Raw genomic sequence first — 216653 nt, forward strand, 5'->3', positions numbered from 1 at the left:
CCCAGCTTTGGACCACTAACAATTTTCAGAGACCAATTACCCCAAAGTTATGCTTTTCCAGAATGATTTTTTTTTCAGTTATATTGAGATATAATTGACATACAGCATTGTATTCGTTTAAGGTACAACCCAGTTATTTGATACATGTAAATATTACAAAATGATCACCACAATAAGTTTAGCTAACATCCGTCACCTAGCATAGTTACAATTTTTTTCCTTGTGATGAGAATTTTTAAGATCTACTCTCTTAGCAATTTTCAAATAAATAATACAGTATTGTTAACTATAATCACCATGCTGTACACTGCATCCCCAGAGCTTATTTATCCTCTAATTGGAAATTTGTACCTTTTGACCACCTTCACCCATTTCCCCCACCGCCCCTCCCTGCCTCTGGCAACCACCAATCTGTTCTGTTTCTTTTTTTTTTTTTTAATAAATTTATTTATTTTATTTATGTATTTTTGGCTGCACTGGGTCTTCATTGCTGTGCGTGGGCTTTCTCTAGTTATGGTGAGCGGGGGCTACTCTTTGCTGTGGTGCACAGGCTTCTCATTGCAGTGGCTTTTCTTGTTGCGGAGCATGGGCTCTAGGCACGCAGGCTTCAGTAGCTGTGGCTCATGGGCTCAGTAGCTGTGGCTCGTGGGCTCTAGAGCACAGGATCAGTAGTTGTGGTGCAGGGGCTTAGTTGCTCCATGGCATGTGAGATCTTCCCAGACCAGGGCTCAAACCAGTGTTCCCTGCATTGGCAGGTGGATTCTTAACCACTGCACCACCAGGGCAGTCCCTGTTCTGTTTCTGAGTTCAGTTTTTTTAGATTCCACATGTAAGTGAGATCATACAGTTTTTGTCTTTCTCTCTTTGACTTATCTCACTCAGCATAATGCCCTAACGGTCCATCCATGTTGTCACAAATGGCAGGATTTCCTTCCTTTTTTATGGCCAAATAATATATATAATTATCTATTATACACATAATAGATATATCCCACGTTTTCTTTATTCGTTCATCTGTCGATGGACACTTAGGTTGTTTGTCTTGGCTGTTGTAAATAATGCTGCAATGAACATAGGCGTGCAGCTATCTTTTCTAGTGATTTCATTTCCTTCAGATATATACCCAGAAGTAGAATTGCTGGGTCATATGGTAGTTCTGTTTTTAATTTTTTGAGGAACCTCCATACTGTTTTCCATAGTGGTTACACCAATTTACATTCCTATCAACAGTGCACAGGGTTCCCTTATCTCCAAGGGAACCCTTGGAGATAAGCTGGAGTTTGGCCTGCTTTAATCCAACATTCATTCATTTGTGAGGAGACAAGAATTATTACACAGCAGAGTTCCCACCCTTTCCCCCCTCTTTACAGACAAAAAGGATTGTGTAATTGTGAACTCTTCTGCCCTTGGAGAAGGATTCTGTCAAGAGATAACACGCATTGGTGAGAAACAATATTTGTTATCTCTTGCCTTTTTAGGACAGGTGTTCTGACAGGTGTGAAGTGATATCTCCTTGTAGTTTTGATTTGCATTTCCCTGATGATTAGTGATGTTGAGCATCTTTTCGTGTACCTGTTGGCCATTTGTGTGGCATGCAGGATCTTTAGTTGCGGCATGCAGGATCCAGTTCCCTGACCAGGGATCGAAGCCGGGTCCCCTGCATTGGAAGCACAGAGTCTTAATCACTGGACTACCAGGGAAGTCCCTGTGTGTCTTCTTTGGAAAAATGTCTAGTTCCTCTGCCCATTTTTTAATTAGTTTTTTTTTGCTATTGAGTTGTATGAGTACTTTATGTATTTTGTATATTAACCCCTTATCAGATATATGATTTGCAAATATTTTTCCTCCCATTCTATAAGTTGCCTTTTCATTTTGTTGATGGTTTCCTTTATTGTGCAGAAGCTTTTTAAAGTAGTCCCACTTGTTTATTTTTGCTTTTGTTGCCTTTTCTTTTGGTGTCAAATCCAAAAAATCGTTGCCAAGATCAATGTCAAGGAGCTTACCACCTATGTTTTCTTCTAAGAGTTTTATGGTTTCAGGTCTTATATTCAAGTCTTTAATCCATTTAAGACTGGTCCTGGGTCTTCCCTGGTGGTGCAGTGGTTGGGAGTCCGCCTGCCAATGCAGGGGACACAGGTCCGGGAAGATCCCACATGCCGCGGAGCAATTAAGCCTGTGCACCACAACTGCTGAGCCTGTGCTCTGGAGCCCGCGTGCCACAACTGCTGGGCCCACGCACCACAACTACTGAGGCCTGCGTGCCTAGAGCCTGTACTCTGCAACAGGAGAAGCCACCGCAATGAGAAGCCCGCGCACCGCAACGAAGAGTGGCCCCTGCTCACTGCAGCTGGAACGAGCCCGTGCACAACAACGAAGACCCAATGCAGCCAAAAAGCAAAAAAAAAAAGACTGGTCCTAAATCTGTATTATTCTGAACACCAAGAACGGAAAAATAGTACAGAGCGATATCTCTTTAAGCCCCACTTCTTTCTTATGGGCCTTAAAGACTGTTCTTGTGTTTCATTCCCTAAAACTGCCCCCACCCTGCAATCTTCTTCAAAAACTTTCTTGCTGGTTAATATGCCTCTTCCTACTCTTCCCCTTCCTTTTTGATTCTGTATCTAGAAAGCCCAAAGAACCATTCAGCTGGCAGTGACAGAATCCTTCTCAAAGGGCAGAGCAATTCACAATTACACAATCATCTTTGGCTGTCAAGACGGGGGAAAGGGTGGGAACTCTGCTGTGTAATAATTTTTGTCCCTTCACAAATGAATGAATGATGGACTAAAGCGGACTAAACTCCAGCTGGGATGCACAGACCCATGGAATGTGTGAAGGGGTGTACCTAAGCAAAATCGGGAGGGGCTGTGAGAAGGATGTGTGCCATGACAGATGGTGCACTGCATTTAACATGAATTAGTTGATCACAGGCAGTTTGCTGGACCTGTGGGAGTGATATTTGGGAACAAAGACCATTCTAGGGCCTCTCCAGTAACTGTATTAAGGGAACCAGTTACTCTCTCTCTCTCTGCATATAGAGCTGCATACTTGACCCTAGACCATGTATCATGCAATGGCATGCTACTTTTTTCCATTTCTGAGTAAACAATCCATGGCCAAAGGCCAACTAAAAAGTGCTGGGCGAATCCTGGGCATCAAGCCCAGCATCACAAGGTGAGCATATGATGGGCAAAAGAAGACAGGAGCCGAGGGGAAAGGGCCAGTTACTTAGCTCTGCAAGCATCCTAAGCTCCTTGGAATAGATGCGTTTCTCAGCCTCTCCTCCCAGCCCCCTCCTCCAGAAAAATTAGAGCCCAATTTAACAAAGCAGAAAGGTGGACAACTTGACCATGTGTTAAGTTTGGTTACTTTCAAAGTGATACTCTGGTTTACTTAAAGATGCAGTGTAAATAATTGGCTTCATGTTTCACCAACTCAAATGAAAGATGGGTGTCAATGTGAATAAGTGATAATTCTCTTTTACCCAGAGAAACTCAAACTGAGGCAAAACAGTGGAGTGGTGGAGTTGCTGAGAGCCCAGGTTTTGGGATTAGACAGAGCTTGTTACATCCTGTCTCCATCAATTTGTATCTGTGTGTCTTTGGGCAAGTTTCTAGAAAATGAAGGTAACTAACAACACCTACATCATAACAGTTCGTGAACACATGGGTAAGACATTTTGCAATATGCCAACCAGCGTATGGGTTCAATAAACAGTTTCTGTTGTTGCTACTAGGAGTTCTTGGAGAATCAGACTTCATGAATGTGCAAGATATTTTTAAATAAACTTAAAATTTTTTGGATAATTTTATATTTATGGAAAAGTTGCAAAGATAGTCTAGAGAATTCCCATATATGCTTCACCCAGTTTTTTTTACATTAGCATCTTATATTACTGTGGTACATTTGCCAAAACTAAGAAGCCAACCTTGGCACATTACTATTACTATTAACATATCTATTACTGTTAAACTCGACACTTTATTCAGATTTCACAGTTTCCTATTCCAAGATATAATCTAGGATATCACACAGCATTTAGCAGAATGCTTTTAATTGGCACAACAATCAACATTATTAATCTATCAATTAGTGACTCCATGGTCAAAACCTAAATATGCCTTCCTAAAACACTTGAGAAGTTCAGTAAGTGGTGCTGAGAAAACTGGACAGCTACACGTAAATGGATGAAATTAGAACATTTTCTCACACCTTACACAAAAATAAACTCAAAATGGATTAAAGACCTAAACGTAAGACTGGAAACCATGAAACTCCTAGAAAAAAACATAGGCAGAGGGACTTCCCCGGCGGTCCAGTGGTTGGGACTCCGTGCTTCCAATGCAGGGGGCGCAAGTTCGATCCCTGGTCGGGAACTAAGATCCCACATGCATACCGCAACTAAGAGTTCACATGCCACAACTAAGAAGTTCGCGTGCTGCGACTGAGACCCGGTGCAGCCAAAAATAAAAATAAATAATAAATAAATTTAAAAAAAAAAAAACATAGGCAGAATACTCTTTGACATAAATCGTAGCAATATTTTTTTGGATTTGTCTCCTAAAGCAAAGGAAATAATCATGGCCTGCAAAGCATCTGGCACTTAGTAGGTGTTCAAAAAGTATGTGTTGCTAAGCTACATGTAAAAGGGAACTCAGATCTCCTGAAAGCTTAATTTGCTTACAGGCACAGTTAGGTGTATTTTGCCTTGATCTGGGTCTTGTTTTGAATAATCTCTTAGAGCGTGACCTTACCTTTGCCCATAGAACTTGTTTGTACAAGACTGTATAGAAACTGAGCAAATAAGAATTACTCTTTGGCAAACCATTAACTTCTTTACCATCTTTCACTCAGCAAGGATTGTCCCTTGGGGGGATCAATTCTGATGTTGAAAATATATATTTTACTTTTATCTGTGAAGAAAAAAAATTCATGTGTGTGAATTCAATTTCTTGGAGGTTGGTTGTGGTAGTTGCTATTTTTCATAAACAGTATTAACCAGGGATGATGAGAATCACCAGGATAGCTCTGGCAATGAGAAGGACAAAGATAAGGATGTCCAGCCAGCCATGAGCTTCCTGGTGTGACCAGGTGGGTCTGCTGTAACCACACTGGGACCTCAGGGGTAAGTTATTACATGACAGGTGTGGCAAGGGCATGGCTTCCTCCACCAGTGTTAACAAATGCAGCATTGCATCCAAGTTGTTCATTTAATCATTCTTTTATTCAACTTAAAATACCTATCAAATGACAACTATAGACCATCTACTAGATTTCTGCTACTGAAAGTGTGGCCTGTGGAGTGTCCATTTACTTGAGGGCTTGTTAGAGATGCAGAATTTCAAGGTCCACCCCAGTCCGCTGAATGGGTGGGTGATTCTCACGTGAGAAGCACTGGACCAGATGACAGGGTTAAGAGCCAGGATCCTGTCAGGAGGCAAATGATGTATTTATTGGAGGGACTATTAATAAAATCTCAGTCAGAAGACTTAAATAGACATTTCTCCAAAGAAGACACACAGATGGCCGACAGACACACGAAAAGATGCTCAATATTGCTAATTATTAGAGAGATGCAAATCAAAACTACAATGAAGTATCATTTAAAAGTCTACAAATAACAAATGCTGGAGATGGTGTAGAGAAAAAGGAACCCTCCTACACTGTGGGTGGGAATGTAAACTGGTGCTGCCACTATGGAAAACAATATGGAGGCTCCTTAAAAACCTAAATACAGAGTTACCATCTGATCCTGCGATCCCACTCCTGGGCATACATCTGCAGAAAACTCTAATTCGAAAAGATTCATGCACCCCAATGTTCATTTCAGCACCTATTTACAACAGCCAAGACATGGAAGCAACCTAAATATCCATCAACAGATGAATGGATAAAGAAGACGTAGTATATATATATATATGGAATATTACTCAGCCTTAAAAAGAATGAAATAATGCCATTTGCAGCAACCCGGATAAGCCTAGAGATTATCATATAAAGTGAAGTAAGTCAGACAAAGACAAATATCATATATCACTTATATGTGGAATCTAAAAAAATGATACAAATGAAATTATTTACAAAACAGAAATAGACTCACAGACATAGAAAACAAGCTTATGGTTACTAAAGGGGATAGTTGGGTGGGGAGGCATGGGGGTATAAATTAGGAGTTTGGGATTAACATATACACACTACTATATATAAAATAAGTAAACAACAAGGACCTACTGTATAGCACAAGGAACTATACTCAATATCTTGTAATGACCTAAAATGGAAAAGAATCTGAAAAAGAATATATATATATAGGGACTTCCCTGGTGGTCCAGTGGGTAAGACTCCACGCTCCCAATGCAGGGGGCCCAGGTTCGATCCCTAGTTGGGGAACTAGAATCCCACATGCATGCCACAACAAGAGTCCACATGCTGCAACTAAGAAGTCTGCATGCCGCAACTAACACATTCCACGTGCCACAACAAAGATCCTGCGTGCCGCAACTAAGACCCAGTGCAGCCAAAATAAATAAATAAATATTCTTTTAAAAAAAGAACATAATATACATATGTATATGTATAACTGAATCACTTTACTATACACTTGAAACTAACACAGCATTGTAAATGAACTATACTTCAGTTTAAAAAACATTAAAAAAAACTCACTCAGTTACAGGACACCAATAAAGAATGGTGAAGCATCGTGGAACTAATACTAGCAGAAAGCTATTACATCCCAGCAAGAGCTATAGCTGTGGGAGAGAGCTGCTCAGTAGAACCAATGGTCTTCGTTAGAGGGAAGCAAATATTACCAAACTGTGCCTTGGCAAGGAGTAAGCTATGGAACAAATACCCCAACCTTTCTCTCATTTTCTTTCAGCCCAGTGCAAAGCCAGAGGGCAACAGACCCCGGTTGGTATAGTCTATAAAAGTCCCATGTCCTGGACAGAGAACACAGGGGGAAAAGGTAGAAAGTGTCTCTCGTGAGGCCAAAAAAATATCCATCACACCATGAAACACGGGTTCTGTTCTCAGTTGAGTTTGGTCTCCATAAGGCTATGGGTTGGAGGTGATGATAGCCCCTATTGTTACAACTTAAACTTATTTTCAAAATGGCCTTGAATTTGGTATTCTAGGATTCTCCTAGATCAATCTTTACCAAGCTAACCATATTTCTGAATAAGTATTATGTGAAAGGCACTCAACTAGAAACTAAGAAAGACATAGAAGTGTTAGATTTGGTCTCTGCTTTCAAGGAGTTTGTGATTTTCGGTAATCGATGTTTCTTACATAAAACTTTGCAAAGAAGCTCAAACAGTCAACCAGAATCCAATGAAGCAGTATACAAAGTTGCGACTCTGGAACCACACTGCTGGGTTTGAACCTCAGTCCTGATACTTACTAGCCATGGGGCTGGGGACACGCTGCCTAACTTCTCTCTGTCTCCATTTCTTACTCTGTGAGGTTAAAATGATAAAAATAGTTGCCTGCCTGAAGAGACTTTCTAAGGGGACAGCTTCCTACAAAGCTTTCTGGTTTAGAGGAAAATAAAATGTAATTATAAAAATAAGAGTGCTTTTAAGGAATTGAAGTTGGTTTGTACTCAAAATTGATCAAAGGCAAGAGGGAGGGGACATGGGGATATATGTATACATATAGCTGATTCACTTTGTTATACAGCAGAAACTAACACAACATTGTAAAGCAATTATACTCCAATAAAGATGTTTAAAAAAACTAATCAAAGGAGTTCTAAATACATATGGGGGTGCAGCTACTCTGGGTATCGAATGTGTTATGCAGCAGTGCCGATGGAGTCCCATATATACTAAGGGCAGAAGTCAGTTCTTAAGATTTTGTTTAGTTACCTCTGTGTCAGAATTTCCAAAATTGCAGGCTCCTTTTGTTAGATCCAGCACTGGTTATTCTTTGCTTTTTTGATGAACTTTTGCCCTAAATTTTATTTCCAATCTCCAGTCATTTAGTGGAAGACCATTCGTGACTGGTTAAACACACACGTGCCTGCGCACACACATGCATTCATATATTACATTTCAGGCCAATTGAATTACAAAAGGAACCAATTTGAAAAGTTATTGAATTAAAACCCTAGAAGAGAGAGATGGATTTTATTGTTTGTGGTTGGCATGACAACTCGATATGCTGGAGAGTAATATGTGCTGAGTTCACATCGTTGGAGACTATGACAAGTTCAAGGCCAGGACCGTGCCTCTAAATCTTGTTGCCACAGTAATGCTGCATAATGCCAGAGTCCACTGAAATGGATACCTCTGACAGCTCATGCCAGCAGGAGCTGTCTGATTAAAAGGGATCTTTTTTAAAAAAAACCAACAACAGTATTTTAACAGGGGCAGGAGCAGAATGCAAAGGCGGGATATTGAAATATGGGCAACAGAAAACGTAAAAGGAAGGCAGCCAATGGATGCCAAGAAGTAACTAATAAAGGATCTGTTTTATTCTCAAGGGGTTGGTGATGTGTGAAGGTCTGCAGGCAGGGAGTCCAACCTGCTGGGCCATTTTGTAAGTGAAATGATACTGCCCCAGTTTGGTTCCCTGGCTCAAGTTCAGCAGAACGATTTCACTTGACTGGTGGCCACCTCCCTTCCCACCTCCGACTGACAGACTTTCTTCTCTGATAATGCATGAAAGAAAATGATTTCTGAGGGACTTTATAGGTCACACATATGTCCCAAGATGGAAAAGAAGCCCACAAAAACCTCAGCCCAGAGTAGAGGCCACCAAAATGCCACGGCCTTTAACCACTAGCATGGCCTTCTGGATATTCTCCTGATTCATGTCCCAGTAACTTGTCAGTTGATGATTTACAGGATAATAGTCTTAGGATCATGATCTTAGGGGATCCTCGTTTCCTAACTTTGTGTGCCAGTTTATCTTGGATTTGTCCATGACGAAACTGTAGTCTTAGAGTTTCCTATGCTCTAAGAGTGGAGAAGAAGAAAGGATCCTCAAGTTCATGAGCATATTTCCCATAGGGATTTGACCCAGGCTCCACAGGAGCCGACTCTCTTTTACACTTCCAGGGATTTAATGGGGGTAATTGGTAAATGGGGACATGCAGGTAAGAAGGGTGAAAGGTGGAATTTAAAAGGAATTCAGAATCCCAGATCAGCAGCTCTAATTTAAAATTCAGATCAGAGTATTATGTCATAAGCAAATAAAAATTTACTATGTTTATCCCTCCCTATACAAGTGGCTTCTACAGTATAAACTGTAGCGGAGAGAATATTGACCTTAGAACTACCGACCAAAATCCAACTCCCGCCTCCACAAATAATTCACTGAGTGACCTTGGCAAAGTGTTTAACATGCTTGGTCTTTTTCTTAAGATATAAAATAAGGTAGATTATCCTAGCCTTCACCTGTTGTAACAGTAGTTTGGAATGTACAGCCAAACTACGGAGAGAACTTTTTAGAAATTCAGATTCCCTAGGCTCCACCCCAATTTCTACTGAGTCAAATTTTGTAATTTTCAAGAGCTCTATACATGATTCTGATTTGCATCTCTGTTTAAGAATCACCAAAGATTACGTATAACTTATACTTACATATATTAATGTGAGCTAATATATGAGTTGTCTTAAGCTATCAATCAAAGAAGGGTACTGCTAAAGTCAGGGGTTTTTTTCAGCTTATATGTTTAATATTTAAAACAGGGCAAAGAAATTAGGAATGCAGGAAAGTTGGCATACATAAAGTGGTTATAGCTACTTCTATCATTTGAAGTATTTGGAGATGTCCAAGCTTTAGATGAAAAGCTCCTTGAAATAACTCTCTTGTTCACAGTTTGCAGTATTCCCCTCAGTTTTTATTGATCCAGACAGAATGATAATTGATGTTTACCTAATGCTTTCTGGCACTATTCTGAGTGCTTTGTAAGTGTCAGCTTATTTGATCTTACCCCCTCTTACACACATGCTGTAGAGAGATTAAGTAAGCTGTCTGAGGCCTCATGGATAAAAATAGGTGGAGGTGGGCTTTGAAGTCAGGAACTCCACTCCAGAGCCCCACTCTTGATCACGGTGCTGTTCAACCACTTTGTAGGCTATATATTTCCAAAGGAAATTGTTCAACTTTCTGAAGTAAAAACAAAAGCCTAAAAATAAATAAAAATAAAAGTTTTCTTGGCCTATATCATCTCTTAAAGTGGGGTTCTTAGACTTCCTACATCTGAATCATCTGAGGTGCTTATTAAAAATGCAGTTTCTGAGGATGTGGAGTAAAGGGAACACTAGTATGCTGTTGGTAGGGATGTAAGTTGGGGCAGCCACTATGGAAAACTGTATGTAGGTTCCTCAGAAAACTAAAAATGGAACTACCACATGATCCAACAATTCTGCTCCTGAGAATATATCTGAAGAAAACAAAAACACTAATTTGGAAAGATACATGCACCCCAGTGTTCATAGCAGCACTGTTTACAATAGCCAAGATATGGAAGCAACCTAAGTGTCCACAGACAGATGAATGAATAATGAAAATGTGATTGATACATGCACGCACACGCGCGCGCACACACACACACACACACACACACAGGAATATTACTCAGCCATAAACAAGAATGAAATTCTGCCATTTGCAAGAACATGGATAGATCTAAAGGGTAGTATGCTTAGTGAAATAAATCAGACAGAGAAAGACAAATGCTCTGCGCTATCACTTACATGTGGAACCTGAAAAATAAAATGCATGAATATAATAAAACAGAAACAGACTCACAGATATGGAGAACAAATTAGTTGTTACCAGTGGGAAGAAAAAATGAGGGAGGGGCAAGATAGGGGTAGGGGATTAGGAGATAAAAATTACTTTGTAACACATGAAAGGATGCTCAACATCACTAATCATTAGAGAAATGCAAATCAAAACTACAAGGAGGTGTCACCTCACACCAGTCAGAATGGCCGTCATCAAAAAATCTACAAACAATAAATGCTGGAGAGGGTATGGAGAAAAGGGAACCCTCCTGCACTGTTGGTGGGAATGTAAATTGATACAGCTACTATGGAGAACAGTATGGAGGTTCCTTAAAAAACTAAAAATAGAACTACCATATGACCCAGCAATCCCACTACTGGGCATATACCCTGAGAAAACCATAACTCAAAAAGAGTCATGTACCACAATGTTCACTGCAGCACTATTTACAATAGCCAGGACATGGAAGTAACCTAAGTGTCCTTCAACAGATGAATGGATAAAGAAGATGTGGCACATATATACAATGGAATATTACTCAGCCATAAAAAGAAACGCAATTGAGTTATTTGTAGTGAGGTAGATGGACCCAGAGTCTGTCATACAGAGTGAAGTAAGTCAGAAAGAGAAAAACAAATACCATACGCTAACACATATATATGGAATCTAAAAAAAAAGAAGAAGAACCTAGGGGCAGGACAAGAATAGAGACGCAGACGTAGAGGGTGGACCTAAGGACACGGGACGGGGAACGGTAAGATGGGACAAAGTGAGAGAGTAGCATGGACATATATACACTACCAAATGTAAAATAGATAGCTAGTGGGAAGCAGCCTCATAGCACAGGGAGAACAGCTCGGTGCTTTGTGACCACCTAGAGGAGTGGGATAGGGAGGGTGGGAGGGAGATGCAAGAGGGAGGAGATATGGGGATATATGTACACGTATAGCTGATTCACTTTTTTATACAGCAGAAATGAACACAAAAATGTAAAGCAATTATACTCCAATAAAGTTAAAAAAATTACTTTGTATAAAATAAATACGCAACAAGGATATATTATTGTACAGCACAGGGAAATATAGCCATTATTTCATAATAACTTTAAATGGAGTATAAGCTATAAAAATATTGAATCACTATGTTGTACACCTGAACCTTATATAATATTCAATTTTTAAAAATGCATTTTTCAGGGACCACTCCCAGCCCTGTTGCACTAGAATCTCAGGTATGAGTGGGAACTGTTATTTAGAAAAATATACTCCTTAGGTGATTCTTCTTTTTTTTGAGCTTAACTGAGGTATGATGGACAAATAAAAACTGGTTATATTTAGGCTGTGATTTTTAAAAGGTATGCAACATGATTTAATGTAACTGTATACACTGTGAAATGATTACTAATCAAATTACTAATTGATCAAATTACTAATTGATTACTAATCAATTTAATTAACACATCCATCACCTCACATAGTTACTTTTGTGTGTGTGGGTGTGGTGAGAACATATACGATTTAGTGTCTTAGTAAGGTAGGTGATTCTCAGCTCGGTAACGTTTAAGAGCCACTGGCCTGGATCAACATTTGTGGGTCACCACTGTTGGGGATGAGGGTGGGTAGAACACTTGGAAGCCAATGAACCAAAGTTGTTTGCTTTAGAATCAGATGTTGGTTGCTGCCTGGGGTGGAATGTTCAGTCTTGTGACTAATGGGTGGTCTGAACAAGGCACAGCTTCTGCCCAGGAACAACTGGCTGTTGTCTGTCAGGGAGGGAAGCCAGCAAACTGACAGTACAAGTTTGCCTTCAGGGCCCAGATCTCAGTTCCCCTCGGTGGGTTTCCGCTTGTTGCTAGCAGGGCTAGCACTGGCCTGGAACTTTGAAGTTTTCCTTTTCAATATCCAAGTGCCAGGGAGGCTTCGTGTCACTGCACACACCGTCTCCGGCACGATGGCAGACTCAGGCAGCAGACTGCTTGGAATGCAGTCTGGCCCCACTGGGGCTTTGAATTGGACTAGAACTTGCAGACTCATAAGAGTTCATCCTGGTATCTTTTACAGATAGGCAAAGAAAAGGAGGCCAAGAGGCTAACCCAGAAGCGCTGGGGATTTGTAGATTGGAAGAAGTCCATGGTGATTCTTTGAGGAATTGAAAAAATTTTAGTGAGGCCTATTGAAGTATAATTTATATGCAGTAAATTTCACTTTTTTTGAGTGTACGGTTTGATGAGTTTTAGAAGCTATACTCAGCATCATACCACCAATGCCAGTTCTGAGTTTTGACTAATGTATACAATCAGGTAACCAACATCAAATAAGACATAGAACATTTCCATCTCCCCCCAAAGTGCCCTTGTACCCCTTTGCAGCCAATCCCACCCCCTTTCCCCTAGCCCCTGACTACCGCTGATTTGATATTACTGTATTCCTGAGTATCACATAAATTGAATCTTACAATATGCACTCTTTTGTTGTTGTATATGTCAGTAGTTCTTTCCTATTTATTACTAAGTAGCATCCCATGGTATGGGTTACCACAATTTATTTATCCATTCACCAGATGATGGGCACTGGGATTATTTTCACTTTGGGGCAGAAACTGAGATTTAAATGAGCACTAATTCAGCAAGTATTTATTGAACATGCATATAAGTAGACTCTGAAAACTGAAATTGTTTATGCTTGCAGCCTCTGGTAAAAAAATAATCATCACACTGGAAATTCTAACACCTAAAGAAGAAGGAGCTTCATTTGTGGACCTGGAAACAAATGGGAAGGAAAAGAATGCCATTAAATGGTGTTGGTGTGACTAGAAGAGCATTTTATGCCCTTTGAAAACCCTGAAATGATACTACCACGCTGAGACACATGAGGGCGCTCTAACCAACAAGCATTACAAACACTTTTTTTTCATTCTAACAAAGGTTGTTTGTATTTTAATTTATTGGAACGCTTTGTTGAAAACCCTGGTGAATTCCCACTCCCACCTTTGGTCTCGTTGGCCACTCTTGGGTGATAGAAAAGAATTTGGCATCAAGTGAATCCGTCTTTGACTAGTCCTCAGGGGTTTATTGTACCCAACCACCGTTTTATGGTGAGGCTCCAGTCGGCTTCCCTACTTAAACTGACAAGAAGAGGCTTCCAAAGAAACCCTAGTGTAAAATACCTCGTGAATCACAAAGAGAACCGAGATCAGCCCTAAAGTTCTTTTTTAAATTATTGTTGTTTTCGGACCTTCCCGGAACAGAGCACACAGTGTTAAAGATAATTCCTGGGCAATATTTTACAGAGACTTGTGAGGTGCTTCTTTCACCTGGTCAACAGTTTGGCTGATTGAGAGTTGCTCATTCCTGTCAGAGGAACCATGGTGATCCGTACAGAGGGAAGCTATCTTTACAGCAAAGCAGTGCGGAGACAGGACAGGGTTACTGGTTTTGGCTTCTGAGTGGCTGTTCAAAACAAAGACCAAAAAAAAAAAAAAGGGTTCTGGATACATTTTAAATTTTTTGAAAATCACTGACTCATTTGTTACATGGGAACCAAGTACAAAATAAAAGACACTTTATAAAAATTGCATTAGAATGCTCTGATGGGACTCTAAATGAATTTAGTGCTGGGGGCGCATGATTTTCTTGCAAGGTCTGGGAATTCTTAGGGATCACTCTCTTAGGGGAAGAGCTGGATTCCATCATTTGCAAAAATGTCTCCGCAAGGACTTTCTACAATGAACAGCATAAAATGCTCACTTGAAGAAAGAAGTCTTTTACCCCGTCAAACCTAGCCAACATAAAATATGATTGTCTCAAGCAGAACATTAGCTCTGGCTGTTATATCCAAATTATATAACAGCATGGCCTTAAAACTGGGAAGAAGATAGTAAAGAGATGATTCTAAGGACAGGGTGTGGCCCTGGCCTGGATTCATGGATGCTTGGCACCAGTCAGGAGGACCGCCCCGGGGTGCTCTGTCTCCACATATGGGTAAAATCCTGAACCACTCAACCAGACCTGGGCACCTTTATATGGTCCCACTGTAGATCTTCTCAATCACCCCCTTCAAAAGGCATTCTCCCATTCTATCTTTACCTTAAACCTTGGATCCAAAGCTCATCATCATCATTATCATTAATATTTGTAGTTTGGCTCCTCTCAACTATGATCTGACCTCCCCATCCTGGTCATCCATCTTCAGACTACTGTGGGAAGAATCTTCCTAATCAACAAAGCCCTTAGCCTCTTCTGCCCCTGCATCTCCCCCAGGAATGTCCTCCCCTCCCACGAGGGCTCACAAAGAAAATGCAGCCTACCCTAACAATCTGGTACCTTCTCATATCAGAGTTGTGTTAAGAATGCCAGGAATGTCAAGTGGCCATCACATTAGCTAACCATCAATTTAAAGTGGATTTACCTAAAAGGTGATGTGCACTCCATTCTATTATAAATCCCTACACTCTTCATCCAGGGGAGAAAGGTGACTTCAAGAGCATATTCTGTACATCAGCAATTGTCTTCTTACAAGTGAGATGCAGAAAGAGTACAATGTGAGAGGAAAGGTGTTCTGTTTATGGAGAGGAAATGCTATCTTTTTGCATTTCAGTTATGTTCCCAGCAAGCAATAGAGTCAAGGGCCAAGCTGACAATTATAACTCCAAGTTTTTCAAGAGAAATGGAAAGGAGGAAAAGGAAATCCAAAGAGTTGGTGACCTGAGTTGGTGATCAAGTTCTGCAAAAGATGAATGAGGAAAAGCAAAATGCCTCAAAATAGATCTGTTAACATTTTCTTTGAAGAATGGAAGGGGGAGTTTCCTACATGCAGTTCAGAATAACTTAGAGACAAATTGTATTTTAAACAAGTTTTCTGATTAGATGGTGTAGTGTTTAGAAGTGTAGATTCTGGATCTGTCTATCTGGATGAAATTCTTCCCCTGCCCCTTAATCTCCACAAGCCTTAGTTTCCCCATATGTAAGATGGGGATAACACCATTGTCCACCTTATAGCATTGCCATTAGAATTAAATACAATAGTCTATTTATACCATCAAGCACAGTGCTGGAAATGAGAAGGGGGATAGGAGATGAAGGAGAAGAAAATAATAGAGTAAGATAAACAGAGAAGGGCCTTGTCCAGACTAACAAAGAAAGACTACGTGAACCCGAGTGTGATCAACACAACCCTGTGCACCTGAGGTCCCAGGAAAGCAATAACATGAAGGAGCTTTAGTACATGGACTTTGATGTTGTGCTTGTCCATTCAGCATCTTTTGGCTTATTTCTTCATTTTCCACTGTGTCTGATTAAGTGAGTTTGCTTTACAGCCAAGTTCCAGAGAAAGTAAATAGCGAACAAAAAGAAATTATAAATATGCATAGAAGTAAATCCACAAACCAAAGGGATTTTAGAGGCTCTTTAGGTCAACCCTGTGAGGTTGGAGAGTTTAAGTGGTCTGCTCGACTCACTGGCAGCCACGGAGTAGCCAAGCCAGGACTAGACGCTAAAGGATCTCCCTAGTACATTAGACTGCAAGAGAGATGGAGATAATAATAATAATGTTACCTTATTTCATATCGTTTGTCCAACAAAAAATGAAACAGAAACTTTTGTACAGACATCTTTTGAAGTTCAACTCACAATAGGCCTTACACTTTAAATGGGTCACTCTCCATCACCATGGTGATTCTTCCAAGTTTTCCTGGAATCATCAGCTGTTTTCTAATGAGAGCACTCCCCAGAACTTGCAGCTCTACCAAATGGATAAATATTTCCTAGCAGAAAATACTTAGATCCTTAAGCAACTTAGTCAGCAACTGCTGTTCCTTCTCCACTTCTCAGGGAAACAGCCTAGAGAATACTCCTACATTTGCTTTAGGTGTCATAGAGTTCTTTAAAAAAAAAAGGTCTTGATTCTACTGATGGCAAGGCTACTTCCCTGGGTGTTGTGTGGTTTATATCTTGAAAAACAGCCACCTTCTTGCTTTCTATCTTTCTAACCAAGCAGTAAGTATATAACAATTTAAAAGCCTTGTGACAGTATGGCAGCTCTTCAAAAAAAGAATTACATGTGATTCAGCAATTCCATTTCTGGGTACATATCCAAAAGAATTGAAAGCAGGATCTTGAAGAGATATTTGTACATCCATGATCACAGTAGTATTTTGTACAATAGCCAGAAACTGGAAGCACCCCAAGTGTCTATCAATGGATGAATGGATAAATAAAATGTGATATATATAATGGAATATTATTCACCCTTAAAAAGGAAGGAAATTCTGACACAGGCTACAACATGGATAAATCTTAAAGACACTATGCTAAGTAAAATAAGCCAGGCACAAAACGACAAATACTGTATGAGTCCACTTATATGAGGTATCTAAAGTAGCCAAATTCATAAAGATGGAAGGTAGAATGGTGGTTGCCAGGGGTTGGGGGCACTGGGAAATGGGGAGTTGTTGTTTAATGGGTAGTATAGAGTTTCAGTTTTGCAAGGTGAAAAAGTTCTGGAGATTGGCTGCAGACAATGTGAAGATACTGAACAATACTGAACTGTACACTTAAAAATGGTTAAGATGGTTATTGTTATGTGTATTTTACCACAGTTAAGTTTCTTTTAATTAAAAAAAATAATAGGAAAGAAGAGAGGAGAGAGAGAGAGAGAGAGGGAGGGAGGGAGAGAGAGAGAGATGAGAAGTGTCTAACTCCTGTACAGTTTGTTACAGGCATACATACAGTTATTATAGTCTCATTATACTTCAGTAAAATTGTGAAGGTTCACTGGTAAAACCTCAGAGCATTCAGGCAGCGAAAAGCATTAGCCTGCTTTAAACCAGGGTAAGTAGACAGCAAATGAAAGAAAACCAAAGCCAAGTATTTATGTATTGTTCTTCTCAGTATCTCAAGCTTCCACTCAGTTCATATTGATCTCCAATCAACTTGAGATATCTGTTCTTCCAGTTTTTTCAATATTCCCAGAGTTCCTTTGCATAAAATATGATTTTGACCAAAACTTTAAAACTAGTGTGTTGATTATTTCACAGGAAAAAATTGGTTTATCTCTAAAGTGGAGATATACAAAAGCCTAAAGTTCAAATCTTTGCACACCACACAGATCACAAAAAATTTTATATCTGCTTTTATGGGTTGAATTTTATGTCCTCCTTCCTGGCTGAAATATGTACATGTTGAAGTCCTAACTAACCCCCAGTACTTCAGAAAGTGACCTTACTCAGGAATAGGGTCCTTGCAGATGTAATTAGTTAAGGTGAGGTCATATTAGAGTAAGGTGGGTGCCCAATCCAATATGACTAGTGTTTTTATAAAAAGAGGAAATCTGGAAACAGGCACACACCCAGGGAGAATACCATGTGAACATGAAGGCAGAGATCTACAAGCCAAGGAATACTAAAGATTGCCAGAAGCTAGGGGAAAGGCAGAGAACAGCTTCTTCCTCAAAGCCCCAAGAAGGAACTAACCTTGCCGATACCTTGATCTTGGACTTGTAGTTCCCAGAACCATGAGACACTAGATTTCTATTGTTTAAATAGAAACTAATAAGAAGTAAAAAATAAAAATAAAAGCCTTGGCATGAGCTTCCCTAATGCTATCATTTCTCCTTTCCTTGATTCTTTTGCCTCTTAGCTCCTTCTGCTTTTTTTCAACTCTCTTCTCTCCTGTTTCCCTGTCCTTGGGACTTTTACTTACTCCATGCATCATGGAGTGTTAAAAAAAGGCTTTATTTTTATGCAGTTTATTAACTTGTTTCCTTTTATTATGAAAGTAATACATAGTCACGTTTTAAAATTTACTTTCACATAATTTATAAAGAAAATAAAGTGGAGAAAAGAGACCTCTCTCTTCATTCTCACCTGAGCAGAGTTTCACATCACCTCCCCAGAGGTAATCTCTGTTAAAGTTGGGTAGTCTTCTAGAATTTTTGGTGCCTATACATGCATGCATATATGATTTATGCATTTGTTTTTTAAAAGAGAAAATGTAATCAAATAATGTATGCTGTTCTACACTTGTTTTTCTTCAACTAACAATATATCTTGAATAGCCTTCTGTATCAGTATATATAACTATGCCTCTTTCTGTACGGATGTTCCTTAAGTTATTCAACCAATTCACCAATAAAGAATATTTAGATTATTTTCAGTTTAGTGTTATTGTAGTCAGCACTGAAATGAACATTTTTATGTTTGTATCTTTGAGCACTTATTTCAGTATATCTACAGGATTATCGATTCTGCACCCAATTTACAATGCGGAGGCGGGGTGTGGTATTCCCCACACCACCAAGCAATTCTTTGACACCAACTGAGTGTCCTACAATTCAACTCAATTCTGACACCATCTACCCTAGAGATAGCATCAAATTCTACAGGTTAAGGGCTCAGTCTTCCACTTCAGACACCAATCACAATTCCAGATGCTTCTGACCTGTGCTTCTGACTGACCACTATAGATTCAAAGTTCCAATGACTCCCTCCTTGGGTTCAATTTATTTGCTAAAGCAGCTCACAGAACTCAAAGAAACATTTTACTTACTAGATTACTGGTTTATTATAAAAGGTACAACTCAGGAACAGCCAGATAGAAGAGATGCACAGGGCAAGGTATGGGGAAAGGGCAGAGAGCTTCCGTGCTCTCTGAGAGTGCCTCTCTCCCCGAAACTGCACATATTCACCAAACAGGAAGCCCTCTGAACCCCATCCTTTTTGAGTTTTTAGGGAGGCTTCATTACAGAGGAATGAAGATCATTGTCCATTGGTGATTAAGCTCAAGGTGGGGAAAAGGAAGGGGCTGTGACTCAAAGTTCCAACCCTCTAATCACGTGGTTTGCTCCTCCGGCAACCAGGCTCCATCCTTAGGTGTGATACACAAGTCACCTCGCTAACAGAACAAAAGACATCTTTATCTCTCTCATCACTTAGGAAATTCCAAGAGTTTTAGGAGCTGTGTGCCAGAAATGGGACGTAGACCAAATATATGTTTCTTATTATAAATCACAAGATCACGAGGATAAATTCCTACAAGTAGAATTACTGGGTCAAAGGGGATATGCATTTTACACTTCCATAAATGTTCTCCATGGACTTTAGCATCAGACAAAGCTGGGATTGAATCTGTGCTCTGTCACTAACTGTGTTACTTCAAACAAGTTACTTTATTCATTCTCAACCTCAACTTCCATGGCTATAAAATGAATATAATTTAAAGTCTATCTCAGAGTTGTTCATGGATGAAACAATATGTTTGGTTCATATGGTTAGCAGTTAGTTCACATATACTCATCCCATTCTCTCTCCTTTATTGTCTCTCTCCTAACTTCTCCACGGGTTTTTGCAAAGATCTCATTTCATTTCACGTCAACAAATAGAACATCTGATATATGCAAGATTTGACAAATGCTAAGGGGACTCTAAGTTTTGTTTGTTTGTTTGTTTGTTTTAAGGCACAGTCCTTTTTGGAGCTTACAATATTATACGAGAAAAACAACTCTCAGCTCCTCGTATGTGGTAAGCTCTTACTTAATATTGTTGGAATGAATGAGTAAAGGAAGAGAGGAATGTTATTGAATGAGTAACAACACCCAATCTGGAACTGAGTTCAGTGGAGGTCCTAGTATCCTGGAGTGCAGCATGGAGTTGGGAATGATGGAGATGAGGCTTCTTAAAACTTTTCCTCTGAATTCCATGTAATGAATGCAAAGGGGAGCATTGGGTCTGAAGGTCAAAGCATTTTTTTTTTAAAGCAGAAGCAATGCTTTATTTACTTTTTGTGTGTGTGTGTGGGGGGGGGCTGTGTCGGGTCTTAATTGCAGCGCACTGGCTTCTCTCTAGCTGTGGCAAGCAGGCTCCAGAGTGTGTGGGCTCTGTAGTTGTGGCAGGCGGGCTCTCTAGTTGTGGCACGTGGGCTTGGTTGCCCAGAGGCATGTGGGATCTTAGTTCCCCAACCAGGGATTGAACCGGTGTCCCCTGCATTGCAAGACAGGTTCTCAACCACTGGACCACCAGGGAAGTCCCCGGTCAAAGCATTTTGGCTAGAAAATTATTTGAAGTCTTGTATTTTATCTTGACACTTCACATAAAATTTGTATTCTATTCCATAACATATTGTTTGCTTTCATATACATGGCATCCTTCTCCTCAACCCTGGAGACACTCCAGCAAGATGTACCATATTTATCAGATGACTCAGGTCCCTCCTGACACGTTGTCAAGGGTGTGCATACCTGAGTTTGAGAAGCATAACAATAAGATAGATGCTCTCACTTCATGCTTCACCAACTATCTCCCCATCTCTCTACCCTACATACCCATCTCATACTCTCATCAGCCTCATTTCTCCCAAATTTCTGCTAAAATTCTCCCCTATCCCTGCTGTCTCTTCAATCCTGATTTTGTTTTTCTAACTAATCTAAATTTTATGTTGAAACTCCACTACTCGAAAAATATTTAAGAAAAATAGCTCAACGGCAAAAGTCCTCCAATATCATTTGAGACCATTAAAGTCTCGCGGGATAGGCTTCATTTATCCACATTGCTTTGGCTTTTGGTCTGTCTCATCCTTGTCATCTATGACAATAGACTCTTAGAGGAATGTAGCTTGTTTCACTTAAATCTTGACAAACACCGAAACTAATGTTGTGGTCAATTAATGTTGATCTGGTTCTGAGCTCTCTCCTCTGTGTTTGAAGGACACTGTAAATGGCACATATGTTTTGAATTGCTTCTCCAGAGCTCAGGGTGACTCTGATCTGTCTGCCTCTTCTCCATTCCCACTGCCTGCGCCCTGGGTCAAGCCCTCATCATCTCTCACCTCGATTATTGCTCTAGCTCCCTGCGTGGAACTTCTTTCTTATCTTTCCACCCCACCCTCCTCCAAGCTGCTAGAGTGATTTTTCTAACACAGGGGTCAGCCCAAGCCATTCTCCTGCTTAAAACTTAGGTGGTAATGATCCATAACTACATACAATGACATCATGTTTCACTTATCAACATGAGTGAAAGAACCAGACACAAAAGAGTACATATGTTAAATAAAGCACAAAACCCAGCAAAACCAATCTATGGTGTTAGAAGTCACAATAGTGGCCAACAGGTATGTGAAAAGGTGTTCAACACCACTAATCTTGAGGGAAATGCAAATCAAAAGCACAATGAGATATCACCTCACACCTGTTAGGATGGCTATTTCTTTAAAAAGCCCCAAAAGATAAGTATTGGTGAGGATGTGAAGATAAGAGAAGCTTAATACACTATAGGTGGGAATGTAAATTGGTGCAGCCACTATGGAAAACAGTATGGCGCTTCCTCAGAACGTTAAAAATAGAATTATTGTATGACACTGCAATCCCACTTTTGGGTATTTATCCAAAGGAATTGAAATCAGGATCTCAAAGAGTTCCTGCACTCCCATGTTCATTCTGTAGCATTATTGTCTATAGCTAAGATAGGGAAACAACCTAAGTGTCTGTCGACAGATGAATGGATAAAGAAAGCGTGATACATACACACAATGGACTATTATCCAACCTTTAAAAAAAAAGGAAATCTTGCCTCTTGTGACAACATGGATAGACCTGGAGAACATTAGCTAAACCAAATAAGCCAGACACAGAAAGACAAATACTGCATGATCTCACTTATATGTGGAAGCTAAAATCGTGAAGCTCATAGAAGCATAGAGTAGAATGGTGATTGCTAGGGAAAGGTGAAGTGGGGAGGTGATAGTCAAAGGGTACAAAGTTTCAGTTCTGCAAGATTAAATAAGTTCTAGAAATCTACTATATAATATAGTTCTTATAGCTAACAATATTGTATTGTACACTTGAAATTTGCTAAGAGAGTATGTCTTATGTTAAATTTTCTTACAACACACACAATGATAATTATAATAAAGGGGGTGGGAGAAGATTTGGGAGGTGATGGATATGCTTATGGCTTTAATGGTGGTGATGGATTCATGGTGTATATTTATCTCCAAATTCATTGAGTTGTATACATTAAATATGTATAGCTTTCTACATGTCATCTTACCTCAATAAAGTGAGGAGCAATTGTTGGGATTGGTAGGGATCATGAAAGGGGCTTTGGGGATGTTGTTAATGTCCTATCTCATGATTGGGGTGCTAGTAAAATAGATGTGTTCAGTTTGTGAAAATCTATCAAGCTGTATACTTATGTTTTAGGCACACTTCTCTATGACTTCTCCTTCAACAACAAGTAAAAACAAACAGCCAGTATTGGTTGCTTCCCCTTAGCATGATACACAGTCTTTCATGTATCTCCCACTTGTCCCCCTCCTCCCCCATCCCCAATTATCTTCCCCAGGAGCCAGCCACACCAGATGACTCAATGTTCTCCAAACAGCATGCTTCCTATATTTTTCCTGATGCTACTCCCTCTGACAGGAAGCCCTTTAGTTGAAAGTTGAGTTATCCTTTGAGGTCCCACTCAAATATCACCTCCTCCATGAGATTCCTTTCTGACCACCCTTGGCAAAACTAATGGTTCCCTTCTCTCTGTTTTCACAGTAATTTGTAATTCCTTTCCTACAGCTGCAGTGACCATACTTTCAATGTACAAATACAGGATTCTTGGTCTCAAAAGTATGAATTATACTTAAGAGATCAATAGAATACTGGGATCAGGAAAGGCCTAGAACATCTAGGGTGTGTATGAAACCTCGTATTATAGTAATTTCTCTGGATTTGTGTCTCCACCTAGACCAGAGGTTCTTAATCTTTTCTGTGCCATGAATCCCTCTGGTAGACTGGTGAAGCCTATGGACCCCTCTTCTTAAAGTAAATGTTTACCAAAGTACAACAACAACTATAAATAAGTGCTATAGATGGATAGCTCAATTCATTTGTGTAAAGTGAACACATTGACATTGCTAACATTTGGATCAATAAATAATCCAAAAGTCCCATACCCATCCCAGCCACCACCCCACAAAAGGGTAAACACTATATTGATGTCTAACTCCAGAGATTAGTTAGCCTGTTTTTAAACTTCTTATGAATTGAATCATACAGTATGTTCCGTTTTACATCTGGCTTCTTTTTCTCAATCTATGTTTGTGAGATTCACCCATGTTGCTGAATGTAGCAATTGTTTATTCAGTCTCATTGCTGGGTGGTATTTCATTGTATGAATATACCACCACTGATTTATCCATTCTTCTATTGATGAAGATGTAGTTTTGTTCTGTTTTTCATTGTGATTAATAGTGCTTTTATGGACATCCTCATACATTTACCATGTCCTCATATATGGTAAATTTATGTTCTGTATGCATTTCAAAACAATGTTTTTAAATGCATAAAGTACAATACATAGGACCACAAAATAAATAAACTAATATATAGTTTTCAAATTATAAAATTTTAGATATAGCTATGTATATGCTTCTTTATTAACACAATTCCCAGAGCCAGCAGTGGGTCTAATAACTATTATAATTTTGAAGTAATGACGCACTAAATAAAATTTCAAAATTTCTGCAGAACTTCAATGTGCTATGACAATGTGATTTCTGTGGGTGACAAAGTCACACATATTGTGAATTCTTCTGTGATTTGTTGTATAAATTCATAATTAAAAGAATGTTAAATTTCAGTTAAGTGGTTAGTGAATAATAGATATGTGATTTTTTTTTTTCCCATCCAAGTTCAGGAAGTCCCTGAATTCACCTCTGATCTAAGCTTAACCCTCTTAAAAGCAAGGATCATATCCTAATCATATTAAAAATTCAGAATCTGACACAAAACTTGGCACACCATAGGTGCTTAATAAATATTTTTTTAAATGACAGTAGTAAATTTTGGTTGTGTGCATAATATGTGCCAGTACTGTGCTAGGCTCTTTAAATGTTCTTCTAAAAATCCTCACAACAATCTTTTGATAACTACCCCTATTTTGCAGATGAGGAATGGAGGCTTCGATAGTTATGTAATTTGACAAGATTCTATAACCAGTGTCAGGCCAGGAATTCAAACCTAAGTATTTCTGACTCTAAAGCCGCCAGCTGACTGCTGACTACAATGTTTTACTGCTGACAATTGAATGAAGAGATATATGAATAACTGAATGAACAAATTGATGACTAACCAATCACACACACCCTCTAGTTCCCTAATCTTTACAACTAGTGGAATAGTTTCAAGATGCAACCAGCTGGAGTTAGTGACGAAGTCTGGTTTAGTGAAGAGTAGTTTTTGTGTGTGAGGCAATTTTGTCCCTTGGGAAAAAACTCAAACCCAAGTGCTCATTAACATCGTTCTTTAATCAACTGAACTCTCATCTGGCAAATGGTAGGTGACGGATGTTTCCAGTGCTGAACTTGAGAAGGCGAGCTCCTGGGCCACAGAGCTTTATTCATAGTAACCAGCACTTAACCCCAAGTGCACACATCAGGTTGTGGAAAGTTATCTGATGACCAAATCTCACTTCCTTTCAAGGAAAACACTTGCACTCTATAGTTAAAATTTTGGCCTTCTCTGAGGTCCAAAGGAAGCAGTGGAAAGGTATGAAGAAACCCTGGGATGTCAGGGGTTCCAGATTCCTCCCTTGACTTGAGGATTTGGATAGGAGGGTATATTTCTAGGGAGTTAAACAAGATGATTTTTCAATTCTGAGACTCTTTTCATCCAAAAGAAACAGATTAACTTTATCCATTTCCCTTAAAAAGGTATTCTCCGAGGAGGACTCCTGAAACTTAGGAAAAGGTAACTAAGAGCTTAAATGTATGTTTCTGAATTTAGCTATTCTCATGTCATTGTTTTTCAAAATGATACAAATAATATTTACACATATAAAAACATTCAAATATATAACATTTAAAATAAAAAATCAGTGTCCCTCACCCTCCTAATCCCACTTCTCAGAAGTAAATACATACTGTTAACATTAACCGTTTCATGTACACATTCCAAACCTTTTTCTAAAACATATAACATATATTTATACCTATTTGCACATGCAAATATATGTACATTCACATATGTATGTATGTATATATACAAATATGACATTACTCTCAGCATGTTATTCTACAACCTACTTTTTTCCTTTAACAATATATCACGGGCACCATGCCAGGTTAGTATATCAAGGTCAACATCATGCTTCATCAGTGCTGCATAGTATTGTTTTATGGATCCATTAAAATTGTTTTTACTGTTCTCCTATTTAAAGATTTAGATTGTTGTTTCTTTTGTTTGCTATTAGAAACCACATGGCAGTGAATATCCTTGTAATTATCTCATTCAAATGCTCATACAAGGATTCCTCTAAGGTAGTGTCTTTTAAGTGGATTTACTTAATCAAAGAGTTATATGTTTTAATTTTGGACAGTTATGACCAAATATAAGAGGACACACTTTGAAGCTTCTACTCCTAAGGAAACTCTCTATGAGGTTTTGACTGACTGTGGGATCCACAGCTCTGGGTTAACTCACAGAATTCCTTTCACCCCAGTAAAGTGAACATGTTCCCTATATTGCCACAATCTCTCCTCCCGGTGCACATTTTAGCAACTATGCTTTGTTTCAGAAGCAAATGATTTCTTTACAGCAAAACTCAGAAGCCGCTCACGTTTCAGAGTGAAGATTAAACTCCACCTCTACTGTGGATTTTTTTCTTAAATGGTTAGCATACACTCACCTACAATTTCACTAAGTCCGCATTCAAGCTCCTTTCTCCTTTCCTAATTGTACAAGGAAGAGAAGATTTATTGGGAAGGGAAATGCATTGAAATATATAGGAAGTGGTTATTTATTTAGGACTGGAACAAGAGGAAAAGCTAACAAATTTCAGAACAAACCATTAACAAGGACATGCCATAGACTCCTCAGGCCTCACTAGATATTGATTTTATTATATTCTAAGAAGAAGAATCCTCTTAATGGTCTTTCTATTAAGCACTCTCTATGTGAAGGCATTTTACATAAATTATTTCTAATTGTCCCAACAAATTTGCAGGGTGGGTTGCAATTTCTCCATTAGACAGATAAGGAAACTGAGCCTCATAGAACTGATGCAATGGTCAAGATTTCACTGCTAGGTAAGTGCTTGAGTTGGGATCCAGACTCAGGCTCATCCCATTCTCTTTCCACTGTATTGTATTATCTCTGTTGCCATCCAAGTTGCCAACTCAGAACTTCATAGGAAAGAGCCATGGCCAATGAATGGAGGTCCTGACGTACCTCCTGAGGTACACAGAACTTAGCTCAGTTTAAGGAGAATAAAGAGATTATGAGTGCCCTTTCATGGGAGGTTGGGTGATTGGTTTTCTGTCAAAACTACTGTAGACAAAATTCTTGCAGTGGATCAGAGGCTGGATCAAATGACCTCTGAGTCCCTTTCCAAGTCTACAAATGTATAATTTGATTCCCACACCCATTTCACAGATCAGAAAACAGAAGTTGAGAATCCTTAAGTAACCTGCTCAAGTTCACAACTAACTAGTGTGGAACCCAAGCATCATGGTGACTCTCCCACTGACCTTTCCATTGAACACACATACTTCCATGACTGTAGTCTTTCTAGCACTTAGCTACATAATTTTGAATCCCTTTTACAGACATATTTTGTTTTATTGCACTTTGCCGATACTGCATTTTTTTTTACAAATAGAAGGTTTGTGGCAATCCTGCGTCGAGCAAGACTATTGATGACATCTTTCCAACAATATTTGTTCATTTATGTCTCTGTGTCACATTTTGGTAATTCTCACAATATTTCAAGCTTTTTCATTATTATTATATATGTTATAGTGATGTGTGATCAGTGATCTTTGATGTTACTATTGCAAAAAGATTACTACTGACTGAAGGCTCAGTTGATGGTTGGCATTTTTTTAGCAATAAAGTATTTTTAAATTAAGGTATGTACCTTTTTATAGACATATTGCTATTGCACACTTAATAGACTGGGGTATAATGTAAACACACTTTTATATGTACTGGGAAACCAAAAAATCCGCGTGACTTTCTTTATTGTGATATTAGCTTTATCTTGGTGGTCTGGAACAGAAGTCACGATATCTCCGAGATATGTCTGCACTCCTTTGTTTGTGCCTTTAGCTAACCTAGGTTCCACCTTGATACCCCACAACAAATACATGATTAGAGGCAGGGAGTCATGCCTTTGTTTTGCCCTCCCATCTCTTCCTTTTTTTCCCTCCTCCTGTCTCTTCTAAGAGCAAAGGCACCAAGGGCAGGACCATTTGGTGTCACCCTACATTCTCTCTTTTTTTTTTTTTTAACGCCTTGGATTCCTAATCCAATAATAAGAGTATTAATGTTGTATGTAAAGAAAGTAATGGCATGAGAGAAGAGGAGCTGGCATACTCCCAGAAAAAAACAAAAGCCAAGCCCAACTAGAGGTACATCCTGTAAAAACTCTGGCAGTCTTTTAGACAGCAGTCAGGATTGGATCAATTCTACAACTCATTTCAAGGAAAAGAAAAAGAAAAAAGACTAAGAAGAGTCTTCAAGAAACTACCCGCCTTCTGGGCTGAAGCATACTGTGCCATGGCCAGACTGCAGGGAGACCGGCTCAGAAAATCTACGCTGTATCTGCAGAGCCTCTGAATGTTCGAGAATAAGTTGTTTAATGTATGTGTCACCCTCACTCTGTACCCAGGTGAGTACAGATGCAAGTCCCAGGCTGGTCTCTCAATTATCTCTCTGGCAAAGAAGTAAAAACCACCTATCAGAAAAAGAACCCACTTTTCTGTGAGAGATCGCCACCCATTCCTCCATCCCAAATCCACTGTAACAACTTATAAACCCTTCAACAGAATCTGAAAATCAAAGGCCTTGCTCATGCATTTGGAGACTTGACTTGGTTTAGATCTCTAAATTCTTACTATTTTACTTTATCTCTAAATTCTTACTATTTTATTTATTTTACTGTAAAATCTGGGTAAGTAAATTTCTGTCAAGGCTGCTGGAAAGGCTCACCATTTAGTTAACAATTAATATCCAAGTAATTTGGCATCTGGAAAGCCTACTTATTTTGGTTACCTGGTTCACATAGTTTTCAAAATGTAGTTTCAAACATTCAAAGTGAGGGTTAGAAGGGCCTCAAGTACAGGTGGAAGGAAAGACCAGGTGTTATTTCACTAATTGGCTAAGCAGTGTTGGGAGGTGGTAAGAGAAGGGGCTCAGAACCCAGATTTTGTAGTCATTTTACTGCCTGGATTTAAAACCCAACCTCTGCCATTTACCAGCTCTTTGATCTTGAGCAAATTACTTAATTTCTCAGTGCTTCAGTTCCCTTGTTTGTAACAGGAATAATAGGATAATACCTCATGGGGCTGTTGTAAAGATTACATGAGACACCTATATTATAAAGCACTTTGAATAGTACCTGGAATATAGTAAGTGCTCAGCAAATGCTTGTAATACTATTTTATGCTTTAATAATGAGAGTGGTGATCCACCCCTCTCATCTGAGAGGAAAATGACCATGCAGACTCTGTACAGATTTATAGCCAAATATTGTTATGGCTAGTTTTCACAAATAGCAACCGCTGTTAAAAATTAAAATGTTTAAATTAATGAGACTGTTTTTTACATTTGATCTCCACTTACACTGCGTACAATCTGCAAGTGATTAGATTTCATTTTTATTACTCCTGTTAAACTATAACGTGCTCCTTATCCTCCGTGGATGTGGTTCACACTCAGCACGCTCTTGGCTTTGTCCAGCATCTTGTCTGTTGTGGCTTAATCACTAAGAATGAGGGTGTGAGAAACTTGTTCAAAAAAATATTGCTTACAACACATAAATTATTAATTTCTTAAGAGTCTTAAAGAGTTATAGGTCTTTTTTTAAATGGGGGGAGGGGAGAGGTCAACAAATGACTAGGATTTAACAGAAATGATTAAAAGGACAGGATGTTCTTTTTTCCCCCTAGGGGCCACAGAAGGAAATGAGAACTAAATTTAATATTACGAGTTCTCATGTTCATAAATTGATGTGTTAGGTTTACGTGTCCCAGTAATTATGCCCTGCTTTGGAAAGGCTTACTCTGAAAGTTTAGCCTGAAGACAGAAATTCAGAAGCTGGGAGAGCTGAGTAGGAACTATGAAATAAAAGTGTTGAGAGTTTCCAGCAAGCTATTTATCTCATGTGTAAATTCAGGGCAGATTTGTAAAGTGGGATTTATGTGTCATGTCCCAGCCATCCTTTTCTTTCCTACCTCAGTGGTGGAACCAATGTCAAGCCACGGAGCCCTTTCACTCTCATCTGCCTGTTCAGTCTCTGCTATAAGACGTTTACACTTTAATGAAAACTTAGGTCAATGTATTACTGCTTTCAGGAAGGGTTTGTTTTGAAAGTTTTACCTCGAATGACAGATTGCAAGGTTTTTAATTGCTGTGTCATAGATTATATTGCAAGCAACTGAGACCAGTCTAATTAACTTAGGCAAAAGGAATTTATTGGAAGAATAAGGCTCACGGCTCATAAAACTGAAGGTAAAGCTGAAGAATCAGGTCTTGGAAAGGACAGGAGCCAAGTCAAGCAAGATCTCTGCAGCAGCATCTAATCACATTCTCCTCAGGGGCCTCATTCAAAATGAACTCTCATCTCCTTAAGTTTTTGTGTCATTCTATTCAATATTTAAATGCTAGGGAGAGAACATCTGGTTGGTCCAGCTTGAGGCCAACCCCTTGCTCAGGGAAAGGGAAGGTTGCCACTGCAAGAATGGGATGAAAAAAGGTTCCACAAAGGAATACTGAGGCGCTCTTAGTGGAAAAGGGAACAGATGCTGTGCAGACAGAAACATACATTTACTATAATCACCAAGTAAAGACATTTCACATACCTGTCAATGGGTGCAGGACACACTTTGGAGATGTGGAAGAAGAGGAGGATTGTCTCCCCACTCAGGTAGCCATTGTTCTTCACATGAAGGAGCCTCCTACGAGACCCTTTGCAATGAGAGCACATAAGTCAAATGAGGTGGGAGGGACCCCAGGATTCTTTCAATGGTTTTCTCTCAAAAGCTTTAAAATGAACACCTTATGATTTAACTGCACTTGAGAATACCATTGAATTCTTAAAGCCACACTCTTCAGTCTTTTGGGATGGTGCTGAAATGTGGTTTCTAAAGTAAATATTTGAATGAATACTAATATACCTCAACCACTGGTTTAGATTGTAGACCACTGCCCATCTCCTGTCCTGACTAAATATGCAGTTTCCTGAGTGCAATCCCAGACCCACTAAAGCCGAGTTCTGGTGGGGAGGGCTTCGGGCAGGGGCTGATACTGAACGTTTAATAAGCTTCCCAGGTGGTTTTGATGTATGTTTGAGAACCACTCACTGAACGGGACTCAACAAATCCCAATAGCTGTTGAGCACATACTCTGCACCGGTCAGTGTTCTGGCCTCTAGGGATCCAACAATGAACAAGATAACCAAAGTTCCTGCTCTTTCAAAGACTCTTACAGGGAGGAAATTAATGATGAACAAATAGAAAAAATAAACAAGATAATTTTAGAGTGGAGCAAGCATTCTGAAGAAAGAGGGTGATCTTAAGCTTAACATGACCAAACAGAAGTGTTCACTTGTACCTGTCATGCTCTTTCTTCTCAAGTCTTCTCTGTCTTAGATAATGGTGCCCTCTCCACCCAGATGCTCAGGCCAAAGGCCTAGAGGTCATTCTGGGTTGATTTCTCTCTTTCCTTCCCTTTCCTTACCCACCACATGAATCCATTCTCAAGTCATGTCAGCTCTACTCCCAAAACGTGCCCCAAGTCCATTCACTTCTCCTCATCTCCACAGCCACCCCTGCAAAGAGACCCCATTTCCTCTTGCATGGATGGCTTTGATAACTTCCTAACTGGCCTCCCAGTCCCTAATCACTTCCCTCTTGAGTCCATTCTCCACACAGCAGCCAGAGCAAAATGCCAAAAATGTAAATGAGACCCAATCCCTCCTTAGCTTAAAACTTCCCAAAAGTCAAACTCTCACCCTGATCTCCCAGAACTGCATGATCCAGCCCAGCACCCCCCCAACCCCACCCCCAGCACTCTGGCCACCTCTGGGGAGCTTTGTCCCTTGCACACAGTGTTCAACCACCATTCCCTTCTCTCAGTCTCCCAGACATACCAAGATTATTCTGCCTCATGACCTTTGAACTTGCTTTTCTCTCCAGCTGACAACTTCAGGTCATTTGGGTCTCAGCTCAAATGTCATCTCCTCAGAGAGGCCTTCTTCATCCTTCCTAACTAGTCATTGTCAATGGTATGTTTTCTTTTCTTTATAGTCCTTAGCATCTGAAATAACCTGACTTGTCAACTTGTTTACATGTTAACATCTGTGTTTTCTCAGTACAATAAAACTTCATGAGTACAAGGATTTTTGTCTGCTTTATTCATTGTTCTATCCCTAGCACCTGGTGGCTGGCACATAATAGGAGTTCAAAGAATGCTATTGCCTCAATGAATGAAAAGAAGTGGGTGTATTAATGGAAAGTAACTCGAGATGGGGCTACTTAAACAGGCTATCCATAAATGAAGGTTGAGTTTTCAGGGTCATGTTTGGGGACTACATGTATTCTAACTTTGCCCCACACAAACTTTTCATTCCAGGCAGACAGGTTTACCTGCTGTTCTGCCAACATTCTTTACACTTTCCTGTCTGCTCAGTGAAGAGACCCAAGTCGTGCTTCACCATGACTACGGCCTGAGCAAAGTGCTAGGGGACCTGTCTCAGGAAACTCACACACATACCTTTGCTCCTGCCACCTCTGTCATCAAAGGCCCTTCTCCTCCATCTTTCCCCTGTCACAGTTCTGCTCTTCATACGCCCTGTTTTCTCCAGCAGGAATTGATCTCTCTCTTCCCTGACTCCTTTTGGATTCTTTGAGTACACTATTTACCTTGACTCTGGAATAGGTATCAAATATGTGCCTTGGGCAAGTTATTTAACCTCTCCGAGCCTCAGTTTCCTCATTTAAAAAATATGGTTAATGGCACTAATTTAGCAGGATTGATAAGATGATTAAATATATATATAGATATAAAACACCAAGCACAATACTTGGCACATGATCACTCATTAAATGGTAGCTATAACAATTATTATTTATTCTTATTGTTAATAAAACTATAATAATTATGACAATGATTATTGAAATAGAAAATATTATGTATAATAATTGATAATATAATATTGGTAATAATATTTTTGATAAAATTTATTGCTTGTTTACTTTTCGCTAGGAGCTTTACATTTATTACCTCATATGTAGTGATTTTGCAGTCTGGTTGCTTCATGCATTTGTGTTTTATTTTCCAGCTGGGTGTTTAGGGCATAGGCTAGCTATGTCTCAAGGTTTTGTTGCTGTGTTGTTGTTTTTTTTTAATAATCCTCTAAGTGCCAAACTGTGCATAGTTCATTGCAAATGCTCAAGAACTATTTGTTGCAAATGATAAGATTATCCATAGCTCTGAAATTTAGTGACTTGCATTATGTCAGAATATAAGCTGATCTAGAAAATCTGGAAAATTTAAAACTTGGGCTTAGATATGTCACCTGCTTAAATAGTATGCTGGTGAAAGGTCTGCCGTACATCTATTCAATACTTTTGAACACCTACTATGTGCCATACTCTGTTATAGGCAACTGGCAAAGGCTTCTAAGATAGGCAAATGATGGCATTCATTTGTCTGTATTTCTGGCAGGTTTATAAACTCCATTTTTGCAGTTGCTTTTTTCTTCTAAGAGACTGGCTCCTATGTTGGAATCTAAGCCACTTAGAGAATGTTCAAAACATACGGCATTATAAACAGTCAGGCTCTGGAGCCAGAATGCCTGGGTTTGAATCCCTGCTCTGCTAATTCTTTGCTCTGAGATTCTGGGCATGTTACTTATCCTCTACAAGCCTCAGTTCCTTTAACCGAAAATAATAATAGTCCCTATGTTTAAGGATTATTCTGGGTATGAAATGAAATAATGAGTATAAAGTATTTAGCAATGGCATACCATAAGTACTCAGAATATTAGCTCTCATTAAACTACTAGTTTGTATTCCTCTACCAAGCATACTAAAACACTGGACAAGAAGAAACCACCTGGAAACTCATTTTTGAACAAGGAGAGAAGGAATGAACATATACTTAAGTTCCATTACGGGCCAGGCTCTAGAGTAGAAGCTCTCCATATGTTATGATTGACATGTTGTGTGACATAATCCTCACAACAACACGGTTGAACAGGAATTATTTTATGGATGAGGATACTAGGACCTAGAGAGATTAAAATTTTTGCCCAAGTTTACACTGTAGAAAGGGTGGAGCCGGTGTTAGTCCTTCTCTGAACCCTCCTCACATAATAAAAAAGGAGCCACCTATGTTTCTCTCATCCTGTCTCTGAGATTCTACACACAGTACATTGTTTCTGTAGGATAGCAGTACTTAAATTTGGTGCACATGAGAATCACCTGGAATGCTTGGAAAAAACCCTCAATCTACGGCCACATCCTAAAAGATTCTAATTCAAGGATAGGGTCCAGGAACCAGAATTTCAGGAAACACTCCAAGTGATTTTGTTGCAGGTAGCTCCTGATCACATTCTAGAAATAGTGTCATAAGGATTAAAACACCCAGTTTTAAGATCATGTAATATATATTAAAGATTAGCAGCTGGGCTTCCCTGGTGGCGCAGTGGTTGAGAATCTGCCTGCTAATGCAGGGGACATGGGTTCGAGCCCTGGTCTGGGAAGATCCCACATGCCGCGGAGCAACTGGGCCCGTGAGCCACAACTACTGAGCCTGCGCATCTGGAGCCTGTGCTCTGCAACAAGAGAGGCCGCGATAGTGAAGAGGCCTGCGCACTGCGATGAAGAGTGGCCCCCGCTTGCCGCAACTAGAGAAAGCCCTCGCACAGAAACGAAGACCCAACACCAGCCAAAAGTAAATATATAAAAAATAAATAAATAAAAGTTTACTATTAATTTTAAAAAAATGTTAATACAACAGCCACACTAAAAAAAAAAAAAAGATTAGCAGCTGAAATTTTAAGGCATGAGATGATAAGATATATAGGTAAATGATGTATTTTAGGTTTAACATAGCAATTGCATACTTTGTATTCATTTTACATTTCTCTCCACAGAAACTGGTAAGTTGCTTTTTTGTGAGTTTTTATCCTACCTATGTGTGGGCCTCTCATTTGGAGTATCTTATTTATAGCAATTGTTTATTAGTTGTTTGTGTATTAGCAGTTATTTATTTAGCCATGATGATTTTAAAAGACTCACCAAATGGAAAATGAATAAATGACAAGTAATACTTTTAGGAAAAAAAAGGAGGACTCCGAGGGTGATAGTTTATAAACGTTACAGAAATTTATCAGGCCTGATTACTTAAACAGTTGTATAAGGACCTGTCAGGCATTTAACTGAGGTAATTCCTTTAAAATAAACCATATAGGTCACATAGTGCTAATAAAATATGTTGATGAATCCTTGAGTATCGCCCTGATTCTATCTCCTTGGGGAGAGGAGAACTCATTAGCATGAGTTCCATGTCAGTCCTTCCTGCTCTGTTCCCCAAGTACTTTCCAGACTCGCTTGACACAAAAGGGTGATCAAAACGTATGTATCATGGCCAAGTTTCAAAATGAATGGTTCATCTAACCCCACTGACTGAATACATGACATTAGGAAGTATTAAAAGGCTGTTGTGCTTCACTGAGTTTACTTTTCGGTCTGAGAGGTTTAAAAAGGTAAATTTGGGGGCAAAGGATGGAAGAGGGATCTCTATATAAATTCTTAGCTCTTCACATTGCAGATGTTATTCCCGACCCAAGGGGAAAAGCTCAAAGCTGAGAAGTTGTTAAATTGGGAGCAGCAGGGTGCATGCGTGTGTGTGTGTGCGCGAGCCTGTGTGTGTGTGTGTGTGTGTGTGTGTGTATGCATGCACGCACGCACACAGGGAGACAGATTAACCTGTTTGCTTTCCGAACCAGTAAGTAGTAAAACAGGTTGTTTAGGGTAAAGTCCCTTGAACTAGATAGTTGATTTTAAATACATCTGCCTATAATAATACCTTCTATTTACAAAGTACTTTGAAAAGTTCAAAGCATTTTTTCCTTTATTATCATTTGAACTTCATAACCACCCTATGAAGCAGGGACAGCAGGTATTATAAGACACCACGACCACTTAAAAGATGGCTAAACTGAGGCACAAGCATGTCGAGAAACTTGTTCGAGGTCACATAACCAGTTGGTTTCCCAACTAGAACTAGAGCACCGGAATTTTGAAATTTAATCCAGTGCTTTCTTGGCAGAGAGACTCTCCCGCTACTGCTTGATCTACCCAGAGTTCACGTGGAGATTTGTGGCTACAATTTAATTGGAGAATACAAATCAGGCATGCCTAAAGAGCTCTCCAGAAAGGAATTTGTTTCTCTTAGGTCATGACTGTGTTAGAAAAAGGAAGTAGAGAATGGAGTCAGTTGTTTTAGACAATCCAAATTACAAACAAACAAAAACACTTTGTAATCAGTTTCTGGATATTTTGGGGGCTATTCATTTCATTAATTTGTGTATTCATTTTTTAAAGTATCTATTAAGTGCCTTTATATAAGAGACTGTGCTCAGTACCTTGGGGAAGATACAAAGAAATGCATTTAATTTTGAGGGGTTGCTTTGAATTATACAAATAACAGCCATTTTATTCATTGTCCATTACCACCTGGTAGATGAAATGAAATGCCTTCCTTGCAGAAGAGCAAGATAAAAACAGATGAAGAAACTGGGCAACTAATTTCCTTCAATTCTCTCCCTATAGGAAGCCTTTTTATTTATTTATTTATTTAATAATTTTATTTATTTATTTTTTGGCTGCATTGGCTCTTTGCTGCTGCTTGCGGGCTTTCTCTAGTTGCGGCGAGCAGGGGCTACTCTTCGCTGCGGTGTGTGGATTTCCCATTGCGGCGGCTTCTCTTGTTGCAGAGCACAGGCTCTAGGCACACGGGCTTCAGTAGTTGTGGCACACGGGCTCAGTAGTTGTGGTTTGCTGGCTCTAGAGTGCAGGCTCAGTTGTTGTGGTGCACTGGCTTGGTTGCTCTGTGGCATGTGGGATCTTCCCAGACCAGGGCTCGAACCCATGTCCCCTGCATTGGCAGGCGGATTCTTAACCACTGCACCACCAGGGAAGTCCCTAGGAGGCTTTTTTAAAGAAAAAATGTTGGTGACAAATTGTCTTGCCAGGTATATAAAACACTGATTTTGCTATGTCATCTAATCTAAGGTAATGCCCCTTTGAAACTAGGGAGAGTGGGCTTAGGTTAGTGCCAGGTTCCTTATCAGGAATACCAAATCAGGATTTAAGGAAAAATGTTAGAATCTAGCCCCAAAAGCAACTTCCAAAAAGCATCTCTGAAGGCCAGAATTAAATCTCTACAGTACTTTCCCCTGCCTGGCTCCAAAATGAACTTCTCCTCTTGGCAGGTATGCTTGAGGATGTAGACTAAAGGGAACAGAGGCACCAATGGGTGCAAGGAAACAAGGGCAAGGCCCTGTCATTTGTGTGGAAGATAAGTAAGAGTTTGCAAATAATTGTTGTGAGTTTCCTTAGAGGTCACTTAAAAAAAAATTCCCCTGGACAAATTTCTTTACTTTCTAGCATAAACATCTCCAAGCCTGAAGGCAAAATTTGTGTTAATATTTACACACATTATAAGCACTTGTTTGATATATCTCTTTAGTTTATACTACATGTACACCAATAGTGTCACTGAGTGAAACTACTTTTTTGTTGTTGTGACAGGTCTTGCTCAGCCCCCAGTGTGGGTGTGTGAAACAGTGTATATGGTCATACGTGCTGTTTATTTGACTTATGTGTATGGGAAGAGTGGAGACTGAGTTAACTTCCCTGTGTCCCCATTTTGCTTCTCTGGGTTTCCATTTTTTCCACTTGTGAAATTACAGGGCTGGAGTCGGTGAGCTCTAAATTCTGTTCCAACTCTACCATCCAATGATGCACCAGTTTTTTTTTAACTATGTTCTCATCTCTATTAAACATACATTTTGTGCTCCAGCCAGTCAGTATCCTTAGCAATACTGTAGGGTCCTGCTTCAGGAAAACTTGTCATAGTTGGGTACAAAATCATAAGTCAGATGAAACTGTTTTTTCACTTTACAAAAATGATACTTGATTTGCAAAATAATTTTGGAATGGTGGTAAATAACAAACTCTGGTTGCACATTTAAAATAAAAATTTATTTTTAATCCAAGTTTTCAGGAAAAGTAGTGTAGACTGAAAGATACATGCATTAAATCACACACAAAAAAAGTTTAAATCTCATAAAATCATAGTCTATTGGAATGCTTAAGGAAAATTTCAATCCAACATCCTCAATTCACAAAGTAGGGAACTATGGAACAAAAGAGTTTACTTACTTGCTCAAGATCACACAGGTAGTTAACAAAGGCTGTGCAAAAAAATCAATTGCAGAATATTTTCCATATTTTTCTCTATTCATATTTTGGGACCACACCTCCTCATTTACCTATGAAGAAAAAAATCACAGATGTTGAGTGCTTAAATTGAGGAATATTGTCTAAAATAAAATTTAAAGTTATAATGCAGACTCAATTTCCTCATATGTGGACACATCACATTCTAATAGTGTAAACAGTAAATTTGCATGCATTTAAAGTTATCTACTTATGAGCTCCTTAATTTTGCTGAACTTTGAATTGCCACTGAAATAGTACCCTGCTATTATTTTCTTAAATTATTTTAGATTTTTTTGTTTTTTCTATAAATAATATTGTGATTTTTATAAGTACAAAGTGGTATCTGTCAGTAATATATTTTCTTTTTTTAAAAAATTCAAGTATAGTTGATTTACAATAATATATTTTCTAATACTGACATTCATTGAAATTCCAGATATGCTTATAAGTATTAGTAAGATTGGACTCTGTTGTTTCCAATCATGTAAATCAGTTTTATTTTATGTATTATTCTTTTCACATTCTTGTATTAAATACTAAGTAACCTTCCTTTATATAGTTATCATTGTAGTGCAATGATAGGAAATTAAATATTAACACAAAATACTATTCAGTTTCAAGGCACATGGCTTTATTTTTGCCATGGACCCCAGTGTTTGAAGTTAGGAGGGCTCTTTAAAACTAATGCTTCTAGCATTTCATTGACTCACACTAAATTGGTCCCTCGATCACCCAGTTAATTTTAACCTTGACCTCCTACAGCTGTACTGCCTTACTCAGTCCAAAAAAACTCCCTGCTTCCACCCTTTCTGCCTTTTATGAAGCAGTAGTGGAGAGGAAAAACAAAACCCATTCCTTTAAGAAAGATTCCACCTCCTCTCTCATAAGCAAGTGCCTAATGGTAATTGTGGAGTCTCTACCAAAGTCAGTCACTTTACTACTCAGTGTTGGGAGAAGCTGCTGCCGCCACTGCTGCTGCTGCCGCCGCCACCGCCGGTCTGAGGCTGCAGTGGGTTTCCGTGCAGCACTGCAGAATCCACACCTAGAAGATACACACGTCTACTACCCTGGACACAAGAAAGCCTTGGATCCTCAGTGGGTAAGCAAATCTTTTATCCATTTTGTCCAAAAACTGTGGGAAAGGGAGTGATCATGGAAAGGATTGCTCATCAGACATGCTTAAAATGGATTATGTTAATTTGTCTTCCTTTGAGGGGGGTCTAGATTTGTGATTGGCAAATGTCCTATAGAGTGGAGACTATTGTCTGATATGTACCCCTAACACATTTTGGGGGGGCTATTCATAAAAAGGCTAACCTTGATGCGTGCCAAGCTTTTTTCATTTTTTGCTTTTTAAATGCAAGAAAACATCTAGCCACTCCCGGTATCTCTCTCAAATACTGCAGATATTTTAAAACGCCACATAAAATGACAGGCCGAGCGTTTTCTAAATATTTTCTTCCCAAAGCCAGGAAGCCTTACGCACGATCCTTTAGGGGTATTTAAAAACCATAAGGCATGGTTAGATTTTGAGCATATGGGATATGGTGGTAGACTAAAATTTCTGTAGCTTTAGTCCAGTGGGGAGAGAAAACGAGGATAAATGAATAACAGTTTGTGCCAAGCCAAGATTCATTTCCCACACTTCGTATGTGGGAAGAGGAAACTACATTTTAATTAGCGCATTTTTAGGGAAGAGGGAGGGAATGAAGATGAGGGGGATGGCATGAAGTATTTGAGGGGGAAGAAGAGAGTCTGCAGAAGAGGAAGGAAATGAAGGGGACTGTCGCCAGTACCTTGGAAACGCAGGGAGATAAGCGTGGGGAATGAAGTTTGTTGTTGTGTGTTAGGGTGGGGTTGACCCAAGGGACCATGAATAACCGGAATGCCGCTCGGAGGGTGTGCTTGGTAGTGGATTCGTGACTGTGGAGGACATGTATGCGGGAGGGATGTGCAAGTCGTGGGTGGTAGAGAAAGGTGTGCGTTGCTGGGAGGTCTATTTCTATAGTAGGTCGTGTCTGGGCGGCCGGGGTGGGCGGCCCAGCGTCACCTGTGGATGGATCCACATCCCTGCCACTGAGTGCAAAGTTTACCCGGCCCCGAATTCATTTTGAAGGCTGTCGGTGCCTTGACTTTTCACCTCCAAGAGATCAGCTCTCATAAGGTCTCAAGGCCAGGGGCCAACGTCGGGGTGGAAACCCTCGACAGATGCAAGTGGAGCTCATGGAGAGAGCTCTTGCCCGGCCTCTCAGTGGAGGTGAGCAGGGGAAAGAGGCGCCCCCAAAGGCAACTGTGCTGAGAATACCCAGGCCCCTCCTACGGGGGGCGTGCGGAGGTGGAACCTTAGCAGTGGCCTCCCGCTGAAGACCTAGCAGCCGGTGTGGGCGGCTGAAGCTGACTCTGAAAGCTGTGTCTCGGCCTCGGGAGCTGGGCGGGGGTGGCTCGCTCAGGTTAGGGAGGGCGGCATCTCCAAGGCTCCCCTCCTCCCGCTTGTAGTCTGGTTTCCGTCGGGGTCTTTTACTCCTCCGACCCTCAGGGGACGCCGCTAATCCAAGCTGCCTAGCGGGGAGGACGTTGAAGAGATGCTAGGCAGCTGCCCCACACCAGGCCCTCCCAGAGGCCAGGCCAGTAGGGGCCCGGGGCCGCGGCTTCAGAGACAGGGTGAGGGAGGTAGGGAGGGGGCCGCAGAGGGCGGGACCAAAGCTTTGGAGGGGCGCGAGAGGGCGCGAGGGGCCGCGCGGGGCGGGGCCTTGAGGAGGCGGGGCCAGGAACATCCTGTGATTCCGAGGGGCGGGGCCATGAGCGTTCGGGGGCTGCGAGGGGCCGGCCTGTGGGGGTGGAGCCAGGGGGAGCCTGGGGGCCTAAGGGCGGGGCCTTAGGGGCGGGGCCAGGGGACGCTCGGTGGGCGCTCGGCCAGTCCCGCCAGAGCGCCAGCCGCCTGCCGGTAACGGTCGCGGGACCGCTGGGCGGGAGGGGAAAGAAGGGGTGTTTAAATTATATTTTTTAAAAACAGAGAGCGAGAGCTAGAGGCAGAGCGACCCAGGTGTCGCCGCTTCCTGCTACACAGGGCTCGGCGCCCAGGTCCCTCCCTTCTCACGCCCCCTCCCCTTCGGCCCTCCCCTCTGGAGCCGTGCGGCGCTTAAGAGGCGGCGGTGGAGGATCGCGCGGCGGCTGCAGCCCCGGCGGCCGCGGAGAAGGAGGGAGGGAAGCACAAAGCCGGCTTCGCGCTGCGAGGTAATCCTGAGGGGAGAGAAGGCGCGGCCTTCCCGCCGGTCCTCCCGGCGGGGACGGCGGGCGCCCGCGCGGGCTGGGCTGCGGGGACCCTTCCAGGGGGTCGCGCGGGGGTGGGGAACGCAACGGCTCGCGGGGTGGAGGGGACTGCCTATTGGCTGCCCCTGCGGCCTCAGGTGGACCCCTCTTCCTCCGGGACTGGAATGGGAGCCTCGGGCTGGTTCGAAGAGGGTGGACCTGCAGGGGAGGATCTCGGGACGCCGGGGGTGGGCCCGAGTCTTTCGGGCGTCCTCTGGTTTCTCCCGGAGGACGGGGAGTTCTAAAAATCAAGAGCTGGCTGAAGCGTCGGTGGCCCGGGGTACTTTAAGCACTGAAGGTGCGCTCCAGGAAGGTGGTAGGTTCCCGCGCTTGGAAAGGGTGGAGGTAAGGGAGGGAGTGTTGGTTAGTTTTGTTTTCCTCATTTAAACAACTTCTGTTACAAGTTGAAAGTATTCAACCAAACCTTTCTCCTGTAATTTGCGTTCCCATCCCCCTCGACCCACACCCACCCCACCCTTACAAACGTATACATGTTAGGTTGCGCTTCCTGCCCGGGGTGACAGGCAGAGTTGGCAGCAGGTCCGCTTTGCTGGTGTCCAGCCTCTTTGGGGGTATGCTATTATAGCTGAGGCAAGACCACAGAGACAGGTAGAATAAGCTAGGCCTCTATTAGAATGGCAGCAATGGCCTCAGGTAAACTTTTTTGTTGCAGAGATTTAATTGCAAGTAGGTGCCCGTTTAAAATGGGAGCGTGAGTAAAACCACTCATTTCTTTGGCACATGTGCTGTTGCAATTGACCTGCTAGAAAGGTATGGCGAGAAATGGAATTTAACTCAACCAAGAGGCTTTGAGTGAGGATTATATGCAAGTTTGGTGAAGGAGTTGATAAGGTTTGGGGGGGGGGGTAGGAATCAGCTACATAAACGTGCAGGCACGTTTATGTTAAATTGTACAACATGTTAGATTTAGCAGTATGAAATGGTTGATTTTCTTGGAATGGAGTGCAACTGCATCATACCGGGTACATCCTAATTTTGACTTTAGAAGACTTCTAATGAGACTGTTAAAGAGAGTAAACTAAGAATACAACGTAATTTGTCGTTTTTAAATAAGATGCTTGACTCTTTTTAAAAATGTGTAATTAAGATATGGGACCTATTCATTTATAGGGTTAAGTTACTTTTTAACTATGTATAAAGTTTTTATATCTGAGTCTCCATTGCATTGTAATTACACTGTAACTCACTCATTTTCCTCTGCTTATATTGAGCAGATTAACTTTGCAGAGGGAAGACCAGAAAAAAAAATGGCCACTTTTGCTATATTTAAGTGTTCATTTTTCCAAAGAATTCAGTCTGTGCTCTTAAAACTCTTTAAATTGACCGCAAATGTTGGCATGTTGGTAATAGTTGCTTTTAAGGAAAAAAATTGGTGTATCTGTTTCGAATGTTAAACATAATTTAAGAGTTCTTGAGGTAGTTGGGTATGAGGCATTCAATATGTTGCAGCTTTTTACAGGTATGATAGAAGAAAATGTTTGTTGGTAAACATTTGACATATGACATAGGTGATCATATGACATCTAGGAACTGTTTTGCATAATAGAAAGATTGTATTTTCAGAACATAAGTTTTACATTCCGAAAATGAATGAGAAAATTATACTGTACACTTTGCTATTTCTAACCCCCTTTTTCAATAATGTTACACTGGGATGAATGTGGGTTCTGCTCAATGATGTTTGAAGTGTGGATTTGGTCTTGGTAAAACCAGAACATCTTTTGAGACTAAGAGGACACAGCATCAGCCAACCTCCTATACAAAATCCTAAAACCTAAATACAGGGTGGGGCCCAACCTCTGGGGTTGTGAGGCCTCCTGAAGTAGGTCTGTCGTGTCTGAGTGTTTTTGTCACACTCAAGCCTATACAGGTTGTTAGCTGTTTAATCTCTCCTATCTCAGAGTAGTTGGTTAGCAGTACAGGGCAGCACTTATGTATGTCATCAGAGTAAAAGAAGCATTTCTGTTGAAGGAAGAAGTCACATAAAAGCATAAAAACCCAACTCTGAACAAATTGGGTTTGTAAAATGTTGGGGAATGATAATATCAGAATCTTAACTGAGTTGTTATATGTGAAGTGCTTAGAATATAGTCTGGTACTCAGTGTTTTATGTGTTTATCATCGTCAGTATAAGATGACATTTTTTTTGAAGGTGGCTATATCCTGCAACCCAGCAAGTGAAGACTCAGCAGATATTTGTAACAGCCAATATTTATTTGCTCTACCTCTGTGCCAGGCACAGTTTTATATGATTTAATTTACTTGATCCTCATGACAACCCAGTGCCTAAACAGACATAGAGAGGTTAAGTATTTTGTACAGCTACTAGGCACAGACGGGCTGGTTCTGAACCCAGAGCCTGGCTTGAGAGTGAGCCCGCATAACTAGTAGCCCCTGCTGCTATTACACTTGTGGTAATTCTAGCAAATCAATGAAGTACCTTCACAGTATCTCCAAGACTACAGGTGTGCATATGCCTTGTTTAGTAACACCCTCCTGTGTTAGTACCACCAAGTTGTGTTTAAATGTGAATGGTGGTAATCCGCGTTAAGTAGAATCACCTTTTGACTTTGGAAGAGGATTCTCTTTTCACACAACATATGTTTAGCTAGGATGCTAGAATTTGGGCTGTAGTATGTTATCTTTTTAATTACTAAAGATTAAAGTCTTTTTTGTTTTTCAAGCTTGCCAGATGTGTAGGGCTCCAGATGGTCCAGCAGGGCCCTTGGAGGGATTCTGGTTCTGCACTAAATCGGTAGGCCTCATCTTCTGATTACCAACACCACCATATTAACCTGAGGTGAATTTTAACTTAAGTTTGTTCGAAATTCCACCTGAGTTGCCTCTTAAAATTAGCCTTACATGGAAAGATGTCACTTGTGGCTTTTTGTCATTCACATTCCTCAAGGAACTGTGTGTTGCTGCTTCACCAGTGTAGTGGATACATCAGGCAAATTAATTATAACCTAAATTAGTAGCTGTTTTACGTAATGTTTAGAATAACTATTGTAGAGAGCTAATATGTCCTTTGTTGGCAAGTTAGTGAAAGGTAATATTAGGAAAAAATGTTTAAAAACAAGCATACGTTGAATTAAGAAAGCTCAAACGGTACTGAAGACACAGGTCACTAATCTGTTTCTCATACTAAAAATGCTAATATGTTTTTGGTATAATTAAAATTCACTGCTGTTTCAGATTCCTTTGGAAATATTAAACTTGTAGAGTTTGAATAGAAAACATTGTAAATGTTTAATCAAGAGTACTATTCTTTCTTTTAAACATAGACACCCTATTTGAAATTAATTGAGCAGTCATAGACTGTGTCTTGTCACTGAGATTCAAAATGGGTGCCTTGATACTTTATTTCATGTCTTCTATGTTAATGCTTTGTCATTTGATCTTGGGGTCCATGCCCCAGTATTTCTAGATGCGATTGTTACGAGGTGTTTCAGGTCCTGCTAGTGACTAAATTTTCTTGGCCGAAAGCCAAGACAATCTCAAATTTTTACTGCAATGGGTTGTGTATATTAAGAATCTTCTCTAAATTATATGTTATCAGCCTTTCATTGACTATGGCTTGAAAGAAAAAAGTCTGTTATCCCTTGTATATCCCTTATGTATAATAGTTAGATGAATTTATTTTTTTCTTCTAGCAGTAGCTAGTTATGGACACACATGAGTGTAACCATACTACTTGGGGTATGCCCTTCCTTTCAAGTTAGTTAGAAATGATTCACTTGGCATTCATGCAGTGAATATTTGAATACCAACAGCATGCATAGAACAGCAACTTTAACTGAAAATTAACTGAAAGTGTTGGAGAAGAAAAGGTGTGTGCGTTTTTTGTTTATTTCATGTGTATTTTAATGTTGATCTGTTATATGTGGACTAGTCGCAAAATCAAGTTCAAAAGTAAGTTAATTGCACAGTTGAAAACATACTTGAATGTCAAGAAAGTACTGTTTAACTTACCCTAAAGTCTTAGATGATAGCATAGATAATGAGAATCAGTCTCTTGTTTCTTTAAACTATTTTTTGTTGGGTATCTTTGAAAAGCTGCGTTAATAATCTCTTTTAGGTTTCTAGGACATGACTTACTACACTGAAGGCACAATTTAATAAAGAGTATCCTAGAAACCTTAAAGAATGAATGTGGCTTTCAGAGTTGTCTAGCATAGCTCAAAAAGTAGTTGCATGATCACCAAAAGGTATAAAATGGATGAAACCCATCCCTGATATTAAAAGGCTTTTTGTTTTTGTAAATTTCCTTCTTAGGAAGATTGTATAGACTAGTTTTTAACTATGCCATAGCTGAAATGTTATTATGAAAGATGTTTAGGCTTTGACATATAGTTATATCTTTATAATGAGGTTAGATCTAAGTTGAGCTTTTTACCTGATGTCAAGCTGATCTGTTTCACCACCATATACTTTACAATTACTTGTTTTAAAAGTTGGCTTTAGTTAAAGCTTAATTGGAAATGGTAAGGCTCCCTGATATAAGATGAACTTTGAAACCTCTTGTTTTAAATTGCCTGAAACTGGGCCTAAGGATATTGGTGTATAGCAGTACATTAACTAGCATTTAAGATTGCTACCTCCTCAAACAAGACTACAGTTTGAACCTTGGGTTATGCAGCTCACTTTTTCTGCCATAGGCATACTGACTTCCATAAGATAAAAAATTTCCCACAACCAGCCAGCCAGGGGGTAAAAACACTTTTTATAAACTTAAGGGCAATAACAACAACATATGTTCTTAAAACCAATGTCTCAAGAAGCACACCGTATATATTAATAAAACAATTTAAAAAATTTGTTGCTCACAATGTGCATTAAGGCAAGTAATATGAAAACTTAATTCTAAGTAACATACATGAAATTGTTACTTTATTCTTTTTGCTAGCTCTTATACCCCTTTGAATTTGTTCTTGTAATTTTTCACTCCCCCACCAAGGAAGTGCTTACTTTGGATGGAAGAGGAAAGGACAGTGCATGTGTGAGTTCAGGAGCCTGTTTAATTCAGCTCTCATGGCTATTGTTGTTTGCCTGCTAGGGGAGCTGGAATTCCAACAATGTAGAAAGCAGTCAGGTTGGAGAAGTGCTGAGTTTTATCAGTGTCTTGGGGACTTAGTATATGCCTTTAATTTGTCACCATCAGCAACGTTTCTGTGAAGTTCTTCCACAATGGCTCAGCTCATCCTGTGCAAGGACAGCATTTCCTTTTCCCCTTTCCATACAGTATTCTTATCCTGTCATCTTTTGATCTGCTGGAATGACTAAATGCCATAGCAAAAAGATAGGTTTACTCAGTATCCTCATGGAGAAGGTAGTTAGGCTTATTTGGTATGTCTAAAGAAGTATATTTTGGGATCAAGGCCTCCCCAGGGACTCTTCTTTAAGAACACTCTACTTTTAATCCTACAGAAATTAGAGCCAGCAACTGTAAGCTGCGTTGTTACTTCTAATCTCATTTGTCTTATTAGTACATAAGAAAAAGATTCTGTAAGGTCAGCCTTTTAATATCTAAGGAAGTGGTTGGGGAAGGGTGATAGAGCTCAAGTGGAGTTGTGAATGGGCTTAAGTGCATAGGGCGAGAGTGGACAGGGGAAAGAGATTGGCAATGAAGTCGATATATTTTTCTTATTTCTTGTCCCTACTCCCAATGCTTTTTTTTCTTTTTTTAATTTTAAAACAATGTTCCTTTTACCTTGCCTTTCTCCTTTGACTTTTATTGCTAGGACTGAGTTTTCTCTCTCCTAGAGAAAGGTGGAATTTTTAAGGTGATTCCTGTGTGACTGCTGAAAAGTTTGGCTTTCACCTGGAGGTTGCACTAAAAAGAATTTCCTTCCATCTCTCTCCACAACTGTCTGCTTTTTAAATTAAAAAAAAAAAAAATCTCTGAAACAGAAGTGTAAGAAACCTTACTTGTCATGTAATAGTTGGGAGCCATTATGTATTAAAGTAAAAGACATATCATTAATGAATCAGAAATCCATATTATTTAAACCCTTTTTTTTGGCAAAACTAGATGTACAGTAATTTTATATTAGGATGTTTGGTTCTTTTTAAGTGGGTATCAAAGATTACATGAATTTTTTCAACCAAAAATGTTGAAAGTAATACAAAAGTAATATATCTTTCATTGGTCTTAGTGAATGTTGATAATGACAAAATCATAGTTCTCTGAACACTTTGCTGTCGTTAAATACCTTAATGAGATATTTAATAGACAAGATTTGGTCACTAGCCACTGAAGGACTGTCGCCTCTGTAGCAGAATGTAATAGGAAAGGAAAATTTTATGCCTGAATAAAAGGTGTATCTGCTTGACATAGAAAAGGCTCTGAGAAGCTGATTACTTGGTAATCACTTGAGTTAGGTGATTTTATATTGTATTTGATGTTTTATAATCTGAACTTCCTTGGGCTCTTTAAAAGTGTCTGGTTGGACCATCAGCTTTTGATGAATGGGTTTCTGGAGGGATTGTGACGACCAGTTAAGTGCTTTGAAGAGGGAATCCCTGTTTTGTATCACACCTGAATGTCACAGAACATGCTTCTTGGTGCTTTTGTAATTTGGGCCCAAAGGAAAGAGTGCCATCTACTGAATGGCCAGCATCGAGTTGAGCAGCCCCAAGTTTTTGTTGCAGAACTTTCAGCTGGCTCCTGGAGAAACCAGACTCAACTTCATCGAAGGATTTGACAGGATCTTAGCACCAAGTGGAATTGGTGCTTGCTTAATTTTAATTATGCTTCCCAGCAGGAGGCCTAACCACATGATGAAGAACTAATTCACTCCTTGTTGGAATGCATGGGAAAGGAGAAACTTGAAGAAATTGTTGAGACTTAATGTTAAAAAATAGTCTAGCAATGGTTAAATCATTGTTAAATTAAAAGTGTTAGAGAAAGGTATTTTAATGAGGCATGTTTCATTAGTAGTGCTGGTTATTGATGGTCCTGCAGACAATAATAATGTTGTTTAAAATTTGTTTGGGCTTCAAATTGTCAATCATTTGTTTAACTGGAGGTAAGGGTTTTAAAAGTATTTGAATAATTTGGTTTGTTTTTTTCTTTTGCCTTTTTCTTTGTCTCAGGTTCTAAGGCAGTGATTCCTACTTGAGTGAATTCACTGTTTCAAAGTGGATTTTGTTGTTGTTTTGGCTTGCTCAAGTGGCCTCCTGTTTTGTTTTTTGTTATGTTTTCCCTAACTTCCAGAAACTGCTTATGGTAGTAGCCATGGGTAGAATTGGAGGTTGTAGAACCAGTTATAGGTCAAGAGTGGAGGTTTATGATACCTGGAATAGACCCGTCAGAGCCAGACAAGAAGGAATTGAAAGGAAACTTTGTTATGATAAGAAGAATATCTTTGTTATATATCTATTATATATAATTACTTAATTAATCAGTAACCACTTTTCTCAGCCCTTAAACCTGCCAAGGATCATGTTAAGCACTTTACATAAATTACCTAAAGTTTAGTTAAGTAACTTGCCCAAGATCATACAGTTAATAAGTGACAGAGCCAAGACTTGAGCCCAGGGCTAATTCCTTTAAACGCTGTGCTCTACTCCTATTTATTTAAGCTCATTCTTGTTGGTGACTGCACAAAGGACTTGAACTGAGGTTAGAATGATATTTCTACCTCTGCTGGAAAATATTGGTGGTTTTTGTTTGTTTGTTTTAAGAGGGTGATGAAATGGGTAAATGGGATTGAGATTTCACTAGAATCAGGAAATATATGAGAGATGGACTTTCAATATTTGCTATTTGGTTTGTCTATAATGTTCTTTTTCCTTTTGCTATATTATTTATTAACTTAAAACCACAAGAAAAGTTTATTATTGAAACATTGAATTGTTTCACATTGCTTAAAGTCTGCTACTTCTTGGGGAGGAAGGGTTAAGTTACTGAAGGATTTTATGCTGGATTTGGGGGGAGGAGCAGAGTTGGGGGTAGGTAGGGATTTGTTAGTCTTTCTATATTTTGCTTGCTCCTAAATACTTTTAGGTAGTAGTACTTTTTGATGTGGCAGTAATATTCCATGTCCACAGCACAGTAACGTTCAACCATGTGCTAGTCTGGTCCTGGAGGAACCTCAACTTGTGCGCATCAAGTATGCTCTGTAGACCAAATGAGTACCATACCTCACATTGTGTACTTATACTTTTGAATGCATGTATTCTCAGTTAAAAGAAATTTAACACCTGACTAATATTGAGTATGTTTTTGGTGTTTTAAAACATATTTTGATCTTAAAAGGCATCCTTATTACTTTAAAAGGTTGGGAATCATTATTTTGGTATAACCCAAAGCTTTTAAAATTATAGTTCAGTGATGGTTGTGCTGTGTATTGTAAAACCCAGTTACTCTTTTGGGACTTCTGACTCTTTCCCTTCACATGTAAGAGCATAAAGCGTTATTGTCCAGAAAATCCCCATAGGAATATCAATTATGTAACTCTTTGGGATTCTGACTCTATCCAGTCAAATGTAAAAGAAGCCAGCAACAACTAAGACGACTATACAAAAGATGTTACTTGCCAGTGTGTGATGAATGCTAAATGACAGGTACAGATGACAAATGCCGTAGGTCATCTGGTCAAGAAAAGAGCACCATGGATGGAATGGTCAGAAAAAGGTCCCCAGGAAAGAGGAATAAGGGTGGGCCTTTAAAGGCACAGTAGGATTTCACTAGATGCAGACCATGGAAAGGGTTTTGGCAAGAAATTACTGTCCATGAAAATAGTAATCCTTTTTGTGTAGCATGACAGGAGATAGTTTATAATCGTGGTTCAGTCTCGTCTCACTGTAAGGCACTTGAAGGCTGCAACATACTCGTATCAGAAACAGTGCTGAGGACACACTTCCCTAGGAGGTGTGTTAGAATATTGCAGGGGAAGGGGGAGAGAGTGGTAGGTGTGGTGAAAATCATGTACCTTTTAACAGATGTTCTCTCTGAACCCCATGTGAAAATGATTGGTTCATAGAAACATCCTTCTACTGCTATTTTGAAGCCAGTAATACTTAAGAAAGTTGGTACTTGAAAAAGACTTTAGAAATCCTCATCATTCCCAACACTGGACAAGGAAAGCCTCCTTTGGGGAAGAGGTGTACATTTTTTTAAAATCCAAATTTATCCATCATTTACTGTTTGCTGAATGCCAGAGTAAAGTTTCATTGATGGTTCTGTTATAACTTTTAACTTTAATGTGTGGATAGATAGAGTTGTTGATACTATGAGGTATAATTTCGACTTAGCTTTTATAAATAACATTGTCTGGTTTTGGATTTTAGAGAATTTGTTCCAAGTGTCTGAATTCTCTTAGATTTAATAGTATTTATCACTTACTATTTGAAAAATACTTAGTGTAACTATTCAAGTTATTTTGAGCAAGTCACTATTTCTTTTTCACTGTAGTTTTTTAAATATATAAAATACGTAAGGGGTTGAGATCATTTTAAGATACATTTTAGTTTGAAGATGCTGTGATTGTAGTTCTAAGGAAGATGAGTTTTTACCAATTAGTGGCTTTAGCTGGAAGGTAGCCAAGAAACCTATGATTGTACTATATGATGGTCCTGGGAATAGATCTAATAGAAAGCCAAGACGATGAAAGTCCTTGGCTCCGTGTATATGTGGCAGTTTAGAAAAGGACATCATCATTCTAGGAACTTGTCAACTCCCAGAGTTTTTTTCAGTTCTTCAGAAGCTAAGGGCCCTTGGCAATAGACAATGGATGGACCCTTTTTGAAAACAATGAAATAGGCAAGGATAGCAATTTTTCTTAAAGCCAACTATAGAAACATTGTAGCATATTTTTCTAGAAATGGTGCTTTCCATTCCCATCACAACTTTATTATGTTTAGTATATTAGTTCCTCATAAATATTTCTCTGGCCTCTTTTTAGCTCTTCTGAGCAGCTTTATGCTTCCTTTCACTTGTTCATTTGTTCAATCAACAAATATTTATTGAGCACTTACTATGTGCCAGGCCCTGTTCTAAGTGCTGGGAATACAGCAGTAAGCAAAACAGACAAACCCTCCTGCCTTAATGGAGTTTATATTCTTGGAGGTAAAGAGAAATAAATAAGTGAAGTATATATTTTGTTAATATAAATATTATGGAGAAATATAGAGCAGGGGAGGAAGATAAAGGGAGTGTTAGTGGGCAATGGCAAATTTAAATAGAGTGGCTAGGTGAAGTCCTCACTAAGAAGGTGACATGTATGCAAAGACTTGAAGAAGGTAAGAGAACGTGTACAGTCGGTATTCTGTATCTGTGGCTTCTGCATCTGCAGATTAAATCAACCACAAATCAAAAATATTTGGGAAAAACAATTCCAGAAAGTTCTGAAAAGCAAAACTTGAATTTGTTGTGTACCAGAGCCTATTTACATAGTATTTGTAACTATTTACATACCATTTACATTGGATTAGGTATTATAAGTGATCTAGAGATGGTTTAAAGTGTATGGGAGGATGTGCATAGGTTATATGCAAATATTAGGCCATTTTATATTGTGTAAAGGACTTGAGTAGCCACAGATTTTGGTATCGCCAGGGTCCTGGAACAAATCTCCCTCGAGTACTGAGATGACTGTGTAATATCAAGGGGACTATCATGGCAGGCAGAGGGAATACCAAGCATGTGGTACTTGGTGTTGGGAAGCCACTGGATGACCCTTAGAAGTGGGACACGATCTGACCTATGTTTTAAAAGGATTGTTTTGGCTGTGTTTTGACACTAGACCATAGTGGTACAGTAATCTTGGTGAAAGATTGTATCTGATAGAGGTGGTGAGATTTGAGTGGATTCGGAATGTATCTGGATGATAGAATCAATAGAATTTACTGACTGGGATGTTGGGTATAGGTGAGTGGAAGAAGTCAAACTTGACTCCAAGGTTTGGGATGTAGGCAAAAGTTTTCAGGAGGAACTGTTTTGGGGAGTAGGAGAGAACAGAAGTTCAGTTTGAGACATATTAAGTTTTTTTTGTTGTTATCTTTTTTTTTTTTAAACTATTTATTTATCTTTTGGCTGTGTTGGGTCTTAGTTGTGGCATGCAGGATCTATCGTTGTAGCACGCGAGCTCTTTGTTGTGGCACGCAGGCTCAGTAGTTGTGGTGCACGGGCTTAGTTGCCCCGTGGCGTGTGGGATCTTAGTTCCCCGACCAAGGATCGAACTGATGTCCCCTGCATAACAGGACAGATTTGTAACCACTGGACCACTGGGGAAGTCCCATGAGACATATTAAGTTTGAAATGTCTATGAGTGATGTTGGAGTAGATGTTTCTGTGAGTGGAGATCAGTGCATAGTTATTGGCTGACTGTATAAAATTGGGAGTTGTCATTATTTTCCTCTTTCATTTAAAAATATTTGCATATTTAATGCCTTTGATGACTAGAATAAACTTTGCTGTAGTAAGGGTTTGATGTATTGCTGTATACATCTTTATTCTTTGGAGGGGTTTAATCTGTCTTGTAAAATCTAGAATTTACTTTGACTTCTAAGGACACTTAGTCCCAAAGGAAATCTTTTCCTCTAGGGACAGAACAATTTACTTTTAAGCAAAATGTGAAAACAAAAAGTGTTGTTACTGCCCTTAAAAATGTGTATGTGAATGTAAAATGGAACAGTTTGACTGATCCTCCAAAAGTTAATGTGGTTTAATGGTTAAAAGTAGTAACATATTGATAGTTTCCATTATGACCCAGCAATTCTATTCCTACATTATACACTCAAGAGAAGTGAAAACATGTTCACACAAAAACTTGTACACCACTGTTCATGGCAGCATTACTCATAATAGCCAAAAAGTGGAAACGACCTAAATGTCTATCAGCTGATTAATGGATAAATAAATGTGGTATATCCATGCAATGGAATATTATTCAATCATAAAAAGGAGTGAAATGCTAATACATTTTACTACGTGGTTGAACCTTGAAAACATTATGCTAAGTGAAAGAAGCAAGACACAAAACGCCACATATTGTATGGTTCCAGTTGTGTGAAATGCACAGAATAGGCATATCCATAGTGACTGAAAGCAGATTGATTAGTGGTTGCCAGGGGCAGGGGATAAGGGAAATAGGGAGTGTCTGCTTAATGTGTACTGGGTTTCACTTTGGGGTGATGAAAAAGTTCTAGGACTAGATAATGTTGATGGTTGCACAACATTGTGAATATACTAAAAACCACTGAACTGTACAGTTTAAAAGTGAATTTTATGGTGTGTGAATTATATCTCCATTTTTAGAGGAAGATACCAGGAAAAAAAGTATATGTGCACACCCATATGTACACAAGAACAACTGAAACAACTTACATGGATCTTATTTCTAAAATCAAACTGTTTTCCCAGTAGAAAGTTGATGAAGCAAGAATTACCACACTAAACTTGGTTTAGCTTGGTTTGCTTAAAGAGGCAGAGTTAAGATACTTAGATCATTCAGGTAGAAATCAGGAAGCAGTTTGTGATCCTATTGGTGGCAAGTCATGGGTGAATCTAAATGTTTTTAAATACCCAGTTTCATGGAGATGACCTAGATAAGCAAAAGAAGGCTCTATTATTATCATTTCTATGGGTTTCAGAGAGCAGGAACCAGTTTATAAATAAGTTTATTAGGTCTTAAGTCATTAAAGATGGCTTAATTTTTTTCTGCATACCTGTAATTAAAAAATATGGAGAACTCAATTCCCAGCAATTTTTTTCGACAACCCAAGATGATATTTACCTTCTTAAAAACATTATTACCATCAAAGAGTTGCCTGTTGAGGAAGTACAGGAAAGGATTGTCTTTAACTTTCATGTACCACTTACCCTAATGTTATTTTTTTATTAAGACATAATTCACATACCATAAAATTTACCCCCTAATTTTATTATGAATATACATATATTCATATATTCCTTTATTAGAATAAAAACGTCTGGAGAACAGAGGTCCATATTATTTGAGTGGCTTGATATGTTTTCAGCATTTTAAGGGAAGCATATGAGAACCAGACCGGAACCATAGTGGGAAAAAGAGACACTTATGTAACTGACTCCAGCACCAACCTGAGAGCAATGCTATAGCAACAGTTTAAAGGAAGTGCAGGTGGGCACAGAAAAGGGAAATGTTTATTCCAGTGGGAAGAAATAATTCGTGGAGGAGGATGGAATTTGAGTTGAGCTTTAGAGGATCTCTTAAATGTTGAAGAGGAGAGTAAATTACTGACCGAAATAATAGGCTATGCAAAGGCATGTGGATCTGTGGATGGATGTGGTGGGAGACAAAACAGGAAGGTAAGGTTGATAGCACCAGATCATGAAGGCCTTGGGTGCTATTTTAAGAAATTTAGGTTTTATTCTGTGGCACTTATTTTAGCTAAAGAGAGGCATAATCAGATGTGTCTGAGATTTGTTGTTGTGAAGAATGTGGTGATAGAGTGTTGGCAGAGAGGCAAGTTAGGAAGCATTGAGAGATAAGCAAATGAACTGAGGCAATGGCTTTGAGGTTAGAAAGGGAGGAATGGGACATTTTGGAGACAGAAATCCATACAACTTGCTGAACAGTTCAGATGTTGAGAGAACATTTGATCACCAGGGATAGAAATTTAAATATTGTGTTTTACTCCATTTCGAATACTCTGATTTATGACAGAGGCAAGATGCACCTGTAAAACTAGAAATTAGGTGGATTCAGCAAGTCTTGAATGTATCTTTTCCTTACTATACATAAAAGACTTTAGAAATGTGACTATTTCGTAATCTTCTTTAATTTTTACTGCTTGTCAGCTATTACTCAATTTTCCAATCTTTGGATATGTTTTCATTTGTGCATTTGGAAATGGTTGAATAGTCATCATTTTGGCAAAAGAATAGTATTTTTGTTTCCAAATGAAACTGCCTCCCTATGCTGTGCTTTTGTGTTTCGTTTTAAACTTTTGTGTAGTGGAATAATAAAAAAGAACTGAAGGTAGTATTGGGCATTGCAATATTAAGTATTGTACGCTGTCATTACAGGAAGTCATTGTGCCATCTTGAAGTTTCCCCTTTATTACATTTAGTGGTTTATCTTGTAAATTCTAAAGTAACACATGGTAAGCACCTGTAAGAAACAATTAGAAATGTCAAAAGAAGTACGTGCAAAGTCATTTGTTTTTTTCTGTGTAAATTTAGTGGAGAATCCAATCCAATAAGACTTTTTTGCACATTTGTTTAATGAAACAACTAATATACGATTTGGCTCCTCTGATGTTTCTCATCGCTTATTTACAGGCATGATGGGCCATTTTTGTTTGTTTGTAATTCCCTTTAATAAAACATGTACAAAGAGAGTGTTATATTAGGACACAGTGCTTTTATAAATGGCTGAAAGAAGATACCAGATTTGACAGAACTGACTTCTAAAATATCGCAGTATAAAACTTGCTTTCGTGCTTAAAAATTCTAAGTATTAAGTAATGTTTAAAATAACCTATTCAAAAGCAACTCAATAAAATTAAAAAATATTTTATGGACATTACAATATAATGAGAGTTTAAAAATCAGAAACAAGAGCACTCGCTGATTTGTTTTTAAAGCAAGAATGATTTTATTAACTTGATTTCTAAGGTAAACTTACTATTTGGGTCACATTTTTACAAAATCAATTTCATTTAAAAATATTTGAAGTTAACTTTTGAGTATGAAATATGAGGACATGAAACAAAATCCAAAAGGCACAAAAGAGTATAAAGTGAAAGTAAGTTGTCACTCCATCCCTGAACTACTACACTTTCTTTCTTCCTTGTATATTATTCAAGAGATATTTTTCATTCTTTATTTTTAAATTCCTGGATCAAGGCTTTGCCTGCCTACACCTGGTGGTTGAATTGCTGCAAAAGAAATATAGCTTTAGGCTCAAAACAACCTGGGGAAATAGCCAGCCCTGTTCTTCTCATAGGTGTGGTTTCTAGATTCATTGTCTCTTTTTATTAAAGAGTGTGCTTTCCTAGCTTCCCCTCCACTTAAGGCAAAGGTATGGAAAGTGGGAGGTGGTAATTGTAATCATCTTTCACTCATATTTTACCCTAGGCAATGACAAGTAACTTTTATGAAGTGATACATGCTAACAAAGCAAATTCCAGCTGAGAAGTGCTCCCATGCAAAAACATTCTCTAGTACCTAAGAAAAAGAATGGTCAGCCTTTCCCATCTTTGTGCATCTACCCTGTTATGCCAGCTGGACTGGACTGCTTCTAAAACTTTACTTTTAGTTTTTTAGTGCTTGGCATTATTTTGTTGACTCTGCCTTTGGCTGTCCACCAAGTCATAAGATTTTCTCCCAAGCCTTGGGATTACCTGACTTGGTTTCTTTTCTTCTTTCGATGGTATTTAATAGAATATCATTCCTATGGAGATACTGTAAATAATAGTTTCATATTTGTGCTATGTGTGGAAAGGTCCTTTTAAAAAGTTTTCCAATGTATTTTTAAATTTTTGCACTGGTTATCTTTTATTGGTCATTGTTTTCAATTAACATATGAAAAGATTCAGCAGTGATCAGGTTCCTCAAGGAGGAGTGTTGGGCAAAGGTCATGGTCAGGAAAGCACCGTGTGTCCTCTGCACTGGGCCTTCTTCAGTGGTATTTGCAGAGCTGCTCATGTTTGAGTTCCTTCTAAGAAAGGCAGTAGTTGAAAAGCACCTAAGCTGCCAGTACTGTAGAAACCCCAGCAGTGTTTCCTTTCTTCACGTTGACTTACCTGTTGTCATACCACTGGTAACCTCTTTGGAACACTCCGGCAGTGCCCTTAGGGGCAAAATCCTGCCTCAGTATCCAACTTGGCAGCTCCCCTATTTTAACATCCATGAGTTTCTTCTTCACTGGTGCAACTGATGCCATCTTGGAGTCCTGGGTGTCTGCCAATACTTTTTATTGTGCTAAAATACACATAATATAAAATTTACCATTTTAGCCATTTTTAAGTGTACAGTTCAGTGGTATTAAATACATTCATAATGTTGGGTAAACATCACCAACATCAGTTTCCAGAACTGTTTTCATCTTGTAACACTGAAATTTTATACCGATTCAACAATAACTTCCCATTCCCCCTCCTATATTCCTGGATCAGAAATATTAAGATCAAGATTTTGGGTGATACAAAATCTGTTATTCCTGTTCCTAATCAAGATTGTAATTTGAAACCCTCTATACAGGTCTGTATTATGCAGCAAAGATTGACATTCAATCTTGAATATATGATTGACATTCAAGACCCAGGAATTGAGACAAGGGGCACAGAACCTATGGCCTTTGATACATATTTCAAAGTGAAAAATTTAGCTGCATTATAATTGGAAGAGACCTCACCCCTCAGCTGTGTAAATTATATGTTGGTGGATGGGAGAGGGGGTGATAATTATGGGAGAGGCAGGGATCAGCAAACTGGTGCTAGCTGACCTCTGCCCCCATGACCCAATAAAAAGGAATTTTCCCCAGTAATAGAAATTGGGGTTCCACAGGTTTGCAGGTTTCATTGGATGCTAAAATTCTGCCTTTGTTGAATCATTCAGACTTTCTATTATGAGCAGAAGTGGGAATTCTCTGTAAACTTTATCATTTGGAGAGGCAAAGTTTGGGAGAGTAAAGAGGAGGATGAAATCTAGACTCATAGAATTTTGGAAACCCTCACCTCATTTTTATGGGCGAAGGACTTGGTTTGATTGAGTGAAATGACATGTTCAGAGTGGCTGATCTAGACTCACAACTGTGATTCCTGACTCTCAGCCTAGTGCTTTTTCTACTTTATCCCATTACCAGCCATCTTAACCCATTCATGCAATTCTAGGGTGAGGGAGTTCACCAGAATTCCACTTGACCTTCCTTAGAGCAGGGTTTAGGCAGGATGGGAGACCTTCATCTCTTAGGGATTTGAAGCTGCTTTTCAAGAAATAGTTGGTACCTTTCTTTGTTTTAATCTTTCATTGAATTAGGGAGTGTATCTAAAGAAGTTTTTCTTCTAAAAATCTGGACCATGTCGTGAACTTTCTTGTTATCTTGACGAAAAGCTATGCTGATCTTCTATATATTGTTCCAGTTGAAGCATGCTCACCACTGAAGCAAGTCATGTACATGGTAAATGTTACTGACATGTTTAGGAACATTATATTAAAAACTCAAACTAGATGTGTTTGGCTGCCTTGATTTTTTTTTTTTTTTTTCTTTCTGGAAAAGAACATATTTAAATGAGAAACAGTTCCACCCTCTGATGAAAAGAAAAAGTTTTAGGTCATTTGTTTCAGTAAAATAGATGATAGAATTTATGGCCCCAATTTTCCATTATTTTCAACTAAGTGTCCCATTACATAAGGCACAGCGAAGGAAGAAATTGGTCATATTAGAAATGTTAATGTTTTAGTATAATTTTGTGATTAAACTCATTTATCAAATAAGATTTTTAGCCATCATATGTTGCATCATACCAAGGACTTTGAATGGAATCTATCAGATTTTTTTTTCAGTGTTTTGGTATAGCATTTGGTTTCATGACAACAGTTTCAGTAGGCAGTGTTCAAGATAACCTGGTCTTTTCAAAATATTTACTACATATGGCCTTATGTAATACATCCTTCTCAGGAACTGAAAAGACTCATTATTATGGTGGGTGTGTAAATAAAATATAATTGCTTTTGATTTTACTATGAGTATAAAAGATGTGTTTTGATCTGATTTTAAGCCAGTGTTAATAGGAGTAGGTACAAGGTCAGAGTACTTTCTGGAGAACTTTGAGTTCAGTGTTTAAGTTGATTTAAACTACTTGGGGGCTAGCTGTGTTTCATGATGACAGTATTTGTATTTAAAACCTTATAGGTCAATTTTATGAAAACCATGTCATGTTTCTTTTAAGTTAATTATTGATTTTTTAAAAGCTTCTATTGGTGCTTCTCCCTGAGATTTTGGTCTGTAGAGAATAAAATGTCTTTTAAATAGACGCTTCAATTACCTGAAATTCCTTGGGTCCTTTAATGGAAGATAACCAAATGATTAAGCACACAAGGGAGTTTCAGGGATGTATTGGAAGCAATGACTTCTAGGTGGGTGCTAAAGTCAGCACACTTTGACTCCTGTATCTTCTTTGGTCTACTGTACTTACAATCAACATTCAGAGGGAAAACTGTAATATTTTGCACAAGTCTTAAGCAATAAAGATAAATGTATTCACGAATGTATATGAAACCAGAAGTTGGAATGATGGCTTTTAGATTTTGGAGGAACATAAGTGAGAAGGCCACATGTTTGGCTGGTTACTATAAGAATTGACATTTATTTACCATTTATGATCAGAATAATTAATTATGGGTTTCTCCAAAGTGTTTTGATAGCCCACTACATTTTCTTTTAAGAGGTTTAGTCATAAGGGTTTGGACCTTCTGTTCAGGGATGGCTTTTGTACACAGTTTGATTTGAAGTCTCATATGAAGGCCCTAGACTACTGCTGTCCCCTTCCCCAAAATACAAGTGTAATTTAAAATTTTCTAGTAGCCATGTTGAAAAAAAATAAAAAGAAACGTGTGAATTTTATTGAACACAATTTAAAAATATCCAACATGTAATCAATATTAATGAAGTGTTGATTAATTGAAATATTGATTTAGTGAAAGATTAATGAAGTATTTTGCTCTTTTTTCAATATACCAAGTCTTTGAAATCCTGTACTTATTTTACATTTTAGTACATCTCAGTTCACACTGGCTGCATTTCAAGTACTCAGTGGTCACATGTGGCTGGTGGCTACCAAATTGGACATTACAGCTCTAGAACATCTTTCTCTTTTGTCCCACATCAGTGTTGAGGATTCTTCCACTAGAAATTTATTTTGGGGGGACTACAGTCTTGCCATCTATCTCTATGTATGCTCTTCTATAATTGAGTGGAAAATGAAAAACTCCATAGAGAAAAAACAATTCTCAATCATATTTGTTTTAACAATTTTTCGCCTTTACAGAAACTAGTACTGCTGAAGAAATGCCAGTATTACTGAATGAGAACTTTAGAGGGCAGCTTCAGTTGGTGTGCTTAGGTGAAGAGAGCTGGGGTAGAAAAGGAAGAGTCAGCACTGCGTAGTGGAAATGGGACAGATCTGACTTTGAATCCTGCTGGCCTTGAGCAAGTTACTTCACTTCTCTGAGCCTTTCTACTTTATTCATGTGTAAAATTGGGATAAAATTACCTATCTCTTGAGTTGCTATGAAGATTAAATAAGATGATGTATGTGAAGTATGTCCTGTGTATCTGGTACCTATGAGGTGCTCAATAAGTTTGTGTTGAGTAAATGATTGTTGCTTGCTTATGTCCCCCACTCCCAAATCCCTGCTTGTGAGAGGAATAAGGAAGGAGGTAGGTATGCCTAAAATAAATGTCGAAATAGAGTAAAGAAACCTATCCCGTTTACTAAACTGATTGGGATTCAATGTTTGTCCAGAACAAACTAGTCCCTAAGCATTGTGGTTAATTGAGATTTTAATTCAGGACCATTATCTGAAAGATTCACAAAGTAATGATGTGAAATAGTTCGTACCCTACATTGTTGAAATAGAAATTAATTTTGCCAATTTTATTTCAGTATACTTATTTCAGTAATCAGTAAAAATAGCACCTGCAAATATTTCTAAAATTTGTTTCAATTATTTAAGAGAAAAATCTCAATTATTAAAGATACCTCTTTATCTTTTTACTGCAAGGGATTTTGCAATTTGGAGTTTATGTTTTGCATCTACTTCAGAAGGCTTGTCTTCAGAGTAATAGTATACTGATGATTGTAAACTTGTGTAGTAATTGGAACTGAGGAAAACTTCTAAATGGAAGGAAAGCTGCCACTTGGTGACTAAGCTTTATGTTACAATGCAGATGACCTTTTGTTCTTGCTCAGGCATTAACATCAATTTGTATTTTTAGATAGAACGGGGACTTTCTGTGTCATTAGCTGTATAGCATGTTCTGAATCTATTTAGGAGGGAGTTTTCAATCATACATATATTTCTGATTTGCTATGCATTTTGAGAAATTTATAATTCATTGAAATGTGGGAAAGCGTGGAGTGTTCTGAATAGATGATTAGATTAGATATGAACTTTTCAAAGCTTTGTGTGCACCCAGTGTGTAGCCCACATCTGTGGTAATGTTCTTGGAAATCGGTCACGTTTGAAGATTCAGTTCTTTGCCAATAGCATCTGGTTGCACTTTGCATTACAGACTTTGAAAGCAGTTTTTGAATTGCAAAAGAGCAAACCACATGACACATTTTCTTACCTGACTGAAAGTTGTTTACAGTTATAGGTGAACTTTAACAAACAACGTAACTAAAGGCATAATTGTCCAAATGCATGGATTGTTGTCACTGACACCTGAGATAGAGGATTCTTATAGTTACCAGCTTTTCAAGTTGTCCAGACTTTTTCATTATTCTAGTGACCCCTGACAGAGGTCTTACTTACTATAAAAGTTCTTAAAGGTTTGTGGAATTTTGAAGGCACTGACCTGGTTGGAATACACTGTGCTGATTGGCAATCAAGAAATGGTGTTAATTGACGTGATTGGCATTCCTCTACCAATTTCTTACAGCTCCCTACAGGTGTTACTAGTTACATTCTTGTGTAGATCTTTGTCATAACTGATTGTGTGAGCTTTTGATATAATAATAGTAATCTAGGGCTAGGCAACCTAGAGAAGATTTGTGCCATGTATTAAGTGGCATGAATCTAGGCTAACCTGTGAACTAGGCAAAATATGTCCTTGGTTTCCTTAAGATTCCCTTCTCAGCACGCCCTTTTTTTGCTTTCTTTTGCTTTCTTCCTCTTGAATTTCCAGGTGGCTAACCTGTATCAGATAATCTCTGTTGAAATGTTAGTTAATTAGTTCACTGCTTTTCCAGAGATGTTTACATTTTAAAAGTGAGATCTTTTAATAACAAGGCTTTCAAGGTCCCTAGTGGGGTAGTGAGTAACAAGTATTGGGGTTGATTCTGTGGACTGGGCCCAGGCTTGGTGTCAGGATTGTAGGGCCCCACTGTCCAATACAGCAAGCACTAGCTGCGTGTAGCTACTGACCACCTGAAATGTAGCTAGAATTAATTGAGATGTACTGTTAAGTGTAAAATACACACTAGATTTCTAAGACTTAGTACAAGAAAAAGACTGTAAAATAACTCAATTTTTACATTTATGACATGTTGAAATGATGATATTTTGATATATTGGGTTAAATAAAATATATTATTAAAATTAATTTACCCTGTTTCTTTTTACGTTTTTAATGTGACTACTACAAAATTTAAAAGCAGTTATGGGGACTTCCCTGGTGGTGCAGTGGTTAAGAATCTGCCTGCCAACGCAGGGGACAAGGGTTCGAACCCTGGTCTAGGAAGATCCCACATGCCGAGGAGCAGCTAAGCCCGTGCGCCACAACTGCTGAGCCTGTGCTCTAGAGACCGTGAGCCACAACTACTGAAACCCACGCGCCTAGAGCCCGTGCTCCGCAACAAGAGAAGCCACCGCAATGAGAAGCCTGCGCACCGCGACGAAGAGTAGCCCCTGCTCGCTGCAACTAGAGAAAGCCCACGCACAGCAACGAAGACCCAACGCAGCCAAAATAAATAAATATATAAATTTATTTAAAAAAAAATAAAATAAAAGCAGTTATGGCTCACGTTTTATTTCTATTGGGCAATGCTATTATAAGGACAAGAGAGTTTATGTTGTGTTCTTACTGTTGGGAGCTTGCAGAGGTTCAGGGAAATGCTCCCTCAGGATGCCTTAGCTACAGCTATTCCAGCTGACTTGGCTGGGCCACTTTGTATTACAGTGCTGTTTTGAGAGCTGTTGCCTACAAGCAGCCACTGTCTCTCCTTGTTCTCTAACTCTCCCAATTCTTGAAGTAAGTATGTATGTATGTATGTATTTATGTATTTATTTATTTTCATGAGGAATTAAAAAAAAAGTTTCTCTGCCCACAACCTCTAACGGTTGTTATCTCCTGACTAGCTTCTTCTTGAATGTAGGTGATTAAAAAGATAAATTTATAGCTACTATTTATTGGGCACTGGCCATGTACCAGATACTGTGCTAGATACTTTACATAAAATCTTGAATCCTAACATCACTTCTTCAAGATTGATAATTATAAATGACAAAAGAGATTCAGATACATTGTGACTTTGCCCTGGGTCAGCTAGTGGCAGCTATGTGGCAAAATCAGGATTCCATCCCAAATCTCTCTGATTCCAGAGCCATTGTTCTTTCTGCTTTATTATGCTCTATTCATGTTTTCCATTAACTATGTGTGTACTTTAGTCTGAAACAGAGTGCTCTATGTAAAGGGATCTCTTGCCAAATGGTGTTGACTGATCTTTAAGTTGATTTCCTTTGTCTTGGTGAATGACTTCAGTGCTCCTGACTCCAGGTCACTTTCCTTCCCTGTCTAGTACCTAGTGAGTGGCCCAGACATTAATGGAGAGACTTAAGCTTATTGACAGCTTGTTGAGCAGGACAGATAATCTAAAAGCCTCCTGTGAAAGAGCATCCCTTCCACCTTTAAAGTCAATCAACAAAGAATGTTTCAGATGCCTTCAGGAAGAGATACAAGAAGAGAACTCTGAATGCCAGGAACATCAAATCTTAGACTTCAGAGACTGGCCGTATAAGGAAGGGGCTTTTTATAGACAAAGGGGGTGAAGTAAAATAATGGGATAGAGTAAGCGTATTGAGCTGGATAAGTCTTGTATAATCCTAGGTCATCGTTTAATGGCTGTGTCCTTGACGTTGCATTAAGAATGAGAGCAAGGGGAAATAGTCCATGTGTTGGCATGCTTGTCTATAAATTAGAGTAGATATAGTCATAACTCATGAGTGCTCTGGAAGGCTGGATGCTGCATTTACTCTGCTGCCTTCACTTAGGCTCAAGCAAATTTTTGAAAAAAATAAGGGGAGAAAAGGAAGATCAAAGAGGTTCAAGGAGTGAAACTAGACTGGAGGTGGGCCACAGGGAGGTTTGGGCAAATTCAAAAATGCAAAGCCCTTTTATACATGTACACACATTATATTGATAATACTAAAAGCTGTGTAAACTGTAAAATACTGTTATTTCCGGAAAGAAACTGTGATATACTAGAAAGAAAATAAAATTTCTAACTAGGTGGTGTAGATTCAATTTTCCCAGCTCTACCACCCCTAACTGTGTAACCCTAGGAAATTATAGAATCTGAGATAATCATTGTCTTTCTACTTCTCTGACTTTCCTTCATGGTTTAATAAGATTGTGATGAGTTTGGAAACACTTTGGGTATGCTCATGTGCTGTATGCATGTTTTTAGTGTTTTTATACTGTAATTTACTCTTCATCTGAAGTGTTGCTTACCTATGAAACTTCATTGAGAGGAAAAAATGGGTACCCAAGAACACACATGATAAAGGGAAGTTAGAGTTAAATGGCCAACAAGTAGGACTAATTTGGCTCACATCCCTAGGCTTTATAAAAGGGACAGTGGCAGCCTTGTGGGTGAAGGGAATGTGGACCTAATTGCTTATTTAATTCATTCATCCTTTTAACCCCTTTTAAAACTTGACTTTTGTAGGTCGATTATATAATGCATGAGTGTGCAAGCACACACGATGTTTCTCCTTAAGTGAAAAGCCCTATTCAATGACTATTTTTAAAAAGATTTTGATATATTTATAGTAATAAACCTGGTTTGCATTTCTTTGAGGCTCATGGTCTTCAACTTCCGACCAAGTTAGTAAAGGGTTGCTATAACTACCAGATGGCAGTCTTTCTTAATCCAGTGTTAGACATCAACAGACTTACACAGAATGAATGTAAGCAGAATTGAAGCAAAGCATTTGAAGTATTATTTAAAGTGCTCATCTTGTAAATTGAGCATAAAGAGGATAAGTTGAATGTATCCATCTTACCATACAATTGTTTGGTTCTCAGGGCAATCCCGGAATGCATCTTTAGTTTGTATTCCGTGTAAAATGCTGGCTACAGGGATATTTTGCCAAATGCCAGTTTGAAGTTTACTTGGGATCCATCCAGCTGGCAGATCAGTTGTGCTAATCAGATGAGCCCATTTCTGGGGAATGGAATTTCATAGCAGGAGCAGTATCCTTGAAGTATAGTTATTTTTAAAATAAATTAAATTTTAATTTTAAAATTCTCATGTGCTATATTGAAATGTATATAGTATAAACATGGTATTATATGTAGTGCAGATACTTCATGCATTTTTATAAATAATAAACAGCAGGAACAGTAGGTTCATTGTATTGTATTCATTTGTTTTTCATTTCTATTTTGAGTTCCTGGGATCATAACTTGCTTCCCCTTAATCTCTGTGAACAAGAGAGATACTGAAGTGCAGATGGGTTAAACCTAGTGAAGGTAGGCAACTCACTTTCTGTGTAGAATTAGCTTTAAACTAATACTCTGTCTAAGGTGTGGTGGTAGATAGGCTTAGTGAAAGACAACTTGGCACAAGTGAAAAAGAATTCAAACAACATACATGGGGATTAGACCTGAAGAACTAATATGACTCCTTTTTATCCCCAAAGTTAACCTGTATAAGTGTTAATATACACTTTCATGTTCACATTAGAAACCTCGTGCCCCAGAGTAGCATTTCCCACAGTATGTTCTGTAGATCATTAGTTCTAAAAGATTTCCCAGGAAAAATAGTTCCAAATATGTTTGGGAAACTATTTTCTGCACTCTTTCTCTTAAAGGCTCATAATGAACATTAGCATAGCAAAGACTGAGAAGTATTGCTAATAAGTACTGGGTTTACCTTAAAAAAAAAAGAAAACCTCAGTGTATCGCAAATTAAATATGTCACATAGACCAGGGAAATCAATAAATCAATCAGTCTCTCTGATAAAATGTATTAATATCCCATGGAACTCTTGTTTCTTAGAATATACTGGGGTGAAATAATGCCCTTAAGTAATGTGTTAGCAGATCTCAGAGCTTAGTTTTGTGATTACTCTTTTTTTAAAAAAAATTATTTATTTATTTATTTATTTATTTATTTATGGCTGTGTTGGGTCTTCGTTTCTGTGCGAGGGCTTTCTCTAGTTGCGGCGAGCGGGCGCCACTCTTCATCGCGGTGCGCGGGCCTCTCACTATCGCGGCCTCTCTTGTTGCGGAGCACAGGCTTCAGACGCGCAGGCTCAGTAGTTGTGGCGCACGGGCCTAGTTGCTCCGCGGCATGTGGGATTTTCCCAGACCAGGGCTCGAACCCGTGTCCCCTGCATTGGCAGGCAGGTTCTCAACCACTGCGCCACCAGGGAAGCCCTGATTACTCTTTATTTTTTTAAATCACAATTAAAATTATATTTGGCAGTTATAGATATCTTAGCCTGGGGGATAGAATGCTTGTGTTTAAAACTTTTGTTTTAAAATTATAAGACAACTTTACATAGAAATTTTATAATTTTACATAGAAACGTTCATTTCTATGAGGTATGTCTTTACATTGATATTCATATTTTAGGGGCATTTTGATGTTTTTTGTAAATGTAATTTTTCTTATACTTTAAAATTTGCATTTACTTTTGATAGGCCAGATAATTTCTTTAGCAAGCTATTTTCTAATTTTATATTTTTTCAAGAATAAAATAAAATGTAATTGTTTTAAATTCAATTATTAGGTAAAGAGACATTTTAGTAGCAATTAAACTAGTCTGTAATTGTTTTTACCTGAACTGGAAGGAAAATCAAAGATTTCAGTAACCCAAGTTACTGCTATGAAATTTGTTCTATGAAATGACGTTTTGAGACTGTCAACTTAGACAATGACACTCTACAGATAAACAAATTACTTATCTATATCAAAACCTACTATTTATATTCTCTAACCTGAATATACATCATGGATTTTAAGCATTTCTTGCTTTTCATGAATTCCTTAAAAATGACATCTGAGAATTTTTAAAAATGTTACAGCTAAATGTGGATCTTGAATCATCCCCAGGTTGGAAAACTGGAAAGTTGTGTCGTATTGTGAGTAATAAAAAATACTAAATATATTCAAGCTTAGTGTGAGCCAGTGCATACATTAAATTAAACCAAAAAAGCTTAACCAGCCATGTTTCAGGTTTTGGGATATGTAATGTAGAAATATAACCTCCTACAAGAAAAGAAATAGCTGTCTTACCCATTAACCACCAAACTAAACCATGAGACAATATTTTATTTTCAGTTGTATTTGGAAGACCATGTTTCTGTTAGCTTTGGCTTGCCATTTGCTGAATAACTAAAAATGGCATGTTTAAAACTAAGTAGTATTTAATGACTAGACCATCAAACCCCAAATGGAATTGAGGGAGACATTCTTTTACTGAAATATAAAATTTTTTTTCCCTTTAGCATTATGTTAGACAGTACAAGATCCTTAAACTTACTCTCTTATGGAACATAAGGTAAATATCTTATCCACACAGTTTACTTTCATCCATAGGATTGCTTAGTGAGGAAGCCTAAAGATTATAGTGATAACTAACTCCACCAGAAAGGAGCTGCTCAGCAACAGAAACAGGATCAAAAATTTTACAGCCAAGCTAGACGAGCTGACGAAAGAGAAACTGCACGTGTGGAACTAACTTTCCCAGTTACCTGTAGAGGGACCGGCTCTCTTACTGCCAGTGATAGTGTGAAGCCTTTTAGACTGATGGTTCTCAGACATCAGCCTGCATTGGAAGCAGCTGGTGGGCTTAAGCCATAGATTGCTGGGCTGCACCCCACACTTCCTGGTTCAGCAGTTTGGAGTAAGGCCCAATAATTTGAATTTCTAATAAATTTTCAGGTGATGCTGCTGTTCGGAGACCAAATTTGAGAACCACTGTTTTTTTCCTAGACTACGAAATCTTTCTGAATCTTCTCTTTTCCTTTCGTTCTTTTTCCTCCCTCATGCCACCCAGTGTCCCCAACAAAGCCAGCTGTCTTCTGTTATGGAACTGTTCCAGAAGCCCTCTTTTCTTATTAGCTTTTCTTATATTGGTTTCCTTTATTTTTCTTAACCATCTACAGTGAGACAGCATTGTACAGTGGAGTCAATTTATAACTGTACAATATTTTTACCAGTCTTGGAATTCTTTATACTTTCTCCAAGCCTTGATATTTCTCATGTAAACATCCCCTTTCATAGTTTAGAAAATACATCTTCCTTTTAAAGTTTAAAGTCTTGTTTCATTTTTGGGGGGAGGTGATGGATGTGTTTATTACCTGGACAGTGGAGCTGGTAAAACGAGTATATACATACATCCAAATTCATCTAATTGTACTCATTAATTATGTGCAGGTTTTTTTTTCACATCTTTATTGGAGTACCTATCTTTCTTTGAGGGGGAAAAAATATCACCATTGGAAGCCACATTTTTTTTTTCACATCTTTATTGGAGTATAATTGCTTTACAATGCTGTGTTAGTTTCTGCTTTATAACAAAGTGAGTCAGCTATACATACACATATATCCCCATATCTCCTCCCTCTTGCATCTCCCTCCCACCCTCCCTATCCCACCCCTCTAGGTGGTCACAAAGCACCGAGCTGATATCCCTGTGTTATGCGGCTGCTTCCCACTAACTATCTATTTTACATTTGGTGGTGTATTTATGTCCATGCCACTCTCTCACTTCGTCCCAGCTTACCCTTCCCCCTCCCCGTGTCCTCAAGTCCATTCTCTACGTCTGCATCTTTATTCCTGTCCTGCCCCTAGGTTCTTCAGAACCTTTTTTTTTTTTTCTTTTTAGATTCCATATATGTGTTAGCATACAGTATTTGTTTTTCTCTTTCTGACTTACTTCACTCTGTATGACAGATTCTAACTCCATCCACCTCACTACAAATAATTCAGTTTCGTTCCTTTTTATGGCTGAGTAATATTCCATTGTACATATGTGCCACATCTTCTTTATCCATTCATCTGTTGACGGACATTTAGGTTGCTTCCATGTCCTGGCAATTATAAATAGTGCTGCAGTGAATATTGTAGTACATGTCTCTTTCTGAATTATGGTTTTCTCAGGATATATGCCCAGTAGTGGGATTGCTGGGTCATATGGTAGTTCTATTTTTAGTTTTTTAAGGAACCTCCATACTGTTCTCCATAGTGGCTGTATCAATTTACATTCCCACCAACAGTGCAGGAGCATTCCCTTTTCTCCACATCCTCTCCAGCATTTATTGTTTCTAGATTTTTTGATGATGGCCATTCTGACTGGTGTGAGCTGTTACCTCATTGGGGTTTTGATTAGCATTTCTCTAATGATTAGTGATGTTGAGCATCTTTTCATGTATTTGTTGGCCATCTCTGTGTCTTCTTTAGAGAAATGTCTATTTAGGTCTTCCGCCCATTTTTTGATTGGGTGGTTTGTTTTTGTGATATTGCGCTGCATGAGCTGCTTTTATATTTTGGAGATTGATCCTTTGTTAGGTGCTTCGTTTGCAAATATTTTCTCCCATTCTGAGGTTTGTCTTTTCGTCTTGTTTATGGTTTCCTTTGCTGTGCAAAAGCTTTTAAGTTTCATTAGGTCCCATTTGTTTATTTTTGTTTTTATTTCCCTTACTCTAGGAGGTGGGTCAAAAAAGATCTTGCAGTGATTTATGTCATAGAGTGTTCTGCCTAGGTTTTCCTCTAAGAGTTTTATAGTATCCGACCTTACATTTAGGTCTTAATCCATTTTGAGTTTATTTTTGTGTATGGTGTTAGGAAGTGTTCTAATTTCATTCTTTTACATTATCTATCCATTTTTCCCAGCACCACTTATAGAAGAGGCTGCCTTTTCTCCATTTTATATTCCTGCCTCCTTTGTCACAGATAAAGTGACCATAGGTGTGTGGGTTTATCTCTGGGCTTTCTATCCTGCTCCATTGATCTATATATTTCTGTTTTTGTGCCAGTAACATATTGTCTTGATTACTGTAGCTTTGTAGTGTAGTATGAAGTCAGGGAGCCTGATTCCTCCAGCTCTGTTTTTCTTTCTTAAGATTGCTTTGGCTATTCGGGGTCTTTTGTGTTTCCATACAAATTGTAAAATTTCTTGTTCTAGTTCTGTGAAAAATGCCATTGGTAATTTGATAGGGATTGCACTGAATCTAGATTGCTTTGGGTAGTATAGTCATTTTCACAATATTCATTCTTCCAATCCAGGAGCATGGTATATCTCTTCATCTGTTTATGTTGTCTTTGATTTCTTTCATCGGTGTTTTATAGTTTTCAGAGTACAGGTCTTTTGCCTCCTTAGGTAGGTTTGTTCCTAGGTATTTTATTCTTTTTGTTGCGATGGTATATGGGATTGTTTCCTTAATTTCCCTTTCTGATCTTTTGTTGTTAGTGTATAGAAATGCAAGAGATTTCTGTGCATTAATTTTGTATCCTGCAACCTTACCAAATTAATTGATTAGTTCTAGTAGTTTTCTGGTGGCATCTTTAGGATTTTCTATGTATAGTATCATGTCATCGGCAAACAGTGACAGTTTTACTTTTTCTTTTCCAATTTGTATTCTTTTTATTTCTTTTTCTTCTCTGATGGCCGTGGCTAGGACTTCCAGTACTGTGTTGAATAATAGTGGCGAGAGTGGACATCCTTGTTTTGTTCCTGATCTTAGAGGAAATGCTTTCAGTTTTTCACCATTGAGAATGATGTTTGCTGTGGGTTTGTCATATATGGCTTTTATTATGTTGAGGTAGGTTCCCTCTGTGCCCACTTTCTGGAGAGTTTTTTATCATAGATGGGTGTTGAATTTTGTCAAAAGCTTTTTCTGCATCTATTGAGATGATCATGTGGTTTTTCTTCTTCAGTTGTTAATATGGTGTATCACATTGATTGATTTGTGTATATTGAAGAATCCTTGTATCCCTGGGATAAATCCCACTTGATCATGGTGTATGAATGATCCTTTTAATGTGTTGTTGGATTCTGGTTGCTAGTATTTTGTTGAGGATTTTTGCATCTATGTTCATCAGTAATATTGGTCTATGATTTTCTTTTTTTGCGATATCTTTGTCTGGTTTTGGTATCAGGGTGATGGTGCCTCGTAGAACAAGTTTGGGAGTGTTCCTCCCTCTGCAATTTTTTCGAAGAGTTTGAGAAGGATGGGTGTTAGCTCTTCTCTAAATGTTTGATAGAATTCACCTGTGAAGCCATCTGGTCCTGGACTTTTGTTTGTTGGAAGATTTTTTATTACAGTTTCAATTTCATTACCTGTGAGTGGTCTGTTTATATTTTCTAATTCTTTCTGATTCAGTTTTGCAAAGTTGTACTTTTCCAAGAATTTGCCCATTTCTTCCAGGTTGTCCATTTTATTGGCGTCTAGTTGCTTGTAGTAGTCTCTTAGAATCTTTTGTATTTCTGCGGTGTCAGTTGTAATCTCTCCTTTTTCATTTCTAATTTTATTGATTTGAGTCCTCTCCCTTTTTTTCTTGATGAGTCTGGCTAAAGGTTTATCAATTTTGCTTATCTTCTCAAAGAACCAGCTTTTAGTTTTATTGATCTTTGCTATTGTTTTGTTCATTTCTATTTCGTTTATCTCTGCTCTGATCTTTATGATTTCTTTCCTTCTACTAACTTTGGGTTTTCTTTGTTCTTCTTTTTATAGTTGCTTTAGGTGTAAGGTTAGATTGTTTATTTGAGATTTTTCTTGTTTCTTGAGGTGAGCTTGAATTGCTATGAACTTCCCTCTGAGAACTGCTTTTGCTGCGTCCCATAGATTTTGGAACGTCGTATTTTCGTTGTCATTTGTTTCTAGGTATTTTTTGATTTCTTCTTTGATTTCTTCAGTGATCTCTTGGTTATTTAGCAGTGCACTGTTTAGCCTCCATGTATTTGTGTTTTTTACTGTAATTGATTTCTAATCTCATAGTGTTGTGGTCAGAAAAGATGCTTGATATGATTTCAGTTTTCTTAAATTTTCCAAGGCTTGATTTGTGACCCAAGATGTGATCTATTCTGGAGAACGTTTCATGAGAAGAGAGTGTGTTCTTCCGCTTTCAGGTGGAATGTCCTAAAAATATCAATTAAGTCTATCTGGTCTATTGGGTCATTTAAAACTTGTGTTTCCTTATTTCTTTTCTGTCTGGTTGATGTAAGTGGGGTGTTAAAGTCCCCCACTATTATTGTGTTACTGTCAATTTCTCCTTTTATGGCTGTTAGCATTTGCCTTATGTATTGAGGTGCTCCTATTTTGGGTGCATAAATATTTATAATTGTTATGTTTTCTCCTTGGATTGATTGATCCCTTGATCATTATGTAGTGTCCTTCCTTATCTCTTGTAACTGTCTTTATTTTAAAGTCTATTCTATCTGATATGAGTATTGCTACTCCAGGTTTCTTGTGATTTCCATTTGCATGGAATATCTTTTTCCATCCCCTCACTTTCAGTCTGTATGTGTCCCTGGTTCTGAAGTGGGTTTCTTGTAGACAGCATATATAAGGGTCTTGTTTTTGTATCCATTCAGTCAGTCTGTGTCTTGGTTGGAGCATTTAATCTATTTACATTCAATGTGATTATCAATATGTATGTTCCTATTACCATTTTCTTTTTTTTTCTTTTTTTTTCATTTTTTTTAAGTCTTTATTTTATTTTATTTTTTTTAACTTTGGGTTTATTTATTTATTTATTTATTTATTTATTTATTTATTTATGGCTGTGTTGGGTCTTCGTTTCTGTGCGAGGGCTTTCTCTAGTTGTGGCAAGTGGGGGCCACTCTTCATCGCGGTGCGCGGGTCTCTCATTATTGTGGCCTCTCTTGTCACGGAGCACAGGCTCCAGATGCACAGGCTCAGTATTGTGGCTCACGGGCCTTGTTGCTCCGCGGCATGTGGGATCTTCCCAGACCAGGGCTCGAACCCATGTCCCCTGCATTGGCAGGCAGATTCTCAACCACTGCGCCACCAGGGAAGCCCCTATTACCATTTTCTTAATTGATTTGGGTTTGTTTTTGTGGGTCTTTTTCTTCTCTGTGTTTCCTGCTCAGAGAAGTTCCTTTAGCATTTGTTGTAAAGCTGGTGCTGAATTCTCATAGCTTTTGCTTGTCTATAAAGCTTTTGATTTCTCTATCAAATCTGAACGAGATCCTTGCCAGGTAGAGTAATCTTGGTTGTACGTTTTTCCCTTTCATCACTTTGAATATGTCCTGCCACTCCCTTCTGGCTTGCAGAGTTTCTGCTGAAAGATCAGCTGTTAACCTTATGGGAATTCTCTTGTATGTTATTTGTTGCTTTTCCCTTGCTGCTTTTAATAATTTTTCTTTGTATTTAATTTTTGATAGTTTGATTAATATGTGTCTTGGCATGTTTCTCTTTGGGTTTATCCTGTATGGGACTCTTTGCACTTCCTGGACTTGATTGACTATTTCCTTTCCCACGTTAGGGAAGTTTTCAGCTATGATCTCTTCAAATATTTTCTCAGATCCTTTCTTTTTTTCTTCTTCTGGGACCCCTTATAATTAGAATGTTGGTGCGTCTAATGTTTTCCCAGAGGTCTCTGAGACTGTCCTCAATTCTTTTTATTCTTTTTTCTTTATTCTGCTCTCCGGCACTTATTTCCCCCATTTTATCTTCCAGCTCACTTATCTGTTCTTCTGCCTCAGTTATTCTGCTATTGATTCCTTCTAGAGTATTTTTAATTTCAGTTATTGTTTTGTTCATCACTGTTTCTTTGCTTGTTAGTTCTTCTAGATCCTTGTTAAATGTTTCTTGTATTTTCTCCATTCTGTTTCCGAGATTTTGGATCATCTTTACTATCATTACTCTGAATTCTTTTTCAGGTAGGTTGCCTATTTCGTCTTCATGTATTTGGTCTTGTAGGTTTTTACCTTGCTCCTTCGTCTGTAACATACTTTTTGTCATTTCATTTTTTTGTTGTTGTTGGTGGGTGGGGCTGTATTCCTGTCTTACTGGTTGTTTGGCCTGAGGCGTCCAGGACTGGAGTTTGCAGGCAGTTGGGTAGAGCCAGGTCTTGGTGCTGAGATGAGGACCTCCAGGAGGCCTCACTCTGATTCATATTCCCTGGGGTCTGAGGTTCTCTGTTAGTCCAGCAGTTTGGACTCGGCGCTCCCACCACAGGAGCTCGGGCCCAACCTGCAGCCTGGGAACCAAGATCCTGCAAGCTGTGTGGCATGGCAAAAAAAAAAAAAAAGAAAGAAAGAAAAAGGAGCGGTACAATAACAAAGAATAAAAAATAAAATAAAATTAGAGAGATAAAAAAATATATTAGGAAAAATAAAAATATAATTGAAACAACTGCAACAAGGTAAAACAAAACCACAATAGAAAAAAGAAAAAAAATGGGGGGGGGGGGAACAAGTCAAAAAGAGCAGACCAATAACAAAGTATAAAGAATAAAATAAAATTAGAAAAATAAAAGATTTATTAGAAAAACATAAAAATATAGGGGGTGGGGCTTCCCTGGTGGCGCAGTGGTTGAGAATCTGCCTGCCAGTGCAGGGGACATGGGTTCGAGCCCTGGTCTGGGAAGATCCCACATGCCACGGAGCGACTAGGCCCGTGAGCCACAACTACTGAGCCTGCGCGTCTGGAGCCTGTGCTCTGCAACAAGAGAGGCCGCGACAGTGAAAGGCCCGCGCACTGCGATGAAGAGTGGCCCCCGCTCGCCGCAACTAGAGAAAGCCCTCGCACAGAAACGAAGACCCAACACAGCCATAAATAAATAAATAAATTAATTAATTAAAAAAAAATATATAGGGGGTGATGGTGGTGGGATGAATTGGGAGATTGGGATTGACATATACACTAATATGTATAAAATAGATAATAAGAACCTGCTCTATAAAAAAAATAAAATTCAAAAATATAAATGAATCAACAACAGCAAGGTAAAACAGAACCCCAACCTACATGAAGGAAAAAGGAAAAAAGAAAAAAAAGGCCTTGGCTATGGGGAAAATGAGTATATACATACATCCAAATTCATCTAATTGTGTTCATTAATTATGTGCAGTTTTTTTTAATAAGAATTATACCTCAATAAAACTGGGAGGAAAAATTAGTCAAACATCAAAAATGGGGTCAGACTCTTTATTTCAGGGGAACGTTAAAACCCCCCTGGCCAGAGAAGGCTTAACCCAGAGAAGGCTTCACCCATAGAAGGCTTGGACTGCTCCTCAGCGTAGGCTCTACCAGAAAGTCTTTAGGCAAAAGTCATGTAAGTAACCTTCCTGAGTCATGTATATGCAGCATCAACAGCGTCCTTTATGGTTTCGAGAGATTAATAAGAAAGGTGCTTTGCCCCTGCTTGAGAAAAGGCAAAAAAGTTAGTCGTTGAGAGGTGGGATTGAGCTTCTGGGTCTATGAGGTGGTTGACGGGAGTGGATCCTGCTCAGCCTCCAGGGTTGGGCCATGCCGGGAAGCGTGACTGTGTGTGCAACAAAAGGTAATTCCATAGAGCTGTAGTAATAGTTGTAGTAATGACTTGTTAGGCAGTTGCCACTGGGCGTGTCCAAGGAGATTGGTGTTACTTTCACTGCTAGGGAAGGGCTCTGTAGCACCGGCACAGGGGCCTCAGCTTGCACTGCCATGCCCAGGCTTCAAGCTTCAGGGACAGCCTTGTCATTCTTTTTTTTTTTAATTAATTAATTAATTTATTTATTTTGGCTGTGTTGGGTCTTCGTCTCTGCGCGAGGGCCTTCTCTAGCTGTGGCAAGCGGGGGCCGCTCCTCACCACGGTGTGCGGGCCTCTTACTATCGTGGCCTCTCCCGTTGCGGAGCACAGGCTCCAGACGCGCAGGTTCAGTAATTGTGGCTCACAGGCCTATTTGCTCCGCGGCACGTGGGATCCCCCCGGACCAGGGCTTGAACCCGCGTCCCCTGCACCGGCAGGCAGACTCTCAACCACTGCGCCACCAGGGAAGCCCCCAGCCTTGTCATTCTTAACTTCTACCATAGACTTCATGAAATTCGTGAGCAGCTTCAGATCACCTGTGCTGCTTCAACTCCATACTGCTTGTCCTTTCCAGAAAGACCTATATTTATTTTTTTATATGTTTCAGGTGTACAGCATTATAATTTGACATCTGAATATACTACAAGGTGATCACCACTAGTGTAGTTACCATTCATTTCAGCTTTTAAATAGATGATTCCCACTCTCTGTGGTAGTCATATATGTGATCTTCTAAATTCATTTTGGCATTTTAAGGCAGGAGGATAGTGTTTCATAGAGGGGTGTGCAGATCATTGCCCAGCAAGCAAAAGTAGTGTCACGACTAGCCTACTGGAGTGAGAATTTAGGTAAGGAGAATCAGACTATCCCTCTTCAAGCAACTGTTGCTTTAGCCTCAAACAATACAGATTCTTTTGTTATCCCAGCCCCTTCCTGGCCCGTGGTTAATCAGACTAGTGCTTTTTTGCTTTACAGAAATGGCCAGGTACTGAGTTCTGAGAATGAGCAGGTGGGTTTCTGGGGGACGGAGAGTTATAGGAGCACTAGGTGCATCATAAGAAAGTAAGAAAATGCTACGTGCAAAGAACTGTTCATAGATGTTAAAGGTCATCTGTTTCAGCTTTCTCACTTGACATGGTAGGAAGTGGAATGTTTCCCAGACTTGCCCAAGGTCATAGTCATATAGCCAGCCATTTACAAATCACTTGACCACTGTTTCCGTCTTGCTGCAGGGCTTCTGCTGCTCTTTGACACTGGAATGAAGAAATTTTGTGGCATACTGAGATAGTAACTAGCCACATAGTTCAGCTTCTTAAGAAATTAATGGCATATAATATTTATTTTTTAAATCATAATTTTTTGGTGATTTAAAAATTATGTAAATCCAAAGAAATTGCTGCCATATCATAGCATATATTGTGTGCATGTGTGTATTTTATTTTTTTGAAATAATGTTTGTTTCTGACTGTAAAAATAATACAAGCCCATTGTAAAATGTTTAGGAAATACAGATACAAGTTAGTAAATAAAAACTAGGAATAAATCATCCCACAGAAAGAGCCTAATATATTACAGTAGGCTATCGGTGCTTATAAACATCTCCAAAATTCAGTGACTTAATGCAGTGGTTTACTTTTCACTATGTGTAGTTCAGTGTAAATGGGGAGAGGGGTGGTTCTGAGATCCAGGCCCATCCAAACAGTGGCTCCATCCCTCAGGGCCTTTGGATCCCGCACTGGATCTTGGATCTTTTGCAACTGGCCACTAAGTGAGGGAAGAGAGAGACAATGAAGGAACCCATAGTAGCTTTTAAGAACTAGTGTTCAAACCTGGGACAGCAGTGTAAAAACAATTTTGTATCTTGTTTATTAAAACATTTGCTTATCATTTGCCCCTAGTCATTAAGTACTACTGGAATATTATGCAGCCCTTACAAACTATCCCATTATTAAGTGTTGTTTTTAAACAGATGTGAAAGACAGCTGCTGTACTCTAGATGCAAGTCTTGAAAAGCACATTGTCTTGATGCTCCCTTTCTGAAGGTTTGCATGTGTGTTAAAATGTTTTATGCTCTTTGACTAAATCCTACTCCAAAGAATTCAGGAGCAGAGCAAACATGTAAAAAGTTGTATGCATAAGGATGAAAATTATATCTGTAAAATAGTGAAAAACTAGGAAAAAAACCTGAATTTGTTTGAAAAGAACTGATCAAGTAACTTTTGATAAATACATATGACATTGGAATACAGTACTGCTGTTAACAATGATGATCTTTATTTGCTTAGAAAGATGTCACAACAAATGAGACTGCTAGGTTTCAGAGTAGCATGTATAGTATGTAAAACTGAATATATGAATGTGTATGTGTATAAGAAGAGATAGATGTCCTTATGTGTGTTTGAAGGATGTTTACCAAAATGTTAACAGTAATTTATCTCTGAGTTGTTAGATTTGTGATTTTTATCAACTTTTCAGAAATGTTTTAGTAGTTTTTAATTTTAACATTGTGCATGAATCATTTTTATAAAATCAATAAAATTAGTAAAGTTATTATTAGAAGATAAAATATGGCCAGGGTTATTTATATATTGATTTACTCGACGTTCCGTATTGTGTGTTTTGAGGCTGAAAGTTATACATTCTTCTAATCATTATGGGACAAAATCATAAGGTCACATGTTTGGTTCTGTTTTTTTAGTGTTTGGGTTTTTTCCTTTAAAAGTTGGTGTATTATTCAAGTTTGACAAATGCTGCTTTAAGGAATTTCTGGTAAAATATTAGAGATGGGTAAAGAATTTGTGTGCCTCATTGTTTCCAAGAGGAAAGCATACATGAGCACTCTCTGATGTTAAAATAAGCAAAACCCAAAATACTATATATTAGTTACCTACTGCCATGTAACAAATCACCTCAAAACTTAGCAGTTCAAGACAACATTTATTATTTCATGGTTTCTGTGGGTCAGGAATTCAAGAACAGCTTAGCTGGGTGGTTCTGTCTCAGGCTCTTTCTTGAGGTTGCAGTCAGGCTGCTGGCTGGGACTTAAGCCATCTCAAGGCTTGTCTGGGGCTGGAGAATCTCCTTCCAGCCTCATGCACTTGGTTGTTGGCACACCTGAGTTCCTCAAGACCGGAGCCTCAGTTCCTTGCCACGTGAGCCTTGCCACAGGGCTGTCTGAGTGTCCTTAAGACATGGCAGCTGGCTTCCCCCAGAAGGAATAGGTGGGGTGTAGGGGGGGCAGGGAGGATCTAAGATGGGAGCCACAGTCTTTTTATAACCTAATCTTGCAGGCATACCATCACTTGTCATATGCTATTATTGCTTTCTCAGGCCAAGCATAATACAGTGTGAGAGTGGACTACACAAGAGTGTGCACACCAGGAGGGTGAACTCATTGGGGGCCATCTTAGAGGCTGCCCACCACAAATACTAATGGTGTTTTTAGGTAAATCACTAGGGAAGTTAATATTTTCACACATTTCCAACCTTGATCTTATAAAGAGATGTTAGACATTGCCAGCGATGCTTGTTTGAGTGAGCTTTGGATGAGAATACGCTCAGTGGGAAAATGTGATATAGCTTTTTTCTCTACCTAGTGAAGATAGATCATGTAACACTTTTGCCAAGATTGAGAGGTGATTAATAGGCCAGCTTACCTGAAACATGATTGAACAAATTCACACTGGCAGGATTATATAGCACACATCTACAACCAATTAATATATGTACCAGTTGATATATGTATACTTCTACAGTAATTTTTTAATGGTTATCCATAATTAGGAGTTAATTGCAAATTTAAGTACTCATTATTTCATTGCAGTATAAAGCAGATAGTAATTTATAGCAAAGATTATATCATGGAGAAATTTACTTACCATGTTAAGGAATTTGGATTTTATTCTTTGGAAAATGGGGAGCCATTGAAGAATTTATGGGAAAAGGAGTGATGTGGTCAGAGTGGTTTAAAAAATCTCATTTTGGCAGCAATATTGAAAGTAGATTGAGGAATGAAAGTTTGAAGGCAAAGAAATTATTACAGTATTCCAGGAGAGAGAGAATGAGTGCCTGAAATAAATCAGCAGTCTCAGGGATAGAGAGAGAGAGAGAGGAAAAGCCCTGAGAGGAAAAATGGTAAAATCAGAAGGAGTTGGTTATTACCCAGATGTAGGAGGTAGTAAAGGTCCAGTTAAAGAAACTCTGGGGTTTCTGGCATAGAGAAAGAAAACTGTGGCAAAGATCTCTTCTGTCTCTGTAGAAGGATGTGTGGGAAATAGGAGTTTGATTTTTCAACATGTGAAGGTTGAGAGTTGGACAGCAGTAGGAGATATAAAGTGAGCAGTTGGACATATAGATCTGGACCGCAAGCAAGGAGTTTGACAGGACTGGGAATAGAGATTTGTGAATGAGAGAGGAGAGTGATAGTTGAAGTCGTGGGAGGCAGATGAGGTTGTCCAAGGTGAAGGTGAGAGCGAAGGAAGTATGCCCAGGATGGAACTTTGTCAGATATCAAGGTCTAAAGTCATTCTTTTTATAGCTACAATCCAGACTAAAAAGTACCCTTGTGGGGATCCGTTCTAATCCCAGCCCTACTTGAGGTTACATAGGTAGAAGTACCAGGACTCCTCTGTGACTTTGAACAAATCACTTAAAATCTCTGAGCCTAAGTCTCTTCATCTATAAAATGAGGACATTGGTTCAAATCAGATATTCTCAAGCTTTTTTCTGCAGGATTATGTGTAACGTAGGATGTTCACACGCACAGCACATTTCTACAAGTGTGCTCAGAATTATGGTCAAATTCATTGCTCTGAGGCTCTGTCATATAAGAAATGCAAGTAAATGAGAGTTATGTTAATATAAAGATAATTTTAGGTCTGCTCCATTATATATTTCAAAAAGCAAATATTTCACAAACTTGAGTACTTAAATCAGCAAGAAGTTACTCGTGATAGATAACCTCACAGCTGATAGGCATGTACCAAAGAAACCATACTTAAAACTCCTAATCTAGTTAGATCACTTCCTAAACTCTTCTGAGGTCGCAGGCTACTTTGAGAATCTGATGAAAGCTATGGACTCTCCCCAGAAAAGTACACATATAATTTTTGTATTTAATTTGAAAGAATCCAAATTAATTTTTCTGAAGTTTATCCATGGAAGCTCTTGGGATCCATGAGCCCTGTACTAAATTCCTTATCTTAGAAAAATCTTCTCCTCGAAGATTTTATGACTTTATATGTTGCAAAAGGAGGCCTCATTCTTTTTGAAAATATACTTTGTGATTAGATAATTGTAGGTAAGGAATTCTGTCCTAGTTTTCAAACAACATTGTTTCTTAAAGGCATTATTACTGTTTGTATCGGAGCTTGTCATAATTAGAAAACAGTTGCCTATTCTGTGGGCAAACTAGAAACCACATTAACATTAAGAAGAATAAGGTGATTTAAAACACAACTATATTAAAATAACTATTAGTTAGTTTATACTAACATTCTATATTATCATCTCGGGAGGGAGGCAGAGCCAGAAGGTTACAAAGAGCCCAGGCATTCAGGAGGTTTGACTAGTACAAAAGTGTTCTGCTTGTTCATGGCAACGTGTTTGTCAAATTCGGTTTGACCCAAGTGACTTGGAGGTGTTTAGGAATATATGTTAGGTGAACTAGAAAAAAATCCTATAAATAAAATAATCCTATAAGAGAAATCCTATGTGAGAAATAATCCTACAAATATTTTTACAGAAAAACCTCATGTTTTAAAAGGCGAAAAAATAATTCATTTCAATTAAAATAATGCTATTATTAGTCAGGGAATATTCTGGAATTACATGTAATGTGGATTTTAGTTTAGATTTAGCACAGTAATACAATATTAATAATAATCTTACTCATAACTGATTTTGTCTGGTAATTTTTTCCATCATTTTTTTCACGTCGTAAACTCAGGAACCAAATCTAATTATCCTGGTAATTACAAATAAGTACTTCTTCAACAATTTCCATCATCCGGTTATTTCATAAGAAAGTTTCCACTAATGGTAAAACAAATTGATTTTGTTCTTTGTCTAAAATTATATACCTACCAAAGAAAATTTAAATTAATTTGACCTAAACTAGTTATTAAAACTTTGAGAAAAAAAGTAGAATGCATGTTTTTTTACTTCAGAGTTTTAATGGGTCACTTTTTATTTTGTTTTTCATGAATTATTATGTATTTCAGCTTTTCGGCAAATTACATGCACTGGGCCAGTAATGATTAATCCTGGTTCAGTGGTCAAGAATGTTGATTTAAAAAACTTATTTCCAGGCTGTGGAATAGCCTAGGGAGGACATAGTAATTCTGTTTGCACTTCAGTTGTGTGCTGGAGACCTTGGTCTGTATGGTTGTTGGGCCAGTTCAGTTTTTAGTCAATCTGCTTGCTCTTTACAGGTGGACATCACTTTCTGCTCTTGTAGTAGCTGTAACTTTACTTGAGGTTGTCTTAGCCTTTAAATCCAGATGAATTTTTTTTTCTTTAAATAACTTTAAGCACTAAAAAAAAATAAGATTAATATATTCATCAAGTTTTTTGATATTTTAAAATCATGCAATAGAAACTTTTCAAATCTGTGCATGTATATTTTTGAAAGAAGGAGGATTTATTTTCAACTGTATCTGAATTAATGTTTTCAGAGAAAGCTATAACATTATCATGTAAAGAAATTGATCCCCCACCTTAGTATTTTCTAACAACCCTATTTCTAAAGTATAGCTAGTCTTTCCTTATGATATTCTACCTTTACTGTGTAAGTTATATTTGAGTGTGTTTATATATTTTACTTACCCATTTGCTGTTACTCTATTTTTATGGTTAAATTAGTCCGATGTTTTATGTTTCAACCAAGGAAGAATGACATGGTGAAAAGAACCTATCTTTCTTTGAGGGGGAAAAAAATATCACCGTTGGAAGCCACATTTTTCCCCTGAATAAGTTCTCTCAAGAGTAGACTAGGAAATTTTAAAAGCTACAATAATCCCTTGAAACTAAGATGTTTTTTTCAAATTATTTCATGGGGTTCTGAATTCTTCATTCAATAAATATTTTAATTCTTTAAAATATTTTAAATATTTTAAACAGGATAAAGGATACAAAGATAAATCAGAAATAGATCCTTTCCTCAAGGAATATCAAGTCGCTTGGAGAGGACATGCTGTGTACTTAAATAATTATGGTATAAAGTACAAAGTGGTAAGAAGGTACAGCTCAACAGCTGTGGTAGTTCAAAGGAAGGATTGATTTTTCTGTTTTAGAAGGAATGAGAATTAGGGAAGATATTCTTATGTATCTTTTATAAGAAAATTTGCTAAATACTTAGTAGAAAAAGGAAACTTATGGTTATAGAAATTAGACTTCATAGTTTGAGTATATCCTATGGGAGACGCGGGTATTTATCATTTTGTATTATTGTGTCTTCTGGCCTATTAGACCATTGGCTTCTTGACAGTAAGAATCATATATTTTTATGTTTGTGCTTCCAGAACTTCATACATATAATGCTTGATGAAGCATTATAAAATACCGGTTTGAAAAATATTGGTTTAAAATATTGGAAAAGAGTAAAACCTGAAATACTGTCATAATCCAGGATAATGTGTCCCTTTTTTTGTTTGTTTGGGGTTTGTATCCAAGCACTGCTGAGATCCGGTATGATTCTGAAGTACTATTTACCATATGCCATAAGGCTTGTCCATAGGTCACAAATTGTGACTACTGAGATGAAGTATTTGTCATCCTAAAGACAGTGGAATCCTGGGTCTTTACCCAAAGAAAATGAAAACACTAATTCCAAAATATATATACAGCCCTATGTTCATTGCAGCATTATTTACAATAGCCAATATGGAAGAAGCCTAAGTGCCCATCAATAGATGAATGGATAAAGAAGATGTGATTGGTATATTGATATATATATACACATATATATATATACACACGTACACACACACACACACATATATATATAATGTTATACATATTATATATATAATGTTTATATAATGGAATGTTAGCCATAAAAATGAATGAAATCTTGCCTTTGTAGCAACATGGATGGACCTAGAGGGTATTATGCTAAGTGAAATAAGTCAAACAGAGAAAGACAAATACCAATGATTTCACTTATATGTGGACTCTAAAAAACAAAACAAATGAACAAAGATAAAACAGAAACAGAGTCATAAATACAGAGAACAGACAGAGGGGTGTTGGGGAATGGAATTTCATGGCAGGAGCAGTGTCCTTGAAGTATAGTTATTTTAAAAATAAGTTAATTTTTAATTTTAAAATTCTCAGGGTAGCCCATGCTGTAAATCTCAGTCTGAGAGCAGGAGGTGAGATGAGATGTCCCAGCTCAAACAGTAAGGCAGAAAGAAAAGCGAGTTCCTCCTTCCTCCACCTTTTGTTCTATTCAGGCCTTCAAAGGATTGGATGATGCTTATCCACATTGGGGAGGGCAGTCTACTAAATCCACCGATTAAAATACTAATCTCATCCAGAAACACCCTCACAGGCACACCCAGAAATAACATTTAATCTGGACATCTGTGGCCAGTCAAGCTGACACATAAAATTAACTATCACAGGCACTAAGGCCCTTACAGTGACAGGGTTGCTGGAGAAGTTGGAGTAGGACAGAGGAATTTCCTTACAGCTTAGAGAAACCATTGTTCAACTGTAGTGCAGAAACAACAATATTGTAAGGAAGTATAGCATATTCTGTTGCGTTAATAAATAATCATGAGGCCTTAAAGAATCCATTCTGAGGTGGGCAGAATACCTGGCCTGGCACATGGGAATAACTGTGCAAACACAATAGGAAAGACAGAGCTTTTACTTTTGTTAGTGAGCAAATGTAGCTTCCCAGTAGGACAGTAAATACAATCCAGATGGCTGAGAGCATAAGATCATAGTAGAAGGGGGAAAACTAAACTCAACAATTTACCATTAGTCGTCTTTCTACATTTTCCCGTTTAGTTCAATAGTAATAAAAAGGATGCTTTTAGATTCACTTTAAGGTAGGTGAATTTAAATAATGCCAGTTTCTGTTTGGACTTAATGTGAATATTTCTTTTTTATGGCAAATAATATGGAATATGAAAGCTTTTCACTTTTCAATGAGCACTCCTCAATATACTATCTTTTTGGTTATTGCTATTAGAAACTGTCTATCTGGATTCTATAAGGTCACTGTTGGGTGTTTAGGTGTATTTTATGTCAGCATTTCTAGTAATACTCTATTAGAATCAAGTGCTATGCTCTAATACCAAGACTATTCTTTTTCTATAAATTTAAAGTAGCAAAGTTTATATCACAGAATGTACTTGAATTATTTGTTTTTTTAGCTTGATTTTTTTTTTAACTTAAAAACCGTAAATGGAACGTTCACTGATAATTAGTAGTCTAATCTTGCAGGAAAGTTAATAGAACCACTGATTCCTTTTCCTTGAGCATTAATGTTTCCACTGAGTAAAGAAATGAGTAAGATTCCCCTGGAACAGAAATTATAAGTGAAACTTTAATTCTAATGTGTACAGTGGTGATGAGACTGTTAATAAGTCCAAATTTCATGGAAGGTTATTTGTCAATATTTATCAGAGGTTAAATGTCCCTAACCCTGGACCCAGCAATGACATTTCTAGGAATTTACCTTACATTTTACTTCCAAAACGTGTGCAAAGTTATATGTACAAGGATGTCTGTTACTGCAGAGTTGGTTATGATTAAAAAAAAAACAAAAAAACCTGAATATGGGGGATGACGATGGCATAATCATTCACCGTGACTATTAAAGAATGGCATCATTCTGTTTATACTGATTTAGAATAAAATGTCCATTACATAATTATTAATTTAAAAACTAAGGTGTAGAACAGAATATACAGTATAATATGAGGTTTTCTTTAAAAAAGTGTGAACAAGAATGTTTCTGTTTCTATATGCTGAGAAAATGTATGAAAGGAAACCTCGGAAACTGTGATTAAATTTATTTCTGGGGAATGGTATGTAAATATGAGTATGGTTTTTATAATAATACATTTTCAGAACTCAAGAACGTAGTATAAAATGTAAGAGCTGTAACTCTTAGTCACAAATTATTTTAGTACTATCAGATAATGCTAATATTATTTGTGTGTAATGGATGGAGCACTGGATTTAGAGTTAGAGGTCCTAGATTCATATTCTGGAACTACCACCCAACTTGTGACAAAACTTTGAAGAAAGCCGGTCTTGAGGAGCTAATTTTCTCATTCTTTAATGAAATCCAAGTAAAGTGTTTAGCATCTAGTGAGTTCCCAATAGTATTAATTGTTGTAATGCTGCTGAAGTCTTCCTTGATTGACGTGATGTCAAACTGGAAAAAATACCAGAAAGACAAGAAACAGGAGAAAGCTGTAGTGATAAAAACATCCAGGCAGATGTATTCACAGTATTTGATTGAACTGTTGAACTTCTTGCCCAAGTGTTCTGAATTATTTTGGCATTGTGTGGATGTAGAAAATAGTGGTAAATCAGTGTCTTTACATAGACCACTCAGCTGCTTATCACTCTTACCCTTAATTTCAGAGTTACTACATGTGGTACTTCCTGAACATTACTTTGCTTTAAAATACGTGTATTTTGGGCTAAGTGCTGAGTACAGTGGTCCATGTTTGGCAGAGTCAATCAAAAATCGGGTTTGCCCCTAAGTGTCCATCAATGGATGAATGGACAAACATAATATGGCATATTCTTACAATAGAATATTATTCATCCTTTAAAAGGAAGAAAATTCTGACATATGCTATAACATGGATGAACCTTAAGGGCATTATGCTAAGTGAAATAAGCCAGTCAAAAAAAGGCCAATACTTTATGACGCCACTTATATGAGATTCTACAATTTTCACTTGAAGTGACAGAAAGTAGAATGGTGGTTACCAGGGGCTGGGGAGGGGAAATGAGAAGTTATTTCTTAATTGGGGTAGAGTTTCAGTTTTATAAGACAAAAAGGGCTATGGAGATGGATGGTAGTGATGGTTGCATAACATTATGAATGTATTTAATACCAGTGAACTGTACACTTAAAGATGGTTAGGATGGTGAATTATATGTTATGTGTATTTTATCACAATAAAACAAAACTGAAAAAATTTCACAATATAAATTATTGGGGTGATGGGATTATCTAAGGTTCAAGTCTTTATAAATATTTACAATGTTAATAACTTATTATTTTTACTTGGTTTTTCATATTGTAAGTTTAAGGAAACCTTAATTTAAAAAACTGATATGCTGAAAGTTTAAGTTTCTAAAGTATGCCTAAGAATAAAGAGGCAGGCATCAGAAGACTTGGATTCCAGTCCTAATCATGCTGTTTATTAACTCTGTGTCCTTGATAGATTTTCATCTGTGTAATGGAGGTATAATTTTAGAGTTGTTTTGAGCATAAAATGAAACAATAGGTATGAAAGTGTATTGTAAACTAGAAGGCACTATGCATAAAAGGGGCTGTGTAATCTTTTTGCAATCTAGACTTTCTTTGCACAGTATGTTTTATTAGATGACATAAAAGCTGATCATACCAATTTTCTTAATGGAATTAGACAGTAATGGTAAAATGGAACACTTATTGTAAATCCAAGCTAACCACTATGAAATCTTTTGGCCTAGCTAAACATGCAGACAGTTATAGTGCCTGTGGTAGCATACGAGCTTATGACCTGAAGGCTGTTGAATTGCAAACAGGTTTTTATACATCAACAAAGACATTAATCCAAAAATCACATCACAATCCCAAGTGTTCTTAATGAGATGACTAGCTGCATAACTCTCACCCTCTCTCCGTTCCAAGGCTTAGACCTGGAGGGAAAGCCTTAATCCTTGAGCTGACATAATTCAGAAGGGTTCTGATGAGCCTCAGATAATTAGTTCCATGAATAAATTGCATACCAGAGTGACTTCCATTTTGCATTTGCAAACTTTCTGTTCCTGGATTGAATGGTATGTTTTCTAATCAGCTGGTTCCTTTAATGATCAATTTCAGGCACAAACAGTAATACTTATAAAAAGCAGGAAAGTACAGGTGAGACCTAGCAAGGTTTAAAAAAATTAGTCTTGACCTCCTTTTATATTGGGAATTAAAATTATTTTAAAGGTTACAGCCCAGCTGAAGTTGAGGATTTTTTCCCCCTTCACAAACAATAGTAGGTACAATTTTTAGAAGTAGGAGAAGACCTTTCCTTATGCTTTGGGAAGAAATAGAATTTTTTGCAAAATAATTCCAGGATTTGGTATAGAAAGTGAAAAATGCACTTTGTGGTTTAGGGTGTTAATTTGTTCTGACCAAGCGTTAACAGAGGCAGTGGGAAATGGACAAATCAGATTTTTCATCCAGTCAACACTGAATAGATTCACAAAAGTATTGAATTTAAAACCACTGGCATAAATTTAAAATCCAACCCTCCAACCCCTCCCAAGTGAAACTTGATGAAGTTACTTTATAGCTCACCTTCCTCAGAGGTACCCTCATCATGTATCTAGAACAAATGGAGAACTCTTTCTTTTGATTGGTTTTCTTCAGCTTCCAAAAGGACTGTTTGGACAGTGGCGATACTAATGGGAAGATAAAATTATAATTAGATTATTTTGGTTCTTTCCAGACCCATGTCTTTATTAGAAAGTTGTTTGGATTCCTGTGGTCAGTGTTATAAGGAAACACTAGGTTATTAACAGTGGTTAATAGGTTATTTCCAATGATTTCCTCAAGAGTTCCTTTGGCTGAAAAATCCTTTGATGCCTTTGTTGATAAGAGGTGGGGTGAGGGTAGCGACTCAGTGACACAGACTCTTAAGAAATCTGTGATACTTGCATATTCTTCCCTCACACCCCTAGCTCTCCCCTTCACTACCCCATCCCACCCAACACTTTTCTAATTGGTTATTATGTGACAACTAACTTTTCTCTGTGTATTACATTGTTGCTATGTATCCAAAAATAATTGCCAGTAATTTTCCCTAATAGCTTGCTCTGGAAACTTCTCCTTCCTTTGAAAAGATGTGGGAAAGCATTTTTACTTAACCAAGAGGTGTCTTTGTTTTTCGCCGCTAGATCTCTTTATCTCTCTACTCATAGATGAAAGAAAGATGTCTTCAACTTGGAATGTATTCTTTGTAACGTGGGTTGAACTTTGTACATAAACATGTCAAAAGAGATTAAATGTATTGTTTGGTTAACAGGCAATATACTGTAATGAATGGTTCTACCATCTTAGAAATAGTGATTTTTGTGGTGTCTGTGTATGATGTTACTTTTCCAATAGTTATTTTTAAATCATGGACTATTACCAAGTACATTCTTGGGACATACTAATGGGACATGCTTAAAGCATTTAGAATATTTACTTCGAAAAGATGTATACTAAAAACTGAGTATGGTGGATATTACAACACATGGTATAAATATTGAGAAATGCTTGTGACTCACATGTGAAATGAAAACAACCAGGAATGGATCAGTGACATGCCTGAAGGATTTGGCTGTAAAGTCTGATGGATATAGTGAACTGGAGGAGCACAAGGGTTTGTAAACTAGGTAATGACAGACTTTCTAGATGCAACTTTTAAGATATCATCAAGTATATTCTCTAGAAAGATCTGTGCAGGTCTAGAATGGGAACTCTTTAGAATTTTATAAATCAGCTTTTATGAGATATTTAAGTGCAGGGAATGACCTTTCATGGTGAAAAATTTAGTTCCATTTTGCTCTTACTAGTTAATTTAAGTTGCTTTTTAAATAAACTTATATAGAAATATGAAAATTAAAGGGACTATATTTTGCTTTATAAAGGACTTTAATTTTATCTGTCTTTTGGCTTTTGTTCCCTTTAATTCCACAACATTATTAATAATACTTACCTTTGGATTTGGGCATTTCCTAATGATTTTACCTGTATTCTTCCCATTGAGAACCAAAACATCTTGATTTTGGATTATTTTTTTTTTCAAACGTATACTTGAGTTAATGGTGCCTAAACCCTTCTTGCTAATTTGAACCTCAGTGTGGCTTTTTGATCCTAAGATATAAAAAAATGATCCAATGAGCAGAATTTTTTAAACAAATTCTTATGCTATGATTATCATATTATAGAAGCACCCCTATATGCTTCATGTGTGTCAGCATATTCCAAGATGACTCTTTTGTCCCCACTTATCCCAGATGTCCTAGCAGAAGGCAGAAATGGCAAGCTTGGTAGCCCCCCCAAAGGAATTATATTTTGACTAGGGTGAGGGGTGGGGGAGTTGCTGATGTGGATAGCAAGTAGATCTCACCTCCCCACTAAGAAAATGGTCCTGTACGCCCAATGAATCTTCTTACTTTGGGTTGGTAGGATTAGGAGAAGAACATAGAGGAATCTATTTCTAGGGATTCTTTATTTTTATCTTCATTTCTTCAGTGAGAACCAATGTGCTAGTTCACTGGTACTCAAATATGACTATTCTTTGAAGTCATCTGGGAAGCTTAAAAGAATACTGATGTTTGGGTCTCACCCCTAAGATTCTGATTTAAATGGAATGGGATGCAGCCTGGGATTTTTAAAAACTCCTCATGTGATTCTGTTTTGCAGTAAAGTTTTAAAATCACTGCTACTATTCAGTACAACAAAACTAGACAAAGCAATTTTTAAAATATACCCTTCACCGTTGTGAGTAGTGTAAGTTCATAGAGGGCAGGAAGCTTGTACTCCACTGTGTCTCAAACATGTAAACTGGTATCTAGTGCAGGATAGGCACTCAGAGAATACTTTTTGCTGAATGAAAGAATATGCTTAAGAATTAGTATAATTTATTTAAAGAACAAACCATTCAAGCATCAATTCTTTGAAATAATCTTAACTATAAGAACTTGTGATAAGTTAGTGATGAAACATGGATCCTTTTTGTGTGTGTGTGTGGAAGAAAAACTGAAACTAGACATTTATTTTTTAAAATATATATAAAAATCCCGGCATGAATATAAAGTGCAAATATGTTCTTATCATTCCCCTTAAGCCTATTTGCACTTGAGATAACCCACTGGGGCAAAATGATTATCCCACTAAGGCTAACTCCTACCATGTGAAACATTTCCTTGGTTTAGTTGTTTTCTCCTTTATCTCTTGAAAAAGATTTTTTTCTGCTTGCTGTACTCATGTATTTTGCTTTTCGTATGTGTGTGTGTGTGAGTGTGTGTGTGTGTGCATGTGTGTGTTTTAATAAAGGCTGTGCTCTGTCTCCTTTCTTCAGGAAACACCTTTTTTTCTGTGTGATACAGTTTTTGTCATTTCCACTTTAATGTGAACTAAGAACTCATCCTTTTCCTGTGAAAAGGAAATTTCCCAGCTGTTCATAAATTGTGGAGCCTGTGGTGGCAGAGAGCAAAATCTCAGAAAGAGTTCCTTCTCTCCATTCCACATGGTTTTTTAATTGTTTTTTTCATACAGCTGATCTTTTCATTTCTAATGTGTACCATCTAATTGACAAGATGGTGACTTCCTGTTTGAGAGTGAGCTCTGTTTTTGTGAGTCAGACCCATGGTGATAACACTTTGTAAGGATTGTGGCAACACTGGTGTGCTCTCCTCCCATTGATTTAAAAGGTAAGCTGGGAAAATCAAGCAATTAAAAGGGGTATTCTTTTGAAAGTAGTTCTATAGTGTTTTCTTGGTTAAAATGCTCACCGCTTCCTCCCTTCTCTAAGCACACCCATTTGAGCATATCCCTATTTCCTTTGTTTTGAGCCTCTCTTATTTATATACGCAGAATTACCATTTGGAATATGATCTCCTGTTGATTCACTTGAGCACCTCTAATCAGCATCCAAGTATCCAGCTAACTGACTTTTTCAGTATCAAACCCATTCTAAAGTGGAGCTATGTATAAAATAGATAACTAATGAGAACATACTGTATAGCACAGGGAACTCTACTTAATGCACTGTGGTGACCTGAATGGGAGGGAAGTCCAAAAGGGAGGGGATATATGTATATGTATGGCTAATTCATTTTGCTGTACAGTAGAAACTAACACAACATTGTAAAGCAACTATACTCCAAAAAAAATAATTAAAAATAAATAAAGTGGAGCTCTAGGGAGGATCTGCTGTACTACTGCTAAATTATCGTTGGTCCCAGATACACCGTTGCTTTTGCTCATGCTGCTGCTAGTGCCTGGAACACTCTCTCACTGCTTCTTTGCTTGGCTAACTCTTATCCTTTGAAATTATAATTTATAAATCAAATATATATAATTTATAAGTCTCATATAAATTTTATATATTACAATCACACGTTGGCTCCACTATGAAATGTTCCCTTTCCACCTCTGTTGCCCTGGGCCTGGGTTAGGTGTCTTGTTTGTGAGCTTACATAGTGTCCTGCAAAGGATATGAAAGGAAATTCTATTTTTTTTTAGTTATATTTTGATGCCATGGAAACAACTTTCAGAAATGGGAAACTAAAGATCATTCATACAAATATGAATTTCTTAAGAGCCAAGGCTGGTTTTGTCATTCTTACTACAACCTCTTTCCTCAGAAGAGTACAACCAACATAGATTTTTTATTTGGGGACGTCATGGTTAAAGGTTATTCTTGTGGACTCTCAAAAATACTTGTCATCCATAGACTACTGACACTTCATCAAGGCTAATTGAATGCGTGTGTTCAACACAGGCCTGGTCAAAGGGTGAGTGTGTGCTGAATATGTGAAGGGAAGGGAATAGAATTGGGGCTTGGGAACATTTATACTTTTTAGGTTGCTACTTCCTGTTCAGCTAAGGAGTGTCCTGTAACTTTGCTGTTAGCTAAGGAGATAGTCCCATAAGCTTGACAGATCACAGCTGTATCCTGTACTTTGTGTGAAAATATATTTGCTTTCCCTCCTGTTCATTTTTCTAATTTCCTAGTATATTAAAGTTTATTCCAGTGTTGCATGGAGCAAGGGCTTGGATATATGCCCAGATTAGAATGTGAACATTAGTAAAATACTGGGTTAGAGGCAGAGAGTGAATTAAATATGGAATATGTGTGCTGCAAAGACTGAATGACAAGGAGAAACCCCTTCTGAATAAATTTTTTAAAGAAGGTCCCAAGAGCATTTGGAAGTTTTCATGCTATAATTGAAGCAGTTCTATTTCTTTTATAAACCAGACAATTCCTTTACAAAGAACTAAATACTTGCTCTGTATTGTAACCATTCTACCACTTTATTCTCTCTTAAAGCTTCAGAACAACCTCAGGATATTACGTCTTTCATCTTACCATCCTAAAAATCTTTGATTGCCACTGGAACAATACTAATTACCCAGAGCTCCTTCCTTCTTTGGGATTTATATTCTAATGTCTGTTACACTGATAAGTTGCTCTCAACAGTGCAAATTCATTTTTTGACATTAAACAGATAGCTTGGAAATGTTTTTCAGTATCTCATCTCAGTTGGGATGGAATGGTTTATTGATGATTCAGCAGAATGACAATCAACAAGTTCCATAGGAAAGAGGATTCCAATTTGAGCATTCTTTCCTTAATGGCAACTTTAACTTTCATGATAAGAGTGGAAAGAGTACTGGCCTGAAGTCAGGAGATGAGTACTCTGTGTGACCTTAGGTAGCAGCCTTAGGGCCCTGAATTCTCACAGGTGAAAAGAGAGAATTGGACTAGATGACCTTAAAGGTCCCTTCAGCTGTATTTTACATTTTTGGAGCATGAGTTCTCTGCTAGAACAAAATGCAGGTGTCTCTCTTATTATATTAATGGCTATTTCTTCAAACACCCACTATATAATACGAAAGGTGAAAAGAAGGTAAGCCAGTTGAGCTTTTTGATTTAGAAGGATGAAGCCACAGTGTTACAGATGGTTAGGCTCATCCAGCAGAGCCACAAACTACAGCCAAAGTAGACACAGGTAAGGCTGGTGGCCTCCTGACAGTGTAGGTAGTGGACGGGGGTAGGGGCTAATGGATTGACTTATTCAGTGACCCTCACTTTTATTGGAGTAGGACATTGCAGAAAAGGATTGTCTTCTTTTTCTCTTACTGCTAGTTGGCCTTGGGGAAGTCTAAGTGAGAGAATTGACTGGAGTTAAGCCTTCCTTTGGGAACACAGAATGAGAGCATCTTCAAGAAGTATTTTTATAAGGAGTGAAGCAAATTGGTGCTATACTTGACACAGAGTAAACTTCCTGTAGTGCACATAGTTGCTGTAATACACAGATGAAATCCAGGTGCTTGTAGAGAAATAAGGAATATCCATTTGTATGGAGATCTACCATGACAAATAGACTGGATTAATGAAGGATTAACTGTTTGCTTTTTTAAAATATATATATTTATTTATTTTATTGAGGTATAATTGACTTACAACAGTATGTTAGTTTTAGGTGTACAGCATAATGATTCAATATTTGTATATGCTTTTTTTGCTATAGAGAGGAGGCTTTTCTCTCTTTTAAATTGTTTTAATTTTTTCAGGTATAAGTTAAACATAACATAGAAAAATGCACAAATCATAAGGTACTACAGCTTGGTGAATATACACAAAGTGAACCCTGTGTAACCTCACCTAGATCAAGAAACGGAACACCAGGAACACCCTGATATGCCTTCTCAGGCATTTCCTCCTCCCTGCAAGGTAGCTGTAATCCTGACGTACCATAGCTTAGCATTGCTTGCTTCTGAGTTTTGTATAAATGGAATCACTCACTGTCTACTCTTTTGTATCTGGCTTCTTTTGCTCAACATTTTTTTCCCCCATGTTGCTGCATGTAACAATAGTTCATTCTCATTGTGTGTATTCCATTACATGAACATACAATAATCTACCCATTTCGTTGATGGCCATTCAGATTGCTTCCAGTTTTTAGCTTTTAAAAACAATTCTGCCATGAACATTTTTGTGTTGTTTTTGGTGTTCATATGTATGTTTTTCTGTTGAATCTGTTCCTGGGAGAGGAGTGGCTGGATTACAGGGCAGGTGTGTGTCCAGCTTTTGTAGATAATGCCAAACAATTTTCTAAAATGTTTGTACTAATTGCACAAGGATTTGTGGTGTTCAGGAGTCCCAGATGCTCCACATCCTTGCCAGTACTTGATATTAACAGTCTATTGTGTTTGTTTTCATTTTAACCTTATTGGTAGATAGCAGTATCTCGTTATGATTCTAATTTGTATTTCCCTGATGACTAATGATGTTGGGCACTTCTTTATGTATTTATTGGTTATTTAGATACTCTCTTTTGTGAAGTGCCTGTTCAGATCTTTTACTAATAGGCAGAATTAGGGTGTCATGTTTTATTAGTACTGATTTTAGTGGTTTTGAAAATATTCTAGACAAAGGTAATAGCTCTCTCTCCCCTTCTGAACAATATAAGGATCTTAAAACAGTTTAACTCTTATTCTCCATTCCAATCTTATGTGATGGGGTTTTAGTTCTTTCTTGTTTTAACCCCCTACATTTGTTGTTGGAATTGTTTTATATAACATTTTTGAAATTACTCACTTGTTTACCAATTTCTTCCCTCACTCCTTCTTCCATCTCAGCTCTTCCTTCCAGTTTTAATTTCTTTCTGAAATTGAAAGTTCCTTTAATGAGCTTATCGAACACTTTAGTGAGACAGTGTTTTATTTTACTTACTCTTGATAGTTTTGTTCGATATGCAGTTCTAGACTGACAGTTATCTTCTCTCAGCGCTTTGTAAATATTATTTGTCTCACGACATATATTTATTTTTTCTTTTGACGTCTACTGCAAATCTAATTGTCAGTCCTTTACAGATGATTTGTCTCTGGACAGCTGTGGAAAACTTCTAGGCATGATCTCCTCGAACATGACCTCTGTCCTATTTCCTCTTTAGGAATTCCAGTTGTTGGACTTCTTTATTTTCTGTGTTTCTTAGCCTCTCTTTTACATATTCCGTCTCTCTGTGCTTCAGTCTGGCTAGTTTTTTCAAATCTGTATTCCAGCTTATTCTCTTTCCACTTGGGTCTAGTCTACTGTTTATTCCATTCATTACGTTTTTTTCAGTTATTCAGTAATTTTTCAAATCTGCTGGTCTTTATAACATCTTGTTTCTTTCTCATGCTTCTAATTCTATCTTTAAGGATTTTGAACATGGTGAAAATACTCATTTTACAGTCTGTGTCTCAGTATTCTATTGTCTGCAGTTCTGGGCTTGGGGGAGGTGTCAAATTCTATTCTGTTGTTTCTGCTGACTTTTGTTTAATGTGGTTTGTTTACGCATGTGCTTTGTAATTCTGAATTTTGAACTTGGCAGGATTTTATCTGTGGGAATCCTTAGGTAGCCCACTTTTGAGAGCACCTTTCTCGAAATATATGTTTCCTTTTCGCCAGGTGTCTGGTGGGGGTGTAAGACCACTTCAGGTTATTCTCTTGGCGTGGGGTTTTGTGGACCATGATGGTGTGTAAATTCAAATCCCGAGTTCTTGGGAGGATAGACCTCTTGTTACAGATTCTCAGGAGAGATTTTTCTTTTCCCACTCAGTGCTCTGGAGAAGACAGATAAGGCTTTTTGGTGGTTGTGTGTGTGTGTGTTTTAAATTCCCTCTGTTTGTGGACAGATTTTTTTTTTTTTTTTGTCTACCTTTTAACTGAGGGTATTACCCTTCAGGATTCTGACTTTTGAGAGGAGGGTGGTGGCAGGGAGGTCTAATAATAACTCCCTACTTTCTGGAAAGAACTCTCTTTCTGTCTACCCCTGTAAGTTGTGACTTGAAGAAAACCTGATTTCTAATTTAGCAATTTTTTCTTCATAACATCATTTTCAGAAGACTAGGCAACTTTTACTTTTTACTTTTGATCCAGTTTACCCTGGTAAATTGATTGACTCTGATTAGGAATTCTTTCATAAGTTTTAAGCTGTTTATATTGCTTTGCGATGTAATTAAATGTCTAGTTTTTTTGAAATTACTGAAATAAAAGAATAGTTCCATGAGTATTTCTTAATAGTGGTATGATCTGTGTAATGACTTTATATTGAGAGAGGTTTGCTCCTTTGAGCCTTACCTACAGATTTTTGTTGTTAAACCAACGAGTCAGAATGCTAAAGCTGCAGCTGGTTGCTCTGTTCTGACTGTACTAAAAACACTAGGTCTAGGTGCACTGATGGCTTACTGGTTATCTAGGTGCACTGATGGCTTACTGGTTTATCAGGTACATCTTTTGTGTCATGACAAAGGCAAACACTTGACTATGCAGTATCCCTTTTCCAATTCCTGTAGGAAGGTATTCATTAATGCCTAGACGAATGAAGAGATGTGATTAATGTAGTAAATCATCTGCAAAAAGCTTGAAATATCTCTTATGGGGGGGGTTGTTATCAGCTTTCATTTCTGAGAGTGTAGCAAATGTAATAAATAGCTGTTAAACTTTAAATTGAAGAAAGTAATTTGCTTCTGGTAGAAGGCCTATCCAAAATCCATTCTGTAATTTCTAGCCACATGATTGAAAAATATAGTAGTAAATGTGTATTATCTTATTGCTTCCCACTTCCAGTTTTTTGTGTTTTTTTTTTTAACTTAACAGCAACTTCAAAGGTACTGTTTGGACCTTCTTTTTCCCCTCCCTCTCCCCTTTTTATTTAAAACATCATGTCATTTATTATATTGGACCAGCAGGAATCAGTTTAAAGGACTCGAGAGCTGTTTTAGATTAATGGCTTGGCAACTTGGAAATAGCCCACTGGAGTCACAGTCCTGCTTATCTTGGAGTAAGTTTTTAAAACTCAGCCATTGAGAATTGTTTCTATAAGCTGCCAAATCAAAAGTTGGATTGAAGAAAAACTACACTGATCCACATCCCCCCAAATTCTTGTCAGTATGCTTTGCCGGCATCTTGTTGTTTGAAGGATGGTGTAGTCCACAGGATAAAAAGCTTTATCGTGACAATCAATAAATGACGTGGCTCTGGATTTACATGGACTTTATAGTGTTTTTCCTCAAAGGTCTCAATTTTTCATTTTCATATATAAGGTATTTACTTCTCTTTTTCGTTTAATAGTTTTAAACATGATAGCCATTTATTATATCCTAACTTTTTCTATATTAGAAAAACACCCCTTTTTCCTTCTCCCATTTGTAGGATTGCTCAACCTTTCCGTTAAACAAAACCAAAATTGTTCACTTGCTCAGTGTTCCACCCCCTTGAAATAAGCCGCATAGCTCCGTGTGGGTGTGCCGGCCTCAGGCTGCTGCAGCAGTTACTTGATCCTCCTTATCTCTTGGCTCCTTAGTTGTCTCTTCATCTACTGTCTTAGCCCCTCCTTTTTCCTCTTCCACCCAGTTTTTATACTGCTTTAGTCACCTCCCTTCTCAAAGGCTCAAGAGCAGTTCTCATAAGGTTTTTTTTTTTTCCCCTTTTCTCTAAATATTTTGAGGAAGTTACTTATACACTGTCCAAAGATACATGTTTCATTGAGAAATTCCTACACTAGGATTAAACCTCTCAGTTCAAACATTTTGCAGGAGGTCTTTTTTTTCTTTTTTGTCAGAGCTTAGGTATTATATGTGTGAATTCATGAATATAAAGTTACAGATAGTGCTTGCTTTATGTAAAATATGTGCTCTAAAAAATTGGCTGTATCCTAATATATTAAATGCAGGGGAGATTACTATTTAAAAGAACCTGGCAAAGGAATCTTTAGAATAAAGAAGTCACATAATGTAAGTAATCCTACTTTAATTTTTCTGTTTTAGATTTTTTTCACTCAGGTTGTCATATAGTGTGCATTGTAAATGATCTTCATAATATTCTCCATAAAAATGGGAGATTTGTTACTTATGTGTACTTTGATGTGGAAACATATCTTAAATTTTAACTTTACGGCATTTTCACATCAGTAGTAACTTGATCAAAATGGGTGGTCTATTCTCAGCTATTTAACATGGCATTCTTTTCACCTTTCATCAGATTAGCCAAATTTTCCAATCCACAAAAGTAATCTTTCTCGTATGTATCAGCATCTTTCTGGGCCAGTGAACTTGAGCATTTAGGTGCCTTACAAACACAATGCTTGTGATCAGTTGTGTTTTTCTTTTTTTTTTCCTAGCCCCTCCCATTGAATCAACCATGCTTTATACTTGATACCATTAAGGCTTTGAGCTCATAGGGTGTGGTATATCTGTGCCAGGTGGACCAAGTCTTTGTTTACTGACCTTTGTGTTAACCTAGGGCATTCTTAAGCCTCCTTTCATGATGATACGGTGGCAGATTGCAGTTGGACTGGCTTCAAGATAATTGGTCTTAATTATTTCTAAGTCATTGGTTAGTGCAGTGTAAGAACAAGCATTGTTCCAAGAAAGGATATAAATGGCTTTTGAGTTTCTTTTCTTAGCATGCAAGTCAAAAGATTAGGGTGAAAGCAAAAGCACATGGTACAAAACTATATGGTTTGCTAGTAGATTGTAGGGTTCCTCTAGCTTAAATTATATGAACCACTGTTAAGCTGTTAACTAGTGACAATTTTGATTTCCTTTTTGTATTAATGGCAATCTGTAATACTTTTATTTAAAGTAAAACCATGTGATAAAGGACAGGTTTATTAAGTATGCTGCTTTGCATATCTGTCTGCCCCCCACCCCTCATACCTACTCATCCTTTTAAGACCAGACTCCAGTGCAACTTCTCAGGAATCTTTCATATTGGCTCCTTTCTGAGTTTGTAATACATCTATAATAATACAGTATACTATATAAATTTTTAAGAAACTGTCTCTCCCTTCTTCCTCCCCGAACCCACTAAGTTGCTAGTATTTTAGAATCAGGGATCATGTCTCATTCATGTCTTGCATTCTCCAACTGTACCACCTCCTCAGTTGTAGCACATGATAGGTGTTGAATGAGTTGTTGTTCAAAGAATAAATGAATTTAAGCAGAAAAGTAGAGAAATTAGTTGATGAATTGACTAACCTACTTAGAATTTAAAGATAATTTTTTAAAATCTAAAATCAGAGTAGATTAAAATCAGTATAGTATAGATTTGGCACAGAACAAGTTGATATTCTCCAACTTTAGTAATATTTGGGGGCAGGAAGTATGATGCAGTAAACTGAAGTGTCTCCAGATGCAAAGAAGAGATGTGTTTATAGGCTACTTTTGTTTTTGTGTTTGTTTTTATTTTAATTAAACGTCCTATCATGCATGCTGTCAATTTGCCTGAGGAAATAGAAAGTTGGCAAATCTACCAACCATCCATGGATACTTTCACTGAGGCGTTGAGGAATGGGAGTGAAGATGGGGAGAAAATTCCTAAACCTGTCTCTTGCCCTGTCTTGGAAAGAGCTTATGATAGGATTTGGTGACTCAAAGCTGTTTTAGTTTTAGAGGATGGGATGTGGTTCTTGTCATGGTTGGGCAGCACGTGCTCTAGAGCAGCAGTCCCCAACCTTTTTGGCACCAGGGACAGGTTTCCTGGAAGACAGTTTTTCCACGGACCGCGGGGTTGGGGGAGGGGGATGATTCAGGCAGTAACGCCAGCGATGGGGAGCAGCAGATGAAGCTTTGCTCACTCGCCCACCGCTCACCCCCTGCTGTGCGGCCTGGTTCCTAACAGGCCACGGACGCTAGACCCCTGCTCCAGAGCTTGATCCTGGAGAAGTAAGATTGTTAGTCCTGTAAATCCTGTGATTTGTCAGCTTGGCCTCCTACCTGTCTTATTAGCAGTCTTTGAAGCTAAGTACTTGAATCTGGAAGGAAGAGAATACTTAAATTCCCCAAGATTAAAAAACTAATTTGGTATGTCTTTTTTTACTGGGTAAGTCATTTGAAATATGACACATATTTTTCCAGCTAAAGAGTTTTTTCCTCATACTTAGAAAAAGCAACAATTAAAAAATGGCTGCATAGTCCCATACCCTTAGATGGTGCAGATCAAAACAAAAGTAATACTTTTAACAAGAAATTGCACGTGTCATGAATGTTTCATATGTTGCATGGCCATATTACATTTTATTTTTGCTTGTTTTCTGTTCTGTTTTTGGACTTTTTCTCAAAGCAAAAATTATTTGTGAATGCAGGTTTTTTAATAGCACGTAAATATTTATTCTTCACTTTTTTCTGTGTTTTTTTTTTTTCTTTTCGTGTAGTCTTTGCCATCTTTTAAGGGGTGGTTAATGAAATGCATTGTTTTTGGAAGTATTATGCCATAGTTGAGTCAAAGTCACATTTTTTTCCACTTGGAGTTTGGCAACCTTCAGATACAATATAAGCTCACTAGTTCGGTTAATTTTTGTCTTAAATTGGGATCATGCCTAATCTTAGACCCAGTGTTTTACTGAATTTCAGCCTCAGCTCCATTAGACTTAACTCGCCAATCATTGTATGTTATGTTGAATACATTTCTTTTTAATCCAGAAAAAAAGACCTGTTTTGAACATTAACCAAGTCTGAGTTATCCCCAACCTTTTCTATAATATGACTTTTTTATAATTGCTTCCTCTTTAAAGCCTGTATTACCTCTTTTGACAGATAACCATCTATCTAATATTAAATAGGCAAAGGACATTGTTCATTTACCATCCATAATATTTTTTGAACTTGCCCTGTGCTAGGTCCTGAGGGACCCTGCCTTGCAGGTTCCCACAGCACATGTGAGAGCTATATCCGTGAACAGCCAATTGTGAGTCAGTGTAATGAGTGCTATGTTGGAGGTAAGCCAGAGGGCTGTGGGACTTGAGGCTTTAAACTTCAAGGTGGAGGCTTCTAGGAAGCTTTCCTTCATAAATCCATCTTTGCAAGGGAGGCAAAACCAGGGTATTCCTAAAGGAGAAACTACAGAATGTAGCCAGAGATGCCTGCAGACAAGAGTTCATTTCACCAACTTGGCGAGGCTCTCATTATCTTCTGAAGCATGAACACCATGGTCAGCATTTTTATCAAGGAGTTATCCATGTTGTATTATCACTTCTGAGAACAATTAGTTTGGGGAAAAAAAGCCATGCCGAGAGTAAGAGCTACTCTTTCTCACTCCTGCATGTTCTCGGGCCATCTCTGGCTTACGTTTCATAACTCCGGGCGGCGAACTGTTCTGTGAAAATAACTCCTACGTAGAAGTCACACACCTCTTATCACCTCAGCTTTGGTTTGTTTTTTGTCTAGGCCTTTTTTTCTGCCATTGAGTTTTGCTCCCTCTGTTGAATCTCTTGCACTGTTTGGTTACCCCTCAACTGTTTGGGTCTTCTTTAATGCAGAGCCTCCCCACGCTGTGTGTAAAATAGGCCTAATATGAAAATGACTTGTAATGAAACATCACTACTCTGCTTTTTATCTCCATTGCCACTAGTTGTGTGACCTTATTTGCTTAACCTCCTTGAGTCTCAGTATTCTCATCTATAAAAGGAGCATAATAGTACTGCCTGATAGGGTTGTCGTGGGTGGTGCATGGGATAAGTATATAAAGCACACAGCACACTGAATTGTTCCAGTGGCACTTCAGCTGCTTAGTGGCAGTCACTTCTTTGAGAACACAAGAGTTTACACACAGTTGGCTTTTATTTTTTTATTTTATTTTATTCATTCATTCATTCATTCATTCATTCATTTTGGGCTGCCTTGGGTCTTCGTTGCTGTACGCAGGCTTTCTCTAGTTGCGGCTATTGGGGGCTTCTCATTGCGGTGGCTTCTATTGTTGCGGAGTATGGGCTCTAGGCATGCACAGGCTTCAGTAGTTGCGGCTCTCAGGCTTTAGAGCGCAGGCTCAGTAGTTGTGGCACATGGGCTTAGTTGCTCCGCGGCATGTGGGATCTTCCCGGACCAGGGCTCGAACCCGTGTCCCCTGCATTGGCAGGCGGATTCTTAACCACTGCGCCACCAGGGAAGTCCACAGTTGGCTTTTAATCTTTTCTAAATTTCATGCCTTTTAATATGCCCTGTGATCATCTCCCTGCCCCCCATTTTTCTGGCACTTTGCTTTCCTTTTTTGGTGAGTGTTCAGACTTAGTTGTTTTGCTACTTTGACCGTAACCGAATACGGATTTACCGAGGCATATCCATTCAGCAGATACTTACGGATGGTTTCAGTGTGCTAAGCTCTGTGCTAGGCTTTGGGATACAGAGGCGCTCCCATTCAAGTAGGGGAAACACATGGAAGCAGCCTGCTGGGATGAGGAGTTCTGTAATGCTGTGATTTAAAGCATTATGGAAACACAGATGAAGGAGCTTTAAATTTGTTCTGAGTAAATCAGGAAAGTAGGTTAGATTTTAACTGGACCGTCTCATTTGGTGGATAAAAGGAAGATCTGTCCAGGCAAAGGGAGCTGTTTATGCAAAGACAGGTAAGGATATAAGGTACATATAGTCACTATGAAGTCAAAAGTCTGTGCTTCTCTCCCCCCACCACTCCAGTTCTGTCATAAAGGCAAACAGAAAAGGAGTAGCCTTTGTTTTTTTTTTAGATGTGAAAAACGGCTTGCCTCAGTGCTGTTATTTTCTTTGCATATATATGCAAAATGAGAGCAAATGTCGGGGTAGCACAAGGATTTAGAAGCAATATGTGAAAGTGCATATTCTTGAACTGTGCTTCGTATTGTCAATCTTCCCTCCACTTCCTGTGTTTCCTTCCTTTGATCACTTACAATATGCCGGGCACTTTACAAATGTTATCTCTTTTAATCCATAAAACTTTATGAATTAAAATTTTCCTCGTTTTGCAGATGAGAAAACTGAGACTCAAAGGAGTTTAAAAAAAACAAAACCAAAAAACTTGTTTAAGATGTATAGCCTGTAAGTGGTTGAGCTCTTCCTCTGAACCAGCATTATCTCCAAAGTTTGTTCTCTTCACCCTAAAATGAAGTGTAGAGCTGCTGCCTAAGAGCCTTAGACTAGGTCCACCCAATAAATTACTGAGTAGTTGGATGACTGGTACAGGCAGCCAAAACTTTGTAAGTTTTGTTTCCTTCACCTAAGAAATTGAGTAATTGGAGCAGATGAGTCTACACTTCCTTTTAACTTTATGATTTCTTCTTTGGCTCCTTCCATCTATTTGGTTCATATCTGATCATTTTGTTCAGCCAAGTATAAGTTATGTGACGTAGTGGAGAATGTTCTGATGCACAGGTTGCGAAGGCATGACTACTTGGAGTTGTTTAACATCACTTTTAAAATCAAAATAGTGATTGCCTCTGGGAATGTGGGAGAAGGGGATTGCCTGGGAAGAGGCATGAGAGAACTTTTCTGGGGTGAAGGTAATGTTCTATATCTTGACAGGAGTTGGGGTTATACAAGTGTACACTTAGATTTCTGTATTTCATTGTATGTACATTTTACATCAAAAGAAAAAAGCGATAAGCAAATACTGAACTCTAGGTAATGATATGTATGCTGAAGTATTTGGGGGAAGTATACTAATGCTTGTAATTTACTTTAAATGCAAGAAAGGTGAGATAGATTAATGGATGGTAAGATGAATGGGTAGTTGAAGAGATACGTGATAAAATAAGTATAGTACAGTGTTACTGATAGAATCTAGCTAGTGCATACATGGTGCTTACTGTAAAATTCTTTCAAATTTGCTGTATATGTAAAATTTTTAAGAATAAAATAGTAAATCCATATATATTAGTATTAAATATTATCATAATAAATCATTGAGGGAAAAAAATCACTTTAAATATGAGCTGACAATTTCATATCGCCAGCCTCCTCTCCTGAATGGTCTTTGTTAATGCTACCCAAGGCTCTAGTTAGACTATCATGAGTTTAAGTGACCTGATTTCAACAGCTCAGAGAGACCTTTTCTTTCCTCAGCCAACCTTGTAGGTGGGGAAGTTCCTTCCCTTAGACATTTCAAACTAGTCTGTGTCCCACAGAGCTGAAGTTTGCCAAGCAAAGCTCGTCTCTGTGGCTGAGTCACTAATAGTTATACCATATTTCTATAAGTTAGTGTCACCATCAGCCAAAGGTTAAACTTTTCTTCTCCTCCCCTTTCCTACCCCAGATATATCCTCGATCAGATGGTGTTTGTTAAGGAAAAAACCCTTTTTTGGTTTTGTGCTTTGTTTTCAGTCTACCACTTGTTTGAGATGCCTTCTATTTCTTTAACAAATCACACTTCGTGCTTTCACAGCACTTTAGTTGGAGACAGCTTCTCATTGTGCTGGTTTGAGTTCTGGCACTTGAGAGCATCTTCATTCTGAAGATTACAGAATGTCTCTCTCATACTTGGAGCAGAGAGCTTTTCTTCTTTTCACTGGTTAAGCCCTATCCCCTAGTGGTGCCCAAATTGAGTGTGCCATCCAAGTTGTGCTTGAAAATATACTGGCATTAGGAGTACGTGAACTCTTGTGCAGCAAAAGGGGAGAGGGGAGGTGCTTAGAACAATGAATTCAATCATGGGATACCTAGTGTCATATAAAAAAAAAAACAACAGTAAAATAGCTTAAATATGTTTTGAATTATTTTGTTCTAAAAATGTCATCTTTTTCTTTTCTCTAACTTTCAGGACAATAATTAACCACAAGTCATTTTACATACTGAAAACACAAGTTATTTGACTCACTGTATATTTGAAAATACAATGTAACAAAACGACATTTTACAAGACTTACGTGAAACAGACATTTTGAGATAAAATTGGAGTTGGAGTGCAGGGAGAGAAGGGGAGGGGATAGAATACTCCTTGAGTTGCACATGAGTCTCTGGCACTCAGTAGAGAGTATTTTTATTTAAAACCCACAAAACTGAATGGGAGAGGAAAGGAGAAATTTGATTACTTGACTGTTACACTAGAAGATTGGATCTGTAAATTTACCTGAATCCCTGAAACGGGCAGGTATTTGTAGGTGCCAAATAATGTCAGAACTAACCAAGAAAAACTTGCTTTTCTGCATGACTGGTGAAAGCATTGGTTCCCAACAACTTTCACGTTTATAAGGATTTTGTTTTGAGGACTAACTACACATTGGGCAAGCAGCTGTGTAGTCCAGAAAGTATTGGCTGGATTTAGTGTACTAGGGGCATGTGGATTCCGAGCAGTGTCACACCTTGTCTATGCCAATAAATCAGAGTGTCTGTTCTTGATACTAAATCTGATGTCATTGGCAGATTTTCCTCCTTATTGGTAGGGTGATATTCAGACAGGATAATTTTTTTGTGTGTATTCTCCTCTCTCTGTGATTGAGGTGTTTTTATGGTTTCTTTTTCTTTTCTTTCTTTCTTTCTTTTTTTTTTTTAAGCTATGAAATAATACTGGCAAGTCCCAAGAAAACTAGATCTGGATTTCATTTTGTCTCTTCAACTCTGTGTGATCTTGTGCACATTCCTGACATGTTACAAACAGCTTGTGTCTCTGAATATGCAGTATCAATTTTCAGTGGTGAAAGCCCCAAAAGGAAACAGACTGATTCTTCCATGCACAAACAGCTGGGCAGTTGTGGATGGAATTAATTGCTGATATGTATTGGCTGTGTTTTTCTTCTCTTGTCATTTCCTTTGCAGCTGTGAAAGTGAAGTTTGACTTGAAAACAGACATTTCCAGCAGTGCAAATCCAGAAAGTATCAAGATGGGATTCTTCAAATGTAATATCCAACTGCTACCTTTGAGTTGTTCAGTTTGGGGGTTAGGTGGGGAAGAGCAAGGGATGGCAGCAGGCAGTTCATAATTATATATATGGATGAAAAAAATAATTATATCAGGCACTTGGACTATGAAAGGAGGATTTTGGAACGGGTTAACTTATCATGGCAAGAGTGACCTCATAATCCAACAACAGACAAAATCAGTCAGCACCTACCCGCAGGATGCTGAAAGAGGGTGTTCTAGGCCATCTCTCAAAATATTGAAATATTCAATACTCCAGACTGATTTATTGTTCCAGTGTGAGGGAGTAGCAGTTGGAGAGGGTAATGTGACAACATGTATCATTAAAAATATTTTCCTGGTCTTCTCCCAAAGCTTTTTCCATTGTTTGTTTTAAATTCTATGTAAATGATTATATAGCTTATTTTTTACATGCTTGGGTATTCTACTGAGAAACCTATTTTTTTATTTCATGGGTTATAGGAGTTCAGTTAAAAGTAACTGTTGGTGCGTCTCTGAACGTGCGTACAGAAAGTAGTATTGATTAAAATCATTTTGAACAATAATCGGATGTTTAATAATAGTTTCAATAACTGAAATTTTAAACGCCATTAAAGATTTTTAGACAGTACGTATACATCCTCCTGAATATCTTATTTGGAAATAAATCAGAAAAAAATTAAAAATCAAAACTTATGGAATTATTTGCAAAAGTGGGTGATTGCGAATTTTTTAAAGCATAGTATACATATTAATGATTTTCATCAAAATGATTTCCCCTTTTATGTGTTTATTTCAGTATTAAAGCATCAGTCAAATCCCTTATTTTTGAAGGCAATTCTTGCTAATTAGTTGATAAGAAAATGCTTTTATTGTTTCTGTATTGCCAGGAGAACTAGAGCATTGGTAGAGAAGGATAGGTAATGCTTGATAATGTTCAGGTCCCCTGTCTTGGCCACCTAGGCCAAAGTCAAGTTCTAGAGCAGTGTTGCTGACACCTTGAGATATGCAGAAGCTGCTGTTGCTAAACTTAGCAGTTGGCATGGTTGGACTTCCTTTACAGTAGTCCACTTCCACCTAACATTCTGTTGGCTGAGCTGCGTGATCTACCTTGCATTTTATCTTTACTTTCCTCACGAAAAAGAAATGTCTATATTTCATTCCATGGCAGGAAAGCTGAACTTTCCCCCCCATTTCTATGAAGAGGGTTTAACCCAATTAATTTTGACTCTGAGGCACTGAAAAACGTTGTGGCAACATTAACGTGCCGTTTGCTCTCACTGAAGTCGGCCTGGGTGTGTTGTTTCCCCCAGAGTGGGCTCCACCCCTGCTCTAACCGCACCGTGTGGATATCTCACTGTTTAAAACAAAGTTCATTTTTAGGGCAGCATTGCATCAGAATTGCCACACAAAAACCAGCTTAAGATATGTGCGGCAGCTTCCATTCTTCTTAATAAGTAAGTACAAAATTGTCTATTGTAATACCGATAGCTCACAGCTTAGGGGGAAGCATAGATAAGATAGATGGTTAATTTTGTGCCAGCTGCTAGCAACGTGCAATATTCTTCTTGGGGAGGAGCCTGTGGCTTTATCACTCACTTAAATTTTTTCCTGTTAGTTCGCTTTTTACCCCCCTTGAACTGTTTACTGAATTGTTCTTAATTGTTTGGGGGATGACATTGACTGTTTAAGGAAAATACTGGTAGTCTCTCAGATGTGCTAGTTATTTAAGATAAAAATGCTTAAAAATATTGCACTGAATTTATTGGACTCATTAATAGCATAATCTGGCAATACTGTATTTCGAGACATCGTGGCATGAACTCTGTGTGTAAGAGTGGGTTCATTGAATTAAAAAAAGGCAGCATCTAAAGAGCCTTTATTTCTGTCATAATGATGCTTTGTCCTCCTGCTGTTGGATATTTGTCAGAGGAGTTGGGGAAGGCTGCAGCCCAAAGTTCTGCTCTGTGCCTTGTCTGTGCCTCTGTTCTTTCTAGAGTTTGTGACGTGAACGGTAAGTTGAACTATAGGAGATTGATTGTTATTCAGTGAGGTCCAGGAGATTGATTGTTATTCAGTGAGGTCCACATTCAGCAATATTTCTTTGCAAATGGGGTCTAACCTTTCTTCTCGCATATTGGAGTTCTCTTTGTAGTTGGGTTTTAAATGCCTGTGAAGTGTTTAATTACGCACTGATCAAAGTGGGCACGTTGGGAGAGAGGTTGTGCTTTGTGATGTCTGTACTGTTGTCTTCCTCTCTTGCGTGTTCATTGTGTCCCCTTGTGGGGCAAACACACCCATTCAGTACAAGCAAGTTGAATCATTTGCCTTAGTTGAAATCTAAAGCTGCGGGTTGAAAACGGCAGATTTCTGTAAAGCTTGCAGGGGTGGCATTGTGTCATCCTTTCTGGACTTAAACTTCCTAGGATTTCCTTGCTAGGATTTCCTTGCTTCAGCTTCTTCTTGGCTGAATTACTACTCTTTGGTAGTAGTAATGTGTTTAGCTATTTTCTAACATCACAAGGATGTAAGAATAAAGTAAAAGCCTGATATCATAGAAAAAAGCACTAGGCTGGGAATTAAGAGGCACCAAGGCATCTGTCATTCTTACAAATGACATGAAAACTAAAGCTTTGCTTCAAATAAATTGTATATATCAGAAATTTTGGAAATTTACTGTTTAATATCTGAGCAGTAGAATTAGTATATAAGTGATGTCCTCAACAAGAAAATAAATTTTCAAGCAGGAACTAGGTGAACCTCTTGCCACAGGTGTCGTGTAGACATTTATTAAACATTGCCTGTTATACTCAGTGTACAATTATTAGTTGTATAGCCTTGGGTAAGTGGCTTTCAATCTTTTTTTTTTTTTTAATATATTTTGCATCACGACTCAATACATGTACCACATACACACCACTTAATCTCTAAAATAAATTTCTCTTAACAGTGCAAAACACACACTGCTATATTTTCTGTTCTGATTTATTTTTTAAAAATGTGTTTCAATCCACTGAGCTAGATGACCTCTACTGTCCCTTTGAACTCTAGGAGAATATAGTTACTCCTAGACTTTTATAGTTGCTCCAGAGCAAAGCTTGCCAACTAGTTTGCTGTTAAATACTGAAATTAGAAGATTTTCTAGATAGATTTTTATTTGGAAATTTTGTAGAAAGTCAATAGCTAATATCTAATAATACTCTATCTTATTTTTTTCTTGTAATAATTATGTAATATAGAGAAAATGGAGTGGGTTTTTTTTTTACTTAGCCCTATTATATAGCTGCCCCCAAACCCCCTCCTCTTTACTCCAGTATGCTATACAAATTTTATTTATGCACACTGTATTAGTGAAAACTAACGTGACATGAAAAGGGTTAGGAAGTCTTTTCTAGAGAAATAAACTGTGTATCACGTAGATTAGATACAGAGTATCAAATTACCCTTGATAGACCCCATCTTTGTCTTCCTCAGAGTTTTCCCAGGGCTCTAGAGAAGTTCCCTTCTCTGCTTTAATGTACTTCTAAAAAGTATTAATTTTATAACTTAAAAAATGCACATGGTAAAAAGATGAAACAATATAAAGGGCATATGACAAAACGGCTCTTTCTTACCCTAATCTTTGAACGCTGTGCTCCAGTGGGGAGCTTCTTCTCTATTTTTCCAGAAAATTTCTGTGAATATGAGTGGATTTTAAAAATCCAAATAAAATTATACTACACACACCATTATGTATCTGCCTCATTCTTTTTAATGGTTGTATGGTACTTCAGTGTATGGATGGGTATACTATATTTAATCATTCATCTTTTGATAGGTATCTGGATTATTTCCAAGTTGTTCCCTTTCTCCCCATCAGATATACTTAGGCTATCAGCCTTCTCTCCTACCTCCATTTTGGGACAGAACCCAGAACCTAGGTGCTATTGGAAAGGGGTGATAGTGCTGTGTGGAAATGGAAAAACCCCTCACCAACTTAACTTCCTCTGGCTAGAACACCAAAAGTAGGCCCCACTGTCCCAGCCATTCATGAGTGGGTAAGACTGCCCTAGGAGTCATTTTTCAGCAGATTAATGAAATAACATTGGGTTCAAAGTCTGGTAACTGGAGTGTGAGGTTGTGAGCCTGTCACTTAACCCCCTTGATCCTCAGTTTTACCATCTATTGAGTATAAAATGAAAGATTGGAATAGATGAGTTTTAATGTCCCTTCCAGCTGTAATAGTTACATAGTATTTTTTTTTTAATATTGACTTAAGGTGTATAACCCAAATTGTATGAATTTTCTGTTATTTAAATTAAAAACATCTTTTGTGTATATTGTGTGGTCTGTAATTTGTTTGACCTGCCATATGGCCTAAGCTATTTGAAAGTTTAAGAATGTGGAAAAAAAAAAGAGAGAGAGAGAGAGAGAGACGTTGAATAGTATACTATATTTTACATAAACTCTCCTTTTCTAAAAAATTACTTTCAAAAGTATAAAATCCATTCCAGAAGTAAAAGCAAATCTTTTTATCAAGCTTGAATACTTGAGGAGAAGATTCTGAGGTGATGTTTGTTTTTAAAATGGATCTTTGTAATTTTCAATGAATCCAGCCATTCAGAGTTAATCCTGAGGGCTTTGAAACTTGGCTTCAGTCCCCTTGTTTAAATTGTTTTCACATTCTAGCCCTCTAATCCATCTCTCTGTTTCACTGAATGCTAAAATTGATGTTGCTTGACATAGCTAAAGTTTTCTGACTTGGTGCTGAGGAAGCAGCCTTAGAGGTGAACTGTGCACTACCATCCTGCCAGCAAAGTTATCAAGTTACACAGCAAAGTTATAAAGTAACCGAAGCAGGAATTTTTGCTGCATCACATGTAGGATGTTTAACATTACCTGTTTCGCAATTTTATTCTTCTAATTCCATCAAACGACAGCTGTCCTGAAAGCAAAATGGAATAAGAATTCATCGTTTGATTTATATAATTACAACAGGAAGATAAAAAGACATTTTCTTGGCCTGGAGGTAGGGGAGTCTGTGTGTTTTCATGCTGGTGACACCCTAGCTTCTTAGCAGAAGGCTTGACATACCTTGAATAAGTATACTTCCCTAAAACCCGAGAGATTATTTGTTATCCAAATAATGCTAGAATTCTGTGTCAATTTTCATATCAATTGTTTGACATAGTTCAGTTTAGCAAAATGTGTTGAGAACCTTCTAGGAGGCAAGCACTGCATTAAAAGGTGGGAGAACCTAGATGACAGAGACAGTCTCACTGGAATGTACCAAAATGACAACTGTTCTTAGTTCTTCTAATGTTGGAGTGTTCCAATATCCACTGGTAAGTGGAACTGGGCAGAGAAAGTTCTCCAAGTTTGAGTCTGTGAAAATAGATGGAAAAAAAGTACATTTTCAGTATTTAAAAAGGGGGACTAATGTCTTGTTAGGGCAGTGTCAGTTACTCTTCTGTGTCTGGATCTGCTAGTGACATCAGTTTCTCACTAATCAAATTCTAAATGAAATAAGCACATTTGTGATGTGTGGATTAATTGAGCCCCAATTTTTGCCTACCGTTGCAATTATTGTACCTTGTATGTTATGATGGCTTAAACAATTGCTTGTATGAAACTAACTTTGAAAATGGTCACACTGTGTCTTTATGACACATCCCAGTATCTTCTTTGTCATGTTACCTTATCCATTGTGGCATTTACGACTAAGGAAATTCTCCAGAGTCAGAAATATGCAGGATACTGCTGCCTACAGGATGTTGAACAAACTTTGTCTAAAACATTTGAAACCATTTTAGAAAAACAGTCCTATGATAGCAGAATCAGTCAAATAGACTGTAGTTTGAGCTGAAGCAGAAAGCCTTTTTAAACAAGAGAGAAGAAAAAGTCTAATCATTACTCTGGTCTGTTATGTATGCAATCTCAGAAGGGACTGCTTTTTCTCCTTTAGAGCCCCGCTTTTGGCTAGGGTCCTGTGACACACAGTGGGAATTCACTTCCTATCAGGAAACGCTGTTTTTCAATGTATTATCTTGTTGAGACAACCACAGTGGACAATAGGCTATTAATGTATTAGAACAACAAGTGTCATAACTAAGCCAATATTTGCTTTGTTTTGAGTGTTGCCCTAAAAAAAAAAAAGAAAGAAAAAAAAAAAAACTTTGGCCGAGCTTCAGAATACATTTGATCATCAGTAACTGCTGGGTACAAAAGCCATGACAGTTAAAAAGAACAAAGAAAAAAGTGCTTTAATAGTGGTGATGAACTTTTGCAGGTTTACTCTATTCACTTCCTATCCACAGAGAGACAAGAATAATTTAAATGATTTCAAATACAACTTTTGGGTATGAAAAAGTGTGCACTTAAAAGCCTGTTTTGAATTTTGGAAGCCACACCAAGAAACTGGTATAAAGAAGAAAAGCCTCCAACTCAAGTTCTCTTACAAAATACCAAACCTTCTTGTGAGATATATCACATTCGGTTTTGGATATTTATATTTAAAATAATTTGATAATACTGCTTACTTGAGGACTGACAGCTTTTTAAAAGCTGTTACTTTCATAATGATTAAGAAGAAAACTCTATTCAGGGGGTGGTTAGTTAATATCAAGTCACTATTATTGATATAATTATGTGATAAGACTACAATAAAATTTCAGATTTGGAAGGTAAGCCCAGAGGTCATCTATTTCAAACCACCTCATTTTATACATTGTGAAACTCAGACCTTACCTCTTCATTGAAATCTTCCCTTACTATCTTAATCCATAATTCTGTTTATCAGCAATCCTCAGCAACTCTTGGATATCTTACATTTATCTTTCATTTGGCATTTGTCATAAACTGGTTTTTATGATCAGTTTTCTTTCCATGAGGTCAATAGAGAATTTTAGTAGAGAATTTTAGTTCTCAATAGTTAAAACTGGGAAGTCTTTAAGGGCAGAACCTAGATCTGTGCTTTATATCTCTTTATACTCTTTACCTAACAGCTGTATTAGTGTTTACTGATTGACTGAATAAGTAGTTTTTTGGTTATTTTAAGATGACATTTTGTAGCACCATTTGTATCTGGTCTCAGAACACAGCACTAGGTATAGATTTTTTTTTAATTGCTCTTTTTATACCTTCATACTTTTTCGTGATTACTTTTTCATTACCTCAACCATCTTGGGTAGCTGGCCATTCTGATCAAACCATGATTAGCCCACTTTTCAAGAGTTGCTCTAGATTCTCTGCCCTAGTTTACTCTAAGACTAGAGAATGGGATATTATGAGTCAATAGCCCTACTCACCTCACTCAGTTTAATAAACCCTTATTGAGTATAACTGTTAGTAGACAGTGAAGAAAGGAAAAAGATGTTGGCCTAGTTACTGGGGCAGAAAGACATACTCAAATAATTCAAAAGCAACCACAGACTATGACAAAGTGCTTTGGGAACACTAAGGAGGCGGGGGGGCGCTAATTCTGATAGAGGAGATTGGGAAGCCATCGTGGAAGGAGTTGATTTTTGAACACACCACAAAGTGTGGAAGATTTGAATGGATGGAGGTGAGCAGGGAAAACAGTCCAAGTGTGTAAGAAATAAGGTGAGCAAAGCATTAGTTAGAGAAATGGCTTTTGTTTGGGAGGGTCATCATTTTCCTCTAAGTCTGTGGGGTATATTTAAAGCCTTTTCCATGCTATTTTCAGAGCCTGAATTTTAAAAAACCCCAGCCTGATTAAGATGGGACTCCAGGATGCTTAAAACACAAACAAACAAACAAACAAACTTGGGAATGACTAAGAAAATGGTGTGTTTGGAAAATTATGGTAGGGGGCTTTGTGCTTCTCAGTTGTAACCATGAACCTGAAGGATTGTAGTATCCATAGTACCTTTTAGATGTGTAAAATAATACTTCACCACTCTATAGAACCCTTCCTTGACAATAGATATAAAAAGTAGACACAAAATATTTACCAAACTCTGGAGAGCTACTTAAGTTACTAAGCTCCATGAAGATTGCTTTTTATTTTGACAGTAAACTACTTGATGTAGGCTTTAAGTCCAGCTAAATAGGCACTGTAGAACTAAGCTGTGAGTCTAGTCTTTGTGAGCCTCAGAGAAACAAGAATCCTGCTCCAGGCCTGAATTTAAAATATAGCAAGCAATTTAAGTGGACCATTCAGGCATGTGTGAGTGAGCACAAAAAGCTGAGTCATAAAATTTACTCTATCTAGTGAATTACCATGAAAGCTTAAAAGAGAAGTGTTCTCATTATTTTAAAATGGTATAAATGACTCAATTCTTATGAAAGCACACATCAAGAAAATTTGTTTTGTGTGTTTTTAACCCTGAATGCATACCTACAAACCCCTTAAGATCAAGAAACCGGTGCTTGAGGCGTTAGGTGATTTTCCTTTTTCATGAAAGTTAACATTTTATTTAACATACAGTAGCTTTTGAAATTAGTTTATTGCCAAAACCTTTAGTTAAAGGAATTTTTAAAATGTAGTTCATATTTAAATCTTTTCTTACATTGATAGATCATATGATCTACATTCTGTGTATCATATGCTGCTCTAGATAATATGAAAAATCTTGAGTAAGATAAATTGAGGGACTTGGGCAAGTCAGATTCTCTCCTGGGACCTGTTTCTTCATATGGAGAAATGAGGGTAGTACTAGATGTAATAATACCTTATATACTATTAAGCTCTAACCCCTTTAAATTCTAGAGATGCTATTCCTCTTTGGGCTGTAATTAGATAATATTAAGGAAGGCAGTATTTATTTCTTGGAAGAGTTGTTATATGGACTTATAAATGTTTTGTGTCTCTGTTATTCTTACAAAGGTATTTTTCAGCCTGCTGTTTTTGATAAACTTTCCTCCATAAGTTAAACGATGAGTTATTTTAATGCTTTCTCTTTTCCCGTCAATTGGACAGTTAGCCTTTTTAGGTCTTCTTTCAGATTTTCTTTTACTTTTTATTAAGACCAGTTTCCAGCTGTGGCTTAGAGGCTTGGGTGGTTGTCTCTTTATCTTCCCATCATCTTCAGTCTCCTCAATGTTCATGTCAGAAAAGAATCTCGATCTCGTTTCTCTTATATGAATTGTCATAAAATATCAAAATGTCTGCACACATTTTCAGGATTCTTGTTCATATTGACTAGGCCTACTTTGCAAGGCTAAGTCTTATTTTATACCAGGTCAGAGCCTAGACCTCTTTAAATGAATTGACAAACCTATATGGCAGTAAATGTCCAACACAGTTCTAGATGAAATAATGGGGCATATGTAATCTAGATAGTAGGATCCAGAGGACTCCCCTCACCTCTTTCTAAAGCTCACAATTATAGTTGTAATTTAGATTACACTTTGTAGAGGATGAAATTTGATGAATGACCAGGGGATTTTACGTATTTATTATTGATTTAATCATCAAATTCCTGAGTGTCACACCCTGTACTTCTTGCTTTTACATTCAGGTAAACTTCATCGTAAGAAAATACAGCCTATGAAAACATATATCTTGTCAAAGAGTTCACATTAGAGGTGGGGACTTAGATTTGGGGCTGGGTAGGGGAGGAGTTGGAAACATTTACCAGAGGATCTTAACAGGTATAAATTTGAAATGACTCAAAATTTGAAAACATCATTGGAGTTTAGGGATAGGATAGGGTAGTAGAAGGTAGAGAAGCAATATAGTGTAGTGGTTAAGAACACAGGTTCTGGAGCCCATCTACTTGAATTTATATCATAGCTGCACACATATTGGTATGTGACCTTGTACACGTAACTTCTGTATGCTGTTTCTTTGTCTGTAAAATGAGTATGGTAATAGCACCTACCTGTCTAAAGTTATTATGAGGATTAAATGAGTTAAAACATGCTGCCTTCTTAAAACAATGTTAGGTAATAGTAGATGCTCAGGAAATGTTGACTACTGGCCATTAACCCTCTCTCCCCATAAAAACATATTTTCATCAAAAATTGTGTTTTTAAAAATTCTGGTGTAATTTGTTTAATAGAAAAACACGAAAGCTAAATTACTAAGAAGGATGGTGTCAGTAACAGAGTCGGAGTGGCTGAATGCCTGACAAAGATTTGGTATCCAGGCAGACCCTTGAGGACAGGGCAGATTCCTAGCAACAGGCAGTAGGAAAAAGCCCAGGTGTATGGACTGTCAGGGAGGTTGGACAGTAGGTTTCAAACCCTGACCTGTAGGCAGTGCATAGGAACAGGGTGTTTTGGCAAAGGGTGGCAATTGGTAGAAGCCTAAATGGGGAATTAATACCAGGGAAGTTTGCCTGGCATCAGAAATCCTCTACTGTAAGCCAGGGTGTGAGCCATCAGGTTACCTTAGGGAACGGTAGAAACTGATAGAAGGGTCTAAGACTGAGACCTGGGAAAGAGGGTTCAGGCATAGATCTTCAATTTTGAAAGTATTTGGAGTTACCTGATAGAAAAACAAGAAAGGGATTTAGGCTGCTTTAGAGTGAGTGGAGTGGCTAAGAGATTAACAGAGTTTGATTATTAACAATCTGATAAAAGTATGGCTAAGGTGAAAGTCAATCATCAGAGTGGGAGCAGCAGCAGCAAGACTAACTTGATGCTGAGCTGCTACACTAGTTTCTTAAGGTTTCTCATAATCCTGGGGGCCCAGAGCCTGGCATGATGCTGAATCTGCAGGTTAGGGTTTAGTGGTCCCTAATGTGGGGAGAAGGGCAGAAATGCAGCTTGTATGTACACATGGCAAGAAACCTGATAAACAGAGTGAGTGGCTTTTTAAATCCACTCTTGCTTAATGAAAAGACATTCCATCAGACTGGAATATTTTAAAATTTGATAACTGCTTTAAGTGTTTCAGCTATGATAGAACCAGTAGAGCCCACTGCATCTTTTCTTTGTGGTTGATATTCATTGTGAATCTTCATGGAGTTTTACAAAGAAATTTCTGTTCAGAATCTGATATGACAAGAACATTCATATCATCTTGCTTCAGATTTTCTTGGAAACATTGTTTCTTGATCTAACATGGTAATAGTTTGTAAAAGCCATACCATTGTGGAAGACATCTATGTTGCGTTGCCCTTACGTATATCAAATGGTATATCAAACGTCATTCGGGAGGCTTCCCTGGTGGCGCAGTGGTTAAGAATCCGCCTGCCAATGCAGGGGACACAGGTTCGAGCCCTGGTCCGGGAGGATCCCACATGCCACGGAGCAACTAAGCCCGTGCGCCACAGCTACTGAGCCTGTGCTCTAGAGCCCGCGAGCCACAACTACTGACGTCCGCCGCCGGCTTAGAGCCTGTGCTCGGGAACAAGATAAGCCACTGCAATGAGAAGCCCGTGCACCGCAACAAAGAGTAGCCCCCGCTCACTGCAACTAGAGAAAGCCCGCGCACAGCAACGAAGACCCAATGCAGCCAAAAATAAATAAATTTTTTTTTTAATGTCATTCGGGTTGCTATTTTGATTTCTGTTATTCCTAAAGAGCTGACTTTGATTTTGCAAAGGTGTGCTATCTGTCTACACTGTTGTGATGGTGAAATGCCTCCTAAAATAGGTATTATTAAGATAGAAATTCCATTGGAACAGTATGTATATTAGTTTCCTAGGGCTACCATAACAAAGTACCACAAAATGAGTGACTGAAGACAACAGAAGTTTATTCTCGTACAGTTCTTGAGTCCAGAAGTCCAAAATTAGGGTGTCAGCAGGGTTGGTTTCTTTTGGCTGCTCTGAGGAAAATCTGTTTTGTGTCTCTCTCCCAGCTTCTGGTAGTTGCTGGCAATCACTGGTGTTCCTAGGCTTGTGGCTGCATCAGGTCGGTCTGTGCCTCCGTCCATCATCACATGGCTTTTTCCCTTGTGTGTCTCTGTATCCACATCTCTCTTACTTTTCTCTTATAAAGACACTAGTCATCAGATTTAGGGCCTACCGTAATCCAATATGACCTCATCTTAATTTAATTACAAATTAAGACCCTATTTTCTTTTTTTAAAAAATATATTTATTTATTTTTGGCTGCGTTGGGTCTTCGTTGCTGCGCGCAGGCTTTACTCTAGTTGTGGCGAGCTGGGGCTACTTTTCGTTGCAGTGCGTGGACTTCGCATTGCGGTGGCTTCTCTTGTTGCAGAGCACAGACCCCAGGCACGTGGGCTTCAGTAGTTGTGGCTCATGGGCTCTAGAGCGCAGCCTCAGTAGTTGTGGCGCATGGGCTTAGTTGCTCCGCAGCATGTGGGATCTTCCCGGACCAGGGCTCGAACCCGTGTCCCCTGCATTGGCAGGCAGATTCTTAACCGCTGCGCTGCCAGGGAAGTCCCAAGACCCTATTTTCAAATAAGGTCATATTCTGAGGTAATGATATGAATTTTAGGGGACACTGTTCAACCCAGTACAGGATGTAATATCAAACTTTAGATTTAAAGGATAATTCATTTGAAAAAGCTAGTTCCACAAAAATAGTTTTTTTATTATAAAAACAGATTTTCAAGGTTGATAAACATCTCTTTGCATGGACTTCCACTTAAAACTGTTATCAGAGTTCTAAATGGTGGGTTATGGCCAGTATTTTTGGAAATAATTTCCAAGTACTATTACCTATGCTTAATAAATTGCATTTTCATGACTCAGTATTAGACTTTCCATAGAAAGAAAACAGATGAGGTTGTGATGATCTTGAAATCCTCCTTACCAGCCAAATCTAGAGGTAGGAACTCCTTCAAATGACTTCTTTGCAGTAACAATGTACTGAGTTACCTACAGCTTTTGGATTGACTTTTGCAGCTGTATTTTGTAAGTTATAATCATGAAAGCCAGAAGTCTTTAGTTGGGATACCTGATAGTAGATCAAAATGAACTCTTGGAACTTACTAATACCTTGTGTTCTTTAAGATTTTTTTGTATATTTTCCTCCAATTTTTAAAATAAGGAACTTTGCCTCATATTTTTTGTGCCAGCCTCCCTTCTGTCCCTCACTGGTCACAACAATCACGTTAGGAATGGACCATTAGAAGTACCATCCACTATAACAAATCAGTTTTCTAGACCAGCCTTTTGGGTGAATGTTTTGTTTTGCAAACTCAACTCATTTTTAATAATGAGCTTTTGTAGGATCATTTGCATTTCTTCAGAATGAAGAACTAGAATTTCTTGAGTTCAGAAATTTCGAAAAATAGGTATATGTAAGATTGGAATTTGAGGGAACTAAGTTTTCTATATTACTTGTATTCTGATACTCACTTTGGAAAATGTTTCCTGAGGTTTCAGAGTAGAAATGCAGTAATAGGTAAGAGTGATTTTTCCTCAAACATTGCTCTCAAGAAAATGTCAAAAGCAATGGCTTTAAATTTTTCAAGCTCAGTGCTGCACATGTAATTTTGTTTTTTAAAAAAAAGCTTTTTTCCAGGACTACTAAATAGTAAAGAGCCAAAGATTTAAGGTATCTCCAGAAATTGAGAGCAATGAATCTTTCTTTAAAAATCATAATCTCCACTGATTCCACTTTTTTAAACCTCTCATTTATCATGAGCTGTCAAGTTCTGGATAGTTTCCTGGATCTCAATTTAAAAATTTTCACTGATACCAGGGGACATAATAACAGAAACTAAATGTCTTAGAGGCACATCTGAGTAATCAATCCACTGGTCTCTGTCAACTTTCTCTTAGGGAAAAAAAAAAACAAACCCACCTTTTGGTTTTTTCCCAACCATTTCCAATACACTCCATGTTGAAGACAAATGATGACTGAGGGAATATATACAGAACGTTCATCATGTTTTGTAGAAAGGAGGGTAAAGGCACTGAGGCCATGTGTTTTTGGATTCTGCAAGATACTTGAGAGACTGCCTCTCTCTACGGTTGATTGTTTTACTCATCATTTTATAAGATATATATAGATATATAATCAGTCTTATATTTGCTTTTCCAAATGATTCACGTTGGGAACAATTTGAGCTAAGTCTAAAAATTGATAGAGTTTAGGCTTCAAGAAAATACACTTCTTCTGAACTTTTTGTACATGTTTTCAAGTTTATAACTCTGCCCCTCGCATGGCCATTACAACTGGTAAATTTGACCTATTTATAATGAAAATTTTTTTCAAGTTACCGGTGAACATTATTTCCAGTCCTACCAATGTCTAAGCAAGTGACTGACTCTCTTCTCCCCAGCCCCTACTCTTCACATACAGAAGTCCAGCTCTCTGTTGCTTGCAACAGGTAATGTTGATCAATAAAATATTCTTCATCAACTACTGATATCTTAGTGAGAAAGAAGTTAGATTCATTTTCTGCTTTATCCAGCAGTGAATGCCTATGGTCTTTGGATCACCCTGCTCAGTGTGACCTAGCAAGCACCTACTTAAACAACGTGTATTACGGTTATACAGAACTACTACTATGTTCCAATTATACAAGCACAGGATGTATTTTTCATGTTTGCTAAAGTAGTTTATGTTAATTAGCAGTATAGCTTTTATTATTAAAACAGTTTGAGACCAAAATACTCTCATAGCTGTGCCCTCCAGTTGATGCTTTTCTTATATCTGTTTTTTTTAATAAATGCTGAGCCAGCTACCAACTTCCATTAAAAGTACAAGACCCTTAGAAACATAAAGGGTTGCTGTTACTGTTATTAGTTTGTTTTATTATTGTTGGCATTTTTTCCTTGACATTGTCAGATTTTTTTTTAATTGAAGTATAGTTGATTTACAATATTATATTAATTTCAGGTGTAGAACATAGTGATTCCCTATTTTTACAGATTATACTCCATTAAAAGTTATTACAAGATAATGGCTATAATTCCCTGTGCTGTACAATATATCCTTGTTGTTTATTTTATACATAGCAGTTTATATCTCTTAATCCCATTCCCCTAATTTGCTCCTCTCCTCTTCCCTCTCCCCTTTGGTAAGCACTAGTTTGTTTTCTGTATCTGAGTCTGTTTCTGTTTTGCATATACATTTGTATTTTTTTGGATTCCACATATAAGTGATATCACACAATATTTGTCTTTCTCTGTCTGACTTATTTCACTAAGCATAATATTCTCTAGGTCCATCCACATTGCTGCGAATGGCAGAATTTCATTTTTTCTTATGGCTGAGTAATATTTCATTGTATATATATATATATATATATATATACACCACATCTTCTTTATTCATTTGTCTGTTGCTGGGCACTTGGGTTGCTTCCATATCATGGCTATTATAAATAGTGCTGCTATGAACATTGGGGTGCATGTGTCTTTTCAAGTTAGTGTTTTCATTTTTCTGGATATATACCCAGGAGTGGAATTGCTGGATCACATGGTATTCTACTTTTTTTTTTTTTTTTTTTTGGCTGCATTGGGTCTTCATTGCTGCACGCGGGCTTTCTCTAGTTGTGGCAAGCGGGGGCTACTCTTCGTTGCGGTGCGTGGGCTTCTCAATGTGGTGGCTTCTCTTGTTGCGGAGTACGGCGCTTGGGCTTCAGTGGTTGTGGCTCATGGGCTCCAGAGCACAGGCTCAGTAGTTGTGGCGCCCGGGCTTAGTTGCTCCGCGGCATGTGGGATCCTCCCGGACCAGGGCTCAAACCCGTGTCCCCTGCATTGGCAGGCGGACTCTCAACCACTGCACCACCAGGGAAGCCCTGTTATTCTACTTTTAGTTTTTTGAGTTAAGTTGCATTTTTGACTCAGGCCCAGATTAATGGTATCTTTTGCTAATCAACTATAGATTCATTTTTTCCTAGACTTTTGTATTGAAGCTTAGAGTTTATAGTTTTATTTTAAAGATATACTCAGCAGAAGTCATTTCAGAAGAGCAAAAAAAGTATTCAGAAATTTAAGGACCATTTGGATCAATTTTAGGATTCTGGCAATAGACCACAGAGAGTTAAATTTTCACATTTATACCAGTTTGGTAACCATACAAGATTTTTTTATTTTACTACTTTGATAATATTTACCATTTCTGTTTTGGTGCTGAATATTGTGATCCTATAATATATTTTCAGGTGCCCCAGTAAAGAAAGACAGTAATTAAGTTTGTAATAACCGTGTATACTTCTAGGAAATAACAGTCCTTTGAGCCGTTCCATCTTTTTTGGTCAACTCTTCCACACCTAATTAAGATCTATAACCGTGAATAATTCCTTGTTTGGTGAAGAATATTTGGTAGTCTGAGGCAAATTATTAAATCTCAGTTTTTTAAATCTATACAGTGGAATTATTGCCAACATAAACTTTTTCCGAGGGTTGATTTGTTTCATTATAAATAGTTAAAGGCCCTCAACTCTTTCAAAATGATGCTAAATTAACTTTAGAGATAAAAATGTGAACTTGAACATAATTTACTGTTACCCAGGGCACAGTCAATGTCATTCTGATAACTTCTAATTAAGACATAGCAGTCATCTGCTAGGTTAACAGTTACAACTTCCAACATACTGATCATTGCCCATGTGGTGGTGTTTTCAGATGAGCTTGAACCAGTTTAAGGGCCCTTACCCTGCATGTATTTAGTTCCTCTTTGTTTGGAACTCAAAATTTTATGGAATGTCTCATGATATTTTATGATACTACTCATCTTTGCCTACTTCATTAAGCTTCTTGGTCTGCCCATGTCCTAATACTCCTTGTCCTTATGTATCTTACTTATCTGGTTTGCTAAGTACTGATAGAAAACAAGGCCAATTATGAGGAGGCAATATTGTGTGGCATAAAGAGCTAGGAGAACTTAGATCACCCTGATGATGTTAGGTGTATGATATTGGGCATGTCTCTGTATGAAGACCTCTTTCATTAGTTATCTAACCTAGAAAACGAGAGATTTGGACTGGTTGTTCTCTTAATTTTTGCTTCAAAGCCTTCAAAGAATTTAAGTGAAAAGACAGATCCTTCATTTACTGGTAATATGTTAGTAGATACTTCTTAATCATTAAAAATCTAGTTACTTAAAGAAAGTGTATTCCTTGGGTATTTAAGTCATGCAAACCACCACTATACAACTACCTCATTTGTACATCTACTTTTCTGTGCATGCTAGACAGACAGACAATCATAACATTAAATCCATTTAGAAGCACTAGGATTTTTAGGCTTTCCTTATAGTCTATTCTTCTTAGTCAATACTATTTATAAATTACCTGCATAAACTGTGTGTGGTGGGCCTTGTTTTTTTCTTATATTTCATTTGAGGGTAAATTATGGCCATGGGGCAGTCTGTGAATGATATGGTAATACTAATAAATGTCATTATTATGATTTTATAGCAATATCTGATACTTGAGCTTTAGAAAAATTGTAGCTTTAGAAAAATTATTCAGCACCTCTGATTATAGTTTCCTCTCATCAGTGAAATGTGTTCCTTGAATCTAGTCTGAAAAGTTCCAAGAGAGCTCTCATAGAATCAGTAGCCATTATAGCAATGAGATCCTAGTGCTTTGTGGGGTAATTAAATCTTCTTCCATTTGGGCACTTAGAAAGTGCCATCTGTATTACTCAGTGCCACTCAATGCCTTTTTTTCTTTTTTCATTTTTCTTGACTTTTACCTACTTCTGTTCAATTTTCCATATCTATCAATTTCTATGTCAGCTGTATATAAAATTTTGGCTAGCAGTTGAAAGTAGTTCATGTATTTTGCAGTTTAAAATGAATAAAATTTCAGTGGTCGATCTGACGTGGCTTGTCATAGTTTATGCAGAGTCCAAGTTGTTTTCTAGAACTTTAAATACCTTCACAGTTTTATAGTAACTTTCATCAAGAAAAACTAAATAAACTAGCATTTGTTGTTGTTTTTAACCAAATATGCTGCTTTGAAGTCTTGGCATATCTTTGATTATTGTTTTAAATACCAAACAATGGGCCTGGTACTTGAAAGTACAGCCATCTTTTTGCTTATGTTCTAGAGAAAGCTGTTAAAACTACCAAGAATTTCAAGTTTGGAAAGACTTTTTATAAGTAATAACTTTTCATAGGGTTGTTTTTACCATTCCCAGTCTAGAAGTAACACAAACAAGGTTGTTTTGGAAGGAGCTGTGATATAGTAAAATAATTCAATTCAGCTGCTGCTGTGGAGTATTCTGCTGTTGTGGGGACTACAAACATAAGCAAAGAGGTCTTGAAAATTGAACTAGAAGTAGATATGAGTCAAGAAAAATGAAGAAAAAAAAAAAAAAAACCTGACATTGGGTAGTACGGATGGTACTTTCTAAGTGCCCAGATGGAGGAAAATCTAGTTATCCCACAAAGCACTAGGATCTTATTGCTATAATCTGCCATAAATATTAAAAAAAAAAAAAATCAAGGAATCATTTCTTAGTACCTTCCATCCCTCTCGCACATATTCATTCCCCCCATCTCTCTCTCTCTCTCTCTCTCTCTCACACACACACACACATATGTACACACACATGCACACACACATTCTTCTTTTCCTTTCTATTTCCCATCTGATCATGACTTAGAATTCCTAGGGCAGTGTTTTTCAAACTGTAGATTACAACAGCTTATTAATAGATCATAAATCAATTTGATGAGCATTTTTTTTAAAAAAGGAAGAGATTAAAGTAGAAAATACCAGAATATACTACATAGTAAGGGAAACTATCATGTCCTGAATTTGTTTCAGTTATACATCTCATGTATTTGTATGTGATTACAATATAAAATGTATTTCTTATTGTGGATTACCATTTTTAAAAAGTTCAAAAGCCATCATTCTAAAGTGTTTTATCTAATTTTGTCTTCAACCTAATGTTCTTTAAACATACATATTGGATAGTTACTGCATAAATATTTGGATAAGATTTTTAAAGCTAGAATTTTGTTTATGCTTGATATCTTGTTTCGAATCTGCATGGCCAGAGGAAAACCCATAGTATTAACAAGTTTTATAACATTATTTTTTTTAAAAATCTGTCTTCTGCATCATTTTCAATTCAGAGAACATTGTTGAAAGACTAATTTTTTTCCCCTAATGGAGTTCATACTTGTTTGCACTGGTGTTTATATTGTTCGGAAGTAGTAGAAAGCATGACTGTGTATATGTGGTATTAAAAAATAGGGTTGGTTAATTTTAAAGAGAAGGAGCCCTAGAACTGAGTTGTTCCAAATATCACCTGGAAGCAGGAATATTTATGCTTAGAATTAGTTGTTCAGGGTTAAGAGAAACTAGAATCTACCACTTACTTCCCTTAAAACATCTTTCCTTAGGGGGCAGTAGTGAAGATGCCTGACTCCCTTCTAAGCCATGGCAATTCTGGTACTTTTTCTTCTGGGGCCTGAGTAAAACCTTTTCAACCCCTCAGTGCCACCGAATAGCTGGAATTGGCATTTGAAAAGAAACTACTAGTTACCCCTGCCTGGGTCTGAGTTGTGATTAAGTCCATGAGCTTTAGAGATCAACAGACTAGATTTAAATCCCTGGTCCACCACTTGCTAGCTCTTGGACCTGAAACAAGTTACTTCTCAGTGACTTTATTTCCTCATCAGTAAAATGGAGATAATAACACCTACCTCATAGGATTATGAGGAGCAAATGAGCTAATGTATTTGAATTCCAGTGGCTAGCACATAGTAAGAGCTCAGTAACTGACAGTTGTTTTTAAATGCTGTGATGACCCATCACTAAAGTAAGGAATACCTAGTTATTGTTGGAAAATCTCTAGCTGTTATGAATACCGAGCTATATCAAGGTCCCTTATCTGCCTCATTACGGCACTAGATCAGGGGATACCAGTAGGACCATAGGATGTTAGAACTAGGAAAATCTGAAGGGTCTTTTGAGATAGCCCTTTTATTTTACAGTTAATCTTGGGAACTTTATGATGTAATTGCTTACTTACTTCTTCGTATTCCTCACTAGACTGCAAACCTCAGGAAGAACTGTGTCTTATTTGCTATTTTTATCTCCACATAGTAGGACCTTGGCACGTAGTAGATGCTCAGACACTTACTGATTGAATGTGCCATGGCTACTCTAAAGTCACACAGTACTTGGTGGACGTGCAAAGACTTGAGTCCTGGTCTCTTTGTCCTCAGTCCAGTACTCTGCACCACTCTACTTTCTTCTTGACAGGATTACATACAAGGAAATTTTTAGAATATAATTAGAAGATTTTTAGTCTGATAATCAGCTAAGGCTCCTAGAACATTTTAACTATTTTCAACTAAGTGAAAATTTCTGATAGAAAACAATCATATTTAAATTGATCTGACCACAGCAAGATTTTTTAAAGTTCCTTTACAAAGCCAACAGTTGAGTTAATGTTTCCCCTTGCTGTGTCCCTTGGCTTATAAAGCCTAGTACTGAAATCTGAACAGTATCTGTTAAATGCTTTTTTACAGTATTTTATTTTGTCTCCCGGGGGCTTCTTATTCTAACTGTCCTTGACTTGTGTAAACTGCTATGTAAGCAGATGTTAAGTTCCAAAGTTGCTCTAGACTAATCATCATGAGAAGTATTTTGCAGTGACCAGTTGATGCTAATAGAATGTATGCATTTTTATTCAGATGCAATTTAGTTGTATTGATGGAACTGCTTTTAAAATACATTCTGGTACAAAAGATATCTAAAAATAACTACAATATAAGCTTTATTCTGCTGTAGAGTTGATCACATTCTTATGGAATGGACTTTTTTTAAATTAAACTTTTAAAGTTTGAGATAATTGTAGATTTGCATGCAATTATAAGAATTAATACAGAGAGATCCTGCACCCTTCATCCACTTTCCCCCAATGGTAACATCTTGTAAAACCGTAGTGTAATTTCACAGTCAGGATATTGACATTGTGGTAATCCACTGGTCTTATTCAGATTTTCCCAGTTTTGCTTGTAAGTCACTTGTATGTGTGTATGTTTGTGTGTTTAGTTCTGTGTATGTTCATGTATCCACTACCATAGTCAAGACATAGAAGAATTCCATCACCACAAGGATAACCATACCTCCTTTTTTTTTTTTTTTAACTTTTGGGTTTTATTTATTTATTTATTTATTTATTTATGACTGTGTTGGGTCTTAGTTTCTGTGCGAGGGCTTTCTCTAGTTGTGGCAAGCGGGGGCCACTCTTCATCGCGGTGCGCGGGCCTCTCACTATCGCGGCCTCTCTTGTTGCGGAGCACAGGCTCCAGACGCGCAGGCTCAGTAATTGTGGCTCACGGGCCTAGTTGCTTCGCGGCATGTGGGATCTTCCCAGACCAGGGCTCGAACCCGTGTCCCCTGCATTGGCAGGCAGGTTCTCAACCACTGCGCCACCAGGGAAGCCCCCATACCTCCTTTTAGAACCATACCTGCTTCCCTCCTTCCCTCCCTCCCTCCCTCCAGAGCATACTCCTTTCCAACCCCTGGCAACCACTGATCTATTCCCCCACTTCTATAATTTTGTCATTTGAAGAATATTATATAAATGGAATCATGCTGTATGTAATCTTTTGGTATTGGCTTTTTTACTCAGTGTAATTCACTGGAGATTTATTCAGGCTGTTGTGTATCAGTAATTCATTCCATTTTATTATAATGTTCCATAGGGTGGGTATACTACAGTTTGTTTCATCATTCACCTGTTGAAGGACATCTAGATTATTTCCAGTGTTTGACTGTTACAAATGTCCATAGTAGCTTTATTTGTATACAGATTGTGTGAACATATGTTTTCTTTTTTCTGGATTAAATGACCAGGAGAGCAATTGTTGGGTCATTTCATAGTTGCATATTTAGTTTTTTAAAATGCCAAACTGTTTGCTGGAGTTGCTGTACCATTTTACATTCCCAGTAGCAAGGTATGAGGGATCCAGTTTCTCTGCATCCTCTCCAGCATCTGAGATTATCATTATTTTTTGTTTGTTTTAGCCATCCTGGCACCTGTGTAGTAGTATCTCATGATTTTAATTTGCATTTCCCTAATGACTAATGATGTTAAACATCTTTTCATATGCTTTTCTACCATGTATCCTTTTCAGTGAAATGGCTGTTCATGTCTTTTGCCCATTTTCTAATTGAATTGTTTGGTTTCTTTTTACTGTTGAGTTTTGAGAGTTTGTTACATATTATACATACTAGTCCTTTGTCAGATGTATGGTTTGCAAATATTTTCTCATGGTCTATGGCTTGTCTTTTCATCCTCTTAACAGGGTCTTTTGCAGGTAAACATTTAAAATTTGGGGGAAGTTCAATTTATCAGTTTTCCTTTTATGGACCATGTTTTGGTGTCAAATCTATAAACACTGCCTGGGCCTTAATCCTGAAGATTTTCTGTTTTTTTCTGAAAGCTTTATAGTTTCTATTCTGAATTAATTTGATCTAGTTTGAGTTAATTTTTTATCATGGTAAAATACATATAACATAAAATTTACCATTTTGAAGTGTATGATTCAGTGGCGTTAAGTACATTCACAATGCTGTACAGCCATCACCACTATCTAGATCCAGAACTTTTTCATCATCTCAGACAGAAACCCAGTACCCATTAAGCAATCACTCCCCATTTCTGCCCCCCAACACAACCCAGCCCCTGGCAACCATCAATCTGCTTTCTGTACCATGGATTTACCTGTTCTGGATATTTCATATAAATGAAATCGTATAATATGTGGCCTTTTGTGTCTGGCTTCTTTCACTTAGCTAATGTTTTTGAGGTTCATTCATGTTGTAGATGTATCCGTGCTTCATTTCTTTTATGGATAGATATTCCATTCTGTGGCAACACCATATTTATTGTTTATCCATTCATCAGTTGATGGACATCTGGGTTGTTTCCACCTTTTGGCTCTTGTGAATAGTGCAGCTATGAACATTTCACGTACAAGTTTTTGTTTGAATACCTGTCTTCAGTTCTTTTGGGTTAATATTTAGAAGTGAGTTAATTTTTTAATAAGGTATAAGACTTAGGTTGAGGTTCTCTTTCTCTCTTTTTTTTTTCTTTGCCTATGGATGTACACTTTCTTCACCTTTTTTTGAGAAGGCTCTCTTGCAAGGGCCATTTTAAACAATATTGTAAAGCTTTTGGAGAATCACTAGAATTTCTGTATGTATACAGTATTTTTGAAGAAAAGCAAAAGAATTTGTAATGGAGCATTGTAAAGATAGTTTGGTGGGTTTTACTGGGGTTTTCTTTATATTATATTTGTGAAAGTTTAGGCTGGGATGTTTCTATTACAGACAAAGCAATGTATTTTCTATGTATTGAGGTGATGAGGGAAAGATAAAACAAGTGAGCCACGAATAGTTTTATCCCATGGATGACAGGAAGCCATTTAAGGTTATAAGAAAGACACATAATCAGATCAAATTAAAAGATGGAATTTAAGAACGATAACTCTTGGTAGGATGGAATAAGGGCTCTGGTCAGGCAAGACTGACACAAATGTGTAGAGAGGTTTTCACACCCGGTTTAAGTGAACTCACATGCATTTTCTGTGGCATTTCTGACTTAGAAGCTTGAAAAACAACTTGAGAAAAATCAGCCTCAGACTAATAAAACTGGCACCATTTTACATATACTACTTATGACTTGTTAGTTTTTGTTGAATTTTTTTAAGCTCAAGGACCTAAAATCTTACTCTTGAAACTAGCTTGAGGAGAAAACTTCTATTTAAAGAAGTCTACTTAGCTGCTATCTTTAGGGGCCTATTAATATTTTTATTTTCCTTAGACTACTTTATTCCCCAGCTCCCAGAAAAGAATATTTTAACATTAGTGGGTGAAATTTTAACATTAGTGGGTGAAATATTTTAACACTAGTGGGTAAAGTAACATTAGTGGGTGAATTAGTGGAAATCAAATAACTTGATTTCCTAGTCTTAGTAAAACTACTGAACTTTATTACAAAATACTATGAAAAAACTTCTGGGTCAACTTTTTAGTGAAGGAGAATAGAGTGTATGCATTAATAAGTAATGATTACTAGAGTAATCATTAAGTTTAAAGTTTTCACTTTGGAAACCCAATTTTTCACTTGATATTGTACGAAATTTGAGAAATGGTAGGAAATTACCACTTGGCTTGCCTTATCAGTCTGTTAGTAAGTTTGCATTGCCTTCTAAGCAAGTGTGAAATTCACCTGTTTCTTTAAAACTCATGTAACTTTTTATTATAACAATAATGTATTTAAATGCTTTAAGTTACCTGTAGGACTGATTTTTAACCAAATCTTTAAGCAATTGCTTCTGTAAGATGTGCTGTTTATCCCGTTGCTAACTTTATTTCCTGGCACATTGCTGTTTCCCTGGGCCTGTACCTTCCTTAGTGTGAGAAAATGTTATGTTCTCTAGGAAGCTTCCCCTTGTGATGGATAGAATCCTTTTCATTGGGTTATAGACACCTCTGAACTACTCTAGGAGCTCCCAGAAGGATTTGATTCAACATTCCATCCATACCTTTAGTACAAGGCCTGGCACATAGTAGATGCTCAATAAATATTTTTGAAGGAAGGAAGGAGGACCTCTGACATATATTTATATACAGCACGTTATTTAACTGTGGCCCATTTATCATTATTTCAGACTAATTTAGGAGTTCTCTCTAAGCATAGAAACCACTTATTTTTATATTGTATAAGCAAATTTATTAGGTTGAGTAAAAATTCTTTAGTCTTTTCCTTTTGGTATCCTAATCTTCCATAATGGTATTTGGTGATATGTGTCTTATGGGTAACTATATAATTGAGATATAATTGACATAACATTGTATATGTTTAAGGTGTACAGTGTGATGATTTGATACATGTATAGTGAAATACCATAATAAGGTTAGTTAACACAGCCTTACATCACATACTTATTTTGTTGTTGTTATGGTGAGAACATTAAAGTTCTACTTTCATAACAGCTTTCAAATATATAATACAGTATTGTTACTATAGTCATCCTGCTGTACCTTAGATCCCTGGAACTTATAACTGAAAGTTTGTACCCTTTGACCTACATCTCCCCATTTCCCCCACCCCTCAGCCCTTGGCAACCACCATTATACTCTCTGTTTCTATAAGTCTGATGTTTTTAAATTCTACATATAAGTGAGATCATATGGTATTTCTCTTTGTATGACTTACTTGACTTAGCATAATGCCATCTAGGTCCATCCATGTTGTTGCAAGTGGCAGAATTGCCTTCTTTTTTATGGCTGAGTAATATTTCATTGTGTGTGTGTATCACATTTTCTTTATCCATCCGTCTGTGGATGGACACCTAGGTTGTTTGCATGTCTTGGTTGTTGTAAATAATGCTGAAAGCTTCCCTTATTTTTTTTCTGAATTATGTTTATTTCAGATAATCTTGTGGATCCTAAGTTTTTTCCAGGCTTGAAATAACACTTCAGTCTGTAGTATTTGGTATGTAAAATTGCAAATAATCAGTTGTTGCTTATGATTTGCTTAAAAATCTGTGTAAAACTCTTAGTGTTGAGTATCTAGGTATAGAAGAGCACCAAAATGGCAAACTAGTGTTCTTATTCTTTATTTCTATATCCTTCTTATAAATTCTCAATTCTTATTCCAAGTACATAAAACTTTGAAACTTCTTGTATTAAAAAGCCATGCTAAATAAGCTTTTAAAAAAAAAAATTTATTGAAGTATGGTTGATTTACAATGTTGTGTTAATTTCTACGGTACAGCAAAGTGATTCAGTTATACATATATATATATACATTCTTTCTCATATTCTTTTCTGTTATGGTTTATCATAGGACATTGAATACAGTTCCCTGTGCTATACAGTAAGACCTTGTTGTTTATCCATTTTATATATAATAGTTTGCATCTGCTAATCCCAGACTCCTAATCCATCCCTCCCCCACCCCTCTCCCCCTTGGCAACCACAAGTCTGTTCAATAATGAGCTTTTGAAGTTTTAAAAAGGTCAGAGTGTTTTGAGTCATTTCTAATCCTTTTTGGTGTCATTTCCTCAATTTTGACAGATTCTATAAACTCTGAATTGTTTAATATTTAGGACAGAACGTAGACGAAAAGTCTCAAAATTTTGTAGCCCTCTTATGTTTTATGATATGTTTCATTGTAAAGTGGGCTAGGAGGCAGAAATGGTGGCTTTGAATATTGCCTTTGACATAAGCAGTGTGATTTTTGGCAGGATGTTTAATCCCCTGAACCTCCAGATTATTAACCTCTATCTCATTGTGTAGTTGCAAAGGTAAAATAAGATAGAAAGGTGTAAGAGCATGGTATAAACCATATAAAGTGTTACATGTATATAATACGTTCTTTTATTATTAAAATGGGTGGTTAGATATATTTTCCTCTTTACCTTACTCATCTAAAAATGCATTCATCAAGCGTTCTTTAAACTCTAAGCTTTTACTTATCAATGTTTCTATTATCAGTTTCTTAAACCAGTGCTGGGACAACAAAATGAATCTACTACAGCAGTTCCTTGCTTTTCGCTGTGTTTTAATAAAATTAGTTTATAAGCATCAGCAAATTCAGTTAGACATAAGCTTATTATCTAACTCTGTTCCTCCATTAGGCTAAATAGAGCTTTTTGGGGTTGAGGAATAGGTTAAAATCCAACTGAAGGCAATATTTGTGGAATCTCTTTTTTAAAAATGACTTATTCATAGCCAGTGACCTAGTGTGGTAAACTAAACAGAATTGATTTCTTTATTAATTGATGTCCCATTTATTGAGTACCCACTTAGTCTGTACTTGGCCAGAGCAGCATGACATTTACGAATATATGTGAGTTTGTTTGTTTGCTTTTTTAAAAACTTTCTTTCTCCTTGAAATTTTTATCTGCTAGCAGTAAACTATTTTAAGGAGCTCAAATGGCCTTATTATAAAAAGCTTCTAAGAAAACTATGTTCCAAAGATTGGTTAGACCTTTAGACTGCTGATAACCCAGCTGGATATGAAAATAAGTTTCTTACAGTTGGTGCTGTGTGCACCACATTTTTGGATAATAGCAAGATGATGATAAATACCATAGGCTAGGGCTTCCTTGGTGGCGCAGTGGTTAAGAATCCACTTGCCAATGCAGGAGACACGGGTTCGAGCCCTGGTCCAGGAAGATCCCACATGCCGCTGAGCAACTAAGCCCGTGCACTACAACAACTGAGCCTGCGCTCTAGAGCCTTTGAGCCACAGCTACTGAAGCCCGTGCGCCTAGAGCCCGCGCTCCGCAACAAGAGAAGTCACCCCAATGAGAAGCCCGCGCACAGCAACGAAGAGTAGCCCCCGCTCCCCGCAACTAGAGAAAGCCCGCGCACAGCAACAAAGACCCAACGCAGCCATAAATAAATAAAATACCATAGGCTAGTGCCAGTCTAATAACAGTGTAGAAAAACCTAATTTTTGGAAGAATATAATATGGCCAGGATCATTCCACTAATAGTGGATGTTATACTAAAAAGAAGAAAAAATGGCCATGTATCCTGTGGAGAACACATATAATGATCAGATATTCATTCTTTAGTTGAGTGTTTTCTCCCAATTTTTAAATTAATGAATTAGGATGTGGAAGACTCAGTTATAGAAAAGCTTATTTTTCACATTTCCTTCACTGATTAGTTGCTTTCTAGTCAAAAAATCAGAATTTCATTAAAGCCATATGGTATAAAGTGTTTTTAACCATATTTCATGAATTTTGGGGGTAGTACACTAAAATAATTTAGGTAGCTTTTAGAATGTTCTGCATGAGATTGATGTTGGCAAGTAAGAGAAAACAGTTTTAACATTGTTTTGCAAAAATTATTTAACAGAATAAGTTTACATTTCCAGGACCAGAATTAATGCAAGAATGTTTAATGTTTTGCAGTGAGTTTACTTGGGCTAAGTTGAGTCAAGGCAGCTTTAGAAATGAATTCTGTCAGAGAAGACTATTATTAGAGATAAATACAGTAACCTCACTTGTTGTCATTGTGCTTAGAAGATGAGATCAGGTATCTCTGGTCTTTATCAGGGATTCAGATCCCTAAGAAAAAGGTGGCCCTTGCCTTTTCCCTTCTGGATCTACCTAGAAACTATTCTGCTGAGAGGGAATCCAAGACTGTGAAGAATCTGCAGAGTTTCAGGTCCACAGATATTTCTCTCCCCTTAGTTTTCTACATAAATAGAGAAAGAATACTTGGAATTTTTCACATTTAATTTCCCTTATTATGAAGTGATTCTTCTTACTAGGCAAATAATCAGTTGAATAAATACCATTTTGTAGTGAGAATGTTTTTTTCTGTTACCCAGTCATTTATATTGAACAGGTTGCATTTGTTACCACCTGTAGAGAAAATTGTGTTAAGCAAAACCGTCTTTACAATTTCTTTTTTAAAATTTGTTTCCTTTTATTCTTCCTTGTTGCACATTTTTTGCACTTTCTACATTCAGTTCAAAAGAACAACTAGGTAAAGGGATACACTAATCAGTGGTGTCCTGTTCTCTTGATTTAGGCTTTTGCCAAATCACATCTAAAAGTTAGAGGAAGCATTCCTTCAGTGTGCAGTGTCTGTTACTCTCTGCTAGGTCAGTGATACTCTAAGTGTGGTCCAGGATCCGGTGCCAGTCTGCAGACTGCAGTCCGTGACAAGTACAGAATATAATATTAAGTGTTTAGAAACTTCGTGCAGTTTGACATTGCCGTGACATCTAAATGCATTATTTTGTATTTTACAAAAATACTGGTTTACAGCAAATTGGAGAAAGTCCTTCACCACAGACAATCTGAGAAGCACCGGGTTAGATGACTTCATCAACTTCTAGCACAAGCCATCACAGCCTGGGGCTGGGGATGGATGTTAAATAACTGTCCTGTTGATCTAGCTACAGTTGGTTGATTAGGTGCTCAGCTGTAGCAAAGCCCAAATGAATTTGTTTCCCTGGCATAAAGTCAAGGATTATCCTAAGTGTCAGTAATAATTAAATGAATCAGCTGCTCCTGTGGTTTCTGAATGGCTTTTTATTTTTTCTTACTTGGATTTGAAGCACTATCTGCTAAAGTTATATAGTCTGGCAACCTTAGTAATTCCTACATTTTCCCTGGAACTTATTGAATCATTTGAAAAGCTTACAACTGTGTTTCTCTCATGTGTTAATAAACTAAAACTACATTCACTATAAAATAGTGATCATTAAATATGGCCAGAGTTTGGTCTAACGTAAAAGCATGAGTAAGAGAGGAAAGAGAATCTCCACTAACAGTAATCACTAATTGTGAAAATTTGCTGTCTTAGGTGTGACATTTTACTTTTGGATATTTTGATCATTGCTCCTTTTAAAAATTCATATAGCAGTTGATGACATTATTATAATTGAACCACAAGTTTCCACTAGCTCTGAAAATATCAATTTCCAATTTAGCATTGTAATCTAAGATATTTTTACCTTAAAAAATTGTTCTAATATTTTTTGAAAAGCTACTTTTTAAAGAAAGTTGCCACTGTTACTCTGAGGGCAAAAAAAAAAAAAAAGTGCTGCATGACCTATGTAAAATTTGAATTTAATAATGAATTTATTATGAATGTCCTACTTTGTGTTTATTAATGCAGATAGCAAGGAGAATTGGCAGACTTGAAGCATGAGTTCAGATGCTAACCAAGGCGTGGTCACTACTCCTCCTCCTCCCAGCGTGCCTCACAAAGAGAGGTATTTTGACCGCATCAATGAAAATGACCCAGAATACATAAGGGAGAGGAACATGTCTCCTGATCTACGGCAAGACTTCAATATGATGGAGCAGAGGAAACGAGTTACTCAGATCTTGCAAAGTCCGGTGAGTCAAAATAATTTGAAGGCTATAATTTTTCTTCCTCTTTGGAAACCTTAATACAATGATACTATACTCTCAGGTTAGAAGAGGGGTGGAGGAAGAGTGACTAGTTGTCCCCAATCTTTCAGAGGCAAAATAAGCACCTAATTTATAAATATAATTTGCAAGGCTTTAATAATAAACTAGTATCGTCTTGGTGGGATAAATTTTCTTGAGTGATTTCTGAGTGTAATGTTTCATTAAAGGAGGGCAAAAGATGCTACTGAACTCAAGGATGCCCATTACAGACTGAATATCTGTGAAGAAAATAAAGGTATGAGTGAAGTGTTAGGAACCAAGAAATAGATACACCCCATGAACATACTTTCTTCTTCCTTTGGGTATCTTGACACTCAGAGCAGCGTAGGAAGACTTAAGGTTCATGAGGATGTCTGTGATTTGGCAGCCTAATGTTACATACACCTAGTGTAGGCACACATATGTGCATACGCACCAAACTAACTAGATTAAACATGGATTCTAACCTTAACTCAAGCTGAAAATTCTGTCTGCACAGTAATATCCAGACTTTGTAAATCATATTCAAGTGATTTGTTAAGTTTCTTACAAACCTTTAGTGGAATTGTAAAGGTCACATATAAGTTTTAGAAAATGAGTGAACAGCTTGATTTAACATGCAAAATGAATTCATAGCTTTATGTATAATGAAGATCATGGGCCCCTTAAGACAGAGTTCAGCATACATAGACACACGATGCCCAGGTTGGGGTTATATTAGATTTCCAACTTAGGTACTGAAATAAACACCAAGACATAGAACTGCCTGAGGTGGCCCTGGTGAATCATTTTTGTTGTGCCCTTGTGGATTTAATCACAGAGGCTGAGTCCAAAGCCAAAGGGGAATTCCACTCCTGAGTAATTCTCCTATATCAGTGGCCTAGATAAAAGCAAGTACAAGTTATAAAAGCAAGGCAAGCTTTGAGGAATTTAAGTATAGCTTAAATGTAAAGCTATCCTTTAAATAAACCCTTAAAGAAACCTTTTCCCAATGAAAAGGAGACTAACCAGAAAATTCATCATGAGGGACTAAAAGTTCAGTGCCTTCTTTTATGCAGACTAGTTTCTATGTTTATAAATACTTGAAGAGCATGCTAATTATATAGATATATTTCCTTCTATAAAGAAACTCCACTTGAAGAACAAACTCATTAGCCAAAGGATTATGGTGATATATAGAATAAAGTAACTGAAAGAATGAGATGAAGTTCAGATTTTGTTCAAGATTATTACATATTGAGACTTCTTTGGAAAGTGCTCCAAAGAGGACCATTCAATTCTAACTAAAGTTTAAAAGGAAAAAGTACCAAACTACATTTCTATGCCAGGGTTTTTAAAAAATAATTTCTCCACTAAACTAAGGACAGTATAACAGTGAGGAGATTACCTAATGTTTTTACTTGTGTATTGCTACTTGTAGATTGGCTTAAGAGTATCAATTTTACTTATGCCCAGGGGAACTTAATGAAAGAATGGGAAAGGGCAGGTATATAGATTGTCATTTCCATGTTCATATAGCAAGAGTGATAATTTTTAGCCCAGAGAGAAACAAAGAAAATTTAAAAGAATGGTGGATTGATCATTTTTTTCCTAGATCTTTGCTAGTGAATTTAAAATCTTGTTTGTGAAAGACTTGGAAAAGTGTATACATTTTGTCTTTCTGCCATGTTTTAGGACAATGGCTTTCAAATTTCTTCTAATACAACAAACTTTTCACCACAGGAAATGATATATGGTGGCCTGTATTGCTGAGTAACAAAACCTAGCAGCTTAAAACAACAAGCTTTTAATAGCTTGTCATTTCTGTGGGTCAGGAATTCAGGAGCAGCTTAGCTGAGTGGATCTGGCTTAAGGTTTCTCATAAAGTTGCAGTCAAGACATCAGTCAGGGCTGCTGCATCTGAAGGCTTGACTGGGGTGGAAGTTTCTGGTCTTAAGATGGGTCACTCACAAGACTGTCAGCAAAAGGCTACAGCTCCTTGCCACATGGACCTTAACCTGAGGCTGTTTGAGTGTTCTCCCCCAGAGGAAGTATCTGAGAGCAAAGAGGAGCCTGCGATGCCTTTTATGACCTAATCTCAGACATTAAACACCATCACTTCCACCATATTTATTAGTTAGAAGTGAGTCACTAAGTTCAACCCATACTCAAGGGGAGAGGAATTAAGCTCCACCTTTTGAGGGGAGGATTGTCCACCGTCTGATCATAATGTATTTTAAAAGTATCACAGTCGGCCACAATTTATTTACCTTCCTTCCACATGCAAAATACACTCACCATCTCCTAACACCCCTGCAAAAGTTTCATCCCATTACAACATTAGCCTGAATCCAGAATATCATCATCTAAATATGGTCCAGGTATAGATGATACTCAAGTGTAATTTCTTAAGTACAGTTCCTCTCAGTCTATAGACCGGAGAACTAAAGAGACAAGTTATCTGCCCCACACACACCCAGTGGTAGGACAGGCAAAGATAACTGCTATAGACATTCCTGTTCAAAAAGGGAGAAAATTGGGAGTACAAAGAAGTCACTGGTCCATAGCAATTCTGAAATTCATCTGGGCAAATGTTCGGCAGTTCCCTTGATGAAGACTCAGTCCTTCTACTTAGTAGGAATCAGTCTCCCTAGTTCTTGGCTCTGCCCTCTGAGCTTTTGGTTCCACTCTCTGAATCATCCTTCCTTTTCCTTAAAAGGTAGCCTGTGTTTGCAACTGTGTATTTTTCTCACCCTGTTTCCTTCTTGTAGAGGTTTTAGAGTTCAAAGACCTCTTTCCTTTTTGTACTCTCTTTGTTTCTTTAAGTCCAAGCTTGTAATGTTTCTGTGAATATAATCTTCTTAAAACCTTTGTGTGTCTCCTGTGAATATTGGGGTTCATTCTGTTAGACAAAACCCATAACCAATATAAAGATCAAAATCAAAGGTATTACTAATTCATGTTTGTAAGAAACAAATTTGTAATCCTTCTATTTTAATTGCTGAGTTCATTTGGGAAGAAAGGAAATCAGGAGAGAAACTAATAAAAGCAAAGTATAATACTTTTTTTTAAAGCACTTACTATGTACCAGGCACCTATTATGTATCAAATCCTATTTAATCCTCAAAACAACTCAATCAAAGAAGTATTACTATCCCTAGTTTACAGTGGAATAAACTGAAACTTAGAGGCATTAAACACCTTGCAGAAGTTTTTACAAGCTTAGTTAAATGGTGGGGTCTGTATGTAAACTCCAAAGCTCACACCCTTACCCACTAGGCTGTACCACTTAAAGCATTCAATAACTATGAAAAAATTCCACTCATATATTATTGTTTCATTCTTCTTCAAATTCTCTTGCTCAAGTTAATTCAACCCAACTCAAGAAGAGTTTCGAATCATAAGACATTTTGGTGTCTGTAAATTTGGATAACAAGCATGACACCTTATTGCCTTGAGCTGAGAAAATACGAGCAATTTGTCTCATCCTAACTCCAAGTTATTACTTCTTTCTAGGAATTTCACGCCTTTTGTCTTTTTTTTTTTAATTTAAGAAAGTATTTGTCTTAGAAATTAAGGGCTAGCGAGTAAACTTGTTTAGCTAGAGATTTTGTTAATGCACTAGGGAGAATCCATAAGTTTTCTTTGACCAATATATTCCTCATACATATGTCTCTGATGACATATATATGATTGCCCTTGTCTCGGAATGAAGTGTCCAGGGCAAACTGTTAGAATTAAATGATGGACCTCATCAAAGTTAAAGAATCATGTAAGTTGAAAACTAACAGCACATTGTGCATAGTAGATATTTAGTAAATTCTGAATACATGGATGGATGGATATATGAATAGCTGAGTGGGCTTTGAGTCATTAAACACTTGAATGTTGTCCAACAAGCTCCTACTGAACTTGACTGCTTAAATGACAATCAGTTGGTGGGTTTCAGAAAAAGAATGAACGTTCTTAAGCCATATCACTATAAGAAGCAATTTAGACTTGTTAACAGAAGTGTGTAATGTTACTCTGAAAGATAGGACAATAGGAGTGTAGGTGGTGATTGCTCAGGCACATGACACACTAACATTTCTTAATAAAAGGGCAGTGTGTAATGCTTCAAACTTATTTTAAAGGTAGCAGAAACTTCAAAGCCATATACATGTTAGAATATCACTGTAATCAAGGCCTAAAATGTTAACAGATCACCTCAGTTAGAATAGTTGGTCAAAATTACCATGATTTATCTGGTCACTTCGGAAGTTGCAGATGCAAGTATTCTTTATTAACTTTGTTTGCATTTTTATTTCATACCAGCTTTAAGAAAAGATATTATTCTAACCTTTAGCTTTATATTAATTGAGACACATAGATAGAGGAGAAAGATCATCCAGAAGAAAAATTGGTTTATTTGTGTTTTCTCCTTTCAACAGGACCAGTGGTAATCTATTTCCAAATGAATACATTTCTTAATGGAGAAATTCTAAGTAAGTTTGTTATGCTCCTAATCCCACTTTAGGAGAGATCTAAGAACATAATTGCAGGGTGCCTTGGGAGCAGCAAGTCCGTAATCTGTTTTTCTTTTTGCTCCAGTTTTTCTTTCTAGTAATTATTATGAGGTAGAACATCCAGATGCGGATATTTAAAATCCAGTTCTGATACTTATCAGTATTCTGTTAACTGATTTTCGTAAGTTAGACATTACTTATAGGTCAGTCTATGTAATTTTTTTTAGCCTTAACCAAAATAATCACATCAAGTCAGTTTCTTTTATCAAATTGGGTTCTCTTTTCTGTGATTTAAAAATAAAAAATCTTTCATCTATTGCCACTTTCTCCTGAAAGTTCTGATCTTAGATGCAGAAGCCTTAAGATCTGATGTTTCAAATTACTCCTACTTTTGGTGTATAGTATACATGAATATGTATATACTTAAAGTATATACTTTAAGAGTATACTTAAAGTATACTCTGACCTTACGTGAATCTCAAATCTCTGAATCTTTTGTGTTTTTACAAGTTTATTTTTATCCATACCTTTATGAATTCAAAGTTTACAGGATCACTCCTTCAACATTGACAGGAGAAGTATCAAATGAAACGGGTGAGATTCAGAGAAGGCTTTAAAGGCAGGCACCCTCTCTCTAACTTAAACATTTTGTTTTTCACCTAGTGATTTTTTTTTTTTTTAACCACACTTTTTTGGACATGTGTTTGATGAGAGAGCTGTCCAAACTATAATGTTCTGGGGACAAACCAAGTTTTCAAGTAGGATTTTCTTTGAGTTGAAGAATTAAATGACTTTTCAAAAATGTATAACCTTCTGTGAAGATTCATTTCTTATTTTAAAAAACTGAATTTCTCCCATTAGGTGATGGACAAGCCTTATTACACAGGAGGAGTTTCTCATTCAAGTGACAGACTGTTAAGACTATTTTCTAGAACTTCAGATTCCAGTGCTAATAACCTATGAAATGGATCTTTGCTATCATTAACTCAAGAGGAGATCAGATTCTTTGCATTCTTTCCTTATATCTAGGAAAATATAGAAAAGAAGCTCTAACTTACGATTATAATAATTGAGCACTGAATAATTGTGTCCAGGAGACTCTAGAAGTGTGAAAGACACAGTCCCAGCCATCAGATATTACTGTATAGTAGAGTATGAAAAATAAATCACAATCATGGTAGCTACCCTAATTGTAGTATAGGCAAATGTTAAAATAATTCAAAGTGGGGTGAGAAGAGAAGAAGTATAGAGATCCCTCCTAACTGTGGTGATTAAAGGAGAGACTTCAAGGAGAAGGTGACATTTTAAGACGAGTGTTGAGTAAAGGGTAAGAATTCATCTGGTAGAGGAACAGTAGAAGCCAGCATTTCCATTTGATGAAATACAGTGAGCAAGGATAGAAAAGTACAAGTTGTGATCAGAGAATACTCAGCAAACCTCATAGGCTACCAGAGCATGAGGTAGTAATGGGAGATACAGCCAAAAATTGACCTAACTGATTGTAGAGATCCTGGAGTACCAGACTATTGTGACCTAAGTTAGAGGTCAGCCCATTTTCTCATCATTTCCAGTTTTAATCTGTTTATATAAATGTTTTATACATGCATATATGCATATAGTGTTTGTTTTGGATCTTGGCTCACCACCACTTAATAGCTATGTGACATTAGGAAACTCACTTAACTTGAGCTTCACTTTTCCTTGTTGGTAAAAATGGACCTCACATGGTGGTTGTGACAGTTTAATGAAATAACATAAAAGCATGTAGTGCAGTGCCTAGCACATAGTAGACAACTGTTTTTGTGGAAATGTATACATAGGGTTAAATACAATATCACTAACTTAAAGCATTTTTATGCTTTTGTGACAACACTTTGAAGATTATAATCATAATTCATTAGACTGTATTTTGGTTTTTGAAGGCCTTAAAGAATCTATCACCCCAATGGCACTCTGCCTTATTCATGTTCATGTATTCATGTATTCAGGAACTGCCTTCTCTTCTCTGTTCTTCTCTATCTGAGAAGGAAGACGGTTTATGCTGTAAAACCACATATGTGTATGTGTTGTTTGATATTTTAACCTGACTCTTCTCTAGTAGAGACCCTAGGGAATTGTTGGTTTAATCTGACTTCAGAAGCCCCAGCATGTGATCTTGCTGCCCTGCTTATAAGTGAGTTTCTCATTCTGCTTTGGTGGGAGGATTCCTAGCTATAAGAGGGCAAGTTTTGGTACTCCAAGATCTGCTGTATAATTTTTTTTGCTTTATCTATCATTATAACCTAATGCTCTAATCTAGCCTAAGAGGTTTACTCATATTTCTGATCACAGCACACCTGCTGCCTTATTAGTTGTACAGGCATACCTAAGAGATATTTCAGGTTCAGTTGCAGACCACTGTAATAAGACAAACGTTGCAATAAAGTGAGTCACACGAATTTTTTGGTTTCCCAGTGCATGTTAAAGTTATATTTACACTATACTGTAGTCTATTAAGTGTGCAGTAGCATTGTATCTAAAAAAACAATGTACATACCTTAATTTTAAAATAATGCTATTGGAAAAATGGCACTGATAGACTTGCTCGGCTCAGAGTTGCCACAAACCTTCAATTTGTAAAAAACACAATATCTGCAAAGTGCAATAAACTGAAGTGCAATAAAACGAGGTATGCCTGTGTTTGGTTTCAGTGATAGAACCCATCTCTGATAAAATTAGGCAAATATCTGTGCCCAACTGAGAATTCGAGATTTGAATCTTTATTCCATTTACTTGTTAGCTGTGTAACCGTGAGCAAGTCATTGCCTATTTCAGGACTTTGTTGTGAGATTCAAATGAATCAGCTGTAAAGGACTATTTTATTATCATTGAATTTTAGTAGGAATATGATTAACTATCCACCATAAAGACAAGCAAAATTTTTATTATTTTAACGAAAGCTTAAGTTTACTGATAAATTTTAAAAACCAGCTGAAACAATTTTATATCATTAGTAAATTTTATACTGACTGTTTTATGGCTTAGGTAATTATCTGAACAATATTTCAGAAATATTTGAAACATAATAACTGAGTTGTAAATGTTCATGACAAAAAAGTATTAAATCTTTTGGAATAGAAGAATTCATATCTGTTGAAGCGCACTGTCAACTATATAAAAAGGCTGGGGACATTTCGTTTACTTTGAAAATTATTTTCTTCTCCTATACTGCATAGAAGCAATTCACTAGCCTTAAAGGGGAAATTCATATTTTTTTCTTAATTAATTTCAGAAGGGCTTATACATTCCTCTGTGACACCATGGATCATCTCAAAGCTTTAGGATGGTACTCACCATACTATGGGATAAATGGAAGTAAAAAAAGCATTTTCACTGATAAAAAAAGCATTTGACCTGAGTCCTTGCCTCTGACATTTACCAGCTCTGTGACCTCTGTGAACGAATTTTTCAACCTTTCTTATTTAGCTTTCTCAATCCACCCAGCAAAAATTTCTCATCAGGGTCATAAATAGTCGTGATTCTCTTGAGCAACTAGTTGGGTTTTGTTTTTTTTTTCTTAAAACCCTTGTAAACCAGCATATTGAGCGATTGTGTTGATTCATGTTGGCTGCTGGAGACTTTAGATAAAAGTTGGCCCATCTCTAGCAAATGATACAATTTTATAGTATGCTTTTTGTATCTTAACCTCATTCCTGGCTCTATCTTACCTTCATATGCCTATTTTCTCGTTAGCTTGGTTTTTCTTACCTATATTTAATTTATTTTCGTGTCATGTTAATCTATGGAATCTGCCTTAAATTCTTCCCGGAATAACATAAGGTGCATTCAATAAAATAAATTATGCCTACTTCTCAGAGCTATTGTGATACATACAGTAGGTATAAATTTTTTTTTTGCACTGAATCAAAGAATATTGGTTATAGCTGCTTTGAACTGTGGAAGGTTTAAATAGAGTTTGGTTTTGAAGGGAAGATGAAGTTTCAGAAGAGCATTTTGGCCCATTGCCAGGTATCTAGAAGTTTTCTGTAGTTTATATAAAGATAAGTGAGTATATCTGGAAGATTCTTTTCCTTTCAGCCTTAAACATGGTAAAACACTCATGTTATTCATCAGTATGAATGCGTCCATCCATCTTATATGCAGCTCACAACCATTTTATGTTCACAAGGTCTTAGACATGTATTAATGGAGTTTTCTGATAAATGTAATGTGTCTTTGTAGAGAATATTTTATACGATAGTTTCTCTGGTTTAAATCATGTATTTAAATGAACTAGATAAAAGTCAATGGAATTAGATGTTTAGAATTTTTTTTATAATTATGCTAAGGATTTACATTTAATAAGCCTTGAATTTGTAAAAGAAAAACCATGTTTAACTGGTATAAACTGCTCTATGAACTCAGAATTCAAACATGGTCACAACTAGTATTTTTAAAATTAATCATTCAAACATCCATTTGCTGTATGAGCAGAAAGTTTTCTAAAAGCAACACGAGCATGAGTCAGTACTGGTTCTAATATGTACTACCACCTCATAGCCTCACAACCACATTTCCACTTTCACCATGGGCTTCTCTGCCATTATTTAAATTTTTTTTAAAAGTTCTTCCTTCTGAAAACCTCAGAGGTATTCAGCCATCCTCTAAGCAAAGCTACGTCTAAGCAACTGCTCCAGGAGATCTTATTTCCAGCCTTACAGAGGAGGGCTACTCTCAGCGACTTGAAGGAGAGTCACTCTTCTAAGGAGGATTTCCGAGTGATCTCCATGGTGTTTATATCTACCCCTCTTGGAGGTAATGTTTCCAAAGCAGTTTTCTGCCTTCTCCCTCTTAGGTGAAGTGGGAACAAACTGAATTTAATTTCCAGCAGGGCATTCTGCTATACATGTAACCAATCTCAAACGGAAGAGCAAGGTCTAGATGGTTTATATTGCAAGAGTCTTCATGTTTAAGATGAACGAATATAAACATGAGCAAGAGAATAAATGATGAATTTAATAAAATAAGTGTTGGATGGGTGTGATAGAAATAACAAAACCAGCTATTTCAACTAATGTGAAGGACTGGGAGATGTTTCAAATGATGAATCATATTAGCAACTCAAGGGTTACTGGAATAGAAAATTTTCTCTTAATGTTCAGTATTTTTATTTATATAAATACTGCTTCTGCCACACATACCCCGCCCCCCGCAAAAAAAAAAAAAAAAAGAAAAGAAAGAGAAGTAGCGCTCCAGAACAGGAACATACAGTACCCAAAGTTGGGGGGAAAAGTTCTTTCTTTAGCACAGTGTTGCATAAGGGGAGTAATCAGCTCTCAGCTTTTATAAGTTTGCTTGCAGAGTTTATAGAGCTACGGAATTGCCATGGAAACCGTAAAATGGAAGCCATGATTTACTATGTCTTAGTGAAAACTTTTGCTGGGAGTTGCTATAGTCAGAGTCATGCCCCATTCAGATAAGAACTCTATCCTAACCTAGATAATGAGCTGCTAGGCAAGGAATGGGTCTCTTTTTACATCAGTCTGTACTTGGTGCTCTATTTGCATATTATTAACAAAGTTGCTTTTACCTATACCTGTCTATTATAGATGTTGTAATAGCTCATTTGCTTTGAGATTAAGAATGCCTAATGATTTTCCCTCCCCTGAAAGCAAGCTTCTTGCTTCTTCTTCCAGTGTTTTAATTTTATTGTTTTGTGTTTTATATTTGTTTTAAAATAATGTACATAAAAGCTATTCAAGAGAGGGATGGGGGAAGAAGACTGATGACATCAGAGCAAGTTATGTTTGGGTCGTTCTGCTCCAAGCGAGATGCATGTGCTCAGTGATTATTTTTGTGTATTACAGGCCTTTCGGGAAGACCTGGAATGCCTTATTCAAGAACAGATGAAGAAAGGCCACAACCCAACTGGATTACTAGCATTACAACAGATTGCAGATTACATCATGGCCAATTCTTTCTCGGGCTTTACTTCACCTCCCCTCAGTACGTCAGTTACATAAAGTTTAAAAGACCGTAATTTCATCTCTACTTTGTACACTGCAAATTTCTAGCAGCATATTCTGATCTGGTTCAGTCCTTAAGTTGATAACATCTAATAGTTAGAGTGACATAGTGTTAGGATCTCTTACTTTTTCATACCAACCAGACATTTATTAGACTTTGTGAGGATTACAAAATAGTTATAAAATGTGGTCCCTGCCCCAGATAAATGCATATTTGAATTGAGGAGACATACAGTGAATGCACAAAAGATTAAAACTGCAAGGTAACTGTAGAGGAAAAAATTACAAAGCAGCTCGTAAATAAATTGTCTAATGACCTTTTCTAAGTCATCTTGCCATGAACTCAGAGTTGGAATTGATTGTTGGCTGAAGTGGACTGAGAGAACTTTGTGGAAGAAGAGAGGCCTCAACTAACCAGACTTTAAAGGATGGAGCAGTTAGAACTTGGTGTAAAAGGGTTTAGGCCATTTTATTCATTCCACAGTTCTTTAGCGAGAGCACCAATTTGGTGGACTGAACACTAAGGATACCAAGAATCATAAGGCGTTGAGTCCAAGCACTTTACATCTCAGAGAGACATGCACAGAACTCACTGCTGTACCAGGGCAGGTACACAGAGTCCCAGACCGTCAGGGACTTTTCTTTTCCTTCTCTTTCTTCCTTTGTTACTTCCTTTTTTTTCTTTTTGGTTAAAGATTTACAAACAGGAATTCAACAAATTCAAATACTTCGCAAATAGAGGAATGGTATGAAAAGAGACATGATGGTGGGAACGTGCAAGGTGAGGGTAGAACTCCTAAGTGGATCAGTATGTTGGGACATACATACTGGTTAAAGAGTCTTTGAAAGAGTCCCAAAGTGAATTATAAGTGCTTGAACTAAAGTAGTAGTTGCGGGTAAAAGAAGGAAGAGATCAGTGAGAAGGGCATAGCCAAGGAAGAGGAGAGAAGACTTAGCAACAGGTTTGAATGTGGTGATGGCGGGGGTGGCAGATGGATGGTGAGAACGATGAGTTCCAAAATCACTCACTCTTCCAGCTTGGGAGAAACATTCTATCAGAATCAACAGGAAAGTTAAAATGTTGAGCTAGTTTGGTTCACTTTTTCTGTAACATTGATTATCTGTCATGTGCCATGCATCCTAACAAGAGTCCATAAGGGCTAAGGGATAAGAGGTCCACGATAGTACCACACAGGCCTGGAAAAGAAGTCTAGGAAAGAGGTGGGAAATGGGGTCCAGGAGAATGAAGACTGAGCGAAAGTTGAATTCAGCAATTGGGTCATTAGAGATCAAGACTAGTTTTTGTTGCTTGGTGAGGGCAGAAACCAGACTGCTGTTTGACTGCATTCTTAAATATTTTTTGTTTGAATAAAAGTCAAAAGAGGTATTAGAAAGGTACAATAGCTTTCTGTTGAGATCTTTTCATCATAAAATTAGCAATAACCTCAGTATTAGTAACGCTTTTACCACTGGGATCCTGTGACCATTTTTCCCCAGTGGTGTGAGCCTGACTCCCTAACATCACTCTCGAACAAGTACTAGATGAAACAGCAAGGCGATAGCTGATACGTATTTTTACTCTCAGTGTACTTCTCTGAAGGAAGATAAGCTAATGCAACATTGTGTGGGCTGATAAGGTTCAGATCATCATTTACAGGCTGGGACACTCTCGGACTCAGGCTGCTTCCTGGCAACTAATTTTCAGGTAAGGAATTATTTGACCTGAATCTTTCTCCACAATTTTTCCTCTTTTAGGTCTCGGCATGGTCACACCTATCAATGACCTTCCTGGGACAGATACATCCTCGTACATGAAGGGAGAAAAGCTTACTCGCTGTAAACTTGCCAGCCTATACAGACTTGCAGATTTGTTTGGATGGGCCCACCTGGCAAATACATACATCTCAGTGAGTCCTTCGTCTTTCAGTTCCTTTTTCTAAAATCCCAACTTAAAGGCAGCTATACTCTCCTCACCTTTACTCAGAAGTCTGGTTTTCAGGCCTTATTCTCTGAACCTAGCACGCTGGACCACAACCTCATCCTGATATAAACCTTATGTTTAAGGGAGAGGCTGCAGTTACCCCAGCGTTCTTCTCCATTTGTTATCTGCGTTGTTTCCTTAATTCAGACCAGTCACAGAACCTATCCAGGAAGAAATCCTCCTGGCAGAATTTTCTCTCTCTGTGTTAATTATATCTGAGAGTCAGTGATGTTAAAAAATGCTTTAAAAAGCACTTGGGGCAGGGAAAATAGAGGGGGCCAGGGAAGTTTCCTCTCTCATCTTTATTTTTTTAATATATTTTTCCCATTCATCATCATCTTGTTTTCATGTTGCCACACTTGGACACAAGACAATATTTGGAAGCAAAAAGTATGAAAATATTGTGTGATGAAAATGGCACAGATGTGAGGTGCAGTCTTCCTACAACTTTTCGTCCCTTCCTCCAGCTATTCCTTGGTTTCCCCTTCCCTTTCCACCTTAATTCGTTCCTAGGAAGAGAATCTATTCTCTTTCCTTTGCCCATTTCCCCTTAATTTCCATATTGTATTGGGTTGAACAATGCTGGCATTCATTTCTCCTGCATGTAGCTGACCCTAAATAACCTTAGAACCCCCAAAATAACACTTTTAGGTAAGTCCAGTACATGAGAAACTAAATGTCAGAATTTTTTAGCAAGCACTTGAGGGCTTGAGGGAAGAAAACTTTTCAAGGAAAGTTTCATGTTGCACAGCTTTAATTTCTGCTTTGTTTTTCCCCCCAGATATCTTACAGTTATTCATTGTAAATATATTCCTAGTCATGTTTACACTGCAAAATATGAACACCTCATAGTAAATCTGTATTGTTTTGGTTTTTTTTTCTTTCTCCCAGGTAAGAATAAGTAAGGAGCAAGACCACATAATAATAATTCCCAGAGGCCTGTCTTTTTCTGAAGCCACAGCCTCCAATTTGGTACAATTTTCATTCCTATGTTACTTTTTCTGTGATTCCTTGTACTTTTCTGACAGATTTTAGCTTTTAATACAGGACAGAACAAGAAAAGGTATGGATGGAAGAACATTTACTAGTGAACAGGGAAGAATTTGGAAAGCTAATGTTGATTTTTAAGAAAAGCTTTAGTGTTCAAGAAAAACAGGGTAGTTGAAGAGCCTAATAAATGAATTGGTCTAATCAGTTAACCTATTCTTGTCTTGAAGAGAATCTTGATTTTTTTCACCCTGAACTCTCTGTAATTTGTTTCTTTAAAAAAAACAAAAAATAAAAAAACTACACACACACAAGTCTGTATATTTTATAGCTAGATTTAAACAAAGTTCAGTTGGTGTGAGTATAGGGTCTGACATTCTAGTATTTTATTTGTCCATGATTGTACCCCGAGCCACTGTCATTGGCCTCTAGAAGAGTAGGAACTACGTTGGTTCTGGTGCTATAGTGTTAATTAGCAAATGAACATTTTCCAGCCAGTTCAGTAAATGCCAGACTTATCCAGACCTTCAGTGAAGAGCTTAAGTTATTCAGTTTCTTGGAAACTGTGCTTCTTGCTAAATGCTAAGTTTTCTTGCAGACTACCTGTTTTTGTAAATAAAATTTTATGGGAACAAAGCCACACCCATTCTTTTACAGTAGTTTGTGGCTGCTTTTATACTACAGTGGCAGAGTTGAGTAGTTGCAACAGAGGCCCACAAAATCTAAAATATTTGCTATCTGGCTTTTGACAAAAAGTTTGCCACCCCCTGGTTTAGCTCATGAAACACAGGAAACTTTGATGCACGTGTGCCAGTTAACTGTGTCTTTCTGATTTTTCCAGGTGAAAGTCAATATAATAGGAGAAGTGGTTGATCAGGGAAGTACTAATTTGAAAATTGACCACACAGGCTTCAGTCCCCATGCCGCAATCTATTCAACACGTCCTGATGTTAAGTGTGTGATACACATCCATACCCTTGCAACGGCAGCTGTAAGTCACTGAAGGGCCAAAATCAACAATGACCCTGGGAAGTGTAGTTTTTCATGGCTTTCATTACATGATACTTTATAATCTTCATTCTTTCAGACCCCACCGTTTGAAGTTATTTTCAAAGTATTAATCCTCTGCATATCCAGAAAGCCAAAGGCCCTTTGGAGTAAATGCTACTGTTCTAGGAAACAACTGGAGAGATAGCATCTGCATTTTTGAACTCATCAGTTTAATAATGGGGTCATTGAGTTCTTTAGAGCAAGGCTTCTTTCCTAATATCTGGCACAGCATGTAAATTGAGTAGTATCCCCAAAAGGTCTTTTTTTTTTTCTCTTGAAGAAGTGAAGAACTAAAGTGGGAGGTGGGCTGGAATGGTGAACACAGTGAATAGGCCAGCGCTTCCTGAGCTGACTGAAGAATCCAGTTCCTAGGAAGGTGTAGTTAGTAACTAAGTGTGTTATCTTGGCATGAACCCAACCAAATAGGTATCCTCCATGAAGTGCGGGATCCTTCCAATTTCTCAAGAGTCCCTGATCTTGGGAGATGTCGCCTATTATGACTACCAAGGGTCACTTGATGAACAGGAGGAGAGAATTCAACTGCAGAAAGTTCTGGGGCCAAGTTGTAAGGTATGTAGTGGAGTTTCTATCTAAGGAGCTATTTTTGTTGCTGTTACTGTTGATGAAAGCAGTGTGAGCTATGCCAGTTATTTAAAGTGATTGCTTTGGGATTCTATTTTAGGTGCTGGTACTCAGAAATCATGGTGTGGTAGCACTTGGAGAAACAGTTGAGGAGGCTTTTCATTACATTTTTAATGTGCAGATAGCCTGTGAGATTCAGGTGAGAAAAATTGTTTACCCCCCTCTTTTTTTGTTTTTTGCTTTGTTATTTGTTGTGTTGGGTATTGTGTTTACTTATTTCCAGAGTTCTATCAGTTGGTGGCTTTTTGTTTTGTTTTGTCTTTTAAGAGAAGTTCTGCTTCACTTGAGTAAAAAAGGGTCAACTGAGGTATCTCTTGAATTGAAAACAGGAGGAAAGAAAATTAAAATTCATATACAGACACACACACCAAATCTAAGTTCTTCATAAACATCATTTTCCTCATAATCCTACTTTTTAAGATGGTATAGTTGCACATTTCTCCATTTTCACCCTCTAGTGATGTGGTGCTAATTGAGAAACAAAGGTGACTACCAGTTATCAGAGATCAGCTGTGCTGTGGCCACTTTTATAAAAAGTATAAGAGCAGTGCCAGAAGTTTTATGAACTCATGCAGTTTCCAGCGATGCCACAGCCTCAGCCTCATTATTATAATGGATTACTTATTAGCCACTTTTTCCCCAGAGAAGCTGAATGCATTTAATGGCCCTAATTTCCCCCTTTAAGAAAAATCAAGGGCTTCCCTGGTGGCGCAGTGGTTGAGAGTTTGCCTGCCAATGCAGGGGACACGGGTTCGAGCCCTGGTCTGGGAAGATCCCACATGCTGTGGAGCAACTGGGCCCGTGAGCCACAATTACTGAGCCTGCGTGTCTGGAGCCTGTGCTCCACAAGAGAGGCCACGATAGTGAGAGGCCCACGCACCGCGATGAAGAGTGGCCCCCGCTTGCCACAACTAGAGAAAGCCCTCGCACAGAAACGAGGACCCAACACAACCAGCCATAAATAAATAAATTAATTAATTAATTAATTTTTAAAAAGTCTTTCAAAAAAAAAAAAGAAAGAAAAATCAAGCAGATTCTCTTGAAGTAAATGGTAATAATCTGAATTTATTGGAAAGGCCGCAAAAAAGGGGGAAAAAACTTTTTCTACCAACTTGTCGTAACAACCACCTTTTTTTTTTTTCTTTTTTGCTTTAATGGTCGCTCTTCTTCTCAAATGAGGCTATGAAAAGCTTAATTATATTGAGATAATGAGCTGACTTCTGCCTAAATATTCTTAAATTCACAGTATAGTGTTTATATTCCTTTAAAATTATAACTGTCAACAAAAGTATTAACTGGATTGCCATGGGAAAACTACAAGGAAAGAACTTTAAAATTTGGCAAGAGAATTCAGTTTCTTCAAGTATATTAAAAGGTATGGCTCTAAATGTGTTTTCCATCAGGGAGGGTCAGAGTCCTGGAAGGTATAGATAGATGGAAAAGATACTTCAGCTGCCTGCTTTCACAAGTGTATTTCTTTGTTGGCAGCCCGGAGGGAAGTGTTACAGATATTTGCTGAATCAACCTTATGCCTCTTTAAAAGTGAAATATTCATTCTAGTCTTTACAGTCCTGTGCCTCTATATTTTGCCATTGATTACAGGTGCGGGCATTAGCAGGGGCAGGTGGAGTAGACAATCTGCTTGTACTGGATCTTCAGAAGTATAAAGCTTCCACTCACACTGTGGCAGCATCTGGAGGAGGAGGAGTGAATATGGGTTCCCATCAAAAATGGAAGGTTGGCGAGATTGAGTTTGAAGGGCTGATGAGGACTCTGGACAATTTGGTAGGTGAAAAATTGAACATAACCTTGATTTCACGTTTCCAGATTCAAGAGCAGATGTTTCCATCTCCCTTTGGTTTTGGAACACACTCCTTGCTCCAGAGTGTGACCCTAGGAAGGAATTCAGTGTATTTTAAGAATCAGTGAAACATGCAACTGTCATCTTATCTTAGTTATATAAGCCTCTTGCACTAAGAGTCAGAAGGCAGATTGCCTTCAGACCCAGGAACAAATACTTAAATGAGCACTGAGATTTGGCCTCCAGAAAACCAGTTTATATCTAGGAAAATGTTTCTGGTGAGCAGTTTTGAAATTACCTTTGTCAGGAACAGTTGTGTGAGTGGAAATTGCTTTGTCAGCTGAAATCAGTTTTAACCAGATCTTGAAATTTGCTTAATTTTCAACTCTAGTGTTATGTGGAGGTTATATGGAGTTTGGAAGGATCTTCCCTTTATTTGTTTTTCTGTAAAAGGGTCTTATTGAATCATTTGTTTAAAGAATTAGACTCTAAATGCTGTGTCTGGTACAAGTTTGATAGCTTCAAATGTGGTCTTTCCCTCCCCTAGGGATATAGAACAGGCTATGCTTACAGGCATCCTCTCATTCGAGAAAAGCCTAGGCACAAGAGTGATGTGGAGATCCCAGCAACTGTGACTGCCTTTTCCTTTGAAGATGATACAGTGCCACTCTCTCCTCTCAAATACATGGCACAGAGGCAGCAGCGTGAAAAAACAAGATGGCTGAACTCACCAAATACCTACATGAAAGTGAATGTGCCTGAGGAGTCTCGGAATGGGGAGACCAGTCCCAGGACCAAAATCACAGTATGCCCCTACTTTACGTGGTTTGCCTTTACTAAATATTTTGCCTAGTTACTGATGAATTGAATGGTCTATGTTGAAAATATTGGGGAAGTAGAATATAACATTAACAATAATATCGCTATAACTTATCAGGTAACCTTTGTGCAAGGCACTTTGTTCTAAGTGCCGTACATGAATTATCTCATTTACTTCTCCTAATATGGAAAGGATGCTGTTTTTCTCCTTCATTTTATAGATGAGAGAACTGAGGCACAGAGGGATTAACTAATCATTTGTGAATGGTAGAATCAGGGTTTGAATGCAGGCAGTCTGACTCTGGAGCCCAGTGTTACCCATTGCATGATACTGCTTTGTAGTTTATATTGTACTTGTGAATCAGAACTATAAAAGTTATCAACACCTAACGGTGCCAGATTTTGCGAATTACTGCACATAGGCAAGATCTTGTAGATAAAGATACAGGTTATCTTAAATTTTTCAGCATTTTGTCTCAGATTTGGTTTAATTTTGGAGTGCTTATCACTAAATATTCTATAGATACTCAAAATTGGTTCATCCTATCATATAAATCAGTAGTATTTAATATGGAAATACCTAGGCGTCAAAGTTTTTTTTTCCCCTAGTCTATATTGATTTCTTATCTTCTAGTAAAAGAACATAAGTTTCCCAGAATTAATTTTATTGACAGAAACTAATGGCCAGTCATCATTAATATTGATGAATATTAGCTTTCTTTAAGGGATATAATGGGTAAATGAGAAGAATTATTTAAGGCTCTTCCACCCCTGTGGTGCCATTATACTATAGATTACTACAAGATTATCCCCTTTGTAAAATGCTGGTCAGGGGCTTGGCCCATTCTGTCAGCCAAAAATAAAAATGAAATCTGGAAAACTAAATCTTAAGAGATTTCTTGAGTCCTTTTTGATGACTTCTTAGCCATCATCACTTAAAACTTGAATGCAGGTGGCAACTCTGAATGTGAGTTAATGTGAGATCAAGCTCTATATGCTTGAAATATTTTCACCAACATATTTAAAATGCCAAAAGAAAAAAATTTAAATAGGCATAATTTAGTATTCATGTGAATAGTAATGACATTTGTTTGTTTTTAAGTGAATGCTGATTCTAACTAGTATGGGAGATACACTAACTGACCACTAAAAACTACTCAGTGAGATTCTTTAAAATATTAGCAGTGTATGCACCCACCCACTGGAGTCAATAAACAGTTGTCAAGAACCTACCATATTTCCTTAACACAAAGCTTCATTCTAGAAAATTTTTGATTCTTTAGTGGATGAAAGCAGAGGACTCTTCAAAAGTTAGTAGTGGAACACCTATCAAAATTGAAGATCCAAATCAGTTTGTTCCTTTAAACACAAACCCGAATGAAGTACTAGAAAAGAGAAATAAGGTAAGACATGGTTGATCTTCTGTGACTAGAGGAGGCCTTTTTATGCTGTTTTATGTTTAAATCACTGGTGACTGAATCTGATTTATGCTAAGCTTAGAGGTTTAAATACAGAAGAATTTGAAATTTAATTCTGTATAATTTTAGGTTGTATTGAATACCTCCAGCTCTGTTCTAGTTTCTGGTGAGCGGGCTGTACGGGGAAGAAGTATTAGACATATTTCTGCTGTATTAGTGAAAAATGTAGTCCTCTAACAATGTAAGACAATAGGAAATCACACATCAAGAAGAGTGGAGGAGGGCTTCCCTGGTGGGGCAGTGGTTGAGAAGCCGCCTGCTAATGCAGGGGACACGGGTTCGAGCCCTGCTCTGGGAAGATCCCACATGCCGCGGAGCAACTAGGCCCGTAAGCCACAGCTACTGAGCGTGCGCGTCTGGAGCTTGTGCTCCGCAACAAGAGAGGCCGCGACAGCGAGAGGCCCGCACACCGCGATGAAGAGTGGCCCCTGCTCGCCGACTAGAGAAAGCCCTTGCACAGAAACGAAGACCCAACACAGCTAAAAATAAATAAATAAATAAATTTATTAAAAAAAAAAAAAAAAGAAGAGTGGAGGAGATTAATGTGAGTTGTTATGATGGTAAAAGAGGGCTTTGTGGAGGTGGGAATTAAAGAGGCTCTTACCCTGGGGGGGGGTCAAATAGTAAGCCAAAGGTCACCTGCAGAGTTGCCCCCAAGAACTTGTTACTGTTTTTCAATTCAGATTCGAGAACAAAATCGATATGACTTGAAAACAGCAGGACCACAATCTCAGTTGCTTGCTGGAATTGTTGTGGATAAGCCTCCTTCTGTAAGTCCATAAAGCAATATGATCTTTGTTTTCACATTAATTTCTTTGCTTTTTAAATATGAATATCTGTCTTTACTAAAGTTAATGTAAACACAAGTTAAAAAGTCAAATAATCCCCAAGACTTAAAATGTCACCTTCAGTTCCCAATTTCTAGGGGCAAGGACTTTATTCTAGCATATACCTTTGTTTCTAAAGAGCATCTTTATTCTGCTTTTTCTTGGTTTATCAGTTTTAGACGTCAGCTGTATTTCATCAAATCTATTTCATCAACTATGAGAAGTACCATTATTTTATGTATCACTAAAAGAGAAAAAAACCTAATTGTAAGAAACCAATTATAAGATGAATCCCAATTTCAGGATCAGAAAATGTGGGAGAAAAGTGCATCTTAGAATTAATGAAAGACAGTAGTGACTTCTTTTATGGACTATGAGGACTTAGCCTGTTTACACAAGGCTTCCCTTTTTCATTCTCCCAGTAAGGTCGTACCACAATGTTTTGTCTAGTCAGCTTTCAGTGTTTATATTTTTAAACGCTTACTGCTGAGCCAGGTAGTATCCCATGATGACATTTCCTTTCTTATACAACTTTTCTCCCCTTGGAGAAAAAGTTGCCTCCTTTTTTCATTGGCTTAGTACTTAGGATACATTGGGCTTAGTTCTTCCCAAACTTTTCTTAATATTATTTTCCATAGGGTCAGAGGTAACAGGTAATCTCTCAGTTCTAGCCCTTTGTCATTGTCATTCTGGTCCAGATCTGGACTAGGTGCTCTTCAGGCCAGATGTACAGGCCCATCCTGAGGATTCCTGTGCTTCTCACCATGTAGTCCTGTTTCCTGCATCGTATGTCTCCTACTTAAGAAAGGAGACTCCTGTTACAGTGGAGGATTACTGGACTGAATGTCAATATTATGACATAGTATGAGTGTGTTTCATGTTTGGTAATTGCAATCATTGTTGCTTTTGTTGTGGTCATCCATGTACAATGCTTGGTGTCAGTCTATTTATCTCTTGTAAAAATAAAATACAGTGTGTGTGTGTGAAAAAAAAAAAAAAAAAAAAGAAAGGAGACTCCTTTCTTACTCTTTTATCATTGAGCGCATCCTCTAATAGCTTTCTGGGAAAGGATACATAGGAGGTTACAGTCTGAAAACCTGTATTCTACCTTCAAATGTGCATGTAATGGATACAGAATTCTAGTTTACAGATAAAATGAAAAGCATCACCATATTATCCCCTAACTCCATATCATTGTTAAGAAGTAGGAGAGTATTGTGATTCGTGTACCTTTGTGTAGGCTTTTTTTTTTTAAGACCTTTTCTACATTCCTGCTGTTCTGAAATTTTATGATGGTGTGCTTTGTAGTAATTTCTATTTAGTCTCCACTTTTAGCATGTAGTAACCCTTTTCAGTCTGCAAAGTCATGTCCTTCAGTTCTGGGAATTTTTTAAAGTATTTCTTCAGTAAGTAGTCCTTTTCCCTTCAATTTCGTTTTCTGTCAGGATATATATACTGTTAGTTGGATCTCTTTGACTAAGCCTCTGATTTTTTTCTTTCCTATTTTATATCTCTTTGTCTTTTAATCCTACTTTCTGGGAGATTTGCTTGACTTTATTTTCTAAGCCTTCTATTTAATTTTCTATTTTGATTTTTTTTTTTTTTACTTTTTAAGACTTCTTATTCCCTGAATGTTCCTTTTTTTTTTTTTTCTTTTTAAATAACATCCTGGTCTTTCTGGATACAGTATTTTCTCTTATTGCTCTAAGGGAATCAATTTTAAATTTTCTTCGGCTGCCTTTATTGTCGGTTTCTTCTGAGTTCCCTTTTTCTTCTTAATTCTGGTTTCCTCCGTGTTGGAAACTTTCCTCAAGTGTCTGGAAATCCGTGGTAGTCTGTCTGTATTTAAGAATGAGACACTGAAAGCTAGTCAGAAGCTTCAGGTGTGTGCAGAGCTTGGGAACTGGCAAGCTCCACTGTAGGGTGACTGGATGTGGACCAGGTTGATTCTTTCAGGAATGCCCAAATGTTAGTATCTGTAGTTGTTTTATCTGGGGTCATTTAATTTATCCAGAGAATTCTCTAGTCTCTTGCCAGTCTCCCACCATCATCCTGGGAACCCTCAGCTATGTTTTGTGTCCCCTAATCAGTTGTTCTGAAGAATAAGCCTCTGATCTTCTGCAGAGATGAGAAAGAAGTAAATGCTCAGCTGTGTGGAGCAGGAAAGGGGACCTGAGAGTCTGTCTGTTCCTTATTTACACTTCTAACTTGTCCCCGCTTTTCAGCTTTTCTTCACCGCACCTTCTGTGATACCTGAGCCTTACCAGGCCTCCACAGGGCAAATGAGCAGGTTGTTCCTTTGCAAGGCTAAGGCTTCAACTTTCTCAGCTCTTCCACCCATTCTTCCACCTGCTTTCCATCCTCCAACAATGTGTTACGACTTCTCATCCTCTGTTGTCTCATCTTCCATTCTTTTGTCCTTAAAAGTTTATACTTTTTTGTTGTTGTTCCTTTACTATCATTTTAGTGGGGTTTTGGGAGGAATTTTTTTAAATGCATGGGTTCAATCTGCCAGGTTTAGCTGTAAGTCTCATTAATTTCTTTTCTAGAGCAAATAGGTACAAGTTTATTTTCATAGCACATTTAAAGTTCTTTTGGTATAGTTTCATTTTTCTAAGACTTTTTTCAAAGGCTTTTTGAAATTCTTGGTTTTTAAGATATTTCTTAGTTATATGAAGCTTTCTAGAACTTGGCTTAGTTTTTTTTCAGAGTTATTAAAATTGACCTATGCAGGCTTATTGAGGAAACATCACTGGCAATTTTAGTCTATTGGATCAGTAGTCTAAAAGCATTAATCTGATATGAATATTTTAAACAAAGCACGTTACTTTATCATTTCTTATGATTGTTGTGAGATGGGGCGTCACAAACATCATATATACATTTAAGTGTGTGTGTATGAAGGTGTGTATATATGTAAATATATATAAATAAATATATAGATGTAAGTAAAGCTCTTGGTAACAAGCCATTGTTTTTCTTTGCAAGACCATGCAGTTTGAAGATGACGATCATGCCCCACCAGCTCCTCCCAACCCCTTCAGTCATCTCACAGAAGGAGAACTTGAAGAGTATAAGAAGGCAGTTGAACGTAAACAGCAAGGACTGGAAGGTTAGTTCGTTTTGAGATTAAGCCCAGGATAGCCACACTGCTGACAGAGCCTCTTGAGTTGGATGATAGAGAGCAGTCAGGGGTTTTTTTTAATGTTCCTTTTACAATCAGTTTTTCCATATCCTCTCTCCCAGTCCTTACTTGAGTAGAAGTAGGACTGAAATGCAAGTAGCTACCACACACCATCTATGTTAACATGTAGAGAAGACTGTTTTCCTCAGAAAGCAATCTGATTGCTAGCAAAAAGTCTTCTATAGTAAAGTGAAATCCCCGGATGAGTAAAGAATCACTAGCTAGAGTAAATGTAGATACATTAATAGATTTAAACATTCAGAATATGTGGCTTTTTAAAAAAACTTTCTACTTTGACATAATTATAGATTAACAAGTATGTGGCTTTAATGCTTTGTAAAATCTCTATTGTTACTGGATGTCTTAAGATGTCAATATTTAATTTCAAAATCAAAATATAAAGCAAACTGCTAGAATTTTTATGTGACTTTCCTTAAGTACATGGGCACTCTAGTGAGGTTGCTTTTATCTGACTTCAGAACCCTAAGCAAGGGTTGTATTTAAGAATTGTTCATGAAAATGCCAATTGAATATTAGCTCCCTTTTTCTCAAGAATAAGAGATTCTTTATAGCAAGGGTTCTCAATCTTGGGTCTTTGGATAAGCTTCAGACAGTCCATGAGCCATCTGAAAAATATATGCTTAATTTTGTACAATACAGATTTGAGGAAGGCAAGGGTGCAAGGTGGAGGGCAAGAAGTCTGTAACCCCAAAAGAGGGTAAGAGCCTCTGCTTTAGAGCATCTTCAACATGCAGTTGAAATTTTTATGCAAAACAGAACCAATAGTTAAAGAATCTTTGTCCCAGTTAGATATCATGTAGAAAGAACTAATGACATCTGGATCATCCAGGGAACAGTTTTTATCAGTGTGTTAGTGTCTTTGTCACAAAAGGAAGTCATCCTGACTCATTAATGTAATTACACTAAATGTTAGGTGATACTATTCAACTTGTTTATTCTAACATAAGGTTGGAAACTTTCTCTGTTTTTGTATTTTGTAAAATGTCCCTCTTTAATCTCTTATTTTTTGAAAGCCTAAAGATGCCAGGTAACAAATATTGCACAATAGAACCATCACCTTTTATATATAACTTTATAGTTTCTTCCACGTTCATTATGACCTGAATTAGCTCACTAATATTGCTGACAGGAATCACTAATTGGATATTGATCAAAAATTCAGTGAGGCATTCTGCCTCATTAATGTAGCATCATTGGTGAAGCTTTCATATTTCTTTTCATTTGGCTGCTCAATGTATTTTGGTTTTCTAACACTCTAGCAAAAGTTAAATGCATACATATCATTTGCCCGGGCTTCCAATAGCCATGCTTCCTTAAAGCATGTGTATAAAATTACCAGTAGCAGCCAGAAATGTTAACACATTAACCTCCTCTTACTGCATAATTATTGATATGTGGGGTAACTGTTAGCATGCTCAGCTCATTGCTGAGGAGTTTATCATCCCTGTGTATGCAGGTATTTGATGTATGCACTAACCTCGCTGAAATCTTATGCTTCTTTGTTTTGCATGGCTTTTAACTAAACTCTTATCCAACAGATGCTGAGCAGGAATTACTCTCAGATGACGCTTCATCTGTTTCACAAATTCAGTCTCAAACTCAGTCACCGCAAAATATCCCTGAAAAATTAGAAGGTATTCAATGTAATTTCCCATAGCCTTCACCGACTTAATCTTTAGAGTCTGTCCCTCTGTCATTTGTCTTCATATAAAGAAATTGAACACCTGATACAGTAAGTTTACCATGGATTTTACTTAAAGCTCCCAATAATTTTATATTTTTTATTAAATGAGGTGCTACTTTTGTTCAACATTTATATTGACTTACCTTAATCTGGATATTGGGAACCTACAGTTCTTAAGAATTTGTGAAATTAAAATTGGTTTATCATATGTCTTCCAATCAGAAGCATGAAATCTTTTTCAATTTTGATTGCCCAGTGACCCCAAAATTAAAGAAAAATGTACGTATGTTGTCTTCCTCATTTATACTGACTTGCTTTACAGTGAAACTGTCAAGTCATCAAACTGGACTTATCCAGCCTTCATTCTTTGGTCTAACAACTTTGTCCTCTTTATACCACTTAAGAGCATTAACTTTATGCTAATAGGCCCATAGTCTATTAAAATAATGATCTATCTTTATTGGAATTAAAGTACATTGCTTAAACATGTCAGTTTTGTAAAATAAAGCAAGGATGTTGACTATATAAAATTTAAAAATCCTCCCCTTTTGTAGAAAACCATGAGCTGTTTTCCAAGAGCTTCATCTCCATGGACATGCCTGTCCTGATAGTGAACGGCAAGGATGACGTGCATGGTGTTGAAGACGAGCTTGCTGAGCGAGTGAGCAGGTTAACTACAAGCACCACCATAGAAAACATCGAGATTACCATTAAGTCTCCAGAAAAAATTGAAGAAGTCCTGTCACCTGAAGGCTCACCTTCAAAATCACCATCCAAGAAAAAGAAGAAATTCCGCACTCCTTCTTTTCTGAAAAAGAACAAAAAAAAGGAGAAAGTTGAAGCCTAAATAAAGTCTTTTTTGTAATTATTATTATTACAATGTGATGTTGCACATTTAAAAACCACATTTAAGTTGATCATTAATATGCAGTGGTAGATTAGATTGGGGGTATGTAGCAAACTGGACTTTAAGAACTGGAAAGAGGTTTTACTAAAAGAAAAACATATTATGAAAAACACTTTCAAATTCATCTCTCATTTCGTATGTCCAAAAAAGGTTTTGAATTTTTAAACAATTGCTAGTTTTGATTAGCTCTGCCCTCATGAAGTATTATTATAATCACCACAAACAGATATCTGTCTGAATTACTTCAGGCCTTCTACGTAATATCTGTTGGAAAGAAATTACCAGTGAACAAGTGAGAGAATTTTTGTTTCTCAAAACCTGCTTCACTTGGTAAGCAGATTATAGTTTTTTATCATGATTATTGACTGTCCCTTTTGGGTTCCCATTGTTAAAATGGGCATTAACAGAATGCTTTAAAAGCTTCTAAGATAAGAATCTATAGCATTAGTATACACTGGCACATAATTGTTTTTTTAAATTTAAGAAAAGATTCATTTGGAATTTTATTCATAGTATAAAATTTCCTCACCTGCAGTAACTTTGTTTGCAAAAAAAACACGTCATTTTAGTAAACTATAATTTTTGAAAAATTCCTTTTTTATTAGTTTAGAAAGCCCCTTATTTTTCAACAGAGGGGATTTTATACACATAACATGGGTTATTTAGTTTAACTCTGGCAAAAAAGATTTTTGTATGTTGAGATGTTTGTATACCATTCAGTATAAAAGTGTCTAAGCATATTAGCCAATCATTTAACAGTAGAGCACATTTGAGGCTGCTTGGTACTAAGTATACTTAAATATAATTAAAGAATCCAGGGACTTGGTATCAAAAGGGGATTAGAGCATTTAAAGGCATAACAGGATTCATATTTGAACCTTATAATGTATTTTTCTCTTAGTATCGCTAATGAATGAAGAAGCCCTCATAAAGTAACCAAATGGAAAGGAAAAGAATGAGAGAGAAAGTGAAAAATGAAGGGAACAAGAGAGGTGTCATGAGAAGAAGAATTCTAGTTCGATAATGATTCATAGTCATGATAGGATTTGAAGTGTCATTTATTTGACGTGTGTCCCAAATTTCTAAAATTCTGCTTCTCTGCCAAAATCATTGTATTTCTTAGTTGATATCTGAGTTTTAAAAGGGTCAAATCCTCCTTTTAACTTGTATATCTTCAGAAGGCAGCACAAGAAGAAATCAGTGGGTCTAATCCCACCCCCACTGTGAGAAAACTACCACTTCTTAATTTTTACCAATTTTTCTTATCTTTTCAGTTAACTTTCTTTCTAATGTAAATACAAAAAACCTAGGCTTAATATAGTTTTTTTTCCCTTTCACCCAAGTCATGTCACAAATCAATGTAAAATCAATGATCCAAAATAGTCAGTGGGTAAAAATAATCCAAAGTATTTCTGAAGGGTGAGTTGGTGTGTAAAAAATTACACTGATTATAGTGTGTTCTGGGGCTGGTTCTGTTTGACTGTGAGTGTATGATGATGCAAAGTTGAAACGGAGCCTGGAAAGTTCATTCTAGATCTCACTAACTACTGGAATCAGTGTTTTAATCTTAGTGGAAACTTTCAGTTGCTTAATTCTGTATTTGAGGATTCTTTTATGTTCTACATCATTTATGTTGTATTACAACGTATGTAGAAACAGTAACCTGTGAACTATGCTTTTCCATTACTTTTTAAAAATATATATAAAATGAATGCAATGTGCATAAATATTTTTTAAATGCAACAGTGAACTATTTGCACCTTTTGCTAATGCCTCTATTTACTTGCTTTGGCATAAAGAATGAGCCAGTGAACCTCTGTGTCATGTGGAAAATGTATAAAAGTTATCTGATATTGCTCTTAGATGTAATGCTAATTAATGTAAAATCACAAATAAACAGTATTTTAAATAGATGGACTTGGTATCAAGAGCTTTCAATTCAAGGGTGGTTACTTATCCTGAATTACTTTGTGGGCTGTTGAGTTTTGTACTGCAGTGAGATTTTGAGTAAGACTGACACTTCTGAATAAGGGATGTCCTAATACATTTATTTTCAAATTAGTTGAAAATCAACTATACAAAACCCTTCTTGTTTCAGCTCATTTTGGAGGAAATATTCCCCAAGTGACCTATTTTTTTTCTTGATAGGATATGGCAACCTTAACTATTTCTCTGACATCTAGAGATCTTTGAAGGACTTAGGATTCTGATTCTCAGTCTCAGAATCTATGGATGTAGAATAGAAAATGTTGCAGAATATGTGTTGAGTTTATAGATTACTTCTCTGATTTTTATTTATGTAACAATGTAACAATAAAGAAGATAGTAGAGAGGTTACAATTCCACCACATTAACATTCAACAAAATATTTTACTCCCTTCTAGCTCTTGTTCAGCTATGTATGTATTTCCTGTGTATTGGTTATCATGGGGTGAGTGTAATTGTATTCAAGATTTTTTTTTCTACTTAAACATAGCATAATCTGTCCTAGAAGATTTTCAAACCAAATCCCTCACATGAGTGATTTCTTGTGATTTTTTTCTACCATTTTGTCCTAAAAATAAAGTGCAAGAGGGGAAATCATGTTAATTGACGGTTCTGGTTAATTGAAGTTTTTGCTATAATTACCCATTATTAAAATGAAGGGTTTGGGCAGAGGATAGATTCATAGTCTTGGGCATATTTAATTATTACCTTGGCTTGTAAATAATCCTTTGGTGAAAAACTGCTGTTTTAGAAAGATGCTCATTTCAAAATTCCCTTTCAGAAAGCAACAAAGGCAATTATCTTCAGTTCTCACTTGAGAGTCCATATAGCATGAAAGGTAATGTTGCCTGTGCCTTTTCCTCTATTGATTAGTATTTTCGTTCAGCAGGGAATAAAGAGAACCAAATGGATCGTATTGTGACAGCATTGGTTTTTCTTAACATCAGCATTTCTTTTTTTTTTTTGACATAGGCAGAAAACACATAGAGGCAAGTGGGTTATTTTTTAAACTCCAGGGTGAAGTATCAAAGTTGCAATCTTGACCAAACTAGGATTTTAAAAAGAACGATCTTCTTTGTGGCCACTAGAGGGTGCAATAGACCTAACAATCCTGTATATTTCTAGTCCTTGAACTTAACTTCCCTTTTCTTAATTGCGAGGCACCACCATGTTTGTTGTGAAATACCCAGAACTTAGAAGACTTTGTTGCTTATCATTCTCCTCTCTAGACTGTTCTCAACCTAGTTGTCTCAGCAGGTCCCATTTCACCAATACCAATACCACCAGCAGGGACTCAGTGCCTATGGAGAACACACTGAAAATTGTTGAGGTGTGGTCTCAAAAAGAAACCACTGTAGAATATAACTCCTCAGAGGAGTTTTCGTGCCTGTGAGTGGTAATATAATGCCTGCTTCAATAACTGACATTTTGGGGGGAGATAACATAATATCTGTCATTTTTTGGTGCCTTCTGTTTATCAAAGATTATGCTAAATGCTTTTCATGTATTACCTCATTTGGCCTTCCCAACATCCTAAGAAAGTAGATGATATTATCCTCATTTTGTAGATAGAGACTAAGGCTTGCAGAAAACAAAAAGGTGGTGCTAGTATTTCACTCAGAGATTCAGATTTCTAAAATTGCTAGTGCCAGACCCTATGTGCCTCCAGTGTATGTTTTCTGGGGGGAGAGGCAGTTTACTTAATGTGGACTATTAAGTCCAGCCATGGTGAATTTATGTTTTGATATAAGATGGGATATAGATTTGGGATAAAACATTAACTTTTGATTTGGAAGACTTTTTTTTAACAAATTACCCCAAGAATGAAGAAATTGATGAATACCTGGAAAGTGGGAACAACCTGCGGTAACATCATCCTTTAGGATAAAGAACCAGCTCTTGAACCTTCACCATAATACCTGGAAGATAAGATATCTATACTTTTGCTTAAGATGCAAAAAAGGCTTGGGTAGACGCTCTTTATCTTTGCTTTTTTTTAAATTCCCAATGTTGGGGGCAAGGAGAGACATTCTAAGGAAAGTTATTTTAAAAACCTGAAAAGGCTGCTTAATCTAGTTACAGAAGCAGTTTTAAAGATAAGAAATATACTGTACCTACTTACAATTTTATTTAAATGAACATACTTGGAGATGATCTTTCTTGGAGAAAAATCTAGTGTACATGCTGGAGATCAGAACACGGATAAGCAAGCCTTTGGGAGAAATCTGGATAGAAAAAACAATTTGCAAATTCAGTAGTTTTCAAAGAGATTTCATTTCTAAGAGATGACCATTAGGGGGCAACCCTGGGTCTATATTTAGTTTTAGTTAATTGAGGGAAATTCCTTCAAAATATCTATGAGCTTGGATTTGCAACTTTTTTCTGATTAAGCATTTACTAGATGCAAAATAAGGTTGGGGAAAGTTTATAAATACCAAATTACTTCATTCATGCCTTACAGCCTAGTTATCTTGTTCTGACTTAGGAAGAATCAGTCCTCCAGAGAAGTTGTGCTTGCCTGACATACAGTTCAGAGATGGCTTAGCCAGGATTCAAGCAAAGGTCTTCAAGTCTGCGTCTCACACTTGTCTGCTATGCTACAGTCTCCCTTGGAAGCCCATTGGATCGTAACCTAGGAACAGATACACAGTTATCTAAAAGTCCCTGCAAATTAATGTTTAGAACTTTATTATGGGAATAGTTAAGAGAAACATATTGCGGAATGGAGCCTGTATATTATTTATCAATAATTGTTTTTCCTAAAATTTCAAGTCTGTTAGATGCTCTGTGACAGCTATGTTTCCCCTCAAAATGATGGTTTCTTTAGTGCTACAGCCTGTAATATTTTAAATGCCATTTATACCTTAAATGACAAACTGATACCTTTAGATATTCCTTCCATAGCAAAAAATGTTATATGTCTTATCTAGCAGATAGATGGATATGTCTCCTGTCAACAATTATTTTTAAGGCCTATATAATTTCTGGTTGGTTAAGTCTTGATGTTGAAGCAATGGTGAAGGTTATTGATTAAGCTAGCTTTTGTTTTATTCCTACACAAACTACTTTAGGTTTTGTCATTCTCAGGCCAGCATTGACCTTGCTTATAATAGTAAAAAAAAAAAAAAATTCCTTATTTTCAGTCCCAGGTAACTCCTGTCACTAGACAAAATACTAGTTCCTCACTATACCTTAAAATTAATAGTATTGATTTTATTAATCCAATTTGGATGTTCACTGAAGAATATCAAATTTCTAAGAAATCATTCAGTCTCTTGCCTTCTGAGACGGACCGCATTCTGCCTGTGGAATGTGTATCTCTCTAAATAAACTTGCTTTCACACACACAAAAATAATAATAAATTTCTAAGAAATGATTCTAAATTTTTTAATATGCTTTTGAAATAACAATATGTAGCACAAAATCTTGTAGACAAGATTTTTCCTCATTATTTGTCTACTTATATTAGACTGTCCCTCAAAAGGCCAGTAAGTATGTGAGCCCTATGGAAGGACCAATCTGTTGTGTTAATTACTGGACTTCTTAGACCAAAGAATGTCCTATCAGGTTGATATTTAGACTTGAGATTTTTCGAGAAAAAACTTGGATTTCCCAAAGCAGTAATATCCTAACCGATGGGGATGGAAATGAGGAAGTGGTTTGGTTATAAGAGGTAGACTGTTCTGTGGATTTCCCACTGGTCCTCTTGACTTAAATGATATTTTCTGGGTTTAAAAAAAAAGTGGTAGTGACAGTCCCAGCCTGGACCTGGAGCTGCAGTGCTGCTAGACGCCTTTCAACAATTTGCCAGACTAGCATGTGTCCTTCCTTAATGTAAGGGCACTTTCTTTCATAGGCAGGATCTAAACTAATTGTTTTTTCCAAAAGCAATAGCTTCTGAAGATTCTTACTGAGCAGGAGCTATGGAGGAAGTCGTTGCTGCACTCTATAACTCAGCCCTTTCCTGTTGAGTAACGCTCTAGGCGCTGGATTTCAGCGGTGACTGGTTTGGTAGACTTTGACTTCAGAGTAGATGACCTCCTCGGTTTTATGAGACAACATGGAGATACAGCCAACTTGCTGGCTGGCACAGGCCTACTCTTCCAAAGGTGTTCACTGGACTAACAAGTTAAGGTTAAACATTACTTCCTACCTGATTTCTATTTTGGAAATGTTGGCTTCAATTGTTTCAACTGAAATAAAGGTCATTTGAGGCTATTCAGACAACCAAAAATGTATTCCAAATATTATCTACTGGGCCTCGGTGCTGAGAGGAAGAGGGGGAGAGGGAGGGGCGAGGCTCCCACTGCATCTGGATGTTTGGCTGTATTAAGCCCTTTAAAATATGTTTTGTGGTAATTGAGATGTTTCATTTTTAAAATATCTTTTAAGTAATTTTATATTGTAGAACCATGCGTGGGAAATGATTTTGTATAAGTATGGTCTCATGTCTCCATTTTGACCTTTAGGTGGGTATTGAGCAAGAGTACATGCCCATATACTTGCTAAAGTCAAGCCGAGCGTGGCTCAGTTAACTGCAGAAGAACAGGGCAGACTGGGTGGGGCAAGCTCTGGAATTCTACCCAGTCACTGAGCCAAGTCAGGCGCTGGGGCAACAGCTTAAGCTGAAGCGGCTAGTAGGAAGTCCAGCCCAGCAGGTGAAGCATGGAATCTGGAGACGTGGCAGTCAACCAAGAGCACAATCCGGTAAAGCGGTCTGCATCTGGGAAATGTAAGTCCCCATCAGACACGGGAGCAGGAGAGCAGGACTGCAGAAGTCTTGTAGCACGTGTAGGAGCCCCAGCCCCAGGCTAAGCTTCAAGAGCAACGCTTCCTCCACTTCCTGTGGGGCAAGGGCAAGATCAAGGCAGGACCTCGGGCTTACGGGGCCTGAGTACAGTTCAGGCTTCAGGACAGAAACTCAGATGGAAGGAGAATGACAGATGGGGATCCTGTTATCAGAGCTGAGGTACGTGATACTGCTCAGGATCCCAGGAGCAAAGCAGGGTTCGGAGCCAAGACACAAGGTCATGAGGGGCCTGGAGACAGGTGTGGCTTCTTGCTGAGTGAGTCCCAGAGCCTGGAGCTAGAGCCACCTTAGTTCCTCCTGCCTCATCAGGACTCGTCCTGGAGCCCACACCCACATAAGGGGGTCCAGTGGCTCTGGCCGATGTGGGGGAGGGGAGTGCTGCAGAGACAGGCAGGGGCCTGGCCTGACTCTCACAATGGAGGCAGCCCCATGTGACAGCAAGACTCAGCTGGGCAGCCAGAATGGGTTATTAATATTTCACACCAGAACCTACCTGGGAGGACAAGGGCCAAGCGCTACTGAAACACTAGCTGTGAAAATGGCCCTGTGTTCCTTGGGAACTCATTGTCTCTCTCTGAAGGCACAGCTTCACCCCAGAAAAATGAGCTCTAGTGACAAGTCTGGCCCCTCTTCTGGGGCTCACTAGGAGATGCTCCTCAAGAGTACTACCTGGATAGAAGAGGATCAGCGCGTGGTCTGCGTTTCCTCCCCCTCCTGCCGCTGCTGCTGGAATAAGTGAGGCTCTGACTTTAGGCTGGCAAAACAGCTTTGATTCCACATGGCACGTCCTCCAGACCCTCCGGCTGTGGTAACAGCCTTTTGCCCCCAAGTCAGAAGGCCTCACTGATTTGTCTCGCCACACTTGCCCGCATAATGACCCCTCAGTCCACTCCTCCAGCCTGCTACCTGAGAGGATGGCTTCCTCGGGCCCTTACCTGTCAAAGCTCAGATTGGTCATCATCCTCTCTTTGAATCATTCTGTCCTCTGCTCCAGTAGCTGTCCACAGAACACCTGTTCCCACTCCCTGGCAAACAGAACCTCTTTGCACCCATCTCCCGTAACCTGCTTACCCCGCAGAGGGCTTGCAGCCTCTCAGGTAGCTTCCCAGCTCTCCAGGCACCCTCCACCTGGCCCCATTGATGAAAGATGTTACTCTCACCAAAATGACTTCCTTCTTTACCAAACTCCAGTGGCACTTTAGGGTCAAACTTCTCTCAGCCTGTCTTAAATTACCATTGTTGATTATCTGTCTCCCCTACAAGATTGTGAACTCTGGGAAGGCAAAGACTACACCTTGTTCATCCTTTTGTCTTCCACCATGCTTGGTCAAACATAGAGGCTGCATTTTTGTTGCTTATGATGGACACTACTGTACATGTTGATGACAAGTTAACGATAGGTACATAGCAAAAAGATGTTCTCATATACCTTAAATGGCCAAAGTCAGGAAGTGGCTTGAGGTGAAAATCCTGATTGGAGTTCCTAGTTTGATCTGCACAGCAAATAATAATAATAATTGCTACGGTTTATCAAGTGCCTACCACTCGTAGGCATTGTATTACATGTTTGAATTACATTATCTCATTTGATCCCCATTCCCTCAGTGACAGGAGCCTGAGGTTAAGGGAGAAGCTAATAAATTGTCTCATATCGCTACATAGTAAGTGGTAAATCCAGGATTCAAACTCCAAGTCTGTTTCTTACTGTTTGCCAGGTTATTCACCAAATGCAACCCTCTTGTCAGTTGGTAGAAAAATCAAGCGTTAGAACTTGCAGCAATGTCAGAGGAGCCTTCCCCAACCTATCTCTCTCATGGCTAGAGTGGCTGCTAAGTGACAAAGAGTTTACCCAGGGCAGACTGCCTGGGCAGCCCCACTGCAATCACTAATCTACAGTGGGGGAGGGCTTCCTGTGCACGTACACAATGTAGTTTTGGTTGGGAACCCAAGGACAACTTAGAGGATCTATAAAGAATAGAAGACTGGGTGTTGGTCTTTTCTCAGCAAACACCACTACAGGTGTGATATTAAATTAACAGTGATACAGCCACTACATCCTGATCAGCAGTGTGGTTTTTTTTAATTCCTGTATTGCCCATTGGATCTTTGCTAATTGTTTATTTAATTGAAGACTGCTGTCATTGACAGAAGTTGTTGGCACATTATAACTCCATGGATGAAGTGTAATAGCTAGGATTTACTGAGCACCATGGGCTTTAAATGGATGCATTAATTTAATACAACAAACCTCCAAGATAGATAGTATTATCCCCCATTTTACAGATGAGAAAACTAAAGTTTTAGAGAAGGTGCCTAAGGTGGCAAAAGCTGGGGTTGAAACCTACATAATCAAACTTGAGAGCTCATACTTCTACTGTCTTTGATTCCCAAGTATAACTGCTATCTTATTCATCTTCTTCATTTACATGACTTTCTGGGGGCAACAGACATCAGTTAAAGAAACTATTACATTATACAGGGTTCATGTTTTCTTTCCCTCTCAGTCACTTTGGTGCTAGAATACTCTATCTATGGCACATGATGTGGTACATATTATCTAATTAAACAATTGTACCAATAATACCCTGAAATTTCCACATTTGAAATTGTTGTAGCATTTTTTTCTTTGTCCAGTAATAGAACATGATAGTCTAATAATTAAGAGCTTATGCTCTGGAGTCATAGAGACCTGAGTTTGATTCCTGGCTCTTTACTTTTCTCTAAAATGGGTATAATAATTGTACTCACCTCTTAGGATGATTATAAGAATTAAGTGAAATTGTAATATACGCAAAACTTAGCATGGAGCTCAGTATCAGTAAGCCCTCAATTAATGTTGGTATTGTTAGTATTATCACTTTCTTTGGTCTCCTTTATCTGCCAGAAGAGAATACATATTAGAAAAAAAGATGAAACTATAGATGATTTATCCCTTTCACTGTTATCCATTTGAAATGTTGTCATTTCTGTTCTTTTCAGAATTCTTTGTACAACTATGACCAGATTTCCAGTCTTTGAAAAAGAAGGGCAGAAGATGACAAGGAATGAACACATAGCCATATGTAACTTGCTCTTTTCCAGTAAGAAACTTTGTTGTTGGAAGGTGTGGTTTGTGCCCTGGGAAGGTGATGGTTGAAGGAACTGTTCCATTGATTCCTCCCAGACAAGGCTACTCCAGTGCAGCAACTTCAAGATCAGTGGGAATGCCTAGACCTAAGGCAGCTTCCTGGAGAATCCTGTAGGTTCTAAGGTGTATTCGTGGAAGCAACTAACTTTGGGGCTCTTGCTGGAAAGGACTACATTTCCTAGCTCTCTTTGTCCCTTGAAAGCTGAGTGCCATCGCACAGGGGGTTGGTCATCTGCAGCCTTTGTGGCCCTAACTGTCTGACCTTGGAAATCTAAGAAAGTCCTTTATGAACAAGCTTAAATGATGCTTCACAATTTCAGTTTTCCATCTTGGGGATGCTCTGGTGTCAGAGGTTAGTCTGAACTGTTCTCAGAGCACCATGGAGAAGTCCCAGAAAAGACAGGTTCATATCAATCCTGGGCTGGGCAAAACATTAGTAAGAAAATAAAGATGCTTCATGAGAAAAACCTGCATATGCTCACAATATAATTGTTAACAGTGGGGGAGAAGGAAAGGGGTTATGTAAAAGTAAATGGGAAGGGAGCCCAGAAAGTAAAATTCTTTCTACAGTTTGAATAATAAAACACATTATACACTTTCATATTCATAGGGGAAAGACAGGAAAGAATACACCCAAACAGAGTATATTTAACAGTGGTGATATCTTTTTTTTTTTTAATTTATCTTATTGAAGTATAATTGATTTACAATGTTGTGTTAATTTCTGCTGTACAGCAAAGTGATTCAGTTATACATATATATACATTCTTTTTCATATTCTTTTCCATTATGGTTTTTCACAGGATATTGAATATAGTTCCCTATGCTATACAGTAGGACCTTGTTGTTTATCCATTCTATATATAATGGTTTGTATCTGCTAAGCCCAAACTTCCAATCCATCCCTCCCCCACTCCTGCTCCCCCTTGGCAACCACAAATCTGTTCTCTATAACTGTGAGTCTAACAGTGGTGATATCTTGGTACTGGGATTACATGTGCTTTTTATTTTTTTTTTGACTCTTTTATATTTCCAAATTTTGAGTAAAATATTAAAAACTCAGAAAATCAAAAATTATGATAATTAGGGTAAATGTTATTTTTAAGTCATATATCAATATTGAATGACAAGCACAGAGCAGAACAGTGCCTATTGTATGCTACCATTCATGTAATAAAGGAAGCAAACAATATATATTATTTGTATATATATAAAATATCCCAGGAAAATTAAGCCAGAAATCAGTCACAGAAGATTGACCATGGGAAGGGGAACTGCCCTGTAGGAGACAGGGATGGGAGACTTTTCACTATAAACACTTTTATATATTTTTTTTTGTAAAAAATTTTTTAAATACAGTATATTTTCCCCTATTTTTGTAATGTCAAGAGTTCCTGAAAACTGTCAGAAAGCACATCATTATAAGTGAACTATATGCTCACCATTTCAAACATGCTCTGTGTGATCTACAGTAGGTAGAATGTCTGCAAGATACCATGATACCATCCACCACACTGTGTGGGGCTGTTTATCTAAAGGCCCACATGTGAAATGCGGATCCTCATTTAGAGCCAAAAGAAAAAAAAATTAGTCTTAATATGACCCATCAAATTTCCACTTTTGCCTTGGCTTCCAAGAAGCCTTGAGCTATGTTTTGTCTTCAACCAGATTGTCTGGTTAAAGGGACAGTCAGACGCGTAACTAAATCCACCCCATTTATTAGTCCACTCTCATCTTTCAAATCTTGTTCTAATAGCTTTCCATTTAGTTATAACTATGCCTTTCCCTAGATGCAGTTTCAAAACCTCTTTGGAAGGCAATGGATATGTATTAGTTAGCTATTGCTAGGTAACAAGTTACTCTAAAGTGTAGAGGCTTAAAACAACGATATACATTTATTGTATCTCACAGATTATATTTCTTTGGGTCAGAAATTCAGGAGCATTCTGGCTTGGGATCTTTCAAGAGGTTGCAGCTAAGATGTCAGCCAGAGCTGCCGTCATCTGAGGGCTTGGCTGGGACTGGAGACCCTGCTTCCAGGAGGGTCGGCAAGCTGGTGCTGGCTATTGGTGGGAGGCCTTCGATCCTCCCCACATGGGCCTCTCCACAGGCTGCCTCAGGACAGGGTGGCCCATGGAGCAGACAATCCAAGAGAGAACAAGGCAGAAGACACAATGCCTTTTATGACTTTGCCCGGGAAGTCATACACCTTCACTTCTGCCATAGCCTCTTCATTAGAAGTGAGTCACCAAGTCCAGCCAGTCTTCAGGGGGACGGCTATTCAGCTTCTCCTTTTGAAGAGAGAGGTGTCAAGGAATTTGTAGTCATATTTAAAAACCACCACAGGGTATAATAAATAATCAGAATTAGTCAATTAATATCAAATTAGTTAAATGAGATGATAAAGACAATGAGAAATAAGGGAAGGTCGCTTTTAGAAGAAGGACACACCCATTCAGCACCTGCTATGTCCTAGGTTCTGTCCTTCACATACATGATTGTGTTTAATTTCATCAAAACTTATTCTCCATTTTACAGATGAGCAAAGTGAGACCCAAGGAGGATGTATAACTTGTCCAAGGTCACATAGTAGCTAGTAAGTGTCAGAGGTGCATGTCAAGCACATGTCAGCCTGAGGTCACAGCTGTGCCATCTCCATGGGAAATGGAAAGCTTTCTCAACTATTTGCTACCTGGACTTATCTAAGCCATGGCTATTTTGCCACCAGAGAGAAATGTGATTAATACTCCAAGTTGAATGAATTCTTACAGAGCTGTTTAACTCACTTTTAAATCCCCTGGAATCAAATGTGTTAATGCTCCTTCAGAAACACCTCCCCTGCCTTCTGCCATGGCCAGTATGTGCCCAGTCCAGGCAGGGCCATGCCTCTGCTCACCCCTGACTTTGAAAGCCAGCCAACTTCTCTTCCCATTGCAGCTGGCTGTGATACGGAGGCCAGTGGGGTCAATGGAGTAGTATGACACAGCACAGGAGTGTGTGAGGACAAGGCCCTCCTTCTTATGGGGACTGAACCAAGCCCAATAGGGTGGAGATCAGACAGCCCATCTGCCCTGGTGCCACGCTGGACTGCGGGGGCCTGATAAGCCAGGGAGTCACCCACCCAGTTCAGTGTCCTCTTCCAAATATAGATTTCTCCTGATGCTGCCCTCCCAGCCGTTGATTGTCACATGAGTACTTTTCTCCAAAGGTAGCTGGTGGCCTCCTCACTGCTGCGAGATGGGACCTGATCCAGGGCAGGACCAGCTCTTTGGCGTGCCAGGTTTACCAGCTGGGGTTAGAGGAGAAAGCACTGAATCCCTAACTCCCCTACCCCACTTTCCTTTTCAGCCTTGGCCGCTCCATTCCTCTTAGGAAACAAACTTCTGATGGATTCTCTGGTCAACACTGTCCTTTCTGCTGAGAATTCATGCCTGGGGAATCCCTGGAACTCTGCTCCATGGGTATCTCATCTCCTAAGGCACATTTCCTTGTATAGAGAATTCTCCTTGGTTTGGAAGCTAAGGAACCAGTGCTGTCATCAGAGGCAGAGCTGGAGTGAGATGTAGGTCAGCTGGGCCGTTAAGCGGGGCTCCAGTCCATAGGGGCACTCAAAACCATCCTTTCAGATAAAAAGGAAGAAGAATGTCAACTTCTTAGGAAGTATCTTTCAACCATTTGTGACTGAAAGAATACTGTGAGGAAATACTTCCAGGTAGGGGAAGGCATTGAGATCTCTCGCATCAATTTATTGCCAAAGGTGAAGATCTGGTGAACAGCAGGACTTTTTCGCTGGGTGTGGTCTGTGCATTTGAAGCTCGTGGCTGCTCCCACCCCACCCCGCTTGGTTCTCCACCCTTCTCTCTGTGCTCAGCCTCCTCTCCAAGAAAAGGAGCAACAAATACTGAGAGGTTATGGGCAGGGAACCGTCACCAAGCTGTCGGCTCATGGACAAGGACCCAGGGCTTGTCTGCCCTGGTTGGAGCAGTGTGTGCATGGGACACAGAGCAGGGCCTCTGCAGAGGACCAGAGCTGCCCTCGCTGGGATAGAGGGAGACTCTGGGAGGGACCGAAACCATAAACTAGCTGCTGGCTGTCCACCTTGGTCAGCAATTAGGTTGAAGTTCCCCTTTCTTTATAGCTAAGGCTGATCCCTCACGTGGAAGCCCCCAGGACATCTGACACTGATGAATGAAGCAGGTGAGCCCACAACCCTGCCAGGAGGGCAGCTTCAGGTCAGTGCCAGACCATGTTGTGTGCAGGTGAACAAAACTCTGCCATGTTGTCCTGAGAGCCCACGAGTGTGTGGTGTGGCCCCGGGAGAGGTCAGTCTGGGGGTAGAAAGTACAGGAATGATAACCTCTGCTAGTATGCATGGTGCCCCTGCCATGTCCAAGGCAGTGCTCTGGGTGCTTTATAAAGCCGGTTGTGTTCCCAGCAATGCCCCTGGGGACAGACTGCAATATTACTCACCCTGTTCTGAGTGAGGAACCTCAGACCCGTGGAGGCTAAACTACTTGCCCAAGACAGTGGTAAGTGGGGGTCAGGATTCAAAGGCTGGTGTCTCTGACTCCTGACCCTTTCGAGCTCCTAGGTCTCTCCTGAGAGAAGTCGCCTCTTCCATGCGTGGGACCCCCAAGTCTTGCCTCTCTGAAGCCATCTGTTCTGCTCTAGCTTCCTCCGAGGACGGAGGCTGGGCCCTGTCACGCTGGGAAGCTCCCGTGATCCCTGCTGTGAGGCAGGCTTTTCCAGAACAGATCTGGGGCCTGAGACCGGGCCAAGTGCGTCCCTGGAGAAGGCAGGGCCCAGCCTGGTGAGGAGGTGCCGGGTCGTGGGTGTGCAGGGCCGTGATCGTGGACTCCACTCTGGGGAAGGGAACAAGGCGAGGCAGAGGCTGAGCGGCCCAGAAGGAAGCAAACATGTGAACTCTGGAGCCGGAAGCTCTGCCGAGGACCAGCTGAGTGACCTTGGGCAGATTTCTTCACCAAGCTCAGTTTTCTCAGCTCTAAAGTGAGCGTGAGCATGTTTGCCTTGTAGGGTTGATGCTGGGGGTTAAGCAAGTGTGAGCCCAGCGCCTGCACTGGCGCTGGCCCGCTCCAGGCGTCCACGTGTCACTGAAGGGCTTGCAAGGCTCCTCCTGGGACCCCCGGCCCACCCCGACTGTACCCCTCCTACTCCTGTCTCCCTCCTCTTCCTCCTTCTTCACTCTTTGCCTCCCCCTCCCTTCTTTGTGGCTGGGGGCCTCCGTGTGGCCAGAGAGATGTGGCTGAGTGTCCAGTGACACTCTGGGAGGGGTCACTGGACACACCTGTTGGTGACCTAGAACATTTCCAAGCAGAAGGGTTAACTGAGCCAGGCCCGGAGTCAATCAGAGAACACGTGTCCCATGACAGCCATACCCCGGGCCTCCGACCCACCACCCCGCCCCTCACTCACAGGCACCTGCTTGCCACCGACTGCCATCCCAGGAGTTCCAGCTATGGTCCAGCGGAAACAGCTGACTGCAAAGAGACCACGGCCATGGTCACTTTTAACTGGAGGGGAGACTGCAGACTGCCTTTCTCTCTCCCCCCGCCGCCCCAGTCCCTGAACCCAGAGGAAAAGAGAGGCAGGAGAGGGGGCCCTGGGATCGCCACGCTTGGCTGGCTGGCTTTCTGTGTGCAGGGTATTGAGGCCGCCTAGTTGAAAGATAGTAAACAGGGATAAAGACCCTGGGGCAGAGAAGCAGGGGGTGGTTGGGATGAGGCAGGCGAGGCACTGGGGGTGGGGTCTGAGGGTCTTGGGAGAAGACCAGATGGCTCCCTACCATGTCCCCATCTGGGCCTCCGCTAACTTTAGGCTGAGTGAGCAGGGCCTCGTGGACAAAGGCTGATGCACACATGAAGGGGGCTGTGGGGAGTAGGGCCTGGGGGAAAGTGGAAGCAAAGGGCTCCCCGTTCTGTGTGAGGCCTGACAGCTTGGGACCCCACTCCAGGTGCCCCTCCCTCATCCCCGACTCAGTCGGCAGGGCATCTTGTGCCACGTCCACACCGCCCCTCAGCTCACCTGCTGGGAGTGTTCATTTTTCCTGCAAGGGGATGGGGTCTCCGCCCCCACCCCCCGCCCCCACAGCTGCTGGCAGCATTCAGGAAGAGGCGCCAGGCTATTTGGGAGAGCCTGGCCTCAGCCACCAGCCCTGTGACTTCCCAGCATGGACCCAAGCCCAGAGGATCTAGGTCTCACTCCAGGATGGGGTTCTAAACGAGGGAGGAAGTAGGGGCTGCCTGCCCTCCTCCCGGGCCCACACATCATCACCCTTACTCCAGACGTGGGCGAGCTGGGTCATGGTCTACCTTGAACACACTTCGTTTCCAAGGCTTCATGCTGTGCGCAGCCCCCAGGGGAAGAGAGAGGATCAGGAACATCTCAGTTCCTTTTGGGCAAATCCTCTTATTTCACCCTCTCTCTTGCTCCTCGGAGAGGCCTTCCAGCCCTCAGCCTGCCCCACCTGAGTTCTGAGCTGCCAATCAAGCCAAGCCTCTCAAGGAGAAGAACTGTCCTCCCGCTGCTCTCCCAACCCTTCCAATGTGTCCCAGGCTTTACCATACAGCTAAGTCCTGCCCAGAGAGACACCAAGACAAAGAGAGCAGGCAGACCTGGGTTCAGATTTTATACCTGTGCTATGACTTTGAGCAAGTCACTTACTTTCTTCAAGCCTCAGTTTCCTAATCTGTAACCGGGGAAGTGGGTACCTCGTTGCAGATTTGTGAGGATTTAGTAAGGTGAGATCTGTAGAACGCTCTGCCATAACAGAGGCCACATGGCCATCGTACCCATTGGTGCTACCTCCTAAATGTCTCCCCATTTTGGCCCCTTTTTCTATCCCCATTGTCATGGCCCTAGTCTAGGCTCTTCATTTTTCACCTAAATTCATTTAAACAGTGCCCTTACTGGTTTCTGTGCTCCAGCCTCACACTCCTGGAGAGGGAGCTCCTTCAAATGCAAATCGTGGTCCTGTCACACGCTGCCCAGAATCTATGACTTATGGCAAAGATGAAATCCAACTTCCTTTGCATTCAAGGAGCCCATTGGGGAACCAGGCTGGCTTTATTTCCACACTTCAGCTGCTCCCCTGGCTCCAGACACTTGCTTTCACACACGTGTCACTGCAAGTGCTCTTTCCTCAGAGTGGCGTGTCCTTCCCCAGCTCATCGGAGAACCAGCTCCTCATCCTCCCAGGCACTGTGCTGAGCATTTGATTTGCATCATCTCATGAGGTAGGTTATCATGCTGTTATCATGATAACAGGTAGGATGAGGTAGGATGCTGTTATCATCCCCCACTTAACAGGTGATACAACTAAAGTCTCAAGCAGTTGATCTTGCTCCCAAATCCATGCTCTTTGTTACAACTGTCTTCCAGATTAAACTCTTCCTCCTCCACAAAGCCTTCCCCATCTCCAAGGATGGAAGCTGGATCTGGCTTAGCGTTTGGGGGACAAAGTGTGTAGATGAGTTTCAAAGAAGCAAAAATTGGTTCAGGAAAAGCACATGATCAGCCAAGCAAACATGGATTCAGCAGTTCCTATATTCAAGGGACAGGTCTGGGTGCTGTGTGGGGTTAAAAACCAATTGGTTAAAAAAAAAATAAAAAATTGGTAAACAAAAACAAGTGCTGGCAAGGATGTGGAGAAATCTGAGTCTCCATACGTTGCTAATGGGAATGTAAAACGGTACAACCACTTTGGAAAACAGTCTGGAGTTTTTCAAAAAGTTAAACATAGAGTGAACCTATGAGCCAGCAATACCACTCCTCAGTATATCCCCCAGATAACTGAAAAATACTTGCCCATAAAAACTTGTACACAAATGTTCAGAGCAGCATTATTCATAATAGCCAAAAAGTATAACAACTCAAATGTCCATCAACTGATGAATGCATAAACAAAATGTGGTATTATATGTACAATGGGATATTATTCGGCAGCAGCAGAAAGGCAGTACTGATACACGACACAATACGGATGAACCTTGGTAACACCATGCTAAATGAAGGAAGCCACGTATTGTATGATTCCATTTATATGAAATGTCGAGAATAGTCAAATCCATAAAGACAGAATGTAAATTAGAGATTTCCAGGGTCTAGGGGTCTAGTGACTGCTAATGGCTATGGAGTTTCTTTTGGGGGTGATAAGAATGTTCAAAATTAGTTAGTGGTAATGGTTGCAGAACCCTGTAAGTGTACTAAAAACCACTGAATTGTTCACCTTACAAGGATGAATTTTATGGCATGTGGATTATATCTTAATAAAGCTGTTAAAAAAACTAGATACAACTTAAATGTCCAGCAATATAAGACTGGTTGAGAAAACTGTGTTACAACTGTCGGATAGAACACTCTGCAGTGATTTCCAATAATATAAAATGTTGATATGAAAATGTCTTAAGATTATTGAGCGGGCATAAAAGGAGTTGCAGAACTCGAAATAGAATATATGATTCCATTCTAAGCTCTAAGTAAATGTGGGGTGTATGTGTGTGTGTGTCTGCATAGGAAAATGGAAAGATCACCAAAATGTTACAAGCCTTTGTGGATAAATTTTGTCTTTTTTTTTTTTTTTTTGGAGATGAAGTCTCTCTGGATTTTCTGATATTTCCACACAATAAACATTTACTAGCTGTGTAATTTCTAAAAAGAGTGATTAAGAGGTCACGCATGCCCTTGCAAGTGCTCACGATCCAGCAAGGGAGACAGATACAAACGTTGCAAAGGGGAGGCTAAGAGATTGGGAGAGGGTGGAGTTAAATCTTACTGAGGGGCCTCAGGGAGATCTCCTGGAGGCGACGGACTTTGAAATCATGGCTGGAAGAAGTATTTGGGGGGGCAAATCAGAAAACTCGGCCAATGGTCCGTGGTTTTCTAGGGGACAAATGGAGAGGGGCAAAGGGCATTTTTCATCAACTGTCCCCAAAATCCTATGTCTTGTAACCTAGTCCTCCCCTAAGCTTGTGGAATAATTTCACCTAGAGTTCATGCCTTCCATGTCTCCACAACCACCGGTGGGAGAGTGGGGACATATGTCAAACCAGTAACCAAGATTCGTCCAGGTTGGCCCTGGCAGCCTTTGAGTTGGGTCTGGACCAGGGTTCCCGGGGGCATCCACACTGGCAGGTCGGAGGGGGATTCCCACTTTCCCAGCAAAGTGGATGAACAGAGGCAGGACATCGACACTCACTACCCTGCTGTTTCCCACCTTTCACCTTCTCTCGGCCTTTTTTTTTTAAAATGCTGTTTCTTCTCAAGCTGGGGGAGTGCCCAGTGGGCTGTGAACAGAAGTCAGAGGCTGTGAAATAAAACAACCTTCAAGATCAACAGGAAGCAAGGAGATAAATCACAAGGAGAATGACTTGGGGAGGGCGTGTGTAGGGTTTAGTCTTATTTTTAGTGGTCATGGTGGTAATGGTGGTGAGAAATTGAGGCCAGAAGCAGGAAGCCGGGTTTCCCAGCCTCAGCTTTTGATGGTTTCCGGGTCTCCTTGGGTCTGTGAAGAAGGGACTCAGCTCTGTGATGAACCAGCTCTTTTAAGTTGCCTTTGTCTTTGAGAGGCGTTAATATGTTCTTGTGAAACTGCTGCTCCTGGGAGGGGGTCCCTCAAAGCATGAGCAAAGCAGAGCATGTTAACCAGGGTCTGGGTATTGTCCTAGAACCGAAGCATTGTGAATGAGCCCCCAGTACACACACTCATGCAGGATGATCACTCACAACATTGGGAAGATAAGCTTTCATCAGACTCTCCAAGGGACCCACAATCTGCCCCAAACTAAGAACCACTGCATGGTGACTATAGTTAATAATACTGTACTGCATATTTGCAAGTTGCTAAGAGAATAGATCTTAAAAGTTCTCATCACAAGAAAAAACAATTGTTTTGTAACTATATATGGTGACAGATGTTAACTAGACTTATTGTGGTTATCATTTTGCAGTGTGTACAAATATGGAATCATTATCCTGTACACCTGAAACTAATATAATATAATACATCAACTATAACTCAATTAAAAAAAAAAAGTCACTACTAAAAGGAAAAGAGCATGAACTGGGAGTCGAAAACAAAGTCTGAACCTCTGCTTTGCAAACTTACTTGCTGTGTGAGTTTAGGCAAATGATTTAATGTCTCTGAGCCTTGGTTTCCTCATCTAGAAGTGATGTCTAAGTGAGCTATAGCATTTGAAAGCATCTGCTACTGATTCTTAGATGCTAAGGAATATTTGCTGTATCCAAGTCTCTCTGGAGAGGTGGGAGGGCATTCTGGGGCAAGTATGCAATGCTGCAGGAAGGAATGGGGTCGGTTGTAGGGCTCATAAACTGTACAGAGGCACTGCCACAAAGAACCACTTCTTTTTCCTGTTTGTTACCCCCCTGCCCTTCCTCACACCGACATGTCACCCAGAACCACTCCATACACCGCCGCCCCCAAGCATCTCGCTCCTTTCTTTGTTGGCCTGTCTAGCTACCACGTGTTTGAATTTGTGTCCTGACTCCGCCAGAATGCTGGAGTGCATCCAGGGTAGAGAAATGGCCTGGGAGGGAAGCTGGCAGAGTGGAGTCAAACAGACCTTGCTTGAAGCCTGGTTCTACTGAGCTGTGAGACCTCAGGCAACTCAATCCCTCTGAGCCTCAGTTCGTTCATCTATAACGGAGGAATAATTAAAAGTACCTTCCTCCTAAGGTCTTGTTTGGAAGATTAAATGAGGTGTTCCACGTCAAGGCTTAGGCAGAACGAGGTAAGCTTTCAATGAGCCTTCGTTATTGCTTTTCTTTCTTCCTCTGGCATATGCGATACAGCCCTGAGCGGGGCATCAGCTCCCAAACCTCAGCCAGGTCGATTCCTGCCCTTCCCACAGCCTTGCCTTTCTGAAAGGCACTCCAGTGACTAGCTTATTGCAAATGTAAACCCTATACTCTAAATGGCCTCTAGGCTAACCCTATACTCTAAATGGCCTCTAGGCTTACTGGGTCCCACCCAAACCTGGCTGCATTCAGAATCACCTGCAGAAGCTTTTTAAAAATACAGATTCCCAGGGCCCTCATCTTACCTACCAAATCAATCTGTGAGAATGGGGCCTGGGAATCAGCACATTTAAACCTCTCCTCGGGTGACTCAGATATAACCAGGAGATCACTATTTTAGAGGAAAACTCTCTTCTCTTCTGTTAAAACTCCTTTTCCGTAAGCTTTGAGCCATTTGTTCTATTATTCAGAACACATAATTGACAATGACAAGATGTGTTTATTTCTTCATTAATTTAAAAAATATTCACTGACTTTCTCCTGTGTAGAATAATAATTAAGAGTTTAGGCATTGGGCCACTTCACACCCATTAGGATGATTAGAAACAAAAAGATAATAACAAATATCGGTGAGGATATAGAGAAACTGGACCCCTCATACACTGCTGGTGGGAATGTAACATGGTGCAGTCACTTTGGAAAATCATCTGGCAGTTCCTCAAAAAGTTAAATACAGAGTTACCATATGGTCCATTAATTCCACTCCTAGATATATGCCCAAGAGAAATGAAAACATATGTCCACAAAAACACTTGCTCATGAATGGTCAGAGTAGCATTATCCCAAAAAGTTATACCCAAAAAGTGATACCCAAAAAGTGAAAACAACTCAAATGTCCATCAACAGATGAAAGAGTAAATAAAATGTGGTATACATATGCAGTGGAATATTATTTGGCAATAAAAGGAAATGAAGTACTGATACATATTACAACACAGATGAACCTTGAAAACATTATGCTAAATAAAAGAAACCAGTCACAGAGGACCACATATTGTATGATTCCAGTTATATGAAATGTCCAGAATAGGCAAATCTATAGAGATAGAAAGTAAATTGGTGGTTACCTAGGGAATGACTGCTAATGGGTATGGGCTTTCTTTCAGGGGTGATGAAATGTTCTAAAATTGATTGTGATGATTGCAGAACTCTGTGAACGTACTAAAAACCGTCCAGTTTTACCCTTTGAAGTGAGTGAATTATATAGTATGTGAATCAGATCATGGTAAATCTGATAGAAAAAATAAAAAATCTAACTTCCCAGGTTGGAATCCCATCTCTGTCATTCTCCAGCTAGGCAATTTGGGACAAGTAACATAACCTCTCTCTGCCTTCATTAACTCATATGGTTATTGTAAAGATAAATTGAGTTAATACCTGAAATATCTCAGAAGAGTATCTGGCCTATGGTAAGTGGTCAGCAACTATTAGCTATTATTGCTTTGATCCAGGCATATTCTAGACATGTGCTGCTCACTGTGGTAGCTACTAGCACTTAAAATTTAGCCACTCTGAATTGAGATGCGCTAAACATATAAAATACATACCAGATTTCAAAGGCTTAGTATGCAAACAAAATAAAATATCTCATTAATAATTTTGATATTGATTCCATGTTGAAATAACATGTTTGTTTGTTTTTTGTCCACGTCATGCAGCTTGCAGGATCTGTTCCCTGACCAGGGACTGAACCCAGGCCATGGCAGTGGAAGCCCGTAATCCCAAACACTAGGCCACCAGGGAACTCCTGAAATAATATTTTTTATATATTGGGTTGAATGAAATAGATTAGTAAAATTAATTTTGCCTTTTTCTTTTTAAAATGTGGCTACTAGGCCACCAATTTTAAATTAGTGCACAACTCACATCATAATCAGTGATAAAAGACTGAATGCTTCCCCCTAAGATCAAGAGTGAGACGAGGATGTCCATTCTTACCATTGTTCAACATTGTGCTGGAGGTTCTAGCCAGAGAAATTAGGAGGAAAAAGAAATAAAAGACATCCAGATTGGAAAGGAAGAGGTAAAACTATCTCTACTGACAGATGATCTTTTACACAGAAAGTTCTATGGAAGCTACAAAAAATTACTCTTAGAGCTAATAAACAAATCAAGTTTTCAGAATATAAGATCTGTATACAGGGACTTCCCTGGTGGCGCAGTGGTTGGGAATCCGCCTGCCCGTGCAGGGGACGTGGGTTCGAGCCCTGGTCCAGGAAGATCCCACGTGCCGCGGAGAAACTGGGCCTGTGCGCCACAACTGCTGAGCCTGTGCTCTAGAGCCCATGAGCCACGGCTGCTGAGCCCGCGTGCCACAGCTACCGAAACCCACATGCCTAGAGCCCGTGCTCCGCAACAAGAGAGGCCACTGCAATGAGAGGCCCACGTACCGCAGCAAGGAGTGGTCCCTGCTCGCCGCTACTGGAGAAAGCCCACGTGCAGCAACGAAGACCCAACACAGATAAAATATTAATTAATTAATTAAATTTTAAAAAGATCTATATACAAAAATCAATTGTATTTCTATACACTAGCAATGAACAGTCTGAAAATGAAATTTAGAAGCAGTTGCATTTACAATAGTGTCAAAAATAAAACACTCAGGAATAAGTTTAACAGAAGGAGTGCAAGATTTGTACATTGAAACGGCAATACATTTTTTTTTAACTTTTAAAAAAAATTATTTATTTATTTTCTGGCTGTGTTGGGTCTTCGTTGCGGTGTGTCGGCTTCTCATTGCAGTGGCTTCTCTTGTTGCGGAGCACGGGCTCTAGGCGCGGGGGCTTCAGTATTTGTGGCACGCGGGCTTAATTCCTCCGCAGCATGTGGGATCTTCGCAGACCAGGGCTTGAACCTGTGTCCCCTGAATTGGCAGGCAGATTCTTAACCACTGCGCCACCAGAGAAGTCCCTGCAATCCATTGTTGAGAGAAATTAAAGAACACCTAAATAAATGGAAAGACAGCGTATATTTGTGACTTGGAAGACTTAATGTTGTGAAGACAGCAATATTTCCTAAATTGATCTGCAGATTCAGTGCATTCCCTATCAGAATTCCATATGGCTTCTTTGCAGAAGTTGGTAAGCTGATCCTAAAATTCATATGGAAATGCAAGTGATTCAGAATTGCCAAAACAATTTTAAAAAGAAAAACAAAGTTGGAAGACTCACACTTCCCAGTTTCAAAACTTGTTACAAAGCTACAGAAATGAAGACAGTGTAGTACTGGCCTAAAGATAAGCATATAAATCAATGGAATAGAACTGAAAGTCCAGAAAGAAACCCTCACACTTATGGTCAATTGATTCAACAAGGGTGCCAAGACCATTCAGTGGGGAAAAGAAGTCATATAATCATATAGTCATATAGTACTGATCCTGAAACTATCACAACATTGTTAATCGGCTATACTCCAATATAAAGTAAAAAAATTTTTTTAAATGGTGCTGATGCAAATAGAGACTCACATGCAAAAGAATGAAATTGTCCTCTAACCTTGCACCATCTACAAAATTTGACTCAAATATGGACAAAAGATCTAAATGAAAGAGCTAAAACTCTAAAAACCCTCAAAAGAAAACATAGGGATAAATCTTTGTGACCTTGAATTTGGCAGGGGTTTCTTAGATATGGCACCAAAAGAGCAAGAAACAAAACAAAAATAGATAAACTGTACATCATCAAAATTAAAAACTGTTGTGCTGCAGAGGACACCATCAAGACAGTGAAAAGACAACCCACAAATGGGAGAAAGGTTTTTCAAATTATGTATCTTATCAATCAAGGACTTGCCTCTAAATACATATAAAGAACTATCACAACTCAATAATAAAAAGATAAGTAACCCATTTTTTTAAATGAGCAAAGGATCTGAACAGAAGTTATCCATAGAAGATATACAAATGGCCAATGCACATGAAAGCACATGAAAAGATGTTCAACATCATTAATCATCAGGGAAATACACATCAAAACCACAATGAGATACCACTTCACATTGGTAGGATGACTACTAAAAACAAAACAAAACAAAAACAAAAGCAAAGCAGGTGAGTGTTGGCAAGGATATGGAGAAGTTCATACACTGCTGGTAGAAATAATAACATGGTGTAGCCACTTTGGAAAACAGTATGGCAGTTCCTCAAAAAGTTAAATATAGTTACCATATGATCCAACGATGTCAGTTCTAGGTATACACCCAAGACAAATGAAAGCATATAAAATCTATGGAGACAGAAAGTAGGTTAGGGGCTTCCCTGGTGGCACAGTGGTTAAGAATCCGCCTGCCAACGCAGGGGACATGGGTTTGAGCCCTGGTCCAGGAAGATTCCACATGCCGCGGAGCAACTAAGCCCGTGAGCCACAATTACTGAGCCCGCGTGCTACAGCTACTGAAGCCCATGAGCCTAGAGCCCGTGCTCCGCAACAAGAGAAGCCACTGCAATGAGAAGCCCGCGCACCGCAACAAAGAGTAGCCCCCACTTGCCGCAGCTAGAGAAAGCCCACGCGCAGCAATGAAGACCCAACGCAGCCAAAAATAAATAAATAAAATAAATAAATTTAAAAAAAAAAAAGAAAGAAAGTAGGTTAGAGGTTGTAAGGGCACTGGGGAGAGGGAGGAAAGGAGAGCAACTGCTCACAGATACAGGGTTTCAAACTTTTGGGGGATGACAAGAATGTTCTAGAATTAGATAGTGGTGATGGCTACACAACCATTTGAATATACTAAAAACCACTGAACTGTACCCGCTAAAGGAATTAATTTTCTGTTATGTGAATTATATCTTAACTTTTTGATGGAAAAAATACATACGTGGCTCACATTTTTTAATGGACTTTATTTTTTAGAGTGTTTTAGGTTCAGAGTAAAATTGAATGGAAGGTGCAGAGGATTCCCGTATACTCTGTGCCCCCCACAACCTCCCCCGCTACAAATATCCCACAGCAGAATGGTGCATTTGTTAAAACTGATGAACCCACACTGACAAATCATTATCACCCCAAATCCATAGTTTACATTAGGTTTCGTTCATTCTTGTGGTACATTCTATCAGCTTTGACAAATGCATAATGACATGTACCCACCATCATGGTATCATACAGAATAGTTTCACTGCGCTAAAAATCCTCCGTGCTCCACCTACTCATCCTTCCCATCCCCCTCACCCCTGGCAACCGCTGATCTTTTCACTATCTCCATGGTTTTGCCTTTTCCAGTATGTCATATAGTTGAAATACTACAGTACGTAGCCTTTTCAAATTGTCTTATTCCGCTTGGTAATATGCATTTAAGGTTCCCCCATGTCTTTTCGTGGCTTGATAGGTCATTTCTTTTTAGTGTTGAATAATATTCCACTGTCTGAATGTACCACTGTTTATGGATCCATTTACCTACTGAAGGACAGCCTAGTTGGCTTCTTCCAAAGAATAAGGCCAAAAACCTGGCCCCAACCAGCCATTTTATAAATGAGAAATGTCTTCAGAACAGAGATAAGACAAGAAGGTAAGAACAGTTCGTGCTGCCCTTACCCATTCCTGGAAAACTCAGCAAGAACACCTACCAGAATCACAAAGAATAAGGAGCTGGTAGGTCCTCATATCATGTGCTCCAACACCTTGATTTTACAAAGGAGGGGAAAGACTTGGGTTAGGCATGTGACTGACCTAAGATCACACAGTTGGTTTAGGACAGAACAGAACTAACACCGCATGTTTCCTAAGTCCAGTGTCAATGTGTGAAGTTGGCCAGGATTAAACATTAAACATGAGAAAAGGAAACCCCAAGTCTCCTCCTGGGATCCCCCTGCCAGAGCAGCGTCACAAGGCAGCCTCCAACATCACCTAAAGAAGCCTCTGTATCTTGAGCCAACAGTTCCACTTCTAGGAGTTTATCCCACACACGCTCACACAGGTGTGCACAACTTAGGTACACAAGTATCCACTGCAGCATCGCTTCTGATAGAAAGCACTGGAATTGATCCATGTTCATCAGTGGGAGGCTAGTTAAATACATTATGATGCACCCATAAAGGGCCATAATATATATAGCAGTAAAAAGAGTTAGAAACCTCTTTGCTTACTAATAGGGAACAATTTCCAAGATCCATCATTAAGTTAAAAAGTAAGGTGCAGACAGGGTGCAGAGTATGTTCATTTTGCCCTGAAGACAAGAAGGGGATGTGAGTCTTGTCCTCGCCTCCCCTTCACCCCTGAACAGGGGTTAGGTAACTCACACAGCAATTATGCAGGCAAATTAGCCACCCACCCCTGACTTTTAGCTCCTGTTGTTTAGGGATGCTGAGCAGCTCTAGGTTCTTCAGGCTGAGCTTTGAACTCCTGGGACACTCGGCACCCTTCCACTGGCCCTGGATGCAGCTCAGGGTGGCCCTTCGGGAAAGCGGCCCTTCAGGAGCCATAGGGCTGCCCCAGGGCTCCCCCGTCTGATTGAGAGTCAGGAGGTCTGGCTCTGGCCCAACTCTGGCCCCAACTTGACGTGGGAGAGCGGATAAGTAGGCGAACTGACTGTTCCAACAGTATCCCATAATACCTGTCTCCCCAGCTTCACAGGGGCAGCGTAAGGATCACAAAGGAGAGTGTGAAGCAGCCAGACCCTGACTGGTTTCTGAGGACACCAGTGCTCCTGGAAGGAATAAAGGGCTCTGTGTGGTTAAAAAAAAAAAAAGAAGTCTAGGAAAGCCTGGGTAAACAGAGTTAATCAGGTCCTTCACTGCAGACCTTCTCAGAGCCTTGAACATGCTAACTACATTGTGACATTCACATGTGGCTATAGTATGTATCATTTCCCAAACTTTTCTGACCACAGAACCACTTTGGAGGAAAATATCTGTTAAAATCTCCCGGAATAAAGGTAATCCATGGGACACAGTTTGACAAATGCTGTTTAGATAAAAGTAGGGTAAACACAAAACACTATTCATAGGCACAATGGTAGAGATAATGACTCCAGTATAAATTCCTGTCATTAACACCCCCTATTCAGTTTCCCTGGCCCTGCTCACAATGCGAGGAGTTTTTTTTTAAACTGTGGGTCATAAACAATTTGTGGGTAGTGAAATCAGTTTAGTGGGTTGCAACCAGCTTTCAAACAAATGAATCTGGTTACAATGGAAAATAACAGAGCACACTGCATTTAATATGGGTGAGTATTGTTTTTCTGAAACACAGGTACACATATGTACATGCTGGGTTATACCAGAAAATATATTTCTTACCGTGGGTTGTGGTCAGAAAGTTTGAAAAACACTGCTATAGAGTTCCTCCTCTTCCCGATAGAAGGAAACTGTCGTGTGAGATGTAGCCCCATCTCCTGACTCAGACTGTTTGACTATCTGGTGAGGACTCCTGGGACAGGGGCCTCTCCCTGGCTGTGCGATTGTGGGATCGATTTTCGGATTAGCAGTGTCACCTTGCCGGACCCAGAGACTGACAGAGGCCCCTTTTGTTATTCACCGTGCTCCAGAAATTCAACCGATCTTTCGTTCGATTTTCAAGTGCTGCTTATCCGCCCCAACCAGAAAGCAACTTTCTGTTTAGAAAAACAGGTTTATTGAAGCTCTCGCTTCTTGCTTCAACTTAGCCATTCAGAATGCAGCTTAAACTCTGAAGACTCACTTTGATGTCTCTAGTTGTTAGATTTTCCTTTTTTTAAAAAATGCTGTGCCTTGGCCTAAGTCATTTCTTCATGCTGGTTCTAAACCTCTGTGACAGGTGAGTATCGTTTAAAATGTTGGGGCGTTTCACATTGACCAATTAGAGCAAATATCCTGTGGATCTTTATTTATTCCTCAGTTAAGGTGTGCTTTGTCCAAGTCCCAGCTCAGCACTTGGCCAGCTGTGTGACTTTGGGCAGGTGACCTGCTCCCTTTGTGCCTCTTTCTCCTCATCTGTCCAATGGGGGTAACGGAACCTGCCTCACCAGGAAGTTATGGGGATTAGATGGGACAGCACCTATTAGACACTTATAACAGTCCTGACGCATAGTAAGAGCTCAATTAACAACTAATTTAAAAAAAAAAAAAAGAACTAATTTAGTTGTCACTCCTCCTCCTGTTTCTTGGAGTGTAATTCATCTGTTTACTTGAAACTTGAGGTGAACTGGTCCAGCCTCTGTGTCTTTCAAGGGACCTTTCAAGGTTTGTAAAACAGTCTGGCATATTCAGAAGTGGATCCCCAAATCTCCAGATACCCCAGCTTTCTTTCACCTCCTCCCTGGATGGAGAGTGTCATGAAGAGTTCAGGTGGGCTCTCGTGTGTCTTGGGGGAACACTTGGGGCCTTCTGAAGGTGATCTCAACCTGCCTTCCCTATAGAGTCTGCCCAGGACTTTCCACTGAAAGTTCTGCGTCCTGGGAAGCCCCTCCATCCCCAGAAAAAAAGAGTCAGTTATTTACCCTACTTCCCAGGTTCCCCACCATTCGCTTCTATGCCCCCAACCAGTGTTCACTGCAGCCTCTCACTGGGAATCACCTCCCTTCTCTAACACTCTGCTTCCCTGCCCCTGGGCTGGGTTCTGGCTCCCACAGTCCCCTGATTTCAAAAGCCCCAGGTTCACTGACATTTCTCGCTTGACTTATTCACCTTCTCAACGAGACTTTGGTCCCTTGAGGCCAGGAACTATGTCTCATCCTATCAGATTCAGTCTTGTAACCCTCAGCAGCTTTCACAGCTCAGAGCAGGGACTCAGGTGGAGGCCTGGTAAAGGCCAGCGACTGGTGACGGGGAGAGAGGAAGAAAGGGAGAGTGACTGATGTGGGGCAACCCGCAGAGACTCTGGGAGGCAGAACCAGGAAGAAGTTCTAGGACCGCCCCTTCCTTCCCTCCCTGCTCAGTGTACAAACCCAGGAGCCCCCGCCCTGCCCCAAGCATGAGTAGAATTAACCAAGAGTCCTCCTCTTAAGTGCAACTGCCAACAGGGAGGATAATGTGGACTCTGGCCTTGATCAGAGGCTTGGTCACTGGGCCATCTCATCAGAAATACCCGAGGCCTTTATTAAAAACGTCTCAGAAGGACTCAATCAGAATCTTTGGGGGCTGGAGCCCAGGAATCTGCTTTTGAACAGGTGATTCTGATATAAACTAAAATTTAAGATACCTGTGATCTAGTTGTAGAACTTTCTTCACCTGCCCCACCTTCCTGGACTTGACCACTGGCTCATACCCTTGCAGGAAGGCAAATGTAGGCCCAGCAGTTTCAGGGCAAGGGGACAGGCGTGAGACGGAGTTACCCAATAGCATGGCCTCTCAGAAAGAAAGGCATGGCTAGAGCTGACCTTTTCACCAGGCTGGAGGTAGACTCCAGGATCTAGGATTGGTGAATGGGGAAAGAGAGCTTCAGAGCAGCCGGGCCGAAGACTCCAGGCCTGTGCGCCCCTCCTCCAGTACGTGGTCTTCCTGGACAGGTAAAATTCATCCATAGTTATTGTTAATTGGACCCCAATTAATTGGACCCCCTAGAATTGGACCCCAACAGAGGATTTCAGAAGAGCCTTATATCCCTTGAAATTAAGTACACAGTAGTATGTGTATTGCATGGCGGGGGAGTGCGTGCTTTCCTGGGGTAAAGCAGTATAGAATAATGATTAATGGTAAAGACTTCGGGGTCAAACTCACCGAATTTGAAGCCTGTCTATGCCAGTTTACAACCGTTGACACAAGCTACTCAACCTCTCTGAGGCTCTGTTTTCTCATCTGTTAAATGGGGATACACTATAGGGTTGTTGCCAGGATGAAACGAATCAGTGCAAAGCACCTAGAATAGTACTTGGGCCATGGCAAATATTACTGATCACTAGCTGTGACAACAAAATAATAGCTTTTGGCACATCTTCAAAAGTCAGTGATCCAAAGGTAGGTTAAGAAACATTGAGGTTCTCTGGGGGCCTGAGAGGCATCATGTGGTGTGGTTAGGAGTGCAGTATCCCTATCAGTGAAATCTGAAGGCTCTGCCAGGTACTGGGGGCTGGGGACAAGTAATCTTGCCTCTCTAAGCTTATTAACTCATCTGTAAAATGGGAGCAGTCATGGTACTTACTTCCTGAGATTTTCATGAGGGTTAACTGAGAGGCTGCCCTATAGGGTGATCAGCATAGTGTCTGGCACAAAACAAGCACTCAGGGAGGCTCAGCAACCATCCCCGCCCATCATTTTGGTGCTGCAGAAGCTCCTAGAAACAGGACTTCTCTACAATGTCCCTTCTACTCATTTCCCAAAAGCCATCTTCCATCCCACCAAAGCAGTCAGGAAAACGGTCCATGGAAACCTCCCTCCCTCCATCCATGCTTTCGGATAAGGGATAACTTCTCTGCAAGGGAGGGTTACAGCAAGGACAGGCTCTCAACTGTTGGCCTCAGTGTGGAAAGAACCAAGAATCCCCCTCAGAGCTGGAAATGAAAGGTCTTCTCCCTCTCACCTCCCCCACCCCCCTTCCACTCGGCAAATGTGGCTTCCCTCTGCTTTCTGCTGGCGCCCAGAGTTCCTCCCAGCCCGGCTCCTTGTATCTCTGGGGCATCAGGGCAGCTCTGAAGACAGCTCAGGTGCCCTAGAGCCATCACAAGGTGCCAGAAAGTCTGACACTTTGATTCAGGAAAGACCTGCCTAAAAATAGAATCACAAAATCTCAGCCCACACAGGAGTTGGGAGACCTGAGGGGCATCTGGTCCAGCTTCCTCAGTGCTGGCTTAGTGTCTGTTAAAAACAAACTCTGGGGCCCTCGCCGGAGGTTCAGCTGTGGTTCCAGGGTGAGGCCTGGGCGGCTGTATGTTGAGGAACATCTAGGATGATTCCTGTGATCAGGCAAGTTACAGCATCTCTGGAATACCTCTGAGAATGGGGAGCACACCATCACCTCTAGAGGGTGGGGAAGAGGACAGGCTTAAAGGTTAAGAGTGTGGACTTGGGGCTTCCCTGGTGGCGCAGTGGTTAAGAATCCGCCTGCCAATACAGGGGACACGGGTTTGATCCCTGGTCTGGGAAGATCCCACATGCTGCAGAGCAACTAAGCCCGTGTGCCACAGCTACTGAGCCTGCGCTCTAGAGCCCGCGAGCCACAACTACTGAGCCTGCGCTCTAGAGTCCGCGAGCCACAACTACTGAAGCCCATGTGCTACAACTACTGAAGCCCTCGCGCCTAGAGCCCGTGCTCTGCAACAAGAGAAGCCACTGCAACGAGAAGCCCGGGCACCGCAATGAAAAGTAGCCCCTGCTCACTGCAACTAGAGAAAGCCCACGCGCAGCAACGAAGACCCAACGTAGCCAAAAATAAATGAATTTAAAATAAACAAAATTAAAAAAAAAAAAAAAAAAGGGTGTGGACTTGGAGCCAGGTGTGGGTAGGGAGCTCAGCTTTCCCACTTGCTAACTCAGCCACATTCAACCAGTTACTGATCTTCCCTGAGCTTAATTCCTCATCCATGATGTAGGGACACTAATTAATTGTAGGCATCTACCTCCCAGGTGGTCAGGAGGTTTACTTAAGGCAGTGTAGATAAAAGTGCTTAGCATAAAGCTTAACGCTGTCTTCAATAAAGGCAGCTGCGAGAGTAATAATAACAACAACAAGAAAGTAGTCTTACATTCTTTCTTATGTTAAGCTGATACCCGCCTGCCTAGGATGCACATCCACCGCACTCTCTGTGCCTTCTGAAGCCCTACTTCCTAATCTCTTTTTTGTGATAGGCTTTCAGGTATCTGGCAGTGGCTGATGCCACAATCCCCCCTTTTTTTTTCCTTCCAGCTTTACCGAGGTATGATTGACAAATATAAAGTGTACAAAGTGATGTTTTGATATACATGGACATGGTGAAATGATTACCACAATCAAGCTAATTAACACAGTTACCTTGTGTGTGTGTGTGAACACTTAAGATCTACTCTCTTAGCAAATTTCAACTATACAGCCGTATCATTAACCACAGGCACCAAGCTGCACGTTAGGTCTCTAGAACTTATTCATCTTATAACTGAATGATGAACCCTTTGACCAAAATCTCTCCCATTCCCCCACCACCCAGCTCCTGGTAACTGTCATTCTACTCTCTGTTACTATGAGTTTGACTATTTTTTAGATTCCATACATAAGTAAGATCATGCAGCATTTGTCTTTCTATGTCTGGCTTATTTCACTTAGCATAATACCCTCCAGGTTCATGCATGTTGTCACAAATGGCAGATTTCCTTTTTTTTTTTTTAAGGCTGAATAATATTCCATTGTGTGTATATATGTATGTGTATATATACATACATATATACACACATATACACAAGCCACCACATTTTCTTTATCCGTTCACCTGTTGCCAACACTTAGATTGCTTCCATATCTTGGCCACACCCCACTTAATTCCCCTCTCCCCGACAAGATTTTTTTCTGCCCTTGAATGGGAGGACCTCAAGGCTGGGTGGCAACCTCTCTGGTTCGAGTTGAGAAAAAGATAGAGATCTCCCCCTCAGACCTGCTGTGGTGCCCCAGATCCCTAACACTTCCCATTTTACTTATAGAAGGCCTCTGGAGAAATGTTGGGGACCCAAAGGAGGGAACAGGTGACCCTGGCAGCCAATAGCCCATTCACACAGCTAAGCTTTAGAATGTGTTGGAGGAGGAGAGCTAGGTATTGAGGGGAAAGGGCCCCAGGGCCTAGATTCTGCCTCTGATCAGCAGTCCAGGGGCCAGTAGCCCCTGACAAGCCAAGGCCACCGACCCCAAGGGTCCTGAACACGCGACCTCCCACCCATGCCCACTCCCCCTCCTGACATGAACATGTGCCCCCCGACCTCTGAGATAACCGCTCCCTCTTTTCTCAGGAGGGAGAGGGGCCTCTAAAAGCTTCCCATTAACTGGTCATCATGGAATGGAGGACATCGTGGATTTCTTCCACCTCCGAGAGGAACCCAGAGTTCCCTTTGGCGTAGTGGTTGAGAGCTTAGGCTCTGGAACCAGACTGCCTTGGTGCTTGTCTTGCTTCTACCTCTTAAAGTCTCGTAGCCTCAATTTGTTCATCTACCAAAAAAAAAATAGGGATAGTAACTATTATCCACCTCACCTGGCTACTTTGAGAAATAAATAAGATTACCCATATGAATGTCTCTAGCAAGCCTTCGCTACTGTTACTAGTAGAAGAAGCTAAGGCTACTCTCCAGCTGTGTTAGAATGGTCCAAATGTGAGGTGTCTTTTGCTTTGCTCCCCATGGTTTGATGAGCCACAGCCGGTCTGCTTGTTTCCACAGCTGGGAAATATTTGGTCTAAGGTTCTGGGTGTCAAAGCATCATATGGGGTCCCCTAGAGCGCCTGTTTGTCCATGGAGAGAGAGAAATAATCTGGGCCAAGGGGAGGGGCTCTGCCACCAACGTCACCAACCCTGAACAGCTGCTTGTGTGAGGCAGCTGAAGTGAGGACGCCCGGGGCTGTTCCTGGAGCTGCCCTTGAGCCCTCTGTGACCTGGGCTCTGTCCATGGCTGCTGCCCCAGGAAGGGGAGGATCAGTCTCCATGTCCTTTTCTCTGAGCTTGTGGTAGGCACTTTGGGGGCTCATGTGCAGGCCTTTTGCTGGGGCAGGAATGGGTGTGGCTTTGCAGCAGAAGAGTTGTTTTCTGGTGACCTAGGAGGCTTTTTTTTTGGGGCGGGGGGGCGGTGGCAGGCATAGAGGGTGGGGATCTCTTCTTTTCCTAACAGCCTTGAGCCAGAGGTTTGACACCGCCCAGGGTTGATTTTCCTTCTGTTTGCATTTGAGCTATGGGAGGTTAAGCCTGATGTGTGGTCCTTCCCAGAGAGGATCCCCGCCTTTCTGCCTTCCTCCCAGCCCATTTATTGTGTAGCCACTGGGGGTTGCTGAGGCCACCAGTGGCCAAAAATATTTTTTTACCGGCTAACAAAGAGACTTCCTCTATCCCACACTGCACTGAGGATCAGTAAAGTTTCGAAAAGAGATGGGAGATCAGGATCAAAATGTGAAACCAGGAAAAAAAAAACCTCATCCTGTTTCCCTGGTGGTTTTGCTGCAACTTGCTGAAATATTCCTGGCTTTGGACCGTCCATGCTCACCTCTCACCCAGGTCTAAGAGCGGTTGCTCTAAAGCCTGGCAGCGTGGGTGGAGGTGGGGCAGGTGTCCAGTCTCATGATGACTCCTCTTTGGAAGGCAATGATCCCTCTTGGAGAGCAAGATCTTCCTTTTCTTTTGGATCCAGTGATTCCCCACTTGAGGTCTTGGTAGGCTCCTCAAGGGTCTGAACTGGGAGGACCTTGATGGCACACAGGGAGCCCAACCCTGTTGTCATAGATGAGGAACCTGAGGGGAAATGACTCACCCAAGATCACAGTCAAATGAATCCTAGGGGAAGATCACACCTCATGTTTCAGAGTTAAACAGATTTGCATCCAAATCACTACTGTACGATGTTGTATATACAAATGATCTTTCTGAGATATAGGTTCATCCACATAAAAGACTACCTCCTTTTGCAGAGTTGTTATGAGGATGAAATTACTGTCCTATATGATGCCTGGCCCTTAATAGGCCATCAACTAATCATCCACGAGCCCCACCTTCCCCCTGCCCCCAAGCAGCTTTAGTCATTCCCTTTTCTGCCACAGTTCCTGCAATACTTGTATTATTCCCTCTTGAGTTTTGGGGGTGTTTTTTAATATAATAATTGATTTAAATCAGTCTCTCTCTTTCTATCTGTAAGCACCTTGAGAAAGTTAGAGGATCAAAGAGGCAACCAGAGCCCCATTCCATTCCTGTGCCTGCCCCAGCCTGAGCTCCAAAACTCACACACCCCAATCCATTCATAACAAGATGGTAGACATCATACACCATTGGCCAATGGTGGCAGAGATGACATCAGTAAATTTGGGTGCAAGGGCCTTGGTTTCCTGGTCTTGGCCTCCCCTCTGGGGGAGGGAGACCTGCCCCCTTTTCCTCAGCATCCTATGCTCTTGGGTTCTTCCTTCCTTCTCCCTCCTGTTTCCTCATTAAAAAGTGAAAATGACCCATATGGCTTCAAGGAGGCAAATGGGGTGGTAAGTCTGGGTTAGGATTTGCACTTTAAAATAAACTAAATCTTGGACTTCCCTGGTGGCGCAGGAGTTAAGAATCTGCCTGCCAATGCAGGGGACACGGGTTCGAGCCCTGGTCCAGGAAGATCCCACATGCCGTGGAGCAACTAAGCCGGTGCGCCACAGCTACTGAGCCTGCACTCTAGAGCCCGTGATCCACAACTACTGAGCCCACGTGCCACAACTAATGAAGCCCGCGCGCCTAGAGCCCTTGCTCCACAACAAGAGAAGCCACCACAATGAGAAGCCAGCGCACCGCAACGAAGAGTAGCCCCCACTCGCCGCAACTAGAGAAAGCCCAACGAAGACCCAACGCAGCCAAAAAATAAAATAACTAAACTAAATAAATTTATAAAAAAACAAATAAATAAAATAAATCTTTAAGCTCCATACTTCTTGGAGTATAGTCCTAGGACCACATGCATTAGTGTCACCTGACAGGCTTGTTGACAAATAGTTTGTAGTCTAAATCAGGAGGTGGGGCCCTGAATCTGCTTATTTATCAAGCATCTGAAGTCCATCTCAGACTAAAGTTTGAGAACAGATGGGTTGAGTCTCAAGCTGTACAATTTGGGGCACTAACCATTGAGTTAGAGAAGCTATTCAGAGGGGATACATGCACTGACCTCCTTTTGACCCCCAGAAACATCCTACATTGAGCATCCTGATAATAAAACCTGGCTTCTTCAAAGGAAATTGGATGCACAGCTCACCTTCTCACTGCTCATCTTTGTTCTTTCTCATCTTTATGCAGTGCTTGCTATTTATATTAAAAAACGAAACAAAAGAACTTGAATGCAGGTTGAGGCCAGTCTTCCAAGCGATGGATGAGAAATATATTACTGATGTGATTTGAAAGGCACTAAATAGACCTCCCTGAACTCCAAAACTCTTTCCTAATATGCTGGCCTTGTATCTGAAATCCCATCATAGATACTGCTGTATGTTCAGTGGGTATGGCTTTGTATTTCAGGGGGTCCCCAGAAATATCCCTGGGAATGCCAACTCAGCAGCGATCTATCATTAAGCCACTCAAAGTCCACAATAATCCCCCCACTACTGTCCGCTTGTTTTCTTCTCATTTGCACTATTGGTGTTTTGCACAGTGTTCTAAAAGCCAGGCAGCATGTGTCTCTCTCTTGCTACTTTCTAGATTTCTCACTGCATATTAAGCTTACATAACCAAAAAATTACAATCAGTCCCATTTACCTTAAAACAACTATTTTTACTTTATGACATCTTCCTACAATCATTGTTGCTGTGCATATATGATTTTACACAAGTGTGACTGCTTAGAAACTGTTTTGCACTTTTCTTCTAAGCAATATTATTTTATATGCACTTTTCCATGGAGCTACTTAAACTTCATTATTATCCTTTTTAATGATAAAGTAATATTTCATCAATTTGATAATGCAAAGTTTGCTTAACCAGCTCTCTTTTATTGGGCATTTGGGCAATTCGTAGATTTTCGTCACTCTGAATCACTGCTATAAATATCTTTGTCCAAATAGCTTTTTCACTTTTGACCAATTTCCGGGAGATGGCTTCCCCAGAAGGGCATTTCCCAGGACCCATTTGGATTTCGAGCTCCTGGAAGGCAGAAACCGACCTTACTGTTTTGCTGACATTTCATATCCCCTATCCCTACCTCTCAACCCCTCATCTCACCAAGGACAGAAATCTACTCACGGGGAGGGCTCTGTATGTGCGCTGACTGACATTGCAGGGGGTAGTCTTGTCTTTCCTATAGTCCTTCTAGAAAGGAGTTCATCTTTATTCAAGAAACACCCTAATCCTTGGAGAGTTCAGCTGTTGGGACACATTGTCCAGCAATGTGGCTGGAGGGGATGCTCCCAGTAATGGTGGAGGAAGGGCCCTCAGTGCAATCGGCTGGCTGCCTGCATGTCAGCTGCAGAGTTTGACTTGGATAGTTCTCCTTGCGAACTGTTGTGGGTCCTTTTTTTTTCCTGGCAGTGAGTGATGAGGACAATGAGAGTTTCTTCGCCCCAGAAAAAAAAGGCTCCTGGACTGAAAAACCCTAAGACCTTGGTGCTGAGCCAAGGTGAGATCTAAGTTGTGTTTCCAGGAGATGAGGAACATTTCACTTTAAGCTATCTGCATTCAATAAACAGAAAAGCAGAGGTTAATGTACCATTAGCGGGACTCTTCATGGGCCCTCAGTGCTGCAACAGCTGGTTTACTAGGGGCAGCGTGGGCCCTTGGAGTCCCAGTCCTGCCACTTAGGAGCTATGTATCAAAGGGCAAAGCACTGACCCCCAGTGATACTCCTGGAGGCTGTACAATGGGGACAATGCTGATCCTCAGGGGCTCCACAAAGTGAATGTGAAATTCAACAATGTAATATATGTGAAAGTGCTTTGTAAGCACTAAGCAAATGCCATGGATTTCTGTTATTTTTGGTATTTGGATTATCATCATTGGCTAATTGGAGAACACTCCCGTTATGCTTTTGAATGGGGCTATGACCTGTGCCTTCTCTTCGAACATCAGGTAACTGAGCTTAACAGCTCAACCTAGTCAAGAAAGTTATGACTTCAGTCATCATGTATTGAATGTTATTTTATGCGCAAGACACTGAGCTTCCTGTGGAAAAAGAAGGAGAGTCCGGGTGCCAGACTCTTCCCTGTCCACTACTTGATTCAATCCCTACTACAGCCTCATATGATAGATGTTATTACTCCCGTGTAATAGAGCAAAATTTACTTGCTACAACTCCAAACTCTGTCCATGCCACAGCTGGAATTTGAACTCTGTCCAACTCCAGGGCCTATGTTCTTGCTCTGGTACCTTACTACCTTTCTGTCCCTGGGGACTCTAGTCTAAATGGGCAATAGATCAAGGTATACAGACAGTGAGTATGAGGGGAGGGAGAAAGTACACTACTAGCTTACTATTTGCATTAGTTAGCTATGGCTGCATAACTAACCACCTCCAACTTCAGTGGCTTAATATAAGAAACAAATAAATAGCACACGAGTCTATGTCTTGACTAGGTGGTTCTTCTGGTCTAAGATGGCCACACTTATGCTCCTGTGGTCAGTCGTGGGTCACCTGTGGGCTGCTCATGGCTGGGCTTTCTCCCATGCCTGGGGCCTCGGCTGGGAAAAGAAGGCTAACTCAGCTCTGAGTCTCTTATCGTCCAGCAGGCTGGACTGAGCTTGTTCTCATGGCAGAGGCAGGGTTCCAACAGAACAGAAGTGGGTAAGACCTCTTGGGGCCTAGAACTGGCCCACTGTTACTTCTCAAAGCCACTTTGCAAAGGGTTTAATTGAGGTCATCTGTGCAATAAATCTACAGTACAATAGTTCTGTTCTACATGCTTTATCTGTATTAAGGCATTTCATCCTCATAACACCTCTGTGAGATGGACACTACTAGTAGCCCCACTTTACAGATGGAGACACTGAGGTACAGATGGATTAAGCAAATTTGCCCAAAGTGGTGCATCTGCTAAGTGACTGTGTGTTACAATGAGGTGTGTTTGCAACACAGTGCTCCTCTGGGGAGGGGCAGACACCAAGGCCATGAAGGGAGATGGGACAGGCTACACAGCACTGAATGCCCGACTGTGCAGCTCTAGCAGGTGGTCATTTTAACCAACTTATGTGATGTCCTTTTCCTGAGAAGCTCCTGAGGGAAGAGAGGTCAGGGGCCCTGGAGGGTGGCAGAGTCCAGCCTGGACCATCGGCCCCCACGTCACTGAAAATGTTTGTTTTGTTGCATTCAATTTTTTTGAAAGGTCCCCTGTCTGGGACTTCCCGTGTCTGGCTCAGTGTGCAAGCTGTTTGTCTGGGAAGAGCTGGGAAGCCCTTGGACCTCGGAGGCCCCGACTGCCGCATCAGCTCAGCATTGTCACAAAAATAGCCCTTCTCAGGGAAGGCAGGTACTTCCTCTGGCTGCGTTTCCCCTCTCAGCCGTGCCTTGCCCTCAGAAAAAAAGAGACAAGAACCAACTGCACACAGGATCGGGATATGGCTGGTAAGAGGGCTTTATGGGGACTCAACAGTAACAAAGGGAGGAAATGAATATGCAGTATTAGTAATTATACTGTACGCGTCCCAATTTGTATTTCAATATGTCATTTCCATAATAAAACTGCCAAAGCAGTAACTAATGACACGGACTCACGTCAGGGAGTTGGGAGAGGATGGACGGGGGTGGGGTCAGAGGCTTTTTTTCTTCCTAATAGCAAAATTGCCTTCAGTGAGAAACTCATGGCCGCTGACTGGCTCTTTACAAGGCGAATGTATTCCAGGAGATGAAGCTGCAACCTAAGACTTCTATGGTAAAGGAGTCAAGGGTGATTGGCCAGCTGAGAGCTCCTTGAGTTCCATAACTGTGTGCAGTTGTTCCAGGGCAGAGATGCAGCCTACAGGATGGTCAGGCCAGATCAGAACAAAGTGAGATGGCCTTTGGGCTTTGGGAGGCCCGTAAGATAAAAGTATGAGCTGGCAACAACCTTGTGAATTTGGCTGTCCCATCAAAGGCTCCTGAACCTATGATATTGTTGAAAACCTCCATGCCTTTGCACATGCTGTTTCTTCCACTTGGAATGCCCTTTCCCCTTCCTTTGCCTGCCTGTTTGTTTGTCTGAACTCAGTATATGATCACCTCCCTAGAAGCCACCCCTGGCCACCAGTCCCCAGCATCAGATTTCCTATTCTGGGAGAATCTGCTCTCCAAAGATTCAGATGACATCTGCAACACTTACCACAACGGGTGGTAATTGTCACTTCGCTTCTCCACTCCCCCACTGGACTGTAAGCCCCCCGAGGGCAGAGAGCCCTGTGAGGTGAGCAGGAGCCCCTTCTGCGAAAGGGGAGCCAGAGCAAATGGCTCATCCCTCTCCATCTCCCCTATGGCCAGGTGAGACTTACCTGGCTTTGCCCAAAGCTCCTTTCCCTGCTTTTAGATGGAATAGAATGTAATCTTCAGGAAAAATAACAGAAGAAGTCTGGGCATGAAGAAAATAACAATAGTGCCCCGAAATTATATGGTGCTTTACCAATTACAGTGCTCTTTGTGGACTGTTGCAACTGATTCTCTTATAACAACACCGTGAAGTGGGCAGGTATTATAATTATTCTCGTTTCACAGAGAGGAAGCAAGAATAAGTGACCTGTCCAAGGTCACATAGGTGCGTGTAGCTGAGACTCAAACCCGGGTCTTCAATTCTGATTCCAGAACTCTTCTCACTGATATGGAAAGTGTCAGAGGTGGTTTCATAAAGTAAACTTGTCATAAGGCTCTTATGTCATCAAAGCACTGGAACTAGAGGGCTTAAGTTACCCCTACCTCAAAATTTTTGAAGAAGCCAATATAAAAAGATTTAAAATAATATATACAGGAAGAGCTTGCCTCTTCTGAAACTGATATTGGGTGAACGTTTTTTAGAAATATCCTCTAGTGAATTTTTATCTTAGAGCCAGAAGTTTTGGGCAGAATGAAAGAAAATGAAAGCGGTTCCCCAGCTGAGAGACCCGGCAAACACAAGTTTTCGAGTTAAAAAATTACATATTTATTTCAATCTTTAATTTCTCAAAATCTCCCTTCTCATTCATTGTCTTGTGCCCTCAGCCAAATATCACACTTAGACACTTTATTTTATCTTAAAAGATAAAACAGTATCAACCAACAAGCAAATACAAGAAACATCTTCCTTCAGCTCTATCTTCCCTTTCTGTCTTGACTTCTAGAAAGATCTTTCTCAAGTTCTTCACATCTCCTCTCAAGTCCACTATCCCTTCCACTCACTTCATTTGGTCCCTTTCTTTCTCCTGGACCATCAAGTCAGCCTCCTGACAGGTTTCCCCTATTTAGCCTCTCGGGACTTAGGCCCATCCTCCCCACTGCCCACCAAGATGAGCTCTCCAAAACCCACGTTGCAAACAGGGCTCCGTCCACAACTCAGCCAGGTCCAAGTCTCTGACATGGTTTAATTCAAAGGCCTGTGGTGGGCAGAATACAGGATACATCCTAAAATGTCTGCCTCCTAATCCCTGGGACCTGTGAATAAGTTACCTTACATGGCAAAAGGGACTTTGCAGAAGCTGGGGATCCTGAGATGGGAGAGTATCCTGGATTATCCAGCTGGACCCAATATAACCACAGGGGTTCCTATATATGAAAAAGGGAGGCAAGAGAGAGAGCCAAAGAGAAAATGACTTGAAGACGCTACACTTCTGGCTTTGAAGATGGAGAAAGGGGCTACAGGCCAAGAAATGTAGGCAGCCTCTAGAAGCTGGAAGAGTCAAGGAAATGGATTGCCCCCTAGAGCCCCCAGAAGAAACATAGTCCTGTGGGCACCTTGATTTTAGCCCAGTAAGATCATTTTAGATTTCGGACCTCGAGATCTGTAAGATAATAAATTTGTATTGTTTTAAGCCACTAAGTGCTAAGTGCAATAGGAAACTAAAACAGGGTCCTTCATAGTTTTTCCTGACCTACTTTGCCAACCTCATCTCCTGGTGATGCCCCCTTCCCACACCTGCCCAGCCTCTCAGCTCTCCAGTCACTCAGACTTCCCTCAAACGTGCCGTTCTCTTTCACACCTCTGTGCCTTTGCAAAGGCTGTTCCCTCTGACTCAAATGCTCTTCCCCTTTTGGTTGCTTGTGAATTTCCCCTTGTCCTTCAAGACTGATCTCAAGTGTTGTCTCTATGTGCAGCTGTTCCCTGCCCCATCAGGCTGGGCTAGCTGCACCCTCTCCCACCCACTGTGTGTCTATCTGCATTTGTTTGAGCCTCTGAGGTAGGTTCTATGCATTTTTGTCCATTTTGTTCACTGCCGTATGCTTTATACCTGGAGTAGGCTCTCAAGAAATACAGGTTAATGGCTGTGTCTTTCTTCCCTGATAGAACAGGGGATCCTGGCACCTAAACTTTTCCTTCTTTGTATCTCAAGCATCTAGTACAACGCCCGGTACCTGGTAACTCCTCAAATATAGTCTTAACTGACAAATTAATGGCAGTAAACCATGGTTTAAAAACAGATTGCTCTAAAGGCTCATCTGATTTCAGAGAAGTAAAACTTTGACTTCTCCCCTACTTCCTGGAAAAAGTGGACTCCTCCACATCAGGGTAGTACACAGAGCAGCTTGCTCGGCATCCTGTCACCTGTTCCAACTGATTGTGTGCTTACCATGTGCCTGTTGCTTCCACACACATTCTCTCACAGCTTCTGCAGAACACCCCTGCGTGGTCCATGTGGTTGTCACCCACCTTTACCCATGAAGCAACTGTGAAGTCAGCCTTGGAGGCTGAAATCCAATCCACATCTACTAACGCCAAAGCCATGACTCCTTCCACCCAGTCTTATTGCTTGTGGGATGACCCGCATTCACGTGGACTGTTCTCTCCCTCAAAGCTCTGCCCCCTGCCAACTTGCATGGGGGTAGGAGGAGGGAATAAAGGAGGCGATGAGGGGCTGTATTTAAATCACAGACTGTATTGGCAGCTGTGCTTGTGTGTGCACGGAATATCTTCAAGATATACCGGAGACCAAGTGACTGTGGTGACTGTCCAGGAGCAGGAGGGAGGCACCCTTTGTTTACTGGGTCGCCATGTGTCAAATACCATTTTAGGTACTGGGTATACATCAGTGGACAAGACAGACACCATACACACCCCTTTGAACTGTTTTAATTTATCCATGCATATATTCCCCTTTCAAATTAAAAGTAACCATTTAAATAACATAGAGGGGGGGAAATCACATTCATACCATTGAATACTATACACCTATTCAAAAAGATGGAAAGAACACCAAGATATATTTTTTATGTGAAAAATAATCACAATTTATACTATAAGATTTTTGTGCATGAAAAGTATACATCTACAAAACAATATATTTATGTTTGCACAAAAGAATGCAAATGTTTGAAGGAGAACCTGGAAGGATTGCGGCGAGCGATGGGCGGGTGTGATGAATGAGAATTGTACTTTTTACACTATTTGCTTCTGTGTCATTTCAAATGTGTTTATGTGTAAAAATATAGAACTTTTTAGATTAAAAAAGGACCCTGAGACCCTGAGGCCATAGGTGGTCTCAGAACACAGATCCCCGTGGAAGGGAGAGTCCATCGGCCCTTGAAGGCTGATCCAGCTGCAAGTTTGGACTAGCCTCCCAAATGGAGCCACGGCCTGAAAGCTCTCCCTTCTCTTCTCTGGAAATAGAGAAAGCCTGCTGGCTTTGGAAACTGATAGTGCTCTACCTGCAGATAAGACAGGAGCCCTCAGGACGGCTGAAGGGGTAGGAGGGCCATGGGCCCTGCCACAGTCACATTGTTGATGGTGTCACCCAGGCCCCCACTCCAGGAACTGGCAACTTTGACATGGAGGAAATTGCTGTCTTCTGTAGGAAAGAGGAGTTCTGTTTCAAGGACAAAAAGCCACTTGCCCTGACAAAATGCTTAATTAGGAGATAAGCCAGGGAGCAGTGGGAGGGGTATTGTTTGCCAGGGGTCCTGGGGAGAGAGTACACAGATGCTGTCCTGGCGTCCCATGGTCACTGCTTATCAGGGCTTTGCGGGCCACTGGAGAAGTGGTGTGTGAGCGATTGTGATCAGGGCTCTCCTGGCCCTGGGACAAGCCATCAGATCTATCCAGACCTCAGTTTATTCATCTGTAAACCAGTGACTGTACTCCCCAGTTCATCAGGGGTGGAGGAGATTAAGTGAGACTCTGCATTTCAAGTTCTCAGCACCATGCCAGACACCCAGTTTATCTGTGTTCAGTGGCTGGTGGGTGATGGCACTGTGATTACTATACAGACAGTTTTGCATAGTGGCTAAGAACGTGGGCTCTGGGGTCAGACCACCTGGGTCAGATTTCCAGCTCCCTCACTTACCAGCTGTGGGACTTGGTCAATCTCTTGACCTCTACGGGCCTTAATTTGCTTACCAGTAAAACAGGGATAATGCTAGCACCTACCTCATAGAGTTTGTTAAGATTAAGTAAGCTAATACCTGTTAAGCAATACGTGCCTGGCCCATGGTGGTCTGCACTTGGTACGTGTTAGGGACTATTAACAAGAACAATGATAATAAATGCAAGGCAAGCATGTCCTGAGGGCTCAAAGTCTGCTCTCTCACCAGACATTTTCCCATTGTCCAATCCTGCTAGGTTGCAAGAGACATGGAACAGGACATCCCTTCTCCCTGTTGCCAGGATGAATGACACAGAAGAAAGAGGTTTTACTCCACATCCCTGGCTGCCCTGCTGAAGAGTTGAGATCCAAGACCCCTACTTCCTTGGTTTCAGAACCAGTGCTCTTTTCTCTACATGTGGCTCAAAGGCAGCCTGGCCAATCAGGGACCTGGACCACGTGTCTACTTGGAGGAAGGATGGCAAGGTGCAGATCCTGTGTGGAATTTGAACAGATCCTGTGCCTTCTAGAGATGGCCTAGAAGGGGGTGCTGCCACCACTGAAGTTGGTGATCCTGGAAGTAGAGGTGGTATGTGTCTGTCCTGGTGGGTGGGCACCTTGAGAGACTTAGGCTCTGCTGTTTTTCTATTTATTTATTTTATTTTTTAAGTTTATTTATTTTTGGCTCCATTGGGTCTTCGTTGCTGCACGTGAGCTTTCTCTAGTTGGGGTGAGCGGGGGCTACTCTTGGTTGCGGTGAGCCGGCTTCTCATTGCGGTGGCTTCTCTTGTTGCGGAGCACGGGCTCTAGGCACACGGGCTTCAGTAGTTGTGGCGTGCAGGCTCAGTAGTTGTGGCTTGCGGGCTTAGTTGCTCCGCGGCATGAGGGATCTTCCCGGACCAGGGCTCGAACCCGTGTCCCCTGCACTGGCAGTCAGATTCTTAACCACTGTGCCACCAGGGAAGCCCTCTGCTGTTTTTTAATGGAATCACTCCTTCCCAAAAGGGGTGGAGACAGGGGTGCTGTCAGCAAACTGCCCTCCAACGTGGTGGGTAATAGTTGGGGACACCCCAAAAGTACCTCCTCTAATCTCTGAGTGCCAGCAGCAGATGTTACAGAGGCAGAGTCCATTAAAAGAGACACACCACCCTCCTAGACACCCACATCTAAAATGCAAATTGCCATGGAAAGGTCCGAAATTTGTCATTAGCCTAAACCTTTAGCATCAGTTAAGAACCAATCAGGAATTAGTTGGCAGCTCCTTGAAAATTAGAATGGCACCCAAGTGTTGGGGACTCTGCAGCTGCTTGTGTGTTGGGGAGAGGAGGTGGGACATTTTCATATACAGAGAAAGGGAGCAAATTAACTGCAGGACAATGTGACAAAACCTTTTTATAACCTTAAAAATGTGCAAACGTATACCCAGCTATTCCCTTCCAGGAAGGTATCCTAAGGAAATAATTAAGGATGTGCTAAGATTTTGCTCCAGGATGTTTATTGTAACATTGCTTACAGCAGCAAAAAATATTTGGAAACAATTTAAATGCATACCTTTGGGACGCTGGTTAAATAAATTATGGTACAGTCATACAGTGGAATATTGTGTAGCCATTAAAATATTGTAAAAGCATATTTATTGACCTGGAAAGATGTTCATGATTCACTATTGAGTGAAAAAGAGGTTACAAAACAGCCTGTTCAGTATGGTCTCATTTTTTATTAAAAAAAAAAGTATATATATATATATAAAATGTAGCTCGGGAGAATATTCTTTGCTAGAGGCACATGTGATATAGGACCTTATGCAGGAGGTTTCTGCATTATGATAATATACTTTTTCACTTGACATGCTTTGACTTTACCCTAGAGGGGAGGGTAGTACAAATTAAGGGCCTGAAGTGGGTAGAGTAGGTGTATTTGTGTGTATATATCAACCAAGGTATTATAAGTAGCAGCTGGGATTTGGATGGTTTTTATTATTTTTTTTCTCCTCTGTATTTTGTGTTAATTCTTTACTTATTTAAACTTTTTTAAGTTATTGGGGAAAAAAAAGGATTAAAAGAAATCCAAGCTAGATGGCTGGAGGACCACGAGAGTTGGGAGGGAGGAGAGGGGTGTTGAGAGAGCAACAGGCAAACCCCAGTTGCTTCCGAACCTCATCTGCAGTCTGGTCTCCCAAGGACAATGCCCATGACCTTACCTGGGCCCCTGGGACACATGCTACCAATTGCTGGGCCCTCTTTTCTTTAATCATGTTTCCTTAGGGCAATCGTGTAGACATGTGCTAGATTCTGTTTCTGGGCAGACACGGTCACCTCAGCCATACTGCCATGTGGCCCACTCATTTGACATAAAATATTCTGCACTTATGAATGGGGAACACAGTTGTGTCTTCCAAGGGTGGCTCTGATTCCTTTTTTTCCCCCTGACCTATTTTTTAAGTAAATATTTTACTTTAATATAATTATAGATCCTGTCTACCCTTTACCTGGTTTCTCCCAATGATAACATCTTACAAGAAACTTGTGAGTGTGTATATGTTTATAGTTATTTTTTCCCAGCTTTATTGAGATATAATTGACATATAACACTGTAAATTTAAGGCATATAGTGTGATGATTTGATATACATGTATATTGTGAAATGGTTGCCACAATCAGGTTGATTAACACATCATCACCTCACATAGTTACCTTTTTGTATGTATGTTTGGTAAGTACCTCTTAGATCTACTCTCAGCAACTTTCAAGTATGTAATACAGTATTATTAACTATAGTCACCATGCTGTACATTAGATCCCCAGAACTTATTCATTTTATAACTGGAAGTTTGCACTCTTTGACCACCTTCACCCATTTTCCCCAACCTTGCCTCTGGCAACCACCAATCTACTCTCTGTTTCTATGGGTTCAGGTGGTTGTTTTTTCTTTTTTTTAGATTCCACATGTAGTGAGATTATACAGTATCTGTGTTTCTCTGACTGACTTCTTTCACTTAGTATAAAGCTCTCAAGGTTCACTCATGTTGTTGCAGATAGCAGGATTCCCTTCCTTTTATGGCTGAGTAATATTCCATTATATATGCGTATATATCACATTTTCTTGATCCATTCATCTGTTGATGAACACTTAGGTTGTTTTCATGTCTTGGCTATTGCAAATAATGTTGAAATGAACATGGGGTGCAGATATCTCTTTGAGATAGTGATTTCATTTCCTTCAGATATGTACCAAGGAATAGAATTGCTAGATTCTATGGTAGTTCTATTTTTAATTTCTTAAGGAACTTCCATACCATTTTCTATAGTGGCTGTACCAATTTACATTTCCATCAACAGTGCACATGGATTCTCTTTTTTTCACATCCTCACCAGCACTTCTTATCTTTTTGATAGTAGCTGTTCTAAAAGGTGTGAGATGATATCTCATTGCAGCTTTGATTTGCATTTCCCTGACGATTAGTGATGTTGAGTACTTTTTAAGTACCTGTTGGTTATCTTCTTTGGAAAAATGTTTATTCAGGACATTTGCCCATTTTAAAATTAGATTAATTCTTTTTTTTTTTTTTTTTTTTGCTATTGAGATATATGAGTTCTTTATATATTTTGGATATTAATCCCTTACAGATATACAATTTGTAAATATATTCTCCTATTCTGTAGGTTGCCTTTTCATTTTGTTGATTGTTTCCTTTGTTATGGAGAAGTTTTTTAGTTTGATATAGTTCTACTTGTTTATTTTTGCTTTTGTTGCTTGCACTTTCGGTGTCATAGTCAAAAAAATCATTGCCAAGACCAAAGTCAAGGAACATTTTCCCTATGTTTTCTTCTAGGATTTTAATGTTTTTGGCTCTTACATGTAAGTCCTTAATCCATTTCAAGTTAATTTTTGTGAGTTGTATAAGATAGAGTTCATGCTAAGTGTTAATATCAAGCAGATGGAGTCAAAACTGTTTTAGCTATTCTAATTCACTTGCCTTTCCATATAAATTTTAGAATAATCTTGTTTATATCTACACTTTTCTCTGGCTGCTTTCAAGACTTTTTCTTTGTTTTTAGTTGTCAGAAGTTTAATAACAGTGTGTCTTGTCACAGATTTCTTTGGATTTATTGTCTTGGATTCACTCAGCTTCTTGAATCAGTAGTTTATGTCTTGACAAATTTGGGAAGTTCTCAAACATTATTTCTTCAAGTATTTTTTCAGCCTTGCCATCTTTCTCCCCTCCTTCTGGGATTTCAATGACTTTAATCTTAGACGATTTGCTATAGTCTCATGTTCTGAGGCTCTGTTCATTTTTCTTTTTTTTTAATTCTACTTACTCTCAGTTGTTCAGACTAGATGGTCTCTAGTCTATCTTCTAGATCACTGATTATTTCTCCTGTCCCCTCCACTTTGCTGTTGAGCCCATCCACTGAGCTTTTTACTTTGGTTACTGTACTTTTTAGTTCTAAAACTTCCATTTGGTTCTTTTTTAGATCTTTGATTTCTGTGCTGAGGCTTTCCATTTTTTAATTTGTTCCAAACATGTTTGTAATTGTTCCTTGAAATACTTTCATCATGGCTATTTTTCTGTTATCTAGGTGTTGGCATCCTTTGATTGTCTTTTTCCATTTGCTTTGAGATCTTCCTGGTTCTTGGAATGACGAATGATTTTTCTATTGAAACCTGGACGTTTTCATATTATAAGACTCTGCATCTTATTTAAACCTTCTGTTTCATGTGGCTTCCTCTGACACCGCTATGGCAGGAAAAGGGGGTGCCGCGCTGCCTTGTTACTGCTCGGTGCAGATAGAAGTCCAGGTTCCCCTCTCATCCCAATTGACACCTGACGAGGATGACCTTTTGTTAAGCTGTGCAGAGACAGAGTTCCCCATGTGATCTGCACTAACACAGTGGGGAAGGGCCCTCTTTACCAGCTGGTAGCAGTTAGAGTCCTGGCTCCCTGTTCTGCCTTCTCTGGGACCATTCTGGCAGGGGATGTTGGGGAGCCTTGTTACAGCCTGGATAGGGTGGAAGTCTAGTCTCCCCACTTGGCATTTACTGGTGTGGGTGTGGGTGGGGTCACAGTTTTTCTGCGGCGTTTGGCTGAAGCAGAGTGGTTATTATCTAAAAGTTTTTGTCTTCCTAGGCTGCCCCTTTCCTGATCATTTGGCTAGAGAGGACAGACTTTTGCTTGTCTGTTTTTTTTTTTTTTTTTTGTCTGCATTTGGCATTTCCAGGTTGCTGGCTTCTTCAATTCCAAGTCTGGGATAAATGAGGCAAAAATAAAACCCAGAGAATTCACCACTGTGTTGTTCCTTGGGTCCTGAGATCCCTAGCTGGTCTGTTTTTCTCTCTCTGCCTCTAAGAGTCTTCTTATGTTTGTTATATACATAATGCCCAAGGTTTTTAGTTGTGCTTAGTAGGAAGAATGAGAAGATTATGTCTACCTCATCTTCCTAGAAGTGGAAGTTCTTTCCTCCCTGTGTTTACTTACACCTCTTAGCAAAAGCAAAAACCCACTGAAATTTCAGTATCATGCTAACTTTTAGCATAACTTACCAACACTTTTAAGTGATCAAAGTCCTTTGCTAATAGACTATCTCCATGAGATATTTTGGGCCCATCTTTCCAAAGAGATGATCAGTCTTGAATTATGCAAGGATCCTCTCTGGGTAAATCTGTTATTAGAATAAAATTAACCCCATCGAAGGATGTTAACATTTTGATAGTTCAAAGGGGGGAGGTGGAGATAGTTTTATACCAGAATGTCTGCCTTATAAACACCAACATGACCAACAATTTGGTCTTCCTTCACCATGCCAAAACTCCAAATGGTTGCTGACAAGTTTCCCCCAAATTAATTATCTGCAACCCCTTCCAACCTTCTGGGTTTGATTTCCCACAGATATTGCCCAAATTCCTATTTTGTTTCTTTCAGCACAGCAATTTACCAAAACCAAATCAGGAACAAATCTCTGAATATTATTAATAAAGGAGGAGTTTCCTTTGAACTAGAGTCTTTTAAACTGTGTTTCCCAGAGATTTCCTGTGCAGCTTCAAAAGGAGTTCATGACCACTTTGATTAGGGCTTTATCTCCAGCGCTCATGGAGACAGGCGTGTTCTCAGACTATCCATCAGAGTGGATGTTAGCCAATTATGTCCCCTTGTAAAACAGTAACACAACCCCTCCTTGGGATCCACACTAATAAAGTGATCTTCTTCATCAGAGGTGAAAGTTGGCTGTTTCTCCAGCTCTGAGCCCTGTGGCAGGAAAACTTGGGGAAACCGAAGAGGACTTTTCTGTTGTTACTTGATTTATTTGTAGGTCCATCCTGATATTGAACACACATGGACAAAATGCTGTCTCTTGCAACCAGATTCTTCTATTGCACTATTATTTCAGTCATTTAGGGGTTTGGAGAAAGATGATGTGTGGGGGATGGCTAAGAGAGACAGATGGCCAGTGCAATTATCACTTGAGAAACAGGTTTGTCCTTCAAAAATGGCAACAGCAGTGGACTCTCAGTGGCAGGTGAACTTTGAAAAAGGATTAGTAAGGGATTACCTAAGAGAAAAAGAACAGGTGTATCCAGGGTGCTCCAGCTGGAGGGGGCACTTTAGCTTTTGAATGACACCCTCAAAGTCGCCCCTTCACATTTCAGGTCCATTTGCACCCGTGGACTTTGGCAGTGACCAGTGGTGATGAGTGTGGGATCATCTTTAAGAAGGGCAAAAGACAGAATACACACTGAAGTTTCCCTCCATTCTTCGAAGGGAAAACATAAAGGGGAGGTATGTTGAACTTTGTAGCAGAGTATATATGTACCTGAAGAGAAGGCAGGAAACCCACAACTCTCAGAGCTCTCTGCCCGGCATGAACCCTGAAGCTCCACTTCAGAACCCTGGGAACAAGTAGAAAAAGAACCTTAATTTTCTGAGGACAGTGGCTAGGGAGTCAAGGCCAGAATTTCTACAAGAGAGCTGATCACAGAGAATTATGGCTAGATGTGACCATCTGGCCTATATCCATTTTATAGAGAAAGAAACTAAGCCTTGAGAAGTGCAGTGACCTGCCCAAGACCATGACCAGTTAGTGACAAAGTCACAAGTGGAATTCAGGGAGTCAGGTCCCTTTTGTGTAATCTGCCCTTTCCCTTTTGCTATGAGTAATCCTCTCTTACAAGGCTTGGTCAAGGGCTCAAAGCCAGAAGGGTGACAACAAGAGGGTCTGAGCTCATGTTCTGACATGAGTCAGACTGGACAGTACTATAGTCACCTGTATGAGCCTCTTTTGCTGCCAAGCCTTGGGAGAGGAAGATCTGCAGGGGCACCTGGGAAAGGCAGCAGCAATGCAATAATAATAACAGCTACATATTGAATGCTTCCTCCGCGCTAGGCACTGTGCTAAGCACTTTACAGGCATTATATCATTTGATCCTCACAATAACTTTGTGAGGTAAGTATAATTATCACTTCCATTTTGCAGATGAAAAACCGAGGTTCAGAGAGGTTATGTAACTTGCCCAAGCTTATATACCTGAGTAAATGACAGAAACAGAATTTGAACCTATCTCTGCTTGGCTTTAAACCCCAGGCTTTTTATTTATTTATTTATTAAAAAAATTTTCATAAACAAAAATTTTTTTTAATTTTATTTTTGGCTGCATTGGGTCTTTGTTGCTGCGCGGGCTTTCTCTAGTGTGCAGGCTTCTCATTGCGGTGGCTTCTCTTGTTGCAGAGCACGGGCTATAGATGCGTGGGCTTCAGTAGTTATGGCTGGCGGGCTCCAGAGCACAGGCTCAGTAGTTGTGGCACACGGGCTTAGTTGCTCCACGGCATGTGGGATCTTCCTGGACCAGGGCTCATACCCATGTCCCCTGCATTGGCAGGTGGATTCTTAACCACTGCGCCACCAGGGAAGTCCCTCTCCACCACTTTCTGCTTGGGGGTTACCTACCCTGGGCCAAACCACATTTCCCGTCCTTTACCCTCCACAATATTAGGTCCCTTCTATCAGTGATTCTCAAGCCCAGCTGCACACAAGAATCACCTAGGGAACCTTTTAAAAATATTGGTATCTGAACCCCATTTCCAGAGATTCTAATTTTGATTTTTTTGTTTGTTTGTTTTTGGCCGCGCCGCGTGGCATGCAAGATCTTAGTTTCCCAGCCAGGGATCCAACCCGCGTCCCCTGAAGTGGAAGCGCGAAGTCCTAACCACTGGACCACCAGGGAATTCCCCAGAGATTCTAATTTAATTGACTAAGTTAAGCTCCCCAATTAAGTTGCCAGATAAAATACAAGACACTTGGTTAAATCTGAATTTCAGATGAACAATGAATAATTTTTAGCATAAGTATGTCCCCAAAATTGCATGGGCCCTACTTATACTAAAATATTATTTGTTGTTTATCTGAAATTCAAATTAAAGTGGGCATCCTGTATTCTCATTTGATAAATCTGGTAATCCTATCTCCAAGTCATTCTAATGCACAGGCCCAGGCTGAGAACCTCTTCCCTATGTGGTCAACAATCCTTCTAAGCGCACTTATGTGTTGTACTCAGCTTCACAACCTCTGGCACGGGCAGCAAATACATGTGTTTTCTTAGGGCCTTCTGTGGCACGGTGTCTGTCCTCTGGCTCAGCAGTGAGACTAATTGTGTAAAAGGGCAGATAGCTCATGAGAAGTTAGCTTGGGTGCCAAGGGGAGATGGGCAATGTCTGATAAATAACACTGAAGGTGCTGCCTACACCCTGAGTTGGTTCTGTGCAGAGTTCCTAGTAATTGAACAACGTGTATTGCAGTTATTTTACACAGGGCACTTGTTAGGCACTGCAGGGGACGCTGTGGAAGCTGCGGAAGAACTCACAGCCTGGGAAGGGAGAATCCAAGTTTCCTTTACTGGAGAAATTTTCGGTCTACAATCTAAAGAGGATTTGCAACAAGCACCTTGTTATGTACATAGGTGCAAGACTGCATAACCTTACACCCAACCCACATGGGCTGGACAGAACTGGATGAAGGTAAGTTGGTTATAAACAGGAAGAAGGACCATCCTGCTGTGCTCGACTGGAGACCAGGGAGCGCCCCAGCACTGCCACTTGCTTGCTGTGCCATCTGGGACAAGGCACTTATTTTCCCTCAGTCTCCATTTCTTCATCTGTAAAATGGGGGTGATGATAATAGCTCATGGAGTGATTATGAGGATGAAATAGAATGTGCTTGGAGAACGGGGCCTGGAATATTAGAAGCATTCTGTGAATACTAGCTCTTATACTTACAGTGTCTCAACATGGGACCCCATTACACATAAGTATAGTACACTCAAAAGCGCTCATGTCCAAAGGATGAAAAATTAAACTTACAAGATGAGAAGACATTTCCTTAGCATCAGTTCAGCCTAAGATTTGATAGAGTTCAGTTCTTCCAAGACTTTGAAAAATGAACCAGGAAATGGAGAAGAATTTCCCAATTCTAGCCTCCGTGTTTGGTACTTTCTACTCAATTCTACTTTAACAATGATGCAATTAAGAATCAAAAGTCTAAAGCAAATTCTTGCAACTATATGCCAACATGTTATTCTCATGTGCCTGCCTGTCTGGGATGGGTGTTTTTAGGGTGTAGTTATATGGAAATAGCCTCTGATTACATTTCTGACTTTTCCAGGTAAGTCATAATTTTAGACAGTTGTTTTGACGTGACTCTTTGACAGGCCACACATATCTGTGAGATTTTCAGAACTCTGTGAATTAGAATAACATATGAAAATTTTTAAAAATTTA

General features: G+C 39.1%; 2 protein-coding genes and 1 pseudogene across 5 annotated transcripts; 1 reads left to right on the forward strand and 2 right to left on the reverse strand.

The window, feature by feature from the left end:
- Positions 1 to 39174: 39174 nt before the first annotated feature.
- On the reverse strand, positions 39175 to 44329 carry LOC137767196 (proline-rich protein 2-like). Its single transcript, XM_068547912.1, has 6 exons — positions 44253 to 44329; positions 42024 to 42128; positions 41331 to 41783; positions 40836 to 41195; positions 40554 to 40792; positions 39175 to 39275 (listed from the first exon to the last, which is right to left on the reverse strand). The coding sequence occupies exons 1-6, from the start codon at positions 44327 to 44329 to the stop codon at positions 39175 to 39177; spliced, it is 1335 nt and encodes a 444-aa protein (XP_068404013.1).
- ADD3 (adducin 3) lies at positions 39239 to 164082 on the forward strand. Of its 4 annotated transcripts, none has more exons than XM_068548525.1 (15): positions 39239 to 39332; positions 136022 to 136245; positions 146630 to 146768; positions 148544 to 148695; positions 149661 to 149741; positions 150598 to 150747; positions 151233 to 151376; positions 151489 to 151587; positions 153051 to 153233; positions 153797 to 154054; positions 155352 to 155471; positions 156230 to 156316; positions 159362 to 159485; positions 161117 to 161212; positions 161817 to 164082. In XM_068548525.1, exons 2-15 carry the CDS (start codon positions 136051 to 136053, stop codon positions 162107 to 162109), a joined length of 2121 nt encoding a protein of 706 aa, XP_068404626.1. In that variant the 5' UTR covers positions 39239 to 39332; positions 136022 to 136050; the 3' UTR covers positions 162110 to 164082. The 4 variants fall into 4 exon arrangements, with proteins under 4 accessions (XP_068404626.1, XP_068404624.1, XP_068404627.1 ...); XM_068548523.1 differs by lacking the exon at positions 39239 to 39332 and adding an exon at positions 41170 to 41467; XM_068548524.1 differs by lacking the exon at positions 39239 to 39332 and adding an exon at positions 107855 to 108026.
- Positions 57175 to 57438, reverse strand: LOC137767788 (ATP synthase subunit f, mitochondrial pseudogene; annotated as a pseudogene).
- Positions 164083 to 216653: the final 52571 nt, after the last annotated feature.

Source organism: Eschrichtius robustus, chromosome 7 (genome assembly GCF_028021215.1).
Source record: "Eschrichtius robustus isolate mEscRob2 chromosome 7, mEscRob2.pri, whole genome shotgun sequence".
Classification (NCBI taxonomy): Eukaryota; Metazoa; Chordata; class Mammalia; order Artiodactyla; family Eschrichtiidae; genus Eschrichtius; species Eschrichtius robustus.

What these genes read in the sequence shown, in the direction of transcription:
- ADD3 (XM_068548525.1), top strand. Translation starts at nt 136,051, where the DNA reads ATGAGTTCAGATGCTAACCAAGGCGTGGTCACTACTCCTCCTCCTCCC. An exon ending in AAGCCACAGCCTCCAATTTG is followed by an intron (nt 149,742 to 150,597) that starts GTACAATTTTCA and finishes TGATTTTTCCAG; the next exon opens with GTGAAAGTCAATATAATAGG. An exon ending in TTCTGGGGCCAAGTTGTAAG is followed by an intron (nt 151,377 to 151,488) that starts GTATGTAGTGGA and finishes ATTCTATTTTAG; the next exon opens with GTGCTGGTACTCAGAAATCA.
- LOC137767196 (XM_068547912.1), bottom strand. Translation starts at nt 44,329, where the DNA reads ATGAGGCCTACCGATTTAGTGCAGAACCAGAATCCCTCCAAGGGCCCT. An exon ending in GGCCTCTGGGAGGGCCTGGT is followed by an intron (nt 40,793 to 40,835) that starts GTGGGGCAGCTG and finishes CCTCCCCGCTAG; the next exon opens with GCAGCTTGGATTAGCGGCGT. An exon ending in TCCACCTCCGCACGCCCCCC is followed by an intron (nt 39,276 to 40,553) that starts GTAGGAGGGGCC and finishes TGTATCTTCTAG; the next exon opens with GTGTGGATTCTGCAGTGCTG.